Consider the following 230067-nt stretch of genomic DNA (forward strand, 5'->3'; position numbering starts at 1 on the left):
ATGACATCATTTACTCAGAAATCATTAATTTGTCAGCATTAATATTTCAGCTACAACATTGCCTGTCATTTTGTGCCTGCAATGACTGATAAATCTATAAAAGCGTGCTGCTAATTTACTGAATATTTATGTGCAGTGTCATTTGCAGAGTAAGAATGGAATTTATTTCGTGCCGAGTTCTGCGGGAGAACATTCCCCACAAACCTTCACCCTGGTGGGTGGGGGAGGGCAGAGGGAGACTCCAAACTTCCTGGAAAACTGGTGATAGGATGGGGACACAGAGGGGCCCCAGGGCTCAGCACCCCCAGCTCCGGCACCTTTGGGAGAGACCACCAACATCACCTGTGCTCTGGTGGTGCAAAGGCACTGTTGTGATGCCCTTCCCTCCCCCATCTTGGCAAGTCCAAATTTGACCTCTGCTTCCCAGTCCTCTTCAAATATTTCTGGATTCTGCTGCCCCTACACTGCAGTGGGGTGGAGCTGGCCTGTAGTAGAGGGGATGGCAAGGTATGTGGGCTCCTGGTCTTGGAGTTATCAGAACAGATCAGAGAAGAGGTTAAGTGCTGGATGCGGGAGTCAGGCAGCCTGAATTCCAATTCTGGCTCTGTGAATGGTCTCAGAAATCTGGGTCTGGGTCTCAGTGTCCTCATTAGGAAAATGGGGATACTACCAGTACTTGCTCCTGGAGACCCTGAGAACTGACGTAATACATGTAAAGCTAGTAGCAGAGGACTGCTCGGGAAGCATCAGCAGCTGCCATTGTTGTTGGGATCACTGCCACCCCCTGAAGAGCCCCCTTCCTCAGATGGGAAGCAGGAGACCCTGGGACCCCTCCCCACAGTCCTGACAGGGCTCCTGGCTTGCCCACCTGGGTCTGCCTCCCCGACCTTAAAGGAGAGCCCATGTCCTCTGCCCATGCCTGCGTCATTTCCCCATGCTTGAGTGACCAGAATTCTGGAGAATCTGTCCAGAAGCAGCTTCCTGAAGCAGCCAGATGGTGTTTCCCTGCCCCTGGGAGCTCTTTGGAGGGGAAAGAACTGTCTTTTGAAATGTCTCCATTTTACAGAGAGCAAAACTGAGGCTCTGGGAGGGCCACTGGAGCCTGATGACCCTTTGCCACCATGTTCCCATCCCCCACCTCAACAAGAGCACAAATCACAAGACTTTGAGTTTTGCACAGTTTTGCTCAATTTCCTGCCTGAATGGCACAGGGCCTGACCCTCTGCAGGTGCTCAGGAAATGTTCGTGGAATCAATAAAGAACAGCTAAATCTCCCATCTTCTGAGAGCTCTTTGTCTCCTCCCTCCTTCCTGCTCCCCACACTCTGTCAGGGGCTTCCAACTCTGTCAGGGGCCAACTCCTGCAGCCTCCTCTGCAATGCCTCTCACTCTGTTCCTTTTACTTCTTTGCCACCGCCACTGCTCCAGCAGAGTCCCTCGTCTAGTGCTTCCCTGGACCACTGCAGTAGTCTGCTCACAGATCTCCCTGCCTCTGTTTCCCCCTCCCATGCTGGCAGCACAGAGCCGCTACACTTCCAAATCCAAGAGCTCCTGTGGCTCCCTGATGCTGGGGTCAGGGAAATGGCATCAGGTGCCCCTCCAAGTCTACCCAGCCCTGCTTCTCTTCTTCACACTCTTAAAGAACCACCTCTGTTTTTAATGTACGAATCCCACGCTTCCCCGTGTCCAAGCCTTTACAGTCCCCTCTGCCAATGTCCCTGCATTCCTCATCCCAGCCATAGGAGAAAGCTTCCTGAAATCCTCCTTCAGAAGAACTCATTTCAAACAGGGCCACTGTGTGTGTGGGGGGGGAGGGCACCTTCCCTCCCGAACAGCCCTGGGGTGGGAGAGCCCATCAGCTAGAGGAGGGAAGGGCTGCCCATTGCATGAATCCAGTAGAGGACACTAGACCAGCAGTCAGGGCACCTGGGCTCTCATCCTCGCAGTTGGACACCATATGGCTTTGACTTTGCCATCCTCTGTCTATGAGATGGGCTGATCCAGTTTTCCTGTCCAGACTGCATCTGTCATGTTCATGGCTCCATCTTGGCACCAAATATAGTGCCAGGCACACAGGAATTGCTCAGTAAAGACTCACTGAATGACCTTCATGCCAAGGTTCCAAGATTCTGAGCCTCAGTATTGTCCAGGCAGACCTTTGGGATGAGACCTTTGGGGGCTCAGCCAGGGACAGACAGAGGGGAATGCCATGATACTGATGTTAAAGAACATGCTTTCACATCTATGATGTTATTGGCTGCCCTCTGAGTGGACTCTTGTGCCCATTTCACAGATAAGGAAGGTGAGGTGAGAAGGCTGAGTCACCTTCTCAGGCCCTTGGCTCCAAATCCAGCGCTCTTCCTGCTTTCTCAGAATAAGTCCTCTGTGGCCCAGGGGCCCCCGTGACTCTCTCCAAGCTCCCCTTCTGAGCTGGAGCCACACTGACCTTCTGGCTGCTGCCCGGACACTCTAAGCTCATTTCTACCTCCAGGCCTTTGTACTTGCCATCCCCTTGGCTTGGAAAGTTCATTCTTATTCCAGGTGTCGGCTCTAATGTCACCTTCTCACAGAGGCCTTCCTTGCCCACCCAAACCAAAACAGGTGTTTCATTTCCCTCCCACTCTGTGTGAAATGGTCTCCTACATTCGTGTGCTAAGTGATGGCAGGGACCTTGCTGCCCCGCAGACCCAACACCTGGCTAGGAGTGGCCGGTGGTGAGATGCATCTATGCTTTGTTGCGCTGCCTGGATGTGTCAGAAAGTAAAACTGTGAACTCTCATCTACTAGGAGAAGGGGGTGTTGCTGGGGGCTGGAGGAATGATAAGGGTGGTTGGGGGCAGGGATGTGGTGGGGTGGGACACTAGGAATGGGAGGTGCAGCCTGCTACCAAGAAAGGCTGAAGCAAGGAGTTGCCGCCCCACCTTGTTCTGACCATTGTGGCCTCCCCCCACCCCCCACCCCTCACCTGTGCCTCACACTCATTTCCTTCCCGGAGCCAGTCTCATTTGCTTTCCCTAAAAGCCGCTGGAGGAGCCAATATGTACGTGATGAATATTTCATCTCCTGAGTGTGGGTTTGCGGGAGAGCTGTGATCACCCAGGGAGGGAGTGCTGCCCAGCCGTGCCTGGGAAGGAGAGGGGTGGGGAGACGGGCAATGGGAAGGGTGTCTCAAAGATGCAGATTCCAGGGCCCACCCCCCACCTACTCCTGTAGATGCCCTTGGCATTGGGAGGCTCCGAGTAGGCTCCGAGTTCGGGCAGACCCGAACCTGGGACGCAGATACTTCATGCTCCCTGGAGCTCCCAGCCCTTTCTTGGAGTTCCCCTCTGGCTAGGGCAGACTTTGCCATAAGCTCAGAGGCTCATGTTGGTCAGCCCAAAGGTTCCACTGGCATAGCAGTGGCTGAAGGTATGGAGTCTGTCCTGGTTGTCACATATAGTGACTCCTCAACTCGGGTCCTGCAAATCATCTCATCCCAGGGACTGAGGCTGGGAACCTGCAGACAGGAAGGAGGGTACAGGGGAAACACTGAGCTGTAGGGAAGAACAAGGAGCAAGAGCAGCCAGTCCATCCTCCGCCATGGGGATGGTCAAACTGAGCTTCTCCCGTGCTGGAGTCTGATGGTGCTGGCTGCCAGTCCTCTGCTCCTTCACCAGTGGAGTGATCTCTGAACCTCTCGGAACCTCAGTTTCCCTATCTGAAACAGAGTGTTGGTCACGCCAGCCTGCAGGGTGATTCCGAGGGGTGAGCAGAGTGCCAGTCCACATGTGCCCCCACCTCCACATACAGACAGCACCACCATTACGGTTCCTCTAGCAACCACCTCCAGCCAGAAAACAAAGGACCATTCTTTCCCTCCTTCACCTGGGGTTCATTCTCTTCTCCCTGCCACCACGCCACTCCACAACCTTGAACCTCTGCTCCCTAAGTAATTGGATTGGTTGGGGGTGATGGGGAGGAAGGCACCTTGCCTCCTAGGCCTCACCCAACCCTGGGTCCTGATGACCCCTGCCATGGACCCCTGAGCCCCCAGCCACAACTCTCTGCAGCCAGCTCCTGTCCCTCCCCCACAGGCCAGGAGCAACCCCATCACTCTCATCCCCACCCACCACATTACCCTCTGAATACTCTCATTATACCATTACTAATTAGGGCTGCTCAGCAAATTGGCGGCTGCATTAGAGGGAGACAGTGTGCGGGAGCATATGGCATAATATCGTATTAATGAACACTCTAAATTCAAACCCGGGTCAGCTGCTCGCTTCTCGCCGGTGTCACCCACGCTAAAGGGAGGGGGGGGGAAAGCAGTCAACCTTTTCCTCGCTTTCCTTGCCTCTCTCCAAACACACATTCCCCAGCGTGGGCTGGGCTGTTGGAGGTTTTTATCATATCTGGCAAGTGGGGAGAGAAATAAAAGATTGTGGGCCGACACGGGGGCTGCAGAAGGACCTCCCCCTCTCCAGTCATGTATACGAGTATGCTTAGCATGGTCGTGAAAAATAATAATTAATAATAATAAACCAGGGCCTGTGGGCCAGGCTTTATGCCCGGATGACCTCTGTCTCCCAGTATCCTTTGCAGAGGAAGCATGGAGGTGGGGGGAGACTGAGGGCCACTAGAAGTCACATAACTTTCTCAAGGTTGGAGAGTGGCTGAGCTGGAGAGCCCAGGGGAAAGGGACTAGGCTGAGGAAACTCAAGAAAATCCCAGGACAAGACCCTTCCCCACCCATGCTACCCTCTCTCCCGGTAGCCCACAGAGCCCCTTGTTTTGGGAAATCCAGAGGTCACTGGTTTTCCCTGGGGGTGAGAGAATCTGAGAGGTCACTCAGCGAATTCAGAGACAGAACTCAGATTGAGGCTTCCTTATTATTATTTTTTAAGTAAGCTTGAGGCCCAACATGGGGCTGGGACACATGGCCCAAGATCAAGAGTGACACACTCTATCGACTGAGCCAGCCAGGCACCCCTAGGCTTCCTTGTTTTTAAGCCCGTGGGGTGATACTGGGTATCTGTTCCCCCCACCCCCAACAGGTGAGGATGTGGCCTCTAGAGCTCAAACTGGCAACCCAGGAGTGTACAAAGGGTCTTTGCTCCTCTCTCTCTCGACTCTGTGCCATGTTGGTTAGAGGAATGCAGAATGACACATCCAAGGGCTGGTCTGTGAGTCTTGGAGGTGCCCTCCTGCCTCCCAGAATCCTGAAGGAGGAGGTGAGGGGGGACACATTTGTGAGTGGGGACCATGTTGGGGTCAGTCTGAGGAGGCTTCCAAGAAAAGATGAGCTCTGACCACAGCTGCTGAGTGGAATGGAAATCCCTGGACTAACTCAGCCTTCTCCTACTCTCCCCCAGCCAGGAGGGCAGTGAGCACTGACGCTGGGCCCGAGCCTGTCCACAGCACTCTGAATAGCACTCCTTAGCCAGACATGACCTGAAAGGACCTCCCCCTGGCCACCCATCTCTCTGCCTAATGGGGTGATATCAGTGATCCTCTAGCAGCAACCAGTTTCCTGAGCTCCTGATTCCTCACTTCACCTCAGGCTAAAGGGCTCTTCCATTCCTGATGCTACTGAGTCCAGAGACTGGGGAGGAGGGAAGAGGCTGGTCCACTCAGACACAGGTCGCCCATCTTGGCAGCTGGTCCTTGGTCTGCTCAAAGCATTCCTCCATTTTGCCTCTCCCTGGAAGCTTTCCCTAAGATCACAGAATCTGAGATCTTAGGCATCTGAGAATATCTTAGAGATTTGCTTTACGTGATGTCCCCAGTTGAAGACCAAGTCTCTCTCTCAGAGAAGGGAAGGGTGGGAGAGCCTGGTCAGATTCCAAACAAAACAATTCCTCCTCCCTTGGCCCACCCCCACCCAACTCTGAGAGCCCAGGTTCCTAGGATGAGGCATCATTTGGCATCAGGTATGTGTATGGGTGCTTTGGGCCAGGAATTAAGGTAGATTTCAACTCCAAATGAGTCACAATGCCAACCTCTTTTGGCACCTTCTCTGGCTCCAATCTTTGTGAATTCTCTTCCTGACACTCTTCCTGTCTTCCTCACCTCAGGGGTTGTAAAGATCAGCAGATATTCCTTGTCCACGGGAGGGTTTTATTAGGACACACTGTTTAAAGGCCCCTTGTCAGAGCAATGGAGCCCCCAGGAGGAGGCCCTTCTCTCCCAAGTCTGAGGGGGATCTGGAGTTCTTATCCACCTCTGGGTGTATGTGATGTGCATGTGCGAGAGGGATTAAGAGTGATGGGGTGCCGACTTCCTTCAAGGGCCCCAATGAGGAATCAGGGAGAAATCACTTGAGCCTTACTGCTCATGCTGCTGCAGAACTTCTGAAAGTTCTTCAGAAAGTTTACTTTTCCATCTGTGGAGTGGGTGTATTGATAGTAGCTTAGCCAGGATTGGGGATGCGCCTGTGAAAGCTTGAGGCTCTGGCCCAGCAGAATGCCGTACCTATCTCCACATTTGGCTCTGCTGAAAAAAAAAAAAAGCGATCTGGACAGACAACTGCCTCTCCACTGGGCTGTTGGACAGGGCAGAGGCTAGGGATACCCTTACAGCGCCACCCCTAGACTAGCAGGCTGCAAGGCTCGCAGGGCCAACAGCGGATGCGAGAGCCCCTCCACAGACCTGCAGCCCGCAGGAGAGGCCAGAGGCCTGCAGGTGGGATGGGGCACTAGAATCCAACTCAAGGGCAGGACAAAGAGGGGAGCCAGGGGAGGCAGGCCTCCTTTCCATCCACAGCCTTGGTTACGTGGGTGCTCTGGCCCAGGACTCTCTGCTCATGCACCCTCTGCACTCCCACTGCCTGCAGTTCTGGCCACCCTGGCCGCATGTCACCCCAGGCTTTCCAGTCTCGCCACACATGCTGCGGTCATAGGATCATTTTCCTTTGTCTCCAGAACCTGCAGAACAGCTCAGCTCTTCCCCACAGCTCTCCCGGCAGGGGAGCCCAGGAGGAGTAAATAATTGTCGCCCCTCCTAGCCTTGACCAGCCAGGCGGAACGTGGGGGTGTCATCAAGCCCTGGGTGCCAATTACTTTATCTGCTCCCCCCTCCTCAAGCCATAACCACCACTACCCACTGCAGTCAGAGTCCCCCACCAGCTAGTAAGAAGTAAACAAGCCCAGGAAGGGTGTTGGCTGGTCTCTGGATTTTAGAGGCAGCTTGTAGAGACTTGCTTAGGCCTGGAGATGCCCCTACTCCATCTCTCCAGAGGCAATAATGTAGCTCTATGTTGAGGCTCCAGCTGTGTTTTGTGTGTGTGTGTGTACCCCCAAGATTCCAAGGAGGTTTGACCTCTTTCCCAGGTAGAAGAAGCTGAGCTAAGAAGGAGTTAAGAGGTCATCTCCTTGGAATTCTGAACTTGGGACCCAGAGAGGTAAGGTGACTTGTCCAGGTGGCAAAGACAGCAGGACAGAGGCCCCAGATGTGGGTAAAGTGCACTTTCCATAAGTGACCCTTATCGCTTAGAGCTCTGTCCAGAACCCCAAACTTACACTTTATACCCAACCTTGTCCCATTAGCTCTATGTCAAGGGTGAGAACAGGACCTGCTACATTTTTTGGGGTGCCCAGTGCAAGATGAAAATGCAGAGCCCCTGGTTCAAAATTATTAAGACTTCCGATATGTGACAGCAGAGCAGTAAGCCATTAGAGCTCCTAAGCACAGGGCCTGGTGCACACATCACTGCCCATGACCTAGGCCCGCTTGCCCTGGACTAGGACCACGTCACTCTACTTCCTCTGCAGCTATGAAGGCATTGGATAAAGCCCATGCACACACACACATTCTAGAAGCTTCTCTGCCTAGAGTCAGGGTTCTGGAGCTACAGGGACCCCACCACAGCCCCTGCCAGGTGCCATCAGCCCAGCAACTCCAGCCCTGGGACGGGAAACTGGGTCAGCATCCTGGGCCTGTGCCGAGCCCCAGAATGAGGGGAAGCTGGCCTGGGGACCATATTGGATCTGTCTCGTACAGGGGACAGTGGGCACAGGCTCTGGCATCCAAGGGAGATTCAGAGCCAGGACCCGTGGATTTCGGAAGGGGACAGAGGCCAGGGATTCCTGGGGGTTGTGCTTCTTCAGTGTTTCCATGTGTCTTGTAGAGGGAGGGGTGGAGGGTGCCACGCAGGTGTGATTCTTTGGGTATGTGGCATTGTGTGTGTACTCTGTGCCTGTGCTAAGTGTTCCCTGTGTTCATAGGCTGCACGTACACCTGTGCATGCCCTCGGAGCCCGAGCGTGCGGTGGGCAGGCTTACCCCCCAGCTGTGGGTGCCCCAGCCCCTGTTGTGGAGGGGCATGTTCCTATCCCCGGGCAGTCCACATTGGAATTCAGGCCCTTGCCAGCCTGTTTCCCACTTGCTAACTATAAACTATCTGATTTATATTCATTAACCAGTACTAGACAGCGGCAGGCATAGCAAACTTCGGTGGGGGACATGCCTCCATCGACAGGCGGACCGCACTTCAGTTAATTAAGGGGCTGTAATTGTTGTCCAGGACAAGGGTCCCCAGGGCACAGGCTTTGTAAATAACTACCCTCACTGCCCCTACCCCTCACCCTGCCCCTCCCTCCCTCCCTCCTTCCCTCCCTCCCTCCTTCCCAGTCCTCAGAAGCCAGGTGTAAAGGGAGCCAGGGCTGGAGATTGGGGGTGAAGCCCCAAATGTGGGGGATGCCTCTCCTACATCCTTGCCCCACAAAGGCTGAGAAAGTCTGAGGGCCTTGGGTGGGCTGCGGGGAGTCTTGGGCAGAGCATGGTGGGGGTGGGTAATAGAAACCTGGAATTTACTGCCCAGACTGGCTCAGACCGGGAAGGCAGGACTCACCTGCCCACACGCATGGATATACTTGCACCCACACTCAAGGACACTCCTCTAGGCCAATCACTTATTCTATCTGCCCCTCATCTGCCCACATGCCTACCCTGGGAGGTCAACCCTAGAACCTGAGCACTGGAATCCGCTGGGCACTGGGAGGCTTCTGGGGAGTCAGCAGAGAGCCAAACAGAAAGAAGGTGTCATAGTGCAAACAAATGGAGGGACCTCCTGCAAAATCTGGTGAGGAAGACTTGTCCCCTCTAGGGCTCAGATCAGCAGAAGAATTTCCAGTCAAACAGGGGGGTGAAGTGTAGTCCAGCAGCTCCCACTTTGATGGGAGAGAGGATGCCCTCCTCTCAAGAAGTTCCTGATCTGATGTAGGGGGTGATCTGGGAAGACAAAAGTCTGATGACAGAGGTATATGTTCATATATATGCATTCATAGTATCCAGCATATGCGTTCATATAGAGGCATTCATAGTATCCAGTATAAAAAGATACCCTGCCAGTGCGTGGGCATGCCTTGAGAATGCAACAGAGCACAAAAAGGCCTCCTGGGAGAAGAGGATCTTGAGCAGGGATTTGAATTAAGGGATGATCCAACCATGTGAGTAGATGAGCTTTGTCAGAAGTATATTTCTCAGCACCAAGAAGGCCTCTTCTTTATTTTTAAAAAAAATTTTTTTTTTTTAGTTTATTTATGATAGTCACAGACAGAGAGAGAGAGAGAGGGGCAGAGACACAGGCAGAGGGAGAAGCAGGCTCCATGCACCGGGAGCCCGACGTGGGATTCGATCCCGGGTCTCCAGGATCGCGCCCTGGGCCAAAGGCAGGCGCTAAACCACTGCGCCACCCAGGGATCCCGAAGGCCTCTTCTTTATATGGGTGTTTCCAAGTGCCCACTATGTGCCAGGACTAAAATGGCAAATAAGGGCAACCCAGGTGGCTCAGAGGTTTAGCGCCGCCTTGAGCCCAGGGTGTGATCCTGGAGACCAGGGATCGAATCCCATGTCGGGCTCCCTGCATGGAGCCTGCTTCTCCCTCTGCCTATGTCTCTACCTCTCTTTTTCTCTCTTCTTTGTGTATTCTCATGAATAAATAAATAAAATATTTCAAAAAAGATAAAATAAAATGGCAAATAAGACCAGCAGGTCCCCTTGCCCTCCCAGAAAACAAAAGGGTGAGAGACAGTGTCTGTACTCATGTGTACACATACCTGCATGTGTATAATCATGCACGTGTATGTGCATGTGTTATTTGTGCACATTTTCTAAATATGTTTTTTTTTTTTGAGAGGGGGGTGGGCAGAGGAAGAGGAGAGCAAGAGTCCCAAGCAGGCTCCATGCTCAGCTCAGTGCATGGGGCTGGCTCTCATGACCCTGAGATCATGGCCTGAGCTGAAACAAAGAGTCTGAAGCTTAACCGACTGAGCCACCTAGGGGCCCTTTTAATACCTATTGAATGCTTGCCGCCTTTCAAACACAGCATGAGGCACCAGAGAAAACAGACATGACAATGTTTCTGTCTTCATGGGACTTATACTGGCCTGTGTATACATGCACATGTGCATGGGTGTGGAGTTCATGCACCGTGTACTTGTGTCTGTGTGAGCAGGGCCCCGAAAGGGAACTTGCTTCTCCCCACTCAGGACCACGATGCGTACTACCTTGTGATCATACTACCTGGTGACCATTCCCAACCAGCTCTCACAATTATTATCCTCTGACATTTGGAACCTGTGACTATTTCTGCTCACACCTCCCCCACCCCCCAAACCCTTGCTATGGTTCCAGAGAACCCACCTGTGTTTTGTTTCAGCCTAAAAAGGTATCAGCCACCCTTAAATCACTGAATAATCACCCTCAAGGCAAATTAGAATGGATTTTTGTTAACCTCACTCACAGTTTGGGATTATCTGTACCCCTCTTCCGCCCCATCCTGAGGCCCGAATCTCAGGGTTGACTACAACCTTTTAGAATGACTTTGGACAAGATGCTCCTGGGACTAGCTATTTTACTTGGATCTTTCTAGATAGAGTCAAGCACAGGAGAGAAAATAAGTTTCCATGTCCCTCCCTCCCCGACCCTGGCTCCCCCCATTTCCACCTATCAGCTCTTATCTGAAAGAAAAATTAGGGAGTTATTAGGAGTTTCATTAGAGGTGAGCAGGTTGGTAATGAAATTACATTCCAGCTCCTTCTCAGGCCCTGTAAGTATTAAGTGGTTTGATCAATGGTGTTCACACAATTAATTCTGCCTGATTGCTGAGAGTGACTGTATCGACAGTTGGGTTTCACACCTCGAACTTCGTCTCTTAGCCAAAACGTGCCTTCAGGAAGCTTGGAGGGTGAGGGTGGGGGCCCCTGTCCATGAAGGCCTTTGTTGAATAGCACATTCAAGCTCATATAGATTATTTTTTCTTTAAGCTTAACGGAAATTTAGGTATCATATTAAAATTAAATGATTGAATTCTAGACCAGGGGAGAGGGGGTAACCTGCCCCTCCTGCCCCCAGCTTATTCCACGGACCAAAGCATCCCTGGAATACTGGTGCCCATTCTCAGCGCTCATCCAGGACAGACTTCCTCTCTGGGACAGGGCAGTGTAGGCTTCTTCCCTCGGCCTCGCCTGCGTATTATCCCAGGTGATCAAGAGAGCCTTCTTGTATCCTGCTCAAATCTCTCCTGCTTTGATTTAATCCGCTGACTCTTGTTGGGTCTTCAGGGGATCTGGAAGACTGCTTGGTATAGCGAAACAGCTCTACCGATGATAAAGCTCGTGTTCTTGAAGCTGGAGAATCTCCAAGTACTGGGACCCTGTCCCCCAGGACATATGTCCTTCCTGTCACCCTCACCGCACTTCCCCATGGCTTCTAGACACACTGCTCTAGCAGGGACGGGGGACAGGGGGCTGCTTCACACCAGGGCTTCTGGTTTGTGGTGGCTCTTTACAGAATTCCACAGTAAGTCCTACCTCTTTGTAATGTGTCCCAGGGGAGAGCCCTAGTTTCGAAAAAGTGTTGGTGACAATGAGATGCTGGGAAGGGGTGGAGGAAGAGTTTATAATAGAAGAGGCAGCTGCATTCTTTGAATCTCACTAAAGGGCATGTGCTATTTTACAAGCTTGTGTTCATAAAATCGTCCCAACTGCCCAAGGAAGCAGATGCCCTCTTATTCCCCTTTAGCAGATGATAAAACTGAGGCTCCCATCAGTTCGGGTCTCTCCCCAGGTCCTACCTCTAGGTCCTTACCTCTAGGTCTCTCTCCCCTGCAGAGAGGGTGGGGAAAAAAATCCCATCTCCCTTACTCACCTGGGCTCACTCTATTTTTCCAGAGACCACCTCCACCTCCAAGAAGTCTTCCTCCAACAGAAACAGAGACAGGGCCCCCATCTCTCACCCATGCCCGCACTGTTTTCCTCAGCACTGAGAAGGCCTCCACTCCTTGCTGGCCTGTCTGCCTATAATCTTGTGTGTTTCTGTCAGGCCACTTGTCCAATTCTGACAGCAGTGGACAAATTATTGCATTTGTCCCCCAGCACAGCAAAGGAACCCCAAGGAAGAGAATTCTGTGCTCCCTGACTAGCAGGAGGTACTGCGTGGGGAGGCCAGTTGCTCAAAGCCTTACGTGAGGGGCTCCTGGGCCAGGCCACTGCCTTTCCCCCAGGGGCCTGCAAAGAAAGGAAAGAAAATGGTTATCAGCTCCTCCTTCTCTAGACCCTCCACTCAACAACCGTAATGACCAAAAAAAAGGACTTAGGCCACCAATTTCCATACATCTGTGTGATGAAATACTGTGAGGCCACCAACAACACATAAGAACTCAGGGATGTCACAGGATATTGAGGAGGGAAAACCAGGATGCAAACAGTACAAGTCCAATTTAGGAGAAGTCTGTGCATGAAGACTTTCTGTCAGGCCTTGGTGCTGAGCTGTATCCATACCTCATCTTGCTTCCTTCTCATCACCCTGTGGGGGTAATATTTTTTTTTTCTTGTAAGTATGGAAACTGAGGCTCCGAGCAATTAGGTAGCTCAGTGAAGTCTGCAAAGATAATAACTTGGGAGGTCAGGATCCCATTCCAGACATGGGATCCAGCCCCTGTGCTTTTTTTTTTTTAAGATTTTATTTATTTATTTATTTATTTATTTATTTATTTATTTATTTATTTATTTATTTCTGAAAGACACACAGAGAGAGGCAGAGACATAGGTAGAGGGAGAAGCAGGCTCCTTGTGGGGAGGCCGATGCAGGACTTGATCCCAGGACTCCGGGATCATGCCCTAAGCCAAAGGCAGATGCTCAACCAGGTGTCCCTAGCTCCTGTGCTTTTTTTTTTTATATTTAATTTTATTTTTTGCTCCTGTGCTCTTAATCCTTTAATGATCATGTGTCATTGGCCAATCTTTTTCACTTCACAAGGGGCTTTAATATTTATGATCTTTATAAAAATATTCAGAACTACTCTATGAAGTACCTATTAATGAGCCCATTTTATAGATGAAGAAACTGAGGCTGAGAGAAGTTAAAATACTTGCCCCAGAATCACAGCACTAATCCATTCTGTCAAAAGAAGGACTCATACCCAGGTCTATACCTGAGCCCTGCACTGTTTCAAGGCAGGAGCAGAAAGAGACAAGAAGTCCCAACATGCACAGACATCAAAACAGACACTGCAGAGACAGTGAAGCAGAGACCTGAAAAGGGGGGAGGAAAAGCATTTGCCTTCCTTTGCCTGTCTCTACTCAAATGTAGAGGGGGAAAAATCATTTTAAGCAGGTGCCTTGCAGCCTTGCATTTAAGAAAAATGCATGGCATTAAGTTCCTAAAAAAGCTAGGAAAGCTGAACCAAACCATCATTGGGGCTTGAAATGAGATTTTTCGTTTTCCCCATTCTGGGCACTGAGCCATCATTGATGCCACGTGCCAGCCTGGTGAGGACCACTTGTTCCTTAGGGGCACCAGGGGCTGGTGGCCGTCCGCCCAGCCTGGCCCAGCCTGGCTCTACCCTGGTGAGTGCCAGCTGCTTGCAGGCATGGCCAAGGGCTGGGCTCAGAGAACAGCCATGGGGGTGTTCTAGCTTTTTGTTGTGCAGAGTGTGGTTCACAGACCAGCAGCATCACCAGAGAGTGTGTCTGGAATGCAGTGTCTGACCCCACTTACTGAATCAGAATTTGTATTTTAACAAGATCTGGTGGTGATGTGTCTCCCCACTGCAGTTGGGGAATCCCTGCTCTAGCTGAAATCGCAACAGAGGAAGGACAGCCCAGGTCTCAAGGGCCCCTGTCTTCCCCTGCCCTGGGCCTCCCAAGTCCTGAGCAGCTCACACAGACTCTAGGATTGCTGAAGGCTGAGGGCAGTGTGTGGCCCCGGTAGCAGGGTACAACAGGAGGGAGGAGGCCCTCCCCTACCTGAACTGCTGGAGGTGCCTGCCAGCCACAGCCAGAGTGGGTGGGGGTGGGGAAGTTTGTCTCAGTCAGCAGATCTTTCTGGAAGGAGAGTCCAAGGTGCCCCTTGTTCCCTCCCTTCCCACGTGGGGACCAAGTGTAAGAACGCAGTGTGCAGGGACACCAGGGCAGGTGGCCAAGGCCACTGGGTTCACCTTCCCCAAAGGCACCACTGTTTCCACGGCCTGTCCCTACTCCTCCTGGTCCTGTGCTTCCAGAGCTGGCCCCTGAGGGTCAGACCAAGGAGCTGCATATCCAGAAAAGGGGGGATCTCAGTCTTGGGCTGGCTCAGGCTCCCTGCTGCTGCTGCTGGCCCACTGGCCTGAAGCAGTTTCCCTTCCTCTCTGCCCGCCTTTGGAAGTTTGCCTCCCAGGCTCCTGCTGAGACACCTGCCCCTCCCCAGCCTTCTCCAGGCCACCTGGCCCACAGGGCTGGGCACTCTGCTGATTCCCCAGGCATCGGCTCCTTAAAGAGACAGCTGCTCTGCCCCATTTCTTAGCAAAGTTACCACCCTCCAGTGATCTCTGTCTGAGCCTGGGGAACAGGCTGGGTGCTACCCTTAGCCCCTAAGGACTGGCTATCATCTCCCCAAGGGTTCTCAGCCACAAAACACACTTAAGTCACCTAGGGAGCTACTTAGCCAGAGCCAGTTAAATCAGAATTTGTTGGGCTGGGTGAGGAGCAGGGGAGGAGGAACCAGTATCTTTAAAATCCTGACTGGTTGCAGCCAGTGTTGAAAGAACCTCTGAGTCCATTCATCGGCCTCACTTTACCAATGAGGAAGAGTGGCCCAGATGGTAGTAGTAGGGCAGCTGCGTCCCAAGAGAAAGGCTGGCTCAGGGTTCACAGAGGAGCCAGGCCTGGAACATGCCAGGCACTAACAGTAGGCTCCAAGCACTAACAGGCCTACTCAGCTCCCTGCTGGGTGACCTTGGGCAAGCTGCCTAACCTCCTTCCTTTTCCTTACCTGTAAGATGGGGATACTCCTGCCTAAAATATAGATTGTGTTGAGGATGCCTGGCACCTGTAAGTGTTCAATAAAATGCTGCTGGCTAAAGAAATGGATGGACACTTGGGCCATTCCCTGGGTGAGGCATGGGGCGGTCCACATAGTAGCCTGAGATCTGTGAACCAATTCCAAGAGAATCCTGGTTGTCCAAGGTTCCAGAAATTTTGAAACTTCTCCTGGGAGGGGTAGAGGCAGGGGACCAGGCCGTGGGAGGCTTTTTTTCAAGGGGCAGAGTTTCTGCACATGATTGACGCTCCAGGATTTGAGGCCAAGGGGTGGATAACTTGAGAGAAGAATAAGCCCTTCATCCATCTTCCAGCTGCCTCCTGCCCCAGCTCTGTTCCACTGGAGTGGCTCTGGCTCCATGGTGGGAGGGGCTTGGATGCTCACCTTCCCTTCACCTCTCTCCCCCACTGGAGCCCAGCCAGGCCACCTGTGGGGTCGCCCAGATGCTGGCTCCTGGCCCCTGGGGTGGGGGAGCTGAGCAGGGGCCCCGCTTCCTGTGCAGACCAGGGTGAGGTCTAGCCAGGGAAGAAAGAGGAGGGGAGACCTCTCAGATCTGGTGACAGGGAGGGGACCTCCTATGGGGGCTGCAGGGGGGAAGAGGGAGGGAGGCCTCTCTCAGTCTCCGCACCTACAGGCCCCAGCAGGCACCTTTCTTCTGGCACTCCTAGCCAATTTCCTGGTTCTCAACCCTCTCCCAGTGCTCTGCTTCACTGCCTCAGCTCCCTCTCCATTAAAGTGGCAGTTCCTGGCCTGCCTTCCTCCCCATTCCTCATCCTTGCCACTTGTCACTGTAACCCCCAGGGTGGCCAGGCCACAGGTGAGCCAGGGCAGGGCCTGCCCTAATCAATTCCTTCATCACTGCTTTGATGAGACCGAATCCTGCTGATGGAGAGGTCAAACTAACTATATTGGGGCATGAAGGGGGCAGGGAGTATCTCCGGGGATCTGAGCTGCCATCCCGGGGCAGGAGGGGGCACTGGATGTTTGCCTTCCTTGAGCAGGTACAAAAGAAGCCACATTAACACAGCCCTGCCTTTGAAGCATGCCTTTGAAACCTGGACTCTTGGGTCTGAGCCAAGTAGGCCCAGACGCCTCCGGTGCCCTCCCCCACCACCGCCCTGCCCAGCCCACCAAAGATGCTGCTGGGGCTTCCAGCCTGTGAGATCAAAGGGTCCTGCCCGCACTGCCCCCCACCCCCCACTGCACATCATGCAGTTAACACCCCAGGTTGGGAGTGACCCTCAGGGTGGGATGCACAGGGTGCCCCACGGGAGTTCAAGCTCAGATTTCAGAGACCTCCAAAACCCAGATGCTCCTAAACACCTATCAGGGTACTACACATGCGATGAGCCTCCTTTCTTCCTTACAATTACTGTGCCCTGGGTCCCCTTTTAGAGAGACTTCGAGAAGTTAAATAAACTTATTCACAGAGCCCAAATCCAGGACTGTCTCCCCCCTGGAAACTCCTACACCCCATCCCAGAGATGAAGATAACATTCAGTTCCTGGTTACCAGCCCAGTTATATGCTTCAGTCCCCAAAGCCAACAGCTCACAAAGGGCTGCCTCCTTCCTGCATCCAAGTGTGCTCTTTTCAATGGGTCTCTTTCCTTCTTCTGCCACCTGCACAGGTGGGATGGACAGGCAGCCGGGGCTCCACCAGGGAGCTTTTCCAGGCACACCAGCCTTCACTTGGCCTTTGTATTTGCTGTACAGCAGCAGGGACTGGAGAGCTGGCTGTGGGGGTGAGCAGGAGGAAAATGGAGGGGTGGGAGGCGCCGGGCCCTAGCCAGGGACTCAGCTCTCTCTGATGGGAGAAGCAGGTGGAAGCCCCCCCTCCCCCATAGCTCGCTCACACATGCGAGCACACACACACACTCTTACCAGCTCTGGCTTCTGCTTCTCACCTGACCACTCACCTGCCCCCCCCCTTCCTCCTTCCTCCCATCGCCCTACCTCCTGGCCCCTCCTCTCACTCTAGACTTCCTGATCAAAGGCAAGAATCTGGGGGCCATTAATGATCTCCTCCTCCTCCTCCTTCCTTTTTTCCCCTCCTCACCCCTACCTCTGCTCTTCCTGCCAGGACACAAATAACTATTTCCTGAGGTGGAACCAGAGGTAGCTCAGAGCTGGAAGGGCCTTCCCCAGCAGCTCTCTCATTTTACAGCTGAGCAGGCTGAGGCTTGGTGTGTGTGTGTGGGGGGGGGGTGGGTTCTTAAGGTCACACAGAATTCGTGGCTGAGTTGGGACCAGCGCAATGTTTAGACCTTTGGAAGGCTAAATAATGGAGAGATTTTGTCTCTCCCTTGGTACAAGTGTTTCAAAATAGAAGCAACACTAAGGTGTAAAACATAGAACTAGTAAAAATTAGCACTGCCCAATAGAACTTTGTGCAGTGATGAAAATGTCCTATATTTGTGCTAATAGAGCAACTGGTGGCCAGGTGTGGCTATTAAGCATTTGAATTGTGGCTAGTGTGACCGAGGAGGTGAACTTCTCATTTCACTTAATTTAAATGGATCTGCACTCACACTGAAATAGCTATGTGTGACTACTGGCTGTTGGATTACACAGCTCAGTTTCCACTGCTTTCTAGATTATTTGCTGGTAAAATTCTGGGTGAGTTCATCAAAGCTGAATTTTTGCATTTGAGTTTTGTTTTAGGAGCACCCTAAACTACTCATTCTGTCTGTTGAGTAATCTTTTCCTATCTAGAACACAAATTGGGGTCTGTAAAAGGTGACAAGTGGTACAAAGAAAATTCTGTGGGATGTCAGAAGGGGAATAGATTGCATCCAGTATGGGGGTAGGAGGGCCACATGAGGGAAAGTTTCATGAAGGGGGCATTGAGGTAGACCATGGGGGCAATGGGAAAGCATAGGCAAAGGCACAAAAGCAGGAGATGCAGGGTATGGGTCAGTGTATCAGGACCAACAATCAGTGTCCATGTCCATATTCAGTCAATGTCTAGTGCACAGGTTGTATATAGGCTAGCAGGACACAGAGATTTCCCAGTCCTCTGAGCTATAGTCTCTTGTACCTTGTTATGCACTGTCATTATCCAGTTTTCCCAGGGGAGCTATGATGGCCTTGGGTGTAAGAGGAAGAGGCCCATCTGAAGTGATGGGAAGGGAAGCCAAATGGCTGTGGGCTCAGCCCTGGGTCTCCCCATTTGCACGCTAACTCTAGCAAAGACACCTGGAGGGCAGGACAGATGCTGAGACCATTTAGAGTCACAGCTGAAAGACTCTTAACATCCCAAACTCCCCACCTGAGTTCCTGCCCCAGGGTCCCCAGTAACAGCATTCTATTCAAAGAATAGAATTCTATTGGCAGTGAGAAGACATTCCCAACACGGCCAGGTTAAACATGCAAGAATAGGGAACAAAAAAATACAAACAACTACAAGTTAGTATGACAAAGAAAAAGAACTTGACAGAAACATGGGCAAAAGGTAGGAACAGGTAATTCACAGCAGAGAAAACCCAGATAAATGGTTGATAAACAGGAAAAATAATCAGCTCTTGACATGTTGTACACCTTGAGCTTAAACAACGTTGTATGTCAATTATATCTCAGTAAAGCCTAGGAAAAAAAGAATAACTCCACTAGTGATCAGGAGAATGCAATTAAACTATAGCACAATATCATTTCACATCAATTAGATTGGCAAAAGTTAAAAATCTGGCAATACTCATGTATTTGTGTAGGATGTAGAACAATCCAGATACTACCTTTGGGGAGCCATCTAGTAATATTTCCTAAAATTGATGATGCTGTACCCTTTGGTGGCAGACTGTTCTATCAGTAGTTCCCAGTAAATCATGCCTCCCCATCTCCACCCACTCTCCCATTGAGCTCTCAGCCTGGCCATGAGACTTGCTTTTACCAATGGGTTATTAGCAGGAGCAAGGCAAGCGGTGGCTTAATAAGCACAATATGGCTTATCCTTTGGAATCCTGAGATCTCCATGCTGGGGGGAAGCCCAGACTAGCCACAGGGAGAGGCTATGTGGAAGAAAACTGATGCATCTGACAGCACCACACATATTGTCCCTGTTGAACTGTCCCAGATGTCTAAGCTGCCCAGGCTGAGACCCAGACCTTGTAGAAATAGATAAGCTATTGCCACTGTGTCCTGCATTAATTCCTAATCCATGGAATTGTAAGCAGATAGAAAGGATGTTGTCTTAAGCCATTAAGTTTGGGGTGGTTTATGACGCATCAACAGAAAATAGGCCAGACACCAGCAATTCCATTCCTAGTTATTTTTTTTAATAAATTAATTTTTATTGGTGTTCAATTTATCCATTCCTAGTTATATGCCCCTGAGAAACCCTTGCACATGTGCACATGGAGATATGTACATGGGTGCTGACTGCAACCTCTATCAGTAAGTGAAGGGTAAATTGAGGCATATAGCTTCCTTCAATGAGTGTAGCACAGAGCTACATGTAACAACAAGAATAAAAATCAAAACCCCCCCAGGTGCAGAATCGGGATGCGATTTGTATGAAGTTTAGAAGCAAACCCATACAATACAGTGCTTATGTATTTATAATCTGTACTTAGAAGTTGCATGGAAATAATAAATCCTAAATTCAGTAAGGTGGATTCCTCTGGAAGGGGAGGGAGGAGAATGAGCCTTGGGAAGAATAGATCAGGAATTTCCATTGTATCTAAAATGTTTCATTTTTAAAAATATATATAAATCTGGGGGGCCCCTGGGTGGCTCAGTTGGTTAAGCATCTGCCTTCGGCTCAAGTCATAATACCGGGATCCTGGGATCAAGCTCCCCTGGCTCTGCACTGAACAGTGAGTCTGCTTGTCCCTCTCCCTCTGCCCCTCCCCCTGCTCATGCTATTATGCTTTTTCTCTTTCAAATAAATAAAATCTTTTAAAAATAAACAAATAAAACAAATAAATCTGAAGCAAATCTGGCAAAATGTTAAGATTTAACAAAGCTGAGTAGAAGATACATGGGTGTTCATTATATTATTTGTAGTTTTCTGTGTTAGAAATATTTAATAATGAAAAAGATCATTTAAAAAATATGAATGAGGGTGGGAGGCCCTAAATGGTGAAGGATGATTTAGGAGAAATTGAGAAAGGAGGTTCTGATGCCCTTGAGACCTGGTACCACCGCCCCCTCCCCAGACCAGCTGTGTTTCTGCCTCTGGGTTCCCCAGTTCCTCTTCAAACCCTTATCATAGAGAACCCCCTTTCTATTAAAACAACAACAAAAAAAGACTTCAAATAGTTGAGTTGTCCTGCCCATGGGGGAGGCCGCAGGGGTGCAGACTATTAAGAGGGCACCTGACCAGGATTTAGGAGTCCTGAGCTCTTTCACGACTGCCTATGTGACCTTGCACAAGGCCTCTCTCAGCCTGTTTCTTCATCTACAGCATGAGATGAGTGCAATAGATGGGCCAACCGGGCAGAGCTATCAGAATCAACACTCGCCCCTCCACACCTAGTCAAGGAGACCAGAGTCTCTGCATTAGAGAAGGGAGAACAGGCATTTGAAAAAGCCCCTGAGGATTGTGGTTTCCACACCTGGCTCTCAGAACCCTCAGTCCCAGCATTGTGGGAGGCTATGATGGGGCAGGCTGTATCCAAATTCTCTTAGGATTATCCGCAAAATGTATAGAGAACGTCTGAGGTGTCACTGTATGTGCTTCCTCTCAGGCTAGTCTGCCCATCCATCCATTCAAGAAACATTTATTGATGAAAAGAAAAATAAATAAAAGAAATATTTATTGAGTACTTACTATGTACCATGCACATGCAAGGTGCTAGAAACTCAACAGTGAACAAAATGCACATAGTAAAAATCAACATGTAAATCTCAGGCCCACTTCTAAGCACTTTACAGCTACTTACTTTTTTTATCCTCACAACAGTTCTATGAAGTAGGCACTATTATTGTCCCATATTACAGATGGGAAAACCATGGCATGGAGTGATTGTCTTGCCCAATAGGGTGGGAAGTCTGAGGTCCCGTGCAGTTAAGCACTTGGCAGCATCACCCTCTGTGCTCTCCTGGCTTCCTACTCAGGTCTCTCTCCCTAGGCTTTCTTCCCACACCTCTTTACACAGAAGAGCACCATTCTCTCATCTCCTACCCCCTACCTCCCACAGGCCCCTTTCTTGGGGCAGGGGAGAAACTGAATAACACAGGGGCCAAGCCAGCCGGACATGTGTTGGGAGGCATGGAGCTTGGTGTGTGAGGTCAGAGAGGGCTGCTCAGTCCCTGCACAAAGATGCAAAGGGTAGATCCCTGATTTCCTATTGGCAGAGTCCAGAGGATGGGAAGAGCTGTGGCTTCATAGGGGGGTGAGGGTGGGGTGTCACCCCAAAGTCATCAGTCATGGTAACTACCATTTACCAAGTGTCCAGCTGTGATTCACGTGAGTGTTTGACAAACATTGTCTTACTTTAACTTGACAGTCTCCCATAAAGTAATAATTACTCCTTCCATTTTGTAAGTGAAGCACCTGAGTTCAGAGAGCCCCGGGGACTTTGCCAGGTTGCTGAGCTGGGAACTGAAACCAGGCTCTCTACCTCATCCAGTCCCTTCACAAAGACTTCTTGTTTCCAGTGCCGAGGACAGCAGCGAGCAGGACAGGCAGGGTTTTTGCCCTAGTGTAGCCTATACTGCAGTTGGAATAGGCAAGCAATAAACAAATGATTATCATCATTCCAAATAATGACAAGTGCAATGAAAACACTAAACTGGGGAATATGATTGAGAGCAGCAGAGGGACTTTCATCCCTTGAAGTATGATGAGCTGGACCCCCTGCTAAAAACACCCTTCCAGTACAAAACATTTAGAAATGCTGGGCAAAATATAACAAACATCCCATTGCAGGTACATCTGGGTTGGGGGGAAAAATTGAAGGAAATCCTCAGGGGTCTAAATCAAAGAAGAATCTGGAAACCTGATTTTGGCAACATGGAACTTTGAGTTCTAAAGGCCTTGAGAGGGACAGGAGACAAAGGGAGGAGATGGGATTGGACATCATCTCCTACACACACCCATAAGGCTGCGACCCTTGAAACACCACACTCAGTAAAACAGTGAGTGAAAATGAAAAGACCTGTCCTGAGAATTCCATAACTGCAGGCCTGCCTCCGAGTGGGGTGAGGCTCTGCTCTCCACCACTCACAAAGAGCTGGAAAACCCAAAGCAATAAATTAACTGAAATGGACAAAAGTTCATATCCACCTCTGGGTTGAGGCAAAGACAAGTCCTCTTTGGAGGACCTACCTCCAACCCAGGCATCTCAGAATTCTGATAAATAAAGCTCTTCAAACATGAGGCCATATTCCAAAAGTATGCATCCCATAAGGAATTAAGCAACCATGAGTGAGAGTCTGCCAAAACTGTGAACACCAGATTCAGGTCCCTGTAAATTTCATTCTGGTGGAGTTATCAAACAGAGAACCAAGAATAGGTGTATATTTAACATGTTCTATTTAGGTATAGATGGAAGCCTTTAGACTTTAAACAGGAGCTTGATAGGATCTGATTTGCATTTTTAAAACATCACTTTGGTCACCATGTGGGGAAAAGATGGTGACAGAGTCCATGTTAGAGCTTATGATTCCAACTCTAATCATCTCCAGAAGAAGAACCTCCTCACCAAAGGAGGGGGTCCCAGAGGAGTATATGGGGAATAAGTGTGTGAGATGAGAGGAGGGGGTATTGATGGAGACTGTTGAGCAGTGAATTCAGTCACAGAAGCAGAAAGAGGTTGCTGAGCCAGGATAGCCCAGTCTGACCAAGCCCCATTGACCAAACTGATGACTTAATCTGTTGATTCACTGATTCTGTAAAATGCTGTTGAGTGAGCCAGGTACTAGGTAACCACTGTGGATGAGGAGCTGAGAGGCCCAGCCTCTTCCCTGAAGGAATTGCAGTAAATAAACAGTGACTGTTCATGGAAGGTTCTGAGCCAGCAAGAGCCTCTGGGAGCACAGAGAAAGGGCGAGAGCCTGTTTTCAGGGAGGGACAGTATCAGGAGTAATTTCTTGGAGGAGGTGACATGAGTGGTTCCTCCCCTCTCTCTCCCAGGACCCACTGTGTCTCCAGCTGAGAGACTTCTTGCACCTCTCTCTATAAAAGGCAGACTTTTGGGGTGGAGGTTGTACCTCTTTCACCAGGAGCCCCTAGATGGAGGGAGAACTTCTCTGCTGGCCCTGAGGAAGGAAGAGAGGAGACAAAGGCTAATGACCCTGACTGTAACCTTAGATCTGGGCCTCCTTTATGTCCATTCCCTTGTTGATGTCAGCAGGTCAGGAATCATTACCCCCATTTCACAGATGAGGAAACTGAGGCTCCGTGAAGCTAAGTGCCTCATCTAAGGCCTCACAGGTAAAGTGTATCACACTGGCTGTAGCACATCCCAGTATCAAGTGCTCTGTCCCACTGCTTCTGAGAGGAATGTCCAAAGTGTGGCCTTATGCCAGCCCCACTGCCCTCACCCCCGGTCCTGCCTGAGTCCACCTGCCCTCTGCTCACCCACATGGCTCCAGCAGTGAGAAAGAGTAGCATCCAAGCTCTGGCCAGGAGTGGGGAAACCCCAGGCACCCTCTCCAACTTCTCACGCTGGGCATCCCAACTTCTCTACAAGTTCCCTGGGAAGAGTCCCCCAGAATGGGGTGCAGGGAGCGAACTTTATAAAATTCTCCACAACTAGCCAAGCGGAACCTATTTTCCCTCACAATGCAATTAACGGCACCAACATTTACAAAATATGATTACAAGCGCTTTGGTTAAGTAGAGGAAAGTATATTAGATAGCAGCGAGGGGTTGATCTTAATGTGCATTTTTTCGAGAGACTTGCATTTTCTTTGTGCAAATAAAGAGGCCCTAAATTCTCCATAGGCACTAAAATCAATGCAGTGGAACCATGATAACAAACACAGGCTCCACTTTTTGCTACATCCCCCAATTAATTAAGCCTTTCACGGGCATGTAATTAGGAACATTAGCAAGTCATAAAATTGCCGTGAGTCTTTAAATTATGTGCTGGCCCTCAGCAATTTGTTTTTAATTCCTTCTGAAGACAATGGCACTGCGGGGCCCCATAGATCTTCCTAGCGGCCTACTGTGCTCGCCTTTATGGTGGGAGGGCCGGCCTGCCTGGGTGCCCCTCCAGAGGGCCAGGGTACCCCGAGTTGGGCTCCCAGGGCCCAGCTCTAGCCATTCGCTTCTTCTTTGGTGTTACTTCCCCCTTGTTTCTCCTTTCCCCCCTGCTGCTGGCTCTTCCTTCTCTTTGCTACTTTCTTCTCTTCCCCTCTTCATCTGTGCTCCTCCTCTTTTTCCTTCTCTCCTTCTTCCTGCTTAACTTTGGCTGCTTTCCCCTCTCCCTTCCCACTCCATGCTCCATCTCTTCCTTTCCCCACCTGCCCCCCACCTGAGGCTGCTCCCTGGGCACAGCACCAGGCTCCTCCCAGCCTTTCCTGTGATCCCTCGAGAGCCGAGAGCCGCAGAGTGCTGGACACCCAGGGCCGATGCCCCAGCTCTTGGCCCCTCCATTCCCATCCATGTTGTGAAGGACCTCAAAGGTCACCTTGCCTGACCTGCCACCTCTATGATTTGTGGCATCAGCTACACTCTGTGGGAGCTGAATCCTGGACAATCCTGAGGTGTTTGAGGGAATGAGGGGCAGGGGTTATGACCCCTATTCTTCTGAGGAAGGGGAAGGCGGGGGCAAAGCAAAAAGCTGTGGGGTTTGCCTTGCTGGCAGAGTGCCCTTGAAAGGGTCTGCATTGGCCTTTCACTCATCTGTCAAGGCTCCCTGGGGGGCCCAAGGCAGTTGGAAAACCCTGCTCCCCATCCTTGCACCAACCAGATACCCTCTGCCCCCACACTTGTGGCCCTTCCAAGCCCACAGCCACCAGCTTCAAAACTTAGAGGAATTTGGTCTTTGGCTTCAGGCTTTCTAAATACAGCCCTTCCCTTACATCTTCCACCCAAACCCCCTTTTCTGCTTGTTATTACTTTATGAATCCAGATCTACTGGAAGTTCTTGACATGGAGCCTGAAGGCAACTCCTCAGGCCCACTGGCACAATCCAACCCTCTCCCGAGGTTGGCTAAAATTCTGGGTGGAGAAGGACTGATGTCTGGCTGGGGCCCTCTTCCCCTTCCCTCATACTGGCAGCATCTCTTCCCCACTCCTGGAGATCACAAGTCTTCTATAATCTCAGAATCCTCGAGGTGTTGAACTGGGAGGAGCATTAAAAAAGAGCAATGAACGCCACACCAAGGTATAAGCAGGCACAGAAAGACCCACTTTTTCAGCAGTGGACCTCTGTAACCATCTCTGGTTCATGGCCACTGTGGGGTCTGTGGCTCTTGCACTTCTCCATCTCTTTCTCAGCTTCCATCTCATGGAAAACTAGCTCTTTCTCTCTGTAGTTCCAAAATGCAACAGACATTGCCGGTGCTCAATGGTATTTTGGGTTTGCTCATCTTGTGGGCACACAGGAAATCCCTACCCCACTGAGGCTGGGCAAGGTTGTGTAACTTATTCGGGCCAATGAAATGTGAGCAGAAGTAGTATCAGTCACTTCAGTTGGAGTATCTAAGAGCTGATACATAGTCCTGCACGCCTCCTTCCCTGATCTCCAAAGAAGCACTTGTTGGTGTGGCGGTGCTGTGGTGGAACTAACCTGGAATGTTCACCCCCATGTGGTGACAGCTACTCTGGAGAGTTGTCCAGACCCAGCAAGGAATTTGCATAAGCAACAGGTAGATTTTGGTTGTGTTAAGCTACTGAGATTTGGTGATGTTTGTTACTACAGTGTAGTCTTGCTTGTCCTGACTAATTCACCAAGGAAGAGCTTCTGGCTGGTCTAATGAATATTTCTGCCCAGGCCAGGCCACGAATTGAGCCATCATGGGATTGATTAGTTGCCTTTGGGTCAACTGCATACCCTGCCCAGATCAGGGAAAATAGTTCTTTAATTATAAGGTTTCCATTCTTAACAGGATAAATGTTTAACTTATTTGGGCCCACAAAGCCCTCCATGAGCCAACCCTTGCCTACCTCTCCAACCACATTTCCTGCTGCTCCCAACCCTGTTTCATGTCTCCAACCCAGAGACTCAGGGCTTCTCCTCACTCCCTCATCACATCAGCTCTGGCACAAGCCATCTCTTTATACATGCTGTTCCCTTTGCCTAAAATGCCCTTCCACTCTCATCTCTTCCTGAGGAGATTTTTAAAGTCCCAGGTCAAATATTACCTGTTCTTTTAAGTGTTCCCCAGTCAACCTGATCTGTACCCCTCATAGCACTTTGCAGTACTTCTATCTAGACTTATCATGTGAACTTGTACTTATTTGCTTATCTGTCTGTATGCTTAGCCTCCCTGGACTGCAAGGTTCTCATGACATAGCCAGCACCTCATTCATCATTCAGTCTTCCCTTTCACTCCAACACGTGGCCAACAACACATTGCCTGACAACTACCATGAGGCCAGCATTAAAAAAAAAAAAAGAAAAAAAGAAAAGGGCAGCCCTGGTGGCTCAGATTTAGTACTGCCTTCAGCCCAGGGCCTGATCCTGGAGAGTCCCACTTCGGGCTCCCTGCATGGAGCCTGCTTCTCCCTCTACCTGTGTCTCTGCCCCTCCCCCTCTGTGTGTGTGTGTGTGTGTGTGTGTGTTTCATGAATAAATAAAATCTTTAAAGAAAAAAAGATTTATTATTTGAGTGAGAGGAGAAAGAATGAGTTGGGGGAGGGGCAGAGGGAGAGGTAGAAACAGACTCCACACCAACCAGGGAGCCCCATGTGGGCTTGATTCCAGGACCCCGGGACCATGACCTGAGCCAAAGGCAGACGCTTAACAGCTGAGCCACCCAGGTGCCCCTGAAGCCAGCATTTTTTGATTGCTTACCACTATCCTGCACTGGGCTACACACCGTATCTAGCTGAGTTCTCTAAACAAGTCCTGTGGTTATCTTCATTTCACATTCTGGGCCCCCGCTTATGGTCCTGTACTTTGTCAGTAATACTCTGTTGAATGAATGAATGTTGCTCACATGAATGAATGAGTAAATGAATAAGTGAATTCTGACTTCTACACCAAGAAGAAGCCAGGACTTTATGTAACACACCTATGAAAGTGCATCTGTCCCAGTTATTTGTGTGGCTTTATAAATTGCCCAGGCAGCTGTGACCCTGTCTGCAGGGACTCTATGGACAGTCTCAGTGGAGGGGGGTGTCCCCAAGGGAAAGGGCACAGGTTCCTCCACCCCAGCCAACAAACGCAGGCATCCCTTGCCCCTGGAGACTTCTAGCCCCAACAGGGCCCATTCAACACCCAGGCAGACAGGGTGCCCCAGACTGGGTGCCTGGGGCTCTGCTGGCCCCATTGAGAGGCAGCTGCATTTCCTCAGGGTGGGGAGCTGCGATTGGGAGCCTGGTGAGCAGAGTGTAACCTCGAGTAAGTGTTTTCTTGTCATCTGCAGATCTAACGCAAACCCTGCCGAGAATACGCGGTGGAGACATATATTATACCCATAGCTTTTTATCTCGCACATGTGACCCTGCCCATCATGAGCTGTACGTTTTATTCTTGCTGGTAGGACAAAAACCACCTCCCACTGCAGCATATATCAAGGGGAAGAATGTTGAACTTTCTTTGCATTAATATAAATAGCTGTTTAGGCCTCATTCTGCAGCCTAGGACCCTCTGTGCACCTGTCCTTCATCTACTCTATTTGGCATCTGGTTCAAGTTTGGTTTATTTAGAGCCCAGGTTGGCGGGCTTTTACATATTAAAGGTGCATTTTAAAAGAGCATTTTCTATTCTAATTTGGGGGAGCCAAGCTCTTTAGGGCTTTCGGGAATGGTGTCCACCTGATTTACATTTCCCCCACTGGAACTGAGCCACAGACGCACATTAGAATGTAAATAACAGTGATGGATACATGTATCTTTAAAGATCCATTTTCTTGCCATTTTTTCTCTTTTCCAGGGAGGGGGGCAGGCCAGGGAGGAATGCAAGTACCCAGGCTTTGGGGGAGAGGAAACCAAGAGGGGGGAGGAAGGATGCAATGGGTTTCTCAGGAAGGCTGGCTCCGAGGGAGGAAAGATGGCAGTTCAGAGGGCTGCAGTGCCAGGGTTTCTGCAAGATAGCCGTCAGCAAGCTTGGCAAAGCCAACTCCTTCTGTGTCTGGGGAGAGGCTACTGTGTCACAATGAAGCCAGGGGTTGAATATTGGCTCCAGTGTGACTTTGGAAAATTCACTTTACCTCTCTGAGCCTTAGTGCACTTAGCAGGCTGCAGAGATCATCATAAGCACCCCACAGAGGACTGCCAGGAGGAATAAAGGCGATGACACCTGTGAAACACACGGCTCCATGCCCAGCACACAGTAGGTGAGCACCTTAATACATGTGAGCTATTGTTTGTTGTTAGGATCCTTGGAGAGCTTGCCCTCCATCCCAATCCCCAGTGCCCTACACATGGTAGACATTGATTAGTGAGTGTTAGCTGGACTCCATCCACCCAATGTCAAGAAATTTACCGGTTCCTATCCTGGGCTGTCCACATAGCACAAGGCCCTGGAGAAAGATTATGATTAGGGATTAGAGAGAGATGGTTTCTCATCTCTCTCCACCACTCCCACCAAAGGCTCCCATCTAACCTGCTTCTTCAGGTCCCTATCTGAACCATGTTTGCTCAAGCTTTCAATGCCCTCAGCCCAGGACCCCTTCCCCCTTCTTCTTCACCTGAATACATCTCCTTCGGAAGCCTTTCTAACTCTCTGTTCTGGAGAAGGTGCCTTTCTTGGAGTGCCTTTCACTTCCCCCTGCCATATGGCTTACCACCGCCCATGAATACTCTCTTGTGGGTCTGCATTTCCTACTAGGGTCTAAGCCCCCACAGGAGAGGAATTGTGTCTCTTTGGGCCACAATTATATCCCCAGCCTGGCACACAGAAGGTGCTCAACAGATGTTTGCTAAATAAAATATGAAGCCGGTGCTGTCAAGGGATTCACAATCTCATCTGAGATGAACTCACATACATGTTGTTACAGCGCAAAATGAGCTTGGAAGGGGAAGTTGGGTGAGTCAGGAAGCCCTCCCAGAGGAGGTGGCGCTTGAGTTGGGGCCTTGAAGAATAAGTAGGGGTTGTTCCAGAGAAAGAGGGAGAGAATTTGAAGAGAGTGGAGATTTGGATGGAAGAGAGACATAGAATGGTGACAAAAAGAGGTGGAATTCTTTTCTGGATCTTGGACCAAGATGTTCTTAGACGTAGGATGGGTTGGATCCATTCAGGGGGTGTTTCCCAAATGTGGGCATGAGGCAGATCTAATTGTGGAAAACAAGGGGAGGCTGAGGCAAGTGGGGAGAGGGGGTGCCTGGCCTCAGCCATAGCTGGGGAAGGAGGGGCAGAAGAGGAAGAGAATGCCCACACTTTAACCCCAAAAGGAGACCTGGCTTAGGTCCCCAGGGCCAGGGAACAACCCGGCTCCCAGATTCTCAGAGGGGCCAGGACAGCAAGGGGTGAGGAAGAGATGAGAGGAGGGGTCCTCCTGGCCCTACTTTCCCTGGCCAAGAAGCTTTGGTTATAGGATTGCTTCAGAAACCTGGGGGAGAAAGCCTGGGGCCTTTACTCATGAGCTATCATGGGGGACTAGGGGACCTTGAAAGAAGTAATGACAATGAAGATGGAAAAAAAACAGTAGAGAGGAAGAGAAAGAGCTGGTTGCTGTAGTTGCTCCCCATTCAGAGAACAGAAAATTATGGGGAGGGAATGAGTGGTGGGACAGCAGGGCAAGGGGGGTGCAGGATGGGGGGACTGGAAGGAGGTTTGATTCTGGCAAGCACTGGAAGAGGAGAAAGTGCGGGGAGGGAGGGAAGAGGGAGGGAGGGAGGGAGGGAGGACGGGAGGTAGAGGAGATGAAGATGTTCTTTCATCTTCTTCCTGGAGAGAAGGGGCCAGGCTGTGATAGGGAGAATGACGGAAAGTCTCATTGGAGCTGTTGGTTTGAAAGAATTTGTCTTTGGAACAAGCTTTTTATCAGTCAGCTTTAAAGATCAGGATCCCTCGCAGGCCGCTCCATCTTGCTCTCGCTCAATTTCTCTCTGCCTCACCCTCCTCGCCCTGTTCCCTCTGTCTCCCTCTGCGGCTCACTTCCCTCTTTTGGGGGCCCTGTTTCTGTCTGTGCTTTTTTTTCAGTTCCTGGGGACCCCTCACATCTTTCTCTCCCCTGCTCACCAGCTTGCTGACAGCAGGCAGCCCCTCTCAGAATCTCAGGAGAGCAGTGGGCAAGGCTACCCTGGCCAAGCATCCATCCATGCTGTGTGTCTTCTTGGGCCAAATCGCTGAAACTCCCTGGACTCTGTCTCCTCTCCATAAATGCCATTTGGAAGATTGAGGTGGTAGGAAGGGCAGGTGTGACAGTCCTCAAGGTGGTGAGAACCCTGTGGCTGTTTGGGAAAGGGGGTGCCTTGGGACTGGTGGGCCTTTACCCTCCTTTATAAAACCAGGGCTAGGGGGCAAGGGGTGAGGTGGGGTGGCCTGCTGTGCTGGCTGACATCCAACCCCTGCCCAGGAGGAGGCAAAGGAGAGGTCTATACACCAGCGCTGCCATCATATGGGGTGGGCACTGGGGTCCCAGTAAGGCCCTCCCCAAATGTAATTTATTTTTAAAATAATTTTTAAAGATTTTATTTATTTATTCATGAGAGAGAGAGACACACACACACAGAGGCAGAGACACAGGCAGGGGGAGAAGCAGGCTCCATGCAGGGAGCCCGACGTGGGACTCAATCCTGGGTCTCCAGGATCACACCCTGGGCTGAAGGTGGCACTAAACGCTGAGTCCCCCGGGCTGCCCCCCAAATGTAGTTTTAAAACTCAACAACTCAGTGATAAATAGATGTGAGGAAGGCCAGCAAATGTCTGAATCCCCCATATTACTCATATGCTTTCTTAGGAATATTAAATTCTTTCCAAAACTGTATTTAAGTGGCCCCACTTTGCTGGTGCTCTTGGCATGTGCTCGACCTGCCCCGTGTGTCACCCACAATCCACCAGAACACATCAAACCTAGAGATCGTTGGTGAGCCAAGGACATAGCTACAAAACCCCCTTCCAAGCTGTACATGAGGCAGTGAGGGGGGGCACCTGGGTGGCTCAGTGGTTGGGCATCTGCCTTTGGCTCAGGTCGTGATCCTGGAGTCCCGGGATCGAGTCCCACGTCGGGCTCCCTGCATGGAGCCTGCTTCTCTCCCTCTGCCTGTGTCTCTGCCTCTGTCTCTATGTGTCTCTCATGAATAAATAAATAAAATCTTAAAAAAAAAAAAAAGAGGCAGTGAGGTTGGGGCAAAGGGGGATGGGCCCTTCCTGAGGAAGATGCACTCTGGGCTGGCCTGCCAGGCCCTGAGCCCCAGGGGAGGAAAGGAGTAGGGACAGCCTGTAGGCCACAGGTGTCCAGGTGTGGCTCTCACCTGTCTTGTGTCTGCAGCAAAGGCAGGCTTGAGGAGCAAGCAGAGAAGGAACTTGCTCCTGACCTTCTGCCCCCAGCTGTTAGCCACACCACACCAGCAGGCCTAGGAGGGGGTAGATGGCATGAATATATATATATAATATATATTTATATTCATGATACTTGTTAAAGATGGTAAGGTTCTCTTGATTCAGAATCATCATAATGAGTATAGGGACCATTGCTATGGGATTTTGCAGGGATTTGGGACTCAGCTCCAAATACAGCAGCAGCAAGTGAGACTTGATAACCAAAGAGCAGGGCGGGGGACATGGGTGGGAAATGGCTAAGAAGAAACATCTGGGGTGAGGGTAGGTGGGGTTCTGGCTAAACCAACTTCGCAGGATTCTTGCTTGAAGACCGGCCAACGTGATCAGATGTCACCTGGGGTGGAGGCACCAGATCAGATATCAGGGGGGCTCCTGCCAAATTGACTTGGCAGGGTTCTTGCTAATACTGGATTTTACAACGGAGTGCACCGATGGGCCAAAAAGAAGGTTTGGGAACCTCGCTAAAGTTTGGTCAAGCAAAGAACCTTTGCCAAAGGGAGGGAGGAAAGAGAAAGGGTTGGAATGGTGTGTTTGCAGGATGCCAGGTGCTCTCCCCACACTATCGAAGGAGTCTTGACCCTGTTTTGCCCAGTGTCACGCAGCTGATGAGGGGCATCCAGGCAGAACCTTGCCAGGAACAGAGACTGGCTTGAAGGACAAGAAGGAAGCCGAGCCAGAGGAGGTGGAGGACTGGGCTGCCTGCCTTTTGCACTCGCCTCTCGTCGCCTCTCCTCGAGTATTAACATTTTATATTCCCACCACCTTCATCCAAGATAACCTGGCTCTTATCTGTGTCCTGGCTGATGGCCCGGAGGACACTCATCTTCCACCCCTGGGTGTTAATGCCAGAACGTTAATGATTTTTCTTAGAAGAGCTCAGGATGGGGTCAGAGGTTTCCTTGAAGCCACCAGGAGCTTCCTCTTCCTCCTTCCAATTTTGACTCCGGCCTGAGGGCCCCCAGCCCAGGTGGAGGAGGGATCACACGGTGGCCTGGGTGTCAGTCAGGCCTGGGCTTGAGGCTCTAGAAGCCCCTCCTCACAGCCAGAAACTCTAAACCATGTCCGAGGTGCCAGTCAGTATCCCATCCTACAGTGTTTGGGGGTGACCCTCTGAGACACCTGGGTCCCCTCCTTGGGCCCAATCTTCCTTTTCCCGGGTGCCTGGGCTGGGAGGGGGCTTTGCTGGGAGGGCAGGGAGCGGGCCAGGCTGCGTGTACAGAGAGGCCTCAATTTCACAGGGCTTGCTCCTGAGTGAGTTTCGCATAAAAGGATTAAGGCGAGAGGAAGTGCAGAGGAAATGGGATGTTGGACGCCTTGTTAAAGGGGCTGTCAGCGCTCCCAGAGCGTGGGTGCTAACTCTATTCCCTGCCTCGGCTGAGAGCAGGCCAGGCCATTACCTGAGCGATCAAAGATAGGACCGCATGAGTCACCGCCCGGAGGTCCCAGGCTGGGCTGGACAGGCCAGAGGGGGGAGGCCTGGATAACCCACCGCCTCCCCTGCCCCCCCACCCCCCGCCAAAAAAAAACTGGCTTTATTCCAGAGGGCATTCCAAGGGGTCAGGGAGAAGGGGAAATGGAGGCTCAACAGTCTTCCCACCTGGGGAAGGTGGGGGGCTGAGGGGACATCTGACCTAATGATGTGTGGATTATCATTTCCTCCCTTATCTTAGCACCAAGGGACATTCTTTTTCCTGAGCCCAGGGAATTGGCTCACTTTGTGAATGAGTCTGATCAGATCAGCACTTTTCCTAAAGAGATAAGGGGGTTATCAGGATGGGGGAAGTACTTCATAGGGGAAGGGCCCCCTAAGGACCTGAGGTGGGGCGGGGTTGGGGGTGCTGTGGGGAGGGTCCCAGTGGCCTGCAGGCCTGGGCAGCTCACACAGCCTTGCCTGCTGCTCACTTCACTCAGGCAATTTCCAGTCCTCCTTTGGAGGGTCTACAGCCAGAGTTGAACATTCAGATCACCTACAAGACTTTAGAAACTTATCTGAGCCCAGGACCCACTTGGGCTAGGTGGAACTGGATTCTCAAGGTGGGGGTGGTGGTTAATGCTGGTTTTTAAAGCCCATTTGGTGATTCTTGTGGGGCTGGGGTTAAGCTCTATTTGCCCTGGAAGGTTTCCTGAAGGTCCCCTGCTGGGGGAGATACCTACCCTTTCTGCCTCCTCTGCCCCCTAGGGCGTATGTCCATGAGTCACCCCTACCACACAGTGGCTTTCTGTTTACCTGTCTGTCTAGACCCTCCGCCCCAGACTGTGAACACGGGGAGTGTAGGGGCAAGGGGCACTCACCATTGTCACCTGGGGCTCCATCCTACACATGGTGGCAGTCAGGCTGCAGAGAGCAGGACTGAGTCTCTTTCTATCTCTACTCCCTATCAAGGAGCCAATTAGTTAGTGCTTAACTCTGGTAACCGCTCCTGACCAGCACATTTCCGTCCGAGATGTGTGGATGTGGGAAGAGGTCACAGATGGCCCCTCATCTTGCCCGTTGCTGGGGGGCTTCGGGACAACACCTCCTCTGTCCACCCACCCCACCCACCCAATCACCAGTTGACTTTTCGATGCTTTCAATTGGACAAAATGAGAGTTTAGTTCAGGAGTTGGTGAACTTTTTCTCTAAGGGGCCAGAGTATAAATATTTTAGGCTCAGCGGGCCACGCCGTCTCCGGGTGATAGTGCAAAAGCAGCGCAGACTGTACCCAAGTGAGCGGGCAGGGCTGTGCTCCAATGACACCTGACTTACAGATACTGGGATTTGAACTTCCTAGGATTTTCACATGTCACAGACTTTCTTCTGTTGACTTTTTCTAAAAGTCATTCTTAGCTGGAGACCATAGAAAAACTGGGTGGTCCCAGTTTGGCTGCTGGATTTGGCCTTTGGCCGAGGGGCTGGCTTTGTGGATCCCGGATCCAGATGAACCTGGTGGGGGTGGTTTCATGCTGAACACCACTGTCCACCCTCACCCCTGAGGTCGCCGGGGCCCCAGGCCACACTAGCAGCCCGGCAGTGATAAGGTAGAGGTGTGTGTGAGGGGACACAGGCGGGAAGCCCTGATTCCTGTGGGGAAGGGGGTGGGAGCGTGAAGGCTGTGAATCCTAGAGAAACGCTGATAAGTAATGTGGCTTCACTTCAGGTCATTTCCTGAAAGTCAGATCCACTTTGCACGTAAGGACAAGAGCAGGAGCTTCAGAATTCACTCTGGGGGCCTCCAAATTAAAAGCCAAATAGGATGTAGCTTTTGCCTGGGCTGCGTCTTCATCTGTCAAGAGTGGTTATCTTCATGGGCCTCCACTGGGGCCTGCTACTGTCAGTCACCCCACCACGGGGCCTGCATTGTTACCTCCTCCCGTGACACACCAGGTGGGGGCCTGTGTCCACTGCTGGGCCCAGGATCCCACTGCTGTTCACACGGGGAGGGATGTGAGATTGGGAGCCCTGGCAGGTCTTTCAAAGAGCCTGCCACTTCTGGCTCAAACTCCCCACCAGGGCTTTGCCACTGGGGGCCTGTGCCAAACCCCTGGAGGTTCTCTCCGCAGAAAGGTTGGGGATTCTCTATAAAGGCCCAGCTCTCTGGGGAGGGGAATGGCACAGTGTTGTGCCCAGAAGCTGCCAGCTTCAGCCCCTGGAAGAGAGATGGAAGGGGGGCAGAAAGCTAGATGGTGACACAGAGAGGTCCCCTAGAGCAGGGGTCTCCGAATTACCGTCTTGGCTCTAATCCCAGCTCAGACCTTTACTTGCTGTGTTATGTCGGGCCAGTTGTTCTACCTCTCTGAGTTTCAGCTGCTTCAGCCTGGACAGCCTTACCAGCCATGTCCCTCTCAGGATTTGGTACATTTTAAAGCTAACAAGAAGCCCCAGAGAGCATGATACATGCTTCCAAAGTGCCGTTTCTGTTCAGGACTGTGAATCAGTGTGTCTGGCAGGAGAGCCTGGGGGCAGTGGGTGCTGTAGCAGGACCACCAAATCCACGGGGGCCCTGGCTTTCTTCCTGCTCTCCCCCAACAGCTATTTGCAGGAGGAGGCTTGGAAGCTACCTGGGCCTCTTCCTTTGTCCCCTCTCATGACCCAGAACTCTCAGATTGGCATCATAGAGAAAGACATGGCTTTTTGGAAGCCTTGGCTGTAGGATTGGAAGCCTTGGCTATAGGATTGGAAGGCTTGGCTGTAGGATTCTTCTCCTCACTGGTGTGAGCTCTGGCAAATTCACCTCTCTGAACCTTGAGATTCTCATCTGTAAAATGGGGATTATTACATCTCATTGGGCGGTTAGTGACGAGTCTTTAGGAATGTGAAAGCACTTTGTAAACATAATGGGCCACACCTGTGGTCATACAGGTTTATGTATCCCCTCTTCCCTCCAGCCCACCACAAGGCTCTCACCCAGTCCTTACTGCCATCATTCCCCAGCCTACCCCAGCCCCAGGCCTTTTGTCAATGCCAGAGTCTATCCAGACTGGCTAGACTTGATTCTAGGACAATGAGGGCTCTCTTCCCACTGATTCAAACCGTTCCTGGGGGCCCCTCACCCCCTGTGGCTGAGCCAGGCCAGGACAAAGCTTCCAGCCCTGTCCTGCCTGCCTTGTGGCCCTGGCCTGGTCCTGGTCCTGGCCTTGTGGTCCTAGCCACCTCCACCTCCAGCCTGTCATCCAACACCTTGGACCTGGCTTCCCTGCCTTGCTGTCTGACAGCCCTGTGCCCCCAAGACTTTGAAGTTGAGTCCGGGAGAGGGAACAGGCCTCCACTTCACCTTCTCTCAAGCCTCTGATTAAAAAAACAAAAACAAAACAACAACAACAATCAATATTCTTTGAAAATTTACAAGAGCAAATCATGTTTCTTAGGAAACATTTAAGCACAAGAATATACAGAGAAAGAAAGGAAGAAATGCCCTTGGCCTCCTCCACCTCCCCTCCCTCCCCAGCTCTGTGACATGCCCCGCACCTGCCTGTGCTGGAGCCCACCTGGCTCAGCTCCACTCCCAACTCAGGAGCAGCTGGGAGCAGTGACGGAGCCTCCTGCCCCTGCGCCTCCCAGCGCTGTGCTCTGCACACGGTAGGTGCTCAGTACACGTTGGCCAACAATTGAGGGCATAGTTCCTTGGACTTTGGTGTGATCTTTTTGAGAACAGGAGGGATGGAGCTGCCTGCTTGTGGAGGGCCAGCGGGACATAGACAACAGTAGAGGTTCAGAAATGAAGATGTGGGGTGGAATGATTCTGCATCAGCAAAATAATGGTCCTTCTAATGATGAGCTGTAGTTGGGGACTCTCAGGTGTAGAAAGTGGTACATTGTCTCTTCTGAATGGAATTTTTTTCATTCATTCATACACTTGGCAAATACTAAATTCCCACCATGTGCCAGTCCCCAGGGTCTCAGTAGTGGAGAGGGAAGAGCAGTGAGACAAAGGAAACGTGGCCTCCCTGCTGACCAGAGGCTGAGAAGCTGGCTCTTTCCAAGGGTGGGAGAACAGTGTAGCCATGACTCTCAACCTCCCCCCTCCCACACACACACACCCCCCATGGGGCCTCCTGCACACCCCGTCCCCCAGGTCTCCCACACATCCTCCCCACGCCATTGGGTCTTGGTGGACAGTGAGTGTGGGTGGTGCCTGAACTCAACCTCCCTAACCCTCCCTAACCTGCTACTCTTCCCTTTGTTGATCTTCTCCATGTGGAAGCTGGCCTAGCCACTTGAAGATTACTGGTTGGCTCCTGAAACCCAGTGATGATGGTTGGGGAGACAGGAGAAGCACTGGTTTGATCTGAGTTAGCCCATCTGGGCCTGGAGGTAGAGGTGGGAAGAAGAGAGAATGTAGTTTAGGTTAAAAAAAAAAAATACCTTTTTGGCTGAGAGTTCTGGACTAGAACAGCCTGATGGCTGAGCCCCAAACTAAGAGGTAGAATTTACAGGCAGGTCCCAGGATCTGGCAACACTTCTGTGCCCTGAGGAAGCTCAGGGGTGGTGGAGGAAGCTGTTGCTCGCTCCCCAGGCCAGCCTCCGGAGCTCTACCTTTTCTCTCTTCCTCCAGCCTCATGTCTCATTAGGCTACTAAATCTGGGGTTTCAGAGAGAGGACCTAGGTGCAGGGACTTCCAGAATGGGAGGGAGTAAATTCTCATTACGTGTGCCCAGGTAGGCCTTAATGTCTACTGCCCCTAACCTCTGCCAAGCAGCCCTGTGCCAGTTTAATGTCAGCATGAGGCAACAAGAACACAAGGACAAATAAGTAGGTCCTGACCCTATGGACCTCAACAGGGCACAGAAATTGCTCAAAACAGTATGAGCATGCCACGGTGATCTTGTCTGCAGGCGTCCGGTATTGTGCAGGCTTAGAGACAGAACAATTCCCTCTCTCTGGAACTAGAGAGAGAAAGTGGGTATCAAGCAGGGTCTTGAGGTTGAGTAGGATTTTGCCAGGCAGAGAAGTGGTGGGAGGGCATTCCTGGCAGAGACAAGCATGAGCAAAGCATTGCAAGGGTGAAAGAGGCTAGGTTTGAGAAAACATGAGGCCACTGGAGAGGAGTGGAGCCAAAATGCCATGTTGGAGGTCCAGCTTCACTTTTGAGCTGTGTGCCTTTGGGCAGTTTGCTTAACCTCTCTGTGCCTCAGGGTCACCTGGGTGGCTCAGTTGGTTAAGCATCTGCCTATGGCTCAAGTTGTAATCCCAGGGTCCTGGGATCGAGCCCTGAGTTGGGCTTCCTGCTCAAGAGGCGGTATGTTTCTCCCTTCTCCTGCTTGTGCTTGCACTTTCGCTCTCAAATAAATAATAGATAAAATCTTTAAAAAAATAAAAACCTCTTTGTCCCTCCACATCCTCATCCTCATCTGTTAACAGTTGCTAATAATAGTTGTAGTAGGGATGCCTGGGTGGCTCAGTGGTTGAACGTCTGCCTTTAGCTCAGGGCATGATCCTGGAGTCCTGGGATCGAGTCCCACATCAGGCTTCCTGTGGGGAACCTGCTTCTCCATCTGCCTGTGTCTCTGCCTCTCTCTCTCTCTGTCTCTAATGAATAATAAATAAGAATCTTAAAAAAAAATAGTTGTAGTAGTCATTAATGCTACTTTCCAAACACTCTGGCTGTCTCACCTTCCAGGCACAGATAGGAGTGCATGCTCTGTGGTTCCTGTGGTTAGGTAGGATCATGTAACTAGTCCCGGCCAAGGAGTTTGTGAGCACAGTGTTAATGCTAGGCCTAAATGTTACTGGGAGAGCCTCTGGAGCTCACTCACTCTCTTTTTTTTCTAGCACTGTGCAGTGCCTAACAAGTTTGTGATGTGACTATCCCTGAGTCTCTCCAGGGAACAGAGTCCTTGAGGACACACACTGGTAACATAGGTTTAGCAAGATATGAACCTTGGTTGTTGAAGTCATCAAGCCTTGGGAGCTGTTGGTTACCACAGCATAGCTTAGCCCATGCTGACTGGAGGCGGGGGTGGTGGTGGGGTGGTGGTGATGGACACATGAGTTAATACAGGGAAAGCACTTTACACAGAGCGCTGGTACTTTACACTTGATACATGGTAGCTGCCACTATCATTAGCATTACTAGAGAGCTTGAGAGGAATGGCCACAGAAGAGGCTGCAAAAGGGAAGCAGAAGCCTGCTTATGAGAGTCTTAACTACTGGGTCCAAAAGCTTGGGATTATTCATGAAATCAGCAGGGAAGCATTAGAATTTTTTTTAAAGTATGCTCCATACCTAGTGTGGAGCCCAATGCAGGGCTTGAACTCATAACCCTGAGATCAAGCTCTGAGCTGAGATTAAAAGTAAGATGCTTAATGGACTGAGCCACCCAGATGCCCCTAGAGATTTTTTAAAATATAAGAATGGGGCTGGGTGGCTCATTTGGTTAAGCGTCTGCCTTCAGCACAGGTCCTGGGATCGAGCCCCGCATCAGCTTTCTGAGTGCTCAGCAAAGATTCTCCTTCTCTCTTTGTGTCCCTCTGTACCTTTTTACTGCCTGTTCTCTATCAAATAAATAAATAAAATCTTTTAAAAAGGGTAAAAAATAAAAAGAATAGAAGAATGACATGCTTTATAGACAGTTCACTCCAGGACCTGGCAAACAGCAGGCATTTTTTTTAAAGAATTATTTATTTATTTATTCATGAGAAACACGGGGGGGGGGGGGCGGGGGCAGAGACACAGGCAGAGGGAGAAGCAGGCTCCATGCAAGGAGCCTGATGTGGGACTCGATCCCGGGTCTCCAGGATCACACCCTGGGCTGCAGGCGGCGCTAAACCGCTGCACCACCGGGGCTGCCCAAACAGCAGGCATTTAATAAATACTTCTTGAATGAGTGAATGAGTGAATGAATGAATGAATGAATGAATAGAGCTTGGAGGAAGAGGAACCAATGAGAAGGCCATTTCAGCAACCCAGGTATCCCATGGTGAGGACTAAACCCAGGCAGGTGCCAGCGGCCAGGTGGGACCCAAAGCCAGGCACTGGGCTTCCATGCCCACCCCCATCTGCTCACCCCCCAGGCCTACCCCGCGCAGGCAGCTCCGTTGGCACTGCTGCTGGTGTGCAGCGCACAATGGCGCCTCATAAGTCACTGTGTTTATGATGAAGCGGAGCGGTTGTTTAGGAAGACAGCCACTCTGATACCCAACAGCCCCCAGGGCCATTCCTGATGTTTCTCCTCCACCACTACTGCTTAACATGCCAGCTCCTTTTCCCACACCCTACTCCCCACACCCCCACCAATGGCACTGATCTCTCCCCGCCCCCCCATCTGCACACACCCCTCCGCCTGCCTCTCCAGCGCTGCAGCCATGAGAAATTTATTGCAGCCCCAGACTGCTATGGGCAAATACTAATAAAATGCTGTTTTGCTGCAATTTGTTTAATTGGCCACAGAAGAGACGTCTTGAGCATGTGCAGGCTCTGCCCACACCCGCCTGCCTGCCCGGCTCGCAGATGCTCTCTCATCCCTGGGCCTTGTCTCCTCTGCTGTGATCACTGAGCCTGGGACAGTGGGATGAGGGGAGACGGGAAGGGGTGCATAAGGAGGCTGCCGGGCGGCGGAGAGGGCGGGAACGAGCCCACCTCTGTTTATTTTTACAGCACCTTCCTGAGCCCTCCACCCACAAACCTTGGGATCCTTGTGGTCATCCAGACTTCCTAGGTTCAAATCCCAACTCTTCCTCTTAGCTGTGTGACCTTAGACAAGCCACAGAACCTCCCTGTGCCCCGGTTTCGTCATTGTGAGGATCAAGTGTGCTAATCCATATGAAACGCTCAGAACAATGCCTGGCCTGTAGGAAGCACAAAAGCAATGTTACGAATTTAGACTGCTTGGGTTCCAATCCCAGCTCTGCCATTTACCAGCAGTGTGACGTTGGACAAGCTACTTAACCACTTGGTAGCTCAGTTTCCCCATCTGTGAAATGGGGACAACAGTTGCACCTGTCTTAGAGTCGTGTAAAGAGTAAATGAGATAATTGACATAAAGGGGTTAGAACGGAGCCTGGCACATGGTAAAGCTGCAGAAGTGTGGGCTATTGTTGCTCAGCAGACACGGCAGTATAGTAGGCTGGTTCTCTGCATTAGTGTTTGGGAAGCCTTTGAACCCCATGTTCCTTCACTGGAGTGAGTTCTGAGGCAGAGTGAGTCTCCAGCAGTGGAAGTTCCCAATAGAAAAAGTTCAAGTTTATTCCCCATGGTTTGAAGCCAACTGATGTGGCTGGCAGGGTAAAGACCCTCCCTAAGAGTCTTGGGGTGTGAGGTCCAGTGACCCTGCTAACCCAGACAGAGCTCCCAGGGCTGGGCTCCTGCTTTGACCCCTGGCACCCACACCCCAGGGATAGGCACCTTGCCACCCACCAGATGGCACCAGCAGAGGCTGTGGTATGGGGGTAGGATGGAGAGGGTTAGGCCAGGCTACTGGAGCTGGGCACCCAGGTCTTGGGACAGATGAGCTTGCGTCTGTTCCTAGCACAGGATGCCTGGGGCACATGGGGGGCAGGCCCCCTCTGCATGACAAAGCTGGTCTTCATGACTTCCCCATGTAGTGGCCAGAAGAGTCAGGTAAGGAGTTCCCAGGTGGGTCCCTTCCCTTCTCTGAGTCTGTTCCTCATCTGGAAAAGAAGGGGTGGCGCTAGATGACTTATCTGATAACCCTGATGCAATGGTGAGCCGGATTCCTGGAGCACAGTATTGGATTTTGTGCCCTGTCAAGTAGCTGCCTCCCCCCCCCCCCCATTTTTCAGATCAGGTGAAGCCACTTGCCCAAGGTCTCATGACCGTGTAAGTGGCAGTCTGGCAGCATTCTCAGCCACTGTAGTCCAATGCTCTACATCTAACCCTTTTCCTCCTTACCTGTGGCTCCTGGCTGCTGGCTGTCTGCTGCCCAAAAGATGTGGTACATTTGCACAATCCTATATGCACACATACCCACACACGTGTATGTTCTGTGTTTCTGGTAACCTCGGTTCAACTGGCTCAGGAGCCTTTGACCAGAGAAAATGTGTCCCTCCTGAAAAAAATCTTTCCCTCTAACCTTGAGGTCATAAATGCCAGAGTATATCCCGGGTTACCCCAAAATGGGGGTGATGACAGTAGTACCTGTCTCACAAGTGTCATGAAGGTTAGAAATGAGTTCAGACCTGTGAAGTACAGGGCTGGGTGTGGTGCTCAGGTATTCCCTATAGCTGGGCCACTCGGTTACTCCTTCCCAGTGGCATTTTCTGTTATTATGCTGGACTTTCTGCCAGCCAGGGCAGAGGCCTGCCTCTTCCTAGTGCATCGTAAGCATGCAGTGGATGCTTGTTGTTTTGTTAACCAGACAAGTAGCCTGTGCCGGGCTGGCCCCGCCAGTGTGGAGGCCCTCAGCCCTGCTGGTTTGTGGAGGATGGAGCCACTGGCAGGACCAGAGGTAGCCGCACCCCAGCCCTGCCTTAGGGAGGGGTCCTCCACACTGCAGCCTGGGCAGATGCTCTGTGCTTCCCTCCCCTCTAGACTTTCCCCACAGAGGCCTCCCTGCCTCTGACTGCTCCCCTGCCTGGTCCAGGCATAATCTCCTCAAGCATGCCTCCAGTCTGGGCCCCCCACCAGCCTTTCCCACGACTCCCTGGGGCTGCTCAGTGGAGTGCAGACACCCTCTCTGCCTGTCAAGGCTTTTCCCCATGAGGTGAGAGCCTTCCTGAAGCAGCCTACATCTCATTGTCATGAAGAGAGAATGAGACTCCAGAAGGGGGGGGGCACCTCTCACAGTCCTGAATGAAGGCAGCCAGAGGAGCTGTGGCTCAGGAATTCAAGAAAGGAGGGAGGAGGGGACACATCAGTCTGGGCCCAGAACTGAACAAACGTGTCCTGTCCCCAGCCATGAACCTTCCCAGGTTCTGTTCACTGTCTTCCACTCTCAGGCATTAAATGGAGTGGCAAGGAGGAGGGCAGAGTCCGGTGCAGCCAGCTGTGGCGAGCAACAGCTGGATACACACCCCAGGATGCACGGTCCCACGCCCTCTGCCAGGGCCCAGCAGTTGGAGAGGCAGGGGGGCCAGTGGGGCCACTCCTGAGGCTGGGGGCAGGGGGGGCCAGGAAGGGGAAGCCTGGTGAACACTCAGCCAGCCCCACAGCCCCAAGCCTCCTCCAGGAGGCCACCGGGACTTAGGCAATGACATTCTGACTGGTGGGTGACTTTGGAGTTTCTGTAGGGCCAGCTCGGATGAAAGGCAGCCTCATCCCCACTGTCCATCTCTGGGGGTAGGCTGCTGTGTGGCCGCAGGAGGACGGGTATGTGTGCGTGGGATAGGACAGGCCCTGGGAAAAGGGACGCCTGGGTGACTCAGTGGTTGAGCATCTGCCTTTGGCTCAGGGTATAATCCCAGATTCCAGAGATCACGTCCCACATCAGGTTCCTTGCATGAAACCTACTTCTCCTCCGTCTGCCTATGTCTCTGCCTCTCTTTCTGTGTTTTTCATGAACAAATTTTTTAAAGATTTAAAAAAAAAAAAAAGGAAACGGTGGGAGGATAATCATTAAGAATAAGCCAGGTTGAAATAGCAAAAACCTGGAAACAAGCAAAGAATGAATATATAAATTGTGATGTAGCCATACACATGCGTAGAATACCACACATGCTTTAAAAAGGATGTATCAACATGAGTGACTCTCAGTAGATAATGTTCAGTTTTAAAAAATGAAGTCGCAAAAGAATTCAGAAGGTATGATTCCCTTTATACACAGTTCAAAAATATACGAAATCAAATGATAATTTGTTTAACTTGTCCATATGTGACAGAACTATAAAGAATATAAGAACAAAATTAAGGAAATTGGTTACTAGTGGTGAAAAGGGAAAATATGGTGTAGCAGCTGGAAATATGTATTATTATTAAACCAGATGTGAATACAGGGTTACTGTATTATTACTATTCACACAGCATGTGTATATTACTTGAATTTTTGTACATATATATTTCATTTTTAAAACAGAAGTTAGGGCAGCCCGGGTGGCTCAGCGGTTTGGCACCGCCTTCAGCCCAGGGCCTGATCCTGGAGACCCGGGATGGAGTCCCATGTCGGGCTCCCTGCATGGGGCCTGTTTCTCCCTCTGCCTATGTCTCTGCCTCTCTGTGTGTCTCTCATGATTAAATAAATAAAAATCTTTAAAAAAAAAACAGAAGTTAAAGCTTTAAAATGTCTACCAAAAACATCATAAACATTAAAAGGCAAAGGACCAAGTTAAAAAAAAAAAAAAAAGAAGAAGAACCAGGGTGGGCTCCATGACCCTTGTTCCCTATCTCCAGCAGCTCTCTGCCCAAATCCCTCTGAAGAGTTAAAGGAATCCAGGGAGAGAGAGGATGTTGTCAAGCACTTGTTTGCTCACATTCTCTGAGAACTGACACCAGGAAACCAGAACACAAGGGCACCTGGATGGCACAGTCTGATAGATGTCTGACTCTTGGTTTGGGCTCAGGTCATGCATGATATCAGGGTCGTGAGATCAAGCCTTGCTAAGTATGGAGCCTGCTTGAGATGCTCCCTCTCTTCTGCACCTCCCCCTGTTCATGATCTCTCTCTCTCTTAAATACATAAATAAATCTTAAAAAAAGCAAAAAGGAATACAGGCCTTGCTTTCATGGAGCTTACAGTCTAATGGAAGAAACTGACAGAAGGCAAGTTTCCGGACAATTCCCAGTCCATGTTGCAAGGGCTGGGAGAGTCATGTGCAGAAGTTTGCATGGACAAGTGGGCACCTAACTTGGTGGGGATCTGCAAAAGCTCCCTGGAGAAAGCAACACCAAGCTGAGACCTAAGGGATGAGGAGGAGCTGGCCACAGAAGGAACCAGGGCAAGGAGGAATGTTCCCCACAGAGATTGGCACTTGCAAAGGCCCAGGGCGCCTGGAGAGGCTAGGCAGTAAGGCTGGAGTGGTGGGCGGAGCCAGATCACAGGGGAATTAAGACATTGAAGCTTCATTTGGAAAACCTCGGAGAGCCTGGAAGGTTTAAGCAGAGGAGGGACAAGCTCAAGTCTGTATTTGAAGAAGACCACTCTGATTGCAACCAGACTGGAGACAGGGAGGCCAGTAGGAGGCTGTTACAGTAGTCTTGGAGGGCAGCCCTGGTGCCCCGATCTAAAAAGATAATGGGGGATCCCAGGTGGCTCAGTGGTTTGGTGCCTGCCTTTGGCCCAGGGCGTGATCCTGGAGATCGGAGATCGAGTCCCACATCAGGCTTCTGGCATGGAAACTGCTTCTCCCTCTACCTGTGTCTCTGCCTCTCTCTCTCTCTCTCTCTCTCTCTGTCTTTCATGAATGAATAAATAAATTTTTAAAAAAATCTTTAAAATAAATAAACAAACAAATAAATAATTTAAAAATGTGGAAGATGCAATGCAGAATTAACAGGACTTGGGAATGACTAGGTGGGGAGAGGCAATAGGAAGTGCCAAGGGGGGTAGTCAGGTGTCTGCTTGGCTGAGTCATGGCTATAGAGCTGGTCACCACATACAGGACAGCAGGGCATGTGCAGGGTTGACGGATGGGGATGGAGCAGACCGGGTTTAACTTCGGTCCTCCAAACATTATATGGTTTCATTCATTCGGGGAATATAAAAAATAGTGAAAGGGATGAAAGGGGAAAGGAGAGAGAATGAGTGGGAAATAACAGAGAGGGTGACAAAACATGAGAGACTCCTAACTCTGGGAAACGAACAAGGGGTAGTGGAAGGGGAGGTGTGCAGGGGGATGGGGTGACTGGTGACAGGTACTGAGGGGGGCACTTGATGGGTATGAGCACTAGGTGTTATACTATATGTTGGCAAATCGAACTCCAATAAAAAATATACAAAAAATAATTTTAAAATAAAAGTAATATTTTTAACTATTAAAAAAAAAAACAAACCTTCGGTCCTGGAGAATGGGAGGTGCCAACTCCCCCTGCTGTGTCTATCCCCAGTGCTTCTTTGCTGCCCCGTGTTCCAAGCATCAGGCCCAGGTTTGAGCATTGGTTGATCAAACATCATCCACATGGCAGTAGGGAAGACGCACAAATAGAGAGCTACCAGATTCTTGCCCTGGGGGGCCTTCCAGTCAGCTGGAGAGGTGGGCCACATGCACAACAATGGCAGCTACACAGTCCTGATCTGTCCAAGTCACAAGTTTATTGCTTTTGACCAAGGCTGTTTGTGAAGCCGATAAACGATTAAGGGGCCACAAAGGGGGTGCCGATGCTAATTGCCACAGGAGGCCAGAGGACAGGGAGATCCCTCCTCTTAGGGCCTTGAGAATGTTAGTCCTCAGAGCCAGGGGACTGGGTTTAAAGTCCCAGCTGTACCCTAACATGGGTGACATTGGCCAAAGGTCTGTACCGCTCTGGGCCTCTGTTTCCTTGTCTGTAAAGTGAGACCAAGGAAAAGGCTCCACCTCTCTCTCTCCCAGGCCAGTGTGGGAGTAACAGAGCAAATAGACCCAAACCGTCTCCAAGAGTAAGTGTCACGCCTTGCAAGGCGTTCACGTCCACTGCGCCTTGGTCGTAGGATTTGTTCTAGGGGCTCGTGCTTTTGAAATCAGACGACCAGGGTTCAACTTCGGGTTCTCCCATTTTCTGGCCAGGCGCCTTTAGGCAAGGGACAGAACCGGCCCGGGGCCTCGGTATCTGTGAAATGGGGGGATGCTCCTGCCCACAGCATGAAAGATCGCTGTCTGTGCCCAACAAGGGCCCCTGTCCCATTGCTGTGGGGGTGGCCCCAAATCACGGGAACAAGTTCACCCCAGCCCCAGATGCCCAAGGGCCCTGGCCATTCTTAAACATAAATCTTCCCAGCCTCACAAGGGATCCTCATTGCCTCTGCCCCTGGCCATCCTGAAGCTGCCCTGTGGGGGAGGGGCCCCCAAGTCCCCAGCCGCTCAGGCCCAGATAACACACACACACCGGTGGGGACCCTGGCCTGCGGAAGCTTCCCAGATAAACACCGCCTGCCCCAGATAACCGAGGCCTATCAGCCTGTCATCTTGTTCTCTAAAACCACGTTGCTGGTGATAAAGGGATTGTGTGGGCCAGCATCTGCCCGGCCCAGGTGGGAGCTTCTCGCAAGTTTCTTCCACACCACCGCCCCCCCCCCACTCTTATTAACGACAAATGTTTAGCCCCTTCCGGAACAAACCAGTCCTCTGGCAGCCGGTCTCCCTGCTCGGCTTCCCCTCCCTCTGTCTCATCCCTTTGCAAGAGGGCCATTTGTCCCCTTTGTTGGACTCCCACAGGAAGAGACTAAGGTGGCTGAGACAGGATTAGGCAGCGTCAGGGAGGCAAGCTCTGTTTGGGTGTCTGTGTGGTTCTAAAGGCATGGAGTGGGTGCCGTGAGTATGAAGACACCTGTACCAACCAGCCTTTACTGAGTGCTCAGCATGTATTAGGTATGGCTTATTTGATCCAAGGGGAAAGGCCTACTGTCCCCTTTGCTTGCATTTCACAAATAGGCTAACTGAGCCTTAGAAGGTCCATGAAACAACTGCTACGTAAAGCTGGAATCGAAGACCAGGTCTGAAGGCTCCAGATCCTGTGCTCTTGCCCTCTATAGCCTCTTCTGAAGTCTTCCTCTGCATCTGTCCATTTCTGGGGCTCGGAGAGGAGACAGGTAGCTGCTCTCCTAGGCACAAACAGAAAAGTCTGAACCACAACTGGAATCTAGCTTTGGGCCCGGGTTACCTGGGCCGAGCAGAGTCTCTCTGGCCCTCCAGCCCCAGGGTCTTCTGGTCTTGGGGCTGAAATGGCCTCAAGGTCATCCAGAGCAAGGGTTTCATGGGGAGGTGGGAGCAAAGCAAAGAGGTGTGACAAGCCCAGGATCATCCAGCTAGCCAGTGCTCAGCTTGATGGCTTTGGCTTTGTGTGGGCCTAACTCACCAGAGAGAGGGAATGAGTCACAAGAGGCTACGTAAGTGGTTAAAGTAGAGCTGGGAATCCAGTGAATCTGGAGCAAAGGACTGTTTTCACGGTCCCATGTTAGATGCTCACTACCAGGTCCAAAGACTCACACACAACATCGCCACAGACCCTCAAGAACCTAGAGAATCAGAAGCACAGGTCAGGGGCCACCTCGATGGGCACAAGCCTCACACACACTTCCAAGTATACATGTTCATACTGACATTCCCTAACACAGTGTGGGACCCACTGTCCACCTCCCCCTGCCCAGGGATGACCCTACCTGACTGGTCTTCACTCCACTCCACCTTGCCCCCCATCCCTGCCAACACCCCCACATCCAGAACGGCACCAAGCCAGGGAGTGCCATGCTGCGCTTAGAAAGGGCACTGAATTTTCATTCTTAAATGCTGGAATGCTCTTGTCTTCCAGCTTCGCCCAGACCCCTGGGTGGAGATGGATGGGGGCGCGGAACACAGTTATCAGAAAGATTAAGCCGAGACTTGTCATTTTTTTTATATGGTGGAGCAGTCAGCCCTCCGAGTGATGTCCTCCACTCCGCCAGGATGAGTCCAGAACCTTTAGTGCCAGTAGTAAAAAAGACTATAAAAAACACCATCGGAGAAAGGGTAATGATGAAATTTAACTGCTCCCGATCACACACCTGGGGTCTGCTTGCCGCAGAACCAGGGGTTTGGCCACATCAGCCTTTACTGCCATGTCCTTGTCACAGGGTTTAAGGTCCTTCCACTGAACCAGAACGTTGTGTCCACTGCTGAGACCCTGGGGCCCCCAGTGCACTGCCTGGCCAGGAGCACAGAGGGAGGTGGCGGGGCGCACCCGGTCCTGGGAGGCCTGGGGGTCCATAGACCTGGCCAGCGAGGCCCAAAGAGCCAGAGCCTTGGGGTGGTGCAGGAGCTTCAGCCACAATTGTTGCTGAGAACTGGGAGGCCAGGCTATGGCTAGCTCAGATCTTATTCCCTTCCTTGCTTCTTCCACTCACACTCCTCCTCTGTCTCACCTTTATGTGCCAGGAACTGTGTCACCTACGGAATGGCTACCAGGGTCCTCCGTGGCCCTTATGACATGGTACTCTGCTTACACCATCTCCAGCCACCACTACCCCTTGCCCTGCAATCGCATGCCACACTGCCCTTTACCTCTCCTAATGCTCTCTCCTAGCCATATTGAAATCCTTCCAAATAATTGGCTCTCTCCAGCCTCTGGGCTTTCACACGTGCCGTTCCCTCAGCCTGGGACATCCCCAGGCTAACTCCTTACTCATCAGTATGTCTCAGCCATAACTTCCTCCAGGAAGCCCTCCCTGCTGTTCTCCAGGTCCGAGGTAGGCTTTCTTGCTAAGTGCTCCCTTGGCTCCCTGCATTTCCTCTTCAAGATAGGCAGCCTCACAGTGTATTTGTGATTGCTTGTTTAATTATAAGGTCTGTGAAGGCCCTCATCGAGGATACTCTTCTGGGTCTGGGGATTTAGTGGTAAACAAAATAGACAAAATCCCTGTCCTATATGAAGCTCCTGTTCCATTTGGTGGGGAGTACAGCAGGACTGTCTATCTTGTTCAACCTTCATGGACATTCACTATAGGCATGGGTTAGGTTTAAGTCTCAAAAGGCCTTTGAGGTAGATGGTATTATCCTGATTACAACCAAGAGCCCTCAGGTCCTCCAGGTAGGGGACGCAGGACCACAGCTTAAACCTAGGACTGATGGGCACTTAACCTGTGAGATCTCCACAAGCTGCCTCCTCCTTGCTCACCTCACAGGCCTCAATGCTTCCTTGCTCGTTCTTAGCATGCCAGGCATGCCCTTGCCTCTGAGCCTTTGTACATACTGTTCCATCTGCCTAGAATACTCTTCCTGCTGCTTGCCTTAGGCTCACCCCTTCACCTCCTTCAAGTCTTTGTTCAGATGTCATTTTCTAACTAAAGCCTTCCCCAATACAACTGCTCACGTGCACACACACACACGCGCACACACACACATACACACTCCTATGCCCCATCCCCCATACTCTCTATTTTACTTATGCTGTAAATATCCTTACTAGAGTGTTAGTTCCTGAGGGCAGTGATTTTGCCAGTTCTGTTCATTGTCGTAGGTCCAGTGCCTATAGTTAGGTGCTCAGTAAAAATTTGCTTGATGGATGGATGGGTGGATGAACGGATGGATACGAGACAGGCAGAGCTGAATTAAGGCCAAGTACCTGCCCCAAAAAGTCTCAAAGTCCAGCCGCAGGAGAGGGACTTTGTCATCTGAGAGTGAGGCATGTTCTACACACATGTAGTAGTGTGTAAGAGAAAACAGCATCCCCAACACCTGTCCCCTCCCCAACTCAGGACACAGACCTCTGGTGCAATTCCCTCTTTCTCTGAACATCCAGGCTGTTGGTCTGTTGGCAGCGAGTGCCACAGTAGGCCCTAGTGAGGGCCAACTGGGAGGGGACTATGTGAGCTGGACCCTGGCACAGTCTCCCACTGGTTCCAGAGCATCTCTGGGGCAGCTGGGGAGAGGGGAAGGGCAGCAAAAGCATAGGGTAGGGGAGCCCTGCCCACCTGCCCACCCCAGCCCTCTGGTGGCAGCAGCTCTTATGAACAGAGCCTACAGGGAGGCCTGGGTGGCCCAACAGTTGAGCATCTGCCTTTGGCTCAGGGCATAATCCCAGAGTCCTGGGGTCGAGTCCCATATCAGGCTCCTTGCAGGGAGCCTACTTCTCCCTCTGCCTATGTCTCTGCCTTTCTTTCCATGTCTCTCATGAATAAATAAAAAATAAAATCTTAAAAAACACCACAAAAAATCCCAGAGCCTGCAAAGGCCCATTGCCCAGGAGTCAGAAGGCTCATGGCCAGCTCAAGATCTCACCCCTGAGCCACCAAGAGCCTTTGAGCAAGTCGCCTTCCCTCCCTGAGCCCCAGTGCTTCCTCTCCTATAAAATGAGATGATTTGAACACACAAATCACTCCAAGCCTTTCAAATATGAGCATCCCTTTCAAAATGTTTTTTTTTTAATTTTTTTTTTAAATTTATTTATTTATGATAGTCACAGAGAGAGAGAGAGAGAGAGAGGCAGAGAGAGAAGCAGGCTCCATGCACCGGGAGCCCGACGTGGGATTCGATCCCGGGTCTCCAGGATCGCGCCCTGGGCCAAAGGCAGGCGCCAAACCGCTGCGCCACCCAGGGATCCCTCAAAATGTTTTTATTGAAGCATCTTGTCCATACAGAAAAGGACACACATCATATTCAATGATTTTTCACAAAGTAAGCATGTTCATATGACCAGCACCCTGACCAAGAAATAAAACATTATCAGCTCTCTCCAGAAGCAACCATGGGGGATTCTTCTCAGTTCTTGTCTTCCCCCCAAAGGTAAAGAGTCTCCTAATTTTTAACACTTAACACTGTAGGTTAAATTTTACCTGGTTTTTTTTTTTTGAACCTCAAGTATCCCCTTTTGACCTCTACAAAATGCTCTCTTGATTTCAAAAGTATGTGCAGTAGCCAGTCTCCAAGATTACCCCCAGTGGTGCTGGTTTGCTGGTATTCACTCTTGTGTGGTCCCCTCCCACCCCGAATCAGGGTGTTCTTTGCAACCAGTACAGAATAGCAGAGGTGACAGCGTATGGCTTCTGAGGCTAGGTCATAAAGAGCATTGTGGCTTCTGCCTTGCTCCACTGGATCACTAGCTCAGAGAAAGCTAGCTGCCATGTTGTTAGCCATCTTTGTAGAGAGCTCCACATGAGAGGAACCGAGGCCTCCCACCCACGGCCAACAGCCATGTGCCAGCTGTATGAGTCCGCCATCTTGGAAACAGATCTTCCAACTCCAGTGAAGCCTTCAGATGACTGCTGGCCAGACCAACATATGATTGTAGTCTCATGAGAGACCCTAAGCCAGAACCGCTAGCCAAGCCTCTCCTGAGTTCCTGACCCATAGAAACTGTGAAAGATCCTGAAAGTTTGTTATTATTTTAAGCTACTAATATGGGGGAAAATGTGTTCACAGTAGACAAGTAATGTGGTATTCATTAAGCAAATATCCAATGAGCCAAACCTCCTGGGCTTTCAATAACAGGAATCCTTTTAAAACTTATCTCAATGCTATCGACTCACATTTGAAAAAAGGGCCTTCATTATGGTGCATGACAAAGACTTGGTTTAGGCTAGGAACCGCCATGACTTCAAGGTCCCTCCATGATCTGAGGACTGTAGGACGGGGCTATGGTAGGGAGCTGCTGCTAACTCTTGGTTTCCACAGCCCTTTTCCTAGACAATTCTAGGATCAGAGACTTTCAGGAACCCATCTCCTGGTCCTTGCTTCCTCCATATTGTTGGACAACCGAACGTGTTAGTGAGGAACCCAGCTTGGGGGTGAGCAGACCTGTGTTCATCCAGATCCTAGCCACTCTTCCAAAATCCTGTGTGACCTCAAAGGAGTAGCTGTACTTCTCTGAATCCCAGTATTCGTCAGCAGAAAACTCAGAGACCAGGTGCCTAGCTCATAGGTTGTTGCCTAAAACAGAAATCACATGCCTTGTCACTGCCACATGGGAAAGACTCAAGGGGCACAGCCAGTGGCCAGACCACAGCCTGACCAACGCTCCCAGGGATATCGGGGAGGGATGCCCCCCTCTCACCCAGGCCACCCCATATGCTGCTGCGGCACATTCTCCTGGCACATCCGTGCCCAGATGGCAAGGTAGAAGGGCCAGGTGGGCATATGACCTCCTGATAGAACTTGGCTGGAGAGGGGTCTGCTTCCTCTCCCTCGTTACTGTCGCCCAGGGGCCCGCGCCCTCCTTAGCAGAGTCCTGGGTAACGAAGGCCACAGCCTATTAATTGCGGTGACAGTGATAAAAGAAGGAGGGAGGCCGCTATTTGTCTTGCCCGGAACCTCTCGCATCATTCCAAGATGAATGAAAACTCATTTTCTGCTTTGATTCGGTCTAATTTCTCCAGGCCCCCTGGGCCTCTTGGATGGGGGAAGGGACCCACAATCTCCTGCTGAGAAGGCATTGAGGCAAGGGGGAGGAGGGGTCAGAGGTCACGAGGGAGGAGGACAGGCTTTGCTAAGGGAACCAAAAGCTGGTAGGGGACAGTGGTTGGAGCATTCATTCATTAAGCATGGGCTAGCTGATCAGATTCGAAAACTAATCCTGTGGAGGGGGGAATCTGCTTTACCCGTTGTGTGGGTGAGGCAGGTGGTGGCAGAGAGGATGTGTCTTGCAGGAGGTCACATAGCTGTGAGGGCCACAGCAGAGTATTCCGCAGGGAGGGTCCATCCAGAGCCATCCAGCTCCAATCACTCAGCACATTGCCTCCCACCTGGATGAATGGCTTCATCAGCAAGGAAGCCCCGTGGAGGGGTAGTGGCCATCCAGGTGAGGGAGCTACCACCCCACCCATCCATTTCCCCCCCCCCCAGGGGACAAGGAGAAGAGAGGAAGGGAGGTAGAGGGAGGGTGGACTTTTTTCTCCATCAAGGAGGAAAGACTGGCTAAGAGCCTTGTTGGAATAGCCATTTTCTCCTTTGGAAGACAGAGCCAACAGTGTCTGCATCCTGGGACCACAGGATGGCAGGAGGGTGGTGATGAGCATGTGTGGGAAGGTGCTTCACACCTAGTACTTCTCTCTGTTTATGGAAAGGCAGAGGGAGTCAGGAACCCTCAGCATTTTGAGCTGTGTTATCCCAGACTGGTTAACCATGAGTCCAGGGGTCGCCTGCCTGTGAGTCTCTGCACCTGCCCTGGCTGGTCACTTACTGGGTCACCAGGATCCCCAGCGATGACTGAGAGGTTCCATGAAGCTCGGAGTAGAGGGGCCTGAGCCCCATGACCTGTCTGCTAAGGTGGACTCAGAGCCCTAGGGAGCTGCATGGGCTTTGAAGGAGGTGGGAGGTACCTCCTGGTCTGGTTCACATTAGAAACCCAGCAAAGTGGGTTGAGTGCATTTCATATGATATCCTCCCAGGGCTTCAGGGCAGAAGGTGGAAGGGTTGCAATGAGGAGGGAGTTTTAGGCGGTGTGATACATGAGTAAGAATGTAGGCTCTGCAGTCAGAGGTCTGGTGTGAATGCCGGCTCTGCTACTGACTGCTGTGTGACCTTGGGCAAGTTTTGCCTCTCTGGACCTCATTTCCCCTATCTATAAATTGTAGTATCTATACAATCTATAATAACGGTGTGTCCCTCATATGATTATCAGTTAGCTTATGTAAAGTAGTGGTGGATACAGGTCAGAGTCTGGGTCTGCACTGAGAGGCAGCGGCCAGAAAAGGCTGGTCTGGCATCAGGATGTGTGTGAGAAGTGAGGCAGCTGACTCCACCCGTGCCCCAAGGAGCCCTCCCACCTGCCCCACATCTGAAATGCAAATGGCCTTCCTTTCCCCATGGCTCCAGCTCCACTTAGAACTGAGGAACAGAGGCGTCCAGGGAAGATGCATTCCTGCCTTGGCAGAGTGCCTGTAGCCTGGCTTTGTCTTGAAGGGTCTGCAGGCGGAGCCCTTAGACCAGGGTCCCTTTCCGGCAGTCTGGGAAAGAGGAAGCAAGGCCCAGTTAGAACTGCCTAGCCTGGCATTCAAGGCCTTCACAGCTTGGTCCCACCTTCTCTCTGTGCTCCTGTAAGATCTCTCTGCTCCCACCTCTTCCCATGCCCCTCTGAGTCTTAGCTCTGCCTCCCACTAGCCATGAGGTGTGTGCTGTTGATCGTCTCTTTCTACAGACAGAAGGACAGAAACTCAGAGAGGCTCATAGCAGGCGGCAGAGCTGGGATGCACGACCATGTCTTGCTCACTTCAGAGCCCAGCTCTCAACCATTGCCCTGCAAAATATATAGGAGAAATGAAGTCAGAGTCAGGAACTGTAATAAAGGTATAAAAGGAGCTTCTACAGGGCATTAATTTACTGATACTTACCAAGCACCTACTAGGTACTAGGCACTCAGAGATAAGAATGATGATGAGAATAACACCAGTGATAATAGTAATGTTAATGACAGCAGTAATGTGAAAACAATTGCTAACATGTCCTGAGCTCTTTCTACATACTTGGCACGGAGCTAGGTGTTTTGTATACAGAGCTCTAGTCCTTATAGTAGTCCTTAGACAGTTACTATTATTGTCACCACATTATAGATGAGTCAGCTGAGGCTCAGAGTGGCAAATGTCACCCCAATTTCATGTACCTGAGTGAGAATTCGAACCCTGGCCTGACTTTGAATAACCATAATGACAATGGTGATAGGTGTCTAGCACATGCTGAGTATTTTATCTACCAAATGGTTTGCTAAGCTTTCAAGCAACATCAGCTTGAGGAGAAGTGACAAGTTGTAGACCCCTTAAGCTGATTCATTCAACTGTTTCCAAGCTTATCGGAAACAGAAGGCCTGGCCTCAGCCTCTTCTGGGATCATTGTGGGTCACCTGCAGGGTTAGGTGGGCCTGGGTTCAAATCCTAGTTCCATGATTACTGTGGGACTTGGACATGTTGCTGTGTCCTCATCTGTAGGATGAGAAAATACTACCCAAATCACAGGACTGTTGTGAACATTTGGAACGTACCTTATTGGGTGGGATTTTTTTTTTCTTCCACCAAATTTGCAGGTGAGGACATAGCAGAGACACTTAGGGTTTCAGGTCAAGGGAGAATCTGAGACTTAGAGAAGCAAGAGAGGGGAAAGGGAGGGAAGAGAAGGGAAAGAAGGAAACCAGGAAGAATAGGAAATTGGGGTAAGATAGGAAAAAAAATAAAACAGAACCAAAAGATTGAGACACTAAGGGACCCAACAAATATGAAGATGAAGACAAAACACAGGAAGAATGAGAAAGAGGAAGCAGGAAAGATGCTGCCATGGAGAAAGTGGGTCGGAAACGAAGGGTCCCTCAAGCAGCTGGGCAAGGACAGAGACAATGCTCACCCCCCTCGGCCCCCAGCAGAGCAAGGCTTTCAGCCCAGCTCTGCTGCTGAGAACGAAAAGCCTCTTCTCCCACATTCGAATGAATTTGATATTCAATCAATGAAGATTAACTCGCCCAAGGTAAGGGGGTTTTTACATCCGTAAGGAAGTCAAATACGATTATGCAGATGAGAAAATTATCCTGAGATGAAGAGCGGCTCATATATGATAATTCTGTGCAAGGGGGACTCCCACGCTGATTAGCATATCTTCAAGACCAGACCGAGATGGAGAAGGCGAGGACCCTGCGATGGGCACTTCGAGATGGGCTGACCAGGAGTCCCACTGGGAGAAGTTGGGCCGAGGTGTCTGCTTCCTGATGGCCTTTTCTGGAAGAGATTTTGCCAGTGATGCTTTGGTCAGTGAAGACCTTAAGGAGAGCCTTGATTCTGCTGTGTCCATTGCAACTCCCTGAACTTCAGCTGGCTCTTCTCTCAAATGAGAGAGTACTCCAGGGCAGGGCTTCTCAAACTTCAGGGTGAGTTCGAATCACCTGGAGATCCTCTTAAGCTGCGGATTCTGATTCCGTGGGTCTGGGGTGAGGTCCTAATGGCTGACCAGCTCCCAGGTGATGCTGATCCTGCTGGGCCACAGGCCACACTTTAGAGGGCCTGGCTCAGTGGTTCCAGCGATGATTCTAATGTGTAGACAGAGTTGAGAATCTCTGGTCTGAATGATGCCTGGGGTCTTGAGAAGTCCGTGGAGCCCTTCCAAGTCTCCAGGGCACTCAGAAGCCACAGACTTGGGCCGGGGCCAAGGTGGGCACCATGAAAGTGGTGCAGAAGGACAGAAGATGCTGTGAGTAACCCAAAGTGGGAATGGCCTGAGGACACTGCTCTGGGACAGCTGGGGATCCTCACTGGTAACTGCTGAAAACAGCTCTGCCTTTATCAAAGACCTATATATAAACTCTCCCCAGCCCTTAGGTAGAGAGAGATTATCATTTCCATCTGACACATAGGAAGTTAGGTTCAGAGAGGTGATGTGACTTTTCTGAAGTTGAGTCAAGATGCAAAGCCAGCTTGTGCTGACCCCCAGGATCCAGGCTCTCCACCTAACCATTGTGCCCGCCCCCTGAGTGACCTCACCCAAGAAAGCTAATGGCCAGACCCTGGTTCCTAATGCCTGATCAAGCCAGGGAGTCCCTCCTTGCCGAACTAGGCTGACCTCACATGGTGGAGAGGAGGGGACAAGGGCTTGGGAGCCATGCAGCCCTGGGTTCGGATCCTATTTCATCAACTCTGTGATCCCGGGCAAGTCCTATTCCTACTCTGAGTATGAGACAGGCTCCTCTGGCCAAATAGGGAGGAGAAGACCAACTTCCAGGGTTTCCAAGAGAAGGAGATGAGGTCAGGTACCACATGTGTGGCCTGGAGTTCAGACAGGGTAAATTTTCCCCTTAGGAGGGGATGGAGGTTGGCTGAGCCAAGGCTCAGAGATTCTAGAATTTGTGACTCTTTACTCTCACCTTCAGGAGCCCAAAACCCTGGCCAAGCGACCATAGGCCCCACCCCACTTTGTCCGTGTGACACAAATGCCAATATTAACCCAGTTCTTCCCATGTGTCAGGACCTGACCCTGGTCTGTCTGGGCCAAGTCTAGGCCTAGAATCACAATACAGATGGCTGGGACTGGACCCTCTGACCCTGGACCCCAGCAGGGCAGATCTCTGCCCTCCCCAAGGAGATTTGGGTGTGGCCCCCAGTACCCTTCCCATAGCGGGTGCCCCATTATCTGTTGGTGAGCATGGGCAGGGCCCTTGAATTTCCCTCTGGAAAGGGAGGCAGTGGACCTAGGAAACTTCCAGCACCAGGCAGCCTTTCTTTGCCCTCCCAGGAATTTGCCTTGGATTGTACCTTACATGGGACCCAAATGGGGCTGAAATCTAGCACCTGATCTACTCACCAACCAGGAGTGGGGGGTGTTCCCCCAGTCCTCACCCTATGTTTCCATCTCCATATTTCTTCCCAGGATCTCCCCCGGCCAGCCAAGCTGAGCAAGGATTGGTGTGGGGAGAGGCAGAGAGAGAGGAAAGGGAAGGGAGTCTGCATAGGTAGAAGCTAGAAGCTGCCTGCTGTGTTCACACTCTTGTGTCTCTGTGAGTGTGCTTCTCTGTTTATGTGTCTCCTGTGCGTGTGTGTCTGGGTACCTGTGTATGTGTGTCAGTGTATCACTGTGACTTTGTGCCTGTGTGTGTTGTTGATGTCTGTTTATGCCTCCCTGTCTCTGATGTATGAGTTTGGGTGTATGTATGTGAATCAGGGGGGTGCTCTGTGTCCACGTGTGTCTGAATGTGAGTGAATAGTGTATGTGTATGTGTTTGTGCATTTCAATGTGTGTCCATATGTATGAGTGTAAGTGTGTGTGTCTGCATGGGTGCACATCAGTGTGGTGTGAAGATCTGAAGGTATGTCCAAGTGGATGTGTGTTAGTGTGGAGGAAAAATATCTGACTGGGGTGAATCAGCATGTGTGTCTGTGTGTGCATCTGTTTGGGCGTGTATCAAGGCATATGGGTGTAGGCATCTGGGTGCATATCCGTGTGCATGGTTTTAAGTATCTGTGTGTGTTTGGGTAAGCGTGTATCAGTGTGTGGGAGGGTATGAATATTTGGGTGTGTGTTTGGGTAGAGTTATCAGCTTGAAGGCTGTGTGTGTGCATATCACCAAGTGTGACTGCTTATCAGTTAATGTGGAGTAGGGTATATGAGTGTGTGTGTGTGTGTGTGTGTGTTTGGGTGGTTTGTAGCAGTGTGTGTATGGTGGGACGTATATCTTATGTGAGCCTGGGCGAGTATTTAGCAGTGTGCAGGATATGTGTACTCGTGCGGGTCTATGGACCTATATCAGTATCTGTGGTGTGTGTCTATCTTGGTATGGACTCAATGAGTGTGTTTCCAGGGTGTGGGGAGTGTGTATATCTGTGCATGAGTCACCATAAGAGTGTCAGCTCATCAGCATCTGGAATGGGGTGTGTGTCTCTGCATCTGAGCAGGGGTGCATCGGTGCGTGTGAGTAGGAGTGTCTGCGCACGTCTGTGTATCTGTGTATCCGTGCGGGTCTCTACCTCTCCAGCTTGGCTGGGCCCCGGCACTGTAAATCCATCAACTCCACATGATTTTGTCAATTCTGACAGCGAACTTCGACATGACGACAAATCTGGCCCCAGAGGATATTAAGCAAAGACACATGAGCCTATAATTTTCTGCTTCCACGTGTGAGATGCTATAATAATCAAAAGAAAATGAGTCTCTAACTACCCCAGCTCTTTGTGCTGCTGCCTTCCTGCCGGCTGCACTAATTGAATCACCCGGCACCACTGTATCAATGGTAACTTGGGTATTGGGGGGTAATCAGGCGTGTGGGGGGGACCAGCTTGGAGAGGTACAGGGCTTTTGTCAAGGTCCCATCTGCCTCATGCACCAAAGCCGCCCACCGCCCGCCCGCATTTGGCTGGACAAGCGAGCAAGCGAGTGAAGGGCAGCACCTCGCCTGGGGGGAGGGCCTGGGGGGACTGCCTGGGGGAGGGGACACCTGTACCCAGATGCTGTGGCTCGGGCCCCTTGATCCCAGGAGAGAATGGCACAAAAAAATAATAAAAGATCCTGAGTTTGGAAATGGGCCTACCTGGGTTCAATCCTGGCTGAAGGCCCTTATGTCATTTGACCTCTAGGACTTGCTTTCCTCATGTGGAAGATGGCACAACCGCGTCTACCTCACAAGGGCATTGCGAGAAGTGAGAAACACAGATTAAGCATCTTGGTTGCCTCAAAGAGAGGAGGCGCTTGGAAGTAGCCGTTACCAAATGTTTACAGCGCTTTACTGTGCCTTGGCTGGCTGTCCCATCACAGTGTGAGCTAGGCCTGCTTATCCCATTCTGTACCTGAAGACACGGCTGTGAGAAGTTAAGCAGTTTGGCCACCTGTGACATGGCTTTCTCTACATATGGTTGCGTGTGGTGATTTGAAACAGGATGTGTGGGCAGCCCCGGTGGTGCAGCAGTCGCCGCCTGCAGCCTAGGGTGTGATCCTGGGGACCCGGATCGAGTCCCACATCAGGCTTTCTGCATGGAGCCTGCTTCTCCCTCTGCCTGTGTCTCTGCCTCTCTCTTCGCTCTCTCTGAATGAATGAATAAATAAATCTTAAAAAAAAAAAGAAACAGGATGTGTGTGTGTGTGTGTGTGTGTGTGTGTAGGGGTGTGGGTGTGGGCGTGGTGTGGGTGTGGGTGCATTTCACAGGGGAGAGGAACAGTTTCTGGGAGCTTCTGGAGGTCCTCCCTCCAACAGTCCTGTGACTCAATAAAAATAAGAGTTGCTCACCCTTATATAGCACTTACAAAGGGCATTTACTGTGCATTAACTCAAGTAACCCTCACTGAGTATACGAGGTACAAACGCAATTATCTGTTTCACAGATGAGACTAAAGCACAGAGAAGCTGAGTAATTCACCCAAGGTCACATGGCTGGCACATGGTGAAAGTGGGCTTCAAGCCTAGGAAGTCAGTCCACAGTCTTTTTTGTCCACCACCAGTTCTTCAAAGATCCAGCTATACCTCCATATCCTTTTTTGCCCCTCAAAGTCCTCTATACTGAATCCCTCATTTGTCTCCAAGAAACATCTTCTCTGTCTGCCCATTCCTCTTGAATTGAGCCTCTAGAGAGGAATGGAAATTCCTCCATCCCCAATGCCACTGTGTACCCCCAGTCAAGGTGGGAGATTATTCCGTGTGGCTCTCTACTTGTGCCTCCCTTCCAATTCGTCAGCAGATTTCCAGCAAGCAACTGCCGTGTTCACTGGGCAGGTAACTAAGAGCTATAAAGAGGAAATTATTATAACTCCATCTACGTGTATAGCACTTTACTAGTGTTTTCAAAGCTAAGTGCAGTAGAAAGAGCACAGGCTTTGGAGCCAGACAGATCTGAGTTCTGATTTTGGCACTGTCACTGACTAGCCAGGGGTCCTTGGGCTGTTACTGAACATCTGTGACTCAATTTTCTCAACTAAAAAACTGAAAAAATTTTCCCCAAGATCAGGAACAAAGCAAAGATTTCTGTTTTTTCTGCTCCTATTCCACACCGTCTTGGAGATCCTGGCCAGTGCAATAAGACCAGAAGAAGAAATAAAAGACATACAGACTGGAAAGGAAAAAGAAAAACCATCTTTATTCACAGACATGATCATCATCACAGAAAACCCAAAGAATCAGCCCTCCCCCACAAAAAAAAAAGCTATTCGAACTAATAAGTCTAGTAAAGTTGATGGATACAAGGTCAACTTACAAAAATGAATTGTATTTCTACATGCTAACAATAAGCTATTGGAAATTGAAGTTAAAATGGGGACGTCAATCCCACCTCACAAGATCGCTGAAAAAAATAAGATGAGGCAAGTTTATCTGGGAGTATCTAGCTCACCTACTTCCTGACAGCTTTATTGAGAGGGGGAGAAAGAAAGAGGCTGGTAGAGAATCCCACCCAATACCCACCCCCTCGTGTCTGTGCCACAGCCACCGGTACGTCCTTAGTAGTTGTGCCAGTTACAAAACTTAGGGCTTTATGTACAAATTTGGGGAGCTAGGGATGGGGGAGGTGGTTCACCAAAACGGGGCTTTCTACCGCCACAGAGACGTGTTGTCAAGAACACATGATCATTGTCCGTCACATAGGTGCTCAGAGAAAGCTGAGCCTGCAGGCACTCTCCCTTCCTCCCTCCACCTATCCTTCTCAATTTTCTATTATTTCACACCTGTGCTGAGCCCACAGTGTACAATGTAATCTAAAAAAATCACCCCAGGTCACACCCAAAAGAAACCCTAGATGCTCCAAGAAAGCACTGATTTGCTATGAAGCCTTTACAGAGCTCTCTTGGACAAGCAGCAAAGCGAGGAAGGAAATTGCATGGCACAACAGACAGTGAAATTATCTCAAAATCGAGGCACCTGGCTGCCTCAGTCAGAAAAGCATGAGGCTCTTGATCTTGGGGTTGTGAGTTCGAGCCCTACATTGGATGTAGAGATTACAGAAAAATAAAATCTTAAAAAAAAAAACCTCTCCTAAAATCATCTTTCATCTTGTCTTTCCCAAGGTCTAATAGATTACTACACTCTCACACTTCTTTTTTTTTATTTTTTAAGATTTTATTTATTTATTCATAGACACAGAGAGAGAGAGGCAGAGGGAGAAGCAAGCTCCATGCAGGGAGCCCGATGTGGGACTCGATCCCAGGTCTCCAGGATCACACCCCAGGCTGCAGGCGGCGCCAAACCACTGCGCCACTGGGACTGCCCTCACACTCCTTTTCCCATTCTCTTTTGTCTCCCCTAAAATGCTAGCTCTACTTCCTCTTCCCGTGGCTACTTGCCAACTGGGTCAATTCTATTCTGATCCAGTTTTTGCACTGAAGACTTTATGCTATTTTTGGGTGGGAAGCTTCTTTACCTCCACATCTGTCCCTGTCCCCCTGATCAGCTGAAGGATGAGTATTCATTTGGTAGGAGGATGGAGAGAAAGGGGAAAGGAATGGGCAGTTATGCTTCACCTGGCACTTTATCTTCTTTCTTACCCACCTATCCCCAGTAGTCTTGTGAGATGGGTGTACATGAATAGTCCCATTTTACTGATTTGGAGATTGAGGTCCATGAAGAAATTGATCTTAACAAGATTACCCAGAGAGTAATCGGCATAGGTAGGATTGGACTCTGGTCTGTATGGCTTCAAAATCTTTATGGTGGGCCAGTGGGCGAGAACTTCAAATATGCCCTGTGTAGGGGGAGGTAAGGGTGGAAAAGGAGACTCTGGCCACTGAGGCTTAGTAAACAGGTGCAGATCAGCAGGTACTACCATTTGTGGAAAAGGCAGGAAAGACTATACGTGTTTGCTTATTTCTGCAGAACAGATACCCAAGGATACTCCAGCATCTGGGGATGTTAGTCACCCTTGGGATGGGAACTGGGGCCTGCCAGTGCCCCCAGGGGATGGGCACAAGCATGGGAAGGAGCCATTTCACTGTCTTTTTTATGCTTCACGAAATTTGAATCATGTGAATATGTTAGCTATTCAAAACACAAATTGTTCTTAGAAGAAACAAATAGAAGAGTAAAGCATTATGCGGTGACATTAAGTTTCAAAATAAACCAGTGCCCAGACATTGACCATGCACTTGAGGGGCATGCAAGGGATCGCCTCTGGCTTTGGCCCTGGTGGAGAAGGATGTGTGAGGGATGTGAGGGAGGTGAGGGAAGGGAGCCCCCTTCAAGTCTGAGACAGCAGTGAGGCCCTCCTAGCTGCCTCTCCAGTCATGGGTGAGGGGCCGCAGAGGAGGAGGAGGGTGCAGAGAGACAGGACGGGACATTTGGGCAGTTGGGGCCGATTTGTCGCCATTTTCACGGGCAGACTTGGGAATTAAGTGGCATGAAATTGAGCACAGACCAGGTTCCCCCCAGAGACAGGGCAGCCCTCGCCCAGGAGGGGAGAATGCCGAGGGGGCGGGAGTGGGAGGGGTGGCCCGGGCCATGCTTGGCTGCTTCTGGGTGCAGATGGAGAGAGAATGGAAGGGGGCTGAGCCAGCTCCTCCTCCCCGGCCCCTCCCCGCCCTCCTCTCTCCTCACACAAGCAGAGGGCCCCGCCAGACCCCAGCATCGGGCTGAGCCTGGGCTGGCTCCCTTGTGCGCATGGACCCCACAGAGTCAGGGTTGGGGTGGTGACCAGGCCACGGCCCCATTCAGGGGGTCTCTCAGACTCTTCTGCTTAGCTCAGCATCTCTGCTGCCATTTGTGCTCAGTGCCCAGGAATGGGGTCCAAGGGGAGGCAGAGAATCTACCTCCTGCTTATTCTTTACTTATTTCTGAATGGGACAAAGCATCAGTCGGGGAGTCGAGGAGTTGGGGAGCTAACAGGGGACTGGGGTCCAGTTGGAGTTCCAGTAGTGTGGACTTGGGTGAGCCACTTATCCTTTACTGAACTTCCATCTCTTATCTGTAAAACAATGATAACGTCCAGCATATATATGATGCCAGCCATGTGCCTGGCACTGTTCTAAGTGTCTTGTGTGCTGTGCGCCAGTTCATTTGCTCTCAGAAATACCTTCTCAGTGGTCGTATTATCAATTACACTCGCACTGTACAGATGAGAAAACAGATCGCCTGACCAGCGAGGGATGAATGTAGGATTTGCTGTTTACCATTCTGCGACCTCAGGGAGTCAAGGGGAAGATTAAATGAAATAGTGAACGTTTACAGTGCAGCACGTGGTCCACATGTCACCCATGTTAGCCGCTGTCATCCCTGCTCTGTTGGCCCTGTAGTGGGAAACAGGGTGCTTGGATGCAGAACATCTGGACTGGAAGGAATGGTCCAGATCTCCTCATCTGCACTCGGATGGGTTGGAAATCAGAGGTCAAAGGAAAGGAAGGGACTGGCACAAGGCTACACATCAAGAGGGGGCTGGGCTAGCACTGAAGGGGTGGGTGACCCAAGCCCTCGCTCTTCAGGATCCTGAGGACAGTCCCTGGGCTTTGGGGAGGATAGCTGACTCCTTTCCCACGAGGACAGGCATCAGACTGAAAATCTCAATCCTCATGGGCCTTGGGGGCTCCGGGTCATCCTTCCCCAGGTGGAATGAGACCTAGCCGAAGCCCTAGCCCTGGGGGGAGTGAGAGGAGTAGAGGGCCTCGGTCTCCCAACCTAGACAACAACTCCTGGGCAGAGCTTTGCCCTACAATTAGGAAGGCAGTATTTGCCTCTGTGCCAGGCCCCAAAAGCCCATGAAAGCCAAGCAGAGCCCCGCAGGTGGCCACGGGGGAGGACAGGCCCCATGGTGCGTAATAGGACCTAATCTCTGCCAGTGTTGTTGGAAATGAAAATGAAAAACAGCCGCGATTTTGTGGTTTAAAAATTAGCATGTGTGCCTACATCGTCAGCCCCTGGCCTGCATTACCATACAGATTTATCCCAGGCCCAGCACGCAGCCAAAATATGTAATTACACACAGGCTCAGAGTGGGAAAGTTGCTCTCCTCTTTGCTATCTATAGAATATGTTTTTTTTTTTTAATGAGAGAGAGCTCTGGAATTTTGTGAGGATCATACTTCATGAGGGATGCTGCCTGTAGTGAATTTGGGGAAAAGAAGGGTCTCAGCCACATCAGCTGTATGGGGAGGGGGTACACATGGACGTGTGACCTTAAGGGCCATCTCCCTGGGCTGAGGGGGAAGGGAGGAGGAGAAGGAAAGCCTTTGCGATGAGATGGTCTCAATGCTCAGGGTCCCCTTGAGTGCTCACATCTGTATTCTTGCCTTTCATCCGCACAGGAAACCTGGAAAGTAAGTGTTCTTATCCCCACTTGGAAGATGAGGAAACATATTTGGTGAAGTCCAGCATTCCAACTAATGACTCCTAAGTCTCTGTTCTTTCCAGTATGCTCCCTATGGGCCCCAACTTCATTAGGCTCTCTTCACCTGGCTGAAGACCATAGAGCCAAGCTGAAGTCATCAGGGGTGAAAGAGTGTTGGGGGGGGGAGGCATGGAGATGTGTCAGTCTCTAACCATGAATCCTGAACAGGGGCTTGGGTCTTCACCTGGGGACTGATGGCAGGAAAAGAAAGAAAAACAGAGATACTAACCATTAGCACAAAAACTGACACACAGTAGATATAACAAATGAACAATTAATGGAATGAATGGACCAAAGTCCCAAAATAAATCCAGTGTCTTCATTCAGGGTTAGGTAGTGGAGAATGTCCAGATACTGAGAGAGAGGAATCAATCAATGTCCCAATGTGAGATCAATGTCTCAATCCAGAGTTGGATGGGAAAGGAGTCCACATTCCAGTGTAGGGATCAATATAGCAGTGAAGATTTTGTTGATCAGTGTAATCTGGTAATCAGGGTCCCCTGCGGGAATCAATGTCCCAATAGAGTTGGTTGAGAGGAATCAATGTGCCATCATAAGGATGGGTAAGGGAATCAACATTCCAATGCTGAGATCCATACCCCAATTCAGAGTTGGTTAAAGGGAATCGATGTCTCAGTATAAAGATCAATGGCAGGCAATGATATACAACAATAAGTGTGACAGTCAATGTCCCAGTGTGAGATCAATGATAGCCAAATGGGGATCCCTGGGTGGCTCAGCGGTTTAGCGCCTGCCTTCAGCCCAGGACGTGATTCTGGAGTCCCGGGATCGAGTCCCGCATCAGACTCTCTGCATAAAGCCTGCTTCTCCCTCTGCCTGTGTCTCTGCCTGTGTGTGTGTGTATCTCTTATGAATAAATGAATAAAATCTTAAAAATAATGGATAGGGGTCCATGTCTCAGGTGTACACACCAGCTTGCCAATTCAGAAAACAGTAGGGTACCTATCCATACCCCCTAGACTTTCCGAGGTGGCTTTTCCTTCTCTTATTTGATCTGAAGTTATAGTTCCCAGACTCCCTGGTCCTTTCAACCTCCTGGCTAAGTCCTCCAATGCAGAAAAATTTGGCGTGGGTTTGGTGTTCCTCCTGCAATGTGGCCCAGTCTGGTTATCCACGGCAGTTCTCCTTGGAGGACTCCTGTTCCCTAACCTGTATCCAGAGCCAGCTTGCAAGTACATCCAGAGAATTCCAGCCCAGAAGAGACTACTTACTTTCTGGAGATTATTTCTCGCAGGGAGGCCAGGCCTTAGGCTCCCCGAGGCTGAGCCCAAACCCATAGCAGGTGAGATGCAGTCACAACCAGTCAGCTCTTCCCTAATTGGTCTGACACGTTTTAAAACCACCTATCCATGTTATTTAACATTATATCCGTCATTTGAATGAATGCTTCCCCCGTTTTACAGATCAGAAAAGTGAGGCCACAGAGAAGTAGCAGAGAGAGAACTAGAAGCCTGATTTCCTTCCTGCCAGCTCAGCCCCTTTCCAGATGCATTAGGTTGACACGACAGAGTCGCCCCATCCCCTGCCAACACCACCACCCTCTCCATAAGTGGGTTCTGGGAGTGTATCACACAATTTGGGCAAAGGGGCTGAAAGCATTCCCCACCCAAACCTTCACTTTCCTGCATCTTCCCCATCACCCTCCAATTTCCAAAAGCTGGGGGGCAGGATGAAGGCCCCTGTTGCTTTCCAGAGTTGGAGATGGAGCCAGAGGGTGAGATGGGTAAGCCCCCCAGCCTCAACCGCCACAGGGGCTTAAGGGGAGGGTGTGATTTTCTCTCGCTCAGACAAAAGCCTGGCCGTGGCATCTGTCGGCCGACTCTTGTGTCTCGCAGCTGCTCAACAGTCAGACCCAAGGCAGGTGCCAGTTTGGGAAGGGAGGGGACATGGATGGAGGCACTCACACCCCACTTCCTCCTCTCACACCCCTGCACATGCAATGCCTCCTGTTGCCTGTCCCACCCTAGTAAGCCCACCCTGTATCTCTGAGACCCGTGGCTTTGGGGACAGGACCCCCATGCCACATGGCCCCACTGCCCTTCCCCCATGTCCTTGTCCTGCCAAGCCTGCTGCCAGCGCCCTTGGGCACCTTTGCCCAGCCAAGGAAGAGCTAGGAGGAGGGGGTGTCTGGCAGGAGATGGGACTCTTGTGCCTGATGGGATGTCTCTCACTTAAGCTTCTCTTACTGGGGCCAGAGGGCTTCCTAGAGACCTCCTAGGAGGCTGGAGGCTCTGGTTTTCAGACTGGGGAGGGCGGAGGCCGGATACACAGGCTCACAGAGATGAGCAGACACTGATGGTAGGGGACTCAGGGAGAGTATGGTGTTCTATCAGACTAAGCAAAAAACAGCTGAGAGTGTATGTGTCTGCATGTGTGAAAGTTACCCAGGTGAGAACACACCCAAACAGGCAGGCGTATTCATGCACATTTTTGCACCCATACACATGTGCATGCGCGCACACACACAAAGCCTTGTGACAAGTTGGAAAAGTGTTTTAAATGCCCGGACACTCAGAACTCTGTGCTCTCCGTGTTTCCAAAGACATTTTATTTATCTGTGCACTTATTTATGTAAATTGCATTACCACCACTCCCCCTCTGGAAAGAACAATTTTAAGGCAGCTAATTTATTTAGGCAACTAATTGTAAAATGTATTTTATTGTCCATATATATATATTTTTTTAATTCTATGGGCAGAGGAGAATGTGGTAAGGGCAGTGGGGAAGGGGGTGGTGAGGGGTTGCCTTATTAAGAAGATGATACAGGAGGAAAAGAATATTTCTGTGGAAGCCGCTTGGAGGGGGAAAAATGTATAAATTCTACACGGAGATGCTTCTGGGCCTCTCCCTGGTGCAGTCCTCTTGACCTCTTCCTCCCTGCTCCCAATCTCCCAGCGGCCTCCCTCTTCTCCTCCCTGCCTGCGCAGGCTTCTCCTTCCTCCCCGCTCCCCAACCCTCCCCTGCAGCCCCCACCCCTCCCCAGGGCCCCCTCCTCAGATGCAATCCCCCTGCTGTAATTTCTGGGGGAATTGCTTCATCTCGGGTGCAGATATATTTGTGTCAAGGTGCAGCTGCACAGATAGCCTTCCTCTATGCATAGTAAGAGGGTTTCAGAGAGAGAGGTTGTGCCCAGAGCAAGTCCTTATCAGAGCAAGCTGCCTGCCATTTATCTGATTCCCCATCAAATAGGAAAACGGGCCTCAGGCTGCTGCCTCCACTTTCTTGGGAAAGCCATGGGGGGAATAATAATTTACTCCAATCTTTTTGTTTCCAGCGCTCACCTTCAGCCTGACACAGCCCAGGGTCTCGCTAGCACCCCTACACCCAGCAACACCAGCCCAGGAGTACAGGGTGGGGCGCCAGCCCCCAAGGGCCCACCTCAGGATGCACCCCCCCAGAAATGCCCTTGCTGGTTGAGTGGACCTTCATAATGGATTGGCACGAGCTAGAGAAGATACCCTTTGGCATCAGGGCGTGTAGATGCAGGGGCAGAGAGGCAGGGACCCAGCGGGGAGGGGTGGGGGGAAGCTTGGCCTGGCTGCGGTGGGGAGGGAGGCCTGGCTCAATGCCCAGCCCCCACACATATGCATATCCCCCACAAATGCTCACTGCATGTGTGTATACACATGCATGTGTCAGACTTGACCCTTTGAGCATCCTTGTATGAGGACCTATCGGTGACTTCATCTGTGTGTGTCTGTCTGTCCATCTGGCTATCTGTGTCTGGAGTGGAGAGGCATGGAAGACTGGAGGCAGTTTCTGTTCTATGTCACAGACTCTGACCTCCCACCTCAGTTCACAATTCCAATAGCCAAGAACAAGCCCAAGACAGGATGACAGGGTCTGTCTGCAAGCGGGTGAGCAGCGGGCGAGGGAGGGGTCGGACCCGGGCCTGGTGGCAGGCATCTTGCCTCACCCTCCCTGGCGGAGCTTCTCCAGGGGCAGCAGGCCGCCCATCTGCTTCAGGAGCTGCAGAGAGGTGGGCGGATGGGGGGGAGCTCTCCCCACAGGCCAGCCATAAATCACAGTTATGTGGCCAGGGGGCAGGGGGTGGGCGGGGGCCAGGGGGCAGCCGCTGCAGCACACACGGGACAGGGCAGAGAGGCCAGGGTCAGGTGCAGCTGTAAATTGTCACCTAAATGCTGGCAAGCCAAGGCTAATCAGCACCTGGCCCTACCCAGCCCCAGTGGTCACACTTAGATCTGGGCAAGCACATACACACCCACAGATACAAAAACACACCTAGACGTGTTCCACATACAGAGCTGTGCACGAGAAGGTGTCACACCTGTACCTGGAGTCACAAAGACACATGCGCACATCAGACTTACTGCTGCTGTGTGTGTGTGTGCGCACGCGCGCACCATGTGACTACACACACGCGCACACGTGCACACACACCCAGACAGCTCTGCACCCACTCATATTCATTCAGACCCATAGACACAAAGATCTAGCTAACACACCTCAACATACACACATGCACACAGGTGGGCGTGCCACGTGGTGTGCAGCTGGACAGCATAGAGAGCGAGTACAGCCTGGAGACAAACCCCCTGCAGGAAAGACATGAGAGAGAAAAGATAGACATGCCTAGTGGGGCCATGCCACTGCCACCCCCAGCCCCAATCCCAGTGCCTGGATTCTCCTCCCAGCCTTCACCCCTTCTTCAGAAGTTCAGCCCTCTTCTGTCAAGAGCTCGCACCCTTGTTTGGGCTCTCCCTGCACCCCTGCAGTACCTGCATTTATTAAGCGCCTACCCTGCATCAGGCAGAGCTTGCTGTGCTAGGCTCTAGCAATAGGATCCTGCCTTCAACCTTAAAACCCAGCAGAGAAGCAGGATAAATGGGCAGTGACAGCACTCAGGGATCCTTGCTATGAAAGACGCTAGCCCAGGGTCATGGGGGCACAGAGTGGGGGTATCTGATCCAGTGTGGAGGGGGAGCAGGAAGGCTTTCTGGAGAAAGCTGTGCCCCAGTTGAGGCCTGATGGCAAGGAGGAGCTGGCCAGGTAGAGAAGTGGAGTGGAAGAAAGGATGTGCCCCAACCCCCTCACCCCCGCCAGGGAATGGCAGTGGTGGCAGGTAAATGCTGGAGGGCACATGATAAGCCCTTGACCATGTGGCACCCCATAAGGCACTTACTCTGGAGCCTTAATGCCAGCAGAGAGACCCATGGCACCCCATCACCTGGACCCAGAAAAGAACTAAAAACTGGACCCAGCCTTCCCAGCGGGTGCCACCATCAACTTGTACACAGGGTGAGGATGAGGGGGTTCACAAAGAGGACTGGGCAGTGCCCCCTAAGCCTGAGGATGAGTATGCTGAGCCCTCACCTCCACCTCTCCTTGCCTAGGCCTCCTGGTTCTACTCAGATTCATTCTCCACTGCAGAGTCTTTTCAGACCTGCTCATTGTCACTCAGTGGGTTCCATGGAGCCCTTCCTAGGACCAGGGGTGGTATAGACAGAGGTTGAAAAGCACGACTCTGGAACCTCCCATTCTCAATCCAACCAATTATCTGCTTACCCTATTAGACTTCCAAACAGGATCTCATTTGAACAAGGGACACCACATGTGAAAACAGTTCATCGCTAGGACAAAGTCCAAAGTCAGCTTGGCATTCAGAAACCCCCCCAACCTCTCCCTGCCTGCCTCACTCTTACAATGCAGCCTCATGGTCCCCCCAGCCCACCATGCCGCTGTATTCCTTCCTCAACCAGCTCCTCCGCAAGGACCAGCTCTGTTCTCTCTCCTGTCCAGCCACACTCCAACTCACCATTTTTGTTCTCAAACCTTCCTTGAGGGCAGGCAACATAACAATAGACACATTATCTCGTTTCATCTCCTTTATAAAATTCTAAGGTAAGGTGTGGCCTCATTTTACAGGTGAGGAAAGAGAGAGCTTCAATGATCTGTTCAAGGTCTCACTGTCACCTTGAGAAAGCTAAGGAAAAGGTCATTCTAAGCCTCCATGCACAGGATCCATGTCCTTCCCTTCCCCCCTACCCCAGTGACAGTGGAGCCAGGGGCCTTCTGCCCACAGTCCTGTACCAAGACCACAGCAGAAAAAAAAATGGCTTTCTGGGGGGTTAGTGGCCAGAAGGAGAGGAAAAGGAAGAAGAGGACCCAGGCATCCTTGGAAGCAGAGGGAAGGACAGACAGTCCTGGCTGAGGACCTGGAGGGCCCCAGGGCAGTCGTTAAGGGCAAGGAGTGCTTATGGGTCACATGCTCATAAGTAGAGGCTATGGTTGGTTACATCTCCATCTCTGATGGGGTGGCCTCCTGAGGTCAGCCTCAGTGCCTTAGGGAAGCAGATTGGGGAAGAAGAGAGCCAAAGCTCTGAGTGCTCAGTCATGCTTCTGAACTTCTTAGAGCCTTAGGTTTCCCATCTCCTAAATGGGGATGATAGTATCTGCCCAAGGCTGTTGAAAGAATTAAATGTGATTGTGCCAGGAGCCTGTACATGGTAGACCTACAAATGCCGACAGGTTCCCCCACCCCTGAAATCATAGAGTGGGCTATGTGCTTACTGATGGATGGAACCACATCTCAACTTTGCTGGGACTGTAGAGGGCCTCTGGTGTGGGCCTGGCTTGCAGGTCTCCTCTTTCCTTGCAGGTGACCCTTGACAGGGTGAGGGGGCAGTAGCTCATTTTTCCTCTTCCTTCCCCACTGGATCCTGTCTCTTGCTCCAGGAAAGTACCAGGCTCCTCAGAATTTAAGCAGATAAAGAAAATCAAGAACTTAAAAAAAAAACAACAACATTGGGGCAGCTCTTTTGTGGAGGAGCTCATCTGGTTAAATGCCTGTCCCCACCATGTCAGGCTGTTCCTCTGCCTGCCCCACAGCCATACAGAGACCTCAGAGCCCCTCCCAGACCACAGATCACCCATCACCAACACAGCAACCTGACCCAAATTGGCAGGCAAAGGAGGGAGCTATCCATATGGATTAGAAGGGCCTCGTCTGGCCTGGGACCTGGGGTCTGGGCCCCCTCCCCCCACCCATCGATCAGCTTTCTTTGCCAAAGAAGCCAGATCGGCCAGCGGCCAGTGGGCACCTGGGTAAGGGCCACAGCCTCAGTCTCCTGCCACAGAGCCCTGGAGGGTTGAGGGTATGAGTGGGCAGAGGCATGTCGTGAAGGGGAAGGTAGGCAAGGGGGGTGGGGGAGCTGAGAAGCAGGCAGCTCAGCCTTAAGTCCAACTGGCTTCACACCCCCCAGCCAAGCGAGTTTTCTTAGTGTTGAGAAAATGGTCAGCAGCTTGTCACAGTCCACTGCCTCCAAACAGCTCTCTGGAAACACTGTTGAATTTAAATCCAAACACAGAGATACCCACATACATGCCTGTCACTCCTTCTGCCCCTTCCTCAAACACAAACATAGTTATCTCATGGCTACATACACACTGTGTGATTCAATTCTGTCCAAAAGCGTTTATTGAGTGCCTGTATGTGCCAGGCACTGTGACTACAAACAGCTTCAGGCCATAAAGGAACATTAGGAGAAGGGACAAATGTGGAAAGGGATCATTATAGGGGAGGGAAACAGGTGCAGTTACAGATGAACCAGCCAGGTACAGAGGAAAGAGCAATTCACTCCAGGGTCAAAGGAGGGCACTTTCTCAGCAGGGTTTTTAAGGGTGAATAGGAGTTTGCCAAGTGGACAGAAGGGTAAAGAGATCATCATGATTGCCTGCCTCCTGTCATCTCTAGCCACACATTGCACTTCTCATCATTTGGCTGACTGTGCACTTTCTGTTATGAGTTTCTGTTATCCCCAGCCTTCTCTGTGCTGTTCTAGTTGCCTGAAATGTTCTTCTCCTTCCCATGACTATTCTTTATTCAACCTTTGAGGCTTGCCTTAAAGAACTATCTCTTCATCTGAGAGAGGTACAGCCCCCTTCTAGATGCTGCCATGTCTCCCCTTTCCTAGTTCTCAACACATTTGCTTTCATTTGTTTGTTCCATGAGGGCAAGGGCTTGTGGTCCCTACAGCATCAGAGATGGTGCCTGACACATTTCAGGAGCTCACTGGATGGGTGAGTGGATTGATAATATGGATGGATGGATGAATGGATGGATGTATGGATGGATGGATGGATAGTTGGATAGTTGGATGGATGGATGGATGGATGGATGGATGGACAGACGGATGGATGGATGGATGGACGGACCGATGACTTGTTCCAGGAGCTACAAGTAAATGAAAATTTAGGACTGCAGATGTGTGTGGAATACAAAGAGGTGAGATGGTAGTGGGAGAGTCGTGGGAGATAGAAAGGAAGAGGCTGGAAGGTGTGGGAATGTGGAAGGCCCTGTGGCCCAGGTCTGGTGCACACTGGCATACAGAGTTGATTCTAGAACATGATCAGTACAAGACCCCTTTGAGATAATGTAGTCCTAACCTTCATTTGACAAATGAGGATGCTTAGGTCCAGAGAAGTAGGGCTTACTCTGAACCCCCCCAGAGGATGAATCAGTGGCTCTGCTGGGGTTATACCCCTCGGGCGTGATCTCCTGGTCCAGGGCACACTCAGCCTCCTACACTATACCCCTGGAGGCGTCAGGAGGTGATGAGACCACCTCACTCGGGCCACTGCTAAAGTGCATATACTGAGTGCACACACACACACACACGCAGCACCCGTACCTGTCAGAGCAAGTGACTGAAACCCAAGTGCATCTCCCCCAATCCCAAAGGGCAGGTGAATGGCCAGTGTCCCTGGGAAGGGCAGGTATGCCTGCCTTCTGGTGCAGCTAGGTTGAGGCACTTAAGCAGTCTCACCCAGCCTTTTACCTCCACTCATCTCTAAGTGCTGGCCACATCCTCACCTCCTGCTGACAGATTTCCTCCATGCCTGGGAGGAAGGGCTAGGCGTGGCCCACAGAATTGGTAAGGGGGTGGGGGGCTTGTTTCTCTCCAAGTCTGTATGTAAAATCCCAGCTAAATGTTCTGATGGTTCCAGCTCGTGTCCAATCCCTGGGGTCAGGAGGAGGGGACAGTATGGCTGAGTAAGTCTGGACGTCACATCCATGCCAAAGTACAGGAGAGGGCATGGCACAGGGACTGACAACTCCTCAAGTGACACAGAAAGGTGGGGGCAGTACTCCAAAGGCAAGGGGTGCTGTTCCCTTCCCCAGCAGAACAGGGAAGGCATGCCAAACAGTCAGAACTAACACATGGCCACAGCAGTACCACCACAGCTGGAACATGTTAGAAAGTGCTTAGGAATAATAATAATGACAGGAGTAATGATAATTTTGAGTATGTATGCAAGTGCTCTGCATATATTGTCTCATTTAAACCCAGAGTCAGGAGACTCGGGTTTGAGTTCTGACTCTGCGATTTATCAGCCCATGGGCCCGTCCCTGAACACTTCTGACCCTGGGTCCCCATCTCTAAATGGGGAAGAACATTGCCCCTCTTCCAGGAGCTGTTGCGGATTGGGGGTGGGGGAGGTTCTCTGCCAACTGTGAACAACATGTGTGATGCCAGGGATAGGAGAGGTTCACGATACTGCTCGTGCCCTGATTCCAAGGGGAGACAAGGACCAGGGAGCTGCTTGGGGCAAAACAGAAGGTGTTCAAGGCCAAGGAAGCAGCAGGCTGGTTTCCAGTCTGAGTTGGCAGCAGGAACAAGCTTGCCCGGGGCACAGGCAAGGTTCTGAAGACCCCCCTGGCCTGGCCATTCTCCCTGCGTCCTCCAGAAAAGGGGGTGAAAAGAGGAGTTAATGGATTATAGGGCCAGGCAGGAAGAAGAGAGGATTTTTCATCTTAAAATGTTCTGAAATAATTCATATTTGCTTTGCAGGATGGCGTTGTGTGCTTGTCAGCACTGTAATAACTTCTGGGCCTTTATTTATTGTTTTGCCTTAATGATTTCGTGTTGCTCTGGTGTAGAGAATTCGCAGTGTCTTGTAACATATAATGGTAGAGAAGGTCCAGGCCGGGGCAGGCTGTGGTGGGAGGGGGTCACTTTCCCTCCACCCACCCAACCACCCCACCTCACCCTACCCCCAGCTCCTGCCCCTCCCCCAGGAGATAGCAAAGCCTAGTGCAGGAGACAGCAGCAACCAAGCTCTGTGGAAAGTGCTTTATCTGGGAGTACCAATTCCCAAACATCCTGTGGAGTTGATCCTGTAATCCCATTTTACAGAAGTGAAAACTGAGCTCTGGAGAGATTGCAAGACTTGCCACCTGACTTTGCATGAGCAAACTAGGATTTTTTTTTTTTTTAAGATTTTATTTATTTAGGACACCTGGGTGGCTCAACTGTTGAGCGCATTCTTCTGGCTCAGGGTGTGATCCTGGAGTCCCAGGATCGAGTTCCATATTGGGCTCCCTGCCAGGAGCCACTTCTCCCCCTTGCCTATGTCTCTGCCTGTCTCTGTGTCTCTCATGAATAAATGAATAAAATATTTATTTTAAAAAAGATCTTATTTATTTATTTGAGGGAGAGAGACAGAGCATGAGTTGGGAGAGGGGAAGAGAGAGAGAGAGAGAGAGAGAGAGAGAGAGAGAGAGAAGCGGGCTCCCCGCTGAGCAGGGAGCCCGATGCAGGGCTTCATCCCACGACCCTGGGATCATGACCTGAGCCAAAGGCAGACGCTTAAGCAACTGAGCCACCCAGGCGCCCTGAGCAAGCTAGGATTCATACACAGGGCTGGGGGGGCCTGGCTGGCTCAGTCTGTGGAGAGTGTGACTCTTGATCTCAGGATTGTCAGTTTGAGCTCCACATCGAGTGTGGAGATTACTTAAAAATAAAATCTTTAAAAATAATAATAATAAAAGGGACACCTGGATGTCTCAGTGGTTGAGAATCTGCCTTCAGCTCAGGTAGTGATCCTGGGGTCCTGGGATCGAGTCCCACATCGGGCTCCTTGCAGGGAGCCTGCTTCTCCCTCTGCCTGTGTCTCTGCCTCTCTCTGTGTGCCTCTCATGAATAAATAAATAAAATCTTTTAAAAAATAATAATAATAAAATAAACACCAGTCTGTTGTATCCCAGACTTCTGGATCCTGGTGAGTCTTCCACTGTGGTAGGTATAGGAATTGCCTGGGGAGAATTTCTAAAATACAAGTTCCTAGGACTCAACTCTGGAGATTGGGTTTGAGTAGATCTCACATGGTACCTGAGGCTCTGTATGTACCTGGCTGCCCAGAGGAATCACAGCCTTGTTGGAGGGACTCAACTGGTGGCTGAGGCCACACTAGTCACACACTTGGCCCCTGTTCCAAGAGTTGTGGTCCCACAATCGGCCACCTCTCTCACAAACACCCCATCAGTCACTCCCATCTGCCTGTCATTCACCCTGTATCACTGAGAGCTTGGACTCCCCACCAGACCTCTAGCCCCTTCAGTAGAGCCAGGAAAGGAAGGGGAGGGGAGGGAGGAGAGGCTTTCTTGGTTGCCATGGAGATTCTCCACCTCCCAGTCTGTGGGGGGAGGCAGTTTCATTGTGAGCCTCCAGCCAAGGCCTGGAGGGAAGCAAGCTGTCCTGGGCAGGGAGGAGGCAGAGGGGTGGGAAGAAAACTCTAGTCACTGGGGAGAGACGAAGAGGGGAAGGAGGGGTGGGGAGCAGGGTTGGGGACCCCAGGCCCAGGGCAGCCGGAGCAGAGAGCCAGCCCCTCCAGATGCTGGGGCCGCAGGCCTTCAGCCAGGGGGTGGGGAAGGGTGTGTGCAGGAGCTGAGGCTGACAGGGCCTGATGCTTCCTGAGCCCAGAGCTGGCAGGAGCCCCTGGGCAGGTGGTGGCAGAGATGCAGGGATGGATGAGACAGCCAGAGGCTGGCACAGAGCAGAGTCAGAGCCCCAGGGCTGGGAAAGACCAGGGTTCTGAAAGCAAAGAGGAGATAGGGAAAAATAAACCAAAGTGGCAGAAGCTTCCCCAGACCCTAGACTGCAGCCCGCTCCCACCCCTAGCCGAGCCAGGGCTGGCACAGCCTGGGATCCCAGCCTGCTGGGTCGCGCTGCGCTGGCAAGCCGGATGGCACAGGCTGTGGCAGAGGCAGATGGAGCGAGGAGGGGGCCTGACCCCCAGCCCACCAGGGAATAGCTGGGATTGTCTGTTCTTTGGAGCCCTCCCTCTGCTCCCCCCCCCCAGCCCCCCCGCCTCTGGGAGCACGGCTAGGGAAATGGGAAAGAAAGAAGCCACATTTCAGAGCCAGAGTCTCTACCTGCCTGTTCCCTTTGGCTTTCTGTCCTTGCCTTTGGCACGCCCTGCCTGCTCCCAGCCTGGCTCTGGCAAAGACCAGGATGTTGTGGGGTGCGGAGGGAGCACCATGTGACAGAGAGGGAGAATGAGGGGAAGAAGCTGGAAGATGAGGAAAGAGGCCTGGTGGGTGCTACTCCCCTCTCCACCATTTGTTAAGGCAGCTTTTACTTTGTGCTGGGCTTCGCTAAGCACCCGACCTGTACTCACCCGTTCAGTCCCCACCACAGTCCTGATGGGCAGATGCTGTTGTTCCCTTCCCCATCTTACAGATAAGAAACTGAGGCAGAACAGCTTAAGCGACCTCCCAAGGTTCACCAGCTGGGAATCAGCAGAGGGAGCATTCAACCTGGGGGAGGTTCAAGTTCATGCTTAGCCCCTTCACTCAACTGCCTTTACCCCTCCCCCATAGGTTTTTTTTTTTTTAAGATTTAATTTATTTAAGAGAGAGAGCATGAGCAGGGAGAAGGGGAAAGGCAGAGGGAGAGGGAGAAGCAGACTCCCCACTGAGCAGGGAGCCCAATGCAGGCCTGGATCCCAGGACCCCGGGATGGTGACCTGAGCCAAAGGCAGATAGTTAACTGACTGAGCCACCTAGGGACCCCACATTTTTAGTCTTTAAATTTCCTTTTCCTTTTTTGCCCCATCTCTTCTCAATATTTCTCTACCTCTACCAGCCTTTACTCCTTCTGGCAGCGTGTTCAAATCTACCCAGGTCACCACGCCAGCACAGTTGTGTGAATGGCCATATGTAGACATGTGCATGTGTGAATACATGGACAGTCACATGGACATGCATGACCCCTGGGGAGGTCACAGGCATGTGAGCGGATGTGCCCATCTCTACATGATAAGCACACACATCCCATGTGTCTGTGTACGTGCACGCAGTCCGTTCATATGTGTATCCACCATATACATCACACCTGGGTAGGTCTCGAGTGTTCTCATCAACAGAGCGTTAACTGTGGCAAAATAATCCCAAACAATGGTTGAGCCAAAAAAATCTGTTTGGCTTTGCAATAATGAGCTGCTTGGCATATGGGGTTTTTGGCAATACATTTACCTTTCTAGGTTTAGCTTGGGCTGATGTGACTTCCTGAATGTCTGTGGCTTGGCAGCCCCGGGTTCTGGGTAATCAGCCCTGGAGAACCTGCCAGATGCCAGGCCCACAGCAAGACACCTACCGGACGCTCTCTTCCGTTCTCAGAGTGGCATGTGAGGCAGGGTTTGCATATCATAGGTGAGGACCCTGACACTCACCCATTTGCCATTTGCACAGTAAAAACAGCAAGAGTGAAGACTCGAACCCCAGGTTGGCCTGAAGGTCTGTAAAGCTTGAGTGCCTGCAGGTGGGTTGGTGAGCCAGACATGACTTCCCAGGCATGCCTCATCCGTCTGGAATGTGGCTGCCTCACCGTCTGGTCACGTCTGGGCCCCTCTTCTGTGGCCAGGCTGGTGGGCGTGGATGGGCTGCAGTGGGTTCATGCTGAGCCACTCTCCAGAAGGCCCCACACAGGCTGTGTGCAAGTAGGTACGAACAAGTCTCCTCCCCAGGGATGATGAAGATGATAATGATGGCTCAGATGATACAAAGACTAGACAGACTTACCCACCACTAGACTTAGGCCTATGCATTCCTTCAGCATTTCTGGAATACCTGTTATGTGCCTGACATTTCCCTGGTCTCTGAGGACAATGCAAACAGGAATCAAACCTGAACTCTGCCTTCCTTCCAGTAGCTTAGAAGAACAGTTTTCAGGTACTGAAACAGCTTTAATATAGGGTTAAAAGAACCTATATGCTATAAGAGAGCTGCAGATAAAAAGTGAGAGACCACTTCCAGCTTGAGACATCAAGGAAGCCCCCCTGGAGGAAGAGGTGTATGAGGAGTCTTTAAGAGTGGGGACGATTTGTGGCAGTGGAGGAGATGGGTTCTCGTTTTCCCAGGAAGCATAGTCCAAGGCCCAGCTGGGATATTGGCAGGTGGGAGAGCAAGTAGCTCCATTTTTCTGTGGCAAAGATTGTGTAAAGGGAGTGGTGGGAGGCAGATTGGGGTCAGATGACAAGATATCCTGAAACCCAGGACAGAGAGTTTGGACTTTTATGGACAATAGGGAGTCATCAAAGATTATTGAGTGGAGGAAGGTCTCGGGAACTATGTTCATTTAGGAAAACTAAACTGCAGTTGTGAGCAAAGTAGATTGGAATTGTACATGCAGGCATGCATAACACATGTAGGGACATCCTTAAAGATGTGCAGATATGTGTGCACACAAATGTAGAGGCCCAAAAGTACAGGATTGGGTCCTGAGCCCTGCTCCTTTTAAATTGTGAATTGTAGGGACACCTGCATGGCTCAGCAGTTGAGTGTCTGCCTTTGGCTCAGAGCACGATCCTGGGGTCCAGGATCAAGTCCTGCATCGGGCTCCTTGCGGGGAGCCTGCTTCTCCCTCTGCCTGTGCCTCAGCCTCTCTCTCTCTCTCTCTCTCTGTCTCTCTCTCATAAATATAAATAAATAAATAAAATCTTTGAAAAAGAAATAAATTGTGAATTGAATTTATTTGAATAGGTAGTACAATTACATGACCTACAATTCAAAGGACTCTAAGAGAATACAATGAAGAGTAAAGCTACTCCCAACGTCATGTTCCATGACCCCAGTTCCTCTACCTAGAAAGCAAGCACAGTGGCCACCTTGGGAGCTTCCTTCCAGAGATGTTCTATACATAGACAAGCAAATATCTAGATGTGTTCTTATTACACACATTTTTCTGCACCCTGCTTTTCTCACTTTAAGATTCATATCTTGGAGGTCCTTACACATTGGTACATGGAGAGCTGCCCTGATCCTCTCAACACCAATGCACTATTCCATGGTAGTTGGACACTTACATCATTTCTGGGTTTTGGCTCTTACCAAAAACTTTGCAATAAATAACCTTGAATATATGACATTTTACATATTTGCTCATTCATTCATTCAACAGACTTATTGAGTACCTACTATGTACTGGGCAGCAATCCAGGGGCAAAGATAGAGTAGTGAACAAAGCAGGCAAAAGTTCGTGCCCTTGTCGAGCATACCTTCTGAAGTACATGTGTAAGGAAATCTATAGGATTCATTCCTAGAAGTAAAATCCCGAATCACAATGTCTCTGCATTTTTCAATTTTAGTGGATAAAGCCACATATCCCCCCCAGAGAGGTTGTCCCAGTTTACCCCTGTAATGTAGTAGGGTGTCTGTTTCCTCCCCTTTTACTGACAAAGTGTTATCACACTTTTTGACTTTGCCAATGTGACAGGTTAAAAATTTGCATTTCTCTTATGATGAATGAAATTAAACATCTTTTCATATATTTAGGAACAATTTTCAGGTCCTTTTCTGTCAATTTTCTGCTATCCTTTCCTCATATTTTTTTAGGTTGCAGATCTTTCTCATATTGATTTGTAGACTCTCTTTATTAAGGAAATTAGCCTATGATATGAATTACAAATAATTTTTCCCTAGCTTGTCATTTGTGTTTGGACTTTGTTTATGATGGGGTTTTTTGGGCAGACTTTATTTTTTTTTTTAGAGAGAGACAGAGCATGCAAGCAGGGGGAGGGGCAAAGGGAGAGGGAGAGAATCCCAAGCAGGCTCCGCATGAGCCCGACGTGGGACTTGATCTCATGATCCCAAGATCATGATCTGAGCTGAAAATAAGAGTTCGACACAACCGACTGAGCCACCCAGATGCCCCTTGGCAGGCAGACTTTTTTTTAATGTGAGATAAAAGTAAAGAAGAATTTTGCTAATTCCCAGCTTTGTCTCCCATGGTAAAATGCTTGCTAAGGTTGAGATATGGGTCCTGATAACTTGATCTTGGCTTCCAACCTGGATTGTTTTTTTCTTTTTTAATTTTATTCATTTATTCATGAGAGAGAGGCAGAGACACAGGCAGAGGGAGAAGCAGGCTCCGTGCAGGGAGCCCGACGCGGGACTCGATCCAGGGTCTCCAGGATCACTCACTGGCCCGAAGGCAGGCGCCAAACTGCTGAGCCACCTAGGCTGACCATCCAACCTGGATTCTTAATATAAGTACAGGTTGTAGGCAAAGGAAGGTGATAGTCCTATCTCGTTCTGATGTCTCATCTCAAGAAGTCTTTGGACAAAGGGGAACAAGCTCAGAGTAGGGTAACAAAAAGGGTAAATGGGATTGAAGGGATGGTGATGGGACTCTGTCTTTAGGCCTGAAGCAGATAATTGTCTATGAATCTCATCTTGGGCAATGGGCCTGGCCACATAATGCAAAACCAGACCCTGTAGTGGAAGCTCTGGGAAGCCAAGTGTCAGATAATGGGGTTCTCTTTTAAAGCAGAGCTATCTGAAAATAGAATGGCCTAAACTGTGAGGAAGTGAACTTCTTGGCATTAGAGATGGCTGACCACCTACTGGAGATGCCAGGGGTTAAATCAGATGCCTGTCAAAATTTCTTCTAATCCTAAAAGCCTATAATTCTGCATGCCACAAGGAATCTTAAAATTCCCATTTTGCAGATGAAAAAAGGGAGGTGGGAAATTAACATGCACTGAGCACCTGCTTTATCTCAGACACTTTGACACATTTAACCTGATTTTAAAAGATAAGAACCAGAGAGGTTGAGTGATTCATTTATGGCTACACAGCAATCTAGTGGCAGAGCCAGAACTGGAACCTAGTCCCCCAATTTCCAAACCAGAGCTCTCTCTGCTAAACCATCTGTTTCTGTTCTATAACTAAACACATCTTTATTGCATGTCTATTGCATACCTACTCTGAACTGACACTAATGTGGCCAATGAGAGTGCCTCATATGCAGGTTATCAGCAAAAGCATTAGGGTATTTGCTCCGCAAAAGGTCACTGCCAGTGGGCAAGTACACTTGATCTCATGATCCCAAGTACAGTTGATCTCATGATCCCAAGATCGTGATCTTGGATTCCATCTCTGCATTACCTGGCTCAATGTGAGTGGCGCCCTCTGGAGTTGTGCAACGTGGTAGCCCTAAGTAGGCCTATAATGAAATATGAGGCAATTTGTAAGTGCAGTAATAAAAATGTGTACAAAGTGCTATAGGAATACAGAAGGAATGATTAATTCTACCAGGGAAGGGAATTCAGGAAAGCTGCCCAGAGGAGGTGGTATTTGAGCAGGACCTTGAAGGATGTGTAAAAGAACAAAGAGCAAAAGAGAATAATTTCTATATTCATTCCACATGCATTTATTGAGCAGCTCCAGTTGCCAGGAAGAGATGAATAATTCACAGTCCAGTAGTGGAGACCAAGTCACCAATATATTGCCATAGAATGTAGGTACAATAGTGGAAACATGCACATGGTACAAAAGCAAATATAGCCCCTTCTGAAATAAAGTTGGGGTTTGGGGGCAATCTAGGAAGGCTCCTGGAGAAGTGAGGACTGAATTATAGGAAGGAAAATTTAAAATCTCCAGGTTGGGGCACCTGGGTGGTTCAGTCAGTTAAGTGTCCAACTCTTGATTTCAGCTCAGGGCATGATCTCAGAGTTGCGAGATGGAGCACCACATCGGGCTCCACACTGAGCATGGAGCCTGCTTAAGATTCTCTGTGTCTCTCTGCCCCTCCCCACCACTTGAATGTGTACACATCCTCTTTCTCTCTTTAAAAAAAGAAAGAAACAAAGAAACAAAGAAACAAAGAAAAAGAAACAAAGAAACAAAGAAAGAAAGAAAGAGAAAAGAAAGAAAAGAAAATTTCCAGGCTGATGTTCGGGAGAGAGGGAAAGGTGTTCCAAGCAAAGGGAACGGCATGTGCAAAGTTTCTGAGTCTTGAAAGATCACCCTGTCTTCAGATACCCAAAGCAGATCTGAAAGGCTTGAGTGTAAAATGCTGGGGTGGTGGGCAGCCAGGCAGGAGGTGGAATTGACATCCAGGCAGGACCTACCAGGTTTCCAGATGAATGGGGTGTTGGTGTGGATGAGGATTTAGCAGGCTTAGCAACCTTCTTTCAAAGCCATGCCCCAGACTGGGAGCAGGAAGAGAAAAGTGTGAGCCATAAATCCCCAGCTCTTCCTGCTGTGCCCAGCGCTGCAGAGCCAGGAGTCTCCTCGGCTCTCCAGTCCCACCGCTGCGACCCTGGCTAATCCAGCCTCATGGCCCATCTGACACACACTTCCACTTAACATTTTGTTAGCGACTCTATAAATGAGCTCTCCCTGACCTTCAATCCCTGGCTAATTGCTGGTTTCATGTACAAGACTAGCTTAATTTTACGTGATAATTACCTGAGAGTGGCAATACATATGGCATTGCATGTTCGAAATGTCAGGCCTGGGAAACTACCAAGTGGCCGTAGTCAGGGGCAAAGGGAGGAGGCAGCTGGTGGCAGGGACCTTGGAGAGGCAGCCAGGGAACAAGGCCATGAGGAGAGAAGGAAGACGCGTGGTGCAGTCAGAGCTCTGGAGAAGTGGGTCCCCGGCCTGCAGTGGGGTCCAGAACCCACTACTGGCCCAGTGCACCCAGGGGCACAGGCCAGAGAGGCATTGCTCAGTCACACACACGGTGGAGAAGCATGGACTGGATCAGAGGCACCACTCATTCATGCTCAGTCACCCACTCAACAGATGCTCATGGAACACCTACCACATGCCAAGCAGCGTCCCCGCACTCCACTTGAGGAGGTTGGGACCATGTGAAGGGCATGTTTGGGTTGTCAGTTATTTGGAGAGATGTTCCTGGTATTAAGTAAGCAAGCCAGGGATGCTAACAGACTTGCAATTCCCCACAGAGTCCCACTCAATAAAGAATTGCCTGCCCCAGGGACACCCGGGTGGCTCAGCAGTTGGGCGTCTGCCCTCGGCTCAGGGAATGATCCTGGGGACCCAGGATCGAGTCCCGCATCAGTCTCCCTGCATGGAGCCTGCGTCTCCCTCTGCTTGTGTCTCTGCCTCTGTGTGTGTCTCTCATGAATAAATAAATAAAATCTTTAAAAAAAAAAAGAATTGCCCACCAAAACCCAGTTAGGAATCCCCACCACTAAGCGAGAGCTATAGCCATGAAGAAGCAGAGTGGTTCCTACCTTCTTGGAGCTCACAATCAGGGAAGCACAACCATGGCAAGGGGTTGCAGTTCATGTAATGTGAGTTGGGAAAGAGGATTCAGGACAGTTAGCAGGTGAACTCACAAAGTCCAGGGTTCAGAAGAGACCTTTAAAAGGTGCCATCCGTGCCCCCAGTGTCTCCAGCTCGTGCCTAGAACAGTGCTTGGCATAACAAATAGTGTCTGTGTGTGTGTGTCTAAAGCACATGGCCATAGGCCTGGATGCATGCATGTTCTCCAGAGGGATGGCTCGGGTTCACTTTTTTCTCATCATCCCTGGGTATGGGGCAAGACAAGTGTGGTCCAGGGCCCTGGGATAGTGGGACAGGGGAGTATAGGCCAAGAAGGAGAAAGGGTGCCCCTGGCCAGCTTGAGGGTCCTTGCGCAGGAGGCACGTGGGCCACACCCACTCACAGGTGCACACACAGGCCACAGGACAAAGGAAGAAGCACGGTCCCCAGATTAGGGCAACTTCTAAAAGCCCCTGTTAGCCTCCTCACCCATAGAATTGTGGACTCCTGAGCTGTGTTGGAGTAAATTACCTGCTTAATGAGATTTCAATTAACAAAAACAAATTAAAATCACTTTGGTAATTAAGCTGCTGTGAACCTTGCCAGCAGCTCTCCCTCAGACCTCAGATTTCTGTGGGGAGGGAGCTGGGAATAGGGGGTCCACTCAGCAATGCTGCTGAGGCCTAAGCAGGACCAGGAGCTCCCTGCCTTGGGGACAGCACCCAAGGAGCCACCGCCATGCTAAGGGCACCAGAAGGGTGGGTAAGAGAAAAGGGCAGCACAGAGCAGCCAAACTTTGGTTCATATCATACTTGGCTGTGTGAGCAGAGGACACACCATTGGCCTCTCTGGACCTCAGTTCCCTCATCTGTGAAATGGGGATTATAATCATGCCTGCGTCATTGGTTTATAGGAGAATCAAGCGAATGATGCATGTAAAATATTGGAAGAGGGTCTCTTCCCATAAGAAAGGCTTTTAACCCACTTTTCCCTGTGTGGAGCCAAGCCCTTCACAGGGCAATCTTTCCAGCCTTGCATTTGCATTGTCCTAAATCCCAAACCTCCTCTCCTGGGTCACCCCTGAGGGCAGCCCTGTTTCTCCGAGTTGGGTAAAGGAGGATCTACTACAGAGGTCCCCTTGGAGGCGAGGATTTTGCCAGGGTCTGCCCCCATCAGGCCCCCATCTCTTTCTGTCAGAGCCAGTAGTAGGATATGGGAGCTCAAGAGCCTTTTCTTCTCAGGTGGCCTGGAGAATACTCCTTTCCTGGTGTTATGCAATCACTCACACAGGGCGCCTGGGTGGCTCAGGGTATGATCCCAGGGTCTCGGGATCGAGTCCTGTATCGGGCTCCCTGCATGGAGCCTGCTTCTCCCTCTGCCTGTGTCTCTGCCTCTCTCTCTCTCTGTGTGTGTGTGTCTCTCATGAATCAATAAATAAAATCTTAAAAAAAAACACAAAATCACCCACACCCACATGAGAGACCGGGAGAGTTAGTGCAAGTATCCATAGCCACATTACACAGGTGAGAAAATTGGTTTCAAGATGTACCCAGTGGTTGAAAGATACACATTATTTAGTCTTGTGAATTTTTAACAATAAACTTTTATTTTTCTTTTTTAAGAGAGAGAGGCAGAGACACAGGCAGAGGGAGAAGCAGGCTGCACGCAGGGAGCCGGACATGGGACTTGACCCCAAGACCGCAGGATCACACCCTGGGCTGAAGGCAGATGCGCAACTGCTGAGCCACCCAGGCGTCCCAACAATAAACTTTTAGTTTTCGTTTTTGAGTCACTGTTTACACCTTTCATTCAAAGGGACTGAAACAGAAATTTAAAATTAAAAAATTATTATTCGAAGTTCACAAAATTAAGCACACACTAGATGTAAAGGATCAAAGTTTTAAATGATTTCTTTCATTTTTAAAGTCTGGAACACTTATACTTTTGAAGTTATTAGAGCAAAAACAACATAGGCTTTTAGAGATAGATATTCATGTTACGTGTGTGCATTTGACATATAAAACATATTTTCATATATATATATATATATATATATATATATGTAAGTACACACACACACACACCATACAAATGCTTTCTCTGTGGTGGTTGAAATTAAAGATGGCTTTGTTTTATGTGTTCATTCATTTATTCAACATATTTTTTTCATCCCATATATTATTTAACTCACTAGCAGCTCTTTTAGTGCCCATGAAGTGTCACAGTGAACAAGCCAGACTCAAACCCTGCTTTCAAGGAACTTATGACTGGTCAATGAAGATGGACGTCGGACAGGATGCAATCAGGTGAATATTGCAGAAAAGGAAAGGCAGGGCCTTGGAAGCCTATCACAGAAAGGGTAATCTTGGATGCAGGGGGAGTCTGCAGTAAACATTTAATTTTTTGTAATTGGTCTAAAGACAATTTATATAGATATTTTAATGAATCCAGAGTCCCATAGCTAGTTTGTAACAGAACTAAGAGTAGACAGAAAAGCCTTCTGGTTCCCAGGCAAATGATTTTTTTTTAAGATTTAATTATTTATTTATTAGAGACAAAGAGAGAGGCAGAGGGAGAAGCAGGCTCCATGCAGGGAGCCCAACGTGGGACTCGATCCCAGGTCTCCAGGATCACACCCCAGGCTGCAGGCGGCCCTAAACCGCTGCACCACCAGGGCTGCCCAAATGATTTTTTTAAAAATCTGATACCAATACTCTGGATAATTGGAACAGCATCCCAGTCTTGAGTGAAAAACATCTTAAGATGGGCAAAGGAGATTTCTGACAGAGACAGTCCCACCATCTATGCATCTGTCAGACCACGGAGGTATCCCCATTCACTATCAGTGCCAGATAGAGGAGGTCAATATCCACATATCTTTGCCAGATGGAGGAGTGTGTGCGTATGCATGTGCTCACATGTACACACATCAAACAGGGCTCAGGCTGACGGGTGTCTCACTCTCCACCATCTTTGAAGGAAGAGTCTAAACTTTGCTTGGTCTCAGCAGCCTCTCTGCTAGGCTGAACTCCAGTGTGCCTTTCCAACCCACACTGGGAGCCAGGCCCAGAGGAGAACCTCCCAAAAGTCAGGCTCTCTCACTCCCTGACAAGTAAGTGCTAACCTCGCAGCCCTAACCCCTCTGCCCTGGGGCAGGAGAGGGCAGGGTGCCATCCTCCAAGCACCCACCTTGGGTGAGGGCTACCCCCTACCTGGAGAGGTCTCCAAAAGAGCTGTCCTTTCCCTGCCCAGACTTCACATATTGTATTTTGTGCTGACTTCAGGCAACCAAGAGAGGAGGACACAGAGTTGTACTTTCCAAGTAACTGGAAACCCTTAATCAATGTTAATTGGTTCTAATTAGCATATGTTAATTAATGATATTTACTACAAATTAAAGGTATGAGTATTCCCAGAGGGTTTCCTGTTCATCCAATTAGTGCCAATTAGTTGCAATTAACACGTGTAAATGAGATTCCATTGAACCCAAAACAAACAGCACAGAATCTCTCAGATTCCCTTTTGTACCTTTTCCATCAGCCAGGGAGCTGGGGGTGGAGGGTGAGAAGTGAGGGAGAGAGTGGGGAGAGAAATCCTGAGGCTGACCTGGAGTGAGATGCTGACTCTGCACAAGAGGGAAGAGAGAAGGAAGAGCCAAGCAAGTTGATGAACAAACTTGGCTGTCCCGAGGGTGGCCTCCCGAGGTATTGGTTATGCTCCCGAGGCCATGAGCGATGCCATGGGCATCCTAGCCCCTGCCAGGACCTAACCTAGTGCACAGCCTATAGTAGGTGCTCAGTAAAAACTGGCTAAATGAAAGGTTGGTGCCTTTGCATCAAGGGCTGATATCTTTAGTCATAAAATTAAAGGATGGATTGATTAGGAAAATGTGTCTTCTCCATAAGGTCTTCCCAGGGGTTCTGCCAAGGAGCAAGATATTATTTCCCTATGTGATATCAATTGAGTATAATCTGCACGTGTCTGCAGAGATATTACTCTACCACTAATGTTGCCATTTCCCCATTTTATTTCCTTTCCCCTTTACCACTGAGGCCCCAACCTCTGGCATGGTGGTAACTGGATATAAAAACAGCCAGATGGGCAGCCCGGGTGGCTCAGCGGTTTAGCGCGGCCTTCGGCCCAGGGCCTGATCCTGGAGACCCTGGATGGAGTCCCACGTTGGGCTCCTGCATGGAGTCTGCCTATGTCTCTGCCTCTCTCTCTCTCTCTCTCTCTGTCTCTCATGAATAAATAAATAAATAAATAAATAAATAAATAAATAAATAAATAAATAAATAAACTTAAAAAAAAACAGCAGAAGGGGCTCCCATGAACAAGGAAATGCAGCCCCAAATTCCTTACCGCACAGAGCCTGCTGTGAAACTGTGAGGTAAGATAAAGTCCCCAGTAAGCTGTTTATTGCTAACTCGCTTTTCCTACACCAAACCTCCCCTTAAAGTTGACATTCATCATTTAAAAATATTTATTAGTCACTGTGTACCGGGCACTATTCCAGGGGTTGGGGATACAGCAGTGAACAAATCATCTACAAATCCCTGCACTCGTGAAGCCATCATCATCCTGCCACTTGGGATTTTGATGGATCCAAGGTCAGACACACTTGGGTTCATATCCCAGTTCTGCCTCTCAGCAGCTGGGGAGAGGGGAGGGCTGGTAGTTCATTATCTGTGCCTCAGTTTATTTCTCTGTAACATGGGTATATTGCCTATTGCCTATCTTACAGCCATATTATTAGGAAATTAAACTTTCTCCCTTGTCCCATCTTGGTGGGGTGGGAGCAGAATTTGGAGTTAAGTCAAAAGGAAGGTAGGAGAGAGGGAAGCAAAACTCAAATCAAAGTCTGATTAAGTTATCTCTACATCTGGATCTCTACACCCAGGCTGGCCATGAAGTCCCTCCTACTTGTGTAGCACCTCACAGCTTACAGCCAGGCTCCCACTAATCACCCCAGGGCAGGGAAGAAATGGGTTCAGAGAGGGGAAGTGCTTCCTGGATTGTATGCAGCTGCTGAGGCTGGAGCCCAGATCCTTGGCAGTGGTACAGTGAGGTGAGTTCTCCACTTTCAAGGACAAGAACGTTGCCTCCAACCTGGACTTCTGGGAGCCCCAGACACTGGGATGAAGCAAAGCGACACAGGGAAAGTGTCTGCTTTTTATCCCAGTAATACATCTTGAGAAGTGATATCTCTCTAGAGCCAAAGTTCCTGCGATGAGACACTACATGGCCACTTTGGGTGGGGGGGTTGTCGGGGGGAGAAAACCCTCTGCTCCAGGAATGTAACAACAGAAAATAATTAAGGTCTAATAAGGTCAGTGTTCCACCTTAACACCTTTTCAGTTCCAGTTAAAACCTCTACTAATTTGCCAAGAAAAACCAGCCTCACTGGGGTCTTATTATTTGAATCACGTCCTGTCTCTTAATTTAAACGAGAGACTCACATAAGGATTTTTTTTATTTTAAATTACAATGCCGACTTCTTCCAGTTGATTACGGTATATGACTCTCTGTTGGAAGGCCATTATTTTTTGCTATGATTTACAAAGCATTTAAAGTGAAATCAATGTAATAAATATTGAAGTATTGTAATAGATAATTCCATATATTTAACCAGAGACACAGCACAGCCCTGGTCTGGGCAGCTGAGAGAGGAGCAGAGGGAAAAAATGGGATGGGAGAGTGCTATGGTATTAACATGAAGGGTGACATCTCTGCTTTTCTCCTGGATTCATTTGGCAGGATTCACTGAGCGCCCCCTAAGTTCCTGTACACTGAACGTGGGACTCTGGGGTGTTGTGAGGTGAGAACCATGTCCTCTGGGTGCCACAGACTCTGGATAAATCCCCCTGCAATGGAGAGGACCAGAAGTAGAGGTCACCAGAACCTATGTGAGGAATTCTGTGGTGGGAAGGTAGTTCTTCTCCCTCTCCTTCCCCATCCTGGTCCCTGTCTGGGTTGAGCTATCTCTAGATCTCTGGCTGCAGAGAACAAAACAACCCAGCGTTCACAGCCCTGAAAACTCATGATGGGGGAGAGTTGTGAAAGGGGAGACAGCACACCCGTGTGACCTCGTGCTCACCTCCTGGTACAGACCCTATAACAAGGAGATGTCCATGCTCCAGGCTCTGCAGATGGAGGAAGTCAGGTTAGTAGGTTCCTGCTCCCATCTCTCCAGGGACCCATGCTGGAGCACAGCACCCACAATCAGGCCAAGACAACTTCTCCAACTGGGGCCCATTTTACCCAGGGACAGGAGCCTTGGTGTCTCTTAAAGGCAATCTTTAAGCTGTCCTCCTACCTGCCCTCCCCAGTGGCTAAAAGTACCCAGAAGCAGGTTCCTTTCCTGCTGCTCCATGCCCCATGGAGAACCCCCTGTTTGCTTCCATCTTTGGAGGTTGCATATGGGTCACACATCTGCTCCTAATAGGGCTCTGCTCCTGGGCTCCTGGCCTGATTCAGAAACTCACACTCACCCGTGAGGCAAGCACACATGGGGAACTAGCCTATGAGTTGGTTCCCATTATACACACCTCGAGTGCAGGCAATACACTGTCCGCACAGCCGTTCGAGTGCCATGGAGGTCTTAATAGAGATTTTGTGGTCTGTATGCTGCAGGCTAGCGATGGAGCACGGGTAGTGCTCGCACACATACCCACTCACACATTTAGCAGATCTCAGAGGAGGAAGATGTATTGTCCCTTGCCTTCCCACCCCAAGCCTGAACCCAAGCCCCAAGTCCCTAGCTCTGAACATTTTCCATCATAAATCCCAGGAGGGGACATGCAGAGGGAAAGGGAGCAGAGAGAAGAGATTTACAGCAAACTTGCTTCCTGACACCTCTTTGGCCCATCCCATAAAATAACAATATCACCAGATAAATCACACAGAGTCTCAGGGGACCTTACCCTTGTCCTTATGGGGTCTTTGGTGGGAGTCAGTGGGTCACGGTCAGAGGATTCCACCCAGCTGGGTTCTCCCTGACAATATCAGTCCTACATGGCAGGATGGGGGTTGACTTAGATCTAATCCCTGGAGTATGGGGTGGGGGTAGAAAATAGGATGAAGCTGGACAGCACTGGCTATCATCATCCAGAGAGAGCATCCAGAGAGAGCATGCATAAGCAAATCTCAGCTCATATTCCTAGCTGTGTGACTTTGGGTAAATTACTTAACATCTCTGTGCCTTGGCTTATGTCTCTGTAAACACAGGTCATAGAATAGCCCACAGGCAGGATATATGTGAAGATTTATTGAGAACAGGTGTACCTGGGTGGCTCAGTGGTTGAGCGTCTGCCTTTGGCTCAGGTCATGATCCCAGGGTCCTGGGATTGAGTCCTACATCGGGCTCCCTGTGGGGAGCCTGCTTCTCCTGCCTATGTCTCTGCCTCTCTCTGTGTGTCTCTCATGAATAAAAAAAAAATCTTTTTTTATAAAAAAAAAGATTTATTGAGAATAATATATGTCAAAGTTCCCAGCATATCCTCAGAATGTGGTTAACTATTGTAATCACAAATGTTTTCCCTCCCCTAGGATAGAAAACACTGTGGCAGTGTTCTCAGTGGAGGGGACAGGATGTTGGCCCTCTACAGAGAGACATCAGGCAGCCCTGCTCCTCGTTGGCTGTTGATTCCCTGTTCACCTGTGATCCTAGGAAGGCAGGCCTCCCTGTGAACTCCCTATGTGTCCGTGAGCAAGGCTCTTCCCCTCCCTAGACCTCAGTTCCCCATCTGTAAAGAAAAGGGGTGGAAAATCTGGGTCTTTAAGGCCCTGTCCTTCATCACATCATAAAACCCAACAATTAGGACCAATTCCCAACGGGCACCGTAACCAAAGAGGAGCAGGCAAAAGCTGTAGCCTCGAGGCCAGCTGAGGCTGCACGGGCAGGCGGGTCCAGGAAGAAGCAGTCACCGTCCTGGGAAGGAACTGATGGGCTCCACCTGGCTGGTCTTCACAGCCCCGACCACTGCGAGCTAGAGACCCCCTGATTACAGCCCAGGGTACCTGTCTGATCCTGGATCCCAAGGCCTCCCAGGGCTTCCCCTCAGCCAGAGGGAGGGCAGCCTTCCCAGAGGTGGGGGTGGGGGGCTCCAGCCTCATCCCATACACTTGGAGAGACCTGGGCCTCCCTGCAGCAGATGCAGCGCCCCCTCCACCTTGCCTCCCCCAACCCCCAGCCCTGAAGCATCTCCTAGGAGTCCTTCCCAATCCTCTGGCCCAGCCCTCCCTCCTCCTTTCCTTCTTCTCCTTTCTCCTTCCCCACAGACTTCCCTTTTCCTCTCCAGTGCTGCTTTGGTTTTCTTTTTCCTTCTTTTTCCCCTCTCTCCACACACACATTTCTTCTGCTCTCTTCCTCCTCCTGGTTCTCCTCCTGCCTACTCCTTCCCTCCTTCCTTTTCTTCCCTTCTAGGTCTCATTCCTGGAACTGAGGTGCTGCTATCTTGAGGGGGGGCTGGGGGGGCTGGGAGGAGGCATGCTCTGGCCTGTCCGCTCCCCCCCACCCACCCCCAAGGTCTCTCCAGCCGCAGGAGGATCAGGAGTTCACCCGCAGGGCAGCTGTCAGCAGCTCCAGAGAAGGATGAGTGAAAGTGTAGGGGGTGGGGAGGCGATGGTGCTGGGGAGGGAGCCGTCTTCAAATAAAAATGAAAGGAACACACTGGATGAAATAATGGGGCTGTTTAATAAGAAGCCCTGCCCAAGGCACCTCTGCCCCAGGACCTAGCCCTGAAGTTTGCCTCAGCACGGAGGCCCATCAGTGTCCCTGATCCTTCGGAGAGGCCAGAGAGCAGGAGATGCCCCCACCTCCACCACCACACACATGTCCTGCCCCTTTCCAGCCTTCCCCATCTTCCACTGAGGGTCAGCTGGGAGGGGGACCCCTGGCAGCCTGTTCCCAGAGTGCTGTCTGGGCTGATTAGCGCCCCAAAGCTGGCAGGCCTATTAGGAGGCTTTTGTGAGGGAGGGGGCTGAGGTGGGGGAGAAGGGGATTTTCCATTGTCCAAGCAACTGGATTACACAGCCAGGGGGTCAGGGAAGAACTTGCCACTTAAGCTGCTTCATCCCAGCCCAGCTTCTGCCCTGGCTCTCAGCCTCTCATTCTCAGCAGAGATTTTAGCCAGCCTAGCCTTGCCTGCTTTTGAGGTGTCTTTTTTATGGTCTGAGTCAGCCTTGATGGCAAAACCAAGTCTCATTTCCTCCTACCATCCCCACTCCAGAGCTGGGACACCGCAGAGGAGTTCAAAAGGGACCAGCTTGCCACCACCTCCACCAACCCTCACCTTCCACAAAGACCTCAGGTCTGGAGATGGATTGGGAGTGTGTGGCTCAGAGAGGTGAAGCAACTTGCTCTGACTCACACAGCAAATAAAGGGTAACCAAGACGGTTTCCTGATGATGGCAAGATTTATGGGAGCAAGTTCTCTGCAAAGTGAGCCAGGTCTATGCCGAGGACTGGAAGGAGCCCTAGATTCTGATGTTCTTACTAGAAGGAGGTTTGCTCCTGAGCTTTCCTGAGCCCTACCATGAGCTTTAGAGGGAAGGAAGCCCTGCTCCCTTTGGTCACTCAAGACCAGACCAAAGCGTGTGGTGGAGCAGAGAGGAGGTGGGAAGGAGATTAGGTTTAAAGAGTCCAAAGTCTTAAGGTCTAGTCCCAGCCTTGCCACTAACTTGCTGTGTGACCCTGGGCAAACCACCTCCTCTCTCTGAGCTTCAGTTTATCTTATCTACAAAATGGAGATGACATCTCTTTCAGAATTGTTTTGAAGGTACTGGAAGAGCATTGGGCTTAGCACCTGGTATCTACTAGCTGCTCCAAATAATGGTGGAAACAGAATTTTATTTCCTTTACCCAGAGCTGTGCCCACTCCCAGAACAAGAGGTTCCACTACACATTCAAGCAACTGGTTCTTCCCACTGGGAGGGCAAATCCATCATGTTCAACAACTATTGCCCCACCCCGTGTAAGGTTATTGGGGGGTCATGCCCCCACACTGTGTGTCCACTTTCTAGAAAGAGGCCCAAAGCTCTCCACCCTAGCTCCATGTGGCACCTAGAGGCCTCTTGCTGACAGAGGGTCATCTCTGACCTTCCTAATGGCCTATGTTCCTTCCAGCCAGAAAATTCTATGATCCTGTGACCCCTAAAGGCCCTGTCCTGCTAATGGTTTTATGATCTTCCCTAGGCATCCTTTCTGTGCCCTCCCTAACCCCCATTCCCCTTTCAGTAGGTCCTAGTCAAAATAAACAACATTTATGACCAGAGCAGGATTCAAGGTCTGCATTGCAAACAAATGTGGAGAGCCCTTTGAAGGTGCCTGGGGAATCCATCACATCCTGGGGTGTGATGCTCCACAGGCCCAAGGGGAGGTAGGCCCTGGGAAGGGGCGCAAGCGTGGGAAGCTGGGCTCTGGAGATTTAGAGTCCGAGGATCTTGTGCGGTGTCTCAGGCTCCCTCCTTAGGAACAGCCTTGCCCTCTGTGCAGGGGAAGAGAGAAGAAAAGAGGAAGGGTTGCAAGGCCCCGAGGTATCAGCTGTGATCAGCCACTTTTGGTGCCTGATGTGCCTCCTCCCTAGGGGTGGAGACCTCACTTGCCATGTCATGATGGGGGATAGGGACAAAATGAAAGAGAGAGGGGAGAAATAAGCAAATGAAGAAATAGCATGCAGGGCTGGGAGACTGAGAACTGAAACCACAGAGGCCTCAGGCCCCGACACGACCTCCCAGTGCCCACCTGGATGGTGGGGCCGTAGCCACAGTGGAGCAACTTCCCTAAAGAAAACTAGTCTGAACGCCTTCGGGAGAAAATTCACCCCGCCTGACCTGTCTTGTCAGCCGGCCAATGGAGCTGGGGAGAGAGAGAACTGGACAGTGCTGAGTTTCCCCAGGAGTGGTAGGCGGTAAACATCAGCTTGGTGAGTGATAGCATGGAGTCCAAAGTGGAGGCCTTCCATCTAGAATGAACCCTTTCTCTACTATCCCCCCCGATGAAAGGCAGAACCCCTGCCCCTACTCTCATCAGCATCCCCAACAGAGAAAGGGCCCACAGCCCCCTACCCCCACCCCCAGCTCTGCCTTCTACCTGCCACATGGAAGAGGAGCCTCAGCTGGGCTCAGCCTCCTCTGGCAGGTGGCAGGTGCGGGGCTACAAGCAGATTTGTTTTCAAGGGGGACTGGCTCTGTCTGGGGAATGGTTGCTGGAGAATATTAAGGTAGGATTCCCCAAGGCCCAAGTCTGAGAGCAGCTTTCTAGGACACGCAGCTCAAGGCTTTCTGCAGCCACCTCACCAGCCTCCAGAACTGGGGCATGGGCTGAGGGGCTGCTGTTCCCTGACTCAGAGCTGGGGGAGGGAGAAAACATTCCCTCCCGGGGCTTGTGCCTTATCATGTACCCTACTAAAAATACTCTGCTACCCGACAGGTTGGATGGGGAGCTAGACATAAAATATGGGCAGGTAGCAAGGTATCTATCACAGTTATCGGGCACCTGCTTATAGCATTTGCATATATGGCATATAATTAATGTTTGATGAGTGAGAGTCTGAGAGATGGGGAATTGGAACAAAGAAGGAAACAAAGAGACAAGTGGAAATGCAGGGAAGAGTTTTTCCAGGATAAATACAGTTTGTTCAAAAATTATCCTTTTCTGGGGCACATGGATGGCTCAGTGGTTGAGTGCCTTTGGCTCAGGTTGTGATCCCGGGGTCCTGGGATTGAGTCCCACAATGGGCTCTTCCCAGGGAGCCTGCTTCTCCCTCTGCCTGTGTCTCTGCCTCTCTCTCTGTGTCTCCCATGAATAAATAAATAAAACCTTTAAAAAAAGGGACGCCTGGGTGGCTCAGCGTTGAGCACTGCGTTTGACTGAGGGCGTGATCCTGGGATCTGAGATTGGTCCATGTGGGCCTCCCTGCGGGGATCCTGCTTCTCCCTCTGCCTCTCTGCCACTCTCTGTTTCTCTCATGAATAAATAAATAAATCTTTAAAAAAAAGAAGCTTAAAAAATTATACTCTTCCTAAACTGAAAGAATGATTTTAATGGCTTCAAATAACTTCTGAAGCAAGTGAATTAGAACTTTCAGCAGAGTGCCCTGGTGCCCAGCATGGTGCTTTATATATAAAAAGTCCTTCAAAGCACAGTTTTAGGGCTGGAAGGGCCTTGGAGAGTATCTAGGCCAGTGGGTCTCAACATTGGTTGAATATAGAATTACCTCGAGTGTTTTTTAAAAAAATAAGATGCTGGGCACCCACCTCCAGAGAGTCTGATCTAATTGGTCTGGGATGGAGCCCAGGTGTCTGTATTTTTTGAAAAGCTCCCCAGATGATTCTACTGTGTAACCAGGGCCGAGAACCACTGGTCTGGGCCAATACTTCACTTTACAGAGGCAGAAAGTGAGACCCAGAGAGGAGGTTACCTAGGCTCACAAAGATAAGTGACAGCAGAAACAGGACCACAGAAGCCTCTCAGGTATTCTGATCTTAAATGAGCAAATAAAGGATTGATCTTCTTTTGGAAGCATCCCTATTTGTGGAGACCAGCTTCCCAACAGTCCCATCCCCCACAGTTTCATATTATTTTCATCAGAGGCCAGGCAGGCTGGCATCTTGACCCTGTTCCTTCTGGCCTCCCATTCTGAAGGCCTCAGGGCTCATACAGGGCAAACACCCAATTCAAATACTGTCCACCAGGTCTGGAGCCTCTGAGAATAACAGGGCAGCTGTTATACCATGGCCATATGGAGTGTTGCCGGTGTACACAACAGAGCAGGGGTGTGGGAATATGTATGTACAAATGTGCAAGTGGACATAGATGCACACTTATTCAGGATGCTCCTGCATGTGGACACTCGTGGGAGGACCCTTGTGTGTGTGTGTGTGTGTGTGTGTGTGTGTGTGTATCCACGTGTGGGATGGTCTGCGTGTTCACATCACCATCCGTTTATGCAGCAGTGTGTGAGAACATGTGTGTGAACATACCAAAGACTAAAATGCTGGTATATGTGTGTATGTGATTGTGTACAAGTGCCTAAAGCTGGATCTACACTTACAGAATCGACCTTTACATTTACCAGTGAAGGCCCACTGTGACAGTATGTATGTGGCTAGCTGCCCATGTGGACTTGTGCAACTGGCAATCCGTGTGAGCAGGGTGCAAGTTTATGTGGAGAGAGAAGAGGTTTTCGCTGCTTCTATCACATTTCTTCTAAGTAATCATTGGGAAATATATGTGTTGGAAAACTCTATCTTTCATGCTTAAATATATCTCGGCATATATAAATGAAACATGATATTGTGCCAGCTGAGATGCTACACATTAACATTGTTTATCATTGATAGAATTAAATAACCCATGCAAGCCCCAGTAGCATTTCTTACAATTTTATTTAACACTGTTACGGCCAAGTGACATTTGGCAAATGCCGACCTATACACTGTAGATTACTGCAACCAATGCATAATTTGCAGGCTATCATATACAACACACAGAGGAGCGTCCCCTAACATTCCGACTGTCCCCATCTTTCTTTGAGCTCAACTTATTCCTCTTCTTTCCCCAAACCTGATTAAGACCCATCCCTTCACACTTCCCTAGGAGGTCTCTGCATTTGCAGTAAAGATAGATAAAGTGGAGGGTGAGGATTTGGGGTAGAAGAAGAGATAACACTCTCAGACCAGGTCTCTGGAATGTTTCTGCCCCTCCCCTGTCTGTCAGAGGCAAGCCCAAGCCCCAGAATGTGTTAAAACAGGGAGCCCAAAGGAAGTGTTTTTATAGGTTCTACAAACCCTTGGGGTTGACTGACAAAGTTATTCATTCAGAATGAGTAAAAAGAGCATTAAACTTATCAAATTAGTAGTAAATCCTTCATTAGAAGAGTCACAGAAATGGTTCCCTGCTTCTTCTTGACGGGGAAGCTGTACAGTCCCATCAGCCCAAATGAAAACAAGCTTGCGAGTAGTTACGGGCCTGCCAAACTCACCTTTCAAAATGTGTGCCAACCCATGGCCCAGGCTGTTGGCTAACTAATGGATGGCCTGAGGGAAAAGAAAACTCGAGAGCTGGGAAGTCCCAACTGGAACATGAGCAAAGAAAATGGCAAAACCACAAATGAGACTCATATGGGCCGAAAATGTACCTTACCAGTCACTAAGCAGTGAAAAGAGGTTGCATTTACTTCCTAAAGATTACAAAGCAATGGAATTTGTGGGTCTTTCTACAACTTGTGAAGGACTTCTTAATCTCCCAGGAACCAGGGCCAAGATACCACATGGAACCTCAAACCCCTGCTCTGCAGGATCTCTGTTTACTATCCCTGGGCTTCCTTTTGGCGTGGCAGTAACCAAGTTGGAACCAAGAAACTCCTTACACCTGCCTTCCTCTGTTCTGGGTTTCTCTAACTTTTCCCCTAGTGAGATCCCCAAGGCCTATAAGGTAAAGACAGCCAAAAGTAGTTCAAACAGCAATTCACCCAGCTCCATTCCCCAAATCCTCTGCCACCCACAATGAAGCAGTCATCAGAACTATCTTTCCAGATAGCCCCCAGCCCCTCTCCACCAGCAGGGATACCAGCCAACATGCTTGGGGGACGGCTGAAAGCCAGAACCAAAAATGTACTGGATCATCTTCACACCGCTGAAGTCAGGAAGCTGGCTCTCTGGAGCCTGGTGCCGTGGGCTGCCTCCTGAGTAAATACAGAAAAAGAAGTTTCCTAATGTTTGGATTTAGAAGTAGGAATGGTAAGAAGCACCCATCAATGCATGTGCCTCTCCCCAACACACGCACACGTACACTCACCCTGCCCATGCAGACAAATCATGAATCATCTCTGTGGCTGAACATTTTAGCGTTCAACAATATTCTTGGAGGCCCGAGGTTTTCAGGCAAATCCCAGATCTGTGCACAAGGACACTGCATAAATCCCTCCCCTTATGAAAGGGCAGTCTGAGCAGATGGGACCGGTCTTAAGTAAACGGCAGGGCCCTCCCTTCGTCCACCTCAGGAGGAGCGGCAGGGGACTTGGCCCCACCAGCCTGAAGAGCAGAGAATGGCAGACGCTGCTCATTCTGGGGCTGATGTTCAGCATCCCCAACTTCTCTCTTGGAGGGAGGCATCCATTTGACAATCCTCCCTCCCCTCCCCCAAGGGGAAATCAGATCTTGAAGTCTGAGTGGAGGAGGCTGCCGGAGACCAAGTGGTAGCTGGAGTTGAGAAAGCAAACCTGAGCCTTAAGAGAGATTAGCAGGGGCCAGGAGGAGGTAAGAGGCCAAAGGGCCCCTTGTACCCCCCTTGCCCTCAGCACTGAGAGTGGGGAAAATAACCTCAGAGCAACTCCACTTTTTGATTTTCTGCTTCATTAATATTTATTAAACAAAAGATTTTTTAAAAAGGGAAGAGGAAAGGCCAGATAATTAAACGCTCAGTGGCGGTAGAGGATTCCTCCACTCTGTTCTCTGCCTCGCTCCCCCATCTGCAGCCTAGGCCAAACGTGTGCACTGTGCCATCTACCTCCTCATCCCTACCCACCTCCCCAGGTGTATCAGGAAGACATGAGGCAGGTGGATGGAGAGAGAGACAGACCCGGGCACCCCAGGTGCTCACCAGGAAATGCATGGACTGTGAAATTACACCAGGGCTGGACAACTTACCACCACACTGGAACCCTTGGGATACTGAAATAATTAACTTGCTAATCAGCTACACCTTGTTCTTTCCTTTCTTCCTGGAAAAAACAATCGCAGATCGCCCTCGCATCAGGTTCCTATGTCAGTCACTTGGAGACAAATGGTGCTTTAGAAGAAATATACTCTCTCCCTCCATGTAGACTGCAATGGGTCATACAGAGTCAGGCCTCCTCCCCTTCCCCACCCCTACGCACCAGGCCTGGGGGGCACACAGAGACAGAATGTTTCTGGAGATGCAGGGTTTTTTCTGTCCACGCCACAGAGCTTTTCCATCTCCGCTAAGCTCTCTCGCTTTCAGCCCTCTTTAGCCTGCTTGCTGGCGCTAAACAGCCAAGATCCATGTGGAGAAAAGAGGATTGATTAGAATCATAATAATAATCCCTGGCATTCGTCCGGCTTTAGCGTTTACAAAATGTTTTCACACATTATCTCATTCGGTTGAAGCTGGAAGGGACCTTAGCAATCACTTAGCCTAATACAGATGGAGAAACTGAGGCCCAAAAAGGTTAATGACTTCCCCAGAGGCCACAGCTAAGTACCATGTGGCTGGGTCCGCCGTGTTCATTGTCTAGAGATCCAGTGCCGCCTCTCATCCCCTGGAAAGAGGAAAAGAGCAAAATCACCTTTTTGTTCCACAGTGGTTATAGAGCAAGAACTCAAAAAACTGGAAGAGTAGGACCTGAGAATGAACAGAATTCTTGGAACTCTTGGAAGAAATGATGTGGAGGTGGGGGATGGGAGTAGGGAGACTAGTCCAAGTCTTGAAAGGCACATGTCATTTAACCCACTTCCCTCTCTCTTTGTCCCCTCATCTCCTGCTTCTCTCTGGGTTCAAAAATAGGGATATTATACAGTTTGGGATCTGAGGCTTCATTCACCCTGTAGGTCCCAGGGGGAAGTGAGGGGTGGGGCACATTTCTTGGAATCCAATGGAGCACCTCTACTCCCAGGATTCCCATCATGACTGGCTCGCATGTGCATATGTGTGTCCCCCCAAGACACAAGACATTGGATTTAGCGGTGAAAAACAGGCATCTTGATCCTTTCACAGATCAGATGATTTGCAAATTAATAGCTCTTTCCTCCCAAGGCTCTGAGGAGGTGAAAAAAGATTTCTGGTGAAGAAAGGGAAGAAAAAGGTGAAAAAATACAAAACCGAGCAAAAGAAGCACAATGATAGTGGATTCTGTAGGAAAACACTTCCCTGCCAAGGTGTGCGTGTATTTGGATGTGGGTCTCTGTTTTTCCAACCGGGCCACCTTGCCTCTTGTTGCACCAGCCTGTCGAAAGGGAAGCGGCTCCTTTGTGTGTTCATTTATTTCTAAGCCCAACTCTTTTCCCTCTAAAACTCCTTCTTCTCCCTGTTGAGCTGACCATGCTTCTGGATTTATGAAGAGAGATGTTTTAGCAGAAATCCCCCAGAGTGTCCCATCAGCCCTAAATCCCAAGCCCGCTCACCCCCCCAAGACCCCATGACACACAGCATGCCAACACGGCTTCCTCTTGCCTATGCATTAGCCATCCATTGTGGCAACCTGACATCTCTCACACATAAAACCGTAAGAGAGAAATAAAATATCTGTCTCTTGGCGAAAATAAAGCTTTGCCTCCCTCCTGATGTATAGGATATAAAATAAAGCCGCGGCTCCAATAGTGGCTTTTCCTTATGCCGGCAGAGTTGCCTTTGCACACACGGAGACAATGAAGACCGATGGTTTGGGACAAGGCCCAGCCTCCTGGGGCTGCCATCACCCTCTTTTATTAGCACATCTCCCCCCACCACCACCTTTTTTCTTTCTTCTTCACTTTCTTTTCTTTCTGGTTTGGATTTGCCTTTTATATGTCCTTCTCTTTCTCTCCCCCGGAACTTTATTCCTCTTGTTCACTTTCTTTCTATAGCATGACAGAGACAGGGAAAGAAGAGCCAAGTTTCTCACCTTCTCAGACGTGCCTGCCATGTCTTCCGCCTCCCCTTTCCCAGACCCCTAGCTCTCTCAGGACTGCCAGCCCCTATGACGAATTTTGCTGTTACTGCTTGGGGATTTGCTTTGGTCAAAGGTACAAATGTTCCCAAGGGACAATTAAAAATGTGTTTAGTGGGGGGTGAGAGGGAAGTGGATTTTTTTTTCCTGGGGAGATGCCCTTCCCTGCTCCTTCTTCTCCCTAGGCTAAGCGGTTTATGGACCTCAGCAATTATTTATTTAGCCTCGGAGGAGGGCAACAGAGCAGAGCTGCCACCTCAGAGGGGTGAGAGTTGACATTCACCTCCCAAACGCAAGCCTCAAAGCTGTATCAGCAAACCAGTTGTGGGCCTTGGGCCGCTTCTGGCCAGCTCAGCTACCAAGGTGTTGATCCACATCCAACACCCTCTCCTCTGCCTCCTTCCCCAGTCCTGAGAACAGAGGGTGCTGTGGGAGAAAGATGGGCTCCTCCCCATGCTCGCACACAGATGGAAGGGTCCCCCTCACAGTCACTGAGACATGGTCACCTTGCCTGCCTTTCCACACACTTGACACTCTCTCCTACCATGCACAGTATGTCTTTTTTTTCTCCTGTCCCTGGAGGCTTCACTTCTGCAAGGTGCACTGCTCTCCTCTGCACTTCTATCTCCCTCCACCTGTGTCTGAGTGGGTGTTTCTAGAAGCATCTCCCCATGCTTGCTCTGGCCACATCCCTTCCACTGCTCTCCCTCCATCTACCCATGGCTGCTTCCCAACCCATTCAGAACTTCAGAACTCCACTAGGGGCTGCAGGACACATTTCAGGCCCTGGGAAGATTAAGTTATGAGTGAAAGAAGGCAGCGCAGGGGCTGGGCTCCTGGGGGAGCAACTTTGGTGTTGCCTGAAAGTAGGTAATGTCCAGCAGAGGGGCAGTGGGGTGGCTTTCAGCCTCTGAGGCTGATGAAAAGCTTCAGTGTATGTGTGGACAGCTCCTGGTTATCCCTAATATGAGGAGATCTTTATTAATGCAAACATGGAGAGGCTGGTGGGGCGGCAACATCTATTGACTTCTGCCACCAAAAGAGGAAGGGGGGCCTAGAGCTGCCAAGTCCAGAAAGGACTCAGTTCCAGTCCCAAACCTGGTTAGCTTTGGGGGTCTCTCTCTCTCCCCATCTTTGATATCTCTCCAGATATCAGCAGTGACCACGACCATTAGGTAAGGAGAGAGAGTCAATTAGTGAGAGGATTAATTACTCTGAGGCACGAGCCCCGTTTGTCTTCCTTACCGGGTGTGAGTGTGTGTTCAGACAGAGGAACACGGGCACGCACCCAAATACACATTGTTGTCACGCCGTCTTAGACGTTTTATTTATTTGTTGGATTCCTGCCCGGAGCTGCTCGCACGTTTTTCCACGGGCGCTGAGTCGCCCACCAAACGCGCCGCCTCCTTTTCTCCTGCCTAGGAACCGACTGTCACACCCGTGCACCCTCGAGTCCCACCGGATGTCCCCCTAGCCCCTGCAGGGTGCTCGGCCGCGCGCCTTTTATGTTGCCGCATGTCTTTCTGGGTCCCTTTTTCTCTTCCTCCACTCCTCTGATGCATTTCCCCCAGCGCGTCTACCCTTCTTTTATTCCTGCTTACTTTCCCATTATCCTTTTCTTTCCCCTTGGTTTTCTGTCTTTATTCCCTTTCCCTGTCCCTCTCCCCTCACTTCCATCTCTCTCTCTCTCTCTCTCTCTCTCTCTCTCTCTCTCTCTCTCCTGCCTCCTCCACTTACCCTCTCCTTTCCGCGACTACCCGCCACTGGTCTCTGCTCCGCGGCGCTGCCTCGCATCTGAGATCGCCACGCTTGACCTTCCCCCGCCCCTTCCAGGTTCAGGGTGCCCCCCCTTCCCTGTCCCCGTGGGAAGCCAGCCTTGTTTACCCAGCCCGAGCGCACACCGCGAAGCCCGGGCCGGATGCTGCCCTCCGCCCCCCTCGCCTCGCTGTCCCCCACCCCCTCCCTTCCCCGCTGGGGCCAAAGTACACAGCGGTGCAAGGTGACAAGCCCCCACCCCAAATTTCTCACCTTCCATAGGGCACGGGCCCAGGGATCCCGGGCCAACCCCCTAACGTGGGTTTCTTCCCCGGGAATAAGGAGATAAGACAAATCCGCTCCCCCTTCCTAATATGCGGTTCAGGGGAGATCGTGATATAAACTGTAAAGTGGTGCACAAAAGTAGGTCATTTCCAGGAGTGAGTGATGGAGTGAGATTAAGATAACCTAAACCAGGCGCAAAGGCGAGAGCGGAAGACGTAGGATCAGATCCTAGGGCCCGGGGCCAAAGTTTCGTGCGTAGCATCTCCGCCGAGCCTGTGCGGAGTTTGTGCGGCCTCCTGAACCCCTGGAGAAGACCCGCCCGCTCCCTCCGCCCTCTGCCTGCACGGGCGAGGCTGGTTACGGCGGGTGCGCGAAGCCGGGCGCTGTGAACCGCCTGGAGTCCGCTCCTCCCCGAGCGCCCTCCGTCACGGCCTCACCGCGCTCTTCTGGGGAGCGGCGGGCTGCCCCGGAGCGCGGTGGGCAAGGAGGGGAGCCGCCAGGGGCGGTCGCCGCTCTCGCATCTACAGCCGCTGATGGTGCCTGGCCGGCTCGGGTCTTTGGGCCACGCGAGCCACGCGGGAACGTCAGGGAGCAAAGCGATCTGGGGCTTGGAACCACAAAGATCACGGGAGGAAATCAGACACAGGAGAGGGCACCACCGATCCCCCTCAAAACTGCAGGGTGTCTGGAGAGGGCTAGCAGAAGCCCCTCCGTCCCCCAATTCCCCAGCAGGATCCTGCCTCTGGGGACCCTCAAAACGCTTCTCAGAAAGGAAACTTGTACTGTGAAAGCCGCTTCCTGGCCCCTCCGGAGCCTTTTCCAACGGAGCCTGGGGATGAGGTGGAGGGGATTCCGCGGCCACCGAGTGAAGGGCCAGAGGCAAAATTGACCCTCACGGCACCCAGCCTAGAGCTCCCGCGCCCTGGGGGCGGTGTGCGGGACTATGGGTCTGTGTGCCTTGGAGGTCCTTGCCTAGGAAAGCGCTGTGTGCTTCGGGATGCTGGCAGCGAGTGGTGGTGAGGGTGAGAAGGGAAGCTTGGTGCTCTTCGCGGAGCAGCCACTGGTTTAAATGCAGAGCTGAGCTGAGAGCCTTCGGAGGCGGCTAATTTGGAAAGCTGGTTCAGTTTTCTCTCCAAGACTGGGCGACCACATACATTTTAAAACAGAAGCTCAATGGAAACGAAAATAACACATTAATATAGTGTGCTGTCGCCGGGGAGGCCTTAGGTCTGGACTTTAAACGTAGAATCAGGAGCCAAGAGGCGCGCCTAGAGCTGCGCTCCGTATTCCCTGGTAGTCGCGGGGGTGAGTTCCCGCAAACCTGTTAACTGAACCATCTGGACACGGGGATAAGCAGACCCTGATGCCCCAGAGCCCGCGTCCCTTCTCATCCTCAACTCCCCTACCGCGTTGGTCCGAGGTCCCAAGATCACAGCACCCCCAAACGGGTGGAGCAACCCCCTCCTGTCCACCCGAAAGGAGGCAGCAGGCCTTGGGTACAAGAAGGCCTGGCAGCAGGGTCCAGCTGTCACCCGTAGGTCCCCGCCGACTGCCCTCCACCCCCACGGCCCCTCTGCTTTGCATGAGAAGGAGCCCAGCTGGGACGGGGGCGGGGGTTGAGCCACTCGGGACTCTGATGGCTTTAGATTCCAGAAAGGGGCGGTTAGGTCGAGGGCGCTAGCAGCGAGAACCAGGACAGCTGGGGGCGGAGGGGGGGCGGAGCGTGGGGACCGCTGGACTGGACCAGCCCCTCCTCGCGGGTCTCACCGAACGCAGCGGGCTGGGGAGGCTCCTCCGGCTCCAGGTGGAGGAGATGGGGTCCTCTGAGCCAAGCAGCTCTTAGCGCCTCCGCGGGAGCTGGAGAACTGGGTACGGATCGGCTGGTTCCTGGGAGTGTTGGGTCGGCAGGAGGAGCCCAAACACCCAGTCCGATCTCCAGAAGCCGGCCTGCAGGGTTGGAGAACCGCCCTCCGCATCTTACTCCAGACCTGAGCTGGGCCCTGAAAGAGGCCGGCGGAGGGGGCTGATGCAAGAAAGATAACCAGCCCCAACACCGCCCTCCCCGCAGCGGGGAGCCCCAGCCCAGGTGTTTTCGGAGAGGGTGAGAAGATGTTAGAGGGCCCGCGCCTAGAGGTCAGGATGGGCTAAACGCCAAAGGGTGGAACGCTGGACCTCGACTTTGGCTTCCAATGAAAAGGTGACACCGGAGGCGAGGTGGGGGCTGGCGGTGGCCTCGGGGTTGCAGGGTGGTGCGGGCTGAAGCTTGAAGGCAGGAAAGGGGCATTGGCAGAGCCCCAAAACTCCACTCCCACAGAGCACAAACCAAATTTTCTGTAGCGGCTTCCCGGTTCGTTCGAAGAGGGTATTCCATTTGCAGGGAGCTGGATCCCGGACCAGCTCAGGTTCATTGCAATTGTGTTTCAGCGCGCATTTTCCCCCTTAGTCTCGGGCCCTTGTGTGAGATGTCAGAGTCCCCCACCGTGAGTGGGAAGGAAAGGCCGATTCCAAAATACCGGCTAGACCTGGCCAGCTGCCCATCTTTATTTTCTTCCTAGGGCTGAAGGAGACTTCTTAGCACCCTCCCCCCCCCAAAAAAAAACGAGGAGCAAAAACAGGACTCCCCAGCCCTGCCACCTTCAGACCTCACGAGAAATCCCCGGTTAACACAGGAATGGTGCTGTCCAGAACGGTATTTGGTATTTGACTGGCGTAAGGCGGGAAACCGGAGTGACTCTTCCAGGCTAGGGTTCTCAGAACCGGGACCTGAGCCCCACGTTTGGAATATCTGCCCCCCCCCCCCCCCCCCGGCAGTGGTCCTGAGGTTATACTCCGAATTAGGGAGGTAAAGGCTCCCTGAGGAGTGAACACAGTGGGTGTGGTCAGCAGTGGTCTCGGGAGCTGTGGCTAGCCGGGAACCTGGAACAGGGGAGGAGAAGCCGGGCCCACCCAGCCCGTGCGCTGCACTCCCGAATCCACTGCAGTCTGTCGGTGGAGCCCCAGACGTCTCGGCTTCCCACTGCCACTACCACCACCCGCCAGCCGCCACGGATGCCCTGCAGTTTCCCGCCTAGTCGTTTGTTTTTGTATGTAAAAGGTGTCTCCGGATCACAGTTTCCACACAACTTCTCGCCTGGGTGGCAACTCCTCACCCGAGGCGCTTCCCCACCCACTCCTTTCCCCCTCCCCGGCGCCGCGCCTCCGGTCTCCCCCGCCCCCATCAGGAAACCGCCTGAATCAACTTTCCAAGACCGCTGCGGGAAACAGACACGCAGGTCTCCGGGAGACCGAGACCCTATGGACTTTGCATGGACTGGGGGAGAAGGCACGGAGGGATCGGAGAAGGAAGATTCTGTGGCTCTCCCCCACCCTTCCCCACTACCGCAAAAACGCGCGCTGTGCTCGGAACAAACTTTTAGGCCAAGAAAGCACGAAGAAGGGGGCGGGGGAAGCCCAACACCCGCTGAATTGCAAAGTCAAAGAGTTCGCCGGGACCGCCGGGGCTCCCGGACCCAGCTGCAACCCAACCTCCAACAAGGTTCCACCTTGGATTAATCCCACCTTCCAACAGTACTCTGCCCTCCGCCTGCACCTACTCCCGCGCGCTCTCAGTCCTTCCCATCCAAACCGAGGCCTTACCGGAGCAGGAGGGGCTCGGGCACCTCGCTGCCCGCCGCCTGCACCGCGCGGGGCCGGGGATGCGGCCGCCACTGATCCTCTAAACGCGGTCTCCCGGCACTCTCCCCGGCCGGGGGATGCAGAATGGTTTACAGAGGGACCGCGAGCCGCTGATTGGTCGCAGGCCCCGGTGACGTCGGCGGGCGCTGCATTAAGGCGAGGGGGCTTCCAGAGCTCAGCCAACAGCCAGGAGCAGTGACCGAGCCTTCGGAGCTGGGGAGAGACGCGCCAGGGCGGCGGACTGGGCCAGGAGACCAGGGACAGAGGGACGCCTGTCCGGAGACAGCCAGCAACGAACTGCGGCCTGGGCGGCGACAGCAGCGGCCCTTGCTGAACTGTTCCGGCCGCGCCGAACTATAGCTGCTGCACCAGGACGGGTTTTTTTTTTTAAAAGCTCTCCAAGCTACTCCCCCTCCCCCCGACTCCTCCCGCTGCAAAAGAAAAAAAAAAAAGGAAGGAAGGAAGGAAGGAAAAAGGCTAGAAAGGAAACCCAGATTTGCCACCACAACGAGAAAAAAAAAGGGGGGAAAGGAAAAGAAAGTCAAGCGACTGTGTGGTTGGACGCAGGCAGCCGGAGCGCGGGCCGAGAGATGCGGGGCTGCGCGCCCAGGCGGCCGCGAGTTGTGACTGGAGCCACGATGCACGGCCAGGCGCGGTGAGGAGCCAGACCGTATCACCTCCCCGGAGGAGTCCAGAAGCAGGGAGGGCCGTCCCGAAAACACGGAGGCCGTCAGGCGGGCCACGGGCCGAGGTGACGGGACTGGGGCGGTGGGGAGCGAGCAAGCGCACCTGGCTGCGTCCGCCTGGAGTTGTCTCTCTGCGCTCACGACTGACACAAACACTTCTCCAAACCCGGGGAATCTAAGCAGCAACAACAATCAACAACGAGATCTTCCTCTTGCCTTCCCCTCCCTCCCTCCCTCCTCCCTTGGCCTGCCCCCACCCCCTCCCCCAGGCCCACCGCGGGAGGCCGGCGCGTCCGGACCCGCTGCGCGATGCCGGCCGCTTAGGATCCAAAGCTTCAACACTCGTTTTATTCTTTTCTTCTAAAAAAAAAACAAACAAAAACAAAACAAAACAAAACAAAACAAAGAGGAGGGGAAATTCTGGTCGGTGGCAGGCAGCCCGGCACACACACCCGCCCTCATACCCTGGCAAAAGCAGATGCACTTTGACTTCTGACAGCTCTACCTCAAGCCCAAGAGAACTCCACGGCGCTTTCCCTGCAACCCGAGCTCGCCGCGTCCTGCTCTTCTTTCTCTGGCTCCTTTTTATTTATTTCTGTCCCGTCGCTGCTCTCGGTGACCTTCACTCCTCCTAGGGCTCTGGGCCGAACAGAGCTCTGGGTCGCTTTCTCTCCCGCCTGAGACTCTTGCTGGTCCCAGGAGCTGCAGCCGCGCTGCTGTGCCCCGGTGCCCTGGGACTCCCAGGCTGCACACTCCACCGAGGTGCCCACCGCTCCCCATCAGCCTCATTTCCAGCCCCTTTTGATTTCTTGGTGCGGGTTTTGGCTTGCACCCCCAGTGTGTCTCCTCTTTTTGGAGGGGTTGGGGAGCTCTTGCTGACGTCTTCGGGAATCATCCCCTAGGCTCTACTTGCTCTTCTCTCTCCCGGCCTCAGGCCTCACCCGACCGAACCAAAGACCATGGTGCACTGTGCTGGCTGCAAAAGGCCCATCCTGGACCGCTTCCTCTTGAACGTGCTGGACAGGGCCTGGCATGTCAAGTGCGTCCAGTGCTGTGAATGTAAATGCAACCTGACCGAGAAGTGCTTCTCCCGGGAAGGCAAGCTCTACTGCAAGAACGACTTTTTCCGGTGAGTACTTCCCTGGCCCGCCTCTGCTGCTCCCTCCCCGCGGGCCCTTCTCGGCCAGCTTCGGATCAGAGGTCAGCGTGGCCGAAGCAACCGCCTTAGGAGCAGCCTTGGAGAGGGCAGCCAAGTCCCATGGGCATCCACCTCTTCGCCAGCTGGCGCTGGGCGCCCAGGACGCGGCCCTGCTTGCGTCCTGGAAATTGCGGGTTCTGGCTTAGCTGCACGTGCCTGGGAAGAAAGGGTCTGAGTCGATTGCACCCAGAAGCCCCTCCAAGGTTTGAAGGAGGCAGCACAGCCCCGGGCGTTGTAACCCCAGCTCCAGTCTCCCCCCCCCCACCACCACCACCACCTTTCCAGCAACTGTATTAATTCCCCGAGCCTCCCAGGTTGCTCACCCTCCAGGATGAGCTTAGAAGCCCAGGCCAGATACATGCCACACTGCCTTTTTCATCTCCAAAAGGTATTGGCGGGAACTGCTTAGGCTTTTGCCTGGAGTGTCTGAGTCCCTTGCCTTGACAGCGGCAGGGAAAACTCTGCCTTAACACCTCTGGTGCACATCCCAGGGTATTCTTGAAACCCTGACCAGCCTTTAAGCGCCGCCGGCCTGGGCAAACTGCACATGCCTGTGAAATGCCCCAAGGCTCCAGCCTCGGAGAAGACCTTTCCCTCCCGCTTCCCGGCTGCCAGGGTTGGCGAGAGGATCGGCCGCCCAACGCGAAGCTCGGCTTTGTGGTGTAGGCTCTGCTCAGAGCTCTCACAGGCACTGCGCACTATTCCCTTGCCCCACCTCCTTGCCAAACGTTGGGAAAACCCGGGTCGGCTGTCAGAGCTGGGAGATTTCTCCAGATGATCCTCCTTCGTTTAGCATTTTAATTTATTCTGTAAAATTCACTATCTTGCCATGAAATCCACACAAACACACAAGTCAGCCGAGAAGAACAGGAGCAAATGAGAATTTTAATTCCTCTTTACTGGTTTGAAATCTCCCAGTTTACTCTTTTGACTTGGTCTCTGCTTTTCTCCGAGTTTGTGGTGACAGGTCAAACTGGGAGAGGAGGTGGGGGCACGAAACCATCCGAACTGCTTTGGTTAGAGGCCCAGAACGCACTGTCCCCAACGCTGCCCTAGGAAGCATGTCTCTGATTGCGGGGAACCAGGGAGAAAAGCACTGTGCAGGCTGGTATATCCGGGAGCAAGCGCAGGCTGAGCCTCCAAACCGCGGCCGGCGGCACCTAGTGTCCCCAATACCAGCTAGAGCTGAACCAGAGAACCGGAGAGCGGTGCCAGCTGCCAATGGGCCCCAGAGGCCTGGCTCCCGCAAAGCGCAGCCGGGCACCTAGAGCCCCGCAGTGGCTCTAGCTTATGCCAACCTGCCGGGCTTTGGGCTTGAACGGTGGCCCAGCTGCAGCCGTCCGCGCGCTCCGTGGCTGTTTCTTTACCGGCGGCGGGACTGGACCTAGCCAATCCTCAGCCTATGTGCAGGGTCGTTTTGTGGTGAAGGGTGACACTGGGAGAGAAAAGCGGCGCTCGGGTTGCGTTTACTTGGAGCTTTAATTAGAATTTGTTCTCTGAATCTAATGAGGAAATAAGTGCCTCCCTTCCCCTTCCCATTGCCGCCTTGCCGCCTCCTTCCACAGGCGCTCTTTTCCTCTGGGACAACACGGGGCATAAGGCCGGGGGTGGGGTTGCAGCTTGGGCCCCTCAATCGCATTCTAACCCTGTGTATCCCCTCACTGACTTTTCACTGGTGCCCCTGCCCTCTCCTGCCTTCTTTACTGCATGATGGGCATTCTGCCTCTCTTTTTTGTCTCTCTTCTTTTCCCCTTTCCTCTGCTTCTTCCTCCACTTTCTTATTTCTCTCTTTCTCTATCATCCTTTGCCTGGCCTCTGTTCTCCCCCTGCGCCTCACCATCCCGTCCTCTCCCACCTCACAGATGTTTCGGTACAAAATGCGCGGGCTGCGCACAGGGCATCTCCCCTAGTGACCTGGTGCGGAGAGCACGGAGCAAAGTGTTTCACCTAAACTGCTTCACCTGCATGATGTGTAACAAGCAGCTCTCTACTGGCGAGGAGCTCTATATCATCGATGAGAACAAGTTTGTCTGCAAAGAGGATTACCTAAGCAACAGCAGTGTCGCCAAAGAGAACAGCCTCCACTCGGGTGAGGCCCTAATTCCCAGCTCATTAGGGGCGGGTGGGTCCTGGGGGAAGAAGGCCCACTAAGGCCGCTGCTCACCTGTCCCCTCCCTCTCCCCAGCCACCACGGGCAGTGACCCCAGTTTGTCTCCGGACTCCCAAGACCCATCGCAGGATGATGCCAAGGACTCAGAGAGCGCCAATGTATCAGACAAGGAAGGGGGCAGCAACGAAAATGACGACCAGAACTTGGGTGCCAAGCGGCGGGGGCCACGTACCACCATCAAGGCAAAGCAGCTGGAAACTCTGAAGGCGGCCTTCGCTGCTACTCCCAAGCCCACACGCCATATCCGAGAGCAGCTTGCTCAGGAGACTGGCCTCAACATGCGTGTCATCCAGGTCAGGGCCTGGGCATGCCACTCCATTCCCCCAGAGACCGACATGGGTCCTCTAGGCAGGCAACCAGGCCAAGCGGGGGAAACCCAGCCTCAAGGAGGGGAGTGAGTCCTGGGAGGCTGGAGGGGGTGGACTGGAGAGGCCCAGACACACCCCTCCACTGGTGACCTACACCCATGTGTAGGGCATCAGAAATCCCTAGGCAGCCTCCATTTCCCAATTTGAAGCTGGTGCTGGTAGTGGCACAGGGGGTGGGATGGGGAGCTCATCATGAGGATGGAGGAGGGGACGGTGTTGGACACTGCTAGGAAGTTGGGACCCTTTCTTCTGCACCACCCACCTTGTTTGGAAGGAACCCAGAGGTCTCCGAGCATGCCAGAATTAATCAGTTCCACTGGTTTCTCCACAGCATAGATCTCCCTCTGTGTCTCCAACCTCTACTTTGTGGGTCTCATGCCTCAGTTAGACAAGCCCCAGAGCAGAAACCTCTTCTCCAGAGAGAGATGGGGGCATCCAGGTCTGAAGGGGGAAAGGCCCAAGCTGGAGTCAGCTCAGCCTCTGGCAGTCTAGAGTGGGATAGGGAGGGGAGGTGGACATCTGGGCAGCTGTGCTAGTGGGTTGTGAGGACTTGGAGCTGCATGTGATTTGGGCCTGAGTCTCAAGCCCAAGGTTAGGTGTCTGGTTCACCTGCGGAGGCTCTTTGAGGATGTGGTTGGATGTGCCTGGGAGACCAAGTATGCGTGGGCACACTTATGCAAGTAGACCCTGAGCCCCAGGGAGGGGGAGGCTGTACCATCCTGTGCATAGTGAATGGAAGGTTGCCGGTCTCTGTCTTGTCAGTGAGAGGCTATGGATAAATGTATTTGGCACTGGGAGATTTGCGTGGATATGAAAAGGAGATTGTGGGTTTTGGCATCACTATCATTGGTAGACTGTCAACAGGAGGCTGTTCTCTGCCACGATCATGTGGGGGAGGGGGCTGCCAGGGACCGTGAATGGGAAGCTGCCTGTGTCTGACACTATTTGGGGAGGTTGCGTGTCTACGTGTGTACAGCCTCCAGAAGCTACAACTGTGACAGTGTGACTGTTGGAAACAACTTCAAGCGCCTCACGTCGGGCAGGGCGGCTTGCCCAGGTCCCCAGTCGGGAATCCCGTATATCATTGGCTCAGGGGCCGCCGTGCGCGGTCCTAGTAAGAGACATACCACCACCCCCCCCACACACACAACCCCCTTACACACACACAACACACACACACACTCGGAGCCCTGTGTGGAGCCAGTGGTTGGAGGGGTTCGGGGCCGGCCAGCCGCGCACCCGAAGTGGGGAGGCGTTGTCTGCGGGGCCTCACGCCGCCGCCTATGTGCTTCAGGTCTGGTTCCAGAACAGACGCTCCAAGGAACGGAGGATGAAGCAGCTAAGCGCGCTGGGCGCCCGGCGCCACGCCTTCTTCCGCAGCCCGCGCCGGATGCGGCCGCTGGTGGACCGCCTGGAGCCCGGCGAGCTCATCCCCAACGGGCCCTTCTCCTTCTACGGAGGTGAGTGTGCGGCCGCGCGGCAGGGCGGGGCGGGCCGCGTCCGCTTCGCAGGACGCGGGTGGCAGCGCGGGAGGCGCTTCTTGGCGCCCCGGCGAGGGGGAGACGCGGCGGAGGCCGGCGGGTCAGCGCCGCGCGGGTAGTGGGGACGCGGGCGGGACCCCCGACTGCGAACGCGGCGGCGCGGGCTGGCGGGAGCAGCTCCAGCGTTCGCACCGGGCCCCCTCCCGCTGCCAGCCCGCAGGGGAGCCCCCCGACTTGCCTTTCCCGTTCTTCCTCCTCCGCTGACATCCTCCTCCCCGCCGCTCCGCAGATTACCAGAGCGAGTACTACGGGCCGGGGGGCAACTACGACTTCTTCCCGCAAGGCCCCCCGTCCTCGCAGGCGCAGACGCCCGTGGACCTGCCCTTCGTGCCGTCGTCCGGCCCCTCCGGGACGCCCCTGGGCGGCCTGGAGCACCCGCTGCCCGGCCACCACCCGTCGAGCGAGGCGCAGCGGTTCACTGACATCCTGGCGCATCCCCCCGGGGACTCGCCCAGCCCTGAGCCCAGCCTGCCCGGGCCTCTGCACTCCATGTCGGCCGAGGTCTTCGGGCCCAGCCCGCCGTTCTCTTCGCTCTCGGTCAACGGCGGCGCGAGCTACGGGAACCACCTGTCTCACCCCCCCGAAATGAACGAGGCGGCCGTGTGGTAGCGGGATCTCGCAGGGTCCGCGGAGTTCGTGCTTGTACAGAAACGAACCTTTATTTAAGAAAAATAGAAAAAAGAAGAAAAAAAACATTAAAAAGCAAGTCACCCACCCCCCCACCCCCCAACCCACCCACCCACACACACACACACACTTCGTGCAGCGTCGGGGACCATTTTCCCGCTGGGGAGTCCGGATGGGAAAGGGGGACGAAAAATAGGATCCAAATCCGCCTGGAGGCAGAACTGGGATCCGTGCGCGGGCCGGCGAGGTGCGGAGCTGGGGCTCCCGAAAGGAGATGCAGACCTCTCCCCCCATCTTCCACCTGCACCGGGCTGCGCCGACAGACTCCTCCAGCGCGCGCCTGGCCGGAGGGCCGCACGGTAACAGCCACCGCGGCCCGGGGGCGCACAGCCGGTGGGGACGCCAGGAGCTCCCGGGGAGGGGGGCGGAGAGGCGCAGCGGGGTGCGGGAGGGGGAGCAGCCCCGGGCGCCCCGGGCCAGCCAGGAGGGTGCTGGCCCTGGGAAATCTCTTACTAGAGTTGTCTCAGTGTTCAGGAACAGCGACAACAAACTCTCATAGCTTCAGAAACGCCGACCTGCTGTGCATCAGGTGGGACTATATATATATATATTTTTTGTCTATCTGGGTTTTTGGTTTTTGTTTTTGCCAAAATTGCAAAATTCTCAATGTAAAGCCCTCAGTATCAACTCTTCTACCTTCACAAAGCTCTACACACACACACACACACACACACACACACACACACACACACACACAAACCCTCGATAGGATGGTCTCCAGCCGGACCACTCAGTAAAATGACTTGAACATCAACTGTGCAAGAAAGTATTTTACCTTCACACATACAAAAAAAAAAAAAGTTAAAAAAAGACTATTGAACTAAAAACAGTCAACTGTTTACGTATAATGTTAAATTCAGGAGTTCAGTGTTTTATTAATATATCCTGTTTTGAAACCTCTTGTTCAAAAAGAAAATGTTTTGAGCAATCAACCAAAATTGTTCATTTTCTTTTCCTGTAGATGTTCTGACAGATTTGCAGGGCTCACAGCTCACTGTGCTAGTACGTAAAAAGGTGTTGTTTACACAAGGCAAAAAGAAAACATGATATTCAGACACTTGCCAAATAGAATAATTATAGCACAAATACTGTAAAGGTGCCTGGCACCGCAACCTGAGAAAGTGTTAAAAAAAAAAAAAACAAAGTGTTACAAGGTTTAAAAAAAACCATCTTTGCTAATTTTTAGTCCTGTTGAACATTCATGGAATTGTTAATATGACTTATATAGACCCGCACAGGTTTTATTTTTGTGTCTTTAAAATAAAAGTCCAAAATATTTAAATTTTATGGTCAAATATGCAGTCAACAGCTGCTACTTTTTTCTTTATATATTAAATTTCTCATGTCTTTTATTGTTCTGATAAACCTAAGCTTGTGTGACCTCCAGTGCATATTAGACCATTCACTGTATGAAAGAAAACATGTTGAATAAATTTGTGAGTTTTTAATAAAAATAGAAAATCTGATGTTTAGATAATTGGTGTGTTATTTAATGTTTTAACAAGTAGAGGGGAGGCCTGATGGGGAGCTGAATGACCCCTCAGAAGCCAGGAGGAAGAGAGGCAGGAATGGGGTATCTTTTTACCTTGCCTGTGGCTGAATCCCCTTGCTAATGCCAGCCTAGCTCTTCTCCGTGGCTTCCTGCTAATAACTACGGATTTGCATTCTGTGGGTTTAACTGATAGAGTTGAAGAGATATTTGCTGATAAGTTTATAGAATTTGAAATAGAAATCAAATCCATGGCTAAAAATGAGTGTTCCCAGTCTGATTAGGCAGGAGATCCCATACACTGTCTCTATCCCCCATTCTGCACACGTAAAACTGGACTTGGGAAAGTCAGTTACCTGTAAATATAGTTAGAGGTGGCCCTTTCCAGTTTCAACTCACTTCCCACAGATAATCCTGCTCTCTAATTTGGTAGTTTAAAAGATAACATAAAATGAATGTACAGTACAGCTAGAAATGACTTTGATCCCTTTCAGAGAACTGATGTGAAGTAGCTGTTTTATAATGTTTGTTATATTGGAAGTTTCCTAGAGGGAAAAACTATTTTGCCTGGCACAGGTTACATATTATTACCTTCCTCTGAAAGATGAGCAAAAATAACCAATAGAGAAATCAAATTTCACCCGGGAGTTGCCAATAGGTTCTGAAAAGTACTTCAATCCCTTCCAAGCCTTCATTAAACATGGAAGGAATTTAAATATTTATCTACTATGGGATACGTGTGTGTTTTTAATATTAGATGCTATTAGAGTTCCAGAATTTCTTCTCTATATCACCTATATTTCAGTCCGGATTATTTATTTCGTTTTAAAAACCAAAGGTTTTACATTAAACGGTATGTAATTTCCATTGTCGTTTTCATATTTTGTTAAGACACAACCAAGTGTATCTTTCCTGCAGGGAAGGCTTTAAAATAAGCAATATTTCACTGCATCTATATGATGGTTTGTCTTTGATGGACTATCTGGGAGGAACCTGACAGTGTTCTTTCAGAAATCCAAATTTATGAAATACAGGGAGACTTTTGAAACTCCTAGCTTCTGCATATGGCACATTTCTTTATCTGCTTTGCATGCAATCCCTGGATCGGCTGTTTTTACCCCTTTAGCGTTTATATACATTAAATCACAGCCAACTTATTCATTATAGCCACCCCCTTTAAAGACATTCATTTAACTGAACGTACGCTCATGGGAAGTTGCATTTTCCTATCAAGGCTGCTGAATTATTTAGCAGCTTTATTGTGAATCGGGTACTTGTTAAGAAGCGTTTTGAGTTGGGCGCTCAGTGTGGACTTATTTCCTCTCTCTGACCGTGGCAGCAGGGCAGTCTTTCCCCCCTTGACTCTGTATACTGAACCCTAACAAATACCTGGAGAGGTGGCAAAGCTTAGCAGTCAGATTTGGAGCCGCCTGAGAGGAGGAGGTCTAGAAATATCAGGGAGTATTCTCCTTCCCATCAGAGCAGCGCTGCCCACCTCTGGCCCTCGGGTGCAGAGAAGCGCTGGCGGCACCGTCCGCAGGCGGCCGCCTGGGCGCTCCGAGGAGAGGCTCAAGGGTCATAGGAAGCACCCAAGCGGTCCCCCGTCTCCTAGGAGGACAGTCTCCTCTCGAGTTGGGCTTGGCAGTTAGCTTTCTCCCTGCGGCCATCTTAAAGATGCCACCTCTGTGCCTCTGGCCATCTGCCCTCAGGGTTCCAACCTGGGGAAGCTACCATCTGCCCTGGGCTAGGGAGCCGAGGCTCACCCTTCCAACTTCTCCAGGCTGGAGGAGACTGAGGACTGCATCAGGGCTAGACAAGGTGTGCAAGGTGTGGGAGAAGTAGGGAGAGCCAGGACAGGCATTGGCAGGGACCTGGGGATTCATGGCATCTGGAAAGAGAGGCAGACAAGAACCTGGTTTCCCTAAACTTCTGAAACACCTAGTCATAGGAATAGTTGATTGGGACAACGGTGGGGGTGGGATGGTAACCTAATGTCACCCTTGCCCATCTTCTGCCTGTCACTCTGCAGCCCTGAGGCAGCAGACAGAGAACTGTGACCCAGGAGACCCTCTGACCTCCAGGGGAGAGGACTGTTCTTTTTGGAGAGTGCTCCCATTTATTTCCATCCCTCTGGTCATCAAATCTGCTGTCTCTCATCCCCAAAGCATTCAGAGGCTTACGTTTCTTCTAGAAGGTATAGGTTAGAAATATCCTCGCTTGTAGTCCACTCTCCATCTCCAGACCTGTTCCCACCAGGAAACCCCTCTTTCCTTCTCAAGACACCAGCATGCAAGCAGAGAGGGCCCCCTAGAGAGGGCTTTTAGGAGGGTGCTCCCCTGCCCCATGCCTCAATTTCTCTCGGCTGCATATTAAGACCTAGAATTCTTTTCTCTTGTCTCCCCCTCCCTACCCTCAGTGTGGCATAAGAAAGCAGGAGAAGCATTTGAGGGGCCCTGGGATATTTGTGACTAGAGTACGGTAGTCTTTCCAAGGCTTTCCAAGTCAGTGGGGACCGGGAAGGAGAAGGGAGAGTAGATAAGCAGAACTCTGACCATTTTCTACCCAGAATCATCCACTAGTGTCCTGTTTGCCTGACAGCTTAGAGGTGGTCTCTGACCTGTCTTGCCTCCCTCCCTCTTTTCTCCCTTTTCTTTACCCTGAAGGCAGGGATTCTAAGCGCCATTGTTCAAAATAGGAAGGGAGGAGGATTGGGGGAGGCAGTTTCCTAAATGTGGAAAGAAACATTTTTGTTCTTTTGAAGTCCAAGGCGAAGGCTCCCTGTGGCAGCCTGAGGCGCATGGTTTTTTTTGTTGTTGTTTGTTTGTTTTTGTTTTTTTCCTCTGGAAGCCCCAGTCATAGGCCCCAGACTGCAATTACAGGGGATATGTTAACAAAAATAAACAAAGCTGTTTTCTGAATCCTCTTGCTGCTGGTAAAGCCTGGCATTTTTTCTCTTTCCTGTTTGAGGGGGTCTGCCCTACAGACAGGTTCTCCTTCCCCTCTGCAGCCACCTAGGAAGGGGACAGGAGCAAGCCTCACTAAAGGATTGGTCTCTCATTGATCTTGACCCTGAGGGCATATTGAGACTGTGAAAGTCAGGGACCCTCACCTCCCTTAAGTTCCACAGGAAACAGTTGATGAGCTAAGGGTTCCCAGGCTGTTCAGCTATGGGATCCAACTTGGTCCGGCTCCCTTAACAGTCTTCTGGACTCTTCTGATGCAGTTTCTGTTCAGGGCGTCCTAAGTTTCTACAGGTGACCTCAGACAGACATTGGAAGGATAGACCACTTTCAACTCACCCTTATCATTTCTTGTTGCCTGTTCTGTTAACAAGTTTGTCTGCCCCCCTAGGCTGATCACCTTCAGGAGAGAATTTAACTTACTCATCTTTGTATTTCATCTAGCAGTGCCTGCCACACATTGGGCAGTTAGGGCATACTTCATGAAGGAGAGAATACAAAGGGATTATCTTTCCATGTGGCTGGGTGTAATTAACTTGATCCTATTAAGTCTTTAGATTCTGAGTCTACCTGTGCCCCTCTAACGGTACAGGTTTCTCTGCATTTGTGCACCAGTTTCAAGGGTGTGGGTATGCCTTCACCTTTGAACAGATACCAATAATGAGGATACAGAGTAATCGCCACCACCTCCTTTTCCCTAAGACAAGGCTACTCGAAGAAAATGCAGCGTCGCTCTTTATTTATGAACAGACGGAGCGATTTTTTAAAAAAAAATATTTATTTGGCGGTTTAGCGCCGTCTTCAGCCCAGGGCGTGGTCCTGGGGACCCGGGATCGAGTCCCACGTCGGGCTCCCTGCATGGCAGGCTCCCTCTGCCTCTGTCTGTGCCTCTTTCTGGGTGTTTCTCATGAATAAATAAATAAAAATCTTTTTTAGAATTTTATTTATTTATTTATTTATTTATTTATTCATTCATTCATTCATTCATTCATTCATGAGAGACAGAGAGAGGCAGAGACACAGGCAGAGGGAGAAGCAGGCTCCATGCAGGGAGCCCGACGTGGGACTCAATCCCGGGTCCCCAGGATCAGGCCCTGGACTGAAGACGGCGCTAAACTGCTGAGCCACCCAGGCATCCCGCCGGAGCGATTTCTAATTATTCCCGTTAATAACGACGCCAACAGTCCGGCACACACACATGCACATCCCTGATGTGGGATTCTTCAAGCCTGCCCACCACAGGGTCACAGGCATGTGCCCGGCCCCAGCCTCCTCCAACTTGTTAAATGCCAAACCCATCTTGGTTCAGTCTGTGCGTCCCTGAAAGCGCACCTGAGGCTGGAGATGCTCACCCTTTACTCCCTCGTCTTTTTCAAATCAGCCATCATAGGCCACGGCCACACTACACTTTATTTCTAAGCGAATCTCGGGCAAATCTTAAAGGGGAACAAGGGCCGCGGCACATCGCAGCGTCTGTTCAGCGCCAACGGCGGCCACGTGCCCTCGCGCGCTCCCGGACCGCCCCCCCCCACACCAACCCCCTCCGCGCACGCGCACGCGCACGCGCGCGGGGACGGCGACCCTCCCTACAGCCTCCCGCGCGCTTCCGCCTTCTTCCTAGCAACGCCCGTAGTGAGACGCAGGCCCCGCCCCCTCCCGCGCGCCTCCCGGAAGTGGCCGGCCCAGAGCTAGAGCGGGGTTGTGCGCGGTCCCTGGCTGTTCCGGGGAGCAGTCTGCCGGGCGACAGGGCCCCGGCGGGGAGAGAGCCGTCCGGGCCCGGGCCGGGGCTGGGGCTGAGCTGGGCTGCACGCTGACGAGCAGCGGCGCGGAGCGAGACCTGGTGACGATGGCGGGGCCGCTGGCGCTGCAGCTGGAGCAATTGTTGAACCCGCGCCCGCGTGAGGCGGATCCTGAGGCCGACCCGGAGGAGGGTGAGGCCCGACTGGGGAAAGGCCACGTGCGGAGCGGTGGGGCCGGCCCAGGGCAGCGCGGCAGCGCGGCAGCGCGACAGCGGCCGGCCACCGGGCCTCGCCGCCCGGCCTGCTCGGCTTTCCCCCGCGCAGAGGGAAACCGCCTCCTGGGAGCGTTGCCCGGGCTCGGGAGTAGGGCTTCGGCTCCTTTCCGACCCGCACGCTGGGCTGGGTGCTCGGGTGGGCGGAGCATCCCGGGGCCTCAGGCTTCCAGGGCTGTTGCAGGGAGCTAGGGTCTGGTCGTTGGTGGGACTAGGTATCTTTCAGGATGCCCTTACTGGTGTAGAGTTAGAAGTGAGAAGGAAGTCTTAGCCGTTTTGTTTTTTAAGGCGGCCTGCCCCTAAGAACTTACTTGGAGATTGAAGGAAGAAGTGGGATTCCGTGGTGCTGCTTAAGCCTCCTTAGGCCTCGAGACACTTGCTCAGGGGCTGACGAATGCGACTGCTGTTCTGTAAGCTGGTGTTCAAGGTCTAGTTGGGAGTAATCCTGCTTTAGACTTGAATCAGAGAAGTGTGAGGAAGGAAGAATAAGGAAGGATAAATGTGAGTGCTGGACCGTGTCTTAGGAAATATCAGCCAAAAGGGGGGTGGAGGTGGGGGTGGGTGGAGGAGGTGGTGGTGGTGGTGGGCCAGGATAAGCAAACTGCCTTAGGGATGGGATGGAGGGAGGGAGGGAGGGAGGATAGATGGCTGACTTAACAATATTTGAGCCACTGTCACAGGTGGAAGAAGGATTAGGCTAGCTTTTATGATCCAGGGCGTAGAAATAGGCCCTGCTAGCGGATGCAGAGGTCAACTTTCTGTTCAGGGACGGCAATACGGTAGTGGTCTTACCTTGAGAAGTCATGCGTTTCTTTTTCCTGGAAGTTAGTTGGGATTTTGTAGAGGATGCGTTAAAAGGATTGGACAGGATTACCGTTCAAGTTCCCTCTAACCTGGAGACTTCCCCCGCTCCCACCCCTCCCCTACAGCCACTGCTGCCAGAGTGATTGACAGGTTTGATGAAGGGGAAGATGGGGAAGGTGATTACCTGGCTGTGGGTAGCATCAGAAAACTGGCATCAGCCTCCCTCTTGGACACAGACAAAAGGTATTCTGGCAAGGCTACCTCTAGAAAAGCTTGGAAGGAGGACCACTGGGAGCAGACTCTGCCAGGTTCATCTGGTGAGTAGATGTTTGCTTGGTATACTTTCTCTTTCTTCCCTACTTGTTTAAAGTTGTGTTTTTTTTTTTTTTTTTTTGTGTGTGTGTGTGTGGTTGGTTTGTTTGGGGTTATTATTATTATTGTTATTCTTTTTTGGATCTCTGCAAGTCTCGTGTGTGTGTGTGTGTGTGTGTGTGTCCACGTACTGTCTTAGGAGAAACCATGATTTTGGCATTAGAAAGAATCTTAAGAGCTACTTTATTTCACTTCGTAAGCAAGTCTAAAGCTCAGGGCCATCAAGTTTCTATAATCCTTATGTTTAGCCTAATGCCTTACCCTAAAATGGAAAGAAAAGGCAATATGTGTTGGGTATTGGAGAAGGCTATGGGTTGAAAAAGAATTGCATCTGATGAACATGCTACTCATGGATTTTGACCCTCTTCCTTCATTTAGTTTTTCAAGTCTTGCATTGATTGGGTCACTGTATAAGAATAATTTGTGAAGCTCATTTTTTTGCCACTGTAAAAATAGCAAAATCTTTCCCTCTTCCCTGTAAGAGCCTTAGAAGACTGTGAGGACACCAGCTTAGAGTTTTAAAACACCCTAAGTTTCTCAGTGGAAAAAAAGGAGAGGCTGGATATGGTGATTACTGAGTGGATGCCATCTTCTTTTTCCTTTAGAGAGGTGCCTTGGTGAGAAACCACAGATACTATAGAAGAAACTATTATTCAGGTTATGATATCCATGATTTGGCCCTTGGTATAGTTCTGGGGGGCTCCTGATAAGCTCATTTCACATTCTTTGCCTAGAGAGTGATAAAGGGACCAATTGTGAGACAAATGTTATATTTATTGGGCTTTCACCATATATCAGGCATTGTGGTAAACTCTTTAAGTGCTAGGAGATTGGAACATGGTAAGTCTTCCAAAGATGCTGTTACTGTTAACATTGCATGTATCATTTTGTTTGATACTCCCAATAGTTTATGGAGCTGGTAGTATTTATCCCCATTTTACAGATAAGGAAATTGAGGGACAGAGTGGTTTATATAACTTGCTCAAGGTCATATACCTAGTAAGCAGAAGAGTCAGGATTCAAATAAGTCAGTCTGACTCCAAGATTTATACTCTTAATTACTACTCTATGAATATTCCTTAATATGAGAAATGGCACACATAAAAACAACTTAATCATTAATCTCTGCTATTTTTATACTTAGTTTTGTATTTATATTTTGACAGCCCTCTCCATATCTTGAGTTTAAATAGTTCTTTAAAGAAGTACAGAAGACTATCATGTAAGTTGTTACTTATGCTTAATCAGTAAAATTATAATGTTTCCTTCACATGAAGCCAATTCCTCATCTTTCCAGGAGAGTTAGATGGATCCTTTTCCATATGCTGTGTACTAATGACATTATAATGGTAATAATATGAATGTTACCATGCATATCTACCACTTCCACCAAGCTATGAACCCTTCCCCATAGGTGTTACATTCTAGTTGTTATTTCTTGGCTTTTATCTACACCTGGCTCATAATAGGTACCTAATAAGTACTTAATAAACAGGGTACACTGTAGTGATATAGATTGTACATTTAATGATGAATTAAATTTTTTCAGATGTAGATTTGGGAAAACTGTTAATTTCCTTACTTGAAATCTTACCGTTCTTCAAGGTCCAGATCAAAGGCTACTAGCCTCTTTCTTAAAAGCCTTGTTTAAATCCACTTGCCCTACACTTAAAATTTCCCCTTTCTCTGGGTTTTCAAGCCCTGTCTATGTTAAGTTTCACAGGGTCTATTTTTTCCACTAGAACCTTTTGTTAGAATGAGATCCATGTTTTTTGTTCACCTTTGCTTTTCCCTGTAGCATTATCGAGGTAGATGTACAATAAAGATTTGAATTGAATTGAGTATAGTAATAATATGTATTATTATTATTATTATTTTTTGATGGATGTTGCATGCAGTCCTTTATTTGAAATCAAAGATGCAGCCTAGTGTTTGTCTCAAAGTAACATCCGTCTTGTTTTCCTTCTTTCTTCTCTTGCTTAGACAAGGAGGTATCTGATGAGGAAGAGTCTGGAGATGGAGATTCAGAGGGGCTGGGTCTGGAGGGATCCGATGAGGATGGCATGAGTGCTGCTGAGGAAGAGGAGTATGATAATGACAGGGACAGCAGTTTGGCCCGGAAGAAGAGGAGCAGAAGCCGCCCTGAGGAAACACCAGGTTTTAGTGTCCAGAGCATCAGTGACTTTGAAAGATTCACGGAAGGAATGGATGACCTCGGTAGCAGTGAGGAGGAGGAAGATGGAGAGGAGGAGAGTGGCCTGGAAGAAGGGGATGGAGATGAAGACTCCGTGGGTGAGAGTGATGAAGACAGGGCTGCAGACAAAAATAGTGAAGATGATGGTGTAGTGATGACCTTTTCCGGTGTCAGAGTTTCCGAGGAAGTGGAGAAAGGAAGAGCTGTGAAGAACCAGATAGGTTTGTACACGGTTTGCTGTTGGCTTATTTTTCTAAGTGTCTACTTTTGATCTCCTGTTTGTTTATTTGTTTTGGCTGTTCCTTCACTCCTATGTCATTCCAGTTAGTTTGTGACCTGCCTCCCCTATCTAGAGGCCTGAAGCCCCATTATTCTGTGCTTAGCCCATCATTTCTACACTGAGCTGCTCAGCTGGTTCTGTTCTAGTGCTTTGACGGCTGTGGAATATATTTTTTTAAGATTTTATTTATTTATTCATGAGAGACGCAGAGAGAGAGGCAGAGACATAGGCAGAGGGAGAAGCAGGCTCCCTGCGGGGAGCTCTCTGTGGTTCTCAATCCCAGGACCCTAGGACCACAACCTGAGCTGAAGGCAGATGCTCAGCCACTGAGCCACCCAGGCTTCCAACAACTGTGGAATATTTTTTTTAAGATTGATTGGTTGATTGATTGATTGATTAGGGACACACAGAGAGAGGCAGAAATGTAGGCAGAGGGAGAAGTAGGCTCCCCTTAGGGAGCTGGACACGGGTCCGATCCTGGGATGCTGGGACCATGCCCTGAGTGGAAGGCAGACACCCAACTGCTGAGCCACCCAGGCATTCCAACTGTGGAATATTGAAGAGGAAACAGTTTTCTCCTCTCTTGGGGCTTCATCATTCCTTCTCTGGTATAGCAAATACTTGCTTCCAAGGTACTGAATTTATTTCCTATAATAGCAAGTATTTTTGTGCTAGGAAGCTGTGATAAAGCAATGCTTTGTAGAGACTGATGTGATTTCCTGTCCTACCCCTTCTCTACCCCCCCAACCCAGGAAGATTTTGTAACTGAGGAATGAAATCTTTTTTCTTTTTCAGCACTGTGGGACCAGCTCTTGGAAGGAAGGATCAAGCTACAAAAAGCTCTGTTGACTACCAATCAGCTTCCTCAACCAGATGTTTTCCCTATTTTCAAGGACAAAGGGGGCCCGGAATTTGCCAGCGCCCTAAAAAATAGTAAGAATACTTATGTCATATGGGGATACTTAGAACCACTGGAGTATATATTGGGATATACTTGGATTGTATTTGCAACACCACACAGTTGAAGAGATTTAGTTTCAGTGATAATATGGTACAGAATAGTTTTTACTTTTTTTTTTTTTTTAAAATGATCTTATTTATTGATTCATGAGAGACACACAGAGAGAGCCAGAGACATAGGCAGAGGGAGAAGCAGGCTCCCACAGGGAGCCTGGTGCGGGACTCGATTCTGAGAGTGGGATCACACCCTGAGCTGAAGACAGATACTCAACCACTGAGCCACCCAGGTGTCCCGATGAATTTAGAAATTACTTGGTTTGCAGTCCCCTCATTTTACAGATAAGAAAACCAGAGCCCAGAGACAATGGGTTGCCCAAAGTTATAGAGCTCGTTCATGCATAGCAGAGCCAACTCCAGCTTTCCTACCTTACTATTTAAAAGTCTTCTGCACCGCCTAAATGTCTGAAGTGTTACATGCCTTGCCTCCTGTGGACTGTGCTGTGTGCCCAAGGGCACCAAAGAATGGGGCAGAGGGAGATTTGGGCTTAGTGTACTGTGGTTGGAATTGCTGTTCCATATTTGCATGCTGAGACTTAAGTGTTTTCATTTGCTCTTTAAAACTTGTTTTTATAGTACCATGGAGTTAGAGTTGGAAGGGACCCGGGGAGGACATCTGCCTCCAGATAGAATCACCTCAAAGTTCAAAGTAAATATTTAGGATTTCTATGGTAGGGGATCCTGCAAACCTCTCTTGTGGGAAAATACCTGCCTTTTTTTTTTTTTTTTTTTAAACGTGAACTCTGTGCCACACATGGGCTCTAACTCACAACCCTGAGATCAAGAGTCACATAGTCTACCGACTCAGCCAGCCAGGTGCCCCGGAATACGTGCTGTAATTAGGAATTGCTTCCTAAGGTGCAGCCATCAGGTCCATCAGGGGGTACCTGAAGTCAGGAACCCCATGGATACTGTGAGGGTAGATCTTTTCTATCCCTCCCTTAGTTTTTCTCCCCTTCTTAAATAAATGATAAATTGGCAATTTTCAAAAATTTTGAGATTTTTGGAGCATTTACCTGCTATTTACCTCCTTCCCTCCCCCCCCCTCTTTCTTTAAGTAAACTCTGTGCCCAACATGGGGCTCAAACTGACAACACCAAGATCAAAAGTAGTATGCTCTACTGACTGAGCCAGGTAGGTGCCCCATCTCTATTTTTAATGCCCTGGTACCCTAATTCCTGGTCTGCTTTGGAGGGAGGCCTAGACTGCTCTAGGTTAAATGTCTGGAGTGTTACATGTGGAGACTTTTTCCATTTTGTTAATTATTACTCTTTTTACTTGAGCCTGTGCCTTTAAAAAAAAAAAATCATCTTAAAATATTGCTATTTTAAGAGTTAGTCCCTGTCAGGTGGACACATTCTTATTCTTGAGTGTAACTTAGTTTCTTTAGCTACTTTAGTATCATTTACTTTTATTTCGCAACTGTTCTGATCTTCTTAATCTTTTTTTTTGTACTTAACCAATTCCCTCTTTGTCTCATTGGTGCATTGCAATAAATGTGACAGATGTCTGTGACAATCTGAGAGGGTGGGTGGCAGTGGAGGAGGGAGAAGAAAGGCATGTTTGTTTAGTGCCACATACTCTATCATTCATTCTAACCTGAATGATAGTTTCTTCAATAGTATCTAGTAAGTAACATTTCTGCACATCTGATGGGTGACTAATTTTTTTTTAAGATTTGTTTTTAAATATTTATTTATTTGAGAGGGAGAGAAAGAGAGCATGGGGTGGAGGGGCAGAAGGAGAAGGAGAGAGGGTCCCATGCAGACTCTGACACTGAGATCATGACCTGAGCTGAAACTAAGTCGGATACTCAACCGACTGTGCCATCCAGGCACCTTAAGATTTTATTTTTAAATCCTCTCTATACCCAGCGAGGGGCTCAAAACTATGACCCCAAGATCAAGAGTTACATTCTTTACCAACTGAACCAGCCAGATGCCCCAGGGTGGCTAATTTTTGTTTGTTTTCAGTCTTATGACAGCCATAAAAATGTAATACTTCCCTATATTGGTAAACGGTTTAAGAAAAACTTCTGGGCTGTATTACTCTGGGTGCACCATTTATACTGTGCTATATGGCTAGTGTAGAACCAAGGCTGAATATGTACTGACCCCAGAACAGGCACTGGAACTTACTGTCTTTAATAAATCTCTTGTCAGTGCACTGTCTTATAGGAGTTAAAGTTAGACCGCCTGGCTTTAGAATCCATATTGGCAATGGATTACCTATGTGACCTTGGGCAGGTTACTTCACAGAGAGAGGGCAATAGTAGGATTGTGAGGATTGCAGGACATGATCAGTATAAAGCATTAGCATAGTGTCTGGCACACATGTTAGGCATGGGTATTTTTCTGCCAAAAGAAGCATTTGGTAATGATCAGTCATGTGAATGATGGTCATCAGTGTAATAACCATCATCCTCATTGTCTTCAGTGTTTTTTGACTTTTTATTAGTACTCAAATTTCCTATATAATTTAAATTAAGCATTCCTTCTGGAAAGTGTAGTGTTACATTCTCCTTTAATGCTCACAATTCAGCTTTTGTCTCATAACTATGAAAAGATGATCAGAGATTTCCTTGCCACCAAAGCCAGCTACTGCCTCTTTGAAGCATTCAACCTTTCCTTGACATATTTGCCTTTGACTTTGGTGACACTGTGAGTGCTGTTTGGGTTCTCCTGCCTTTCTAATTTTTTCTCCTTTCAGACCCCTCTTATCCTCTCAACGTCAGTTTCATTACACATGGGATCCTGTTCTCAGGATTGATATATTCTGTCTTTAGCATTGCTGTTTACTCTCATAGTCCTAAAATAGCTTCTAAAGCAGGAGATTTTAACCATAGTTAAACTGATGAGCAGCATGCTGTTCTAATGTCAGCACCCTCAACTCTAGTTTTCAGAAACTAGATCAGTATCTCCTTTCCCCAATACACTTGCACTTAGTCTGCAATCACCTTGGTGTTACATGTTGGTGATTATAACTCTTGAAGTAGTTGTAGAAGTGATAAGTCATAAAGTAGCTTTAGCAAAATTAAGGGTTTTCCTGTGGCAAAAGCATTTTTCTCTAAAGAGGTTACTTTTTCTTCTCTGTTTTTCTTTTTTAAAAGTCCTACAGGATTAGGAGGCAGGTCTTTTATGTTGGTGGCAGCAATGTATAAGGAAGAAAGAAACCTGAGCATGAGTTATTTAAAAGTCATTATGGAATATATCAAGCTTACATAAAAGCATGGAGACATGTACAATGAACCCACATGCCTTTACCAGCTAAGCAGTCATCAACTCCTGGCCAATCTTATTTATTTATATTTATACTAACTCTCCCTCTACTTCTGGATTTGTGTGAAGCAAATAGTAGATGCTTTATCATTTTTTTCAGTAAATCAGCATGTATCTTTAAAAGCACTTTTTAAAAAACCATAATACTGAGGTGCCTGGGTAGCTCAGTCGGTTAAGTGTCTGACTTTTGATTTTGGTTCAAGTCATGATCTCAGGGTCTCGGGCTCCCTCCTCTTCCTCTCCCTCTGCCCTTCCCCCTGCTCTAAAGTCTACTTATAGATTTACCTCTCTCTCTCTAAAATAAATAGATAAATCTTTAAAAAAGAAAAATCACAATACTGTTACTCCATATAAGAACATTAACAGTGATTTCTTAGTAAGTGTAACTAATTTTAATGGATGGGAGAATTGAGAGGATTTCTGTAACAGACACTCTCTACTATCTTTTTCAGAGTTGGCTCTGTAGCTTTAAATGAAGTGATTAAAGGAAAGCCAAACTTCAGCCATAATAAGTTGACCTTTTAGTGAAATGCATGTTATTAATGTATTTAATGAGATGCATTACAAACTGCAATGAGCACCATGTTTCATTACAGATCTAAAATGCAATATCATTAAAGACCTTTAATAGAAACAATGGTTGACATTTTGCTATTTCCCATAAGCAAAAGAACCCAGGAACACAGTATAATGTAATATATAGAGAGAAGTGTTGAGATACTTTACTTGCGTACGAGTATAAGAACAAATTCCACTATTAATAAATTACATTGTCTTTCCTCCCCTGCATCTTCCCACTTCTCGTTCATATTCACCCTCTCCACAATCTCTGGCCTTTCCCCCAGCCCTTCAACTATTTTGAATTGAATAGACTACAATTTTTAATGCTAATTTGATCTCAGCACCAGTAGACACCTTAAGAATAAATTTTTTTTTTGATTATTTATTGAGAGAGAGAGAGTGTGTGTGAGCTGGAGGAGGGGCAGATGGAGAGAGAATCTCAAGCAGCCTCCACACTGAGCTTGGAGCCTGACTTGGGGCTCAATCTCTCCACCCTGAGATCATGACCTGCGAGGAAATCAAGAATCAGACACTAAATTGACTGAGCCACCCAGGTGCCCCTTAGGAATAACTTTTTAAATTTTGAGTAAGTCATGGGCAATCATGGAGTTTTTATAGATAATATTTGTTTTGTTTTTTAGATTTTATTTTTAACGTAGGCGTAGATTCACAGGGCTCAAAATTCAAAAGATACCAAATATTTATTTTTTTATTTTTTAAAGATTTTATTTATTTATTCATGACAGACACAGAGGGAGAGAGAGGCAAAGACACAGGCAAAGGGAGAAGTGGACTCCATGCAGGGAACCCGATGTGGAACTCGATCCTGGGACCCCAGGATCATGCCCTGGGCCTAAGGGAGGCACTAAACTGTTGAGTCACCCAGGCGTCCCAGCCCTCCCTTTTTAAATTACTTAGCTGCCTTAGGTGACAAATGTATGTTTCTGTGTTCTCTCCGTTAATACCTTATGGGTTCATGGCAGAGTTTTCACAAATGATATGTAGAACCCTGAAACATTCTTAATTATTGGGTAAGTTTAAGTGTAGCTTGGGACAGAGGTATTTGCAAGCTTCTCCTAGTGTAGCACTGTGTCGGATTAAGGACCCTTGTCACTGTAGACTTCATCTAGCAAAAGTAATAAAAGATTGATCTTTTTCTTTTAGCTGATGTCTCATTTTTAAAGATATCTTTACTGTTTTATTGTAAAATTATGTCATGCTTACTTCAGAAATTCAAAAATACATAAAAGCATAAGGAAGAAAAGAAGGATTACCTGCAATCCTACTGCCCAGAGCTAACCACAGTTTTCATTTTGATGAATAACCTTTCAGACCTTTTCTGTGCTTATACACATACACATACATACACATACACGTGCTCCTTTTGAAAAAAAGAAAGGAATCTTATAAATATGTACTATTTTGTAAGCTTATTTTTTTTTACTTGATATATCATTTCATGTCAGTATATTTAGATGTACGTCAGCATTTTCAGTAGCTACAGAATATTCCATTTTATAGATTTACTGCAATTTATTTAACCAATCTGTATTGATGGATGCTTAGGTTTATTCCAGCTTTTCACTTTTATAAAGTATGCTTTGATAAACATCCTTGTACATACATATTTGTGCAATTTGTTTGAAAGTAGCCCTTCCAATAGAAATATAACGTAAGCCACGTATGTAATTTAAAATTTTGTATTAACTACGTTAAGAAAAAGTCTAAGAAAACACATAAAATTAACTTGTAATATATTTGATATTTTACTTAACTCCATGTATCAAAAATATTTTAACATGTAGTCAACAAATAAGAAGGTATATTATATATCTTTTTTTCATGTTAAACTTTGAAGTCCAGAGTATATCCTCCTTTTACAACTCATCTCAATTTGGACTAGCCACATTTTGACTGCTCAGTAGCTACATATGGCTAGTGGATACTGTATTGGACAGCATAGATCTATATTCTCTGCAATTGCTGGGACCAAGGGGTTGTGCCTTTTTATTTCTTAAGGTTTTTGGAATTTGTTGGCCTTAGAAGATTTATAACAATTGAAATTCTCTTCTGTGACTGTTGTTTTCCTTCTTTCCTGCTACCTCAGAGCATTATTGATCTCTTATTTTTCCTAAACTGTAGGTGGGAAATGAAGGCAATCATCTCTTGATAACTTTTTGTTTGATATTTACACAATACCTCTTGATTTAGCATTTAAACATATGCTGTGTTTTGTCTGTTTATTAGAGAATGAGTTTTGTGTAGGAAGACTTTTGGTCCCTATTGAGCTACTTACTTAATTTGTCCAACCTGGTTAATTAGGCATTTATATTATACAGAGAGTAAAATTGGATCGCAGAACAAGTGCTTTTCCAAAGTAACTAAGTGGTAGGACCAGGAAGAGAGGGTCAGAGTCTTCTGCAGTGAGTCTACCTACCCTGAAGAGTTGAGCCCTAGGGTCACAGAGCTGTGGAACTGTGTGAACAGCTGAAACCAATCTAGTCAGAAAATTTCTTTTACTGGTTTGGGTTTCTTAGGAATTAGGGTTGTCTTTGGCCACAGAAGCAAGAAGCAACCCTGTAGTAGCTGGTAATAGTAGCAATTTGCTAATAGGGTTACTCAACCTGCTATATTCACCGGGAAGCTATACTCATCATTGTGTGCTGGAGCCTCATTATATGGACATTTAATTAATCCACTTTTAACTATAGGTGCCTGGCCAAAAAAAGAAGAGAGAGAAACAGCTTGAGTAGTGCAGAAGTTCAGCCTGCCATTGTATTCAGTGAGCCAGTGGCGCCTCCCATAGCCCCCACAAAGGAAGCCCGTCAGAGATGGAGGGTGGGATCTGTAGTTGCCCTTCTGTGAGCATCTCATCAGACAGACTGAATCTGGGGTTTAGACTTCTAGCACACAGTCTTTGTACAGCATGGTCCCTAAATGTAATCATTTACAGCAGGGTTTAAGTGTTGAACTAGCTGTGGTCCTAGAGTTTGAGGGGAGGAGCTGCTTAGGTCGAGCTTGTGGAGACAGTACAATGCTGAACCCTATAGGCAGTGTTAGGGGTTTTCAAGTCATTTTGTCAGAACTTTGATGTTTGCTTTGTGTTCAGGCTTGAGAACCTAACTGCTGCATGAGATGCTATTCTCCTTTATTACTGTTAATGTGTCTCAAAACCTATGCTTAAATAATTTTATTAATATCATACAGGAGCAGAATAAGCAGTACAGAAGCATTCAGGAAGACAGCAGGAACCCTTTGCCTTACATTTAGTCTCATTCTATTCATTTTCTATAATTTTAGGTAGCTTGTTTATATCTGTTTCTTTTTTTTTTTTAAGAATTTATTATTTATTCATGAGAGACACAAGAGAGGCAGAGACATAAGCAGAGGGATAAGCAGGCTCCCTTGAAAGGAGCCCAATGTGGGACTCGATCCGGGAACTCCAGGATCATGACCTGAGTCAAAGGCAGATGCTCAGCCGCTGAGCCACTCAGACATCCCTATATCTATTTCTTGATTCATTTATTCTCTGGTATGAAAGATGAGAATGCTCCTGACCGGTTAAACAAGCTGAGAATTAACATTTAATTTAGCAACATGGTGGTCAGCCATGACCTTGGTGAGCACTGTTGGTGGAGTGGGATATGGGCTTGACGGGAATGGGTTTGCTGAGGATGGGAAAAAGGGATTTGAGATGGTGAGTGTAGACAACTCTTTGTAGGGATGTGACTTTAAAGGGGAGCAGAGAGATGGGACATTAGGTGGAGAAGGATGTGGAGTCAGAGAGAAGTGTTTTTTGATTATTTTGAGAAGCAAGAAGTAAGCTGCATGTTTGTATGTTGAGAATGCTCCATCTGCTGTAACAATGCCTTTGAGTAGGTAAGTGGAGATGGAACTATGCACAAGAAGGGTGTCCTTCAATAGCAGTGTGGACAATTTAACTGTCATGACAGCTGGGAAGGGAGTATATAAATAGGCACCGATAGGTAAGAGTCTGTGAAAATTCTCTTTTGATTGTTCTGTTTTCATCAAAAGAGAAACCAAGGTCATAAATTGTGAATGAGGAATAGAGGATGAGACAGCAGAAATTTTGAGGAAAGCATATGAGATAGTCATCCCATCTTCTTTCTGCTCCAGTTTTACAGTCTGCCCTGCCGCTACAACCAGGAACCCAGTGCTTTATCCATGCATTGACCCCAGGAGTTGAAAACCTGCAAACCGCATTTACAGTGTTATTACCATGTAAATAAAGTATAATAGCAGGGCGGGGAAGAACTGGAGACTTAAACTTTTTTTCCTGTGTTTTCAGTCATGGTTCCTGGGCCACTTAAAGGAGAATGTTCTTAGTGTAGTTCAAGTTTCTAGTTCCTGGTTCCAGTAGATCTTTTATTAATAACCCTGTATTGGGGGCGGTTGGGTGGTACAGTTAGTTGAGCATCTCTTGGTTTTGTCTTGGGTCATGATCTCAGGGTCCTGGGATCTAGCCCTGCCTCCAGCTCTGCACTCAGCATGGAGTCTGAGATTCTCTCCCTTTCCCTCTGCCCATCCCTCTGCTCATGTGTGCATGCATTCTTTCTCTCTCAAATAAATCTTTAAAAAACAAAAACCCTGCACCAGATGCTTAAAACCGTGCTGTATTTTTGTTTGCTTCACATTCAGACTATTAATCTATTACATCATTTTCCCCTTAGGTCTCTAATCCCTACGCCCCCACCCCCACCCTGAGGCTCAGGTCTCTAATCCCTACGCCCCCACCCCCACCCTGAGGCTCAGTTTTAGCTCAATCTTTTTTTTCCCAAACTTTAAATCATACCATCTTTTCTATTGTATTTTGCCAGTTTGAACTGGTTGTTTCCTTGGGACTAGTGCACAGTCATTCCCTTTAGGATTTTCTTTTCTTTTCTTTTTTTTTTTTTTTTTTTCATTGCTCTTGAAGTTATTTTTGGGCTCTTGTCTTCCTTTATCTCAGGTTGTCAGTTTGTTCCTCAAAAATGTGTGGGGAGTAAATTATTTGCATTCTTGTAGATTTAAAAGTACTGTGCTTCCATTCTTCATTGATATAGTCTTAATTCATCGGGTATAAATTTCTAGATTGCAAATGACTTTACCTCAGAATTCAAAAGTACTGCTCCATATTAGTTTTCTATGCGCTGCAACAAATCACTGCAAGCTTGATGGCTTCAAACAGCACATGATTATTTATTTATATATTTATTATTTTACAGTTCTGGAGGTGAGAACTCCTAAAACTAGACTGCCAGCAGGACTTTGCTTCTTTTGAAGGCTCCAGGGGAGAAGGTTTCCTTGGCATTTCCAGCTTCTATAACCTGCCCACATTCTTTGGCTCATGGCTGTGCTCCAGCTTCAAAACCAGTGTTATTCCTCCAATGTGTGTGTCTCTCTCTCTTTCTCTCTCTCTCTCTGACTCTGACTCTACTACCTTCCCCTTATAAGGACCTTGTGGCTACATTGGGGCCACCTGGCTGATTCAGGATACTCATCCCATCCCAGACTCTTAACATACTCTGACATATGTACAGACTCTGGGGTTAACATACTCTAACATATGTACAGACTCTGGGGGTTGGAATGTGAACCTCTTTGAGGGGGAGCTGCTCAACCTACCAGTATTGTTTTGTTATCTGAATTTTATTTTTTAAGATTTTATTCATTTATTCATGGGAGACACAGAGAGAGAGAAGCAGAGACACAGGCAGAGGGAGAAGCAGGCTCCATGCAGGGATCCTGACGTGAGACTCAATCCTGATCACACCCCGGGACTGAAGGCGGCGTTAAACTGCTAGGCGCCACCGGGGCTGCCCTATCTGAATGTTGTTAATGAGGAGGTGGTTGCTGCTCTGAATTTCATTCCTTTGTGGGTGGCTTGTGTTGCTCTCTGGAAATATTTGAGCTCTTTACTTTTGGTTTTTTGAAATTGCTGGAAGAGATGTCTGGGTATGGGTCCTTCTTCATTCATTGTGCTGAGTACTGCCTGGACCCTGTTAGCCTTAACACTAGGTTCCTTCAGTTTGGGGAAATTCTCTTCTGAGATTTCTTTTTCTTTTTTTTTTTTTTAAAGATTTTTTTTTTAATTTTTATTTATTTATGATAGTCACAGAGAGAGAAAGAGAGAGAGGCAGAGACACAGGCAGAGGGAGAAGCAGGCTCCATGCACCGGGAGCCCGACGTGGGATTCGATCCCGGGTCTCCAGGATCGCGCCCTGGGCCAAAGGCAGGCGCCAAACCGCTGTGCCACCCAGGGATCCCTCTTCTGAGATTTCTTTGTTAATTTTTTTCCCTCCGTTTTCTCTGCTCTTATTTTGATGCTGAACCTGGCTTTAGTATCTAAAAGATTTTCCATGTCTGTCTGATTTCCAGGTTTTATTTTTTTTTGTAATCATTTTTTAATTTGTAAGAGGCCCTTTGTTTTCTAATTGTTCCTTTTCTATATAATTAATGTTCCTTTTCTATATAAAAATGTTCTATATATAATGTTCCTTTTCTATGTACACTTACAAATATTCAGTTTTGTTTTAAATTTACTTTAGTTCCTAGAATTGTTCTGTTTCCACCAGCTGTTCTGTTTACCTTGGACTTTTTCTTCTTTTAATTTTTAAAAAGTGCTCTATGTATTTATTTTGTTATTTTTTTAAAGTAATCCTATACCCAGCAGGGATGGGACTTGAACTCAGACTCTGAGATCAAGAGTCACATGCTTTACCAACTGAGCCATCCCCTTTCCTATTTTTTTTTTTAGATTTATATATTTATTTATTTATGAGAGACACAGAGAGAGAGAGTCAGAGACACAGGCAGAGGGAGAAGCAGGCTCCATGCAGGGAGCCCAATGTGGGACTTGATCCCGGGTCTCCAGGATCAGGTCCTGGGCCGAAGGTGGCACTAAACCTCTGAGCCACCCGGGCTGCCCCCCTTTCCTCTTTTAAGTTTTACCCAAATTTTTATATAAAGAGTCAAATAATTTTATAAAGCATTATAGGAAAACCAATATCTACTGCCTGTGTACACCACTCCCTTGCCAGAACCTACTGTCCCAAAGCAACAATTTTATATATTTTATATATATTTTATATATATATATTAAGATTTTATTTATTTTTTCATGAGAGACAGGCAGAGACATAGGCAGAGGGAGAAGTAGCCTACCTGTGGGGATCCCGATGTGGGACTTGATCCCAGGATCCCGGGATCACAACCTGAGCAGAAGGCAGATACTTGATCACTGAGCCACCCAGGTGTCCCTATATATATATATATATATTTTTTTTTTTTAAGATTTATTTATTTATTTGAGAGAGAGAGAGATCATGTGAGTGTGTGGGTGGGAGAGGGAGAAAAAGAGGGAGTCTCAAGCAGACTCTGCGCAGAATGTGGAGTCTGACTTGGGGCTCGATCTTATGACCCTGAGATCATGACCTGAGCTGAAACCAAGAGTTAGATTCTCAACCAGTTGTGCCACCCAGGTACCTCTAAAGCAACAATTATATTTTTAATTATTATTATTATTATTATTATTATTTTTGGAATCCATGGATTTCTGCCCATATCTCTAATTAACATGTTTTGTTTCTACTTGATTTTTCAGTTTTAGGCATTATCTATTGGTACTTCATTATGAAAATGAGGATTTAGCTCTTGTTCTTACTACACTCATACACAGTTTCTATCGCTTTGTGGTTGTATATTGTAATTTGGTTAGATCAATAGTCAGTATTTACCTTATTATGTCTGTGTAAATACCATTCACAGGTGAGCCATGTAGTATATATATACTATGATTATTTGTCCTTTCCCACACATCATTTTGTTTTCTAGAGTTAATAATTGTTACATTTCTGTTTGTATTGTTTTCTATACAGTTATTTAAGCCCAAACTTTTCTGTAGTTGTTTAAATCTCCCCTCAAGATACTCAGTTGCATCAGATATTCTGCCAATTTATCTTCCTGAAGAAGTCTCTTCCAGAGCCTTTTGACCTGCTCTAATCTGGACTGTTCACCTCTGGTGCCCAGCTATCATGCTGGCATCTCCCGTCTCATTCTGGGGATTACCTTAGCTTCTCACCTCTGTGCATCTCCTGTTCCAGGATCTTTCTTGGCTTACTCCTTATTTTGGTGAAGTATATCCTCTAGTAGTTTGCTGAGAAATGGTGCTGGAGAGGTAAATTATTTAGACCTTGATTGTCTGAAAATATCTTTATTCTGTCATCACACTTGATTGTGTATAGAATTCTATAAAATATTCCATTGCCTTCTACTCTCTAAAGTTGCTCTTGATAAGTCAAAATCCCCTTCTGATTCCTGATCTTACTGTGTTTTCCTTTTCTTCTGGAAGCTAGGGACTCCTCTTTGTCTGCAGAATTCTGAAATTTCATGATGCTCCACTTGGTGTAGATCTGTTTTATCCATTGTATGGAGTACTCGCAGGCCTTTTCTACCTGGACACTAATTTTTAGTCCTGGAAGTTCCCTTGAAGTTATTTTGTTTGTGATTTTCTCTCCTCTGTTTTTGGGAAGACCTATCATTTGATGTTAGTCTGTCCCTCTGATTTCCTTCTTTTTTCTTCTTCAATTTTCCATGATCTCTTCTCTCTCTTTTCTATTATGGTTCTACTTTTTTTTTTTTTTAAGATTTTATTTTTAAGTAATCTCTGTACCCACCTTGGGGCTCGAACTCTCAACCCCCCAAATCAGGAGTCACACATTGCACTGATGGAGCCAGTCAGGCACTCCTGGTTTTACTTTCTAAGATACTTCCTCGGCTTTATTTTCAACCCTTCCATCCAGTATTTTTATTTCTTCTATCATTTCGATGTTATTTCTCTGAGGATATACATGATATATATTTTCTTAAGCGTGCTTCCTACATAGTTTGTTCCCTCCATGCTTTTTTTTTTCTTTTGTTTTAACCCCTGTATAACATGATAGATGTTTTTCTTAGACGTTTGGTAATCTTTTCCTCTCTGTTGATTTTTAAAAGTAGGGTACTGGGGCGCCTGGCTGGCTAGTTGGAAGAGCATGTAATTCTTGATCTCAGAATCATAAGTTTGAGCCACTCATTTAGGTGTAGAGATTATTTAAATAAATAAGATTTAAAAAGAAAAAAAACAAAAAGAGGAGGGTACCAAAAAGTTGATTCAAAGTTTTGTATGTTTAGTGGGGCTCTTTTCTGTTTTCCATTGTGAAGTGATCTATATGGACCATATTTGGGGAACCCCAGTATCAATATCTTTAGATCAGGTGGGCAGGCTGGGGTCTGAGCATTTAATCTCTGAACTTAAATTTATTTCCTCTGTTTATAATACCATGCCTTTGTCCTCTATCATGTCTGGTGTCCTCCTGTCTAGAGATGCTATGTTGAACTCTCAGAAGATAAAGTTCTCTGCTTCTGCCTTTGGGAAAGGATCTCCTATACTGACTGCTTTTAGCCCGGTCTTGCTCTTCTCTTCTAGAGGTGCCCAGCACTGCCAGTTCCTGAATCTTCTGGGGTTTTATTCACAGACCATAAGGGGACTTCTTCTCATTCTTCTTCACTGTTAACACTAGAGTCCACCTGCTCAGGTTTGTTATGTTGGTTATTAATTTATTTGCTTTTTAAAACCTGGTTTATTGCGGTGTAATTGACATACAGTAAACTGTATATGCATCCCATCTCTCTGTTCCCCTTTAAAGCCACATCCCTAGAAAGAGTCTGTATTCATTATTACAGATACCTTTTTCCTATTCTCTCATGAGCCCATTCCAGTCAAGCCTGTATCTCTACCATTCTACCCAAACTACTCACCAAGGTCACAGATGACTCCACATTACTAAATGAAATGGTCAGTCCTCAATCTTCAGCTTACTTAACCTGTCAGCATTTGTACAATTTGATGTGTAGACATCTGTGAAACCACCACCGCAATGAAGACAATAAACATATTCCTCATCCTCAGAAGTTTCTTGAGCTTCTTTTTTTTTTTTTAATTTAATTTAATTTTATTTCTTTATGATAGGCACACAGTGAGAGAGAGAGAGAGGCAGAGACATAGGCAGAGGGAGAAGCAGGCTCCATGCATCGGGAGCCTGATGTGGGATTCGATCCCGGGTCTCCAGGATCGCGCCCTGGGCAAAGGCAGGTGCTAAACCGCTGCGCCACCCAGGGATCCCTTGAGCTTCTTTATAATCTTTTCTTCCTGCCTCTTCCTGTCCCTAAGCAACCACTAATCTGTTTTCTCTCACTATAGTTTGTTTTCTAGAATTTTATATAAATGGAATGCTACAGTTTGTATCTTTTTTTTTTTTTTGAGCTTTCACTCAGTTTAATTATTTTGAGGTTCATCCATGGTTTTGCATATGTCAGTAGCTCATTGCCTGTTACTGCTGAGGGATGTTTCATTAGAGGCACAGACACAGTTTGTTTTGGCTCCAGTTACTGGTCGTTACAAAGGAAATTCCCATGAATATTTGTGTACATGTTTTTATATGGATGTGTACTTTCTTTTCTCCTGGATAACTAAGAATGGAATGGCTGAGTCTCATGGTTATTAGCATATAGAACTTTTTTGAAAAATTCTTTTTATAAATTTAGGTAATCTCTATATACCCGGTGTGGTGCTCAGACTCAGCAGCCTTGACATCGAGAGTTACATGCTCTACCAACTGAGCCAGCGAGGGCCCCAGTATATGTTGAACTTTTAAAGAAATGCTAAGCTCTTTTCCAAAGTGGTCATACAATTTCATAATCCTGCCAGCAGTGTATAAGAGTTCCAGTCACTCCAAGTCCTCATAAATGATTGGTGTGGTCAGTCTTTTTAATTTTAGGGATTCTTCCCCCACCCAAGAATTTATTTATTTATCTGAGAGAGAGTGAGGTTGTGTAAGAGAGCACTAGCAAGAGGAGGAGGGACAGACAGGGAGGGAGAGGAAGAGAGAGAACTCAGGCAGACTCCACGCTGAGCATGGAGCTGGACTCAGGGCTCTATCCCTGACCCCGAGACCATGACCTGAGCTAAAACCAAGAGTCAGATACTCAACCAACTGAGCCACCCAGGTGTCCCTAGGCATTTTAATAACTGTGTAGTTCATTGACTTTTTAGCTTAAACTGAGTTGCTATCATATCTCTCATACTTTGTCCTTTCTTTGTGGGTTATTCTTTTAAAGGTTACTTAATCAGTGGAATAGAATACAGTTCAGAAATAGATTCACACAAATATGGACAATTGACTTTTTACAAAGGTGCAAAGTCAGTTCAGTGGAGAAAGGATAGTCTTTTCAACAAATGGTGCTACAGCAATAGCACATTTATTTGCAAAAGAATGAACTCCAACCTGTAGCCCACATGTTATACAAAAATTAACATAAAATAGATCAGTAACTTAAAAGTGAAGCAGAACCATAAGGTGTTTTGAAGAAAACGTGGGAGAAAAATCTTCCATGACCTTGGGTTAGGCAAAGAGTTTTTAGATATGACATGAAAAGCATAATCCATAAAAGAACAAATTGATGGTTGGGCTAACTCAGAATTAAAATTTTTTGCTCTGTGAAAGATGTGTTGTTCACAGAATGAAAAGACAGATTCCAGACCTAGAGAAAATATTTGCAAATTGGAAACATCTGACAAAGGACTTACGTCCAGGATACATGAAGAACTCTCAAAACTGAACAACAAAAAAGGGGGATAAAGCATTTGAACAGGAACTTACCCAAGAGAGATATATATGATGGCAAAGATGTGCATGAAAAAATGTTTCATGTAAGCATTAGTGTTGAGGGAAATACAGATTAAAACCGCAATGAAATGCCACTACACACACCTATTAGAATGTCTCAAAATGAGCACCTGACAACACCAAGTGACACCAGGGTGCACAGCAACTCAAACTTTCATGCATTATTGGTGAGAATGCCACTTGGGGTAAGAGTTGAGTGTTTGTTTGTTTTTTTTTTTTAATTAAACATATACTTACCAGATATCCAGCAGAACATCTTAGATGTTTACCATAGAGAAGCGTATATCCACACAAAGGCTTCCACATGCATGTTTTAAGCAGCTTTATTCATAATCATCAAAAAATGGCAACAGCCCAAATGTTCTTCAATAGACAAATAAAAAAATAAATTGTGGTACATCATTCAGCAATAAAACAGGAACAAGCTACTGATAAATGCAAAAACATGGATGAATGTCAAAGGTTTTATGCTAAGTGAAAGATGCCAGTCTCAAAAGATTATATACTTTACAGTTCCATTTATATGCCATACTGGAAAAGGTAAAACTACAGAGTTGGAGAACAGATCAGTGTCTGGCAGAGGTTAGGGGTAAATGAAGGGTCTGCCTGCAGAGGAGCAGCTCTGCTCTCTTTGTTCCTGGAAGTTTCTATTTTCCTCAGTAGCCTATTTCCTTGGAGTGTTTCCCACCTGTTTTTTCACAATGGCTCACCACTGAACCCTTCAGCTTGTCTTGATTGTGAACATTTTGTTTGGATTGAGGGAAGGGGGGAAATACTCGTGTGCTTATTCCCAGATAAGTCTAGGAATATTTCTTATGGTAATGGATACATGATACAGTACTTCCAGGGATGGAGGAATGGGTTACATCAACCTCTAGTGTCATTTTTTGCTTGAAAAATATATCTTTGATACTAAAACCTTACCCAGAAGAAAATAATAGATTGCACAGAGCTTCTAGATTTTGATGTGGGTTAGAACTGAAAAATGAGATGTCTTTAGACCCTTTTTCCTTCTCTCTTTGATAAGTGATATAATGTGGTTTGGACACTCAGAGATTCCTGAGATTCCAGGTTCTGGTTGATGATTTACTGCAAAATTGCTTATAAATTGAAGTAGAAAATGTTTTGCAGACCTGGCAGCTTTCTGGCTTCACACCCATTTGTCACCCAGCATTTCCCTTTGTGTATAGAACAAGAATTAATTAGGCTGCACTGCAGGAAAAGTTTATGGCTATAATTTATATAGGATGAATTTCTTTTTAAAGAGACAGCATTGTTTTGTTATACCTATATACATATAAGTGTGTATATATATAAGGTGATTTTTTTCTCTTAAAGTAGTGTCTGCAAGCTTCCAGAGTGAGCCTTCATTTTTCTGCTCAATGCAAGACGTTGGTGGACTAGACGCTTTTATACTGATTGCTTTCTGATCAAACTATTGGTTTTCTGTTTCTTGTTTTCAAATTCATTGTGTGCTAGTGAGCAGCACTCAGTTGTAGGTTTGCATTTTAGACATCAGTCAGACTTGTCTGCTTTCCAGAGCTTTGTATTCTTTTGGTTTCTTCGAAGACTTAGGATTCTGTTTTTTTTTTTTTTTAGGGTCTTGCTCATTCAATTAATGTTTTCATAATCAATGCAAGTCAGAACTTGCAATTTGTTCCTGATTTGCACATTAAAGAGCTCCATTAATTAAGGATCCTGGTGTTTGGCATGTTCCCGCAGGATCTGTGCATTATTTACACGGTGAAAGTGCAAGATGCACGCTTCGCAGTTGTAGTGGCAACTGCAGTTAATCCTGCTTTTTCTCTTTCTTTCGTCTTCTTTTTTTCTTTTTTGCTTGTGAATAACAATTAATTCACAACTCATTGAAACTCCTAAGGGATACATTGGACCTAAATAGGAACAAGTGATCCAAACGATGGGGCCACAGTGGAAGAGTAGAAAGTAAATCCTTTGTTTAAAAGGGGAAAATCCCCTTGGAAGACATAGAGAATTTATGTGTTTGGTTTTTGTTGGTTGTTGGAGTTGGCTGAATGTAGGAGGCATAATACTGTTGAGTTGTACTTCTCTTTACTCTGATTTTGCAGATTTTTTTTCCTCTCTGTAATAGTAGCTATATTGATAAATGAAATTGCCTTTCAGAGCCCAAATGACCCCAGAGATTTAGACTAACATAACCCTATGCTATGTCAAGTAAGCTGTTACATAATATTCCTATTTTTAGTTGCTTTTTCATGAAATCACTTTTCAGGGTGTTTGGGTTCTGTTAACCATTTCTTTTGGAAGCCTAATCTAAACCAGAGGTTGTGTAAGAGGGTGTAAAAAGCAGTTGGAAACATGAAATCAGATCACTGGTTCAGCAGGTTCCTCCTTTCTGGTCTCAGCCATGGCTAATGGTTATCTATTCCTAATGCATTTTCCTAATAGTAGCTAGTCTGTCCTTAAAAATACTATGAGAAGCTGCAAAGCATTTTCACAAGTGGAGATATTTTTTTCTCTGATATTTATGAAACTTGCTAGGAATTTTGTGGGATTTAATTTGTGTTTATGTCCTTTTGCTACTATGTAGATATAGACATACATAAAACCTTCATATATATATATCTTTATGTAAGTGTGTATATATAATATTCACTGGAATATACATATACAGTATCGAAGTATGTAAAGGAAAAACTAAACGCTCTCCCACTTTCCCAAATCCCTGTACCACCTTCCAAAAAAACAATGTGGGGTGTATTATCCCAGATATTTTAACATGTGTATATTTTCTTCTAATATATATATATATTTTTCTGTTAAGTATTAGTGGAAGTTTGATGAGGGGAGAGGTTGAGGAGGCCAGTTTGAAGGGGGAAAAAAAGGCTATAAAATTGCTTAAGAATTATCTTAGAGAAAATCTGAATATCATGATACCTTTAAGACACATTTCTGTTGATTATTATAATTATATTTACAACCTGACCCCAAATAAGTTTGTCCATATGATTTGCTTTGGAAGTTTGTTGTACTTGAACTGTACTTTAATTCTTTGGTAATTTTTTTTTTAAGATTTTATTTATTTATTCATGAGACACACACACAGAGAGAGAGAGAGAGAGAGAGAGAGAGAGAGAGAGGCAGAGACACAGGCAGAGGGAGAAGCAGGCTCCATGCTGGGAGCCCGATGTGGGACTTGATTCCGGTTCTCCAGGATCACGCCCTGGGCTGAAGGCAGCGCTAAACCACTGAGCCACCCGGGCTGCCCTCTTTGGTAATTTTTAATTAACTTTTATATAATATTGTTTTGGTTGGTGTTTAGTTTTAGATCTATCACATTCTTGAGGTATTTGGATAAATTTGCCTCCAGATAAAACCCCAAATTCTACTATTTTGAGAAGAATTCTTACTAGCTATTCATACTATTTCATACAAGGAATTTTAATTTATTTATTTATTACTTTTTAAGTAGTTTCTGTGCCTAGTATGGGGCTCAAACTCCTGACCCCAAGATCAAGAGTTGCACACTACCGACTGAGCCAGTCAGGTGCCCCTATACAAGGAAAATTTTTAAGCGTAGACAAGCTGTTTAGACAGTCTTAAAGATTCTTACATTCTGGAGTGCCTGGATGGCTCAGTGGTTGAGCATCTGTCTTTGGCTCAGGTCTTGATCCCAGAGTCCTGGGATTGAGAGACCCTCATCAGGCTCCCCACAGGGAGCCTGCTTGTCCCTCTGCCTATGTCTCTGCCTCTCTCTCTGTGTCTCTCATGAATAAATAAATAAAATCTTAAAAAAAAAAGGTTCTTACATTTTAAAGATGGTACATGAATGTTATGTGGTGAGGGTTAGGGGGAAGGACAGATACTACACTTGATCTTAAGCCTAAAGGCTGAGAAGCGATAGGGGGAAGGGCAGAGACAGACATTCTAACTCAAGTTCTTTTTTTTTTTTTTTAGATTTTATTTATTTATTTTGACAGAGAGAGAGTGCATAAGCAGGGGGAGAGGGAGAAGCAGGCTCCCCGCTCAGCGGGGAGCCTGATGTGGGGCTCCAGCCCAGGACCCTTTGATTATGACCTGAGCTGAAGGCAGACACTTAACCGACTGAGCCATCCAGGTGCCTCCCCCGTTTTTGTTTTTGTTTTTTTAAAAGTCAGGTTCTAATTAGCATTTCTGGTGACCTCAGTAGACTCATAAGGTGAACACGAGTGAAAAGAAATCAAATGCGATATTTGAGAACCAGTATGATCAATTTACTTCTGTCTTGGTATTTTCATTGTGCAAGTACAATGTCAGATGACCTTATACTTACAAATAATAAAAATAGCTTCAGTTTGGTACTTATGCATTACTGCCCGGGCACTATATTAAGTTCTTTACAAATGTCTCATTTAGTCCTCACAGCAGCCTGTAAAATAGGTGCTAATAAATGTGCTGTACATATGAGGAAGTGAAGTCTTGGAGAGGGTCAAGTAACTTGCTTAAGGTCATACAGTTAGAGGCAAAGTTAGGGTGGAAACAGGGGTTTGATCTCTGCTCTTGGCCACGCCACCCAATCACTATGTGTGCGGTTTAACTCTTTTGTTTTATTTTAAGGTTTATTTATTTATTTATTTATTTGAGAGCATCCATTGGGAGGGGCAGAGGGAGAGGAAGAGTGAATCCTAAGCAGACTCCCTGCTGAGCATGGAGCCTTTATCTGTGGACTTTGAGATCCATATACTGAGCCAGAGTCAGGGGTTGGATGCTCAACTGACTGAGTTCACCTAGGTGTCCTGCTTTTTTTTTTTTTTTCCTTTTTAAAGAAAGTATGAGGAAATAAAGAAATTGAATAAATGCTGGAACTTGAAGAAGTGAAGGCAGGAGCAATGTGGAGATGAATTTGTAGTAAAACAGGTGGCTTACAGTGAGTAGTAATTGTATCCTTTGGGTTTTCTAAGGTCTTTTCTACATACTGCCTTTCAGTTAGAGAGCTAGAAGGGCCCTGGGACTCAGCTGATCTGCTCTTTCTCCTGTAGGCAGATAAGCTGTTTTTTAAATGGTAGAGAAATGTATCAATAGACTTGTTTCTTACTATGATACATATTCCTTAAATAAAATCTAGTAAATGGCCAAAATAAAAGTAAGGAAGTAATCTTCCCCAATCCCAGCAGCTTGAGTTCAGTACTTATAATACTTTGTTGTATGGCATATATCTTTTCCAATTTTTTCCTCACTGTGGGCATGTAGTTAGAACTAAAGTGGAACCATTTTCTATATTCTGTTTTGCAATCTGGCTTTTTTTTCTATTTAACAAAGATTATGAATATTTTTCCGTGCCATTAAATATGATTCTATGGCATCATTTTTAATGGCAGCATAGACTTCGCATCATATGGATAGTTTAATCAGTTCTTTATTGTTGAACATTTGGATTGTTTCCATGTTTTTGTTTTTGTAAATAATGTAATAAACATCATTGTTAGTAAATCTTTACTTATATCCACGATTACTTTGTTGTGGAAAACAAATTTCTAGATGTGGAATTAGTATGTGTTCTAAGGATATGTGAAATTTTAAGGCTTTTGATCTGTATCACCAAGTCACTCTCCAAAAAGGTTGTATCGCTTTACATTCTGACCTTCTTTATAGGAGTGTCAGTTTCCTTTATCCTTGTCAACACTGGACTTTATAATTTTGTTTCATCTTTGTCACTTTGATAAGTGGAAAATGGTTTCTGCTTATTTTAGTTTACATTTTTTTAAAAAAAGATTGTATTTACTCTAGGGAGAGGGAGAGAGGCAGAGACACAGGCAGAGAGAAGCAGGATCCATGCAGAAGCCCAATATGGGACTTGATCCCTGGACTCCAGGATCATGCCCTGAGCCAAAGGCAGACATGCAACTGTTGAGCCACCGAGTCCATAGTTTACATTTTTTAAAATTTACACTTTCCAGTGTTTAATGAGGGTAAACATTTTTTCCCTTACATTTATTGGTCCTTGGCATTTCTTTTGTGAATCACACAGGGGAATTTTAGACGAGTTTAGGGATAGAAGATCTCTTTATCAGTCAAACTTATGACCACCTGTAATTTCTCCTGCCTTTATTTTAATCTATTTCTCCTTGTTTGGTTTTCTGTTGACAGGCAGAATTACTTCTACCTCAGAAGACCTTTGTATTATTATATATATTTAATCTTTCTTACTTTTTAATTTTAATTTTAAATTTTTTCTTTTTTTAGTAGTCATAAAAGTAAAATGTGTTTGTAGCAAAAAAAATTTTTTTTCAAATAGTGTTGTTCCTCCTCCTCCCCAATAGTACTGAAATGTAACATGGATTGTGAATGTCTTCTTTTCTCCCTACTGTAAAGCATTCTTCAGAGGTAACCATTTATAGCAGTGTGGTATATATCCTTCCAGATCCTTTGTCAATTTAAACTTTTTTAAAACCATACATGACATTTACATCTCTGCATGTTAATGAATATAAATCTATCTTTTCTTTCTATAAGAAAAAAAAAAATCGGGCAGCCCGGGTGGCTCAGCAGTTTAGCGCCACCTTCAGCCCAGGGCATGATCCTGGAGACCCAGGATTGAGTCCCGTGTCAGGCTCCCTGCATGGAGCCTGTTTCTCCCTCTCCTTGTGTCTCTGCCTCTCTCTCGGTTTCTCGAATAAATAAATAAAATCTTTAAAAAAAAAAAAGAAAAAAAATTGTTGGCTGTTTTTGTTTTCTTTTTCCTTTTCCTGAAGTATTTTAAAGTTAATTACAATCATCATATCAGTTTGCCTTTAAATACTTCTGTAGGGATGCCTGGGTGGCTCAGTGGTTGAGCATCTGCTTTTGGCTCAGGTCGAGATCCTGGGGTCTAGGATTGAGTCCTACACTGGGCTCTCTGTGAGGAGCCTGCTTCTCCCTCTATGTCTCTGCCTCTCTCTCTTTCTCTCTGGAGATGTTTCATGAATAAATAAATAAAATCTTAAAAAAAATACTTATGTAAATGGCTCTTAAAAAATGAAAATGTTTCTTCTATAACACTGTCATCTCACCTAACCAAATTAATACTTCCTACTAATCCTAATGAAATGTCTACTCCATATTCAGAGTACTTCAGTTATTTCAAAAAGTATTTTATAGTTTAGTTTATTCAGAACAAGTTCTGTTTATAATTATTTTTTTAAACAGCTGCACAGAAAGTTATCTGGTTAAACTAAATTAAATTAATCAATCCCCTATAAATGGGCACTTAAGATATTTGCAGTTTTTACCAGTTATAAACAATGCTAAAAATAATTTTTTTGTACCTGCTTCTTCGCTTTCTTATCTGATTATTTCATTAGGATTAATTTCTGGAAATGGAAAAGTAGGGTCAGGTGGTATGCATGTGCAAACCTTTGATACATTTTGCCAGATTGCTTCCTGGATATGTCGTTCTAATTAAACTCTTATCAGTTGTGTATGGATAGTGCCCCTTTCCAAACATTCTTGCCAACATCAAGTAGTATCAGAAAAATATTACATTGTTTTAGGTTTCTTTCTTTCTTTTTTTTTTCTCCCTTAAGTGAGTCCAAACATCTTTTCTGATGTGTTTGGCTATTTGAATTTTGGAGACTATTAATCCATTTCTTACCATTCTCTTTTTCATGTTAGGCAAATACCCCTTTATTTTGCCTTACCAGGCCTGCCTTCTGTCCGTATAGATTTGGGCTTCCTTTATTTTCTCCACATTATTTTTCCTGGTGTGGGAACCAAATTTAGATGTAGCATTTTAACAGAGCCTCACTTGCATTGTCTTTTATTTTTGTTTTTGTTTTTGTTTATCATGTAGTGATATTAAGAGAGAGGGCAGTTTTGTCATTTCTTATAATTGAAAATTTCATTATACTTTGCTTTCCAGATTGTTTTGATACATGACCATTTAAGGATACGTTGATGTAGAAAATGAAAAATATGTAGTTCTTTTTAAAGCTTTAGTAGTATTTAATTTTCTTCATTAGTATGACGGCAGTATAATAGTACCCACCTCCAAGGGTTATTGGAAGGGTTTAATTGAGTTATGTAATACATATAAAGTGCCTAGGCTAGGGCCTGCCACTTTGTGGGTTCTTCGTGATGTTATCTGTTAATAATGATAGTATGGTCTTTTTTTAGGCTGTAGCTCTGTGGCCGCAGTATTTGTTTCCCCCTTCTTAAAAGGGTTATATAAATAAATACTAATACTATACTGGCAGTTACTTCTTTGAAGACTTGGAATGCACATATAAAAGCATGCCAAGAAAATTATTAGGATGCCATTTTTGTTCAGTTATTCATTCAACAACCTGCCATTTGCCAACACCACGCATACCAAGGCAAATTATTCACAATCCCTACCTCAGGGTGCTCATAGTAGGGTGTAGAGATAGATAAACCACTTCTAAAACATAAATATTTAAGTGTTTTCACTTAAATGAAAGCAACCTCTTGAAGTGTTTTCATTTTGGATTGGCAAACAAATAATGCTTAGTCTTGCTAATATTAAAAGAAACACAAAAACAGTCTTATTTTCTGAGCCTCATTTTAGCCATCTAAATGGTGATGATTACTATGTCTTAATATGAATGCATTACAACATTTGTAAGTTCTTAAAACTGGTAAGATGGTTTTGAGACTCTTAGGAGTAGCCTGTATATCTTATAGGAAGAAGTTAAGTTTGATTACTTTGCTTTTGTTAAAAGAAGTCAGTTTGTTGAGGGTACATACTTGTTGAAGTTAGCAAATATATAGTTCCCATTTTGTTTGCTTGTCAGCATTTAGATTTGAAAATGGTAGTGTAATTAGATGTTCTGCTATGGGGCTTAGGCATAATTTCTCTGGAACGAACATATATTTGTAGAATACCTTTTATGGCTCAGGTGATGTGTTGGATGCTAGAGTGACAGGATGAGGTCTGTGCTCTCAAGTAGCTTACAGTGTAACGAAATCAGACTCAGTATAATATGACAAGGGCTGTAGCAGTGATGTGAATGATATTGAGAAAGGAGTGATCAATTCTGCCTGGGAATCCGCGTTTTCAGACCCATGCTATAGAGAGAATTAGGGCATTTAGGTTAGGAGTAGTTTCATTGCCTAAGACGCTGTTTGTTTGAAGGCTTTTGAATAAGAAAGGATCAGACTGTTTTATATAAACAGGGTTACTTGGATTGTGGTTTTAATTTAATTTAATTTAATTTTTTAAAAGATTTTATTTATATATTCATGAGAGACACACACAGAGAAAGAGGCAGAGACACAGGCAGAGGGAGAAGCAGGTTCCATGCAGGGAGCCTGATGTGGGACTCGATCACGGGTTTCCAGGATCACGTCCTGGGCTGCAGGCAGTGCTAAACTGCTGGGCCACCGAGGCTGCCCTTAATTTATTTTGAGTAAGTTTTATTATTTAAAGTTTGCTTTAAATTTTAGTAATATTTTAAATTATAAAAGTAATGTATGCTTATAAAATATTCAGATAGTTAAAAAGTATATCAAATAAAAATGAAAGTATCTCTTTTCTCCCTGGGTAACTCTCATTAGACAGTTTAAACAATTACTTGTAAATAAGTTTGGGTTTTAAGTACCTTATATTCTGAGCACGTATTTTTTTCTGTTCAAAGGGTAAAAAATACATTTCCTTTTGTAGGAAAATACTACGGAGCAATGGAAGCTGTCTGGGACCTGTGAAGTGGAAGGGAACTGTAGTGGGTTTTGGGAAGTACATTGATCAGTTAGATTGCTGTGTCCTATAGGGCTTTTTAAGGATTTATTGACACACTTCATCAAGGTATTTGAGGGAGTATTCAGGGAAACCTAAGAAGTTCTGCAGTTCTTTTCCCTTCCTTATAAATTCATGCCAGGTCAGAAATTACAGCTTGAGTGGGATGTCCCTCCACAGAACTCAAATGCACACTATCTATCATGTTACTTGGTGTGGCAGTAATGTAAAATGTTAAGGATTTTTTTTTTTTTTTTTTTTTTTTTTTTTTTTTGCTTTTTGCTTCTTTCTGTGAGGGGGCTCACTCAACATATTTTATCCTATGTCTCTTCATCTCTCCCTATTTCAACTTCCACTTACTCCCCCAATTCCCCACATCATTCTCTTAAGAGAAAAAAATAAGTTTTGTCCACTGAGTCCTCTTTCTTTCTTGATTTAATATGTCTTGGGTTGAATGTTTCTCACAAAAACACTTTGCATTCAGAATTAGCCTATCAAACCGTTTCCTCCATAGACTCCTACACAGACTACACGCCTTCCACTGTGGTGCCCCCTGAAGTATGGAAACCCAAGGTTGCTTTTGGCTTAGCCATCGTGATTTTAGAATATCAGTCCCTGTGCTCTGCTTTGAAAAGTTATCCTGGTGGTTTATTTTGTTCCATTAAAAAATATTGTTTTCGGTCCACAGAACCAAGTAGCCAACACACAGAGACGGAACTCCTTAAACTGTTCCAGTTAAAACCACAGTCCTCATAATAACACATCCACTTATCCAAATCTGGGAATACACTTATGCACACACCTATATATGCCTATACATACGTGGCTATATAAAAATTCTAGTTGGACACACATTGGAGATGATAGCAACTCATCCATATGGTTGGTGTTCAGGAATTTGTAACCTGAAGTACTCTTTCTACTGGTAATGCCATTCTGCTTGGGGAATATAGAACAAGCCCAAACAGTAATACTGACAGAATTCGGAATTATGATACAGTGGAGCCTTCACGTAATTCTTTGTTGAAGAAGTTAGGGCCTAAATGTTAAGGCTTATTGTTATTCTGAGTTGATAATCTCTGCCTTGCTTTAATAATTTTTCCTCATGCCTGGGTAGCCCGCGAGTTGCACAATAATCACTCACACAGCTTTGTAATCAATGCCCAAAGTAATAGGATTCCTCTGGCCACCGGCAATTAATAAATTTGTGTCTTTTTTAAAACACTAGCAAGTCGGGCCTGAAATACGACTGACTGGCTCTCCTCATTTGCATATTTATTGCAGTGGAAAAATTCTTACCAGATGATTGATGCTGAGCCTGCCTCTTGAATTCCAAGCAGCACATTATTATGAAATGAAAAATGCCGGCCATACAGTTGATTAAAGTTGAAGACAGTGGAATCGGTGTTTTTTAAGATTGTGGGAGAATTAAAGGCATATTTTAATAGATGTTGACAAGAAGTGAACTAACAAAAGCAAAGCAAAGGATTTGCTTGAAAAGATTTAATCAAACGTCTTTCTTGGGGGATTAATTGCCGGGGATGACTAGTGCAAGTGGCAGGCTTGTGTGGATTTGAATGAAAAGTATTGTTCTCAGGCCAATATATCGTGTGTCATTTTGACCTATAGTTTAGCTCTGGTTCTAGAGTTACTTTTGAAGGAGAAAAAAAATGCTCTTGTAATCTATACATTCTAGTTCATTGTATTTATCTGGCATAATAGGAATGTGGGAATTTATGTATACTTGTACATAAATTACTGTATATTTTCATGGTTATTTTAAAAATAACTGTATAGATATTTAAAAACTGATAAGGTAAGCTGTATTTTAGTTACAAATTCACCGTCTGCATTCCCCCTCCAATCCCCTTGCCAGAAGTTGTACTTATTGGTTTATAATCTAATTAATGAACTGTGTGTCTATGTCCAAACTTATTCTCTGCCTACAATTTTGTTTATGTTGAACAGCCAAAATGAATCAGGGAGAAAAATAAAGCTGTTAGGTGAAAATGGTTTTTAGATTGGTGACATTTTATATATAGAATGCTTGCATATGGGTAGCGTGTAAATGAATACTTAATACAGGAATCTATGAATACTAGTTCAGTCCTAGCACTGTTGATCAGTACAAGCAGAACTTGAGACTTTCACCACGTGAAAGATGATGGTTTTTTGATAGTGATATACTTTCTGTATCCACAGCATTTAAAAATTTATGAAATGCTTTAATATAGAAAAATTTACTATTTTTTACCTAAATTCTGTGAGATAAACAAGCAAAGGATTATCTACATTTTACAGATGAGAAAATTACAACTCAAAGATTAAATTGGTCTGCTCAGTATAAAATGACTAGTTAGTAATAATGTCAGAATACAGGGCTTATGACCCTTAGTAAAGCATTCTTTCCATTGATTCTGTACTTGGAAAATGATTCCTAAAGCTGGTGCCCAGATGCTGAGGTTGTATCTTGATAATATGGTGAGGCATATGTCCTTAGTCTCCTCTTAAGGGGAAGGCCTCTGGAAATGGACCATGTAGGGCAAAATAAACATATATATCCTTGACAGTCTCCATTTGTTTTGTGGCCATGTGCCAAGAGGGAGAGAGAAGAAAGTATATGCCTCTCTGCTGCTTTTTTAACTTGTAACTCTGACAGTAATTAGGAGAAAAATAAAAGATGAGTTAGAAACCATTGGTTCCATTCTCTTCATTTTTCATAAAGTCGAACAAATAGAATTTGGTTCTATTTGAATGATGAAAAGAGGGTTGGGTTGGGTTTTGTTTCGTATTTTGACTGGGACGAATATCCTGTTAGATTTGAGTCCCCAGGAGAGTTTCCTCAACTCTTGTCAGCTGTGGCTTTGAGGAGGCCAAAGGATTGTCTAGTTTCTTTAGATTTGACACAGAATCTTAGTGGAAGGGAAATGTGACCCTAATATTGCAAAGAAATGAGAATTCAGTTCTTTCTTCTATATCTCTTTACAGGAAGCTGTCCATGTGTTGGTCACTGGTGACTCTCCTTTGATAAACATTTTCCTTCCTTCCTTCCTTCCTTTCTTTCTTTCTTTCTTTCTTTCTTTCTTTCTTTCTTTCTTTCTTTCTTTCTTTCTTTCTTTCTTTTCTTTCTTTCTTTCTTTCTTTTTTCTTTTGTGGTTAGAAGCACAGAATTGCAGATTTCATCTCTGGTAGGTCTCTTGACACTTTGATGCATGGTAGTGCTATCCCTGAATGGAGCTTAAATACTTCAGGGCTACTTTCTGACTGGGTGAAGGGGTGTATAAAATGAGAACATATGAGAGAGTATTAACAGAAAGGCACACTTTGATTTACTGATATTGGCTCTCTGCTTTCTTGTTGGATTGATATGCTGTCTAATATATCTGCAATGGATTTTTTAAAACTGACTTGAACAAAATAAAAATGCTTGTATAACTACTTGAAAGTGGCCCTTAAAAGTAGTAGTCTTTTCGTTGGGTGTTTTCACAGTTCTTGGTTATGCTGCATGTGAGAATCACATTATGACTCGCTTGTTGGGGGCAAGCAGCTATGAACATTACAGACTACTCTGCAGCTTCCCCCCTGCCGTGGTTCCTGATTTTCTGTTTTACATCATGGACACATGGTACCTACAGGCAGGAAGGGACAGGCACCTGCTTTTCTTGTTCTTCGTAATTTTTTATTGTGGCAAAAAACACATAACCTAAAATTTATGTATCATAAAATTTATCCTAACCGTTTGTTTTTTTCAGTTTTAAATTTATTTTTAATTTTCGTTCCTGTATAGTTAACATACAGTGTTATATTAGTTTCAGGTGTATAATATAGGGATTCAGCAATTTATCCTAACCATTTCTAAGTGTACAGTCCAGTAGTATTAAGTAGATTCACATTGTTGTGTTACCAATCTCCAGAACTTTTCCATCTTGTAAAATTAAAACTTTATACCTGTGAAACAAATCTCCATTCCCCTCTCCCCCAACCTCTGGCAACCTCCATCCTACTTTCTGCCTCCATGAATTTGACTACTCTAGGTACTTCTTATAAGTCCCTGTCTTTTTACAGCTGGTTTATTGCACTTAACATAATGTCCTCAGGGTTCATCCGTGTGTTGTAGCACATGTCAGAATTTATTTTATTTTATTTTATTTTATTTTATTTTATTTTATTTTATTTTATTTTATTTTATTTATTTTATTTTATTATTTTTAAGGTTTTTATTTATTCATGAGAGACACAGAGAGAGAGAGAGAGACAGGGACACAGGCAGAGGGAAAAGCAGGCTCCCTGCAGGGAGCCCGATGTGGGACTCAATCCCAGGTCTCCAGGATCACATTCTGGGCGGAAGGTAGGCGCTAAACTGCTGAGCCACCCAGGCGTCCCAATTTCTTTCTTTTTAAAGGCTGAATAATATTCCATTGTTTTTTCCCTGTTCTTTTTGACAAGGCTCAAGATTGAAGGATTATAGATGATTTTTTTTCTGTACAGAGATGCACTAGGATGGAAGAATTATTTATTATGCCCTGGTCTTGGGAACTCTTAAGGTTTTTTCTCTTTTCAATTGTGCTAAAATATACATGACATAAGATTTACTAGCTTAACCATTTATAAGCATATAGTTCAGTATCATTAAGTACATTTGCATGGCTATCCAACATCCCCACCATCCATCTCCAGAACTTTTTCATCATCTCAATCTGAAACTCTGTATCCATTGAATAGGAATAAGTGTCTGTTTCCCTTTCCCCTGCACTCCTGGCTGCCACCATTCTGCTTTCTGCTTCTATGAGTTTGACTGTTCTAGGCCTCGTCTAAGTGGAATCACATAGTACTTGTGCTTTTGCAACTGGCTTATTTCACTTAGCATAAGATTTTCAAGGTTAGGTCTTGGGAATTTTGAAAACCACTTTGCAAATGCAAAATTGGTTTGTGGTTTCACTGTGGAAAACATAGGCTCTGTCTCTTAAGGTGTAACCTTTTGTAGAAAAGGCATTAAAAACCATGGTTAACTTTGTGTGGGCTGAAGTCCCTATGGAATATAAAGTAACAATGAATGCAGGGATTGCTAAATGAAATTAGGGGCACTTGTGAGAGGGTTACAGTATTTAAGGGAAAGAGGGAAGGTGTGAGAGAAGCCTGGCCAGAGGTGAATGGACAGCTATTACTGACAATAGAATGGAGTATCACACAATTTAGCAGTGGATTAAATATATACAATAAGGGCACCAAAATGTCAATGATTGCCTATGAAAACACATTAAACGAGAAAATCAGACAAGAGAGTAATATTAGGTAGGAAGAACAAAGTTCTGTTTCTGATGTGGTATATTTGGAGGAGTGATGGAGCATCCATGTGAAGATTTTCCTGCAGTTGCTGGAAATGTGGAAGCTCAATAAAAGGAGAGAAGTCTGAGTGCTACCAACACATAAATAGTGATTATCAGTGTCTAGTTAGCCCCTTTAGTAGGATTAGGCTGATAAAGAAGGTAAGAGTTCAGTTCTCAGAGGGCCAATTTTTATCCTGAAAGTTCTTAGCCGTGGACTGTATACTTAATCCTGACCAGCTTTATTACAAATGCATCCTGTTGGCTGTGAGGAGAACCAGGTTAATAACATGTTTTGACGTGCAAAATTTTAATACAACATGCAGCACTGTAAACAGGAAGTCATTAACTTGAGTTTCCATACGTAAACAGGAACTTTTCATAGGAATATGTGCAGAGAGATTGGATGTGTGAGGTGGCAGCTCAAACCAGAGCAAATGAGATCTCCTGAGGGAGGGTGGTGGTCGCAGTGGCGGTGGCGGTAGTAGGGATCCCAGGACAAAGTTGTGCTCTTTAGAAGAGGAGGAATTGCTTAAGGAGTTGATTGATAGAGGGATAATCCAGGAGGTCGGTGGGTTACCTGTAGAAACTAACACCATAGGGAAAAATGATTAGTTATGATGACAAGCAGGGAAGGAGTTTGTCAATCTTACTAAATTTAAGAACTCACATTTATTGTAGATCATTTCCTACACACCATACATATGTTACCTCACTTGTTCCTCACAATAAGCCTGTGAAGTAGGCACCTGTTACTACTTCCTTTCAGGAATTCTGTATTTCAGAGAGTTCTTAGTCCCTGGGTACCCTTTGCCTTCCCCCCACCCCGGCCAGAACTGCTCAGGAGTCATGAGTTATAGGCATTGCCTACTTTGGAGAACTGTAGATAATTAATTGTTCCTTCTCTGTGCTTTATTTCCCAGGTCACAAGGCTCTGAAATCATTGTTGAGGTCATTGGCAGATCTTCAGGAAGAGTTACTTTTCCAGTACCCAGATACTAGATACTTAGTAGATGGGACAAAGCCCAAAGCAGAAAGGTAAGGAAGGAATGGAACTCTGGGGTTGCTTATTTTAATCTGAGCGGTTTACTATCATTTTTGAAAAAGAAAGCCAAATCCTCTGCAAGAAGATAATAGACTTACTATTAATAAAACAGAAAGACCCTCTTGCATTTAACTGGTGGCTGAGATCGCACAGAAATTAGGAATTAGGTTTTCCATTTTTATATTTACTTGTGCTTTCCTTTGTGGACTTCGGAAAAGGCTTGCCTTCTCTTTAGACCTGTTGAAATGAGGAGATGAAGGGCGCCTGAGTGGCGGTAGTCTTTTGAGTGTCCGACTCCTGGTTTTAGCTCAGGTCGTGATCTCAGGGTGGTAAGATCGAACCCCGTGATGGGCTCTGCACTCAGTGTAGAATTGGCTTGAGTCTCTCTCTCTCTCTCCCTGCCTCTGTCCCTCCTTCTTGCCTCAATCAGTTAATCAGTCAGTCTTTTTTAAAAAAAGAAATTAGGCAATGAAAGGACATTTTTTATTTTAATTCTTGATTAATGTTTATGAAGCACTTCCTGCCAATACCATGGAATTGCTGGTCACAGGCATCTCCTTTTCAGTAAGGGAGGAAGCACTTATTTTACAGGTGGAAAATTTTTAGAAAAGCACAAAATAACCTGTTTTCTTTTCTGAAATTGTCACATTTGATGAAGGATTTCCACACCCACCACACCACCACCTATTGTTTAAACCTGCTGTATGTATATGGAACCTGCTTGCTTTTTTTCCTTTGGGCTTATCCTTTGCTCCATTTCTTTTCTGCTGAATTAGTTGGAGGGACAAGTAAGCTCATGTTTATTGAGCACCTATAATGTGTTGGGGTCGGTAGTCCAGGGTGTGCAAGTGGCTTGATAGTTAGAGATTGTATTACTTACTCTCTCCAGGTAGTTGCATTTATTGCAATGTAGTTCCCATTTCGTTGTCCACCTTTTTGAGCTTTCTTCACTTTTAGCTCTCTTCCTTTGATTCAGCTAATATTATTCAGCTTTCCTGAACAATCGGTTACAGGGAGACCCATTTCCCTTATTGATTTGGGGATTAAGGTCATAAAAGTATGATTATGTGTTTAATTTTTAAAGACCATCTCTTGTAACAGGATAGGCCTGGTTCATATGCATTTCTAATAATGTTTTTACAACCTCGTTTATTTTTATGGTTTGCTTACCTTTTAAAAAAATATTTCTAAGCCAGTAGTTTTTATATTTATTTGAAAAGTTACATGACTTTTTGATTGACCTCATGAACATTCCTTTCAAACAAAAAAAGCCCCCCTCAAATTTATGGTGTTTTATAAAAATGTAGATAGAATAGGGAAGGCCTAAATACTCTCAACTTCATGTGAGCCTAGCTTTTTATTTGGGTAATGTTTGTTTATATTGAACTTAATATTCTTACTGAACTTTAGTGAGGAGGAAATTTCCAGTGAAGATGAAGAGCTAGTAGGAGAGAAGAAGCAGCAGAGAAGGGCCCCACCAAAGAGGAAGCTGGAAATGGAGGACTATCCTAGCTTCATGGCAAAGCGTTTTGCTGATTTTACAGTCTACAGGAACCGTATACTTCAGAAGTGGCATGATAGAACTAAGCTGGCCTCTGGAAAACTGGGGAAGGCAAGTGTGTGTGTGTGTCTCTACATGTGTGTAACAGAGTTGTCGCCACCTGAAGCAGTTTTAAGAAATTAGAACTACAGCTCATTGATAACGGATATTGTTATGATATAATAGTAGTCATTTCTACAGAAAACTTTACAGAACTCCATTCAGACCTGGGATTTTAATTTTATTAGAATATTTTGGGGGCACCTGAGTGGCTTGGTTGGGTAAGCCTCCAACTCTTGATTTCAGCTCAGGTTATGATCTCAGGGTGGTGAGATTGAGCCCCATGTCAGGCTCCATGCTCAGCACAGAATCTGCTTGGGATTTGCTCTCTCTCCTTCTGCCCCTCCCTCTGTTCACACATGCATGTGCGCACTCTCTCAAATATATAAATAAACAAAATCTTTTTTTAAAAAAGATATTTTGTTCTAGAAATTGTGGCCTTGTAAGTGTTCAAATGTTTGGAAATACAAAATACTTAAAGAAATGGATTTTTCAACTGTTAGGAAAGGTGTGGAAGTTAATCTCCAGATATAGGAAAGTAATACGACCTGCTTAAGACTGATTTTTTTTTTCCCCCGAGAACATTTATAGCCATTCACAAACTCCATCTGCAACACGAAGTCCCTTCTGAAAGGAGGATTGTCTGTCTCTCTGCTGACACAGAAAGATAGAGAAACCAATGTAGCTGCCTTTAGCACGGACGCTCTGCATTATCTGACACTGGTTAATGTTGTTGCAGGGTTTTGGTGCCTTTGAACGCTCAATCTTGACTCAGATCGATCATATTCTGATGGACAAAGAAAGATTACTTCGAAGGACGCAGACCAAGCGCTCTGTCTACCGAGTTCTTGGCAAACCTGAACCAGCAATGCAGCCTCTCCCGGAGAGTTTGCCAGGACAACCGGTAAGAGCTCTGTGATGCTAGGTGATTACAAGGAGCAGTTTCTGTGAGGCTCATTTGCTAAAAGATCTGATCACCTGCTTGTAGATATTATTCTTGGTCTAAGAAGTCAGTGAAAGAAAGAGAAAAAGCACTACTTTACTAGATTGTTGAGAAACTAAGAGTTTATGGGAGAAAATATTCTTTTAAAATGGAGCTATTATTAACTTGTATGGAGTCTCTTATTTTTGAATTTGCTTTGTATCTGATAATGGAAGCATTCATAATCCAATTTTTAAAATTCAATTTTAAAGATGTTTCTCTAGAAATGTTGGTATGGAAGGAAGTGTGTACTTTAGGTTTTATGTTGGACATTAGATACTACAGAAAATGATCCATAATTGGAACAAGTTCTTTTGTTTCAAGGAAACTTTTATTTATGGAAATATGTACTTAATTTTTTTCAAAGTTCAGAAGAATTTAAAATGAAAAGTAAAATTTTGCTTCTCCAATTGAACCAATGTTCATAATTGTAAAAAGGTATTTTCTATTCATGTAACTGTATATACATATAACACATATACATATAAAAAACATGATTCTATTTTAACTAAATGGGATGGATATGTGTATTTATAAATATATAAAATTTTATCAACTCTATATAAAATCTGACAATGTTTTAAATTTAATTTTTCCTAGACACTTCCAAATCATTACATAGAGATTTATCTCATTCTTCCTAATATTAGGCTACAGGGTATTCCATTATGTGGGTGTGTACTATAATTTATTCAAACAGTGGATATTTATGTTGTCTTTAGCTTTAGAAACAGTGCTATAGGAAACATGAGTATTTGTAATATGTGTATTTGTGTGAACATACAGGTAGATTTCTCAAAGTAGAAATGTCAAATCAAAGAGAATAGGGATGCCTGGGTGGCTCAGCACTTAGGCGTCTGCCTTCGGCTCAGGGTGTGATCCTGGAGTCCTGGTATTGAGTCCCACATTGGGCTCCCTGCATGGAGCCTGCTTCTTCCTCTACCTGTGTCTCTGCTTCTCTCTCTCTCTCTCTCTGTATCTCTCATGAATAAATAAATACAATCTTTAAAAAACACACACAAAGAGAATACACATTTTAAATCCTGATGGATGTTACAGATTGCCTCCAAAAAGTTGCATTCATTTCCATTTTCACCAGCTGTGTTTTCTTGTACTGAGTGTTGTCAGTTTTAGAGGTGAAAAATGGTGTCTTCTCATTTTAATTTTCATATATTTAATTAGAATGAAATTAAACATTTTATATGATTATTGACGATTTGTGGTTCTTTTCCAGGTAAGTGCCTAGTTAATGTTTTTGTCTGCTTTTATTGGAATGTTTTTGTTCTTTAATTTTAAGAGCTCTTTATATCTTAAGGAAAACTGCTTTGACTGTTACACACATTATTTGTAGTAGCTACATTACTTTGATAATTCCTTTGGATTCACTCCTTTCTTTTTTCTCTTTAATATAGGAAATGCTTCCTCAGGCCCCTGCCAATGCCCACCTGAAGGACTTGGATGGTGAAATCTTTGATGATGATGACTTTTATCACCAGGTGTGATTTTTACACTCTTTTCTTTTATTACAGATCATATTTTAGCATTTTAAAATAACTCATGGAATTCTCTGACCAAAAGGTGGCTTTACTTTGGAAGGAAGATAGAGTCGGGGAGTTAGAACTGCTGTCTTTTGAATTGACTTACTGTGTAGTTCTAAGTTTGTTGTTCTTTTTTCTTTTTAAGAGTTTACTTTTTAAAAGAAATCTCTATATCCTGTGTGGGGCTCAAATTCACAGCCTAGAAGCTCAAGAGTCTCATTATGCTCCACAGACACCCCAGTTCTGCTTCTATCTTGTGTTTTTCCTTTTGAAGTGAAAATGACTACAACTACTCTGTTAGTTGCCGCAGGGTGTAAAGGATTTGTAAAACAGCTGCAACTTCTTCGAGTCAGGTGGTTTATTCTTTCTCAGCCATTTTTGATAATGTTAATAGAGGACTTTTTGTTAGTTTTTGGTTTCTTGTACCATTGCTATTGGATTAGGATATGGAGCTAAAGGTCTGGGATCCCTGAGTCCTTGAATTGCACTTCTGGTTCTATTGCCTATTAAGTCCCTGGTCTTTGATGTGTGTGTGTGTGTGTGTGCACGCACATGCCTGTTCAAATCAGTTAAGTATGTATTGAGATTGTCTTCTGCTGTTGATTATAATAATAGTGTAGTGTTTTGAAGACAGAAAGAATTGGTAACAGTTGAAATATGGCCCAGTTCTTAGTATCTCTTCCCAAATGTCCCCCAATTCTTTCTCTAATGTAATTATCTGTTGGCATGCTGCTCTTTTTAATGATGCTAGTGACTGTAAAAATAGACTAAACATTTGGGCTGTTCTAAAGAACTAAAATAATTTCCTGTAATCCTAGGTCTCCTGATAAGTCATACTTAATGAAATGTGCTTTAGGATGTACCCTTTCTAGCTCTGGAGAATCAAGGGTGCTGTTCAGCAGTGACACAACAGCTTTTGTTGAGCCATTATTTATCAAGATACTCTTTTCTCTGCTGAATTTTTAGTGTATTAACTTTTACCAAGGAATTTGCAACTGCTTATTGAAGGTTTAGCCATGAGTATTATGTATTTGGAATATGAAGGAAGGAACATGGAAAAATCACACTATGAGGCCAGTAGAATAGGTGATTCTGTTTATAGGGGATAGCTCTGAGTCTTTGCCCCGAGAAAGAGACTAATAATCTTTCTGTTCACTCTGGAATGTTCAATGAAATTATTGCCATAAGTGAGCCTTAAAAGTAATGATAAGAGGGTATAGGAAAGAGGATTGGTGTGTCCTCAGGTGTTCCTAGTCAGAGGTCCTGATTCTTTTTTCCTTTTCTTCTCTTATTATATCCATTTGTCAGAAGAGTAGGGAACTCTATTTTGTTCTAGAGTGTCTAAGGAAGTACCTGATATGGGATATTAATACTGTATAATTGTGTGAGATCATGGGAGACAATCAAAAATGCTCCAGGCTTCATTTATTGAAGTGTACATTGTTCGATAGAAAGTGCATCATAAATTAAATAGGCTTAATAAAATACACTGAAATTACTGAGAAGTTGCTTCCACTGGCAATCCTTAGTCTGAAAGATTTCTATTTTTTTATTTTATTTTTTTGCCTGGAGGTCTGTTTAAAAAGAAATAGCATTACTTGATTGGCCCTTCATCCCAATTAATAATTTTACCTTCGATAAATTCTTATTTCAGAGTTATGACTAGTCACATCTTAGCTTTTCCCCTTGCTGGTTAATTGGGGTGCTGGGGTTAATCTAAATTAAAACTTAAACTAATAGAGGTCAGCAAGGCAGCTGAAACACCTGAGTGAAACAAATGGGGCTGCCAGGCGCAACTTTATCTTGGCTGTTTCCCAAGAGGGAAGTGGCAGCAAATTGGAGTTGTTTCAGCCTTCTGTAAAGGTGAATGATGGGTGACACTTGTTAATGTACAGCATCTCCGGAAGCATTCCAGATTGCTTTGCTGCTGTACCAACTGCTGCCATCCACACACAGTCAGTAGGAACTGGACCAGTTGCCAACATCTGGCAGCACAGCAAGGAATGGGTGCAAGTCTTGAAACCCCGCAGATTCTAAATATGGTGCTTAGAACTGTGCAGGCTTTAATCACTTACCACTCTGGCAGCGGGCTACGACAGCTTATCCTAGCCTCGTACATCACATCCCGACATCTGCTGAGCCGCGAGGCAGCTGCACATTCATTTTCTTTCCTTGCCTTTTCTCTTGGCCTCCTATTCCTCTTCTTCTTCCCACTTTCCCCCCGCCTCCCTTCAGTTTTCCTCTCCCTCCCCTATATACTTCTTGGGAGAGATGATCTGTAAAGATTACTGCTTCATTGTGTGCAAGTAATTGTGGTGATGCCAGGCCCTTGACAGACACAGCACAGCACCTGTTCTGCTGACCTGGTTAATTTCTTCTGTTGAGTGGGATTTGCCCGAGATTGGAGCTGAAGCCAATTCAATGATAAGGCTAAAGAAAATGGCAGTATGTTTTCTGTCACCTCCCAATTAAATTGGCTTCATAAAGTGCTTTTCTTTATTTGTCAGGGTAGTAAGCCTGAGCTAAGTGTTGCATTCAGAAGCGGTACAATGTATTACAATGGGCCTGTGAGTTTTCATTTGTGTGTGTGTGGTTTTTTTTTTTTTTTTTAATGTGGTCATATGGAAAAGCTGAGTGGTGAATATAATACACTTTGCCTTTTTTTTTTTAAACTGTACTTGAAGCCAGACTCTTTGGGTCCATGTTTTGTAAGGAAGAGATTATAGCCACATTGAATTTTAATGTTTCATTGTAAGGGTTTAAAGGCTTACTTGGTTAATTCAGGCTGTGTAAATGCCCTAACTACTGAGAATGATGTTCGGGGTCAGAATACTGAACATACACGCACACATTCTCCCTCTCTCTCTTTCCATTTGTTTCATAATGGGCCTTAAATTACTACAACTTTGAAAATGTATCTGTATTATTTAATAAAGGCACATATGTATGTGTATGTACATGTGTGCATATATATGTATACATAGAGAGGCACTAAAGAGTATCAGATATCATAAGTAATCCTATCATTTTTGAGCTGAAAAGAACCTTACAGGAAACTGAGTCCCTGAGAAGTTTAGTAACTTCCTGGAAGCCAAATAGTAAATGGCATCTCAAGACGCTTTAGACCAAGTCCTGTTCTTTCCGTACCTTTATTTCTTAAATATTTCATTCTTAAGCCATAAAAAGACTTCACTATGGTATACACCTTTCAATTTGTAAATAACCTTCCTTTTCTTAGAACTGGAAGAAATATTATTTGTGTTAGAAAGTCATTTTATTTTTCCTTAGAAGGCAAATTATTTATTGAGCTCCTGTTACTTAACAATTCTAATGAAAAAATTAGCTTGGGCGCTGGGGTGGCTCAGCGGTTTAGCGCCTGCCTTCGGCCCAGGGTGTGATCCTGGAGTCCTGGGATCGAGCCCCACATCGGGCTCCCTGCATGGAGCCTGCTTCTCCCTCTGCCTGTGTCTCTACCTCTCTCTGTGTGTCTCTCATGAAAAAATAAACAAAGTATTAAAAAAAGAAAAGAAAAAATTAGCTTTATGGTTGTGCTACTAGTTTGTTTGGAAACTGGAATTATTGAAAGCTTGAAGTATACCCAGTGGAAAGATTTTATGAGAGAAACTGTTTACCTGCTGGAGGGATTTCTGAGTTTCCCTCTCAAGTGGAATTAGCTTGCATTTGGCCTATTTCTTGTCAAAGCTCATCCCTAAAGACAATTTCACAAAACAGGAACATTGTAAATGACCACAAAGGATGAGCCATTGAGAAATGTTTTCAGGATCTATTTTTCATTTTCATTATCCTGTTTGCTGAGTTCTATAAGATCTGTTGTCCATATCAGCATGTAAAGATTTTCTTTTGTTTCAATTTGCTTTTTTACACCGCCAGTGGATCTTTGACTTGATAAGCCTGCATTCTTAAAGATTTGAGGAAGGACTAACATTTATTGAACCCTAGTTCTGTGCCAGCTCCTTGGCTTAGTAGATAGGTACTTGACATACATCTTTATTTAATCCCCACAAGATCTCCAGGTTGAGATATGACTGCACTTAGCAATGTAAAGTGACTGCTTTTATTCTTTTCATATCCCAGATCTCAAACTAGTTTCTTGTTGCTTCATGAGGTATTTTGTTCTGAAAGGACTAATTGAGCTTAGATATTGACAAATCGATACCTAGATTTCTAAGGGTTCATTAGGATTTTGTATGTTGCTTCTAGCTCTGTTTAGTTTTGATCTAGTTTGTCCTGTCACTTTAAATTTAACCAGGAGTATCTAGAGAAAGGGATAATAGGTTTTGCTCTTTCGATGACCACTTTGGTGGGTTAAATTTCTCCTCTCACATGCCATCAGGGTATGTCTATAACTGACCTTGCCACATGCTAGGCTTAGACATTTGATAATGCCATAAACAAGTAATTACTATTTTGGTGAACTATTAAAAGTCGATAATGTTAAGAAATAGGAAAGAGGCAAGCTTTCTGACAAGATGGTTTACCTTAATTGGTGAGTGATTAATAAGGACAGTTGATGTGGTGGCTTTAATTGTATACATTAAATTTAGTGTGAATAAGATGTCTCAAGCCATTCTTATGGTTAATGGCAGTACCAGTTTCTTACTGTTGGTATATATCTTTCCAGTGGTTCAGTTGATGGTTAATAATATATTTTTAAGTTTGATTTGAACTTGTTCCTTATAATTAGTTGTCAAAAAACAGATACCCTCTGGTTCAGAGTAGTATTTCATTTTTAGTTTTACTTTTAAATGTTACCGTTACTTGAGATGTGGGTTGTTTCTTAAAAATTTGATTAAACTCATTACACATAGACCTGTATGATGATTTTATTTATTTATTTTTTTAAGATTTTATTTATTTATTCATGAGAGACGCACAGAGAGAGAGAGGCAGAGACACAGGCAGAGGGAGAAGCAGGCTCCATGCAGGGAGCCCGACGTGGGACTCAATCCCGGGTCTCCAGGATCAGGCCTTGGGCTGAAGGTGGTGCTAAACCGCTGAGCCACTGGGGCTGCCCCGTGTATGATGATTTTAGAGAAGATATGAAGTACATAAACTTGAAAATTGAAATTATGGCTAAAAATACAGCAGAGAACTAATCAATTAGGTTTTATGAGGCATAGTATAGGTGGAAGAAAAACCACACAACCCAGGGCACCTGGTGTCTCAGACGGTTGAGTGTCTCTCTCTTGATTTTGGCTCATGAGATCAAGCCCCACATCAGGCTTTTGCGCTTAGGTAGGGAATCTGCTTGGGATTCTCCCTCTTCCTCTGTCCCCCCACCCCCCCCTTGCATTCTCTCTCTCAAATAAATAAATAAATAAATAAATCTTTAAGAAAAAAACAACCAAACAACAAATACCAAATACCAATGTCCAATTAAACTCCAGTTTTAATAATTACAAGATTATTTTGTGTGCCATGTGTAAGAATTTTATTTGAGATACATTCTAGCTTCTGTGCTGCCATCGTTGATCTATCAATGTTCAGGCCCAAATTCAGCATGAATATTGGCATTTGATTCCTAGCATGGGCTTGCTGTTGTGGAAGCTGCATGTGATAGGAGGCCCAAAGCCACATTTTAAATGCAAGGTCCAGAAATTCCATCCAACAATAGCGCCAAGGGAAAGTACACGTGGCTGGCCCTCATTTCTTTCAGTTTTCCTGCTTTAAAAAACATCAGAGCATGCCTTCAGTACTACCACCTTGCTTAACAAGGGTAAAATCTGAGAACAAAGCCTGAAACAGTACATTTTATGGAGCCAGCTAGGAAAGAGATAAGAATTGGCTTAGAACTGTTGAAGAAACTTTTTCAAACACAGATGGTACCTTGGGAGTTTACTAGGCAAATATGTGGTCAGAATTGCCTTTTCTATACTAATAAGCACAATGCCAACCAGCTGAGTATAAATCAAGCACAGGACTCCAGCAGTATTTTAGTGGCCCCAAATGAAGAATTTGGTACTTCTCAGGAAATGGGGAATACTACCTGTCCCTAAAGTAAAGACGACGTCTTCTTATTAAATCACACTCAACGTATACCTCCTTTAAAGTAAGTCACAGGAAAAAAAAAAAAAAAAGAAAAAAAATGATTTGGCATAGAAAGGGGAAGTTAATAAGCATCTTTAAAAATTTCTCTGTATTGTGGATCTAGAATAGAACATAATTGCTTTAAAGTCAGATAGCATCTTTGAAGAACATCAAGGCTAAACGGTCTTTTTACAAACTGGAGCCTAAAGCAAATACATGACTAGTATTAGGATCACCCTACTTAGTGAGTTACGACATTGAAATCCAGGAATTCTTGCTCCTGGTATGATTTTCTTTCTAGCATGTTAAGCTGCCTTTTGATCTGTCATGTTTGAAAATTTCCTTTTCAGAATATATCTGTTTAGGAAATTGGAGGTCCAGTGTGTCTCTTTGCACTCTGACAATTCATATGTATCACTTTTATGCAATTATGAGCTTCATTCAATTAACATTTATTATACCAGATGCTAAATTTATAAGGATTAAGAAGACAGAACCCCTGCCCAAGGAATTTGTGTCATCCAACAAGAGTGAGATTCTCTCTTAATTTGTATGGTCACATAGCTTCTCCTTAAGAGTGTGACTTCATTAAAATTCGTGTGGAGAAAGTAAATGGTGAGAGTAATCGGGTCCTTGATACAAAAACATACATGTAGCTCTCTAGTGTCTGTCTCAAGCACTGATTTGCCTACCAGTTTTTCCCCCAACATGTACCTGATCTGATTTCTCAAGTCATTTCTTATAACCTCTAAAAGAGCCTGGGTGGCTCAGTCAGTTGAGCATCTGACTCTTAGTTTTGGCTCAGGTCATGATCTCGGCATCCTGGGATTGGGCCCCTCGTGGGGCTCCACACTCAGCGGGGAGTCTGCTTGACTCCCCCTTTTTCTGTCCCCCTGCCCTGGCTCCTGCAGGCAGGTGCATGTGGGTGCGTTCTCTCTCAAATAAATATATCTTTTCTTGAAGCCATTTTTAAAATTTTTTTTATTCATTTATTTATTTAAGAGAGAGTGAGAGCAACAGCAAGAGAGAGATAGAACAGAGGGAGTGGGAGAAGCAGATTCCCCATGGAGCAGAGACCTGATGCAGGGCACGATCCCAGGACCCTGAGATCACGATCTGAGCCAAAGACAGACGCTTAACTGACTGAGCCACCCAGGCGCCCCTAAATAAATAAATCTTTAAAAAATATAATTAAATAAAATAAAGGATCCTAGGAGATGCTATTTGATAAAAGCTCTGGATGATATAAAATCCCTATTTTCTAGGAATGTAGTAGTTGTTACAAGCTGGATTGAGATGCTGGTATCCACTGAAACCTATTTCAGGTTGGAAGAGCCTTCATGTTGGTGATAGGTATTGGAAGGTTCATTTAGCTATAGCCTACTTTTGTGTATTTCTGAAATTTTCTATAATAAGGAGAAAAAAGCCTTCAGATTTCTTTCTTCCATCTTTCATTCAATAAATATTTGCATACCTACTATGTATTTTTAAGTAACTGCTATTTTAGGCTTTGCTGTGCCGTCTAATGCAGTAGCTACATGTATATAGCTATTTAATATTTAATAGTACATGTATGTAGCTATTTAAATTTACATTAATTAAAACAGATTAAAGTTAAAAACTGACTTCCTCAGTCATACTAGCCACATTTCAAGTGCTATGTGGCCACATTTGCTAGTGGCTACGGTTCCGGGCAGTGCAAATACAGAACATTTCCTCATCATAGAAAGTTCTCTTGCAGTTCTGTTAGGGGCTGCAACAAAGCAAAGTTCTGTCCTTGTGAACATAACATTCTAGCTTCAAGCTAGAATGAATGTGAAATATGTTGTGACTGTACAGTAGAAAATTCTAAAACCAGGTATGGGTGAAGGGAATACTGGGGTACGGATAGGATGGTTACTATTCTTATGTAGAAGGTTCAGGGGATAAGGCTATATTTTAGCAGAGACTTGAAGGAAATAAATAACAGCCATACAGATATCTGGAGGAATAGTGTTGGGGACAAAAGGAATGACAAGTGCAGAGGCTCTGAGGCATAGTGGAGGCTAGCATATTCTAGGAAATTCAAGGAGGCCAGTGTTACTGGGGTGGAGTAGGCAAGAAACAGTGATAGGAGAGGAGGAAAGAGAGGCAATAGAGGACCAGGTACTGTAGGACTTTGTAAGCCACTGCAGCACTACAGCTTCTTTTGTGACTGAAATGGCAAACCACTAAGGAGTTTTGAAGAGAGGAGTTGCATGATTAGGCTAATATTTTGAAAGAATACCTCTGCTAGCTCATGTTGAGAAGAAACTGTGGCAAACAGGAAGCCAGTTATGAGAATCTAGTGCTAATCCAGGCAAGAGATGGTGGTAGCTGGGACTAGAGTGGTTTTTTAAGGAGTGTTAGGTGGTTGGATTCCGAATTTATGTTCAAGTTGAACTGACAGAATTTGCTGTTGGATTTCATATGGGGTATGGAAAGAGAGAGGTGTCCTGGATGACTTTAAGGTTTTTGGCCTAAGCAACTGGAAGGACAAAATTGCTATTTACTGAGATGGGGGGGGGGGGGAATGAGAGAAGCTAATTTGGAGAAGAAATCTGGAACTTTGTTTTGGTTTTATTAAGCTTTTTTTCCCCCTCTGTGGACCTGTTTTGGCTTTAATTATTTTGATTATCAGTTATATCAAGTTTAGGTTACCCCTGAAACATTCATATGGAGTTGTTGAAGAGGTAGTTACATCTATAATTTTGGAGTTCATAGGAAGATCTTGACTTGAAGGTATAAATTTGAGAGCCATCAGCATATAGATTGTATTTAATACCATGAGACTAAATGAGATATTACCTAGAGAATGGAGCAAAAGAAAAAAAGAATTCAAACCCTGAGTCCTGGGACATTCAAACATTTAGAGGTGGAGAGATGAAGGGCAACCAGCAAAGATCATTGTGAAAGAGCAGTTGGTAAGCTAAGAGAGTAAGGAAGAGTAATTTCCCAGGTTCCATGTAAAAGTGTTTCAAGAAGGGGGAAATATACTATCACCCTGATACCAAAACCAGACAAAAGCAGCATAAGGAAAGAAAATTATAGACCAATATCTCTTATGAATATAGATGCAAGAATCCACAGAGTACTAGCAGACTCAATCCAGCAATATGTAAAAAAGATTATGTACCATAACCAAGTGGGATTTAACTGAGGAACACAAGGTTGGTTTAATATAAAAAATCAATTATGTAACACACCATATCAATAGAAAAAGGACAAAATCTACATGATCACCTCATGTGGATAGGAGCAGAAAAAAGCATTCAGTCCTTTCATGATAAAAACACATAGCAAACAGGGATGCCTGGGTGGCTTAGCAGTTGAGCGTCTGCCTTTGGCTCAGGGCTTGATCCCGGAGTCTTGGGAAGCGCTCCATTGCGCTTCCTGCATGGAGCCTGCTTCTCCTTCTGCCTGTCTCTGCCTCTCTCTCTCTCTCTCTCTCTCTCTCGCTCTCTCTCTGTGTCTCTCATGAATAAATAAATAAAATCTTAAAAAAAAAACACACATAGCAAACAAAAACTGAAACAGAAAACACCACCACTACACACAGCAAACTGGGAATGGAAGGAACTTTTCTACTTGATAAGGAATATCTATGAAAACCCACTTTCATCTACTCAATGATGAAAGACTAAATGCTTTCCTCTAAGATTAGAAACCTGACAAATATGTCTGCTCTTGCCACTAACACTCAGCATTGTACTGGAGGCCCTAGGTAGGACAGTTAGGCAAGAAAAAGAAATAAAGGCATCCAGATTAGAAAGGAAGAAGTATAACTACCTGTCATGTGCAGGTGGCATGATCCTATATATATATACACTATATATAGAAAATCCCAAAGAGGGGATCCCTGGGTGGCGCAGCGGTTTGGTGCCTGCCTTTGGCCCAGGGCACGATTCTGGAGACCCCGGATCGAATCCCACGTCGGGCTCCCGGTGCATGGAGCCTGCTTCTCCCTCTGCCTGTGTCTCTGCCTCTCTCTCTCTCTCTCTCTCTCTCTCTCTGTGACTATCATAAAATTAAAAAAAAAAATTAAAAAAAAAATCCCAAAGAAGTCACCAAAAAACTATCAGCTAATTAACGAATTCAGCAGAATTGTAGGATGCAAGATATACACAAAAAAATCAGTTGTGTTTCTATACACCAGCTATGAGCAATCTGAAAAGGAGAACTATTCCATTTACAATAGTATCGAAAAGAATAAAGTATCTGGTAATAAATTTAACCAAGGAGGTGAAAGATTTGTACGCTGAAAACTATAAAGATCATTGAAAGAAATTTTAAAAGACCAGAATAAATGGAAAGTCATCCCATGTTCGTGGAGTAGAGGAGTTAATATTGTTAAGGTGGCAGCATTATCCAAACTGATTTTTAGATTCAATACAATCCCTATCAAAATCCCAACTGCCTTTTTATAGTAATTGAACTGATCCTAAAATTCATATGGAAATGCAAGGGACTCAGAATAGCCAAAACCATCTTGAAAGAGGAAATTGAAAGATTCACACTTCCTAATTTCAAAACTTACTAGAAAGCCACAATAATCAAGATGTTGTAGTACTGGTGTAGATCAATGGAATACAATTGAGAATCCAGAAATAAGACTTTACATTTATGGTCAATTGTTATTCAACAAGGGTGCCAAGACAATGCAATGGGGAATGAACTGTCTTTTCAACAAATAGTGCTGGGAGAAATGGATATCCACATGCAAAAGAATGAAGTTGGTGCCCTTCCTCACACCTACATAAAAAATAATTCAAAATGAATCACATACCTAATGTAAAAATAAAACTGTAAAACTTCTAGAAGAACACATAGTAGTAAATCTCCATGAGCTTTGGTTAGGAAATGGGTTCTTAGGACTTCAAAAATAAAAATAGATAAATTGGACTTTATTGAAATAAAAAACTTTGGTGCTGCAAAAGGTACCTTCAGGAAAATGAAAAAGAATATTTGTGGGAGAAGATATTTATAAATCATATATTTGATAAGAGACCGTTATCTAGAATATATAAAGCACTCTTGTAGTATAATAATAAAAGATAACCCAATAAAAAATGGCAGGGGCACCTGAGTGGCTCAGTTGGTTAAGCGTCCAACTCCTAATTTCAGCTCAGGTCATGATCTTGGGGTTGTGAGATTGTGCCCCGTGTCGGGCTCCACGCTCAGTGGGAAGTCTGCTTGAGATTCTCTCTCTCCCTCTCTCTCTGCCCCTCTCCCTGCTCTTTCTTTCTTAAAAAAAAAAAAATTAATCTTTTTTTTTTAAATGGCAAAGGATCTGAATAGACATTTCTCCAAAGAAGTTTTTTTCCAAGATTTTATTTATTTATTTGAGAGAAAGCATGAGGGGGAGGGGAGGGGCAGAGAGAGAGGGAGAAGCAGACTCCCCACTAAGCAGGGAGCCTGACATAGGGCTTGCTCCCCAGCCCCAGGACCATGACTGGAGCTGAAAGCAGACCCTTAGCTGACTGAGCCACCCATGTGGTCCTCCAGAGAAGATATTTAAATGATCAGGAAGCATAGGAAAAGGTGCTCAACATGATTAGTCTTTAAGGAAAATACAAATCAAAAGCACAGTGAATGCCACCTTACACTACTAAGATGGCTGTAATCAAAAAGATGATATAACAAGTGTTGGCAAGGATATGGAAAATTTGGAACCCTCACACATTGCTGGTAGGAATATAAATTGGTGCAGTCTCTGTGGAAAAGTTTGGCAGCTCCTCAAAACATTAAGCTTCAAGTTACCATATGACTTGGCAATTTCACTCTTAAGTGTATATCCAGGAGAAACAGTGTATGCCCACACCAAGACTCATACATGAATATTCACAGTGTTACTCGTAATAGCCACAAAAGAAACAGTCCGAACGTCCCTCAACTGATAAGTGGATAAACAAAATGTGGTATATCCATGCGATAGAGTATTATCCAGCTGTGAAAAAGAACGAAGTATTGATAAGTGCTACAATTGGAGTAAACCTTGAAAAACGTAATGCTAAGTGAAAGATGCCAGGCACTGAAGACAGCATATTGTATGATTCCGTATATATGAGATATCCAGGATAGGCACATGTATATAGAGAAAGTGGATTAATGGTTACCTAAGGTTGGGGGTCCTAGGAGGGAAATGGGAAGTGACAAGGAGTGGGTAATGGGTTTCTTTTGGGAGTGATGAAAATGTTCTAAAATTGACTGTTGTAAAAAAATAATAATAATAAAATAAAATGGACTGTTGTGATGGTTGCCCAACTCTGTGAATATACAAAACCATTGAATCATACAGTTTAAGTTGGCGAATTGTTGGTTTGTGAATTATATATGAGTAAAACTTTTTACAATTTTTATTTATTTATTTTTTTATGTTTTTAAAGATTTATTTATTCATGAGAGACACAGAGAGGCAGAGACATAGGCAGAAGGAGAAGCAGGCTCCTTGCAGGGAGCCCGATGTGGGACTTGATTCCGGATCCCAGGATCATGCCCTGAGCCGAAGGCAGACATTCAATCGCTGAGCCACCCAGGGTGCCCTAAAACTTTTTTTTAAAAGAAGTGAGTGACCTAGGGCAGGTGCTGCAGATCAAGTAAGACAGAGAGTTGTCAGCAAGTGGTAGTCATGGTGACCTTGACAAGAACTGCTTTGGTAGAATGATGGAGTGGGTTCAAGAAAGAATGGAAGGAGAAAAATTGGAGATGCTGTGTGTGGACAGCTGTCCAGGGGATTTGCTGTAAAGGGAATAGAGAAATAGAGCGGCTGAAAGGGGAAGTGGAGGTTTGGGAGAGTGTTTTGTTTTAAGTTAGGCGATGTACTCTGTATGCTGATGGAAGTGATTCAGTGAGGAAAATGGATGTTTCAAAAGAGAGGTGAGAATTGCTGGGAAGTATTCAGGTCAGGAGGGGTTGGTCTGATGGACACTTCATCCCATATGTATTAGAGGGAAGGCAGAGTATATTGGGTACATTTGCAAGTAGATATGGTGGAAGCATGTGGAAATTTTCATCTAGGTGCTTTTGTCATGTTTTATTTTACTTTATGAACCAAGAAGCTGTGAGTGAGAAGATGTGGCAGGGGCTGGAGGTTGGAGAAAAGCGGAGGTATGGGAGAGTCCCCTGACAGAGTGGGAGAATGAGTGAAGGGGAGAGCCCCTGGGGAATTGTCAGGTAGCACTGAAGATGAGGTCAGTTCACATGATCTTGTTTTTTTTCCCCAGCCAGTTCAGCTGATGGATGCACCTACTGAGACTTAACATGGTTGGGGGTTTGCTGAGGGACTATAGGTACATAATCCCTTTCCTGTAATTCCGAAGTTGAAGAAGTTCTGAAAACTCAGTTTTTGTTTTGTTTTGGTAACTTTGGCAAGCTTTTGTGGTGGCAGCTGATCTGAAAGGTCACAAAGCTAGTATGAATATATAAGGGTTTATTTATTCCACCTAGTGGGGATGATTCATATATTTTGCTGCAGAAATATTCATGTGTTTGACTTTAGGGTGGTGTCCCAGACTCTGCTGGGTCATTTGTGTTTAATACACTGTCTTATCTCCTAAAATCCTAAAGATTCTGAATTCCAAGACCCATCAGTCCCCAAGGGATCATGAATCTGTTTGACAAAGGGATATCCTATCATGCAGAGGAGTTGGGAGTGTATACTAGGAGTGATTATCCTGATGGACTGTGGACTCACTTCTACCTGAGGAAGGAGGGCAGTGAGCACGTGAGAAGAAGAGGCAGGGTGCTGAAGAGCTGTCAGGATCAATGGGTTATTGATCCTGATAGTGCTGAAGAATTATTGGAGCCTACATGCTAGAAGGAGAATGCTGGAAAGACAGGGAGAGGTTTGTTTCAGCTGGGCTTTTCATCCCTAAAGGACACCATGACAGAGCACAAGTTAGTACTACCCTTCCGGTTTCTTCTTGTAAATGTTTTTAGTAAAATTTTCTCTAGTTCTGAGTGACTTCCTCCTTATTCTTCCAATACAAAAGGTACATTGTTTGATGCCATTAAAGGAAACATTACCCAGGAATACCTAGAATAGGCAGTGACTGAGCTGAGGTCTCAAAGGATATATATATGACCCTTCTTCCCACCTTTATTAAAGATAGAAGAAAAAAAAGAGCTACACCAGGACATCTATCTGGTGACCAAAGGGCAGAATACTGGAAATGGGAACTGTTGGCAATTCTGAACAATAAAATTCTCTGTACATTGTTACTTTTGGTAGGGATTAAGAAGAATGGCTAAATGCAGTCATTTGATTCTTAGAAAATTGTTTTTTTTTTTTTTTAAGATTTTATTTATTTATTTATGAGAGACACAGAGAGAGGCAGAGGCATAGGCAGAGGGAGAAGCAGGCTCCATGCAGGGAGCCCGACGTGGGACTCGATCCCAGGACTCGGGATCACACCCCGAGCCAAAGGCGGACACTCAACCTCTGAGCTACCCAGGTGTCCCAGAAAATTGTTTTTATTTGTAAGAAAAAGAAAGGAAAAGCAAATTGGCAAAAAAAAAAAAAAAAAAAAAAAAGAAATTCTTTAGCATTCGAATTGGTTAATTCTTACCTTTCTGCATACATCAGGGCCCAATACTGATAGTGATTTACTTACACTCCCAGTTAATAATTAGACATTGAGAGACATTATATATCACGCCTAATGGAATATATGGGATCTGATGAGAAAGTTTTCTATTTTGACTAATAAATTTTAACCCAAATGGCCAAGCCTAGTGAAATATTATGGCCTTTGAAATATTTTAGAACTTGTGCTGAGAAAACAGTGTTACTTTATTCAGTGAACGAATTTATCATCCCTTCCAAATCATAGGCCTTACTTGGCTCTAGCTCTGGAGTAGAGGCATGATGCAGCACTGAATCAGAAAGTGGAAAAACTAATCAAATCCTTAAAGACCAAGGGCAGCGAGGCAGAGTCAGGCTGACTTTCAGTGGTAGCCTCTAGCTCTACACTTTCTTATTTTTAGTAACCACAGGTGGGTTATTTCTAACATCAGCATTAAGATGCTTCTTGGATTTTATTCACACATCCTGATTTCTCTCCATTCTTCTCTGTACTACTCTTCCTATAAATATTGTACTTGCCATTGCTATGGGGACTCCTGGGTGGCTAAGTGATTGAGTGTCTGCCTTTGGCTCAGGGTGTGATCCCTGGGTCCTGGGATTGAGTCCCGCATAGGGCTTCCCTGCCTTCCTCTGCCTCTCTCTGTGTGTCTCTCATGAATAAATAAATAAAATCTTTTTTTTTTTTTAAAGAATGCTTTCTATGTAAGTCTGTCATTTATTTTATTTTATTTTATTTTATTTTATTTATTTATTTTATTTATTCATGAGAGACGGGGGGGGGGGTGGGGAGACACAGGCAGAGGGAGAAGCAGGCTCCATGCAAGGAGCCTGATGTGGGACTCGATCCTGGGTCTCCAGGATCACACCCTGGGCTGAAGGCGGCGTTAAACTGCTGAGCCACCCGGGCTGCCCTAACTCTGTCATTTTAGAAATCACATTGAATAATCACTATGTGCAAGGCAGTGTGCAGAGTTCTGTGGGAGGTGAGCATTTGAGTCAGACTATACCCTGCCTTCAGGAAGTGTACAGCCAGGCAGAGGAAAGAACAGAAATATAAACAACCAGCATGCTTGGTGAGGGGTGAAATAATTCAGAAGAGAGAGAAATTAATACCAGTTTGGGAGAGTTTGAGAAGGCTACAGGGAGCAGGAGATGACATTTGATCTGGGCCTTCAAAGGATAGAACATTAATGGTAGGGAAGGGAGAAGAAATGTGTCGGAAATATCAGAAAGGGAGACAGAACATAAAGACTCCTAACTCTGGGAAATGAACTAGGGGTGGTGGAAGGGGAGGAGGGCGAGGGTAGGGGTGAATGGGTGATGGGCACTGAGGGGGGGGCACTTGATGGGATGAGCACTGGGTGTTATTCTGTATGTTGGCAAATTGAACACCAATAAAAATAAATTTATTATTAAAAAAAAAAAGAACATTAATGGTAGAACATTAATAGAGTGAGACTGGGTGGGGGTGGAGTTGGGGGTATGAGGTGGTAGGGATAGTGTGATCAGAGGATAGTGACCAGAGTTGCAGGTTATAGAAATGGAATAGCAGTTAGTTGTTCAAATGGAATGAATGATAAAGGTGAGGGTCGCTTTTGCTCTAATTTATCATGGTCCAGTTTAGAAAAGCTCTACAACTTTGCAGGTATTGACTTACTATATCTGTTAATCTTCTCTGCCTTTACATTTTCTTCATTCTGTTTTTCTTTGATTTTGTATCTAATCTGACAAAAATCAGTAGAAAGGAAAACTGAATTATTGTACTTGTTCATTGTTAGCATCTATAGTGGTGGTGATTTAGCTATGGGAGGTTTGGATTTTTTTGCACCAAATGGGGTTTGGGGATTATTATTGTTATGTGATATTGACAGTATCTCTATTTATTGAATACTTAAATTTTGCTTTTATCACCTCCTGAAATACCAAATCATCTTTATGAGATAAAATTATTACTTCTTTATGATTGAATAAACTGAATCCCTGGAGAGGTCAAAAGAGCTTTTTTCCAGATTACACAACTAGTAAGGGGCATAGCTGGGATTCAGAACCCAGATCTGTCAGAATCCAAAGCCATGGTGTTATACTGACTCAGGGCAGATATTTACAGTTGTATTGAATTATGCAGCACAAACATTCACATAACGAAAGCTCATATGTAGAATTGTTAGATCTTAGATCCCTTAGATCTCAGGGAGATGGAAACCTGAGATTTGGAATTTGAAAAACGTATTTATAAATAAAAGCTTTTTAAATAAAAAATACTATATTAAAATTAGTTCAGATTTTTATTATAAAGATATTAAGACACCTTTCTTGAAATAAAAGGACCATCTCAAAGAGACTACAGAAAGAGGGTATGGATATATTAGAGGAAACATAAAAGATCAGTTCCCTCTTCTTTTCCTGAGAAGAACCAAATATTTCCCTTGAAAAATGAGATCCAAGAAGGATAGATCTACATCATTTTAACATTAAAAGAAAGAGAAGTGATTTAAGATCTTTTAATTCATTTGGATGAATTTTTGTTTTTGCTTGATTGATTGATTTTAGAGAGGAGAGGGGAGCACGAGTCAAGAGAAGGGAGAGAGGGTTGGGGTGGGGGGGGGGAAGAATCTCAAGCACATTCCCTGCTGAGCATGGCACCTGACTCAGGACTCAATCCCATGCATGACCTTGAGATCATGACTGGAGCCAAAATCAAGAATCAGACATTCAGCCAATGGAGCCACCCAGGCACCCCTGTTTCTGTTTTTTTAATTCAAGTAGTATTGGGATGGTTTTAAAAAAGGGCAATTCTTTTTTTATTATTGTTTTTTAAGGATTTTATTTATTTGAGAGAATGAGAAAGAGAGAGCACACACACAAGCTGGGTGGAGGGGCAGAGGGAGAGGGAGAAGCAGGCTCTCTGGCGAGCAGGTCAAGACCCCAGGATCATGACCTGAGCCGAAGGCAGATGTTTAACCAACTGAGCTACCCAGGCCCTCAAAAAGGATAATTCTTGAAATGATGCAAGGACATGGTTCGATTCATACTTGCAGTGTTGAGGTGCATTGCACAAAGAAAACTAGTTCTGTAGGCTCTGTAGGAAATAAACTTTCATGGACATATATCTTTAAGGATCTTGGTTTTATTTTCCTAATTCATGCATGTTGATTGTATTATTAATGAATCAATGAAGAAGTCAAGAACAATATATTAAATGAAAGAAGAAAAAAAAGGGTAATTCTCACCCACTTCTCTGGGCCCTATGTAAGACATATGAGAAGGAGAGTATTGTTTGGGGAGATTTGCTGATAATGGTAATGACATCGGTTGCTTACATAGATAGTGGTCCTCTGGATTAGAGGAGGAGATAGGCATTAATCAAGTAATCTACTACCAACAGGTAAATTAAGTACAACAAAACCATTTTGTGTGTGTGTGTGTGTGTGTGTGTGTGTAGGATACATTAAGAAAAGTTTCCCTAAGGAGGAGATGATTAAACGGATTAACTGAGTAGAGAAGGAGGTGGAACACAAGCAGGTAGATGGCTCAGGAAGCATGCCCCCAGCAGTGCCTATGCACGAAGGGCTCTGTGGTGGGAGTGGACCTGGGAGCATTTCAAGTACGAAAGAAGACTGTTGAGACCAGAGCATGGAGATGGAAGGTTAGGCTCAAGAGGATAGATAAGGGACCAGACTGTGTTGAGCCTTGAAGATGCAGTAAGAATTTTATCCTCTGGCATATCTGCATTTTAAAAATATTACTCTGATTGGGGCACCTCAGTCAGTTAAGCATCCGACTCTTGGTTTTGACTCAGGTTATGATCTCAGGATCATGAAATTGAGCTCCGTGCTGGGCATAGAGCCTGCTTAAGATTTTCTCTCTCCCTCTGCCCCTTCCCTCGACTTGCATGTGCATATATTCTCTCTCTTAAAAATTTTTTTTTTTTTTACTCTGACTATAATTAGAGCAAAATGGAGGAGGGGGAAGAGTAAATAGAGGGACATCATTATACTAACTCAGGCGAATCCATGTCTCTTTTATTTTTCATTCTTTCCCAGTGTACTCAAGCGTACTTTTACGGAATGAATGAAGATGATAATAGCCTATAGTAGAATATAGGCAGTGGAGGTAGATAGAAATGGTTAGATTCATGAATGAGTGGATCACATACACAGGACTTGGAGACAGATTAGATACTGAATATAAAGGAAAAGGAATTTCAGGGGTAACTCTTAGGTCATTGAGAATAGAATGAAACTCTTAGAGAAAGCATATGGAGTGAGAAGAAAAGGCAACTTGGAACTGAGCTTGAGGAGTGTTAGCATGTAATGTTCAGACAGAGGAGGTGACTTAATATGGAATTAAACCAAGGAGATATCTTGAAGATGCCAAGAAATAGTGTTTTGGGAAGGTGAGAATGTCTAATGTCACTTGCTGCTTCAAGAAATCTAATAGGAGGGACGCCTGGGTGGCTCAGCAGTTGAGCATCTGCCTTTGGCTCAGGACGTGATCCTGGTCTAGGGATTGAGTCCCGCATCGGGCTTCCTGCAGGGGGCCTGCTTCTCCTCTGCCTCTCTCTGTCTTTCATGAATAAATAAATAAAATCTTTAAAAAAGCAAAAACTAGTAGGATGAGTCATGACATGTGTCCATTAGACATGGATATCCTGAGATCTCAGCAAAAGTTGTTTCAGTAGAAAAACGGAGACAGAAATTTTAGGTGTTATATCGAGTTGGTTGAGGAATGGGCAATTTAGAAAGAAAACAGAAAAAGTTACCTATGGGGAGTGGGTTACTTTATGGCAATTTTATGCTATAGGCATTTGAAATTCCCAGCTATTTGGAATTATAGTGTATGTAGATTTTTAAATATACTTTAACTATAGTATATAAAAATTGAAAGTGGGACACCTGGGTGGCTCAGTGATTGAGCATCTGCCTTTGGCTCAGGTCATGATCCCGGGGTGGGATTGGGATCGAGTCCTGCATTTGGCTCCTTGTGGAAAGCCTGCTTCTCCCTCTGCCTATGTCTCTGCTCCTCTCTCTGTGTGTCTCTCATGAATAAATAAATTAAATCTTAAAAAAAAGAATTTAAAAAAATAAAAAATTGAAAGTGGTTCATTTAGGGGTTAATTTGGAAGACTGGAGAGCTAAGAACAAAAAAAAAATGTGGTAAAGCAGGAGGCAGAGCAGAAACAGATATATTTCACTAAGATTTCTTGCGGGAGCTAGAGAGGAAGCTGAAGGAAGAATAAACCAAGACTTGTGAGTCTGTTTTTCATATCTCCATGAGAGAGGGACTGAAACACATGTAAGAGAAGTTGACGGCACTTGTTTCCCAAGTGCAGTCTATGGTTTTTTTGGAGGGGGAGGGGAGGTGAAAAATCCTGACTCAGTTAGTCTAAGTTGAATAGAGGGTTGCCCCAAGCTTTTTCCCATCTCAAACATCTGTGGCTATGAACCATGGAAGCCTGAGGGGTTAGAAATTGATAACTATAGGTCACAAATTCAGGAAACCAGGAAATATGTGGCCATAAAACCAAATGCTTTAAAAATTACTTGACTTTTTGGCAAAAGTACCAAAAACAGTTCAATGGGAGAAAGAATGGTCTTTCAGCAAATGGTGCAAGTGGATATCCACATGCAAGAGAATGAAGTTGGACTCTTACTTCACGCCATACATAAAAGTTAACTCAAAATGGATCATAGATCTACATACAAGAGCTAAAATTATAAAACTTTTTTTTTAAGATTTTATTTATTTATTCACGAGAGACACACACACAGAGAGGCAGAGACACAGGCAAAGGGAGGAGAAGCAGGCTCCATGGAGGAGCCCGATGCGGGAATCGATCCCGGAACTTGGATCACATCCTGAGCCGAAGGCAGACACTCAACTGCTGAGCTACCCAGGCGTCCCAAAATGATAAAACTCTTAAAAGAAAATATAGAATTAAATATTCATGACCTTGAATCATGAATAGTTTCTTAGATACAACCCCAAAATCACAAATGACCAAGGGAAAATTGGACTACACCAAAATTAAAAACTTTTCTACTGCAAATGATACCATCAAGAAGGTGAAAAGACAACCCACAGAATGGGAGTTGATAAAGGACTGGTGTCTAGAATATATAAAGAACTCTTACAGCTCAGTAATAAAAAGACTGTCTAATTAAAGAATGACCAAGGCATCTGAATAGACATTTCTCCAAAGAAGACATACAAATGATCAGTAAGCACAAGATAATGCTCAACCTCATTAGCCATCAGGGAAATACAAATCAAAACCACAATGAAGTAATACTTTACACCCACTAGGATGGCTATAATCAAACAGTCAGATAATAACAAGTGCTGACAAGGATGTAGAAAAATTGGACCTGACACTGCTGGTGGGAATTTAAAGTGGTGCAACTACTTTGGAAAACAACTGGCAGTTCCTCAAAATGCTAAACAGAGTTACTATGTGACCTAGCAGTTCTACTTGTAAGTATATACCCAAGAGAAATGGAAGACATATCCACACAAAAACTTGTCATGAATATCCATAGCAGCATTATTTATAATAACAGTGAGGTGGAAACAACTCAAATATCCCTCAACTAATGAATAGATAAAATATGGTATATCTATGCAATGGAATATCCTTCAGTCATAAAAAAGAAGGAAGTATTGATACTTGGTATATATAACATAGATAAACCTTGGAACACATGTTAAGTGAAATAAGCTAGTTATAAAAGACTATAAATTATATGATTGCATTTATATAAAATGTCCAGAATGGGCATATCATAAAGAGAGAAAGATGAGTGATTATCTAGGGCTATGGGAGTACATGGATGGAGCTTACCGGGGATGATAGCTAATAGGTTTGGGGTTTCTTTTAGGTGGGATGAAAATGTTCTAAGATTAAATGTGGTGGTGATTTGCACAACTCTGTGAATTTACCAAAATACACTGAATTATATACATTTTGCATGGGTTAATTATATAGTAAGTGAATCATATCTCAATAGTAAGTTGTTAATAATTGGCATTGTTAGCAAATCAAAAATAAATGTTATTGGTATTATTTCTAGTGTGTTGCCATGTTTTATTATTTTTTTTAAGATTTTATTTATTTATTCATGAAAGACACAGAGAGAGGCATAGACAAAGGCAGAGGGAGAAGCAGGCTCTCTGCGAGGAGCCCCATGTGGGACTCGATCCCAGATCCTGGGATCACACCCTGAGCCAAAGGCAGACACTCAACCATTTAGCCATCCAGGCATCCTGTTGCCATGTTTTATTTTAGGGTGGAGAAAGATACTCATAAGGACTTTAATCAATATATCCTTGATCCTCCTATCTTTTTCCCCTGTGGGAATTCTAAAATTTCTCAGTGTGAGTTTGTGGATTGGAAAGATTTTACAGAACACCTACAGTGGGCCTCCCTTATCCACACGGAATATGATCCAAGACTCCCAGTGGATTCCTGAAACAATGGATAGTACCAAGCCCTAAATATACTGTTTTTTTCCTGCACATACATACCTATGATAAAGTTCAACTTATAAATTAGGCACAAAAGAGAATAATGATAGCTAATAATGAAATAGAACAATTATAATGATATACTGTGATAAAAATGTGAATGTCGTCTCTATATTACTATACTGTACTCACCCTTCTTGTGATGGTGTGAGATGATAGACGTCTACGTGATGAGACAAAGTGAGGGGAATGGCACAGGCACATGACATATCGTCAGGCTCCTGTGGACCTTCTGATGGTCCGTAGGAGAGTCATCTGCTTCCACATCGCAGCTGGCGGTGGGTGACTAAAATCAAGGAAGAGGCAGGGGACTACTGTATACTCTTTCCTCTGGACATTGCCAAGTAAACCCTGACCAATTCTCCTTGGGTTGTGCATTATCTAAGAAACGGTAAAAAAATTATAGTGCTGAGAAGTTTTGGAGGGGAAAAAACTTCCAAGGCTTTCTTTAGGTTTTATTACTTGCATGTTTTAAATAGTATGTTTATACTACTGTCGACTTACCAATTTCAGTTATTTATCAAATCATCTCTTGACTTCTCTTAATGGCAGTGAGGTCCTAGCCCTTCTGCACTTTCTGCCTCCACATCCCCATTCTCCATTCTCCTAGTGTACTTATTGTCAGTTTTGTGAAAAGTCAGTGTTTACAATATTATGACTAAGTAAATGTTCACATATATGATGATAATATTTCCTTACACACTTGTTTTTTCCTAAAGCTAATAATGCCTGTATTTAAAGGATATGTGTAGTGTCCTGTGTATCTCTGGCTATTTTTTCTCTCCACACACCGAATGCCTTAAATACATAAACTGTCATTTCCCTCCTCCCCCTCCTCCCCCTGCCGTTTTTCCCTGGAGACCTTATTTCTAGGGCTCTCTGGAACGATTGCTCTCTGGGCCTCTGCCATCAGGAGTCTCAGGACTTGGGATCCCTGGGTGGCGCAGCGGTTTGGTGCCTGCCTTTGGCCTAGGGCACGATCCCGGAGACCCGGGATCGAATCCCACATCGGGCTCCCGGTGCATGGAGCCTGCTTCTCCCTCTGCCTATGTCTCTGCCTCTCTCTCTCATTCTGTGTCTCTCATGAATAAATAAATAAAATCTTAAAAAAAAAAAAAAAGGAGTCTCAGGACTTGCCTTTGCTGCTTTCCTGAGTTAGACCTGCTTTCTGACACCTCAGGCCTTTCTCCTTCTTGCTGTATGCGCACATCTTACTGAGACACGTTGTCTTGTGAAGGAGCATGGACAAAGTAAATTGTTGAGTCTTTACACGCGTGAAGGTGTCTCCATGTAACAACTCTCATACTGGATTAATACTTTAGATATGGAAGTTGAGGTTGAAAGTCCGTTTCCTCAGAATTTTGAAGGCATGGCCCTGCAGTCCTCCACTACTTGCTGTAGCTATTGGAATATCTGGTCCCACTTAGTTATCATTCCTGAATATGTAGGGTGACTATATAATTTCTTGCCAAAACTGGGACATTTGAGGTGCTAGCCTGAAAGAATACTAGGACAACAGGCGTAAACCAGGACTCTCTGGGGTAAACTGGGACTTACGGTCACCCTCTTTATACATGACCTATTTTTTTCTGTAAGCATTTAGGATCTCCTCTGTACTTTTGGTGTTCCACATTTCATGCTGATGTGTCTTGGGAAAGGTCCTTTTTCATTCATTGTACTAGATTTTTGCTGGCTCATTCCTGTCCTTCGATTTGGAAAATTTTCATTACTGTTTCTCTAATTATGTTCTCCTAGCCTTTGTTAGTTGGGTGTTTGACATTCTGGATTGTCCTCTAGCTTTTTTTTTTTTTTCTCTTACAAATAAGCAAGGGGATGTTATCTTTTTGCTTTTTTGTTTTATAGCTGAAAGATTTTTGTACATTTATTTTCCAGTTCTTGTATTGAATTTTAATTTTTCTGTTTTGTGTCTAATTTCTTGTTTTACTCTTTTCTCACAGCATCATGTTCTATGGGAGTATATCTTCACTTTTCTAAGAGTGTCCATTCTTCTTTCTTTCTTTTCTTCGGTTTCTTTGTTTTCCTCATTGCTTTCCGGTGTCCCCTTTTTTCCTATCTGCTTTGATCTATGTCTGAGCCTTCCTGGTGATCCTTAAGTCTCTTCATATTTTGTAGTAAGACATTAAGAGTATCTCTGAAACCTGAGCGGAAAGCTCTGCTTTAACTATAATCATGCTGTGAACTAACCTCCTGTTTGGAATACTCTTCAAATGGAATACTCTTCAAACACTCTCCAGAACTTGGAGATATTTTCTGGGTAGTACAGTTTCTCCAAGAGAGGCTCCTCTGCTCTCCTGCCTGGGAGATTTTGTTTCTGGGTGCTGGCGTTCTGTGTGTAGGGTGAGGGAAGGAGGCGGAGGTTCCCAGAGATGGGCATAGTACCTTTCCCTTCTGCCTCCTCCCGGCCTGCTGTGCCTCATAGCTCTCTGTAGCTCTTTAGGGCCCAGTTTTCCCACAGAACAGTCTCCTTAGTGAGAGGTGGTGGTAGAGGAGATAGTCACTTGTGGGATAGTAGAGAAGGCCCAGTGGCGCTGTCCCCTCCCACCTCTCCCTCTTCTGCAGTAGCTGCAATTGCCAGAGCTCCTCCTCACAGGGATTCTGTGGGCCTAATTAGTTCCACCCTCACCTTTATTCCCTCTGGGCACTTGGATGATAACTGCCTTTTATTCTTCCATCTCCTGTCTTTGAAAAATTTATGAAAATCTGCTCTCATTAACTCCCCTTCTCTTCCTTCTCGTGAGTCAATACATTTGTTTTATTCCTCTCCTGTCTTTTGGAGGGGTTGAGAAGGGAGAAGAGATAAACTAATGTGTTCAGTCTGCCATTTTTAACTGATTCTGGCATGCATTTTTCTAGACAAAGTATTATAAATGCTGATTAGATGCTGCACAGTACCATCAGGGCTGTTCCTCATGTATGTTGTTATGTGTTAAATGGGTTTCTGTGGGCTGACCTGGAAACCTAATATCTATGATTTTCCCCTAGAACTAGAGAAAAACAGTCAAGCTTTTGTGAGCTGACCCTGGAATTAAAACAGACTAGAACAAAAATGTTTCACATATGTCTCCTTTTTCCAAGTCACAAAGAAAATGACCGATACAGTGGTATTATTGTCGAAAAATAAAAAGCTTAAATAACTGTAATAAAAACCTATGTTTTAGTGGAAAAGTTTATTCATAAAGTTAAGCTATAAAAATTGAATTGAGCAGCAAAATTAATTCTTCAGCAATATCCCTAAAGCTTAATTTTTCAGTAACTTTTTTGAAAGCAGTTTTCCTAATTAAATTAAAGCCCAGTGATTGGGTTAACTGTGGGAGAGAGAAGTAGCCATGGGAATAGTTTGTTTATTTGTATTTTCTTGATACTTTCTCATTCCTGCCTTGCACACAACAGGATCTTCAGAAACACTGGACTGAGAAAAGTAGACTTGGCCAGATTGACCAGTAAAACCATCTTCCTTGTCACAGGTGACGAAGAGTAGCTGTGCAGGGCCCTTGAGTAGTGAATATGCAGCTCAGAATATGGGACGTAGAGTGCTTGAAAGTAAATGATGCACCAGCTTGGTGAATTGTGGGGGCGACTGCAAATGTACCAGACCCACTGTAGTTGTGCGGCTCCAATCTCCAGCCTTCAGGAAGGGCATATGGGACTTTCTTGCAGAGGATCACCCTGTTGTGCTGGGGCAGCCTTCTGTGAGCACTTGCTCCCACTGGCCACGACAGCCCCAGTCTCAGAATCAGAGATGATTAGGGAAACTAGGAACCCTTGTTACAGTCTCTTCTGTGGCTTGAACCGAGGTAAGGGCAATGAGGTGCAGCCACTCCATTATTTTCCGGCCCTTTTAGTATTTTCTTTCTCTTCGTTTTCTTCTTTTCTTTCTTCTGTTCTTCTTATCAACCTCTCCCCCTTCTATCCCTGTCCCCCAGCCATGCTTCTGACAGAATATTGACTAGAAACCAGAAGCCCATTTTTGCTCAGCCTTCAGGGCAGCTGTTTACAGAGTAGCAGCGCTACACAGGTTTACTGTGTCGTATGTCTGTGTAACACTGGATTTGGATCTTGTATTTAGCTGCCAGAAGTGACTGTGATGAAGTAGGAGAGATAAACTGATAGATTGGCTGCCAGAAAGATGTTGGGAATCAATCAGATAAACAGGGTAGAGAAATAGCTTGCTGTTTTCTAGTGATAATAAACCAGTGGCCTCTGGTCCCCGCATTTTTAAACGTAATTGCTGTAGTAATAATGTCCAAAATAAGCAAATGAAAAAACATCACAGGAGGGTTTTTAACTGCGATTGAGATATCCTTTTTCCCTTTTGCAATAAAGATTCATCTTATATGGAAATGAACATTTCTATAAATTTGTTTTACTTCTTCCAGTGCCTACTTACATAAACAAATGAAAATTAGAGAGTGGACTACTTTCGTAGGAATTTATTCCTCCTTCTCTATCCTCCCCCAGACTTCAGCTGTTTGACTTGGTGAAATATCTGTATTGCTACCATGCCTCACCTACAAAATCATTACCTTTTTTGGTGAGGAAACAAGTTTCAAAATCAAACCCATATTGACAAATGATTAGCAGGATTATTTTAGTGTCTTCCCTTAGATTTCTCTTAGAAGACTTTTGGGACTTTAATCTCTGTTACTATTGCCCTGCACATAGCACTTGCATAGGGGAGATGATATCTAGTATTATTATTGTAATTTAAAACTCTCCTCCTTTAATGCTTAACGTTTCTTTATTTTTAAGCAGGCTCCATGTCCAACTTGGGGCACAAACTCATGACCTTGAGATCAAGAATCACAAGCTCTAGCGACTGCGCCAGTCAGGCACCCCTAATGTTTAACTTTTAAACATTACTCCTTTTCACCTAATGACTTTAAGATCCAATGCATATTCTTTAGTCTGTGTGAAAGGTATAGATTACACTCTAGTTGAGCGCAATGGGCTGCTCAGAAGTAAGAGGAGAGTAGGAGAGTAATTTTAGAGTTCTCATGGAGTTCATTGTATGGGATAAACAGCTAGTTCTCTCTGTTGTATTTTCAGTCACACATACAACTTCCATTGGGTTCCCCCTTTTTTTTTTTTTTTTTTTTTTAAGATTTTATTTATGGGATGCCTGGGTGGCTCAGCAGTTTAGCACCTGCCTTCAGCTCAGGGCATGATCCTGGAGTCCCAGGATTGAGTCCCACATCGAGCTCCTTGCATGGAGCCTGCTTCTCCTTCTACCTATGTCTTTGCACCTCTCTCTCTCTCTCTGTCTCTCCCTCTCCCTTTCCCTCTCCCTCTCTCTTTCTGTCTCTCATGAATAAATAAATAAAATCTTTAAAAAAAATAAATAAAGATTTTATTTATTCATGAGGGATACAGAGAGAGAGAGAGAGAGAGAGGCAAAGACATAGGCAGAGGGAGAAGTAGGCTCCCCGCGGGGACCCCCATGTGGGACTCGATCCTAGGATCATGCCCTGAGCTGAAGGCAGACTCTCAACTGCTGAGCCACCCAGGTGCCCCTTAGGTTACCTTTTGGAATTGTTGTGGCTGTGAATGTATTGGTGTCATACATGGTTAAATCTCTTCATAGTAAGCGTGGTGGAGTACCAGCCATGGAAAGCAAGAGAATGAAGTTCACACTTTTAATTATATGTAATAAAGGCTTTTGCCTGAGGAAGACCTTCCTGAATATTAGAGGTTACAGGTCAGAAGTTAACCATGTACCATTATCCTGTTGGTGAGAAGCTGATGCATTTTCCTTTTGGCCATACAGCCTTTCCCACCTGACCTTTTAAAGATTCTCCATTGGTATCGATGAGGTGGACAAAACTAATCATAAAAACAATGAAGGGAATGTTGCACACTCATTGATCCATTTGAAATGAACTGCAGTACAATAAGTCCTCTAAATGGACTTCTGTTCACAGCTATTACTATAGCCACCTTTTTAAAGATATATAAATATGAAAGGGTTAATGGGAATTCAGTCATATTCTTGCCACTGGGTTGTCCCTTATTGATTGTAGTTTTAGAGCTGTCACTATGCCATTCAGAATTCCTCCCGTGCCCTTGAAAGTCACGTGGTGCTGGGAGATGATAAATGATAAATAAATCAGTTGCTTTCCTTTTTCCCCTAGCTTCTTCGAGAACTCATAGAACGGAAGACCAGCTCCTTGGATCCCAATGATCAGGTGGCCATGGGAAGGTAATTCAGATATGGCTTTCTAGTCATGCAAAGCAACCTACATAATAGTTTCTCCCTTTGAGTCCCCTTAATTCTGCCTCAAAGGCAGTGATTGGCCCTGTAATTATAAAAGTTAAGCAACATTAAAAAAAAAAAAAAAAAGTTAAGCCAGATGATAAGAAGTTAAAAGTTAGGAAAGATAGGGTGATGGAAATCCTATTTTACCCTACCTTGCCTTAAGGGCAGTTGAATAGGAAATTATAAAACAGCTATGTATTTGTTTTAGGGTTTGTTTTTCAAATTCCTTCTTATGCTCTTTGCTCTCTGATTTGGGCAGTGATTGTATCTGTATCAGTCTCTGACCAGTGGATAAAAAGCAACCGCCCAAATGTGTGCTCTCAGCTGTCAGAATGTGACATTGTGCACAACAGGTTCCTTGCTCATAGTTGAATCTGCTTTGTTTGAGTCTGCCCTAATTTAGACCTCCACCCCTTCAGTAAAAGCCTTGGCACAATTAGAAATGGAACGTGGCAGCATTACCCAGATGTCAGGGTAGAATGTAAAGTAGTGAAGGAAGGCTCTTGTGTGTATGCTTCATCCTGTGGTTGGAAAATAAAAAGGGCATTTAGAGTGCTACCTAATGAATAGTGTACATTTAAATAGCCATGAGCCATAATTTGCAAAAGCATGAAAGGAAACAAAAGCTGCAAGTGCCAGAATGGGATTCTGGGCAGAGCGACATTTTGAGAAAGCAATGAAAAATTTGTGTTGATGAAATAATTTTATTTGAGTAAAACATTATTTGGGTTTTAGGATAGGATATTGTTGTTATTTTGTGTATCTCTGGAATGCTATAGAGAGCTGTTCACTATAAATTTAATGTGATACAGCAAATTGCATTTAAGTGATGATTATATTGTACATTTATCTGACTTTACAATAAAATAGATTATGGTAATTAAGATTATATTAAGATTACAGTAATTGGATTTCCCTAGATTATTTTTTTCTGATGTTGAGTTTTCGTTGTATAAATCAGGTAAGATGACTAGCTGCTGCTGTTTCTCCTTTTTTTTTCACATTTGTTCATATGAGGAATTTAGGAAGATTTTTCTTAGCCAGTGTCCTTTATTTGAAAATTAATTTCTTTTAATATAAAATGACTGCAGAACATGTGAATCTTGTTTGAATCCTGATTCAGACAAACGAATTGTAAAAGTGAGATGATCCAGGAAATTTGAAGACTGACTCAATATTTGATAGTAAAGAATTACTGGTAACTTCTTTGTAGCATGACATCATATTGAGACTATATTGGGGGGAAAGAACCCTTACCTTTCAGCAGCACATTCTTAAATGCTACAGATGAAATAAAAATTAAATAAACAAAATGGCTGCAAAACTTGTGTCAGTAGTGGATAATTATAAAACATTAGCAAAAATTGGAAATGCTAGAAAAAGCACTTGTGTATTAACAAAGGGAAAATTGAAGAATTCCTGTATGCAGACCAAACAACAGTGCAATATTAGTAATAGAACATCTTGCACAGCTAAAACATTGAAAGCAAATGCAAGCAGCTCTACTCAGTTTGCTGGCTTTTCCTGCAGACTGCTAGATTTAGTACCTGTCACAGCAACTCTAGATACTAAGGAGTATTGTTAACCAAATTTGCTGTGGAATTTCCCAGCTGCCATTTGTTTTTTTATCATTGCACAAATCCTCTTCAATTGATTAGCTGCTCTGGCCCCAGACTATCTTGAGGAACTTGATGTGGGTTGATGATTTCTTTCTGCAGGGTTGTTAGTAAGAAAAATTCCAATTTGTCAATAGGTATAACTATTTCTATTAGTGATGATGTATAACATTGCTTGTGAATTTCCCAGGCAGTGGCTTGCGATCCAGAAGTTACGAAGCAAAATCCACAAGAAAGTAGATAGGAAAGCCAGCAAAGGAAGGAAACTTCGGTGAGTTACTTTTTAGAAAGATTTTAACATGTTACAGCTCTTACATTTTGGCTGTTATGTCAGTTCTCTATTTCTTCTGATGATTCTGTTTTTACAGATCAGAAAAATAGCTAAAACAATATTTGTGGCTTTTTTGGGACTCAGTTTTTCTTACTCTAAAATGGAAATACTATAGTTTCAGTTATATTTTGTTCTGCTGTTGTAAGAGGATAGGTTAAGTATAACACCTGCATTTTCCCGAAAGAGAAATAAGAAAACAAGACAAGATAGTTGAAATTGTCTTAGTTTTTCGTTTTGTTTTGCTTTTAGAGCAAGGGAAAGTTGGGGTTGGGAGAGAGAGAGAGAATCCTAAGCAGACTCCAGGCCCAGCCTGGAGCCAGACACAGGGCTCTATCTCATGACCCTGATACCACAACCTGAATTGAAATCAAGAGTTGGATGCCCAACCGACTGATCCACCCCAGCACCCTAAAATTGTTTTAATTTTAAAAAGTGATTTCTACAGAACAATATAACAATTTTTCTTTGGATGCTTATTTAGAATAAGATTATATGGGTCCATTTTCATGATGCCATACACGTACATGCTGTGCTAAGGAGATATAAATGAAGGATTCCAGAAAATGTTAACAAAGTGCTTAAATGAGATGAGAAATACAAGTTTTAGGCAAACCCAGTGTGGGGCTCAAACTTAACCTCAAGATCAAGAGTCTCACACACCACCAACTGGGCCAGCCAGACACCCAGAGAAATATAATTTTTATGAGAAAACAGACTTCTGATGTTTTCAGACTTCTGACTATAGGAAAACTCTCAATCCTGTATGTTTGTATGTATAGTATACAGATAGATAATAGTTTATTGTATGTCTTTTATGTAATATTTGCACAAAGTCTCCATGTCAAAGAAACTACTTATAATTGGAGGGCATATGGGGAAAAATCTTAAACCCATTGTGTTAGGACAATTTAGATGGATAGTTAATTCTATATCCTTATTAGAACCTGCCTGTCATTGAATTCCCTTTAAACAAATGTGGATCTGTCTCATATAACTTCAGAGAAGCAGATTTCACAACTACTTTAATTAATCTGTTTTTGTTTTTAACCTACTCACCAGAAAATATGTATTTCTCTAACTTTGCAGAAGAGCAAAGCAGCTCGTCACTATATTTTTATTCAAAGTCACTTTCTTAAATCTCAGATTAAATTGTTATAATTTGTTTAACGTTTTTCATGTTAGAATTTCGAAGTCTTTACACTTCTCCAAGTTTGTTTTTAGTGGGATGGTTAAGCATAGACTCGAGAGCCAAACTTACTTTTTAATATGGAGATCAGATTTTTCCTCCAGTGCTGTGCTTTTTAAAATTGTAGCTTTATGAGACTATAAATGTTCTCCAGAGGGAGGAGCGTGGAATCCTGGGAGGCTTAGGTTCAAATTCTGGCTCTGGCTGGCTCTGTGATTTTGTTGTTTTTTTATTCTTTGGAACTCACTTCGCTCATTTACTAAGTAGCAATAATAATCCCTACTTTATAAATTTGGTTTGAGGATTAAAATGATATGTAAATGTTCCAGTACATAGTAAGCATTTAAAAATGTTAATTTCTTTGGATTCTCTTGTGTTTGTCTGTTGGTATCACTGTTGCAAATATACTGTCTTCAAAGGAATTGAGAAGAGGAGAAAATCCCTTTTCTACATTGTTGTTACAGATTTTATATTGGGGCAAGTAGTTATATGTGTGTGCCCCTTGAGGGTAAGAATTGTGCTTCTCTAATTCTTTAAGACAATTCCTACCTTATTTATTATCTACGTAATTCCTTGTAGACGTTAGTCAGCCAGAAGATGTTTTTGGATGGCTATGTCATTAAAATTACCATGCTCACAGGTAAGGCGAAATGGCTCTAACCTTAAACATAACCCAGAGTAAGAAGTCTGGGTGAGTGTTAGAAAAGTGAGTACTTTGCTAACACGACAAATAACTTAGGAAAACAGCACAAGTTTGTTGTTTCCCAAATCAAAATATACTTATCACAGTTATTAAGTTGAAAGAAAACAAACCAGTATTTTGTTTTAATAGCAAGTGTTTTTCTTATATTAATTTACTAAGCTAACCACCTTAAACTATTCATTAGAGGTATGGTCACTGCAAGTACATACATCTGGTTTTGTGGTACTTTCATAGTGATTTAGATTCATACATGCCCATAAATCCAGAAACATTTAAAATCTTATCCTGGCAACAGGTAAGTGAGAGACAGACATTCTGTTTAAATGGGGCTAAACATTAAAATGTAAGACATGGTTAATTAAAATCCAAAAAGAAGGGGCCCTTCGGTGGCTTAGTCAGTTGAGCTTCCAACTCTTGATTTCCACTGGGGTCATGATCTTGTGGGTTGTGGGATTGGGCCTCTGGTCGGGCTCCCTGGTCAGAGGGAAGTATGCTTGGAATTCTCCCTTTCTGCCTTTCCTCCCTACTTGTTTTGTCTCTCTCTCAAATAAGTAAATAAATCTTTAAAAAAAAAAAAAGATTCCTTCTAAAGTTCTAGGAACCGTATTAGGTGCCAGGTAAGATCCATTCTGCCCTCGAGGAGTATGTCCTCAGGAGAGGATGACACTGGGGCACTTGGGTGGCTCATTTGGTTATGTCTGACTCTTGGTTTTGGCTCAGGTCATGATCACAGGGTTGTGAGATCAGACCCCCACGTTGGGCTCCACATTGTGCTCCATCTGAGCATGGTTCTTGCTTAAGATTCTCTCTCCCGGGGATCCCTGGGTGGCACAGCGGTTTGGCGCCTGCCTTTGGCCCAGAGTGCGATCCTGGAGACCCGGGATCGAGTCCCACGTGGGGCTCCCTGCATGGAGCCTGCTTCTCCCTCTGCCTGTGTCTCTGCCTCTCTCTCTCTCTCTCTCTCTCTCTCTCTGTGTGTGTGTGTGACTATCATAAATAAAAATAAATAAAGTAAGGATATTTAAAAAAAAAAAAGATTCTCTCTCCCTTTCCCTCTGCAACCCCCTCCCCACTTGCCTGTGTGTACTCTCTTTATCTTAAAAAAAAAAAAAAGAGAGAGGGTAGCAAGCAATAAGCAGACAATGATGCTGTGTGGGAAGTGCTGTGACAGGGGTCTTCTTGGTGTATGGGTCACCTGATTGCCCTTGGGGGAATGCAGGCTGCCCAGGAAGACTTCATCTAAGACACCATCCACACTGCACACTGAGCGACTATGAGAGTCAGCCCAGTGAAAGGGCAGAGAGAACAAGGTTTGGAAAAACACAGGCTTGAGAGTGTACATGACCATTTTGGGAACCGTGATTTAATTTATTTTGGCAGAAACTTAAATGGAATATGGGGGAATGGCAGGAGATGAGGCTGTATGAGTAGATAAGTGCTGGATCATGGCTGTGCTAAGAATTTGGACTTTATTCTGTAGACTGTAGTGAGTGTTTGAAAAACAAAGGAAGACTGAGGAACTAACAGAGAGTGAAGGAGACTAAGGAGACATCGCAAGTAGGTACAATTTAGGGTCCCAGATTGGATCCTGGAAAGGAAAAGGACACTAGGGTAAAAATGGATGAAATTTGAAGGCTCTTAATTTGGGTAGTGGTATTGTACCAGTGTTAATTTCCTCATTTTGTTAATTGCACTATGTTTGTATAAATTGTTAACTCTAGAGGAAGCTGGGCAAGGGTGTGCATGAACTCTCTACTATTTATGCAGTCATTCTACAAGTCTAAAATTACTACAAATTAGTTATTGAATTAAAAAGTTTGGGTCTGGGGCACCTGGGTGACTTAGTTGAGCGTCTGACTCTTGGTTTTGGCTCAGGTCATGATTTCAGGGTCGTGAGAGTGAGCCCTACATTGGCTGTGTGCTGGACAGGGAGCCTGCCTGGGATTCTCTCTGTCTTCCTCTCCCTCCCTAAAAAGTTTGGGGCTCCACTCTGGGCTTAGAGCCTCCTTTAAAAAAAAGTTTTAAAAAAAGATCACATGTTTTGTGGTTTTGTCATCCACATTCACTTGGCTTTCCTGTGACCATGAATGTGAGGGATGTGGTCAGAATCAGAGAGTGATCTTTATGAATAGCAACAGTGATAACATTTATAAAACTCTCAGTGTCAGGCACTACTAAGCAGTTTACATGTAGAGAGAACAACAAATGCAGACTCTGGAGCTAAACTGTCCAGGTTTGAAACTGGACTCTTCTACTTACCCACCTGGAGACCTTGGGCAAGTTAGTTTACATCTGTGCTTCACTTTCCTCATTGTGAAACGCATGTATTAATTCATATCTTGGAGGGTTGATACCAGATTAGATGAGCTAATGTCTGTAAAGTGCTTTGAGAAGAGAAGTAACTCACACAGCCCATCCGGAGCTGTGAAGTAGCAAATTAGGATTTGAGCTAATTGGTCTGATACCAGAGCCCATGTTTCTAACCTGTGGCTTGTTTTGTTTCTCTGGGCAGGACTCACTGGCCCCTGTAGGCACTAGAATGACATATTGGAAACATTAGCATTCTGCTCCAAAGGATTAGATAAGTGGCCAGGCTAGGTGAAAATATTATAAATAACTTCCTTAAATGAGACCTCAAGGAGAGCTGGTAGGTGTGCCAGCTGTCATCACTGATACTAAGTTCCACCCGCAAGCAAGTTTTGCTCTTAGTGATAGAACTGGAGAGAGAAGATTTTCAGAAATGTCATAGCAGAAATGAATATTACTTTGTGGAAACATTAGTTTAAATGATAGCAGGTTAAGGGCATCAGCCTGGTCAGACTGGGGATGGCAACCTGTAGGTGGATGGTAGGAAATTATTCTTTAAAAAAGGGATATTTGGATTTGGGCAAATAATTATAACTGTTGATTATCAGTATTTTTTCTCAGCTTTATATTTAAGTGGATTTGATCATGATTTAATGAGAATTCATAGGGGCGCCTGGGTGGTCCCTTCGGCTCAGGTCATGATTTCAGGGTTCTGGGATCGAGCCCCATGTTGAGCTCTTTACTCAGCGGGGAGCCTGCTTCTCTCTCTCCCTCTGCCTGCCTCTCCCCCTGCTTATGTTCTCTCTCTCTCTGTGTCAAATAAATAAATTAAAAAAAATTCATAATGTAAGTGAATTACACTCAGGCTTTTTTTTTTAAGATTTTATTTATTTATTCATTCATTCATTCATTCATTCATTCATTCATTCATTCATGAGAGACACACACAGAGAGAGGCAGAGACACAGGCAGAGGGAGAAGCAGGCTCAATGCAGGAAGCCCAACATGGGACTCGATCCCGAGACTCCGAGATTATGCCCCGAGCCAAAGGCAGACGCTCAACTGCTGAGCCACCCAGGTGTCCCAGGCTTCTTTTTTTTTTTTTTAAGATTTAATTTATTTATTCATGAGAGAGAGAGAGACACAGGCAGAGGGAGAAGCAGGCTCCATGCAGGGAGCCCGATGTGGGACTCGATCCCAGGACTCCAGGATCACACCCTGGGCTGAAGGTGGCGCCAAACCGCTGAGCCACCGGGGCTGCCCTACACTCAGGCTTTTTTTTTTTTTTTTTTTTTTTTTTTATACACTCAGGCTTTTAATAACAGGATGTCTTACTATGTTTGTCCATTCTTCTGCCACAAAATTACATTTACCTCTTCTTAGTATGGTTGTTAAAAGGTGTTTTAATACTAAAACATGCATCCATCCTCAGCAGCAGTGAGATTAGATGAAGTCTATTGCATTAAGTACATGTTACTAAATAGTTTTTAGTGTAATTACTTCTTACAGTCTGTCTTTTGTCATGTTGTTAATAGTTATAGAATATATTGCATCAAAAAAAAAGAATATATTGCATCAGAGCAGCACTATCCAATAAAAACATGTATTACATATGTAATGTTAAATGTTCTAGTGGCCATATTTCAAAAGTAAAAGGAATCAGGTGGACTTAATTTTAAGAATATATTTCACTTAACCCAATATATCAAAAATATTATTACTCAGTATTTCAACAATTTATTATTTTAAAATTATTAATGGCATATTTTACATTCTTTTTTAATCTTGAGTCTTCAAAATCTGATGCATTTCTCATTTGGCACATATGGCATGCAGACCAGCCACGTTTCAAGGGCTTAAGCAACCGCATGTGGCCAGTCACTACAGGATTGGACAATACTTACCTGTGGAGTAGAGCTCATAATCTTTGTCCAGTGAGTGGATTAAACCTCTCTTTAGATATATCCAAGAATAGTATTCCTTTTTTTAGATGGACACCAAAGTTTGGTGAAACCTATAGACATTAAAATGCATTTATTAATAGTACTTACGCTTTATGCTTAAAAGTTTATGTGAATATATGAGAACTATTTTGACTCAGGTTTTCAGTTTTCAATATGTGTTCCTTTTGATTCACTAGCAATTTCATGTTTCAGAATTTATCCTGAAGAAGTATGTGAACAAATATGCAATAGTTTATGTATAAGAATCTTTACTTTAGGGGATCCCTGGGTAACTCAGCAGTTTAGCGCCTGCCTTGGCCCAGGGCGTGACCCTGGAGTCCAGGGATCGAGTCCCGCGTCGGGCTCCTGGCATGGAGCCTGTTTCTCCCTCCTCCTGTGTCTCTGCCTCTCTCTCTCTCTCTCTCTCTCTATGTCTATCATAAATAAATAATCTTTAAAAGAAAAAAAGAATCTTTAACACTGTTTGGTATGGTTTTGAAAGAGGATCAGTCTATATAAATGCCCATCAATAGGAGATTAAATAAATTATAATATATTTACACAAGGGAATATTCTGCAACTATGAAAAGGAATAGAATATGACATGGTTTACTGGGAAGAAACATGCAGAATATTAAGTATATTACAATTTCCCTTTTACATGAAAAATGTGTTAGGTTTATATTTGTCTTATATATGGAAAATGCCACATTTAACATTGTAGTTAACAGTGATTATTTCTGGGGGATAAGACTGCAGGATGCCTGTAAGTCTTCTATACATTTTTATATTTGAGTCATCTTTATAAGAATTATATATTATTTTCTATAATTAGGAGATAGCAGACATAAAGAAAGTATGCAGAGATTTTTGCATCTTATGAAACATGAAGAATCAGAAGCAATATAAATGTTCAAAAATGTATTCTAGTATTTCCACTCCTGGAATTGTATACAGCTATCCAGATACTGTTATGGGACAATGCTTACAATGCAAAGTGAGAAAAAGAGGATACAAAATTGTGTGAGTGTGTGTAAATAACAGGATCACTATAAAAAACAGACAACTAATCAAAATGTTAACAGCTCTCTGTAGGTGGAAGAACTATGCATATTGTGTGTGTGCTTCGTTGTTTTTTTTCCATATTTTCTATAATGAATTTATACTTTTTCTATTACTCTTGTAATGGGGAAAATCTCATCACTATTATTCTTGTAAAATTCATTTGTTAAAAAAGAATGAAATTTGGGAGGCTTAGCTGTGGGTGGTACTATAGGGAATCAAATTACTTGATAAGTGTAAAAATGTTTTTAATACTGTAAAGCTAATATTATGTACATGAAAATATTTATCATATTTTGGTTTGGAGATAGTATTTTGCACAGCAGAATTTTGTGGGTATTTTTAAAGATTTTACTTATTTTTAATTTTTATTTATTTATTTATGATAGTCACAGAGAGAGAGAGAGAGAGAGGCAGAGACACAGGCAGAGGGAGAAGCAGGCTCCATGCACCGGGAGCCCGATGTGGGACTCGATCCCGGGTCTCCAGGATCGCGCCCTGGGCCAAAGGCAGGCGCCAAACCGCTGTGCCACCCAGGGATCCCAGATTTTACTTATTTTTTAAGTAATCTCTACATTCAGTGTGGGGTTCCAACTTATAACCCAGAGATCAAGAGTCACATAATCTACCAACTAAGCCAACCAGGTGCCCTCCAAGTAGAGTTTTTATGGTTAGAATTTTATAATATGTATATTGTCATATGTCATATAGCCTCGTCTATATAATGAGTAGAAAGGGCTACCTCATTTGAATCTCTTTGGTATAATATGGTCCAAATAGGTCATATAGTTGTTCAGCTTTTTTTTTTTTTTTAAGATTTTATTTATTTATTTATGAGAGACAGAGAGAGAGAGAGGCAGAGAAGCAGGCTTTCTGCAGGGAGCCCAATGTGGGACTTGATCCTGGGAGTCTGGGATCACGCCCTGAGCTGAAGGCAGACACTCAATCACTGAGCCACCCAGGAGTCCCTGTTCAGCTTCTTTCATCAGATGATCTCAAAGCATTCATACAAAAATGCCTTTTTTTTTTTGTTAGTGGAAAATGGAAATGATATAATTTAAATTTCCGTAACACCATGACTTGAAGATCTAAGGGTTGAACTTATTGTATATTCAGATGTACGCCTTCATTTAAAGATAGGGGAAATGAAATACTGCATCTAGTGAATAGAGATGATATGGAATTCAAAAAGCCTTTTCTGGGGCAGCCTGGGTGGCTTAGTGGTTTAGTGCCGCCTTCAGCCCAGGGTGTGATCCTGGAGACCCGGGATCGAGTCCCACGTCAGGCTCCCTGCATGGAGCCTGCTTCTCCTTCTGCCTGTGTCTTTGCCTCTCTCTCTCTGTGTCTCTCATGAATAAATAAATAAAATCTTTAAAAAAAAAAAAAAAAACTAAAAAGCCTTTTCTGACTTAGGGAACCAGTGCTAATGAGTGATGGTGGTATGAGGCATTGCATTTGGGTGTTGTCACACAACTATACTTACTACTAGTAACGATACTAAAAAATGAGTAAGATGTTTGAATACTACTCAGCCATCAAAAAAGTGAAATCTTGCTATTTGCAATGATGTGAATGGAACTTGAGGGTATTATGCGAAGTGAAATAGGTCAATTAGAGAACATCTTTTTCTGTCATATAATTACCATTATATGACCTCACTTGTGGAATTTAAGAAACAAAACAAAGAGGGAAAAATAAAATAAGATGAAATCACAGAAGAAGACAAACCATAAGAAATTCTTAATCATAGGAAACAAACTGAGAGTCGCTGGAGGTGAGGGGGGTAGGGAGACAGGGTAACTGGATGACAGGCATTAAGGAGGGCAGGTGATGTAATGAGCACTGGGTATTATGTAAGACTGATGAATCACTGACTTCTACTTCTGAAACCAATAATACATTATATGTTAATTAATTGAATTTAAATTTTAAAAAATACAAAAAGAAAAAGAAAAATGCTTAGATGTAATTAGAGGAGGAAAATGGGATACTCAAAGTCCTTCTCTTCTGTCTGGAATAGTGTTTAAGGGTTAATATATTGCTCAGGGCCACAAGTGTGTTGACTCTTTTTTGGGACTATGATGTAAATGGATGTGTTGAACTGTCATGTACAATGTGCTGTTATCACACATCTCTCCTGTAACATTAAGGAAAAACAGGGAAATAACAGTTATGATCAGTGTGTGCCTATGAATTATTCTCTTTTCTACTCCAGAGCCAAATGTTCCTGTAATCAGTTCTGGAGTATGTTAGCTCGTGTTTCCTTTTCTAGGTTAATAGTTACTAATGTTGCTGCCGGTTTATTTCCTGCTTTATTTAGGTTTCATGTCCTTAGCAAGCTACTGAGCTTCATGGCACCTATTGACCATACTACAATGAATGATGATGCCAGGTGAGTAATAGATTAATTATGTGTCTCAAATGGCTCCATGACAGCCTGATATTGACCTGTTCTACAGCCTGTCGCCCTCTCCATTTCTTCTTATCAGTTAACCATTTGTCATTCTCATCATAGTAAGGGTCCCTGTCACATCTCTTCACCCCATAATTACTGTAAAACTAAAACAAAATTTCCGTAAATATCAATGTTGCCTCTGGTAGTGTTTTTTTGTCTTTGCTATTTTGCTTTTAATGTTAGCTATCTGCCTAGGACATCAAGGCTTTTCTCTAGGACAAAAACGTGGGTCAGGACACTTGCTTTATGTGGTTGGGGCTTTTGTGTATATGCTTGCCTTTTTAAAAGGAGACTGCTCTAGAGATGGGCATTATGTTGTGTTTGGTAAGGCTGTGTTGAACTTTTATATATATATATTTATTTTACAAAAGAAGTACATGCTCATTTTATAAACTAAAACAAAATAGAGGGCAGCCCCGGTGGCACAGTGGTTTGGCACCACCTGCAGCCCAGGGTGTGATCCTGGAGACCTGGGATCCAGTCCCATGTCGGGCTCCCTGCATGGAGCCTGCTTCTCCCTCTGCCTGTGTCTCTGCCTCTCTCTCTCTCTCTCTCTCTCTGTGTGTGTCTCTGTGTCCCTATGAATAAATAAATAAATAAATAAATAAATAAATAAATAAATAAATAAATAAATAAAATATTTTTAAAAAATAAATAAAATAAAATAAAACAAAATAGAAATATATGCAAAAAATGTATCCTCATAATATTACAATTAATAGATAACGATTTGTAAAAGACTGATTCTTTCTGTATTTATTAGTTGCCATTCTATTACAATGTAATATTTTTATATTACTTATTTAACCATATCCCTTCTCTTTCATTTATTTGCCATTCATTTATTCATTTATATCAGGGTGAACTCATGCCTTCCTATTTTATTCAATAAGTTATTATCTATTACTGTCATTATTTATTTTTTTGAAATGGTTCCATGTTAATGGAAGCTGGTTTGTGTCCTTTTGAAATGTCCCCATTCCTTGAGTATGTTCTTATTTTGTGGCACAGCAAGGTGTTCTAGGTTTGTCTTATAATTTCCCTGTTCTAGCCCTGGAATCAGTCTTTTTCCAGGGAGCCCTGATTTTTTGGGGGGGATTGTGGTATTTAGAAACCAAGATCTGTGTGCTAAGGGTGTTCATTGTCACCGGGTTTCACTGTTCCTAGGCTATCTCAGTGTAGGGAGCTAGGAAATGTGTGTGTAAATATATACACACATCCAGGAGAGAGCCACTTGTAGCATCTCTGAATATTTCAGTCTTTTTATTTCTTTAAAAGTAATCTCTACACTCAACATGGGGCTCGAACTTATGACCCTGAGATCAAGGGTCAAATGCTGTGCTGACTGAGCTAGCCAGGTGCCCCTCCTTTCAGTCTTTATGAGTTCCATTTGAGAATGTTCCTGTAGAACATAATTAAAGTTCTATTGTGAATTCTTTCTTTAGTTCTTTGTATACTGTGAGCATTTTTGCGTAACATTGTTCAAAAATTGTAAATGACTATGTAATATTTTTATGCTACTTATTTAGCCATTCACCAATTGTTGAATTTAAATGATTTTTGATTATTGTAAATAATGCTGTGGTAGACATTGTGGGTTTTGTTGTTGTTTTTTAAGAATCTTTTTAAAAGATTTTATTTATTAATGAGGCACAGAGCAAGAGAGGCAGAGACACAGGCAGAGGGAGAAGTAGGCTCCCTGCAAGGAGCCCGATATGGAGCTCAATCCTGGGTCCCAGGATCATTCCCTGAGCCAAAGGCAGATGCTCAACCGCTGAGCCACTCAGGGGTCCCGTTTTTTAAGGTTTTTATTTATCTGAGAGGGAGGGAGCATGAGCAGTGGGAAGGGCAAAGAAGCAGACTCTCTGCTGAGCAGGGAGCCCAATGCAGGACTCAATCCCAGGACCCTGGGATCATGACCTGAGCCAAAGGCAGATGTTTAACTGCCTGAGCCCCTGAGGCGCGCCCTATTGGTAGACATATATAAACATAAATCTTTATCGAGTGAAAGTATTGGTTCTAAGCACATAAGGGTTTTGCCAGCTTTATATATCAAAATACATTTAATCTTTTTAATTGAGATTATTTTGTTTGCTACTAAATCCCATCAGATTTTCTCTCCTGCCCTAAAATGTAGTAGATCTGCAGGTTTAGGTGAATACAAAGATTACTTATTTTTTGTTTGCATTTGTTCAGTACTTTGAGTACAAAAGAGCTTATGCAGGGTTCTGAGTACATTTATACTCAGAACTTTGTGACTTTTTTTTTAAGGTTTTATTTATTTATTCATGAGAGACATACAGAAAGAGGCAGAGACATAGGCAGAGGGAGAAGCAGGCTCCCCGCGGGGAACCTGATGTGAGACTCGATCCCAGGACTCTGGGATCATAACCTGAGCCAAAGGCAGATACTCAACCACTGAGCCACCCAGGGGTCCCTGAACTTTGTGACTTAGCTCTCCTGTGCTTTACAAGTGAATGCTTTTGTCTGACTGAGGTTTTTTGTTTGTTTCCACTTATTTCTGGATCTAGTTTGTGTTTTTGAAATTACAGAGTAAATTGAGTACAACTTAAAATCCCTGTCAGGACAACATGGAAAATTTTATCAATAGAAAAGGAAAAGTAGATGCTCAAAAACTAAAACAAACCCATTAAGGAAACATGATTACCCCAGGCATAAAGTGAAGCTCAGTGTAAGTATTAGTGGCATCTCTTGAGTACAGTATTACCACTAGATCATTTAGAAACAACTTGTTGTCCTTCTTAGTTGGGATTTTTCTTAAACCACCTAATATCCCAGAGGCACTTAGTTTTCCTGAATCTTATTTATTCCTTATAATTTCTGAGGGTTGCTAACAAATGCTATCCAAAGATTATTTGAAAATAACTGTATTATTTAGGATTATGTTAGATTTGATCTGTAAGAATCTTAAAACTTGCATACAGAAGCATAAGCAAATGAGAGTTTATTTTTTTTGACAGGAGAGTTTTAGGGGTAGCATGTGAATTACTGGTAGTGGTTTTCCCTTCTCAGTGATATAAGGGCCAGCATCCCTTGGTCTTTCCCTTCTGGACCCAAGATGGCGGCTGCAGTTTTAGCCATCAAATGGTGTTCAGGGCAGGAAGGAGAAGGAAGAAGTGTCAGATTTACCTGCTTTCTTTGATCAGAAAAGTAAAAGCTTCCCCAGAATCCCCTCCAAACTTCTTATATATCATTGGTTAAAACTGTGCTATCTTGCTATTTCTGGTACAGGCAAGGGAGAAGGGGTTGGGTATGTTTGTTGGGTAATAGTCCTTCTGGCATTCAGTATTTGTGGAGGAGAAAAGGCTGTCCCTTTTGGACTGATTGCTTATTATCAGCATTGTTCTCCAGCTTTTTTTTTTAAGTTTTTATTTATTCATGAGACACACACACACACATACAGAGAGAGAGAGAGAGAGAGAGAGAGAGAGAGAGAGGCGCAGACACAGGCAGAGGGAGAAAGCAGGCTCCATGCAGGGAGCCTGACATGGGACTTGATCCTGGGTCTCCAGGATCACACCCTAGGCCAAAGGCGGCGCTAAACCGCTTGGCCACCCAGGATGCCCTCTCCAGCTTGTTTAGCCCAGTTAACAAGGAATTTAATAAAAGTCTTATAGCTGGAGAATGAAGCATGTGTTTTTACCACAGCATACTCCATTTTCATTGAGTTTCCTAAGGAGAAGAAGCATTCATCTACATTACAGCTCATGCTCCATAGTCTGAATAAACCAGATTAACTATGGGTAGAGTAAGTGGGCATTAGCTCTCTCAGCTTCTAGTATCCAAACTCTCAGGGCAGAAGGAGGCAGTCATAGCTTGGCCTATTTTGTTTCCCTTTAGGTAATTCCATAACTGGTGACAGTCTGCTACTGTACTGTTTTGTCTCCTAGTTTGTACGCCACAAAATATCACTGAGGAATTGGAAACTTTCATAGGTGTTAAAACATCAATATCAGTGCATGGTACTTTTCCTCAAATGAATAGTTTTGGTTTTGCTAAGTTACAGATACGTCATTTTTGGTGTACATGTATGAATGGAGAATTTTTTATGATTTTGAGATAGAGAAGAACTTTCTAAGATGACAACAAGGCCAGAAGCCATAGGGAAAAATATTAATAGATCTGACTTTCTGAAAGTCCATATTGAAAAAGACATTGGGGGCATCTGGGTGGCTCAGTGGTTGAGTGTCTGTCTTCGGCTCAGGGTGTGATCCTGGGGTCCTGGGATTGAGTCCTGCATTGGGCTCCTCACAGGGAGCTTGCTTCTCCCTCTGCCTATGTCTCTGCCTCTCACTGTGTCTTTCATGAATAAATAAATAAAAATCTTAAAAAAAAAAAGACATCGGAAACAAAATGATAAGTAAATGACAAACTGGCAAGAAAAGGTTTGATATGTAGCGTAGCATTATTCTTTACTATGTAAAATAATATGTAAAAGAGTTTTTACAAGTTTCTAAGAATCCCAGGAAAAATCATGGGCAAAAAGCAGGTCAACAAACCAACTTAGAAGTCATAAAAAAAAAAAAAAAATTCAAATAGCTAAAAAACTAAGACTGTCAACCTCATTAATCAAAGAAATGCAAATTAAAATGAGATTTCATTTTTCCTATTAAATTATAAAACATCAAAAGATTGGTAATCTCCTTGTGTTGATGGTGTGGGGAAACAGACACTTTTATATACCACTGTTGGGAATGTAATTGGCAAAATGATTTTCGAGGGCTATTTGGCAATGCGTGGCAGAATTCTTTATTTATTTATTTGTTTGTTTATTTATTTATTTGTTTATTTATTTATTTTTGTGGCAGAATTTTAAATGTATACTTATCTGTTGACCCAGAAAAAGCTATTTCTAGAAATTGATCTAAGGAAATAAGTTGGCAAACATATTTGTATTAAGAATCTTTATATTGTGTGCCAGCTGTACTTTGGTAAAGAATAAATCAATAAATATGATTTAATTGATTGTGAGATTGAGCTCTGCATCAGGCTCCACACTCAGCAGGGAGTCTGCTTGAGGGATTCTCTCCCTCTGCCCCCCCCAAATAAATAAATCTTTAAAAAACTATTTAAAAATAAATAAGTAAATGGGAAATACAGAACAAAACAAGAATCTTTATTGCAACATGGTTTATAATGGGGGAAAATAACTAGTTGCTTACCTTAAGTAGTTGCTTACTGAATAAATAAATCACTAAAATCTTTTAACGAAATTATAAACAGCTGTTTAATGATGAAGTGGCACTAAAGGTATTGCCATGACATAATCTCCAGGTACAAAATACTATATTAGGGACAGCCCAGGTGGCTCAGCAGTTTAGCGCCACCTTCGGTCCAGGTCCTGATCCTGGAGACCTGGGATTGAGTCCCGCGTTGGGCTCCCTGCATGGAGCCTGCTTCTCCCTCTGCCTGTGTCTCTGCCTCTCTCTCTGTGTCTCTCATGAATAAATAAATGAAATCTAAAAAAAAAAAAAATACAATATTATATAATCCACCTTTTGAGTGAATAGGTATGTATGATAGAAAAAAAGGGATAACCTTTAAAAAAATCAATTATACTGACAGATTTCCAGGTTATTAACTAGAAAAAGAAACAGTGCTTGTAATGTGATGATCCACTTATGTTTTGAAAATAAAGATTAAACAGGCCTAAGTATACATACTGTGTATATGTTACAGTGGTGAGAGAAATGTGTGGGAAGACCACACATCACAGTATTGACATTTACCTGTGGAGAAGGAATGGCATGAGGGACGGGGGAGGGAAACTCAAGTGTTTTGTTCTTTATCCTTTTATTTTGGTCCACTCATTTACCATGAGAATACATTCATAGAAGTTATATAAAAAAGTAAAAAGCTCTGAAACCATGGATATCAGACTCCACATACTTGTTGCTTGGGTAGAGAGGAGTAGAAAACACACTTTACTTTCTAGTCTCTGTATTTCCAGTGTTTGAAATTTTTCTGCTGTAACATTATACTGCTTTGTATCAACAACAAAAAAGGACATTTTCAGTTTGCAGATTATATATATAATACATAGAGGAAATGGGAAGGTCCTGATTATTTCTCTATTGAAGTACATGAATGAAAGATCTCTTCCTTATTGTTTCTGCCTTATGGACCACATGGATAAAACTGGCTTTTTAATACATTTTAAATACTGGTGTCTCTTCCCGTTACCCTCTGCCCCCTTTTTATTTTATTTTATTTTATTTTATTTTATTTTATTTTATTTTATTTATTTTATTATTTTATTTAATTTTAATTTTAATTTTAATTTTATTATTTTATTAGAGAGAGAGAGGCAGAAACACAGGCAGAGGGAGAAGCAGGCTCCATGCAAAGAGCCCAATGTGGGACTCGATCCTGGCTCTCCAGGATCACGCCCTGGGCTGAAGGTGGCGCTAAACCGCTGGGCCACAGGGGCTGCCCCTCCCCTTTTAAATTATGGTAAAATAAGCATACATTTTCTAGCACTTTGATTTCTTATTCCCAGAGACAGTTCCACCTATGATTCCTACCTTAGCCGGGTCTGAAGAGAGAACCCCTTCTCTTTGTTCCTTGTTCTCGGTTCATTGTTCCACACATGCCTAAAGCCCTAGTGCTTGCGTTTTTTGGATGAGAAGAGGGAGACAATCTGAGGGCTGTTTTACTCTTTCTTGAATTCCCAGTTTGAGCTAAAATCATCCTATTTGAGCTAAAAAAAAAATTTGCACTTGGTCAAATTGAATTGAAACTGGAACATAGTTCTCATTAAGGGAGAGGATAGAAGAGATCTTTAACACAGGGTATTAAAATACCCTTAGTGGAGAGAGAAGTGCTATCTTTAAAAGGATCTTTAAAAGAAGGCAATGGCATCTTCATTTTGTTTCTCCTGTGATGTGGTCTGTGTAGTTTTATCTATTTAGTTAATTTCTGCTGATACATATTCTTTTCTCATGCTAGGAATTTTTCTCTTCAAGCGATCTATTTTTTTTTAAACCTTTTAAATGCAAAGTAGCCAGTTTGTGTCCCCTTGTTACCAGATTTCCCTTTGGGGGCATTTCTTTGTAGATAAACTTTGGATACTAATTTAAAGGTCTCCCATGTTACTGAAAGTCTCATGCAACCCTTGATACTTCATATGTCCAGTAGGTCTTTACTCCATTAGGAGGTAGGCGGGTGGTTTCTATTGCAGGCTTGATGAACATACCCAGTATCTAGAGAAAACAAAAGAAATCACTCTTTGCCCATGTGTTACTCTGAGCCTAAAAATGATCATTGACTTTGCCAAACCCTTGATAGTTTTGATGCAGGGCAGCTCAACTCCAGAGCAGCTGCTGTTTGCCCCTTAGGGTCATTTTTGCTAAGAGGGTAAAGTATAATGTGATACTGTAGAGACAGGGTTATCAGTGGGCTAAGGGAGAAAAAACATGTGGTGTCTCTTTGGGAGAGAATCCCTCTTTTTTTTTTTTTTAATTTTTTTTTTAATTTATTTACTTATGATAGTCACACACAGAGAGAGAGAGAGAGAGAGAGAGAGGCAGAGACACAGGCAGAGGGAGAAGCAGGCTCCATGCACCGGGAGCCCGATATGGGATTCGATCCCGGGTCTCCAGGATCGTGCCCTGAGCCAAAGGCAGGCGCCAAACCACTGCGCCACCCAGGGATCCCTAGAGAATCCCTCTAAGCCCATTGTTAGCACCAAGAACAGGTCAGTGTGATACTTGCATGGTTTACAGGATTGCTGTTCATTTCTCTGACGACTGAAGTTATTCTAAACTTATCAGTATTTTAGAAATAGAGCTTACTTTATGTGGTGTGAATCCCCTGGGGTGCTTTGAGACCAGAGAGTGTCTGACATGAAAATTCAGATGATCTCTTACTATGGTTCTAACAAAATGAAGAATTTGGAGGTGGTAGAAATTTGCCTGTGTTTTTCAAAGACCCTCTGAGGGGATCCCTGGGTGGCGCAGCGGTTTAGCGCCTGCCTTTGGTCCAGGGTGCGATCCTGGAGACCCGGGATCGAATCCCAGGTCGGGCTCCCGGTGCATGGAGCCTGCTTCTCCCTCTGCCTGTGTCTCTGCCTCTCTCTCTCTCTCTCTCTCTCTGTGTGTGTCTCTGTGTCCCTATGAATGAATAAATAAATAAATAAATAAATAAATAAATAAATAAATAAATAAATAAATAAATAAATAAATAAAAACAAAGACCCTCTGAGGCAAGACTTTTTTTAAAGAAGTTACTTCTTCATTTGTATTGACGGAGGTCAGATGTAAAATCTGATGTGACAAATAGAAGCAGATTCTGAGCTGGCTGCCGCCTCAGATTTGGGAAGGGAATCCACCTGTGCCAGGCACTCTGCTGATGCCGTGTGCCCCTCCATAGAGCATTTTGGCTGTCAGCATGGTAAGGGTCTCAGCGGCAACTAGTAGCTGCATGTGCATCATAGAAACTTGGTGTTCACCTTGCTGGCACTGCTGCTTTGGACAATGTTTCTGACGCAAACCCAGTTCTGGTACCACCCATACTAAGGCTAGCTGATTATATTTCCTGAGAAGCTTTGTTTCTTCCTACAAAAATGATAGCAGTATTAACACTTTACGGATGCCCTGTTCCTTGCAAAGAACTTAAAAGAAATTCTCAATAGAAACAGTAAGAATTTCCATATTAGCCCCCTGTTTCCTCCCCCACAATAAAGAACCATTTTTCCCACTCCTTCTATGAAGCTGCTGGCATTAAAAAAGAACCAGGAAAAGATCTTTTAATGATAACCACTAAGCACCAAATACATAATTGTTTTACATCTGGAGTTTTAGAAAGGAAATGTACAAAGGTAATCCAGCCTTGTAAAGTGCTTTGTCAATATCACTGCCACGTTGTTCTTGAGGTGCCTTGGTATAATAGAATTCGTACAGGCAATTTATCTTCGGCTTGCCATTTTTGTGTGTGGGTCTGCACCCTAGACATGGGCACATTCTCCCACTCTCCTGATAATATTTTTCCCCCACAGTTGGTAACCCAGAGGTTATGTGGGCCATTTTTTACTCCATTTGCCTACTTTTTACCCCTTTATTTAATAGAAATATGCACTGCATCATGGTCAAGTATTCTGGTGTAGTTTGCTCGGCATTGAGAGCACATCAGCTAATAACCCCAGAAGTACCCTCCATGGAGCATTTCTCGTTAGTTAAAAACTTGTAAGCAAGAATGGTTAAGATACATACAGCTGCTTTCTCTGAGGTTTCTTATCTCCTAAAAAAGACACAGGTTATTCTGACAGGTGAAACAAGTCCAGGCAAATATGCAACATTGATCTAATCAGCAGGAACGAGAGCAATATTTTCACTGGTGCTGCCTTTTACCAGCGTCATTAAAGGCTCCCATTACTCTTTTATTAGAGGTTCCCTCTCCTCCTTATCAGATTACAGAATGAACATAACTCACAGCAGTGATTTGATCTCTTGTTAAAGAGGATTACAGCTTTGCATTAACTCGGATTGACACAGTTTATAATTCGCTTGTTGATACTCAGACGGGCAGCATCACATGTTTGACCCCCCAGCAGTGCTGAGGGGAAAGGACCCCCATATATCATCATTAAAGATGGCGTCCAGCACAGAGATAGGAGGCATGGGGACTTCCTCCTCTGGTAATGTCAGAAAGGACAAAGGAAACATTCTCAAGTTCAAAGATGAGACGTGGGCCAGAGTTTTAAAACTGGATTGAAAACTGTGATTGTTTCTTCAGTTTTTCCTGATTTGCTGCTGCTCAGTCTTACATAATTCTAGTGAATTTGCATTCTCAAATTGAAGCCTTGGTTCCAAGCAGGATGTAGAGTGATAAAAGTACATCTTCTAGAAGGAGATTGTAGATGTTGAACAGATAAATTTTTCCTCAAAATGGGCTTCTTGACTATAGTTTTCATTTCGGTTAAATTCTTATCATTTCTTCAAAGGATTGTGAATCCTTTTTTTCCCCCATAGGGATCTTTCACATGCTTTAAAGTGGATGGAAATGTTTCTCTTAAGGACTTACTGTTTTTTAAGTTATGACATTTTATTATTACTATCTTTTAAAATATAATATTTTAAAATATCATATTAATCTCAGCTAAGTATCCTGTAAGTGGGTAGGCAATAGCTAAATGTTTTTCCCCTTAATTTAGATTAAGTCCTACATTTCCCACAATGATCACTGAGTCAACGTTAGGTTGCTAAGATATATAGACCATTTCTGTTTCTAAGTGCATTCATCCTTTACTCTGAGTTATCCACCCTAAGTCTGCTACCCGATTTCTGATTGGCAATGAGACAACACAAAATAATAACATCATATTCCACTTGTTGAGTATTTACTATGTACCAGACACTGCATTAAGCCCTTCATATACCTTTTCATTCAGTTCTTAAAAGAAACCACTGAAGTGATTGACATTGTCTGCCTTTTATGATAAGAATACTGAGGCATACGGGTGCCTGGCTGGCTCAGCCAGTAGAGCATGCGACTCGATCTTGCAGTTATGAGTTCGAACTCCTGTTGGGTGGGGAACCTACTTTATTTTTTAATGCTTTTATTTATTTTTTATTTTTTTGGGAACCTACTTTAAAAAGAAAAAAGGAATACTGAGGCATAGAGCAATTTAGTAACCTACTCAAGTTAAACAGCAAGTAAGTGGTGGAGCTGGTATGTGCATTTAGGAATGTGAATTCAAACCTGCTGCTGTTTCCAAGGCATCAGCAAGCTTTTAGAAATGTCTGGGAGTGAGGCCCCAAAGGGAAGCTGCTTCTCTGCATCCTCAATATACATATAAGAACCTTTCTCTCTCTCTCTCTCTCTCTCTCTCTCTCTCTCTCTCTCTCTTTTTAAGATTTTATTTATTTAGTCATGAGAATACACAGAGAGGAGAGAGAGGCAGAGACACAGGCAGAGGGAGAAGCAGACTCCATGCGGGGAACCTGATGTGGGACTCGATCCTGGGTCTCCAGGATCAGGCCCGGGCTGAAGGCAGGTGCTAAACCGCTGAGCCACCCGGGCTGCCCAAGAACCTTTCTCTCAATCAAAAACTTGTTTGGGGTGAGTGGGGGGAGATTCGTTTGGATTAAAATGGTTTTTTTCCTTTCCTTTTTTCTTTTATTTATTTTTATTTTTTAAAGATTTTATTTATTTATTCATGAGAGACAGAGAGAGAGAGAGAGAGAGAGAGAGAGAGAGAGAGGCAGAGACACAGGCAGAGGGAGAAGCAGGCTCCCCTCAGGGAGCCGGATGTGAGACTGGATCCCGGAACTCCAGGAGCACACCCTGGGCTGATGGCGGTGCTAAACCGCTAAGCCACCAGGGCTGCCCTCCTTTTTTCTTTTAAAATCGAGATTCTTTTTTATGGGGGTGGGGGTACTTAACAAGTCATTCACATCTTAGTATGAATCACTGAATTTCTAGACCTGCTCTTATGGTTACGCGATTCTTCTGATACAAAGACCCTAAACCTTATAATCTGCTTTGAAACCTGATTTAGAGTATTCAGTAAGCTTGCTTTTATAGTTCTACATCTGCCATATGCAGATGCCTGTCATATGCACTGTCATCTACTTTCCTTAAAGAAAATATCTTTTTTTTTCCTCCTGTAATAAAAACAATACAGCTTATGGAAGAAAATTTGGAAAATACAGAAAGGACAAAGAAAAATTCATCTGTTAGGTGCTATTGAGAGTTGAACATGAATACTTTTATGTGTTTTCTTGCAGAATTTTTTTTGTGTATGTATTTTATAGTCTCTTAACCACCCAGTCTGATCTAATCGGGTCTGTATGTCGTTGCCAGATGAAACCTTCCTAGAATACCACTTAGAGGATGCTACTCCTCCTTGCCTATAGAATTGAACCTTCACTCTTAACCCTGCCCCTCAAGACCTTGCTCCCTCCTTCCCTTGTTACACGTTTCAGTTGTATACCGTTTGTGCTATCCCCACAACACCCCCCACAACCACTCCTTGCACTCCTGTCTCTTAATTCTGCTCACTTAACTCGGGGTGTCTCCTGTTGGGAGGTTCATAGTCCTTGACCAACACCAACCTTTCCAGGGAGACTTATGATTCCCCATTCCACACTGAGCTGGGGGGTTCGCTCTTCCTTGAACCCCTACTTTGTTCTTCAGTGGTATTTATTACAGCTCACAAGAGCACTTAATCGGGGTTAAGAATGCTTAAATTGTAAGTCAAAGCAGTGTGCGTATGTTTACTATAGTCTCATATTTGTTTTTGTATCAAAGTTTTATGCTCATACATTTATTTATTTTTTTAATTTATTTATTCATGAGAGACACAGAGAGAGAGGCAGAGGGAGAAGCAGGCTCCATGCAAAGCCCAGTGTGGGACTTGATCTCGGGACTGGGATCACGCCCTGAGCCAAAGGCATCCTCAACCACTGAGCCACCCAGGCATCCCTCATACATTTACTTTGATTCCAGTTTTATCTTGCCTTATTGTATATATTTTTGTATCAGAAGTATTATTTGCAAAACAATATAATGTCTTTTCCCAGTTGATGTCAGCCTCTCTTAAGCAGGAGGATGTTTGAGCACATGTTTTGCCCTGGCACTCATGCAGTGCGACCCCAGGGGAGGCTTCCCTCTGTGGCTTAGTCTTCTTCTTTATAAAGCGAAAATAGTCCTTCTTGCTCATGAGAGTCTTGAGAATGAAATGTTCTTTTAAGTTTTTTGTTTCTGAGAAGGACTATTTTATTTAAAAAAAAATATTTATTTATTCATGAGAGACACAGAGAGGGAGAGGCAGGGACATAGGCAGAGGAAGAAGCAGGCTCCATGCAAGGAGCCCAATGTGGGACTCGATCCCAGGACTCTGGGACTATGCCCTGAGCTGAAGGCAGGCGCTCAACCACTGAGCCACCCAGGTGTCCCTGAGAAGGACTGTTTTTTTGTTTTTTTGTTTTTTTTTTTTTTTTGAGAAGGACTGTTTTAAATGTAATCTGTATAGTGATCTAAATAAAGAAAATGTATGTTTGCATTTAGGTAAATATTGTGTCATTGTCCCTTTGCCTGCAGCAAAAACATAGTCGTTTTGGTGCAAACCTGAAAACAGTTGGCTATGGGTCTCCTGTCTGAAATGCCTTTATTTATTTATTTTTTTTGAAATGCCTTTAAAGACTTTGAGCTTATAAGTCTATTTACAATTTGCTGGTAAGACTATTTTTGCACACAGACCTATAAGACAGATGAACAAGTTTTTGCCTCTTTTACTCCAGTCTCCAAGTCATCTAACTCTTAATATCCTTTCTCTTGCTCCCCTAGCACTTTGTACCCATCTAGGCCACAAAGTGCATTGCCCCCTAGGTCATGCCCTAATTAGCTGTGGGTTGTCTCCTAGTCCAAACATGGCCGTGTTGGAAGATCCCCAGAAATGAAAGTCCAGCTCTGTGACTTCTCATTCCCAACCCTTTACTTACAGTTTGTGAGGTCATTTTTATGGAGGATGAACCTTGGGCAAAGATCTTTCAAAAACACTTTTGTTTTTTCTATCACTTCCAAAACTACCTATCATAAACTTTGTGTTCTGTAGGAGGTTTCCTCCTGTCCATCTTGGCTGTGAGATCTACCCTGAGTCTGGTTTCTGGTGGCCGTCCTACAAGTTATTACTGTGGAAACACAGAGAATATAGACAGGGCTCTGTGATGACCAGTTACAGCTCTCAGTCAGGGTTTTGGACTGCTTTCAGGATTTGTGTGGTTTAAGAAGAAAACAGTGTGGAATGGATTCTGTGTGTGCATTAGCAAGACATAATAGTCCCTGGTTACCTTTTGTTATTTTTAGTGTTGGTAGTAGGTGTCAAACCAAAAAAAAAAAAAAAAAAAAAAAAAGGATATTTAGATAAAGGGCATCGCCTCTTGGTACCTTGAGTCCAGGGTGCCGGGAAGCACTGCATTTGTAATGGGAAGCTATTACTAACTACCCTGGAAATGAGGTCTTGAATGAGCCATAACCACACCTTGTGTTTTATCCATTGTCTCCCTCTGGGGAGCAGAACACTTTATAAACATTAACTCTTTTACCCTCTGGGCACCTCCACTTAAAAGGTAAATAAGACTGAAGGCTCTTTCTTCTCCAATATAGATGAGGCAGCATCAGCCCGGTGAGGAAAATTACTTGATCAGAGGCAGGGGAGGCGCGGGTGGCCTGAGGTGCTTGGAGTCCCTGCAGTGGCCCTGGACGGCATGGTGGCCGCTGATGCCTGGGAGCCCGCCACTCTGTGTGGTTCCCCTTTCTGCTCCGCAGGCCGGTGGGGGTTGGGCCTTTGTCTCACGTGGAATGTGAAATGCCGCAGAGACGTGCGATTGTTCTTCAGTGCTTTGTGCTTCTTTATGAGAAAGAAGAAATCGATACACATTTTCTCCTACACGCACTGGGCAGCACTCCCGCCTCCTCGCCTGCCTCCCAGCCTTACAGGGGAAGCGCAGCTATGCAACAGAACAGATTCCACCAGCTTCCGGGGGCAGAGATGCAAACTACTCCTTTTGTACTTAGCAGTGAGGCTTTTTAAAACCAGTCTTCTAGCTGGCCAAGGTCATCAGACTGCTGGCTTCAGTGACTGGTTGGTGAACCAGGTTGGGGGAGACCACCAAGAGGCTACTGGGTCCCCGTCACTACTCCTGGGGGAAAGTTTACACGGCAAATGTCTGGGACAAACATTTTTTTCTCAATTACCAGTTTATAGAGAAGAGGAAGAAGTTCTTTGAAGGATACTATTAAAAAACAAGGAAGACTGACAGATGGAGGGCATCAGTTTTCATTCTGTCAATTAATAAAAGTAAACTGTCCAAGCCAGAGCTCTGTCTCAGGGTGTGTTTTATCTTTGAATCAGAAAATGTGGTATGGATACCTATACCTCTGCAGCTTCCTGCCATTAAGCAGTTAGGTGTGGGACATGAATGACCAAGAATTCGCTGCCATTGTTAATAGATGGTAGTTTAGGTGACAGCGAGCTTAGCCTTGCAGGGCCAGAGGGTGCAGTGCCTAGGTGAGGGGGTCAGAGCCCTGGAGATTGTTAGAGCCTAGAGCCGGAGGCATGGATGAGATTGCTAGGGGTGGGTGAGAGAGGCAAGAGAGGATGGCCAAGAACCGAAGCTAGGAGAAGGTCTAAGCTAGGAGAAGGTCTAAGCTAGGAGAAGGTCTGCAGTCCCTATTGGCTGGAGGAATATGAAAAAGACAAAGAGGGAGGAGGAGCAAAGGAGAGGCAAGATCCTTGTACCCCAGGGCGGGGAGTGTCAGGACTTAGGGGTCAGCCACCAGGCACCTTGCCCCAGGACCTACTGGTACCTTACACCCCACCTTCCCCACCCTCTCCACCCTCCCCACCCTCCGGTAGGAGCAGGGCAGGGTTGGTGCCTGGTGTTTGCCAGCTCAGTGGTTGCTGCTTTGTTTGGAGCGGTACTGGGCTTTCTAGTTAAGTATGATCCTGGGCTGATTACCAGAAGCCCTAGAAAGCCTTGCTGAAACTCTGTGGGTTGCCAGTAAACACCTTCACTAATTTCCATGTGCTTTGAACCCCAAAAGAAGGAGTTAACCTGGGGCTGAGAGATGCAGCACATGCCCCCGCCCTCCCACCCCCAGCCCTGGGTCACGGGGCAGCAGCCTTGATAGGGACACAAATGTAACTCGTGTGTCAGCCTCCCCTTCAGTGAGGTCGGAGGAAGTGATTCACGTCTAAGCAGTGAAGCATCCCCAGGCTTTTAACAGGAGCTGTTAGAGGGGCTGCTGTTTGAACAAGGGGCTTCATCTTCCTGAAGCCAGCAGTCACAAAACCGTAAACATAACACCGGCCAACTCTATTGCCAGGATCGTGGTGGCTTGACGTTAATATTAAACATCTCCAGCAAGGCGGAGAGCTCTGCAGCCCAGCCACAGAATAAAAATAAATAAAAATAAAGAGAAAACCCTGCTAAAAGCGGTGAGATGATTTGTCGTCTTTCCTTAGCGAGGCCATTTGTCTTCTCTCGCATCAAATCTGTTATAAAACAGTCAAACTGTGAAAGTGGAAATCATCCCAGGAATATGGAATATTAATGCACAGAAAAGGAGGCAACATCCCTTTTGTCTAGAGTGCCAGGGTTCCCCCCCCCACACTATTCTTTTTTTTTTTTTTTTGATAGTCCAACAAGGTAAATTATTTTTCTTTAAAAGAATTTGAAAGACTTATAGCCTACTACTAGGGATGACAGAAGTTTCGAGTATTTTTCTCCCTTTGTTCAAGTGAAGTGAACATAGCTGACTTGGGAACCCAGGAAGGAGCCCAAGTGAGGAGCCCAGTGCAGCTTCGACCCTCGCTCTGTGCCTCCCTGGCCCTCTGCCCTCTCCTTCCTTTTCCAAGCCTCTCAGTTCCTTTGTTTGGGCCCTCAACCTGCTCCTCTGAACATTTATAAATCTGTCTGATCTTTAGGAGACAGGCCAGAGGCCACATGTCACCGTCTGTAATTTAAAGCTGCAGGGCTAAAAGCATCGGCAGAGGTTTGAAGGACCTAGTTCTGACCTGACCAAAAGAGCGACTTGGAACAGACCTTCTAGAGTCTCCTTCAAGCACGGGGAGGATGGCGATGAGAACAGACACACTAGGTAATTTATGGGCCCAGTTTGCTGGGAGCCATGCCACTGACCGAGTCCTTACAATCACGTCGTGCACTGCCACCTCGTGGCCTACTCGGGCGGCTGCTGGGAGACCTGCCTTGTCTCCAGATTCAGGTAATTAGTGATGGATGTGGGCATCCTCGGAGTCCTGCCTGCTACTTTGCTACTTGATTCTGTCAAGAAACGAGGTTGCTTCCTTTTCTTTTTATCTCATCTCTTGGAGGTGGGGGGTGTCGGGTTTTGCTATGGAACTGTGATGAGATTTCAAGAAGGGAGCCTGTGATTCACTTTTCATTGCTAGGGGATGTTGGGAGGAGAGTGAGGGTGAGTTAAGTGCTGACCTTCTGGCTACATTGAGGAATCTTAAGTTTTCTACTGTCGTAGTTTCTGTATGTTGTCCTGTCTCCTTATACGAGCTGCATGTATGTCTTCGTTGGCTTGCGTCCTCAACAGTACAGTCTCAGACAGGTTCCAACACGAACCTCAGCCTCTGATACTATTGCTGTGACGTGCTAGGGTTTACCCTCCACCACAGCCCCTGAAGAGCCTGGAGCAGTTGCTTGCCATTTGGATCAATATATTTCCCCTGTTAGGTCACAGAAGCATGTCTCCAACACATTTCTCTCACCTGTAAAGTCATTGATACAGAATAGAATGGATTTGGGTCGGAGGAAGCAGGAGTAATAAAAGATGAAGGTACCATTTTGTGTCTCATGTTTTAGGGAGCTGAGCACAAAGCATTTAGAGGGTCAGGGTCTGGAGGATCCCTTTATTTGGGTCATTGGTATGTGTCAAGTAATCATTGACAAGATACCTTGTTCGATCACTATTGGGAAGAGAGCTGAAGCTCCATGAAGGCAGGGGAAGTGCGGGCTGAGAACGGAGGAGGGAGTAAAGCCCTGTCCTGCCAGCTTGGGACCAACCAGTCTGTACCAGGCATGTCAGGATTGGCCTGGAGGGCAGGAGGGCCTTACCGTCGTCGGGAGAGCCCCAGGCCTCGTCATGGCATGGAGGAACTGTTTCTTTTCCCCTAGCAAAGAACAAGTTTAGTTAGGAGAAAACCTCAGATAATCAAAATGCTGGGGTAGGGAAGAGCAATCGGTTTTGTCACTCTCTCAGCTTTGGCGGGTCAGGGGCCCGTGGGCGGCAGTCACACAATAGCATGGTTGGGTTCAGCCTTAGGAGGAACCTTCCCATGTCTCCCCTGATGGAGTGGGCCGATTGTCCTGGACACATGTATTGGGTTGGTTCACCTTCCCGACCCTGCGTCTGCTATTGTCATGCACATCCTGGCGGCCCTCCACAAAGCCTATCGAAGTTCACATGGGTATTCAGACAGGTGTTGGGCATGTGTCATGCATCTGTGTTATATTTTGAGGCAGGGACCACATCTGATTGTGTTTATAAGCTTCCACAGCTCTAGTGATTACGTTGTTCTCAGAACACAAATGTGGAAAAAGGCAGACATCCGAAACATCACCAGTGATTTTCCTGAGCACATGTCTGTCACCCATCACCCTGCTGGTCAGTGTGAATTTCTGTTCGGCTGCTCCTATACCAACCCCTCAGGATTCGGATTCGATCAGGATTTTGCTGGTTGGAACCCTCTGTCTCTTGTTCCCTTTGTGTGCTTCCTCATCTTTTATCCTTAAATGGCCACACAAGGGTTTGAACGAAGTGGAAGCAGATGCTGCGCCACTTCTGTGTGCACCCAGGGTCCTCGGGGTGCATGTAGAGAGGGAGAGGGTGGAACGAAGGAAGGGTCATGACATGTTCTGGGATGTGGCTTGTGTATTTTGGAAAGAGCCCCCCCCACACACACACACCATGAGGCAACAAATGAACAATTTCAAATTAATCAAGGGCAAATTATGTGTATAATTTTAATCAGGAAAGCAGCAGTATTGTCTCTGCTGGCACATTGGGAAGACTGGCTCAGGACTCCTGCATGTCAGACTCACTCAGAGAACACAGCGTGCTTGGGGAGTTGTGCAGGTTTCTTCAGGGAGCAGTGGCATGCTGCTTTCTTTCCTCCCTGTGCCTGCCTCTGGCCACAGGGCCAGATAGGTAGAGCTTGGGGTTTCCAGCCCCAAGTCAGAGGGATGCAGCATTCTGGAGCACAGCCAGCACAGTTCCTCCCAGAGCCCAATGCTGCAGGCTACTGACCTAGCAAATTGAGCAAACTGCCCCACGCAGATCATGTGCGGGTCTCCCGTGCCCCTTTGTGCCAACTGCCCACACGGCATAGAAGACCCTGGAGTACGTTGCGGTCAGCGGGAAGTCCACATGGAAGACTGAAGGAAAAGCCCTGGGCTGCACACACCTGGGGCCTCGGTCTTACACGCATGCTGCCCCCACCTCACGCCTCACCCACCACTCAGGTGATCACACTCTACTGCTCCACAGCTGTGGTACTTTGCGTCTCCTCAGAAGAGTCGTGTCATAAATAAGCCAAATCCTAACACACACACACACACACACACACACACACACACACACACACACACACACACACACACATTGTCTTTATGGAAAATGGCCGCTAATCCATGATCATTTTTTTTCCAGAAACAGGTTTTATGATAATATAGTAAAAATATTAAATTAGAAAATGCCTCACTAAGGGTTATAAAACCTTACTACACTAGAGATAGGTAATTATCCCCTCTACAGCCTAAATGACAGTTTAAAAGAAATAAAAATGTTAGTGCTCATTACTTGCTTTTGTAGGTTGCAATAAAGGGTAAGTTAAATTTTAATTCAAGGAAGGGCCCCTGCTATCGACCTTCTACCTTAGGTCCATGTCTTGTTAATTACTCCGTAGGTTATTCTCCTGCATGATATGGACATTAATACATTTTCCACAGTGGACATTCCCACTGGCCATCGAGGCTGGGAGTGTGGGGGAAGGCGTTTCAACTCAGCGGTTCAAATCTTGATTCTTGAAGTGATGGGGAGCAGGAATTATGTTTTTTTTTTTTTAAACCAAGTTCATTATGCATAGCCTTAAGGGGACCTCAAGTATTAAACTATACACTTACCCTAGAGAATCAGATGGAGACAAGGTTAACCTGAAGGATTGATAGTTGAGCTTCTCTGCATGGCTAAATCCCGGTTAGGAAAGAGGCTGCAGGGAAAATGTTCCGTGCGGCAGAAGGCAGTCTGACCCGCCGTCCCGTGGTGCTTTATTACTGAGTTTTATTTTTAGTTTTGTTTTCCTTGGGATGGGGAAAGGGATGTGGACATGTGCCTTTTCTTGGAAGATGCTCTTATCTTTCCCTCAGCACTGGCCCCACACCACATGCCTGTGTGGGTCTGGGGATGACGCAGTGCTCCCCATCTCAGAGCCCTCACGCTGGGGTGTGTGTGCCAAGACTCCCCAAGGGGGAAGCAGATACACATTTTGGGAGCATCAATTTCCAGATGTGTACTCTTTCCCCAAGTGGGACTGCTGGAGAATGCACCTGGGCTGGAGAATGCACCAGGTCTCTGGTCTCACCTGTCACCCTTGTCCTCCCATCTGCTATTTGGCCCACCCAAGCCCCTCCTCTCTCCAACGTGGAGGTTTCCCAGCCCCAGGCACCAAGCAAGAGCGTAGCTCACAGTACTGATGCAGGGATTGAGGATGGAGAGTAATAAGTCCCTGTGAGTCAAAGGGTTCCAGGTCTTTATTTTCAACAAAATTGCAGGAGAACCTAATTGAACTGTCAGCTGGCAGATCATTAAAATCAGTTTTTGGTGGTAGGTAAATATATGATTTGGGGCAAGGGGCATATAATTCAGAAGGAATCAAAAGAATCAGGTGATGTTGCTGTAACAAAACTCCCCTGTCCCCTTCTACTTGTTGACGTGACAATGTTTCTCTGCACTTGTGTCTGCAAAAACCAACAGACAGGAATACACTGGATACTGAGTGCTCTTGCATTCTGGCTATAAATACCATTTACCACGGGTCCATGACACGCCCCATCCATATCATGAAGACATGCAGTTCTAGGACCATTTTACACAGTTTTATTGTACTGTTGTCCTATATATTGTTTTTATAGAATAGTAAATGTGTAATAATAACACAATCTGGAAGTACTTTTTTAATTACTTAGGGCCTGATGGTGTCAAGAAATTAAAACATTTTTGTTTCAACTTCTGAAATTTCAAAGTGTCAATTTACATACTTTTTGTGGCCAAGAAGTATAATAGGGTGATCAATAAAAGACTTTGAAGCATAAAACAATTAGGACAGAAATCTGTAGGGAAAAATCAAATGGAAATACAAGTTTAAAAAGGAGAGAATGCTGTGAAATTTCCAAGTTAAAGAGTATGTTTATGTGTTATTTAAATGAATGATGGGTATCAAGACAGTATGGCACATACATTCCATTGGGTGCATTACAAAAGAAATGTAAGAGTTTTATTCCAAAAGTTAGTATTCACAATATTCTGGTAATTATGTCCTTTGTAACTATTTATTGAGAAAAATTCTGTATGTAAGGGGGCTGCATGGCTCTGTAAAACTCTCGCAGATGTTCAGACAGACTCGGGGCCCGGTCCTGGCCCTCACACACCCCAAGTGGCCAGGGTGTTCCCCAGCCCGGGGGGTCATGTCCTGCTGCACAGAACCTTGGTGGGGGGGGGTTTGAAGGGGGGCAGGGGGTGCTTCATTATGTTACTGGGGGGGCAGGGTCTGAAACAGCTGGGTAGAGCAGGAAATGGGAAGTCAGTTTGAGGCCACCACCTGATTCGTGGTTAGCAATGGTAAGAGTGGAACAGGTGGTGGGGCCTCGAGGAGCAGGGGAAGTTGAGATGCTGGGAGGGTAGAGGCGGCCACTGGATGCTGGCAGTGGCTGAGGGAGACACGGAGCTGCAATCACACAGGAGGTTTCGATTGGAATAATCTCTCACTCTTAGTCTCTGTCTCTCAAACTATTTGAAGATCCCAGACCCCTCAGCCTTCCAGGTTGCTCTGCCACGAACAGCTGCATATGTTTGTCAGCTTTGTCCACCTGAGTGTGAAATGATGTTCTGTGAAAACATGGGTTTCAGCATTTCACTCTGTGCTGCTGACACGTGAACCCTGCTGCGGCCAAGTAACTGCTGCCTGGGCCCCGCACTTCCTGGGGTTGCTGGGGCGGCAGTGATGGGGTCTGTGCGGGCCGGGGACAGGGCTAGTGGGATGGCTGGGCCACTCATCAGCCCGCACGGCCCTAAATCCATCCTGTCCTTTCTGCCGTGGCCGCTCTTCCCTCTGGGCTGTTTCAGTTTGTGTGTTGAAATGACTAAAGATTCTGGTACTATGTGGCAAATAGGCCACGGTGTGGTCCCTGGGAGCCTGCGCTGGGCACCTCTCTCCTTTATGTGATGGAGCTGGTGATCTGGAAGCCGCTGCCTCTGGAAGAAGTGAGGCTGCCTGCCTCTCATTCACATCTGGTCAGAAGCGCCTTCCATCCAGCCTGTGCTCGAAGGCTGGCCCGGGCTGGCAGGTGGGCGGGTGTGCAGCTGTGCAAAGCTGAGAAACAAAAGACAGAGCAGAGCTCCCAGTGGCCCCTGTCTGTAGGCCTCAGAGCTGGTCGGACTCAGGTGAGTCCAAACCACGTGCCTTCAAAAGCAGTAAGTCTCCACTGATCCCCTATCACCCAGAGTGCGGCTGCTGGCAAATTCTTGGGTAAAATCCCTTTGCCTGCCCTGTGGTCCCCTGCATGATAGAGTCAGGCTGCATTTTGGGCTACTACAATTTCTTCTTTAGGATTTTTCCTTTAAAAAAAAGGGGGGGGGGATCCCTGGGTGGCGCAGCGGTTTGGCGCCTGCCTTTGGCCCAGGGCGTGATCCTGGAGACTTGGGATCAAATCCCACGTTGGGCTCCCGGTGCATGGAGCCTGCTTCTCCCTCTGCCTATGTCTCTGCCTCTCTCTCTCTCTCTCTCTCTCTCTCTCTCTCTGTGTGACTATCATAAATAAATAAAAAATTAAAAAAAAAAAGATTTTGGGCAGCCCCGGTGGCTCAGCTGTTTAGCGCCACCTTCGGTCCAGGGCCTGATCCTGGAGACCCGGGATCGAATCCCGCATCGGGCTCCCTGCATGGAGCCTGCTTCTCCCTCTGCCTGTTTCTCTGCCTCACTCTCTCTCTCTCTCTGTGTTCTCTCATGAATGAGTGAATAAAATCTTTAAAAAAAAAAAAAGATTTCATTCATTCATTCATTCATTCATTCATTCATTCAAGACACAGAGAGGCAGGGTCATTCCCTGGCTGGCACATGTCCGTAGCTCTGTGTGCCTGGCCTCCCTCCGGGAGGGTTGGTGGCCCAACCTTGACACAGAGTGCAGCCATGGATCACCTGCCTTGGCTGGCCATGTTTCCTCCGAGGTTCACTGTGCTCCTCTGATTGCCGCAGGGAGAACCTGCTCTCTGTCCACAGGGGAAAGTGTTTGGGAGCTCCAGTGGCAGGAGGGACCCTGCTCCACCCCTTAGATTTCCAGGCCTTGATAGAGGACTTTGGCCAGGTGCTTGTGTGTGTGTCACATTTGACAGCAAAAACCGAGGTTGGAAGGGATACTTTATTTTCAGGGACCCAAGACCCTGGCATACTATCATTTTCTAAATTTCGAAGCCCAGCTCTACAAATAAATTAGCCAATCAAATTATTTATTAGATTGAAAATAGATAAAAGGAGCCAGGAGAGTGGGGAGGAACCTTGGTTCTCCCACCAAACAGCTGCATGTGTGATAGTAATTGGAATCTTGTTGCTGGGTCATTTTCATTGTTTTTCAAGTACTGCCAAGTCCAAGAAAATGTATGAAAACTAAATCATATCCCCCTACATCCCATGTCTGATTGAATCCTCCTCGTCGTGCAGCGGTCTCATACATCCTATTAAAATATTCAATCTTGTTTTCTTACTTGAAGAGCCTGTCTGTAAAGGGCAAACTTATAGAAAACTCATTCCCGGAAGACAGGTATCCAGCCACACCGGACTATTTACATATTTTACTATTTGATTGACTGCTTCTCAGTTCTTTCTTTCTTTGTATTTGTGAGTAAGGGGGTGGGGTGCATTTTTAATTACATGGCTGTGTTGGCCATTGAACCGAATGGGACATTTCCTGTCTTCTCAGTTCTTGTTGAACCTTGAAAAGGTAACTAGTGTGTTTACCAGTTTGTTTTCTTTGTCTTCTAGGACAGAGTTGTATCGATCTCTTTTTGGGCAGCTCCACCCTCCTGATCAAGGCCCAAGGGACTGACCGCGCCTGCTGCTCTGGCTACAGGCTTGAGGCGGGGCCTCCAGACACAAGGATACACGTAGACATATGGACACGCCACGTGGCCCCTTGCCCAGCCCCAAATGCAGGAAGGTGTCAGCCCACAGCGTTGGACTAGTTGGCAAGTCCTAGAAAGGTGTGGGGTTCAGAGTATGTGCCTAATACATCCCAGGAAGCCTGGAAACAAGTGTGCATGTTCACCATGCTGCAGCCTGCCAGGGACCCGCACCCCATGTTCATTCACTGTCCCAAATAAAGGGTGTTGTTGGTACAGCCACTGCCACTGCGTGTGATGTCTTAAGCAGCATGGACTAAGGCAGCTTTAGAGCTCTGGTGGGGTGACAGGTTTGTTGGGAGAGCTTTCACTTTCTTTCTAGTCAAACGGCCTCCTCCTACAATACAAAAGTTCACAGAAGCCAGGATGCTGGCTGGATTACATTTGGTGATGGATCATGGCTCCAAGGAGCAGGGAATCCCCAAAAACCTATGAACTCTGCCCAGGAGACTTTGTAACTTGGAGGCATTTGCTGATTTGTTGCAAATAGATCCCTGACCTTTTTTTGGTTTGTTTCCTCTTCCCCATAGATTCTTCCAGAGTCCTTTTCCAGTCTCACCATTCCCAAATCACTTTATTGAGATTAGCTCTGGTGTAAATCTAGCAGGAGGAAATGATTCACTTGTTTTCCATCCAGAGGTCAAAAGCTGGAAATTAAATCCCCATAAGGGGGATTTATTGGCCTGCTGTGGTCAATATGCAATGAAGATTATCTTGCATAAGTAATGTGTGCGTACCGGCATTCTCAACTGACCACCCCACAGCTCCTTTACCCACATCTTTATGTAGAACTGTGGAATTAGAGAAGAAATGCACATTCTAGGAACTGTGTGTACTTGTGGTGCATAACTCGTCACTTTTGTTAACGTCAGGTTCTGATACTGTTTGGAAATGTCAAAACCAAGTGACAGATTTCGGTGCCCGGGAATCCCACGTATCGTGCAGTGTTGGTGTCTGGGCACCCTGCACAGTGCCTACCGGCTGGGCTCCAGATGAAGTGAGTCCTGCACATAATCCACGTCACAGTTTAGTGTGAACATCAGAGTGTCTTCTGAGCTCAGGATGGGGCAGACAGTGGTGGGGAAGGAGGGTTTTTCCAGCTCACATTAATTGGACCTTGGCACATGGTGATTTGTTTCTCTTGTCTCAGTACTTACCTCTTGGGCTTGACTGTTGGGGAAATGTTTCATTTTCAGCATGTCCCAGCTACCCAAAAAATCAATCAACGGGGACAGAGTTTCCCCCAAATCTACTCCCTTCAAAATGATCACTTTTTAAAATAGAGAACATCCAATCCCGTCCACCTAGCCGGAGGAGTGCAAATCATGCTCCTTCAAATAGCAATAAGTAATTAATACTGAACTTGTGGTGACTGACACTAACCTCTGTTTCCTAAAGAGATCAAATCTTTGTCACAGTCACTCCTGACCTGATGAAGAAAAAGATTTAAACAGGTACTTCAAGATATTTGGAGTCCAACGTGTTTAATTAAAACAAATTAAAGTCAGGAGAGAGGAGAAAGAACAGAGAATTTTCAGAAAGAGAGGCTTACATTTTAAAATTCAGAAGACCACCCTCCTTCCAGCCAAGAATAAATTGGAAACTATTTTAATTGACACGGATACTGCAATTCAACTCTTACTAGAAAGACAGATTAGTTGATTGATTTGCATTTTAATAAAACTAATACTTTACATTTTGGTAGCTAATGCTGATTTTCAAATGAGGTGAGAACTGTTATCACGGGTTTCCATCCAGGGCCCTTTTTCAGTGTTGACTGAAGCATTCCTCCCTTTTGTGTGGAGTTTGCTTATTTTCTTTTTGCCCAGCTGACTACTGCACACAGACACTCCTAAGCCACCAGAACTGCGAGGAAGCTTGAAGGCTCGGCTCACTGGCGCGCCCTCCCCTCAGGACAGAGGACAGAGGCTGCTTTCTTGCTTTAGGTTATTTCACACTAACAACTACAGAGAAGTAGAAGGAACAAATAAAAATAAGTCTCCGCTGATCCCCTACCAGCCAGAAATACCCACTTCTCATTATTCGCCGTTCGGTATTCCTGTGCGGGCGCCATGAGCTGGAGTAGCCCCGCGTCTTCTTGGGGGGCAGGGGGGGGGACTTGGTTTTTACTTCAGACTATTTGAAATTTTCTACTCACCCTTTTAAAAACAATGAAAACAAAACATCTGTGCAGCCACACCACCCCCTCCACAGGACACCCACACACCACCCGTTGGGAACCACTGGTACGTACACAGTGTTTTGCATTTTCATATTAATAGTGCAGTAAAGGAGGGGCGCCTGGCTGGCTCAGTCAGGGGGGCGTGCGACTCTTGATCTCGGGGTTGTGAGTTTGAGCCTCACGTTGGGTGTAGAGATTACTTAAGATCTTTAGGGGCGCCTGGATGGGCAGTGGGTTAAGCATCCTACTCTTGATTTCAGCTCAGGCCGTGATCTCGGGGTCTTGGACTCCAGCCCCGTGTCCACCCCGCACTTAGCAGGGATTGCTTGAGATTCTCTCCCACTGCTCTCCTCTCACTTGAGCTCTCTTTCTAAAATACATAAGTTTTTTTAAATTTTTATTTTATTTTATTTTTTTTTAAAGATTTTATTTATTCATGAAAGACACAGAGGAGAGACAGAGGCAGAGACAGGCAGAGGAAGAAGCAGGCTCCATGCAGGGAGCCTGATGTGGGACTTGATCCCAGGTCTCCAGGATCATGCCCTGGGCTGAAGGCAAGTGTTAAAGCGCTGAGCCACCCAGGGATTCCCAGTCTTTTTTTTTTTTTTTAATTAAAATATTTAAAAAATAGTATAGTAAAAGATGACTTCCATGTTTTTACAGATGCCATCTAAGTCATTTAATTGCTAATCATTCCATTTGGGGCATGTATCTTCAGCACTTAGCCAAATTCCCCATAGTTGAACATTTAATTGTTAGACAATTATTTGCTATTCTGAATAATGTTACAGTCTAATACTTCTGCATAAAGCTTGTTTTTTGTCTTTTCAAATAACTTTTTTTCTTGGCATATATTTTGAGGAGTTAAGTGATCCAAGGAAGAGTCCAACTCTTTTGATGGCCCTTGATTCATATTATGGAGGCTTATTTTAGCTTCCTATTCACTCCTCACCCCCCTTAGGCCGGGCCATTCCACCACAAAAGGTGTGGAGTGGCAGAAAGGAGGCTGGCCTAGGAGCCTGATCCTGGGATTTTATTTCTTGCCCCCGAGGGAACCCTGCAAATCAGATCCTCCTCTGGGAGGATTAAAGAGCTGCCGCCTATAATGTGTTTGGAGATGCTCCCATGAAAGATGGCAGATAAATCGAAAGTGACGCCGTCGGGATGCCTGGGTGGCTCAGCAGTTGAGCTTTTGCCTTTGGCTCAGGGTGTGATGCCAGGGTCCTGGGATGAGTCCCACATCGGGCTCCCCGTAGGGAGCCTGCTTCTCCCTCTGCCTGTGTCTCTGCATCTCTCATGAATAAATAAATAAAATCTTAAAAAAAAAAAGAGTGACACGTCATCTCCCTCCTCGTCATCTCCCTCCTGGGCTGGCCCTCCCTCCTGGGCTGGCCGCATATCCTTTTCCTGGCTGCTGGCTCGCATATCATTTGCTCTCCACTCTCCCCTCCAGTTTTCAGGCTCTTGCTGTCTTCCATGCCTACATCCTGCGGGTACCTCTGGTGTGGGTGTGCATTCCTCCCTGCTGTGCCATCCGGTCTTTGGTGCACAGCCATTCTCTCTGGGTGTCAGCATCCAGGAACATCATCCGAAAACCTGGGAACCCCCAGAACCCCTAGAACCCGGTGGAAAGTTGGCTCCGAGCAGTTCAGCCCACTCTGCTTCTCCAGCTTAGAAACACAGCTTCCTTTTAGAGGTTGGTTCTCTGGGTCCCGTGCACTTTGCCAAGACTTCTCTTACTTCGACTTTACCTCTTCCCATTTCATCCAGACGGACCTGAGTTCGAGGCACAGAATGAATCCAAATGTGACATTTGTCATAAGCCTTGCACATGCTCCCCCGGACGCAGCGGTCACTGTGCACCTGGGATGCGGTGATGCCAAGATCCAAGGCTCCCTGGGCTGGACTCACGAGCGAGGGAGCCACGTGTCTCAGCAAAACTTGGCAGACAAGCCGAGGTAAAGGAGGCCAGGAGGCCGGGAAGCCTGAGGCTGCGGGTGCAGAAATGGTGGGGGGCTTCCCAGCAGGGGGCAGACGCCCCAACACTGCTGCCCTGTGTTCTCCTGCTTAATAAAGGCAAATACA

General features: G+C 45.9%; 2 protein-coding genes and 1 pseudogene across 3 annotated transcripts; 2 read left to right on the top strand and 1 right to left on the bottom strand.

The window, feature by feature from the left end:
* The first annotated feature begins 109237 nt into the window (after window positions 1-109237).
* On the top strand, window positions 109238-114947 carry LHX1 (LIM homeobox 1). The gene is made up of 5 exons (XM_055328834.1): window positions 109238-110102; window positions 112034-112260; window positions 112357-112634; window positions 114004-114169; window positions 114480-114947. The coding sequence occupies exons 1-5, from the start codon at window positions 109933-109935 to the stop codon at window positions 114857-114859; spliced, it is 1221 nt and encodes a 406-aa protein (XP_055184809.1). The 5' UTR covers window positions 109238-109932; the 3' UTR covers window positions 114860-114947.
* A 6104-nt stretch (window positions 114948-121051) lies between these two features.
* On the top strand, window positions 121052-226022 carry AATF (apoptosis antagonizing transcription factor). 2 transcript variants are annotated; one of them, XM_055333051.1, is made up of 12 exons: window positions 121052-121317; window positions 122327-122518; window positions 124557-124988; window positions 125843-125980; window positions 157565-157679; window positions 159097-159298; window positions 160026-160190; window positions 161681-161764; window positions 190130-190197; window positions 192061-192141; window positions 201723-201794; window positions 225664-226022. In XM_055333051.1, the coding sequence occupies exons 1-12, from the start codon at window positions 121233-121235 to the stop codon at window positions 225725-225727; spliced, it is 1698 nt and encodes a 565-aa protein (XP_055189026.1). In that variant the 5' UTR covers window positions 121052-121232; the 3' UTR covers window positions 225728-226022. The 2 variants fall into 2 exon arrangements, with proteins under 2 accessions (XP_055189026.1, XP_055189035.1); XM_055333060.1 differs by lacking the exon at window positions 225664-226022 and adding an exon at window positions 218350-219016.
* LOC129518521 (U2 spliceosomal RNA) lies at window positions 145347-145510 on the bottom strand (annotated as a pseudogene).
* Window positions 226023-230067: the final 4045 nt, after the last annotated feature.

The sequence above is a fragment of the Nyctereutes procyonoides genome, unplaced genomic scaffold, assembly GCF_905146905.1.
Source record: "Nyctereutes procyonoides isolate TBG_1078 unplaced genomic scaffold, NYPRO_anot_genome, whole genome shotgun sequence".
Classification (NCBI taxonomy): domain Eukaryota; kingdom Metazoa; phylum Chordata; class Mammalia; order Carnivora; family Canidae; genus Nyctereutes; species Nyctereutes procyonoides.

Excerpts from the sequence above, each read along its gene's own strand:
- AATF (XM_055333051.1), top strand. The coding sequence starts at position 121,233 with ATGGCGGGGCCGCTGGCGCTGCAGCTGGAGCAATTGTTGAACCCGCGC. Across the intron at positions 125,981-157,564 it reads TGCCAGCGCCCTAAAAAATA|GTCACAAGGCTCTGAAATCA; the intron begins GTAAGAATACTT and ends TTTATTTCCCAG. Across the intron at positions 190,198-192,060 it reads GATCAGGTGGCCATGGGAAG|GCAGTGGCTTGCGATCCAGA; the intron begins GTAATTCAGATA and ends TGAATTTCCCAG.
- LHX1 (XM_055328834.1), top strand. The coding sequence starts at position 109,933 with ATGGTGCACTGTGCTGGCTGCAAAAGGCCCATCCTGGACCGCTTCCTC. Across the intron at positions 110,103-112,033 it reads TGCAAGAACGACTTTTTCCG|ATGTTTCGGTACAAAATGCG; the intron begins GTGAGTACTTCC and ends CCCACCTCACAG. Across the intron at positions 114,170-114,479 it reads GCCCTTCTCCTTCTACGGAG|ATTACCAGAGCGAGTACTAC; the intron begins GTGAGTGTGCGG and ends GCCGCTCCGCAG.